We start from the raw sequence: 271,249 nt of genomic DNA on the forward strand, positions 1-271,249 counted from the left end.
TTTTCTCCATCAGGAAAACTGAAGAAACCAGCAATCGTCGTAAGCCATCCGAACCAGAAGAAAAGTTTATGGAGCCTCAAAGAACACGAGTATGCTTCAAAGAACCTGCAGATGATGGCAATGGTGGAGAGCAACTGTAAGTTTCTCTCATTATTTTTTTAGAAAAGTTTTTCTTTCTAGATAAACAAACCTGATTTTTCCGTTTTTCTATTGGTGCAGGCCAGGAAATAATCAAGGAGGCCGTGAAGGCACACCTTTGGATGACGATGGATTTGAGAGCTTGAATGGAAACGGATCCAGTGAAAATGGCGATGAAGCAGTTGATGATGAGATTGAATCACCCAACACACCTGATATTAGCAAACATTTGAACAAATATTCCGATGTCTGTTTGAAGTGCCCCGATAAGGGCACACTCAATACAGATAAAACACAAGATGAAAATATTATTGAGAATAATTTTAATAAATCGTGCTGTGAAATCATAATTAGTGATGAAAACGTACCTAATATTGACTTGTTAGAACCATTTAGTGACAAGCAATCTAACTTAAGATTAAATGATGTGAATAAAGAAGATAAGAGCTCAGAGAAGTCCTCGTGTAGTTCTGTAGACACAGGCAATAATGATGCTACAAGATCTAGTTTGGAATGGACAAAGGGCAATGTAGGTAAAGATTCTACAAGGGATGCGGATGGAAGGTGGTCCTCTGAAGAAGTTGACAATATTATGAACAGAACTCATGTGGTGCAGAGAAGGCAGTCTGCTCCACTTCCACGGACTTCTCATAGTAGTCATGATACTGATAGTGACGGCATTTCTGCAACAACCAAGGTAAAATATTTCTCCAAATTTTCTAAAGTTGATGTTTTTTTTGTTTTGTTCTGGTTTTTTTTTTTTTTTTTTTCAAGAAAAAAAAACTCATTCTTTTAGTGGCATGCTCATGTATGAAAAAACCGCTTTCTTTATTTGTAGAGTGCCACTCTTTTGAAGAGGAGACGTGGATCACAAAATTTGCTATTGAAGTGTCCTAAAGTCACAGCAGAAGAGAGCAGTTATAATAGTAGCTGTTGTGATGAAAGTGAGGACGGAGCTGATGAAAGATTGTCCTCACCTGGGACTGGTGGATCTGGTTGTGACAATCAGAATCTAACTGAGGGTGGCACTACTTCAGCTACTGACTACATGGGTGTGACCACAAACTCTGAAGAATGTAGCTACAGTTCTGATATGGATGAGTCGGACTCACATACTGCACCGATGGAATTGAATGACCACCCATTTGCATGGGAATTTGAGCAGGTAAGTTCAAGCAATTTTACTTTCAGGTCAGTTGATGTTTTTAATTCTTACTTTATATTATCACTCAAATTCTGTTTTTGTTTTTTTTGTTTTTTGTTTTTTTTTCAAATTATCACTACAGTCGCCAACTGTGATACTGAGTCCAAGCTGTGCTGCCTCAGACAAAGTAAGCTGCACAATGTGGGAAAGCAGGGATGTAAAGAAAGCGGATTTGTCAGTTCTCGACATCAGCTCTGCTATTATTGCTCGAGTTGAAGCGAAGCCAGAAAACATGGAGTACTTTTATTTGGGTGAGTCCTGGATTAAAATAAATTAAACTCTGATTTTTCTTTTACTTAACTAAATTTTCTAAATTTTTCTGGTGTTTAGGGATGGTGTTGGCACTATTCTTATCTCTAGTTCCTCCATTCTGTCGGCTTTTGATATCATCCGCAGTGGATGCATCAGTTCCCTCAGTACATACAGACATTAGCAATAGCTCTTTGCCTTTGTCATCCTGGAAGATGAGCAACATCTTGGAACACATATCAGAGTGGTCTGTAATTTTGATAAATGGTGCATTTGGAACCTCTGGGTGGTATGTAGCACCTCAGTATTTTCTTTGTATATCTTAGTCTTGTGAATTAGAAATGGTTTTGTGAAGCTTCAGATTTCTTTCTTTCAGTGAACGTACCATTATGATAATAGCTCTTTTAGAAAGATTTGCTATGGCGGAGCTATTCTTTTTTCTTTTAGCAGTTGCTGAAAGATCTTTCAAGCAACGCTTTTTATATGCCAAGTTATTTTCACATTTAACATCCTTTAGGCGTGCTCGTAAATCTGAGCTTCCTCATTTCCGCCTTAATAAAGTACGGAATATTAAAACTTGGCTCTCTGTTCGCTCATATCTCAGGGTAAAGTTGAAATCAATCAGAATACGAATATAATATTAAAAATACATTTATGTGTAAAAATTGTTTATTGTATCTTAATTTTGCAGAAACGTGGACCTCAGCGATCTGTTGATATGCTTGTGTCAGCAGCGTTCATAATTACATTACTTCTGCTTACCTTCCTCATTGTGGAGCTTCTTAAGGTCAGTTGGAGTGATCTAGGCAGTACAAGTGCACATTGTGATTCCCAGGCAGTCATGCAGTCTAATAATTCTTCATCGAAGCAATCAAGCTCTTGTAGAAAGCGCGCCCTCGTGAGTATGCAGCTCTAGTGTGCTGACTGCGCCTGCTGCCTGCTGACGGGTGATGTGTGTTCCCTTGCATTTATTTGTTAACTTCCCTCCCTTAAATAATGGTTTTAAAATCATTTCACAACTAGTCTTTATGTGTCTAACTTTAGAGAAGCAACAACCTAACATCAAAAAAAAGTTGTTCTAATTTCATGAATTTTTTTATGCAACATGTTCTTATCCTTTATCTTATGACTGCAAGGATTGCTTGTAAATAGTTAAGTTTGCAATTTAATGTGTTTTCACCATCTGAATCTTCTTGCAAGTTCACTCTCATTTCTCTTGCAGGATTCAGTGCGTCTCAATTCCCAATATAATATGGAAGCCCTATGTTGGTGCCTTGCACTTGGATTGTTCCTTTTACGGTTCATGACATTAGGAACAGATATAAACCGAAAATATTGCAATTTGTCTGTTCTTATCACTGAGCAGGTGTGTTGATTGCCATTCACATTTTACTATTATTTTATCATATTTGTTTGAATAGCTTAGACACTGTAAATATATTTTTAAACTTTCTGTTCTTTTTTTTTTTAGATTAATTTGTACCTTCAAATTGAGCAAAAGCCAAACAAAAAGGAGGAACTTATGGTTGCCAACAGTGTGCTTAAACTGGCTGCGGACCTCCTGAAGGTATCTCATTCTTACATTTCGTGAAATATTAAATCTAAACCGTTTCTAAATGGTTTATTTTTCATCCCTTTCTTTTGCAGGAGTTGGAGAGTCCATTCAAGATCTCAGGGTTGTCTGCCAATCCATATTTATACAACATCACCAATGTCGTCATACTATCGGCCCTGTCTGGGGTTCTCTCAGAAATATTGGGATTCAAGCTGAAGCTGCACAAAATCAAGATTAAGTGAAATATGAATGTGATGATATAGGAATGTTTTGATAAAGTGAGAGTTTTTTTTTTTCTTTTTTTCTAATTCTTTAATTTTTAATCAATAAATTGTATTTAATGTCTGATCTTCTGACTGTATGTTAAGTAGAAGTTGGTTGTGATTCTTGTTGATTGAGAGGTGGTGCAATAATTGCCTCCATAAAACCTTGGTGCTCGGTGGCTATGTGATTTAGATAGTGATTGTGGAGACTATTGTGAAGCTTCCTTAATCTTGACCCTTAATTAAGTGAACTACCTAATACAGTGAAAGAATTGGACGGTTTGGGACATTTTAAACTATTGTTTTCTATATTTTGACCGTTATTTTCAATGTTACTGTTTCCTCTCTGTTGAGTGGTTCTATAATGCTCTGTATGTAATTAAGTCCACAAAAACCATTTGAAGCTTTTCTTGCAGTTACTAGACTGTGGTATGTGTGTTTGTCTAAGGTACAAATTATGGAACAAGCAGATGTGCTGCAGCTCCCAGCACGCCAACTCCCTAAGGAGCTTCTTATCATGTTGGCGTTAGCACTCTAGAGAGTAACTTTCCAGGAGCTTTCTAGCACTGTAGAGCCTAAACTTGACTTTTATTGACTACTGTGTAGTTTGTGTTGTTAAAAAAGCAGTTTCTCTTTGTTTTCTTGTTTTCTTTTTTTAGAGTGATCATTTTTTAAGTTTGTTCATTGTGGAATATTGAAGATTGGTAAACCTAATTCTTGTAAAATATTGGTATTTTCTTTTCCAGCTTTAAATTCTAACATTGTTGTATAAATAGAAGATTTTCTTTTTGTTAATGTAGCATGTTTAAACATTTTATGTCATTATGTTTCTTAAATTTGATGTTAATCATTTTACATTATGCGCAGGACTGCTGTCTGATGTTGATGTATGTGAATGTTTGTAATTTATATGAAAGGATGATTATATTTTTTTTAATAGCATGAATGGTGAGTGACCTTAGATCATTACTGTTAGTGTTATTTAATCATACCCACAAATTCTGATGAAAAGTTTACCAGTTGCTCATTATCTAAAATATTAGTGCAGTTGCAATGGGAAATACTTACCATCGCACTTACACTAAAAATTCACTTAGATGTAATTTTGATGTAATTGTGACAATTTTCTCTTTTCAAAATGTCATTGGAAAAAATATTGCGACAACTCATGAGGGCTCATGGGTGCATAGTAAGCTCTATAGCCTCACTTACATAATTTGTGGGGTTTTGTATAGCAAGTACAAGTTGTCATGCCAACAAAGTTTAAGTAGATTGCACAACCCCTAATAGATTTGTATTTGTACTGGTTTAACAATAAAAAACGTAGGCTTAATAGTTTTTTCTTTCTAAATCTAATTGTGAATTTGGACAAAATAAATACTTTAGTTGGTGCAATACAATGTCTGCCTGTACAAGACGTGTATTTCTCATAAACTTTCCCTCTTTAATAAGTCATTGAACTACACATGAAAAATATTAAGATAATGCGCCACAACAGGCACCAAGTACTGTGTGGGCGTCTGCTGCACCACGTTGCCATGGCAACTAGTGCTGCCACCGCCATGGCAACGACGCCTGTACACAAGTCGCAGGACGCTCCAGTCGCACATACTGGACACCGGCGGGGATAATGTGCTCTGAACTCACCTACAACAGTGTGAGGATAGCTCACCAAGTGCGCGAACATGTAAGAAAGTTCTAAGCTGACAGGATGAAAATTTATTACCTCCAATTTATGTTTGTACATTTCTTCACATCCACAGGAGGAGAAAAAATCCAGCGAGAGAAAGAAGCACTTGTTGTGCATAGTGATGCAGTACCTCCGAGATGAAGGGTAGGATTCTTGAGTTCTTTGATTTGGTAGGGCATCTTCCCAACGACATTGTTGTGTAACAGCTGTGGGGTTGAAAAAAAAAAACAAAAAAAAAACGAAAGACCATCTGCGTTTTCTAAGAATTGTCATCAAATTTCGTTCGGCATTTCTTTGAAAAGGTGTCGCATCCCGCATGGTGGGAGGTATTTTTAAAAAGGGCGGAAGCAATTTTTACCACGATGAAACGAGAACTAGTATACAGTGCGCCCGCAGAGTCAAGTATAGGCAACCCGCTCGCCTGTTGCGATGCTGCGTGGTAGCTAGAGATCATGATCATGGCAGACTTGGTCGTAGACTTTGCATCCCCATCTGATAAAGCAAAGGCAACGACCACAGAGCAAGATGCCATTATGCTCCATGCTAACGGATAACATATGCACTGACAAAATGTTGTCCCCTAATTTGAATAGCCGAATAATGCTCAGGTACCTCGAATCAGCTCGTCTGACAGCCAAAGAGTCGGGCCTGGGGGATCAGTACGAAGTGTGTGACAACATTGACCTACCAACGATAGTCAAAGAGTTCGAAGATTACTACTACGTTCGCTTCCAGAAACACCCAAAGCTATGCAAGAAAAGCGAGAACCTTTCAGACGCAGCAAATGGACCGACTAGAGTCCAACCACGCAGGAAAGCAATCGTCAAGTAAGATTTCTAAAATAAATAAGTTGTTTCGAATTTCAGATCTTTCAAGGAGTGTGTGTGTGAGTGAGTGCTTTAATGCTTGGTCTCATTAGGAAAACGTCTTCGGATGCAGCCTCTTCACAGAGTGCCTCCAATGGCTGCCCAGGAGGAGGCCCCTCTCCGCCATTCGCGGAGCCCCTGGAACTGACCGTGGTTCCCTATCCCCAGGCCGGCCCAGCCGCGAGCAAGGCAGAGGGCGGCGACGACGCACAAGTGTCTTCTCCGGAGCGCCTTCTCAGGCCACTCGGCAGCTTGTCCAAAGACCCCGAGTGGAGGCAGTTCGCTGAAATTATATCAAAGGTAAAACTTGGTCGCGGTGTCGCAACGTGCCACGCTGCTGGAGCCGGACGGACTAACGACCACAGCTGTGCTTCAACCGCAGGACATTTTCATGCACAACCCCAACGTGAGGTGGACCGACATAAAGGGCTTGCAGGAGGCCAAGAGGCTTCTCAGGGAGGCCGTCGTCTACCCCACCAAGTACCCTGAGCTGTTCAGCGGCATCCTGGCGCCCTGGAAGGGCCTGCTGCTGTACGGGCCGTCCGGCACAGGTGAGTCGGGGAGCGGTGGCGGTCCGCGTGACGGCAGTGTGACGCGTCACGACCACGTCGGCCTCCTTTCGACAGGCGTCCCCTCGGCTCGGGCCTCGACCGCCTCGGTGACGCGGAGGGCCAGCCCGGCTGGCGGCGGAGGCGGCTACTTTAATTTACAGCCGCACAGAAGCAACAACTCGTGAATGCGGGAAAACAATAGGTCGCCGGCTGGCCATGTCGACAAGTCTGGTCCCGGCGGGGTCGTTTGTCTTCATGCAAGGTGACAATACGAAGACTCTCGGCTCCACTGGGGCGGCCTGGGCGGCCCGACCCCACCCCACCCCCGTCGGCTTAGGGGTTGGCCGTGGCGCGGCCGAGGCGGCGACGCACGATTCCGGCCGGCCTACGCGCGTAGCCCTCGGCGTAGCGATGGCGTAGCCAGTCCCAGCTCCTCCCCGCCGCTGCCGCGCGCCCACACGCAACGCACTCCAGGCCCTACTTGTTGCAGGCAAGACGCTGCTGGCCAAGGCGGTGGCCACGGAGTGCGGCACCACCTTCTTCAACGTGTCCGCCAGCACGCTCGTGTCCAAGTGGCGCGGCGACTCGGAGAAGCTGGTGCGCGTGCTGTTCGAGCTGGCCCGGCTGCACGCGCCCGCCACCGTCTTCCTGGACGAGGTGGACGCGCTGGCGTCGCGGCGCGGGCTGGCGGGCGAGCACGAGGCGTCGCGGCGCCTGCAGGCCGAGCTGCTGGTCCAGCTGGACGGCCTCAACGGCCACGCCGAGAACGTCTTCCTGCTCGTCACCTCCAACCTGCCCTGGTGCGTGTGAAAATAGTTTGAAGCTTTCAAACGGATGGCCCAAGGCGATCCCAAACCTCACTGTGGCGGTGTGACGTCGTACAGGGACCTCGACGAGGCGCTGCTGCGCCGCCTGGAGAAGAGGATCCTCGTGGACCTGCCGGACCAGGACGCTCGCGAGCAGATCCTGAGGCACTACCTGCCGCCGAGCCCCGCCCCCGCCCCGCGCCCACGCGGCCCGCCGCGGCCCGCCCTTGGCCCCGCAATGCACTGCCAGCTGGACTACGCTCAGCTCGCGCAGGTACGCAGACAGATTCGCCAACAGGTACCAGGGCTTCGAGAGCCAACAACTCATGCGCCATCTGACTGCAGGAAACAACCGCTTATTCTGGAGCCGACCTTCGCCTGGTCTGCAAGGAGGCCGCCATGCAAGCGGTGCGGAGCGTTTTCTCGCACCTGGAGTCAGGCCGCCCAGGTAACTTCTTCGTCGCCTTCAAAATTGCGCACCAATCGCGTCTCCGACTAGAGGAGACTGCGGCGTGTGCGTGCCACCCGGGACTGACGGGCCGTGCTTCGCGCGCTTTGTTTGCCACAGACTACTCCACCCTGCAGCTCGACGTGGTGACCACGGACTCGGTGCGCTCCGCCCTCGCCAAGACCAAACCCTGCGGCGCGCGCAACGCCGAGCGCTACCGGTCTTGGCAACAGCAGTTCGGCGCATCCTAGCGGCCGGGAAATCAGCAAACCAAAAATAGATTTATCTTTTTTACCATGAACACGCGCTTCTTTACCAAACCCACTTCGTACGATACGGTTTTGCCACCTATGCTAGCTGTTATAAATTTATAACTTTTTACAAAGGAAAAAAATTACAAAAAAAAAATCCACCACTTAAAAAAAAATAAAAAACATACTTTTGTATTTTTAAAAACACACACATGCAAATCAAATTGATCAGTCGTCATTGGCAGTCAAATTTCCGCGTCAATGGAAAAGGTTGACATGTTACAGGGAATTTTGTTTTAAAACAAATAAATAAGAAACTTAGTGACGACTGCAAATTACGTGTAGAGCGAGTCCACGAAGTCGGGAGCACCGGGACTACGGAGCACATTCAAAACCTCCAACAGCTGGTCCGCCACCGCCTGAGTATCCATACCCAGCAGCTCGTGGCCCTGGATCCAAAAGTTGCTCAGCTTGGAATGATAGAAAGCCTGATAGAGGAACTCCACGACCTTAAATAGACAAGCGGAATCGATCAGAACACACGACAACTCGAAGGCCGAAAAAGCAAAAGATGGAAACAGTACACACCTCCCGGACGATGTTGCCCAAGCCGGAGTCCCAAAAGGAGGGTCCTCGCTCCTCGTCCAGCCACAAGAGTGCCTGCAGCACGATGCGGCGCGGCAGGTCCAGCCCGGCGATGCCCTGCAAGGACCGACAGGGGTTCACTTAGAGCAACAAAGCGCGCCGGCGCTAGCTTAAGAGGCCAGAGCGCCTTGCGGGTAGGCAGCCCGGATGCAGCCCTGTCGGCGGGATGGTATCGCCACGGCTGAGGCCATTACCATTACCATTACGGGCCAGACCACACCCAGGTAGTGGCATCGGACGTACCTGAATTAATCTCATAGCGTCTTCAGCGCCCTTATTTTGTATGAACTCGTTCTCTAAGCCATGGAATTCTATGGCCCAAGTCATTTGGTTTCGGTCCTTTTGAGGAACCGCGGACCAATTACTTTCACCCGGAGGCACCTGCAACACGAGATTGGGAGTAAAAAATGATTTTTTACAAAAGAGAAGGAACATGGCATACATTCTGTGGAGGGTTTCACTTGCCTTCGCATGGTGGACCTTCAGATTATGGCTCTCTTCCTTGAGCTCTGTCGGCAGAAAGGCCCACGGGAATTGGAAAACGGGCACCAGCTCAACTCGCATGGGTTTGCCGTTGAAGTCAACAAACAGCGTCACTGTTGCATTCGACATCACCACACGCGGCACGCCCTGCTGGGGAAGCAAAGAAGAGGTAAGGTAGGGCTGAGGAAGGGTGAAAGGGGGGGGTGGGCCACTGTGGGCGTAATGCGTACCATCGCTGCGTGCGAGAAGTTCATCTTCGGCACGGCCGCGGAGACCGCAGCCGCGAACAGGACGATCACGTCCGACGGGCGAATGACCTCGAAGAGAGGGTGCTGCACCCTCGCTAGAACCCTACAAGAAAACACAGTGTGACAGTGTGCAGGATGACTACCGCCAGTGCTGCCGGCGGTGACGGAGTCCGGCGCCACTCCACGCCACAGAGACCATCAAACTCTCCCGCGCGCGGGGTAGCGACACGGACCCCATCCTCCTGCCGGTGGTGAGAACTTACTGACATTTTCGATTCGAGGTCCCTCGCCCTCCTAGGTTCAATGGCAACAGTGCCTTTTTCGGCTAGTCGGATCTGCGAATAAAACGACAACCAAATAGGAAAATAGAATAACGGGCATTCGATTGTGGCACGACGCGAACTCAGCTCACCACTAGGTGCAGTCCCACGAGGCGCCATAGATTCTTGAGAACAATTTTGACCTCGAACCGGTCGCTGCCCGTCTCTTGCAGTCTCGAGGGTTGGCTGCCGACGTTGAGCAGAGACCCAAAGTAAGAATCATTGCGAAGTAAGAATAGCAGTTTGGACAAGAACTGTAAAAACAAAATAAAAGTGATTAATTACGAGGGACACGAAGAAAGAAACGTGACGAAAGTTATCGTCTCTGAACCCGTACCGAGTGCATGACGCTCTTAAACTCATCCTGTGCCCTTTCTGCCGGATGGATTCGGCCCACCAGGACCCTGGCCAGGGCCTCGTCCAGCGACATGGATCACCAGTTGCGAAAATCAACGGTTTCAGCAATTGGGCTCCCTAACTCCGATCCCTGGAAATGAGATAAAAAAAGATGACAGCCCGTCGATACACCGCGCGCGAGAGACACTCAGCGCTAGCCTTACGGACACACTTCGCGCGCGGGGTAATGCCGAGACAGCGTCGTCTTGCTTATCCCACGCCGCATCCTGCATCACTATCATGTATTTGCGATTGCGAGAGCCCGACAACGAAAAGGAGACAGTCGGATGTCACGAGAACAAGAGAAAAGATCAACAACAATAAATTTCAAATTTTCTAAAAGCGCGATCCACCCTGAAAGCCCTCCATTACAAAGCCCAATCGACAGCACCAAGGAACATTCGAATGATCGGTTAAGCGACAGGGACGATTCTGTACTCGTGAATCCACACGGAGACAAAACAGACACTGCCACAGAACGCTAATGGACAAATCATACCAGGAGATATCTGTCAGAGAGGTTAGGGGGCGGTAGTCGCCCGGCCCCAGCGGCCGCAGGCGGCCGCAGGGGCTGTGAGAACTCACCACTCAACCCGGCACTCACAGCACGCTCGCTGTGCAGCCGCGTCCAGCAGAACTATTATCAACGAACAGTCGGTGACGCAGCTCTTTCTCCTACAGACAAAACAGCTCTCGGCTCGCCGGCTCACTCTGCCTTGTCGCGGGTAGGATGACGCCTTCGCGTGAGGCGTTTGGCGGCAAAGGGCCTTGTTGCCGGGGGCGTGGCGTGGCGTGGCGGCGGCAGCGGCCGGCCAAGCGGCCAAGCAGGCACGCCAGAGGGGTTGCCTACCCTCGAGGCGCGGCCCGGGTCGCATGTGGGCGTGAAGCGGAGCGGTGGTGCCGTGACTTCGCGAGGGGTGGTGCGGATTAAGGTCATATGGAAGATAGGTCTGCGCAACCGAGATGCATGCTGGGAGACCGGGCAAGCCGGCAGGCAGGCTGGCAGGCAGGTAGGCGGTCCTCCGCTGCGGCCGGCGACGGATTCGGGAGGGATTAGCTGCCCGGTCTCCCAGCATGCATCTCGGTTGCGCAGACCTATCTTCCATATGACCTTAGTGCGGATTATGAGAGCAGGGTGTGCTGGTGACCCTGAAACCAATCCACGAGCTCCATGGCCATGGAAAATTTCGTGAGATGGCTCTCGGCAGGTGGCGTGGCCGCGCGGGGGGCGTGTGGGGGCGTGCAGGGCAGGGGCGTGCGGGGGCGCGGCGTGCTCGGACTGCGCGCGGCGCGCGGCACGCTGCCGTGCGGCAGGGCGGCGGGCGTGACCTCAGGCCGGTCCGGGAGGCGCGCGAGGACCCGAAGAGGGGGAGGGGGAGAGGGTCTTGGTTGGTCTTGGTCTTCGTCCCCCGCCGGGTGATGAATCGCAGAGGGACACGCGGGATTGGCCCGAGAGACGGCTGCAATCCCCAGACCGCCCAGGCACCAGACCAGACTGGCCCTCGCAGCGACTCCCGGCGCCTCCGGCTTCGCTCGCATTCACACCTGCTTTCAATCAGCACCATACCGCTGTCGGGGAACGGCGTTGCAGTCATAGCAAATTCATCGAGTTCTCAATACCTCCTCCCGTAATCCGAACCAGTCGGTAAACACTCTCCACCCCTTAACAGCGGCTTTAAAGTATGCTGTAACGCATGACAGGTGATCGAGTTGCCTATCTCAGCTAGGCAGGCGGAGCGGTGCTAATGGCAGCGTGACTGCAACGTGGTCTAGACAGGCGGGGAGTACTGTTACTGTTCCGTTCTCCGCGGCGTGTGCTGCAGGCTCGCCGTGCACCGCGTGTTGCCTGTACTCCCCCCCGCGGCGGCTTCCGGCTCCAGCTGCATGTGCGTCCGGCGTCGGGTACCAGAAACCAGAGGAACGCGCGGACAGTGTTCGTGTTCGTGCAAGGCCACTGGCCCCGCGGCCCCGCCTCTGTTGTTTGATTGCCCAAGGATGAGTTTCGAGTTTGCTGTGATTCCCTGTGGACCCCTGTCCTGCCGCAAGGGTTATTGGTAGGGGCGTGGGGGCAAGCGCCACGGCGCGCCACGGCGACGCAGAGGGAGGGGGATGGCGGCCACCCCGCGCTGGTAGGGGCGGCAGAGGCGGCCGCGGCTCCGGTCCGGGGGCTTCCCGACGGCCCGACGGAACGCATAAAAGGGCCGCCGTCGCCTGAACGCCCCTCCAGTGTCTGCTTGCGAGCCGCCCTCCACGCCCGTCCACGCCTCCGCGGCACCATGGCGGCAACCTTAAGGAGCTGGAGCTGCCTCGCCTTCATCCTGACTGTCTTCACCGTCTGCCAGGGTAAGGTCCTGGGCCCCGTGCTCGTTGTGGCGACCGCGCATTCTCGGTGGCCAGTAATCGTCACCAACAGCTAACTGTCCCCGCGAGCGATAGAGACGAGGCTGAAATGTTTGCTGTACCGGCTGGTTCGCCGGGGGAGGAGCTGACGTATTTGGCGCGCTTGCAGGTTCACACGGGTCGCGGGGAAGGACCGCGGGCCCGGCAGGCCCGGCAGTGCTGCGGCCGGTCGTGCTGCTGGAGACGGAGCAGGGCCTCAGCCCGGTGGCGGGGCCGCCCGTGGTGGACGACGTGGCCCTCATGGAGCTGGACCAGCTGCTCAACCTCTTCCAGGGGAAGGGCAAGCGCAGCCAGGACCAGCCCGACAAGGTAGGCCTGCTGGGGATTGGGATTGGGCCGGAGTAGGCATCGACCTCTGGGCATCCCGGCGGGGGACTGTTGCCGCCAAGACGATCGGGGAGCTCCATCTTCATTCTCTGCGACTTGTGCTCAAAAGTTGGCCCCTTGAGAGAGACTCTTTTCCAACGCGCGCGATACTGAGTGACCGAGTAGCACGGGTCGAGTGTTGCATGACCTCCCAGAGTCCCCGTCGTGGCGTGGCGCTGCGTGGCGCTGCGTGGCGCTGCGTGGTGCTGTGACACTGCTACACACGGACTTCCCTGCCGTCCCGCCAGTCTCCTCACGTCGACCGTACGCCGTTAGTCTAAATCCCGTCGCTCCAAGGCAAGCTCCGCGCCCCGGCCCCTCCTTCCCGCCTAAATCAAACGCCGAGCCGCCCACGGCGCGCGCCAAGGGCCAAGGGGCCCCCCCAAGGGGCGTGCGGGACGAAGGGGTGTCTCGTCTCGCAAGGACGGCAGCGAGGGACTTTTAGTGCCGCCGCTGTGCTTACTCGAAGGGCGGATGGTCCATTACGCCACGCCGCGTTTGGGACCGCGGGACGCGCAGGACGCAGGCGAGCTGCTGGCCCGTGTTGGCCGCTCCCGTCGTACGGCGTGGCGTAGTGTCCTGGCTTTCGTGCGTCCTGAGACTCGGCATTCATCGGACCAAACTTTTCCCTCTGTGTCTCATTTCACCTGTGTCATTGAAAGCCACTTTAGCCCTACCGGGATCCAGGATCATATAGACTGGAAGGGATTAATAATCCCCCCTCCCCCTTCGTGACCACTTCCACGGACGAGTTGTTATTTAATTCAAGGAACCTTCCAATGCCAGGCAAATCCAATCATCTCATAATCCCAGCGGTTTGCATCCGTTCGCGTAATTGTCCCCCCCCCCCCTCTCTCTCTCTTTCTTTTTTTTTCTCTGGACGACTGATTGTTTGCGCGCCAGTGATCCCCATACGTGCTGATTGGCCTCAAAACGAATGTGTTTTCCCACCGGCACCCCGGAAGGGCAATGTCCTCGCAACTTCTCCAACAGTCTACAATATCCAAAGCCGCACACGCTTGGGCAACGGCACGTCCTGCTTTCGGCACGTTCCTGTGGTTTTACTCTCGCTGTCCTTGTTCTTGTTACCTTCCCCTTCTGTTCACGTTCATGTTCATGGCCACTCAGGAGGGGTGCGTGAGGGCGGACTGGCCCCGTGGTTCCCGACGGATGCTGTGACACTGTAAGGCGTCGCCCCCAGGGGCTGACGCGCGACTTGGTGACGCAGGTGCTGCAGCCCGGTGGGGCGGGCATGTGGTTCGGCCCGCGGCTGGGTCGCCGGCGGCGCTCCGCACCAGGCGCGCCCGCCACGGCGCACCGCCGGAAGCGGTCCCTCCAGGACGGCGACGTGGACAACGACATCCCCTGGAAGCTGGCCGAGCTCCTCAAGGAGCTGCAGGGGCCGAAGAGGTCCCCGTCGCCCTGTGACCAGACGGACATCAACTGCCTTCTGGCGAGCATCACCAGTAACTCGGCCGCTTTCGGTAAGTCCAGTCCGTCCAGTGCCTTGCCTATTCGCCTTCGCGCTTCGAGTGCGGCGCGGGTAAGTCTGTCCATCCCATCCTACCGCCCCCGTCTCGTGTCGACAGCGCCGGAGCAGCAGCAGCGCCCCCGCTCCGAAGGCAACCTGGTCAACTTCACGCCACGCCTGGGCCGAGGCAGCGGCGAGCAGGGCGACGACGGGGGCGCGGGCCTGTTTCGCCTGGACGCCGAGTCCGGGGACGCGTCCGGGGCGACGGCCCGCCAGCTGCGAACCGACACGGACCCTCTGTGGTGAGTGCAGTTTAGTGTGACCAAGGTCCTCGATGCTCTCATGAGCTTGTGGTGGTGTCCCAGGTTTTCTCCGCGCCTCGGCCGCCGACTTCTGCCTCTCGGAGCAATGGACGTCCACGCCCCCGCAGGTGTGCCCCCACCCCCGCAGCGGCAGCCCGCGCACCCCCAGTCTCGCGGGGTCCGCGCCGCGCGCTCCGCCGACGAGGCCGCCGAGTCGGTGGGCACCCAGGGCAAGCCGGACCAGCAGGACCAGGCGAGCCAAGAGCACGCGCAGGCCTAAACTGCTGTCGATGGTCGCTCCGAGCAGATTCGTCCCCCTGGCTCTCAGCTTCTTTTTACACGTGAAAAATGGAAAATTGTAATTTTTGCCTCATGTCAGAATTGAGCAGACCCGCGTAGGTACAAAACTGTCGCTTATTCTTTTCACCCTTAATGTTGGGTAGTATGAGTAGAGCACTTTCATGTGAGTCAAGTCACTGCATGGATGGATCTGACTTGACTTCATGAAAAATAGCACCATTCGATATTTTAGAACATGAGATGCTTTACATGTGTGATAATTAGTTCCATTACTAAATTCAATAATGTAGTTGTAATTGTAAGGTCCCTCAGAACGGATTTTGTGTCTCAAGTTTTTCTTTTGAAGGGGTAAGGAAATAAAAAAAGGTGTGCTTGGAACTTGCCCAGAATTGAGATTTTGTTACCAATGTATAAAGAAAATGTCATCAAAAGTTGATTCTGAAAAAATTTTGAGCTGCAAATTGGGTCCTCCGTTCTGGGGGCATTTTAGTTATCTTCTCTGATATTCACATTCTTACAGCAGTGGTTATTTAGTGGCTTATGATTACTTCTTCTGTGTTAAGAGTGAAGATAATTTTTGTACCATTAAATCATCATAGTGAGCAGCACTGAAAATATTTGAATGTAAAACTTCACTTCTTATTATAATACCATGCAAATTGTAGTCTAATTAGTGTGTCAAGGCAGGATACACGAGACGTCTCATCAATTGCGACAGAACTCTTTGTTTGATGACCCGCATAAATAACATCAAATCAAGTTTTAGGACTTCAGGTTTATTACCATAGAACAGAGTGCATCAGTTAACAAAGAAGTCAATAACACAGTACAGCTTTTAACCAGTGTTTCTAACTTCAGAACAGAAACCAGTAACACAAAACTTTTTAAAGGCAGCTCAAGTGGTCCAGCACTGGCTTCCTCAATCTTGCCAGCTTTTAAATTTTAAGAGGCTTCAGTAATAAGAAACATTTACACATTCATTGACCACAATCCACTATTACATTATCTATCACTCTATCAGGCAACGCACCTGTTTTTATGACATCCTAGCAACAACACCTCAACAATTACCTACAATAGCATAAAACGGAAGGTATTTTACATAAAATAAAACTGTACAGACACGTACAAAATAGTAACAAACTCTTTTAAAAAAAATATTCTGACTTGACATTAGGTAATATACAACTAATCAGAAGCTCTCTCATATGGCAAGAATATCGCAATTACAAATTTAATTTAAAACGATAAACAATGCTATAAGTAAAAATCCTTGCACTCCATACAATTGTACTTACAAGTTAAAAGACTCTAGGTTGCACATAATTCTCAAGCCCTCACCTCCTGAGGTGAGTAGTATCACGTTTAAGGAAGGTGTACTACTGAAGATGGCACTGCAGCATAATATCTAGCACAACAATGTTTATGCACTCAACAATGAGATTGATAACTTAAGAGAAGCATCACAGTGCAAGAGCAACTTAATATACACAATATGCAACAATTCTTTAACATTTGATTTGATTACAATTTACTTTACTTTCATGTTGAACATGAGGGCAATACATAAGGAGCACAATTTAAATTAAACAGAAAATGTAAAGACAAAATTTTAAGTTGTGAGTTTCTATTGGTTGTAGTTGTGCTATGGAATAGTACAACCAACACAATCTATGATATGAGCCAATTGTTGATCATGATCAAACCTTTGCAAAGAAGAACTACCAGTGTTTTCTTGCATAAAGAGCCCACAAATATTTTTTTTAGATGATGGTACATGACATATATTACAATGCATGGAGATGAGGCCAAGATCTCACTTTATTTTTAACACACACATAAGCTCAAGTCAAAACTGGGCTACCTACACATTTGACAAGAGTTATTTAAATAATAAAAAATATCAAATAGAATTCTACAACGGCATATTGATTAGGATCTCACAGACTAGATTAAGAAAAATTAAGTGGGTCTTTTGTTCCTATAAATCTTAATAATAAATTCATTGATAATCTGCTTCAGCCTTTCCAACAGCTAAAGGATTTTTGATGCAAAATCTCAAAGGATAACAAGAGGTGCCTGGAAAGCAAACTTTAAAATTTTCTCAACATTAAAAGACCGCACCAAAAAAGCACATGTATAACAAATAAAAATTATCGGGAAAAAAAAATTGCTGCACACAGACAATCTGATAATGGATACAAACATCACAACAACAATTTCAGGATCACAAACAGTACTAAACACATTCTGATAGAACTAACAATTATTAGAATTTGAAAAATGCCAGAAAGCAACAAAATCACTTCTCTCTCAAATTAATTTAAAAAAAAACAACAAAAAAAGAAAACTTACATGGCTGTATAAGTACCAAAGCAATTGGGCAAACATTCAGAAGCAAAAAAGGGATCTTTCTCAGGTCTCTTGTGGCAAATAAAAACCTTAAGGAATTTCAGAAGTAATGAATGCACTGCATGCCCGTACAAGTGAAAGGTCTTGTTCCAGGAGGAACAATAAAAATTGACATCATAGAAAAGCATCTGATGGAACTGTACTGCATGAAAGTTATAAACAAAATCTATTGCATTGGCAGTAACAAAGTATGGTGTGACATCAAGCCTAGCAGTACAAAATCAGTCATTCACAATTTGTTTATTACATTTAGTATTTTCAGCGATGAATTGATAGAATAAAATGCAAACACCTGCCACAATGAATTACAGAGACTGGTAAAAACACAATGAACACATACCAAACTACCTGCATTTCATGATTCTCCTCTTATTGTTGAAATCATAGATGCTACATTCCAGCAAGGGATCAAAAAATGCCACTGCTAAAATGCATCATATACCTGGAAAAAATATTTTAAATCATCAATAAAATTACTTAAGACATTGAATTTGTCGCTTGGAGAACATCTCCTTGCAATCTCTATTTGCATTACCTTTGATGTCATTCAAAATTCTGAATCCCAGCCAGAGATATCATCTGGGGGAGGTTGATCAGCATCTGCAGGGTACTCATCGAAATTACTGGTGTCTGTCACGCTGCGGACATTAGGTGTGATTGGAGGGCTCAGTGTATGGTTACGTAAGCCTTCCCAATTGAAGCCATCAAACCACCTGAAGAAAAATACTTTAGTCTCACAAGACAACTCAATGAACACTCACAGAAATATCATTCAAACAAAATGCTTACTTGTGTTTCTGGATTTCACTGATGCCACCTTTTTGATAGCCAAGACGTTCTGCAGGGTTGTCCCTGACAGAAAAAAGAAAAGAGCAACGTTTAATGTGACAGAACACATAATTAAGTTGATTGGTTAACTAGAAATTGGACGTACCTGCAAAGCTTCTTGATCAAAGCAGTGGCATTCCTGGTAATATTCCTTGGAAAATCAATAGCATCAATTCCTTTCAAAATTATGTTGTATGTCTTCATTGGATCAGCTCCCGTGAAAGGTGGTGTGCCTGACATAGGAAAGCGAGACAATGAAATTGAAGTACACAAAATTCTCCGCAACATTTGAAACTCAGGTCAACATACCAGTCAACAACTCAAACATAAGAACACCAAGGGACCAATAGTCAGCACTGATGTCATGACCACGATTCAGAATAACCTCAGGCGCAACATACTCAGGTGTGCCACAAAATGTCCATGTCTTGCGGCCATGCTGCAAAATTAAACATAAAAGACACTTAGAGATAGTTAGGAAAGAATTTACAATATCAAATTTGAATTTGAAGATTGCCTTACCTGAAGCCTCTTAGCAAATCCAAAGTCTACTAATTTGACATATCCTGTTTCATCGAGTAGAAGGTTTTCAGGCTTCAGATCTCTGTATATGATGTTTCTTGAGTGCAAATAATCAAATGCTTCCACAACACAAGCAGTGTAAAACCTGGTCGTAGAGTCATCAAAGTGGCCCTTGTCACGGAGAATGGTCCACAGTTCACCTCCCAAACAGGATTCCATCAGCATGTACAGGTATTTACGGTCCTTGAATGTCTTAAATAATTTGACTATGAATGGGCAGTCAGCTTCACCCATGATTTCTTTTTCTGACATGATGTGTTGTTGCTGCCTTGTTTCTACAATCTGTAACAGGAATTTTTTTTACAAATACAAGACAAATAATTCATGATCACAGCTTTTAAATTGAAATGTGAATCAAGGTCCATCTGGCTTTCTCTGTTTACCTGGCTTTTCTTCATTTGCTTGAGAGCAAAGGAACGATTAGCATCTCCTTGAATTTGAACAAGCTCAACACGTCCGAAACCTCCAACTCCAAGGGTAGCCAGCACTCGAAGATCGGTAAGGCGAACCACCTCAAACTCTTCATTTATTCTGGAATAGAAAATCATAAATTTAGATATCAAAAGAGGGAATAAATTTGCTTAGTCTCTTTCAAAACCCTGCTATAATCAAAGTGAAATTCTTGTAAGTCCAGCTACCACCCTTACCTTCAGATAATCCTTAGCAAGCAACAATAAAATAAGAAATTTATTTACCAACACCTTGTATTGTTTTGAACAAAAGCATTCTGTGCATTTATTCAGAATATTTTAGAGAAGCATTAATAATGCTTACCTTCTTCTCTCAACATTTTCATCCCTGTATCGAGTTCTTATTTCATCAAGGCTTGAGATGAGCTGGTTGAAAGTTTCACGGTCGATCACCAAACAACACACACCATCAGGATCATCAGCAATTATATTTGCTGTTCGAAGGTCATCCCTGAGAAATGGCAAAAACAACATTGTTTGTAAAATTTCGGTTCTACAATTTGCAAACACATTAAATGAACAAAAGAAATATGGTGAATAGAACACGTACCCTTGCAGAGCTTTCTCTCCAAAAAAGTCACCCTTTGAGAGAGAGCGAATATATTTATCATCTGTCCCTGTAGGCTGCTTGATGGTCACTTTCACCTATAGAGGAATTAAAATAATAATAATAATAATAAGGCACATCATTCAAAATTTTTCCAGAACTAAGAATTTGTTTTGTACTTACGCGGCCTTTGCTGATGATGAAAAATGTATCTCCACGGGCACCCTGACGAATGATGTAATCTCCAGCATTGTAGTAGGTCTGAAGACAAAGAATTGTAGTTAACTCTTTATTGGAACACACAGTAAAAACAGTGAGCCGAGCCGACCATTTCAACTCACCTCATCTAAAGAGTCTGAAATCTTGATAAGTGTCTCCTCTGGTAAATTCTTGAAGATAGGAACACTGAAACAAGATTCAATAATTTCTTTAAATCATCTGCCTCTGCCACCAAAAGTGTGTTTTCAAGCAGCAGTAAATATAAAGTTTTAGAAGTGGCCATTAAGGTACCTTTTGAGGAAGTCTATATACTCCGCCTGGCGGGTAAGACCAGTACGCATCATAATGGTCTGGAAACATTGTCGTTCAATGGCCCACAGCTTGCAGTCGTTTGCGGCTGAAAAAAAAAATTAGAAAATTTTCGTTATTTGCCTACATGCTACTTTTTTAGTAGGAGCTTCTCATTAGGAATCGTTGTCGCGCTTACCTTTGATGGTGGCCGTCCTCTTGCAGTTGTAAAGAATAGCCAGCTCGCCGAACAGCTTGCCCGGGGCCATCGTCGACAAGTACTTGCCATCGCGAGACACCTCCACGCGGCCCTCTGCAACAACAAGAAGCAAGTGTTCCGTGAGTAAGTTGCCATTAGCGTGAACTTGCATCATGCACTCATGAGTCGGGAGGACTAAAACGCCGCGTTCATGGAAGTGCGTGACCGGAAGTAGGGAGGGGGCTGGCAATGTCAGATGGTGCCGGGACAGTACCGAAAAGTGGCTGATTTGACTGCGATCATGGGCCGGCTAGCTGGCTAGCTGCACGCGGAGGGCAGGCCGGCCGGCCAGGCGGGCAGGGCGGGCGCAGCGGGCAGGGCGGATCAGGCGGACGGGATGGGATGGGACGGGTCCTTCGGCCGTCATCGGCACTCTGCCTTTCACTTTCGAGCCGCAAGGCCACGCGGATGGAAAGGGAAGACGAAGACGACGCCCAAATCACTCCCGGTCAGCGCACGCCGCACGCAGCCAGTGCCCGCGGCAAACGACCCCACGGCCCACGCCGCCGCCCGCACACGCCACGCCACGCAACGCCGCGGCGCAGCGCAGGGAAGTACCGCCGGCAATCTGCCCAGCGCCCAGCCAGCTCTCGCCTCGGCCGTGACCCCGGAGGTCCCGGAGGCTGCGCCGCGGGCGCAGGGCCCGGCAGGACCAGGCCAAGGCTAGGGCCAAGGGCCACGCGCCGGCCGAGGGGCCCCAATGGGAAAGCAACGCCGTGGAGAGCCACACGCGAGCGCACCACCGAGCGGCGACTGGACTCACGCACACGCGCGCAGGGCGGCCCTCGGCGGCCCTCGGCACTCGTGGACCGGCCGGCGTGGACCGAGGAGCACGCGCCACGCGCCGGCTCCTTCAGTGAGCCGGAGCCACGAGGCGGAGGCGATACAAGCAGCCGGACCATTGCTCTGCCCCGCCCCGCCCCGCCTCGCCCACGCGGCAAAGGGAGTGAATGATGCAGCAGCAGCGAGGCCGCCTTGAGCTGCCAGCCCCGCCAGCCCCGCCTGCCCGTCAGTCACGGACCTCACAAAGTGACGCAACATTCCAGCCCCAATGTCACAATTAAAATCACTTTTTGTTCCCCTGCCGCTGCGCGCTGCGCGAGATGCAGCGCGGCATGCGATGCCTTTGCCTCACTGCCTCGCCCTGCCTCGCCCTTCAGGATGCCATTGCCGCCCGCCGATCGCACCTCGGAAACGTGCTCCGCTCCGCTTCGGTTTCCCGTCCACTCGCAGCTCGCTCTCTTCATGAAGGGAAGAGCCCGTAATCCTGACGCCGAGCTTTCGCTTGACGCGGACGCCACGCCACGCCACGCCGCACGCCGCGTGTCCACGGACGCACCGAGGCAGGATTACTGTGCGTCCAGAAAGAAAATCCGCGCCAACCACTTTGTCGCCTCGCGTTCGCCCAGCCCGGCCGGGAGAACCGCTTCCCGGGGTTTCTCATGACGGGCGCGAAAAAAGAAGTTAATTCTGTCTTGAGCACGAAAAAAAATTTAGTAGTGCCACTTTGTGTTTACTACCTCAGATGTCGACACCGAGATGGTTCGAGTGCGTTTTCAACTTGACGGCCGCCTCGCTGAGTGCGGCTGGAGCCAGCACTGGCCCGGCACTGGCCGCAAATTACGCACGAGTTGGGCAACGCAGCGGGCGACGGGCAGCGCGGGCAGCGGGCCGAAGGAGTACAAGGCTGGTCACTACTTGGCCACCACCGGCAGCGCGCACCGCTCCGGATTATCGGGCCGCCAGACAGGGTGCCCGCCTGTGCCGCACTCGATGGCGATTGGCGTTGCAAGCCTTCGAGATAGCCTGGCAAATGCAGAGTCGCCCGTCGCGGAGCGAGGCCAGGTCACGGGGACAGCAGCCGCCATGCACCCTTATTCCAAAACCAGCGCCTCGTCGTCCCGTCTCTCTCGCACTCGAGGGAAGTCCCGTCGGGGTGCGAGAGAGACAGAGTGACGAAAGCACCGTTTCGGCATCAGCCTGCGGCGCGGCACAAATCATTAGCGACCGATGCTCCGGCGAAGTTTCTCCTCGCGACAGGTGGCGGCGTGACGACGCCGGCCGGCAGAGGACGAGGACGCCGCGGACGTGGACCGCGAGGGGGAGGGGGCGGGGGCGGGGACAACACAACAGGACGAACCGCGGCAGCGACGGCCGGATTTCTCACGGCAAAACGCGCCAAGACTGGCCATTGACGGGGCGGTACCGCGGCGGGCGGCGCTCGTGTTGGCGGTTGTTATCGCCATATCGCCAGGGCCGCGGGGCCGCGAGCAGAGGGACGCGAAACAAGCGGCCGAGCAAACAGCAGCAGCGCCATTGCCTGGCGAACCGCGCCGGGCTGCCCCGGCCCAAACAGCGACCGCAGGCAGCCCGACGCGGCGACGCGGCCCGATGTGCATCAGTTGGTCGGCGCGTGTCCCCCCTCTCCCCCCCCCCTCCCCCACCGCGGTCAGGCGGACGCGCTGGGCCCTGCCAGACAGACCAGACGGTCTTTAGCCCGTCAAGGCGTTGCAGTGCAGCGGGGCGGACAAGCAGCGCGTCGGCATGACGGGCAATCAAGTCGCCCCGCCGCCTCGCCGCCCCCGCAGAGAAAACGCGCAGCGCACATCGCGGGCCGCGTCGGTCGTCGCGGCGCCATTCACTGCCTCATTGGCCGGCATTCATCCGGCCGGGCAGTCAGTCATCTTGGCGAGCAGCGCGCCGTTTCGGCCACCGCGGCGCCGCCAGCCGCCACACCGGTAGCAGCAGCACGTGTGCTTGCACGTGTGCGTCCGGGCGGGGCACGGCGGGGCACGGCAGGGCAGCTAGGGCGCGGGGCGGCCGACCGGGGCCAGAAAGAAAGTGACGCCGTCTCTGCGTCCGCAAATGACGAGGGAGAAAAGGACGCGACGAAAGCAGGCAAGGACATCGCGAGAAGCCGATCGCGCGCGGCTCCTGGCCCAGTCCAGTCCCATTATCATAATGGCCGGGCGCGGGGCGGGGCGAGGGGCAGGGCGACGACCTGGACGACGACCTGGACGACGACCTGGACGACGACCTGGACGACGACCTGGACGACGACCAGGACGACGACCAGGACGACGACCAGGACCGAGACCTGGACGACGACCAGGACGACGACCAGGACGACGACCAGGACGACGACCAGGACGACGACCAGGACGACGACCAGGACGACGACCAGAACTCGGAGAAAAACGGCGCCCAGGAGGACGAGGGCGATGCCGGGCCAGGGTGCAAGGACCGGCAAGGAGCCGAGCCGGCGCGGCCAAGGGCAAGCAAGGCAAGCACTGTCATCCCAGACGGCCATTAGCAGTGCCGCAGCAGCGCGGCCCGGCGGGCCCGGCCCCCGGCCAGACCGGCAGGACGTTTGGAGCGAAGCGAAGCGAAGGTCGTTAACTTATTGGGCGCTAAAGCCCGACGAAAGCACGGCCAAAGCCCGCCGCCAAACCGCCCCGACCGGAAACAAAACAACAGGCCCGGTTTTCTTTCTGCCGCTGTAGAAAGGTGTGCAGCGCGCTGCCCTGCCGAGAATCCCAAGTCCGCGGTCCGCAGCCACCGCGTCCGAGACCGCGTCGCTCGAAGGGAGCGAGGCAGACCTTGAGGCGGACGGACCGACGGGCGGCGAAGGAGAAGCCAAGGATATGCAAAGACAGCCGACCGCGCTATCCGCGGCACTTAGCACCACGCCAGATGCATTCAATTAGATAGATGGACGGCTCCATTTCCATCATTTCCATGCGGAGTGAAAGCCGAGATGCATACTTGATGCGCGCCAACTCAAATAAGTAAGTATGGCGGTCCGCGGCGCGGCCGGGCCGGCAGCGCGGTGCAAAACGTGCCGACGGTGCCAGCGCGCCCAATTCCACTTAAAGTGCATGTCGCCAACGCACGCAGTTCTTTTGGGCGGGTACGTCGTGCGCGCGAGTGTGTGCAACGCCAACGCGGTGCGCGCAAGGAAAGCGAAAGAGCGCACCCCGCTGTTGTTTTTGTAAACGGCGCGCGGAACGCGTGGAACCAGTGCATGACTGGGGGCTCCGCGCAGCCTGCTAGCTTCGCCGCATCCTTTGCGTGACGTCCCTCCTCACTCCAAGACCCCCCCCCCTCTCCTCCACACTGAGAGACACACACGCACAGCCGCTTCCTCCATCAATTGCAATCACCAAGCGCAAGCAACCAATTGGGAGGGCGCGGTGCACACTGTGGACTGCATGCAGGGACACTAGAAAAGAACCAGTGCGTCAAGTCATGTGGCTGGGGAGACGTTGCCTCGTTTAGCCTCAACAATCACTGTCGCAGTGCTGGCCGTGTGGCAGCACTCATTTTTCTCCGGCGTTCAGGAACAAATGCCCCGAGCAAAAAGACTTCATTTTCGCCTTCCTCTGTGGAGTATGAGAGCCCACTGCCACAACAGTAGCCCCGCGTCGTGCCGACACAACGCCCTGTCGGTGACACTGTAAGAGAAACGCTAAGGAAACGGCCATCATGGCGGTCCTGCCGGGTACTGCCCCGTTCAGCGCGGGATAGGGTAAAAACCTAGAGCAGCGTCGCGGCACAGCACATTTGCTCACACAGCGCAGCCGGGCCGGGCCGAGCGGGGGCCAGCGTCCCATTGTCTCGGTGCGCGGCGGCACGGCACGGCGGGGCCCTGCCAGTTACGGTGAGTGGGTGCTGCACCGGCATTCGCCACACGACGCTCAAACGGCGACGTATTATGTGGCGGATTTCAATCCCCAACGACGGCGTCGTTAAAGGCACGCTGACGAGGCATCGCGTGGTCCGCCCGAACCTCGCCGCCACGGCGGCTGCAGCGGCCGGACTCCCACCTCGTCGACGGTGGCGTCGCACAGTGGGCCAGAAAACCGGTGGAGGCGGACAAAACTCTAGACGCGTTTTGAGATCCAGAGCTCCACCGGTCTTCTGGCCCACTGTGCGTCGCTAGCATGCAGCAGTGCAGCAGCGCGCCAGGTCTGCCTTGGAGTGACGGTCACGGCCCGGCAGGCAGCGACCAACGCCCCTCGCCGCTCGCCCAGCTCGCCCAGCCTGGCCGGCCAGCCTTCGCTCATAGCCATCCGACAAGTGCGCCGCCAGCCGCTCTCCTTCGCTGCGCGGAGAAAACGATAAGATGGAAAACAGAGGGTGAAAGAAACAGAAGCTATTTGCCAAGGCCGGCATTCTCGGGCAGCGCGCTGCAGCGGCGAGAGCAGCCAGCCAAGGGCCAGAGGGATGGCGGCCGAGCCCCGCCAACGTTTTCGGCAGGGTACGGCACGAAGCAGGCCAAGCAGGCCATGCAAGCCGTGCAGCCCGAGGGGGCATGGTGCCCGGAGCAGCGTTCCGGCCACTGGAGACCGTTCAGGGTCAACGAGACTCGTCTCCAAACGTCTCCGCTCTCGGCCGCCCCGCCCCGCCCCACCACTCGGCCGACAGCGCCTGTCAAGGTGAGGCATGCCAGCGCAGCAGGATAAGGCCGGCTCTTTGGGCAAACAGCGCTTCAGCGGCAGCGACGGCCACACAAAGCACACACGGAGGCGGATTCCAGACCGTCCAGCCTCTCGAGTTCAAGTTCAAGAACCCCTGCCGACGGCAGGGTAGGCACTCCCGCTCCGCTTTGGCGCCGTGGGGTTGCCTACCCGGTGTTCCGCAGGCGCCCTCAGGACACTAACGGCCTCCTGATAACCGTAAAAAGGGGTCGCTGCACCGCCACACTACACTGCACTGCATGCAGGCCGTCGCGGCGTCGCGGCCACTGCCGGCGCACGACCGCCGTCGCGCAGCGGCGACCAGCCGTCTGATTCCGAGCACTGCTTTCGTCGCTCTGTCTCTCTCGCACTCATGGGGCGGTCCGTAGGGGTGCGAGAGAGACAGAGCGACAAAGCAGTGTTCGGAATCAGACGGCAGCCGACCGGCACCCGAGAAACAGCGCGCGGCACGACGGCACGAGGCGAGGGGCAGCCCGAAAAGCACCGACCCACCGCCGGGGCGCGGACGTGTGGACTCGCACGGAAGCGATAGGGAAGGTGGAGGGCTCGGCCGGCCGATGCAAAACACGACGCCGCAGCAGGCGGTGGACAACCCGACCAGCACGGCGTCACTGCTCATCCTCGCCGCGAGGCAGGCTGAGGCTGGGCGTGGGGGCGAGCGGCGCGGCAGGTCTGCCTCGCCTGCACCAATCGGCCAGGCTCCACTTCCTGCTGCCTTGCAGTGCCTTGGGGCCGCGCCGCACCGCGCCGCGCCTCGGCCAAGGTGGACCGGCTCGCTCGCCACTTCCGACCCGACCCCTCTGCTGCTACAATCTTGATACCGTCGCTGTACGTTATTTTTTTAGGGTGTCGTTTCCTCGACCTTCTTTCTGCACTGCATCGCCTCGAGACGCGGCGATAAATAAGGCAGCGAAACGGCCGGCCAGCGCGCTGCAAGTCTGCAAGTCTGCGAAGCGCGCGAGGCGAGGCTTGCGAGCAGGACTGCAGCACAGACTGCGGGCCAGCCCGGCCGCGGACTGCGGACCGGGAAAACGGCGCGGCGTTTTTGCAACCAAAGCGACCGGCCAAGCGCCGCCAAGCGGCCAAGCGCCACCAAGCGCCCAGCGAGTCGGTGAAAGGGTGGCGCCCAGCGCATAGCGCCCAGTCCGGCCAATTTGATGAACAGAATAACCGAGCGGGCACCGCGCACCGCCGGACGCAACGAGAAAACCCGTCCCAGGCACTAAAACTCGCAGACTGCCTCAGACTGCGTGCAGCCGGCCGCCACTTTTACTTTCAGCGGCGGGGTCCAACGCACGACCCCAGTGCAGACAGACGGACGGACAGACAGACAGACGCACACACAGGGTCGCTGGCGTGCTTTGAAATGCGCGACAGGGGGCGAAAGCCGGAGCGCGGCGCTCGCATCACCAAAAGGTCTCAATCTCGGTGCCAAAGGTTAAGGCGCGGCGCTGCGGACCGCGCCTTGCCTCCGCGTCCAATCCCAGCAGAGCCGAGTCCTTCGGGGCCCTTCACTGCCTCCGCTGCCTTCACTCGATTCCATCATGACGCGCCCGCCAATCCGAACAGCGCTTTCGTCGCTCTGTCTCTCTCGCACTCACTGGGCGTCGCGCACGGTGCGGGCACGTGTACTGTTTCGATTCAAACTGCAGCACCAGCATCACAGATTGTCGGAGAACGCTCTTACAGGCACATGGTAACAACGGTCCCTGGTTTTCCCTGGAAGCCTATGGAAAGGACGTAGGCGATTTCCAGGGAGTTAGTGGGAAAACCAGGAACCGTTTTTACAGAGCAGGCGGCTCCGTAACGTTGCGACCGAACAAGGGAAAAGAATCACGGCATGACGCGACACATCGGACCGACTCTCGCCCGAGTCGCGAGAATCGAATCAGTAAAATAGATACGAGAAATGGCTGAGTCAGAGTGAACCGGGTCCGCCACGCAGACGTTTGGTGGGACAGCCCCGCCCGCGACAACCCACAGGGCCGCGTTACCGCCACCGCAGCGTGGCCGAGAAAGACGCGCCGCCCGCAGTCCTCGCGCGCGGCGCGCGCCAGTCGATTCCGGACGGATTTCCGTACTTTTCCGGCCGGCATCCGGCCGATGGCCTTGGCTCCGGGCATCCCGGAGGAGGCCCAGCGGCGGCGGCGGCAGCCTGGACCCAGGGCCCACAGAGGCAGAGACCGACTGCGGAGGGAGCAGCCGGCCGCGCTTCAAGGCTGCAAAGGACCCAGCCAAGGCAAACGCGTCTGGGGCGGAGGTCCGCGTGGCGGGGCGTGGTGTGGCGTGGCGGGGCGTGGCGGGGCGTGGCGGGGCGTGGCGTGGCGGGGCGTGGCGGCAGGTCTCTGCACCGGCAACGAGGCCAGTGGCGTGGGAACGGGCGACGCGGGGCGACGCACCACCCGGACGGGGGCATCGCGCATCGCACGCCTAGTGATTCCAATGCCGGAAAATTTCCCGGGAAAAATACGGAAAATTTCGGAAAATTTCCGTATTTTTCCCAAGCTCCCGGAAAAGTAGGGAAAAAATGAAAACTGCTTTTTATTACGTTCCAATGAAGTTCCCGAGTCATATCTTACGGTTTCCACTTTTTTGCATGCTCTTTACTCAAATCTCATTTAAAGTATGTCGGAACAGTGACTGTTTCTAGGGGTAGCCGATATTTGGGGTCTGGCCATGCAAGGAAGCAGTAAGAGGAACCGACTCAGAACGGGTCAGTTGACCTTACTTACAAAATGAGCTTTGGCATGACTATCACTCTTATTCTCGGACAGCGAGCTTTAGACCTTCTTTACTGGAGAGAGAACTGCCATTCCGAATGTCGTTGCCCTATCTTCAGCCACTTGTTTATTTTTAAATTCTTGGGTCCCGGTTTTGCACTTTGATGCAACATAATTTCGTCGCGATATTTATTTCACGAGACTCTAATATCTTCTTGTCCTCGATAATTCAAGAAAACTATCGGTATTGTTCTGATTTATCCATGATAAAGTTTAAACCCTCAAATGGTTGCAAAACGGCAAGCGAAGCTACCGCGAATACGAAAGTGGCTAGGTACAAGGAACCGCCATGGAGTAGAGACGTAGCGTTTGCCCATTTTAGGGGGTTCTTTAAATTCCGTGGGCGGCCAGAACTATGTGTCTGCATTACCTGGGTATGGCGTTAACTCTCGCTCTGTTCTGTAAGTATTAGTTCAACACCAGTCTTGAACCTTTCCTGCTGTTGTATAATGTGTTTGGTATGTTTTTCCCGATAAATCTCAATTTTTTTCAATTTTTCTTGAATTTTTCGTATTTTTCCTACTTTTCCGGAAATTTTCGGAAAAGATGAACTTTTCCGGAAAATTAGAAACACTACGCACGCCGCATCATAGCGCCACCGACAACACCGCCGCGGTTATCCACGTCGGCGCGTAATCGTCCGGCGTCGCATCTCAAAAGGACTCGCCGCGCTAATTGCTTTTATTTCGCCGCCGCAATTAAAACGAAGAAGAAAAACACTTTTGAATGTCTTTATGTATTTTTTTTGCTGTGGAGAGGCGACGCAACATTGCGCGCTGCGAGTGCTTTCCCCGCCTTCATTTACTATTCCACCCGAGCCGGGTGACGGTCTCGCGACATTCGCAAGCTTCGCGCAGCATTCTGAAGCGCATAAGCAACAACAAAAAAAAACTAGAGAAACTACATTATTGTTTTTAAATACCGGTGCGGCTTATCTCGGCGGCAAGCTCCGGGACGCGCTACCGTGCGCTGCGCTACGCGCCCACCGCGCCGAGTCGGCCGCCTCGCCAGCCAGCGCGGCGCGAGGGCGAGGCTGGCGTGCGATAACGTGATAACAGCACTGCACCCCATGCGCCGATGCGCCCCGCAGTCCGCGCTCTTCCGGGAGCACGCCGAGCAGGCCGAGCAGGCCGTGTAACGTCCGGCGAGGCGATGGCCGGCCGGCTCCAAGGCCCTGCGCGCCGTGCCACACCCACCGCGAGGCACCGCGAGGCACCGCGAGGTGCGCGAGTACTCCATCGTTTCCTCGTTCCCCACTCGGCCACCGCGAGCTGTACCGGACCGCGCCCGGCTGCGCGCCAGGCCGTGCCGCACCGTTACCCAGGGACACTTAATTAGACTGCAGCGCTTCGATTCGTGCAAATCGCATCGCGTAGCGTAGCCTTTAGTGTAGCGGGACTCGCCGCCCCGACAACCATTCCTAAAGCGGGGAGGGAAATCCCGGGGAATCGACGCGCCGCGACTCGTCGTGCTGCACGCGGTGGATGCTGCGTCCCGTTGGGCCCTGACCCGCCGCAACAAACCCCGGCCCCGCCACGGCCCGGCACGGCCCGGCACGGCCCGGCCGCGAGCGCAAGTCAATTTCTAGCGCCGCCACGACGGCACAGGCTCTGCGTCGCTCTGCGTTGCGCCCCAACGCGTCGCGTTGACGGCGAGGGCAAGGGCGACCGAGGCCCTGCAGCCCCGCCGCGCCACCGCACAGTGGGCCAGAAGACCGGTGGAGGCGGCCAGAACTCCAGACGCGTTTCGAGCTGCAGAGTCGCTAAAGAGGCCTCGAACCGAGCGTGTGACCCCACCAATGGATTCCTCGTTCGGAGGGCAAGCCATTGGTGGGGTCACACGTTCGGTTCGCGTCCCATTTAGCGACTCTGGAGCTCGAAACGCGTGTGGAGTTTCTGGCCGCCTCCACCGGTCTTCTGGCCCACTGTGCGCCGCGCCGCCGGCCTAACCGCAGTGGCCCTTTGCCTGCCTCGGCGGCCAAACGCGGCCGCTTTCGCGCGGTTTACGCCGCGCCGCGTTTCACACACCGCCGCGCCGCGCCGCGGTCTTCCGTCCCGGCGCGTCCGCCTGCGTCCGCACGTGCACCGGGCCCGCTGCACTGACACCTGCAGCCGTCCTCGCTCGGTTGCACCAATCAGTGGACCGGTAGGACACACGTCCTGCCTCGCCAGGAAGTACGTCTCTCACAATCACGGACCAGCGGCGCGACGCGGCGAGGCGACTCAAGTGACCGGTGTGACGTAAACGACCACTTGTGTTACGGACACACACACACACACACACAGCACACTCAGGCCGCGACGGCGCATTCGACCCGGACACCCCCGTCCGCGGACACACTTCCAAGTCCACACTTGGACCAACGCAGAGGTAGTCGTATCTTTTTCTCTCTCGCGTGGGCAAGCGCAGGTTTCAGTTTCAGCTTGGTTCGCGGTGGTGGAGGGAAGTGCAGTGTGGCTTGAAACGGAATTTGCTCATTTCAGCCGTTCGCAAGTCAGAAGCTTGACGCGGGCCGGGCCTATTTCCGCCCCACGCATCCGGGACTGCGGTTCCATTAGTCGCCGCTGCGCTCCCCTTCGACTCGGGTCCATCGGGACGGAGGCTGTCCGAATGCGGCCGCTGATAAGGCGCGAGAGGCCGGGCAAAACCGAGGGGAACGCAGCGCCTTCACCGCCAGCCAAGCAGGCTCAAACAGTGGTTTCGTCGCGGTCCCTCTCGCACTCGTAGGGCGTCCAGTGTGGGTGCGAGAGAGACAGCGCGGCGAAGCGGCGAAGGATGCCAAATCGCCCTGCGGGCACTGCGGGCGGGCCCCTGTGGTCGCCGGGGCACGCGCACGGGCCACGGCTAGAGGTTGCGAGCGAGGCGAGACACTTTCCTTTCAGAGTCCGTAGTTGTGGCGGCCGGCCGCAGGGTCAGTTTCCCGGGGCCCGTCGCAAGGCCGGGGCCGGGACCGCCACAGCGAGCAGCCTCTTCATCAAGCCAGCCGCGACCGCCAAGGCGAGACGTGTGCGACGCGAACAACGGCAAGCGGCGACCGCAGCGCGCCCCGCGCCGCTTTCTGCCGATGCTGCCCTGCCTGGCCCTGCCCGCACTGACCCGCCGAGTCCGTGACCCGCACCGCGGCGGCCGGCCAAGGACCCCAGGCCCGGCCCCGGCCCACCCGCCCCGACGACGCACGGCGGCACGGCGGCGACCTCAACGCCGGGGGCAGCGAGTGCCCAGCAGTCACCGCCACACCTGCGCATCTCGGCCGCCGCGGAGGCGGAGGTCTCCGTCGAGGTCATGGAGGGGCGCACGGCGCTTCCATTGGCCGGGCGAGCCGAAAACCGAACGGCGCCTCGCACAGTGGGCCAGAAGACGGGTGGAGGCGGCCAAAACTCTAGACGCGTTTTGAGCTCCAGAGTCGCTAAATGGGACCCGACCCGAACGTGTGACCCCATCAATGGATTGCTCTCCGAACTACGAGGAATCCATTGGTGGGGTCACACGTTCGGTTCGAGGCCCATTTAGCGACTCTGGAGCTCAAAACGCGTCTGGAGTTTTGGCCGCCTCCACCCGTCTTCTGGCCCACTGTGCCTCGCCTAGAAGTAATGGAACTATCGCAGAAGGATTCGGCATCAATATGCAAATGGGCGAACGTGCGGACCCACACGTGGGCGCCTTCCCGCCCGCCATCAAACAAAGGGACCGGTTTCGCGAATAACAGCCGACTAAAGTGAGGCGCTCTGCGGAGGGGAAAAAAGGCGGGAAAACGAGACTGACGCTGCGATGACGCCGGCGCAGCCTGGCAACAGGTTGCAAGGATATCAACTCGGACAGCCGAGTCGATCTCTGCGGCGGCAAATTAGTGGCGAGATGATCGCCGCCTCGCCTGCAGCGCAGCCGGCCCGGATATGTAACGACACTTGCATGCCGATTTCCTTTCCGAGCAGGTTGAGGATGACCTTGGCCCCGCCCCGCCACGCCACGCCATTCCAACTCCAGCGGTGGGGCGACAGCGTACTGTTCCGCCCAGCGTTGCGGGCGAGAGCCAAATCTACGCGGGACAACGCCCCCGCTTAACGCCCACTTTCGGACATTCTGTGACTTTTCCACCAACTTCGCGACGCTGCTGTTCTCAAAATATTTGTTGTTAAGGCGTTCCAGGGTTTGGGGTGTGCTAGGACGTTGAAAGACACCGTTAACTACAGCGAATTTCGACGCCATGGCCACCCAAAGTCAGCGAAATTAGCTACTCAGCCTGGGGCGAAGTGCAGGCGGGCCTGATGTCCAACCAGGCATGAATCGTGACTCAAATTTCAATGCAGGTTCACATTTTTGTCGAGTTCCCGTGTGGTTTTGGCGGCATGCTTGCTTGGATTATGACTTGTTTGCTCGTCACACGGACTCGGAGAGGTGCCCGCCCGCCCGCGCCGCCTTCCGTCCCGAGTGCCGAGGCCCACCCGCCGCACATGCAGGCACCGGCCGAGGCGGCGCGGCGCGGTGCGGCGAGGTACGTCGAGTCTAACGACTTTCCGGCGACCTTCGCGTTCTCGTTAAAAACGTCGACGCGCGCCACACCACGACCAAGGGAGCAAAGTCCTGCATCAGCCCGAATCGTGCGCCTTCGCCTTCGCGCTGGGCCGGCCCGGGCTGGGCCGGACGGACGCTACGATTCCCTCGGGCCCCGACTGCAACTTCACCGCGGGTGATCGCAACAGGTGTAAAGCCCCGCGCCAGGGCGCGCCAGGGCGTGGCGCGCCAAGGCCGCCGGGCCGGCCGAGTGAACGTAAGGGAGAGAGAGAGAGAGAGAGAGAGAGAGAGAGAGAGAGAGAGAGAGAGAGAGAGAGAGAGAGAGAGAGAGAGAGAGAGAGAGAGAGAGAGAGAGAGAGAGAGAGAGAGAGAGAGAGAGCACTGACGGCGAGGAATTCGGCGGCGAAAAGAGAGAGAGGAAGGAGGGAGTGACGGGCGTCGGCGCAACGGCCAGATGAAAAGCGAAAATGCGGCGGCGGTGCCGTCAGATCATCGAAAACGAGGCCATCTCCGACAACGATGACGACGACGCCGCGGGACACGCCGACTGGCCGTGCAGCAAGCACCCCGGCCATCCCGGCCCTCGCCGCCCGCGCCGCCCCCGCACAGGACAACGCGCGCACCGGCAGTTTGGAAATCATCGTCCGTTTTGCATCGCCCCGCCCCGCCCCGCCCGCGGCGTGCCCCTGTGACGCAACGGTCGTCACGCCTGGCGCCCAGCCCCGGCCCGGTGGTACGGCTGGCGGTGCGGCTGGCACGGCGGCGCCACAGCCCGCAGCTCCGCCACATTGTGCAGAGAGACGCTCCAAATGTCACACGCCAAATTAGCGAATACCGTGCGCCACGACCACGGCGACGGCGGCGCGCCTCCGGGAAACGCGCCGCAACGGCCGGGCCACACGCACGGGGAGAGTCCGATTCCGAACAGAGCTATCGTGGCTCTGTCTCTTTCGCACTCACGCTTACGTGCGTGTGCGAGAGAGAGAGACAGAGCGCACGGTTCGGAATCGCCCCTAGCCGAGAGTGCCACCGGACAGGGACCGGGCGCCTCGCAGTCCACTGCGGTGATGCTACCGCGGCGTGGGCGTGTCGAAAGCATCGGCCGGTGGTGCCGATGGTGCCCGTGACGTGACTGTCGGGCGGAAGCCGCCGCCTGGTCGGCTTGCCGGAGAAACGGTATGCGTACCTACTCATCGCCCACCCCCGCTACCCCCGCTCCGCCCCGCCACGCCGCCAGAGCGGCACAAATCGCTCGGTTGTAACCCTTGCCGGCCGGGCGAGACGGGAACACCACTTCCAGCCGCCACAAAGCTGGCTGCGAATTATTGCCAGCGCCGGCAGTCAGTGCAGCCAGCCAGGCAGGCAGGCAGTGGCAACAACGACGGTGTAAATAATGACGGTGCTGCGAATAGCGACTGGCAGCAGCGCCAAAGGGTTTCCCCGCCGCGTCGAGATCGAATCAAACGCAGCGCTGCCTGCACACTAAAGTCCTTACGGTTACGGGGCTTAGAAAACGCAAGGAACGTAGTTTGTCATAAGTTTTCAATTGACTCCAACCATTTCCCAATTCACACCGACCTAGTTTTCGTCGCGATTGACTTGACGACGACGACGAGAAGGTTAGAGGCATTGAGGGCGCCATGCCGCGCAGGCCGCGGACTCGCTTTAGAGCAGCCCGCCCCGCCGCGGCTTGTCCCTTGGCCGTGCATGCGGCCGCCGTGCCGCACCGCCGCAAAGCCAGCAATAACAGTAACGACACACGGCCCGGGCTCGAGGCTTGAGCCGGCCCCGCCGACAACAAAAACAACAGCAACAAGAAGCACGCCGGCACGACGGTGCGACAGCGCGACAACGCCGGCCGAGCCAGCCGTCGGAGTTTCGCGGTCCGCTGCAGGTGCGCTGCGCAGCCCTCGGCGAAGCCTCCAGCAGCCTGCAGCCGTCAACAGAGAAAACCGAGTGCGTTCCTTGTCGCTTCCAGGCCTTCCAGGTGCCGAGTTCCGCTCGTCTTCCCTCAGCTGGGATGCGGCGCATAAAAAGGGCGGCTGCTTCCAACTCACCTGCGTCCTCGGCCTCCATGCCCAGCAGCATGTTGCCCGTGCGCCGCTTCCTCACGCCGCACGTGTGCACCGAGGCCACGAGGCGCGGCCGCGGGATGGTGAAGTCCCCGCCGACGTCCCCGCCCGCGGGGGAGCGCGGCGGTGACCTGGGCGGCGACCGGGGCGGCAGGCTGGTGGCGGCGGGAGGGCCCGGCGGCTCGGGGGCGGGAATCCGCGGCGGGCTGGGCAGCCGCAGGGGCGCCACGGCCGCGCTGCGACCCCAGCCCTCCACCAGGCGGGCGTCTTCCGGGGACAGCTGGCGCTGCGGTCGGCCGGGGTAGTGCGGTGCAGGGCGGGGCGCCGGGCCGGTCCGGGAGCTGTCGCTCGAGGTCGCCGTCGACGCTGGGTACGAGTCGCACTGCAGGGGCTTGCGCCGCCGCTCCTGTCGGCTGGGCCGGTGCAGCGACGACGTCGAGGAGGACGACGAGTCTTCGCGCACGCCGTTGGCGGCGCCAGGGCGGTCCGGCAGGCGGGCGGGGAGCCGCGTGGACACGGGCATGCCGGTGAGGTAGCCCCTGGGCAGCGTGGCCGTGGGGTGCAGCGAGGCGGACGACGCGCTCTTGGTCACCTTCTTGCGGTCCACCGTCTTGAACCAGCTCTCCGGGAAGCCCATCGCCCTCTTGCCAGACTCGCCGCCCGACGAGGAGCCGGTCGAGGCGCGGCTGCGCAGCCACGTGCCGAAGTACGAGGCCTTGGAGTCCTTGCCGCGGAACCACGAGCCGGAGGACACGGACGAGCTGGAGCCAGAGCCCTGGGCGGAGCTGTGGCTGGAGCTGGAGCCGCTGGAGCCACTCGAGCCACTCGAGCCCTGGCTGGAGCGAGAGTTCCGCAGCGCCAGCGTCTTGAGGTCCCTGCTGCGCGACCACGTCCCAGTGGGGTAGGCCATGCGCCTGCCTTCCGCGGACGACGCCGACGACGTGGAGTCTCCGCGCGGCGAGGACGACCCAGAGGACGACGAGGAGGTGAAGGGCGGCGTGGGCGGCGACGCGGGCCGCTCCATCATCTGCCTGGGCCGAGGCCGCGGGTGGGGCCGTGGCGCGTCGACGCGCATCGAACTCAGGCACTCGTAGAGCTGGTGTCCGAGACCGTCCTCTTCGCCGACGTCGTCGGCCTGCTGCGCTGCGGCCGGTGTGCTTCCGGGTGACGGCGGCCGCTGCCGCTCTTCTGCTTTCCGCCTGGCGCCGTAGCGCGGCGCCGTCCGCGGCGCCGCCATGGGCTCGGGCAGCGGACGGCGCCGCGGTTCCGCGTGGTACGAGGACATCCGGCCCAGCGTGCCGGAGCCCAGCGTGGTGGCGCCCAGCGTGGTGGCGCCCAGCGCGCCGCCCGACAGCAGGGCGGGCACCAGCGGGCCGTCCGGGGGGTCCTCCAGCCACTCGCTGGCCGTCAGCATGCGGCCGCCGCCCCCGGGCGCCACGTCCCCCAGCGGCAGACTCTCCAGCATGTCGTCCGAAGCGGCTTGCAGTGGGGCGTCCAGGGACTCGTCCACGGACTTGTCCAGCACGGCGCGGCCCGGGTAGTGGCGGATCTTCATGCTAGCTGGCCTGGCAGGCGGTGCCGCGAGACGTGTGCTCCCCTACCCAGCCGCCGCGACATCTGCAAGACATCCGTGCTGATGGCCTCGCCTTGCATTGCCCTGCCTCGCCTTGCCTCGCCGGGGGCCGCGGTGTGGCGCCTAGCCGCAGTTTCGCCGGCCGGCCGCCTACACCGCAGCCTAATGCTAATACCCTCCCCCTTCCCCTCCCCCGCGCCTCCGCGGTCGGAATACCAAGTTACTTCATTCGATGGCTGGGGCCGGCACGATCCAACTCACTCACAACGCCCTGGGAAGACACACTCGGAAGGGGAGTCCACCGCGCATACAATCTGCATCGGGGAGCGAACGGCCGAGCCGGACAGCGACAGACGGATAGACGGACGGACAGACAGACAGACAGACAGACAGACAGACAGACAGACAGACAGACGACAGACAGACAGACGGGCAGCAGGAGCAGAGCAAGTAATATGGTCCCCGCGTCCTCGATTCCAGCCCCAGCCGCGGCAGCAGCACTTGCCGCCGCCTGCGCCGCGGACCGAGTCCGTTGGAAATAGCAGAGGAAAAGAGAATAGGCGGAGCAGGGAGCCCCGGCGCCCCGGCGGTGGTGCAAGAGAGGCTCGTATGGAGCATGGGTGGGTGTCACGCGAGCCTAGCCCCCCACCCCCACCCCAGCGGCGCAGCGGTGGCCGTGCACCCAACAAAAAGGACAAGACCGACAAGAACCCGAGCGCTAAATTCAACCGCGTTTGCTGAAGGTAGCCTACTTTACAACCGCGCGTCGTAAAAACGGATAGGCTTGGGGCTCTAGGAGACGAGAAAGGGGAGAAGAAGAGGGAGAAGAAGAGGGAGAAGAAGAGGGAGAAGAAGAGGGAGAAGAAGAAGGCGAATAAGTCGGAGCGAGCGATAGCCACATGGGGAGGAAGGCAAGTCCAGCAGTGCGCCCAATTAGCGAGTCACGACCCGGCATGGACCAGGCAGCACTAGAGCGGCGCCTCCACTACTCGCGGCGCAGCGCCCCGCAGGCCGCAGGCCACTGCAGCAGAGGGATCCCGCACAGTGTTGTGTCGCTCCGTCTCTCTCGCACCCCTGCGGGATGCCTGCTGAGCGCGAGAGAGACAGCAACCACCGTTCAGCATCAGTCTGCCGATCAGCGTGTATTTCACCAGCCGCGGGGGCGGGGCGCTGACGGCCTCCTCTTCCTGGCGATAAGAACGCCATTACAGCGGGGCCACGCGGGCCACGCGGGCCACGCCCTGCACGGAGGCGCCCAGCGCGGCCGCGGCGCCCCGACACGCCTCGCGGGGGTAACGTGTCGCGGGACTGGCGAGGCGCTCGCCGGCACCAACGCCATGCACGGCGCCATGCACGCGGTCCGAGAGAATCGCAGTGCATGAGTAACCAACTGGAGCAGAACCTCGCGCGGCGAGCGGAGAAAGAGAGATAAACAAGAAAAAAAACCCTGATGCAGCAGCTTCCACTGAAATGTTTGCTTTCTCGGCGCAAGATTCAATATCGCGCCGCTCTCCTACATGCCGGTCTAGTGCGCGTACAATGCATGGTGGGCCGCGAGACAATGGCACGCGTTGTGACAGCATTGAGTCACCGCCATCCTAGCGCCGTTTGTTGTAATGCACGGAAGTTGGGGGGAGGGGGGGGGGGGTTGTCGAACGCGCAGTGAGTGTGGCCAACCAGGGCGGCGCGACGCGGTGACAGTGACCGGCACAGCCATTATCGCGCAACAGTCTTTTCATGGCGGCGCCGCGCCGAATCTCGCGGCGCCATTGTCGACACCGACGGACCGACGGACGCGCCAAACTAAACAATAATAGGACCTGCAGCCCGACAAAAACAGTTCATTTGGCAGCCTTCTTTCTTTTTTCTGCCCTTTCGGCCGACCGCGCCGGCCTTATCGGCTATTTCTTGTTGCCGACGCAGCGCTAGACGCTTCACAGCGGCGCGACCCGGCCAGACCAACCGCAGCGCAGTCCGGCCGGCCGAACTTCCCCGGCGAGGCATCACACTTTTCGGTTCACTTTCGGCCATGCCGCCTCTATATTTGGCGCCCCGCCCCCCGTCTGAACAAACACTGGAGGGGGAGGGGGCGCCGCACTGCACACACACACAGACACGCACGGTATCACCACCTTCTTCATCGCCACGAGGGCGGGGCGGGCGTCCTCAACACACGCAGGCCACACGACACACGCACAGACACGGGGGTGGTCGCGCCTCGCGCCCCCGGACAGCGGCGCGGCCGGCGCGGGCCGGCAGTCGAGCGAACACGGCAGCGCGGCGGCAATGCTCTTTCTCGGGGCGACCGGCCGCCTCAGACGCGCGCTACAGACTGAGCCGAGCGGAGCGGCACCGCATCGCGCCTCGGAGCCCAGGGCCCCGCCGCGGAGGAGGGGGAGGGGAGGGGGAGGGGGAGGGGCAGTGAAAGTGGCGTGTGGTATGGACAAGCCGGCAAGCCACCGCGGCCCGACATTCGCTCGCTCACTCGCACCGCGACCCGCCGCCGTCGCTCTGTCTCCGTCTGACCCCTTCGGCGCAGAGAGATTCGACCACAATCATAAGTGCACCTCGGCGCGCAGCGCGCAGCCTCCACCGCCAGCGCGAGCGCGCCACGCGGCGACCCGCCAGCCCCGCGGGCGACAGACTGTCCGCGACACAACAGAACTTGCCATCGCGTTCTTCGCTTTGTTTTCCTGCTGTTCCTCGTTTTCCTTCATCGCCGAGCTAGGTCGTCAGCACGTCATCCCTGTTGGCGGCCACAACGGACCCTAAAATCGCGCTTGACAGGAACGAGGCATGGATGCAGTTGGGGAGACAGTTGCGGCCAGAAGCAGGGACGGCCGCCAGCCGTCTGATTCCGAGCACTGCTTTCGTCGCTCTGTCTCTCTCGCACTCATGGGGAGGTCCGTAGGGGTGCGAGAGAGACAGAGCGACGAAGCAGTGTTCGGAATCAGACGGCAGCAGGCGCAGGCCCAAGCCGTGGGGGTGGCCTAGCCGCGCGTGGCCGCGTGCCCGGGATGTCGCCCACCCCGCCCACGCACGGCCACGCGCACCGTGCCACCGCGGGGCGTCCGCGCAACGAGGAAGCACGCCAGAACGCCCGCCGCGCGCACGCACAGTCAGACGGCCGGGCAGACCGGCTGGCAGGCAGGCGGACGACCGGACGCATCTTCCACGCGGATCTCTACCGGTGTGTCGCTCAACGGTCACCGTGTGTCCCGTCCAGCCAGCCCAGCCAGTAACGCGGCGACAGGAAGGACGCAGAGGGGAAAAGAAAAAAAACAACTCAAAACGAAAGAAGTGTGTGAAAGTCGAAAGAGGGAAAAACACTCAGAGAAAGTAAAAGTGAACCTTTTAGAGCCAATACGGCCAATCACGCTGCGAGCACGCGGGCAAGCCGGACAAGCCGGGCGAGGAGGAAACGGAGGGCGTTCTTGGAGGCGTGGTCCACGCCACGCCACGGCCCGCGACCCCGACCGCCCGCGACACGGCGCCAGCCTGATCGGCACGCAACTGACCGTGGCGCACGGCACACGCGTGACGTCACCAACAATGCATGCACGTTCCACGTCCCACGCGTCCGGGACGCCACCACGCCACCGCCACGCGGGTCCGCGACCCTGCCGCGCCGCCCCCGCCGCGCTCATGACGGCCAGGCTGCGGTGATGCGGTGCCCGCTGCCAACGCCGAGCGGCCCGCGCACCGTGCACCACGACGACGAAGGGCCTTCCGCTCGGTCTCTCTCGCACCTCTCACTCCAGCCTCAGCGACAAAGCACCGCTCGGAATCAGCCCGCTGTCGTGAGGGGTGCGCGGCGGCCGGAGACGCGGCCTTCTTGCCCTCGGCCAGCGCAAGCACACTGACAGGCACGCACACGCACCGCGGTGTCGCCTTTCGCGGGCCGATGTGGCGATGGCCACCAGATAAGCGGCAAGGCTGCGGATCGCCGCGGAATCGCGCCCCGTTCCCGTGTTTGGTTTCTGCAACGCGGCGGCAAGGCGGCCGGAGAGCGAAATAGTTTGAACAACCGCCACCATCTCCGCCTCCGCGGAGCCGCCGACGATTCGGCAACAACAATAACGGCCAGCCGGAGGAAAATAAAAAATAAAACATGAAAATAATAAAAAGGTTTGCCGGCTGGAACAAAGAGCAATGAATGGGTGCGCTTCGGTGTTATGGTGCCGCGTTGCCACACTGCAGGCCACTGACGTCGGAGCACGGCCGTCGGTCCGGTCCGGCCGGCCGGCGGGGATGGCAGAAGCACACTCCACTTCCGCGCATCGGGGGTAAAGAGGCGACAATAATGACGAGAGAGAAAGAGAAAGAGAAAGAGAGAAAAGAAAGAGAAAGAGAAAGAGAGAGAGAGAGAGAGAGAGAGAGAGAGAGAGAGAGAGAGAGAGAGAGAGAGGCGAGAGAGAGAGAGAGAGAGAGAGCGAGAGAGAGAGAGAGAGAGAGAGAGCGAGAGAGGGAGAAAGAGGGAAAGAGTCAACGCGCGAGAATGAGACATGTTTTATCGCGGCGTGGCAGCAGGCTGCCGGGAGAGACGCGGAGAAAAGAAGATCAATCGAGGTTAACGGGCGCGACTTACTTCTCGCCCTTCTTCACCGAGCGACCTGACAGTCACACACACAACTCATGCATTCTTCAACACACTCACACACGCGCGCGGCGCGCGCTAGATACACCCGATGCACCCATGCGGGTGCCTCACGCAGTGCGGGTTAATGCACTCGTGGACGGACTTTGGACGGCCGCGACGCGACGTGTCGATCGGCGGCCATGCGAAGCGGCGAAGCGAGCGCATCTTTCTCACGACTCGCATTCGATATGGGCGGGGCGGGCCGCGAATGCCGACGGCCATGCCCGGCAAGCAGCAAGCCTTGGCGAACCTTGCCGGACAGTCCCGGACGCAGCCTTGCCTGGGGACCGCCTTGCACCGCCTTGCACCGCCTTGCACCGCCTTGCACCGCCTTGCACCGCCGCCTTGCACCGCCGCCTTGCACCGCCGCCTTGCACCGCCGCCTTGCACCGCCGCCTTGCACCGCCGCCTTGCACCGCCGCCTTGCACCGCCGCCTTGCACCGCCGCCTTGCACCGCCTTGCACCGCCTTGCACCGCCTTGCACCGCCTTGCACATAGGCCACAAGGTGCGAGGGCGGCCGTGGGTCGGCTGCACCGACGCCACCCCGCCCGCGAGGCGCGCGCGTCGGCGGCGTTGGGCGAAGCAGCTGATGGCGCACGGTGGCACCACGACAGTTTGACGGCCTCGTCTCGCTGCTGCAGGTCGAGAGCCGGCACTGGCGGCACTGCCAGCAGCCAGTGAAAGCCAACGGGAAGCTGTAAACCGGCTCGAGTGAATCGAGAGACGCTTCGGTTAATGAGATTGCCGCCCCTCGTGGCCTCCCCGACGGCCCCCGACGGCCCCCGACGGCCCCCGACGGCCCCCGACAGGGCCTCCGCTGCGCCACCACCGGCGAGACAATGCTGTCAACCGCAGCCGTACGCCGCGGCCGGCCAGCGCTCCGGGGGGAAACTCCACCCCGCCCCGCCACACATTTTCCTTTCTCGCCAGTTCATCTGTCCGTCCGTTCGTCCGTTCGTGCGTCCGTCCGTCCGACGGCGGAGGCGCAAACTAATACAGCCCCGTGCGACAGGCAGACAGCGCGGACAACACAATGAAGGTGCACGCACGCCTATAGAAACCCAACGCGACAAATGACCGTCGCGGTTTCATTGTGCGCGAACCAAAGGTCACAATCACATTTACATGTGTTGGCCGCGCGCCGCGCCGACAGTGTCGGAGTGCTCTGGAAGGTCGGGGTATCGCAACGCACTATCAAGAGTTATCGGATTCGGTTGTTCACCTCAGGGGTGTAGACGTCGTTTATTATCAGCTGACTTTACAGCAAACACTTGGACTTAGTGGCTGGAGCGAGTCTCTCGGCGTAACGCTGCTTGGGACAACGTCCAGTCGGTCAGCACCTGTTTTACGAGTGCATCAACACTCACACTCACACACCGACCCCGATTCCACACGGACGCGGCGTCTCGAATTGCAAGGCAGGCTCTGCGGCCACGGGCCGGAAGCGACCGGTGCGCCACCACTAATCCCTTGCATTTTTCGCTAACGGTGCCCCGCCATCCCGGCAGCGGCGAGGCGGCGACACTCCGGGCCGCGTGTGAGGCGTCGTCGCCGTCCTCGTCGCCGTCCTCGCCGTCCTCGTCGCCTTGAAACGGCGCGTCTCGCACGCGGCTCCGCATGCACCGAGGATCCTCTCGGGTCGCGGTGCCGGCGACGCCGGCCGCGCCATCGGGCAGAGCTTGTCGCGCTCCACTTCGTCACTTCGTGTGCGCCATCATCCCCGCCGCGCCGCTGCCTGCGCCACTTGCCATCATCCTCCGAGTCCCGATCGCACGGGGCTTCCAAAAGTTTCAACCCAGCGGCCAGCACAAATATTTTCAGACTGATGAGAATCGTTCTGGCCCCACAGTGTACGGACGATTTGCGAGCCACTGGTGCTTCCCCGGCGTACCTACCGGACTCCGCCGGGGCGCGGCAGGGCGCGGCGGAAGTAGGCTCTCCTCCTCCTCCTCCTCCTCGCCGGCGCGCCTCGGTGCTCCAATTAGTGGCGGCGTGGCCGCCGAAACAGGACCGTTCAAGTGCAGCGCGGCGCGGCGCCACACCACTGTGCGCCGGTCGGGTTGATACCGCCGGTTCCCGCACCGCGCCACGCCGCCACCGCGCCGCACACACGCGCTCCCAGGCGCTGACCTATTCCCACACCGGGGAACTCCCACAGTCCGCGGGCGGGGCTCGTTGGGGCGGGCGGGGCCAGCCGGGCCGGCCGGGCCCGACCGGCGCAACGCTTACCGACACCCACTTCATTACCACGGAAAAGAAGTGGACGCCACTTAGCCCGGCATCTTTCGTCAAAGCGCGCCGAGCAGAGCGCGGGTCCGCAAAATGATCCGAGCCGCGGTTCCCGGCCAGGCTCGGACTGGCCCCCAAAAGGCCCCGGCAGATAAGACGGCAAAAGGCCCCCGATCATAATAGTTTTTACCCTTCATGACCAACTTTGTGAGTCTACCGCTCCCACACAAGTTGCGGTCAATAGCCTAGGCAAAATCGTTGTGGTCAACGTCTTCCCGATACAGGGCATGAAAGAGTAGGGTCTTAAGAAAACTAGGACGTCGAGGGAGGCCTTTTACGGCTACTAGATTGGACACAGTGGCCCCCCAAAGTCAGCAAAATCGGCAAATTTTCGAGATTCGACCACTTTTTGACCAACTTTGGTCCCAAAATCGTTGCGGTCAAAGGCAAAATCGTTGTGGTCAACGTCTTCCCGATACAGGGCATGAAAGAGTAGGGTCTTAAGAATACTAGGGCGTCGAGGGAGGCCTTTTACGGCAACTAGATTGGACACAGTGGCCCCCCAAAGTCAGCAAAATCGGCAAATTTCCGAGATTCGACCACTTTTTGATCAACTTTGGTCCCAAAATCGTTGCGGTCAAAGGCAAAATCGTTGTGGTCAACGTCTTCCCGATACAGGGCATGAAAGAGTAGGGTCTTAAGAATACTAGGGCGTCGAGGGAGGCCTTTTACGGCAACTAGATTGGACACAGTGGCCCCCCAAAGTCAGCAAAATCAGCAAATTTCCGAGATTCGACCACTTTTTGACCAACTTTGGTCCCAAAATCGTTGCGGTCAAAGGCAAAATCGTTGTGGTCAACGTCTTCCCGATACAGGGCATGAAAGAGTAGGGTCTTAAGATCACTAGGACGTCGAGGGAGGCCTTTTACGGCTACTAGATTGGACACAGTGGCCCCCCAAAGTCAGCAAAATCAGCAAATTTCCGAGATTCGACCACTTTTTGACCAACTTTGGTCCCAAAATCGTTGCGGTCAAAGGCAAAATCGTTGTGGTCAACGTCTTCCCGATACAGGGCATGAAAGAGTAGGGTCTTAAGAATACTAGGACGTCGAGGGAGGCCTTTTACGGCTACTAGATTGGACACAGTGGCCCCCCAAAGTCAGCAAAATCAGCAAATTTCCGAGATTCGACCACTTTTTGACCAACTTTGGTCCCAAAATCGTTGCGGTCAAAGGCAAAATCGTTGTGGTCAACGTCTTCCCGATACAGGGCATGAAAGAGTAGGGTCTTAAGAATACTAGGACGTCGAGGGAGGCCGTTGGCTGCAACTAGATCGAAGCAGTGGCCGCTCAAATTCAGCGAAAACGGCCACTTTCGGAGATTCAATCACTTTTTGACCAACTTCGTGACGTTACTGGTCACAAATCCAAAGGCCCCGGCAGATTTTTCTGCCTGTCTGCCCTGGCCAGTCCGAGCCTGTTCCCGGCCTTGGGTGCGCCACGCGCCTGCGGCCGCTCCAGGCGCTCCAGGCCTCTTCTGGAACCGCCAGCAGGTTGCGGCTGCAGTGGCTAACCGGATTTAGCTGCAGCAGACTACGTAAACCAATAATTAATCGGGAGCTGACGATGTTTCGCAGCAACTGCAGCGCGATCCGTGTTCCTGATGGAAAAACCAATCAGAGTGCCAGGCCAGGACTGCCAGTGCGCCACATTCTCCCTCTCTCTCTCCTCCTAGATGCCCAGATAATTCACACTCGGCGTCCCTAACCGGTAATGACGGACCGTCGGCATGGCGGGGCGGGGCGGGGCAGGGCACTCGCTGAAGGCCGAAACGCAGGGAAAGTCATGGCACTAGGACGCTGCAAGCGCTGCAATCAGGAACGAGATAGACGAGGACGAGGGCAGAGGACGCAGGAATGAAAGGAAACGAGAAGAAAAACAACAAAATAATACTGTCCACTTGGGTCCTAATAACTGATTGTATAACATCCGCTCACGTTTCCCACCCAGGCTGGCCACAAACCAGCCCCCCGGCGGGGCGTGGCGGGGCGTGGCGGGGCGTGGTGGGGCGTGGCGGGGCGTGGCGGGGCGTGGCGGGGCCGTGGCAGACTGGACGTCAGCCCGACCGGCCCAACTAGACACCCTCAGCCGGAAAGGATATAACACTCACACGCACGCACGGTCGCACGCACACATGCGCGCGAGAGGGAAAGACGCGGCCCGGTCGTCGCGGGGCTTTTGTCTGCAGCAGGTGCGTGTCCTTGGCGTGGTCCGGCACGCCTGGTGGAAACGAAATCAAGTTCGGCCGGGCGGCGGCCAGCAAGGCGGCCGGCACTCCGAGTGAAGAAAGTGATTTACTGGCGGCGTTGATTGGCCCCACACGGCCGCCACCGCCTTGCTGGCTTGTTCGAGCCATCAGCACCCCAAAGCGCCTGCGAAGTCCGGGATAGGCAACGCCGCACAACTCCCGCGCGCGCTGGGCGCACACTGTAAAAAATATCTTTAAATTTATGTAGCCAATGGCTTCTTGAATTTTCTTAGCCAGACACGAAAGTGTGTTTAAAGCGCCACTGGCTATGGAAAGGTCACTTTCCAAACCGCGACAGTGAATTTGTAGAGCCAGTGGCACATGAAATTCCAAGTCGAAATGTGAAATTTACCGCTTGGCTAACAAAACGATGCTTCCCTCAGCCACGACTTTAAATTTGACAGCCCCTTGGCAAAGAAAAATCATAGGTGTGGCACTGAAAAGGCATCCTACCCAGACGACAGTTATGAAATTTCAAGTTGTGGCTAAGGGAAGCATGCTTTGCTTCGCCACACCTGGTGGTGGCCAGACTAGTCCTCGCGAGTCCATGATGAAGCTCCGTCGAGCGCTCTGCCAAGCAGTGGTGCGGTGGCCGAGGGGTCAGGGCACAAGACATCCAAGTTGAAGTTTCGGGTTCTATGCCGACCGCTCGTGCCGCTTTTTTCATCGGCCCGAGACGAATTCTCCTCGCCACAACTTGAAAGTTCACGATATTGGTTCCGAGCATCCTTTCCAGCGCCACGACTCAAAAATTGCCATTTGGCGTAGGAAAGAAGCCTTCTGATCGCCAGTGGCCATCAAAATTTCGTGTGCCATGGCGAACGAAATTTCATTGCCACTGGCACACAAAATTCATTAAGAGTATAACTAAGAAGGGGCGTTTCACTAGCCACAACACGAAATTTCGTGTCAAAATTTTTTACAGTGCACGCTTGCATACCTCGCAGGCGGCCCCTCGCAAGCGCCTGGGAAGTCCAGGGTAGGCAACGCCGCACAGCTCCCGTGCGCGCTAGGCTCACGCGTTGCCTACCTCGCAGGCGTTCTCCGCGTATCGGCGGTAGAAGTAAACATTGCAAAACGTGCGGCCAATAAAGCGACCGGGGTCTTATTGAGGCTGGGTGGCGCTGCGGCCCGGCCACCGAGCCTCGAGCGGGCCGGGCCGCAGGGGAATGGGAGCGGCACAGTGCCTCCACGCGCAATGACAGCTTTCTCGGAAGGGTCCAGACGACGAGCGCCTCGCCTCGCGGTCATGGCAACGAATCCATTTTATTTGCAGCGCCAGCGAGGCCGGCAATGCCGCAAAGTAGTTTCCCGCTTCGCCTCGCTTTGCCTTGGCGATGCTTGCCGATGCCGCTGGCCATGTCGGCGGAGGGGGTCCGCTGGGGTCCCGTCCGCCGCGCCCGTTCCGAGCTTCGCCGCACTGCCGCTCGAGGGCGCTGCGTCCCGCCAGCCCGCCCGGCCGCGCGCGGCAGCCCGACCGGCACGCGGCCACGATGGGCTGCCTGCCGCGAGGGGGCCAGGCCTCCCTCGCCGTCCTCGCCGGCTGGACTCGAAGCACTCACCTTCCATGACGTACACGATGGAGCCCACATCGCCCTCCTTGATGATGAGCGAGCCGGCCGAGTAGTCGACGGGGTACATGCAGTCCACGATCTCCCGGATCTGCGCCGCCTCCAGGTTCTTCATGAAGTCATTGTCCAGGATGGCCGCCTTGATGAGTTCCCGGGAGCTGGAAAAGCAAACACGGCCATGTCAGGGTCGCCTCGTCAGCGCGGCGGGTCGTCGGGTCGTCGGCGTGCAGCGCCACGGCAGCGCGCTTCGCCAACCCCAAGCCGCGCCGCGACCCGCGTCCACAGCCTCGCGGCCGCTCGCGGTGCAGCGCGAGGGAGGGAGGCGAGGGACGGGGCGTCGGCCGCGGCGCCGCGACGCCTGGGTCTCTGGAACGGCACTTGAGATGCGGATAGCATTTGGCCCGCGGCCAGCAACACGCAGTGAGTCATGACTGCACACACACGCGCGGAAGATAATATGATTGGAGGTGTGTGAGTGTGTTGGCGTGTGCATGTGTCTGCCCGTGTGTGTGTGTGTGTAGGTGCTATCGCCTGGAAGATAAATGCGCGACAAGCTGTCTGCAGTCACAGGCATCGAATCCGGAGCCGCGGCGGCTGGGCTGCTTGACGGACTCCTCGACGCGCGGCCGTCACCGCTAACCGGCCGCCCCGCCGCGTCCCCCGGCACCTCAACCTTCACGGCGTTCGTGGCGTTCGCGGCGCTGCAGGTGGGCGGGCGGTGCAGCGGCTGTCTGTAATGGGCAGTCCGTCTGCTCAGGCTCGGCCCGCCATGCCGGCCCTGCCCGCCATGCCAGCCATGCCAGCCATGCCTCCGTCACTCAGGCCGTCTCAACATTTTCGTTGGCAGAGCGGCGCGGAACAACACACGTCGCTCCGCGGCAACGGACGGTCCGGCCGGCACGGCGGACAGAGTGCAGGACCCCACTGCGCGCCTCGAGTTTGTTTGACAGGGCCTCCACGAGCGGCGCGATCGGCGGAGGGGAGGGGGGCTTTCTGGGGATGCGCGCGGCGCGGCGCGTCTCAACCGAAACTGCGAAATTTCTACGTGGTGCGCCGACAGATTCGAGTAAGAGCTCTGTCTCTCTTACTCATCCAGGTTTCGTAAACAGTTCGCCGAGCTCGTCGGATGGAGAAACAGTCTCAGCTTTCGATCCACGAATCGTTGAATGATCAACTCCATTGCTCCGATTCGCGGTCGACTGCACTTGAAGACCATGTCCAAGTAGGCTGCCCGCCCCGGGGATGGGGCGGCGCCGGCCGCGCGTAGTCCACTGCCAAGGACGGCGATGGCTGGCGGCCACCAGCGGCAGAGCAAGCCAGCCCCGCCGAATGGCCGAAAGCGTGTGTGAATGAAAACCGAAGGAAGGGAGCGGCGCTCGGCGGCGCAGCAGGCACACTGAGAAAAGGTGCAAGGCGGGGCGAGGCAAAGGTCAAACCAGTCATGGTTCGAGGAGAACACGACTTGAACGCAGAGTATGATAAAGTTCCGCGCAGTTTAGCGGAAAGTCATTCCAGATTAGGCGATAAACGGAGTTGTTTTCGTGGAGGGCGTCCTTCTGGGGTGGCCGCAGACTGAGCGACGCGAATGCCCGAGAAAGCCGAACAGGGGGAGAGGTGTGTTATTGAAAGGTTAGTCGAAAATCCATAACGTATGATTCATCCAAACCGTCTTACTTAGTTTGTTTTTCTGCAGTGAGGCAACCTTTGCCAGAAACATGTCTCAGGCTGAGACAATGAGAAGGGGAGGGGAAGGGGCGAGGAGCATCATTTGGAAATACTTTGGGCCGCACCCAGCCTAACGAACCAGAGCCGGCCGGGCCGCGAGGTCAGCTGCATTGCCGTGCATTACAGTGCATTGACATGCACACACACTCACACCCACCCGAGCGGCTCCACACGGACACACGGAGTCCTTTCCCGGCAACGCCACAGGACGGCGGATCAGCCGATGATGAACCTCATGCTGTCTCGGAGGGCAAAAAACGGTGTCGCTCTACTCCCCAGCGGACAGAGCGAAGTGTGTGCAGTCATGAGGCCCTCACACAGGCCAAACAAGGCTTTGGCTCAATAAAAAAATAAAAACCGATTTCGCCTTCTTTTTTACCGGCACCCGGTACCATTTCGCGCTCGCGCCAAACACTCCAGAAACACCCCCACCGCGCCGCGCCGCGCGGCAGTTAAATATCGAGGCTTTCTGCCTTTCGGACACTCGCCTCTCCGTCCACTCAATTACCCGCCTGACTTTTACGCATTCTTTTACGTCGCGCCGATCGGCGACAGTTTATTATACGCGTAAGGCGCCCGGTTACCGCAAGTCGACAAATAAAACAAAAACGAAAGGAAAACGCCTGTCACAGCAGAATCTTCCACAAAGAGGGTGCACGCAAGATTCGCGCAATACAGTATAGGATTTTCGTGCCGAGGCATTTTGTAGGCCACGCCTGCTAAACCTTCTCTGAACCTGCGGTGGCAGTCAGCGCGCTGCCAGGCCCCCCGTCGCTGTTTCATCTCGCATGCGACAGTTTCAGTCCCGGTGCACTTCGAGCAAATCACCACCAAGCTGTAAAAATTACCTCGAGTGATTTACCGTGGGCCCGCTGCCTTCAGCCCGCGCACCTCCATCGAGAGCGGTGCGGCTGCCCCGCCCCGCCCCGCCGACTAGTCGCATTAAACCTGATAAGCTCACCGAGAACTTGCACACTCGGGTTGCCGTATTACTCGGCCGCCTTAGAAAGTCGTCGTCGGTCTAATCCTCTCTACTAAATGCTAAATCACACAGACCGTCGAGCAAGGGTTGAGAAAAACATCAAAATGGGAAAAGTTGATCATCCACTGCACCTCCCCCCCTCTCAGAGTACATATTTGGTCTGAAAATAATTACTGCTCACACGCACTCTCCTCCACACATTCGTGGCAGCAACAAATTTGTGACGAATGTGCGGCGACCGTTACGAACCGGTCGCTATTTCGGGCAGTTCTTTACCGGCCAGCCAGTAAAATAGATGGAGCTCGGGCTCAGTTTTCCTAGAAGCCACCACTGTGAGGGCGGCATCCGTATTTTGGCGCGGCTGAGTTGCCTTTGGCAGGGCGGCGTGGCGCGGCGTGGCGCGGCCTGCCCGTGGCTCGGTGACGCACTCCGACGACGGCGACCCCGCGGGCCGCGGGACGGGAAGGCAGCGAGCTCGCCGACGACGGCACCGCGGCGGGGGCCTTATCTCAGTCCAGCGGGGGAAGCGGCCTAAAGTGCTCGTCTGTTTCCAGCGCGCGGCCGGCCGCGGCGGACTTGCCAGTTTTGACACGCCGCGGTGCGGAGCGGTGCGGAGCGGTGCGGAGCGCCTAGAGTCGCCCGGCCCGAGACATGCCTAGGGCCTAACGGAACGCCACTTTTCGACGCTCATTGCTATTCGCACGACGAACTCTGCGCCAACTTCCGGCAGCCGGGGCCGCGGCCCAGCCACGGCCCAGCCATGGCCCGGCCACTTAAAACCGAAGCGACGCTCGAAAAAGGCAACAAAATGTGGTCCGCGGGCAACAGCAACGCAGGCGAGAGGCCACTCTGTCCACAGTGTACTGTTTGTTTGCGCCGTTTAGGGACAAACCCGGAGTGCCTGCCACGCCCGCCGTGCGTGCCGTGCCTGGCGTGCTCTGGGTGCCCCCGGGACCGGTTCCGCGATCACACCGAATCATTGCAGGGAGGTTGTAAAAAGGAAGAAAAAGGCGCCGAAAAGAAAAGAGTAAAACTGTCGGGGGCCTCGGACGGTAGGCAAGCTCATTACAGTTTTGAACATTATTTGGCCGTTCCCGCTTGCAACACCGCAGAGGCAAGAGCAAAAGCTCGCGCCAACACAATGTGTGTGCCTCCTCATGCATAAATTCATGCGACAGAAAAAAAGGACAGCAAGTTTGAAAATAATGTCGCGAAGCCTTCAAGAAGTTCGCTTCCTCCAATTAGCGGAGGGCGGGTCGCGTGACGTCACCGGTCCTGCCGAGCCGACACGCGAGGGGCCTGGGCGGGCTTGGGCGGGCCTGGGCCTGGACGCGTGGCTTTTAATCTGGCAGGCGTCACGAAAAAGAGGACGCAAAACGCAGCCCTGTTAGCTTTGGCCGGGCCACTTGGCCGGGCCACCCTATCGCTCAAAGGCGCCGCCAGGCCGCAGGGACGGCCAACCTTGCGCAGCCCCACTGACCCGCTCTGCTCACCTGGCCAAGTACTTCCCGCCGAGTGCTATCGGCGAGGTGCGCGGCCGCCATGCAGGCCCTCAGGGCTGCGCGCTGCGCGGCGCCGAGCGACGTGTCTTTAAGTCTGAAAACCGGCCGCCAAACCTATCTCCGCGGCGGTGGGCGGCGCGGCTGGCGGCAAGGCACTTGTGTGCTGGCCTGGCGGCCTGGCCGGCCTAGGCCAGCCTGGCGGTTGACTTATACCGCGCCGTGTGGCCCAAGGCAAACCCATCTCACGGCCCAAGGATGAAAATAACAGCAAACTATAATTTATACCAGTCCCTTCCTCTGATGCAATGGTGCGGGCACTCACTAGTCGGGCTTGTCCACCTTCTCCACGGGGTGGTGGTCCCTGGAAGGCTCCGCCGAGATGGCCTGCCTCTTGGAGCGCAGCAGCGGGCTGAGGTGCACTTGCTGCAGCTGCACCGTCAGCTGGCCCTGCACCACGGTGCGCAGCTTGTCCAGCTCGTTGCGCAGCTCCCGGATGCGCGAGTCCTTGAGCTGCAGTTCGTCCTGCAGGAAGCGGATCACCTCGTTGCGGCGACGCAGGTCGGCCGTCCTGTCCAGCAGCAGGCGCTCCATGTCGGCCAGCGCCGTGGCCGAGGCCGCCGAGGCCGCCGACGGCGACCCGCCGCCGCCGGGGTTCGCGGCCGGCGCCTTGGCGGCCGCCGCCGTCGTCATGGTGGTCGCCATGGCAACGCGTCGATAGGGGCCGCCGAGGAAGTCGTCGATTAGCGGCTCTGTGGAAAGGGATTGGCTCAGCTCGGCGACGGACACCGACCAGCAGGGGCTCCGTGGCACTCCGTGGGTGCATCGGCCAAGCTGCACTCGCGACTCGCCTCACAATGGGGCATTCAGGCATCCCGGGGCCCAGCCGGCCCAGCCGGCCCAAAGCGTTAATCTTCCTCAAGGTGATCCACGGCATGCTCGCGGTTAGACTAGGCCGCCACGCCTTCATTGTTTAGAGACCGACTCCGCGTTCAAGCCAGTCGTGTAACCAGCAACCAACCGGTCCCCGATTCCTATCCGAAACACTTCCCTTGCGATTCTGTCCTTCTGAAACCTTTCAGGGGTTGCCGCCGTCGCCGCCGTCGCCGCCCAGCAGCTGACGAGACAGCAGCCCTGCCTACACAAAGCGGCCGGGGCCGCTCGGCCGCGCCTCGCAGCAACGAGAGCGTACATCATTTCGGGGCGGGGCAGGGCCCGGCGGCGCGCGGCCCGCATGATTGAAACCCCACACATTTTAGTAAACAGGTAATGAGCCGCGAGCCATTCTTTCTCAGAGGCTGCTGCAGGATTGCCTACCAGCGCCTGACGTCGGTAGGCAAACCTGCAGCACGGCGACCGCCGGCGGCGACGCGGCCGGCCGGCCGGCACATTTTCGGGCTGAGATAACTCTCGGGGCGGCGCAAGTTATGCGTAGCACGTGACTGGCCGGCCGTGTCCAAAAGGGCAGGCTGCGCAAGGCTTGCGCAACGACGGGCGGAGGAATCTGGCGGAACATATCGACATCGCCGTCCTTCCCCCGCGATCCTGGACTCCAGCGAGCTCAATTAGCCAAACGACTGGTTTCGTCGCCCCCCCCCCTTTTTGTTTTGGGCTAGATTGGCTGCGCCAATCGCGGTCAATCGGCTACGCCCGAATGCAGCCGGCCTTCCCTTCGGGTCCCCTTCGGGTCCCCTTCGGGTCCCCTTCGGGTCCCCTTTGGGCCTTCGGCTCGGCCGAAGTTGACCGCAAGGGATAAATCACAGCGAGCGCGGTCACCCCGGGTCACCCCGAGCACGCCAACGAGTGCAGCTTGGCCATAATGCAGTGGAGACGCGGAGAGGACGCCGAGACCTTCAAGGCGGAGTTGGCGACGCAGCTACGCAGTGACGCTGGCGAGAATGCCGCTGACCCAGCAATCACCCTCGGCCCGCTGGACACGCCGACACCGAGTTTGATGCTGTTTCCTGCCTCGATCGCTTTTCTTTATGCTTCTTCTCCTTCTTCTTCTTCGGCTCGTGTCCTCCTTATTTTGCTCTTGTGCTGTGAAACGAGGGTGATGCAGTTATCCGGACGTTCTGGAGCGGAGTATCCGAAATCTGAGCGCGGCGAGCGGCGCCGCGGTGGCGTCTTGGCTCCAAACGCGACAGCGTTCGCGCGGGAAGAGGAAACCCACCAAATGTACGTGCACAACACTACACTGACGAACACTACCGAACGCGGAAAGCACAAAACGGGCAGGTGACGCGGCGGACGCGGCGAAGGAACGGAACACGGCGACGGAACGGAACGCGACGCGCACGCCGAACACAACACGAGACTGCGGCGACGGCTGGCTCAGCACCCAGGCCGTGCCCAGGCCGCAGCCCAGCGCTGCCCCTGGCCGAGCGGGCCGCGGTGGAGGTGCGCTCTTTGGGGAGGGAACGGGGAGGGGGAGCGGGGGCAGCAGCGGGGGAGAGGAGGGGGAGGGCGCAGATAACCTGGACGGAGGGACATTTCGTTTAAGTTACCGCCACGGCCCGGCCCGCCCCGCCCGGAGACGGCCGCGGGCCCCGCCTGCACGGCCCGGCCAAGGCTTGCGGCTGTGGTGGCGGTGGGCCTCGACGACCAGCAGCAGCGGCGGCCGCAAGGACGTTGCCGGACTCGGCGCACGCGTCGGAGCACCACGATGACCCGCCGCCGGGCACCTAACGCCATTAAAAACGGCACACATTGTAAAAGCAACGATAAACCGCCGCGGCCAAACACGCCACTCCGGTGGACCGGCGGACACCTGCGGGGCGTGCGGGGCCAGACCGCAGGCCGCCAGCCGCCAGGCCCGATGACCCATATCGCGTCGCGGCGACATCGCCCCGTCGCGCGCCCGTCGCGCCGTCGCCACCAGCCAGACTCATCAGCGCGACAATCGGGGGCCACAATGGGGGAGCGACAAAGGGGCGGCGGGGCCCCCACGGGGGGCGCAACACGAGGGTGGCCGTGTCGCCACTGTAATTACCGCAACAATAAACCGACCTCGTTCCGCGCGGCCAGACGCGCCAAAACAATCATCCCCCGCCAAACGCGGCGGCCGGACCGACGGACAGTCAGAGTGTCACATGCGGGCGCCGCGCAGAGCAAATCCATTCCACGTCAGGCAAACGTTGATGAACGACGCCCGGCCCTGCCATGGCCCGGCCCCCTGCCACACGCACAGCATTGAAATGAGTTGTGCGAGTGATCCCTCGCTGATACGAGGCCCTCATTACAAGTCTCGATCAAACCGCGGCCAGGGGCCACGCTCCGGCGGGGCCACGCTCCGGCAGGGCCACGCTCCGGCAGGGCCACGCTCCGGCAGGGCCACGCTCCGGCAGGGCCACGCTCCGGCAGGGCCACGCTCCGGCAGGGCCACGCTCCGGCAGGGCCACGCTCCGGCAGGGCCACGCTCCGGCAGGGCCACGCTCCGGCAGGGCCACGCTCCGGCCGTCCTTTGACGAAAGCGTCCAACAGGTTGCGAGGACCGAGGCGAACATCCGCGCGGCCACCGGCTGGGCAATCACGGTGGACGTGCGTCGACGTGCGTGCCCGCTCGGCCCGCTGCGCCAACTTATTGCCCGTCTATAAGGCAGCACGCATAATCTACTTGTTGAACGCCGCAGGAAAGCAATTTCCCAGCAGCCTTGCAGTGTGTGGACCTGACCACCTTACCGGCCACGTTTTTCGAGGGGCTCCGCCACGCTCCACAACCGGAGCAGTGGGGCACCGACAATTGCCCCGAGACGAACGCCTACGCGACATTTTGGCAGCGCAAGACGAATATGGATCGCACGGAACATTGTCGTGTCCCCCCCCCCCCCCCCGCCCCCGGCTGACCGGTCAGGCCCCCATTTCTTCCCACTCCGCCAATCATCGTCGTGCAATACACGGTGCGTCGCCGAGCGGCACGTATAATTTCAAGGCGGGGACAAAATCATCAAACTCGGCCCATGCGAGGACGGCCGCGCGGAGAAAACGAACGTGGCGCGGGACGACATGGGTCCGTTGTGCGACTCCTCGTCCCTTGACGCGCCAAACTACTCGTTCGGAGAGCGAAAGGGACAAGGACTCGACGAGTCCCTTCCCCGCGACAGACAGGCCGTCTCCGCCGCGCCGCCGCTCCGGCCGGGGAGACGAGGCGATTCGGTGTTTTCATTCTTGTATAACCCGCAGAAGAGAGGCCTCGCCCGGCCTCGCCAGGCCTCGCCAGGCCTTGCCCCACATCCCGACCCGAACCACCGAGAAATTCGCTAATCGCTCCGGGCGCTTCGTTTATGGGTGCGTGAGCGAAACAGAGACAAACATGGGGGAGAGAGACGCGATAATTACGTGTGAGAATGAGCGAGGGTCGGGAGCCGGTTGCAGGGAGGTTGTCTAGATGTAGATAAATACGAGGCATGGGTGGGTGGGGAGGGCGCCGCGGATTAAACGGCGCACGCCGAAGGAAATTGGAGAAATAACGACCGGCGCGGCCGAACAGCGCCTCACCTGCATGGAGCACTCCGCCGAGCGGGCGAAACCACTACCCGCAGGAAGTGCGGCAATAGACATTACTGCTCCCAAAAGCAGGTTCTAGCGACCATGGATGGGGAGGCGACGCAGCGACGCCCAACGCTTCGGCAACCGCCAGCCGACCAGCGTGGCGCACAACGCACAGCACAGGCCCCCGGTCTCCACTCCAGCCAGACGCTGCCGCGCTGCCGCGGCGCCTTGCCCGATGGGAGGCCTACCTCGAGGCGCTCACCGCCTTTCAGAGCGCCCTCCGCCTGGCCGTGCCGACCCTGCCGGCCCTGCCCCCCGTCCAAGGCAAACAGACGCAGGCCGCGCAGGCCGCGCCCACGTCACGACCGGCGCGTCGCCGAGCCGCGCGCTGCGGACACTGCGGACGCGCTTCCCACACTGTTAGAAGGGGGTTCGATTTTCGAACCGTGGAAAGGCGGTCCCAATTCTCGCCCGGCTCGAAAATCGGGCTTAAGTAGAATCGAACCCACGTGGGTTCAATTTTCGGACGTGGGGTTCGATTTTCGACCGCTTCGCCGACTTTCGGCTCTGCGGGCTTTCGCAGGGCAGCGCCTGGAGTCAATTTGCAAACTTGACCGAACACACATCACCTTACAGATTTAGATTCGTCTCAAGTATTCAAACCAAAAATGTCAACACATATCATGGGTTAAAATGAAAAATGAAAGAGTTATTCAACTTCTAATGTCTTTTTTACCTTTTTTGCACTCTAAAAATCCAATAACTCTTCCAGTTTCTATTTTAAGCCATAACATGTCTTCACATATTTTGTTTGTATTCTCGAGACAAATCTAAATCTGTAAGCAAATGTCTATTTGGTGAAGTTTGATAATTCACTTGTCTCAGCGAAGCTCAATCCCTACAAAGCCGAAAATCGAACCCTACAAGAGACGAAAATCGAACCCTCATCTTGTCAAAATATCGAACCCTGGATGAATCGGCCACCCCGTCCGATTTTCGAACCGAGATGGGTTCGATCCTACTTAAGGCCGTATTTCGAGCCAAGGTGGGTTCGAAAGTCGAACCCTCTTCTAACAGTGCAGAAGCGCAGCGCCAAAACGGGGAGCTTCGCGAGCATCGCGACGCTGGACCACCTGCCGCCGCTCGGCTTGGAGTCCCTGGAGCACCTGCAGCAAGGTGCGGGCCTGCACTGCCAAGTGCTCGTTATCGCCTTCCATGTCCAGCGAGTCCAGCGAGGCAGGCCGACGGGGGGCCGAGGGCGGCCAGCCCGGCGCGCGTTGGGTTGCCTGCCGCCACGGCGAAGCCGCGGAGCGGCGAAACCACCGCGCCGCCGACCGGCCGGGCCACGCCTAAGTCAAAAGGCGAGCACTCCACAAATCGCACAAAGACAGGCGCGCGAAATAGCCAGCCTATTCAACACCTCGCTTTATTTTGAGGCCTTCCGACCGGGTGGCGTCTTCAACCTTCTGTGTGTGTGCAAATGCACTGCTAAACTGGTTCACCCGGTAGAAATGCGGCGAGAGGCGGGTCCTGTGTGTAGTGTAGCTGACGGTCAGGTCGCAGGAGGTAGACGCCACTGCTGACGCAGAGAGCAGGCCGGCGGGCCGGGGACTGCAAGCTCCGAATGCGTTCCAAAGCTCGCGGGCCACCTGGTGTGACGCAACAAGCCGCACGCGCTTCCGTCCAGTGTCGCGGCGCAACCGCCTCATGCTGCGCGTTGCTGCGCCGCCCGCTGCGTGCGGCGCGCGGTGCGTCGCGTCGCGGCGACTCCGCCTGACGGCGCATCCTAATGGTGCAGGTCCTTTGGCCCTTTCCCCAGCAGGACCATGCAGGCCGATGCAGGCGGGGAGCGACCGAGGCGGCCCGCACGTCACAATCGATGCGGGCCATGCAGGCCCACGTCGCCGTGAGGTCGCCGTGGCCGCAACCTGAGCCACGCCATCCGAGGTGCTATAGGTGCACGCGAGCCGAACCGACGCGTCAGCGAGGTGGACGGACGCGTGCCGCCCCACTGCCTTCCGGCACGCGTCGCGTCGCGACGCCACAGCGCCTCAGCGCGAGCCCTTCCCAAAACAAGACACGTTCCAACTCTCGGGCGCGGAAAAACAGTGAGCGCAGGTCGAGCCTAGCCCGGCCCAGCCTGGCGTGGCCTGGCCGCCGACCCCAAGGTCGCCAGGGCCGGGGCGCCGCGGTTCGGCCGCCGGACCGCGTCGACTTAGCGCAAGGAAATAGACCGGGCTGCGATGAAAAACGGGCCGGCCGTCGGACGTGGATTCGGCCAGCAATAGCACCAGGAATCATCGGAGAGGGGGGAATGCTTAGGCCGGCCAGCGACCCGGAACAAAGCGCCCGGCCGTGTGTTCCATCCACGCAGTGCCCTACAGTGCCGGTGCCGCCCGCGTGCCGCCTCTCCGTTGGGTCCACGAGCCAGTCCGCGAGCGCAAGAACGACCGAATATACACCTCGCATATTCTTGGAGGCGATAAGTGCCGCGCCGCCGCGCCGCACGGACAGGGACGTTGACAGACGACCGAACGGCGAGCGCGTCAATAGACTGGGCTGGGCCTCGCGGCCGCCATTCAGGGCGCCTCTTTTCAGCGACTCATGCGTGAAGCCGTGGCGCCGCGTGGAGCCCGCCAACCCGCCATGGCGTCACGGAGAGCCGGCGGCGCGCGGCACGCCCTAAACGCGTCACGACGCATCGCCAGGCCGGGGCGGGAGGCGCGCTGCAGGGTCACCGGGCTGCATTCCAACAAAAAGCGCACCAGCGCCGCGTCCTTCCGGCCCTCGAGGCGCCACGGCGCAGAGGCAAGAGGAAAGCCAGCCGCCAGACAGCCTCCACCCCGCTCGGCATGCACTACGACCGCCACGACCACGACGCGGCCTCCAAAACTAATTCGGCCCAAATGATCCGCGACCTCGCCCGCGACGTACCCGCCCAGCGAGCCCTGCTGGCCCTGCTGGCCCTGCTGGCGGGGCACGGGCACGCGTGGCACGCGTAGGCCGACGGACTGGCCGGGCAGCGAGAAGAGGGGCGTGAGCGCCACAAGGACGCCCCGGTCCGGTCCAGGGACCCGCGGGCGCGACGCGGGCGCCATCGGAAGCGCCCGGCCTGCGCCCGCCGCCCGCCCGGCCAGTTCAAGGTTCCGCGGAAACAGACCATGCGCCGTTTTTAGAAAGACCAGAAAAATTCCAAAAGTTTGAAACGATACTATAAGAACTGATGAAGCTTAAGGACAAAACAATTCCGGTTTCAAATCTTACTCCGGCTTCAGTCAGAGCAGCCAGCCCGCCTGCGAGGTAGGCCACCCGGCTGCAGCCGAGCGGCGCGGCTGCCTACCCCCGACTCTGCGGGCGCAAGGGCCGGGCCGGCGGCGTACCGCGCTCTGGCGGGGCTGGCGGGGCTGGCGGACAGCAAAGGGCGGCCATTGCGTCAGGGCCGTAAAGCGACACACTTATCCTACTAATGTGCCGCGAGTCGTAACAATACAGTGCGGTCTGGAGACGCCGCGTGCTCGCGCGCGTCCTTCCCGCCCCGCACGCCTTGCCGGCCCTGCACGCTGGGACTGCAGCAGCGCGGGCCGTGGGTCCACGCGGGTCCACGTGGCGCGCGGATGGCCCTGGCGGCCACACCTCCGCCGAGCGTAAACGAAACGAGGAAAGGCGATTCCCAAGGATTTTATAAATAGCACAGCCACACACAACAGGAACAAATTTCGGGGACAAAATTAGCCACGGTGTGGTGGGCGCGCGGACGGAGGTGGGGGCGGGGCGGGGCGGGGTGGGCAGGCCGCGGGGCGGGGTCAGCAACCCGGCCACTACGCGTCTTGACACTGGGACCACACAGTTGGGCTGCCCATAATGCCCGTGCGGTTACTTCCCGGCGCGCTCCACGGACCAATAAAAAAGCCTCTCGGCAAACCTCGGAAAACCAAGCCGAAACAGAAACGAGTGAGACCAAGGAAAGGTTCGACGCGGACCCGGTTTTTTTGATGCCGTTTCAAAGTGCTACTGCTCCCTCCTTCTCTTTCTCACTCTCTTCCTCCCTGCGCTGGCGCCAGGGAACACGTTTTAGAGGTACAAGGTGTGGAAGGGGCGTCGCACTGCAAGGACGAAAACAGGATGCAAAGCTTATTCTAGCCCTGGGCCGAGTCGAGCCGGGCCGCCAGGCCGAGCCGAGTAAAGGCATACAAAACGCAGCATTCACCGGGCCAGCCGGGGAGTCGAGCCGTGGGGACGGGACGGCATGGGACGGGATGCAGCGGATACAGCGTAATGTGGCAAGGCGTCGCTGGGCGTCGCTGGGCGTCGCACCCGAAGCCTCCTGGCGGTTCGAGAAGCCGCGCACCGGCCGTCCTTTACTGTCCTGCGTCTTGCACGGCGCGGCGGCGCGCGCGGGTGTGTCCGCGTCTATCGCGTTTCAGAGGATTGACTTTCGCACGGCAGTCCGAGGCGTGGGGCACGGCACGCCACGCCCCAGGACGCGTGTGTCAAGGCCGATCACGGGCAAGGCGTGGCACTCCACACACGGCCTGGACAGCGCGGCCCCTCGCGCCCCTGGACAGTGCGGCGGCGCCAGAAACGCAGTGCACCGATGTTTAGAGTAGATATCGCACCACGCCAGAGGGGGAAGGGGAAAAGAAGCCTCCAACGGGAAGGGGAGGGAGGGGTTGCAGATAAAGCCGTGAGACTACGCAAACGCGTCACCCATTGTTGTTGTTTTTCGTGAAAAATTCATCCGCAGCATCACCACACACACACACACACACACATGCGCAATCTTTGCTTGCCGGCGTCCGACCGCGGCACGTAACCCAGTGCCATCATCAGCGCCGCGCACCATAAAGCTTGCGCGCCGTTATCGCCACCACCACTAACCGCGCCACGCCGCCGCGCCGCCGCGTCCACGGCCCAAAGGGCTTCCAACGCGTCCGCCGCCACCCGCCTAGAAAAGGCCCCGTACGCCTTGCCCTTGGACGCGCCGCTGGCAGTGGCGTGGAGAGGAGAGAGGTCCGAGCGTTCAGGGAGATCGGGCACCTAGCAGACAGAAGGGGGAGGGGGAGGGCGTGGGTTGCGGGTGGCAGCGAGATGTCCAAGCGTTCACCCCTTGGCTTCCCTGTCCGCCCCACTCCTGCCCGCTGTGCCTGAGGCAGCCTGAGGCAGCCTGAGGCCTGGGGGGTCCGGCAACAAGTGGCCGGATTTCGAGTCCGTGTTTTGGGAGCGCTATTATTACCCCAGCCGGGCGGGGCGGCGGGGCGCGCCTCGTGATAACCAATCTAATCAATGAGAGGCTACTCGCCATCGGCACGGCGCGCCACGGCCGGCCTAAATGACTGATACCGAGCAAGACGGCAGAATATTCCTCACGGGCGGATGGCCGGGGCACGGCCAGCACGGCCGGCACGAGGAGTGTGGCCGAGCCGAGTGCACTTTGCGAGCAGGCCGCGCAAAGCGCAAAGCGACGCGCCAGAGTCGCCTGTGTGTCACTGGCGAGTGCGACAGAGCCAGAAGGGGGGGGGGGGGGGGGGCTGGCATCGCCGGCATCCACTGGTCGAATCATCTGTCAATGGGCGGGCGATAGAGCAAGTCACGCGGACTTGCGGACAACAGGGAGGTCTCTCAGAAATTGTCATTACTCAAATGGCCTCGGAAAAATAATGAATGAATGAAAGATGAATGAATGGGTGAATGAACGAGGGGAGGGGGGAGGGAACATGGATGAACACGATGAATATGGGGCAGCCAGTGAAAAGATTTCTTAGTGTGTTTCTTTGTGGCTGCAAGTGCGACTCAAGTTCCCCTTCCCTCCCTTTCCCCCATGGGGACACTTGGAAGAAAATGCGTCGGCATTTCGCTCTCATTTGCGAGTCTAACTGCGACTTGTACCTCCGCGTGACTCCGCGGCCCGCGGCGGCCCGCGGCGCCGATTCATTGCCCCCCCCCCTCTTCCCGTCTCATCTCTTCAAGCCTCATACTGGAAGTGGCAGTGGCGCACTCTTTGTGTACAGTACGTCAAGAATGAAAACAGTATGACGTGTTGCTTAGGAACAATGAGACCGATACGCACAGAGCTAAAGCCAATATTAGCAGCAGGGATGCTCTTTCGGTGAAAACGAAACTGTCGCACAGAGAGTGAACATGCTGCAATGAGTGCTCTAATACGAACCGTTGCATGCAGGAGAGTGGACTTTCACCGCGTGCTCTTCGGGCATTGTTTGTGGGCTAGTGGTCGAGTCCGCACCGAGGGGTGAATCACTCAGCGTTCTGGTGTACACATGAGTACGGGTGAGTACACCTTGCTTTACTCATAAATTTCACAATTTTAAACGTTGTGAGGCTTTATTTAGCGTTTTTAACGGCACTCAACGTTAAATCGGTCGAAAAACTAGTACATTTTGCCCTTCTTAAACTTGTGAGTACACTGAGTACGGGCAAATTTGTACACATGAGTACACTAGTGATTCACCCCTCGGTCCGCACTGGGTCGCGACAGCCTGACCGGCCGGACGCCGGACACGGTTTGCAGTCACTCTGGGCCCGGGCGATTCCCTCAGACAAAACTTGGACGCGCGTGTTTCAAACTGACAGCGAGGTGGCCACTTACCTGTCACTCTTGTCGACGGTGGGGAAGTCCTGCAGGTCCAGCTCGTCGCTCCAGGGCTCGGCGGAGATGCCCTGCGCGCGCTGCTTGCGCGGCCGCGGCCCGGTGGGGGTGGCGTGCGGCGAGGGGGGCCCGCTCGGCCCGCTGCCCCCGCCGCCCCCGCTGGGCGAGGACGGGGTGCTGAGGCTCAGGTTGTTGTTGAGCTGCGCGTACGAGTACGGGAACACGGACTGGAACTTGTCGAGGTGCGAGCGCAGCTGCACCATGTCCTCGTCGCGCTGCCGCAGCGCCGCCTCCAGCTCGCGGATGCGGCACTCCCTGTCGGCGAGCAGCGCCTGCAGCTCCTGCAGGGACGCCATGCTGTCCGAGACGACCGCCGTGGCCGTCGCCGTCCTGGGCTGCTGCGGCGACCGTCCCCCCTGTGGGGCCCGGGCCCGGCTCTGGGACTGCCCCGTCGTTGCTGGGTCGCCTCCCTCAGTGTCCGCTGCGTCGCCCCCGTCGACGACGTCCTCGACGTCCTCGTGCCGCTGCGACGCGAAGCACAGCGATTCCAAGCACACGCGCATAAGGGAGGACGCTCTGCGAGCCGAGCTCTCGCTTGGGGCTTTCGGGGCCTTCGGGGCTTTCGGGCCGCGTTCGGAAACGGCCGGCGTCTCAGTCGCCCCCATGCTGGGTCGGAAGGAGTCTCCGAACGCAGCCCTCGGGGCTGGGAAGGCTGGGATGGATCGACACAGCGGCCCGGCCACTTACGGACTCGTTTGGGAACTGCGCCGCCAGTACTTGACGAGACCAACTTCTCACAAAAGAGATAAATCAAAATGGAAAGATTAGGAAGTTATCTGGGGACCTCTCATGTCAGTATCATCTTCCCTCAGAATTAGACTAATTGAGTGAGACACCATTGGGACAACAAGTTTCCTTCGAGTTTGGCAGTCTCACGCGCCCCCATGCTTGCGGGAAACTCAAACAAATCGAGATTCGATTCCAGAAAGTTGCCGTGCCGCGTGTTTCCATTCCCCATTTCCGCTCCGTGCGAATGTCTTGCAGGTGGGCCGCAGCTGTCAGTGACCCCCAGGACCCCAGGGCCAGGGCCCAGGGCCCCGCCGGCCCGCCGGCATGGGGCGACCAGGGGGCGAGGGAGGGGCGGGGGCAGCGGGGGCGTGGCCGCAGAGAATGGGAGACACTCCGATAACCTCCACAAAAACAATGCTGCGAACTACTAGCCGGCTCGGCTTAGCTCTGCGTCATCCCGGTCCCGGCCCGCGGCGCAGCTCGCAGTCCATCCAGGACGGAGCCACAGCGACGCTACTCCAGTTCCAGATCGAGGCATCAGCACCCGTTCCAGATCACGCACGCACGCACGCACGCAGCGGCCGCGACGCGGGACGGGATAGGAAGACCCGGACCACTGAACGAGGAGAGGACGAGATTGCAGGTCGTCTCGTCTCGTCTGTTTCAGCTAGTGATGGCGAGCCGAGCCGAGCCGAGGAGCCGGCGAGCCCAGCCGCGCAGCGCCCTGCGCGCCGCCGCCCCGCGCCGCCCTCCGCAGCAGAAGGAATCCCGAACTTATTTACCAACACCACTGCCGCTTGCCGCAGCTCTCGCACACACACACACGCGCGCGCCCACTCCGACACACGCTGCCCCTCGCAGTTCCTTCAGCCTCGCACAACACACGGTCACGCACGAGCCGCGCACGCCCGGCCGTCGTCACGGCATTTCTGGAGCACGCTGTGGAACGCGGCGCGATTTTCCTTCACGAACGCAAACACGGCGCGGCTGGCATGGCGAGCCCAGCACTTGTTTAGCAGACAGGTCGTCTCGCCTGGTGCAGCGGAGAGGCCGGCTGAAGACTAGCGCTGGGACCGCGGCGGCGGCGGCAGGCCCGGCCCGGCACTCTGCTCGGCTCGGTGGTACAGCCCGTCCGCGCGTGGGGTGTCCGCCGCCAGCCGAGTCGGAGGCCCACGTTCGGACCACTTTTAGCGGCACTCGCGTCACGCTGCTCGGCTAGGCTGGCTCATTGAGCCTTCCCCTCGTCTGCTGTGGCGTTCTGAGCCTCAGCGAAACCACTGAGACCCCTGGCTACCGCTGGCCGCGGCTGCTGAGGCACATGTTGCGGCGAACGAGCTATAATGGCTGCCGCGTGCCGCGTGGCTGGCGGCTGACCGTGGCGCCATCTCGCGGCGAGCGGACCAACCTCGGTGCCGGCAACAAGCAGCACCCAATGACCTTGAAGGATGATGCACGTGTGGGATATAAATAAACTTTCCTTCAAATGCTGCCGAGTGTGTTAAGGGAGGACGGCAAGGGAGGGGGAGAAAGGGGCAAATTTGTGAATGAAGCTAATCAGGACACTTCGGGACCACACTGCTCGATGCAGGCCGTGCAGTGAGAGGCCCGGGCGCCCCCCGCTGTCTAAGGCGGGCGAGGGCGAATTTGGCAGTAATATGGCCCGGTCCAAGGTCCAGTTGGGCGGTACAGTCACCGAACAGAGATTCAGTTCAGCACCCACGACGAGGGGAGGACTTCCAGAGGCACTGGGCCTCCGTTGCACGCCGCCCTTGCTCTTCACATGGGTCCTTCCCTCCCCCCCTCGTCCCTTCCCCTGGCCCTTGGCCCTTCGGCAGCAGGAAAGGGCAGGCGCCCTTCTGCCCTTGACCCACTAGAGAGGGCTGTTGGCCGGGATCCGCTGGCTCGAACTCGAATTCGCGCAGTAGGGCGTTACCCCGTTTACCCCTGGGTCGAGTGGTCACATTAGTCGAGTCATTGTCCCTGCATCACTTACTCTGAGGTGCCCTCGGGGCGGGTAGCCCTGTGATGACTCTTAAATGTGAATCATCACATTTATAGAAAGGATAGAGTTGTTAAATAGAGCGGGTGAACACAGCACTGATTTGCTATGGTCAGCTGTTATTTGGAACAAACCTCAGAAAGATCCCCCTTTCCATAGTGGTATAATAGATTCACCAAAATTCATTATATTTAAGCTCATTGTCGTGTGAGTAGGAATGATCTTAACTTATAACACATTTGAGTTCCATTCCTGCAGTCAGTGGCTGGGACTAAGGTTTCCCAGAAAGTAAGACCAAATAAATTCTTTCTCTAACAGACTTTATAACATTTAATAAAATGGATCAACTTTCATATGGAGGTCTGAATGGAATTGAAAGCAGCAAGAGTGAAAGCAACAAACAAAAGGTAGTTCTGTAGCCATCCTAATCAAAAATATTAGTTAAAAGTGCACCTTGCAAACTTCACTAGATCACTTTCCTTATGACACGTTGTCACAGAATGTAAAGATAAACTTCTGGCCAGTGAAACCTTTCATGTCAAGAGTCTTTTTCAATGGTACTTCAAACTCTTTGAAAGGCAACAGTTTGTGAGCTGGTGCCTTCACAACCCCTTTCAGCATCAAGTCTACAATCTCTTGGAACATCTTCTGTCGTTCATCACTACTTGCATTTTCTTTTGACCAGCGTGACATCCAAAATCCTCTCAGTTGAGCATCTTTGAAGATAAGAGCGGAGGTAGGGGCTGTCACAGGTTGACGAGACATGCCACCATAAGTGACATGCACTCCTTTTGGCTGCAACTTCCTTAAAATTTCCATACCACTTTGACCCCCTACACAGTTAAGGGCTAGCTTTGGAGCTTTAACACCACCTGACTTGAATAGACTTGTGGACCTGTAAGAAATTTGATTCCATGAAAGCATCATGAACTTTTTAGCCTAAAGGCAGAAATTACCATAAAAAGTTACCTCAATTCCTCCTCGGTAAGAACATGAGAAGCTCCAAGTTTAGTCAAGGAGTCTTTGAGTTCAGCAATGTTGGGTCGGTCTCTCACAACATTGACTGAAATGAGGTTCCAGGCATTACAAAGCTGTATCACATACTGGCCACACGCACTATTGGCACCATTCTGAATAACAACATCGCCCGGCTTCAAAGATACAAAATCTTTCAGCATTCTATACGCAGTAGGAGGGTTTGTTAACAAGGTTGCAGCCTCTGCAATGCCCAGTTTGTTAGAAACCTGTAAAAGAACAAAAAAATATTAGGAAATATGTGAATACGAGCTAATAACAGTAAGGAAGTCACATTAAACAAAGAACATACTTTCATCCATTTACTGGCATCAAACGCTCCATGCGTTCTCCATGTTCCTAAGCCAACTTCCAGAGGCACAACAGTATCACCCGTTGATAGGTTCTTCACATCACTGCCCACAGACAATACCCGGCCCACTCCTTCGTTACCTGGGACAGATGGGAGAGGGGGCTTGATTGGATAAACTCCCTGGACGGTGTTGATGTCAGCAGGGTTGATGGGCGCTCCAAGCATCTCTACTATTATCTGAAAGCAGAAACAAATTTTGGTTAAATGAAAAAAGCTTACAAATTGTCATGCTAGACATAACCTCCGAGATAGATAAGAATGACAGCTTGACAGCATTCACCTCATTGTTTTGAGGAGGCGTAATCTTTTCTTCGACAAGCTTCACAACCTGCGAAGGTTCACCATAATCACAGTATAAAAGCTTCTTTGCATGAATCGTGTGGAGTCGGCGAACTGCTGACAGCGACCGGTGGCAATGCATTTTGAAGAACCAAGTTCAAAACGTCTTCCAAGGGGGAATAGAATCACAACAGGCGAATATTCAATGGCTGATTGCTTCAGCAATGGGCCGATCCGGCAAAGACCATGTAGACTTTGCTCCTTCGTTATTTCGACTTGGATGTGCTGTTCATCGCCAACGCCAACCTTTCACCGCCGTGACTGATAAAAGCTTTTCGGTTCGGGTTTTGTTTGGAGCACGCGCGCAAGCAGACGACAGCACCAATCGCTAGTCGTCATTCAATTGTTTTCATTTAGTGAGAGGGGAGGGGGAGAGGAGGAAGGGGGAGTCTGTCTGAGTCGTCTGAGTGTTGGAGAATGAACAAAAATCTAGGTAATTCTTGTTCATGGGGTTGCTATATCTTGGTAGCAAATCTTCCCAGGCATTCTCCATTGGGTGCAAGGTGTTTCCCTTTTTTGACGTAAAGCTATCACACTTGAAATACATTGCCGTTGTCTTACGACTACCACATTATATTTAGGTTATGTTATCCATCTTCGTAACATCAATTATAATTTGAAACTTAAATTAGTGTATGGCAGATTCTGAAATTAACATGATCATCCTTTTAGAACACGGCAGATGTTTAAATCAACATAATCATATTTTCTCTGAAATTTTAAAAATTACTTTTCCTTAATTACTCATGATTTTTATGTGCCTTTATGTGAATTATTGAGGTATTTCTCATCCTTTGCTAGTGTCACACCAAAATATGTTCAAATATTTATTTTTTATTTTTTCCAGCTTGGTTATTAGGCCGTGTGCCTGCATGTGTGAGCATCACCCCTCGTCCAGTCATCCAGCGAACCTCAACATTGCTATGGAGCCCTCCACCTGCTTTAATCCAGGGTGCCACCCGAAATTATGCCGCTCGCGCACACACACGAGCCAAAAAAGAAAAGCTAAAGCAGAAAAACAAGGCTGCTAAAAAAGAAAAGGAAGCCGTCTCTAAGGACTTTAAACAACAACTCTTGTAAGTTCTTTTGTTCCGTATGGTTTTGCTGTGTGTTATCTTTCTGTTGCATTAGACCTTTGGCCTGTAAAACAATGTTCATTTCCTTTTTTGTTTGTGACCTGTTTCAGGACCAGAATCCAGAAAGTTCAAGTTCAATCTCTGTTTCCAAAGAATGAGTCTGAAAAACCAGTTGCTGTAGATAATGTCTATTTCAGCAGTTCCTACAAATGGCCATGCATGGATGTACTCACAGCAATAAAAAACTTCAAAGAAGTTCATCATCCCACTATGTTTGACAATCCGAAGGCATTGGTCAAAGCCTATTTTGAACTGGACTTGAGCACAAAAAAGAAGGTTTTGCATTTCAATGTGGATTTGTGTATGTTGTAGAATTCTGCAGATTCACTTTACTTTGGATTATTTGTTTCAGACACAATTTATGGACAGATTTGCTGGTGTTGTCGAAGTACCACATGTGTTTGAAACAGGCAAGCCAATCCGAACCGTTTGTCTGTTTTGCAAAGATAAGAACCTCATTGAAGCAGCGTTGGCAGCTGGTGCTAATGCTGCAGTAGGACTGGAAGGCATCAAAATGTTTCAGGTAATGGTTTTGCCGAATAGCCTAATAGTATACTTGTTTGCAACACTCCTTGTACTCCAAGTGAATTTTACCTTGTTTTCAGGAGGGTGCACTAGACTTTGAAGATTATGACATTATTCTTGCACACCCTGACATACTCACAGAACTTGCACCAATTCGAGGCCTTATCATAAAAAAATTTCCCAACATTAAGAGAGGTTAGTCTGGTTAAACCTAAATTTTAAATTAACTTTCAATCATTCAAAGCACTTCTACAGTTTCATTATGTTATTTACAGGAACTGTGGGGTTTGATGTTGTGAGTCTTGTTAATAAGTTCAAAAGAGGTGTAGATTATGAAATGAACCCAAGTATCCTGAATCCAAGGCAGGGTTTAGTGCAGACTCCAATTGGCACGGTATGTTTCTAGACTCAAGTTTTATTTTTACAGACTTAATTTATTTCTTTTTATCTAATTGACTCTAAAAATGCATGCCCCATTTAATTTTTATCATTATTAAACTTTCAAGGTGGACATGCCTGCCTCTGAAATTGAAAAGAATTTTGTTGCTGTGCTGGATGCTGTTTCATCTCACAAACTAGCAAATATGTCAAATGCATTTTTCACAGGGTAAGAATAAAGTTTTAATTTTAAAATTTTGTGGAGTTTGTAAAAGTGTGTGCTTCTGTCTAACCTTATTTTTTCTGTCACAGAGGAGCCATCACAAGTGAATTTTCAAATGAAAGGTTCAAAGTGTCGCTTGATCCTTACCTAACAGACAGTGACGAAGATATTGAGAAAGAAGAACCAGCAAAAGGAGTCAAGACTGCCGCAGTGAATGCTTGAATGTGGTCATTCAAATTGACTTAGAAAAAGTTTCATCTTACCTCAGTTTCACTATGCTTTGTGCTGTAAAATAAAATTGTCTTTTATTTCCTAAAAAAATATGTGCACAGTTTTTACCTTACAAGTAATGCACAACCAAATTCATCAATAATAATTATATTATTATATTTACCTACCAATTTATTTATTTTTTAATATGTTGTATCATTTATTAACCTTTTCACATCCTTTTTACAGCAAACACCTTGCAGTGCACAGGTTGCCTCTCCTAATACAGCTTAGTGTGATGGCCTTGCATATCCCAACTGCAAGTAGGGCTTCTGCAGAAACTCGAGAAATCTTTCAGTCTCTCTACACATCAGGTAGAACCTCCTTTCCTTCAATTTATTGTGGCAGCTTGAGCCTGGCACAGGAGACCACCTGCAGTGCTCATAGTTTGCCCGACCTGGCTATTAGTTCACCTGCCCGTGATTCATCGCCCGAAATTTTTTCTCCCATCATGCTTTGTTTAACCTGTATTTTTTTTCTTTACGACTTCCGCTCTGTCCGATCCATTTACACCGCCCCAGGTTCAGGCTGCAGCTGGAGAGCGACTCGGCGGCGCTCCAGTGATCCAAACACCCGCGGCTTACTTTCTGTCAATCAAGACATGGCTGCAGGACAGTTTTCCCAAAACAAACTTCCTAAACCTTTTTTTTTGTTTTGATAATGTTTGTTCTTCTTGAAATAATTTCCAAACACACTTCAATGCAAAAATAGAGTACCAAAAATAAAATTAACAGCACAAAGAAAATTTCATCAAAAAAAGGGCTCTCCGGTGAACCTGTTGAACCAGCCTCTGCGCGAGTGGTGCTCAAAAAAAAATATTATACAAAATAAATTTTTATTTAAACCATAGATTTCAACAAAATTGGCAAAGGCATGGGTACTCTCATGAAATTTGCCACTGCTGCATTGTAGATTTGGGGGTTGTCACGCCGTCCGTCAGTCCAAGGCACTGTATGTGACGGTGCAGGCGCTGTTGGCGTTGTCGGCCGTGTCGCCGTCCTCCAGCAAGGCGGCCATGCTGACGGGGGCCTCGGCGTTCCTCCGGTCCATGTCCCTGCACCTCTCCCACCAGCGCGACGCCATGACCCACAGGTAGACGGCCAGCGCTGCAAAAGGAACGCGTCCAGGAACTGTCCATATTTCTGTTTCGGTATGCCGCAGCATGTTGGCGAATTTTGATGTATTGGCGTCAAAAGCTGGTGGTGGTGACCCACGAACCAGACCAAGCGTCTGATTCGTTGCCTATCGCCTAGGCGCGATGCCGGGCTGTCAGAGGCTGGAGCATCTCCAGGAATTCTCTCGACCGCGTTTCCCACCAGAATTATTTATCGATTTGCAAAGTGGAAGTCACTACACACTCACGCGTGTCCATGAGGGGCCACATGGCGTAGATCAGGTGTACGCCCAGACTCACGTACACCAGGAAGCTCAGGACGTCGCAGGCGATGACGGCGCCGCCAATGTAGAGCCATTGACGGATGCATCGAGTTTTGCTCTGCTCGACGAACACAAGAAGATAGTTTGCATCTTCGACCGAAAAATGTAAGTTGTACCTGCCTGCTCAAGGTTTAGCAAGACAATTGCTTGAGAACAAAAGATTAGTGAAATAGGTCACGAATCGATCATTGGCATAGCAGTTCTGCGCGCTTTCTCACCTTTGCAGCTCCGTAGATGAGAACCGAGAGGGAGATGATGTTCATAAACAGCAGGATGACGGATATGGAGGAAAATATGATGACCACGATTAAGATAAAGCGGAATTCGTCTGCAAAAAAACAAAACAAAGGGTGGTTTTTCGCAGTCTCTGCTCGAATCTTTCGTTCCACTAAACCTATTTTTTCGTTGGCAGGACAAAACTAATTTTGACCGGGCGAAAAGCGACTGATTATCTCTTTGTCGTGTGTCTGGAACGCCCGTCGTTTTAGTTTGGCGAGTACGTACCCATGCGTCGTACGTGCTCCTCCAGCTCTTCGACCTCGGGGTGGGCCGCGTCCGAGTAGTCCTCGCCCTCGCCGTACGCGCTGCGCCCGCTGCGCACGGACCGGTTGGAGTGGGAGTGGGCTTCGGTCGACAAGTCCAAGTAATCCTCGTCCCCGATGGCGTCGTGGGGGCGAGTCGTGTCCACGTACTCCAGCATCGCCGACACCGCGATCTCCGACAGTGTGTACAGCTGCGACCGTTGGCGTCAAAAGAAACAACAGAACATGACTCGAACAGCACCAAGCGAAAACCGCCATGCCAAGGGTGGGGCGGGGTGACTTCTCTTCTGCAACCAGAGCAACCCGGGAAATCCGTTCATTTCCGAGGACTTTCTTTGGCGCTGACGAAAAGTATCAGCGTGTTTCGTACGAACTGGACCACTATATTCCAACTCTGTGAGAAAATGTATAACACAACAACTGCAAACGTAACCGTAAGACGCAGGACCAGATTATGGCGTGGCAAAGAGTCGCCCTTGATAAAGGCCTGCTATCCCAGCCTACTGTCCTCCCTCCCCCTTCCTAATCGGGCTAAAAGCCCAGCGGGCAGGCAGTCGCGCGCCACGCGATAGGTGCGGGATGGCCGGGCTACATCGTGGTCTAGCCTCTCAAGTTCAAGTTCAAGGTGCTGCCCCGCCTAGTGCGCAGGCAATCTCGCGCCACGCGTGTGTTGCGGGATGGCCTACCCTGGCCTTGCAGGCGCTCGGACGCCTAGTGCGCAGGCAGCCACGCGGCACGCGTGTGTTGCGGGATGGCCTACCCTGGCCTTGCAGGCGCTCGGACGCCTAGAGCGCAGGCAGCACGCGCACGCGTGTGTGCGGGATGCCCTACCTGGCCTTGGCGTCGGACGCCTGGGCGCAGGCAGCCACGCGGCACGCGTGTGTTGCGGGATGGCCTACCCTGGCCTTGCAGGCGCTCGGACGCCTAGAGCGCAGGCAGCCACGCGGCACGCGTGTGTTGCGGGATGGCCTACCCTGGCCTTGCAGGCGCTCGGACGCCTAGAGCGCAGGCAGCCACGCGGCACGCGTGTGTTGCGGGATGGCCTACCCTGGCCTTGCAGGCGCTCGGACGCCTAGAGCGCAGGCAGCCACGCGGCACGCGTGTGTTGCGGGATGGCCTACCCTGGCCTTGCAGGCGCTCGGACGCCTGCAGTGCACGCATACACACAGTGTCCTGGAGGCGGTGCCTGTGCTGCGCTGATAAAAGACTTCGAACAAGTAATCGGGTCCCTCGAGGTCGGACGTGGGCCGTACACGGCAAAAGAAAGATACGTCGGCCGAGACGCATTGTTTGTTAGGTTTTAATCGGTTTCAATAAACATTGTGCGGACTTTTAAAAATTGGCTGCAGTGTGCTGCATCCCCATAAGTCCTCCCAATGACCTTTCCAAACCACAGCAATTTTTCAAATCAATTTAAAAATAAAAGACAGTCACTGTTGGATTTCGTTTCGCGCTGACTGAGTTTTCACATTTGAGGCAAAGCGAACGGGTGACTTTGCAAGTCGCTTAGCGAGCAGACGACACGTTCGCGGGCTTCGCGGGCTGAGGGTCTATTCTAGTCTCACCAAATTGAGCGACGCCAGCGTCACGGTGCAGGCCTTGAGTGACAGGCCGCAGCAACCCTCCGAGCGCGCCATGATTGGTCCTTCAGCCAAGGGCCTCGTTTGAGACGCGCCAATCAGCTGTAACAGGTGACGCCGAGACTGACAGGTGGCACAAGTGGATCAACAGAATCGTGTACCATTTCTATTGCTTTAACCTTTCAGGTACAGTATGAATATTATAAGAATGCATGCACACTCACACACCGGGCGCGGTTTGAGGGGGGGGGGTTGGGGTGGCGCAAAGGGGCGATCGCCCCCTGTGAGATTCCCTAAACGCCTTATAGAAGCAAACCCGCATCTGCAGGAAGGCAAAATATGCGCAATCCCACCCCCTGTCAGGGGCTCCTTAAACCGCGCCTGACACACACACACACTTGCACTCATGTATAATACTGAACTTGAACAAAGTTTTGCATTTTTTAAACTTCATAATCAGTCGGGTTAGCAACATACAGATACGACCCAAAGATAATCGATCGATTAAAACCGATATCCCAGCATTCACACTACCGTGTGGGTAGAAAGAAACAATATAAGGAATACAACAGCCATCAGTGTTGACAAAGTATGCCTCTGGCGTGCCATTGGGCGCTGCTGGGATGTACCTGTTCGGGCGCTGTGAATGGTGCTCCCTCCTTCCGGCTGGTGTGACTCCTCGCGGCGGTCCGCTCTGCTCGCCACCATGCACCCTCCGAGGAAGCCAGCAGTTGGAGGCGGCACGAGCAATGCAGCAGCCTCGACCGCCCAGCGTGGCCCAGTGTGCCGGCTGGACGGACAAGGTCAGGGTTCCTCCGTTGCTCGCTGGGCGCGCTGGGCGCGCTGGGCGCGCGAGTCTGTGACGGATGTTGAGTGCGTCTTTCAGAAGCCGCGAGGCGGAGGAAATGGGGGAGGGGAGGGAGGGGGAGACTGCTGCCATCGTGGAGCTGGGCTGGGCTCGCTGGCGAGCGCTGCCAAATCACAAATCTTGTTTTCTCGCTGGTGGGAGGACCAAAAAATACTTTCATGCATGTACCTTCCAGAAGGCTCATCGTAACAAAAATAAATTGATAAATCAATTTGTCTACTTCATGTCTTCAAAGTTTATGAGTGAACTTGGGCGACAGGCTCTGGAGGCAAGATGTACCGATGACATTGGGAGACCGCCACGACACCCACCAAGGTAACGTGCATTCATGCTTTTGACAATCCTCAAAACTATGCCATAAGGGATCAAACTGATGACATAATGGCAAACAGTCTCTTGACGCGAACGAGAGAAAAGGGCGTCCTCCTTTCGTGCTCTTTTTCTGTTACGCGGCGCCGGGCATGTCGGCGTCCAGTCAATCAGCCGGATTGCTCGTCAGCGAATTACTCTGAGGGGTCGATACCGATGCCCGTCTCGAACCCTTCCCGCCCGTCCCGTCCGCACGACTCGGCACGGCTCTACCCCTGTCCCGTCGGGACTGGGATCCCCGCATGCAGCAGTCTTGTTAAACGGCCTGGGTTCTCGCGGGTGGCGCGGCAGGGCATGCCCGCCCGTGTCCGTGCCCGTGCACGGTCGACCCACTCAATCAAAGTGTCCGCTGTCGCAAAGAAGGTGGCGTCGCGCGTCGCGCAGAACATTCAGGGAGGCAGCTGTCCCACCCCCCACCCCCTCGCCGTCGCGGCTTTGTCCAGCTGCTTCGGAGACATTGCGCGGCGCACGAGGCAGACCGCAGTGTGCAAGACTCCCGGGGAAGTCCAGCCGAGTCCAGCAGTGTGAGGCCCGCTTCACTCGGCTTCGCTCCCGAGTCTGGCTCATTCACAGTGTCTCGCCCTGGCTTCCAAGCTGGCTTCGCGGTGGCGTGGAGGGCCCGGCTAGCCCGTCTCGACTGCCTGAGCGGCTGCAGCGCCCTCCTGTCAACGTGGAGCCTGTCTACGTGAGGATGACTTCCTGTGGAGCCGCTGGACGAGGCTGTCCGCCGAGTGACGCTAGAGGGCGCAACATTTAGCGCGCGGGAGGAAGCGCGAATCGCTCTGAGGACGGAGGGTGCATCTCAAGGCCGTGGGGATCGAAGGGGGCGGCCACGGTGCACATCGTTTGTCCGACCTTTGTACGACCTGTCCAAATTTCACTTGTAAATCGGCTGAAAATTTTGTCCGACCTCCGTTTTGTCCGACCCACTTACACCGCCACGTGGTCAGGCTGCAGCTAGAGAGCAACTCGGCGGCGCTCAATTGATCTAAACACCCGCGGCTCACTCTCTATGTCAATCAAGACTGGATGCAGGACAATCCAAAGACATTTTAACACAAAATGTATTCAGAGTAACAGAAGTAAAATGAACACTATAAAGAAAATTTCAGCGAAAGAGGGCACCCCGGCGAACCGGCCCTCTTCCCCGCTGGCTTGGTGGACCAGTGGTTCCCCCATCTCATCACAGGAGCAACCTCAGAGTTAAACCGCAGTGGCCCCGTCATTGGTCACGTCATCTGTGATGTGGAGGAGTCCTCTCATAGTAGGCCAGGCTGCCACCTTTCGCAGTAGTCGGGTTTCGTTCCCGGCCCCCTTCCCACTCAGGGGCCATGCTACTGGTACTCAGGAGTCTGCGTCACCCTGCCCAGCAGCGGAACCACTGGGCTATGAGAGGCACACTGAACGCCACCCGATTTTGTATACTTGAGCCGCCCTCTTGCGATGCAAGCTTGGTCAAAATATTCTTTACGGTGCTGGGTATCGAACCCCGGACACTGCAGTCGGGACCCGACGCCTCTGCGCTCTCGGCCACCACGGCCCATGGATGACGGTGTGCGAAGCGGAGCATTTGAAGCCGCTGGTCCGAACCGTAAGTCAGACAAAAAGAGCGGGATGCTAGTATTCGATCGCTCGATCCGAGTATAGGAATCAGAGATCTCAACACCTTCGGCCACCTGGCTCGCCATGTAAGCCGAGTGGCGCAACTGGTCCAAACCGCACCGGGAAAGCCACTCCTAAAATGTAAAGATTTGCAGGGAGTCGAACCCCAGCCCCTAAAGCTGCGCGTCAACGCCTCTGCGCGCTCAGCCACCGCTGTTTCTATACAGCATGTCGTAAGTCCCACTACTGGCTTCACACTGTGGCATCCCGAGGAAATCATGATCACGCGCAGGGGTTGGGGTTCGACTCCCTCTGGGGGCTCCGCTCTGGTGGCCTCGAACCACCTCCCTTGGATAGCAAGTCGAAAAAAACTTTTGTGATGCTGGTATTCGAACGCCGGCCTGCGGTAACTCGGTCCCACGTCTCTAACCTCTCGGCTACACCGGTGATAGGAACCAATGTTCCATCGCGTTTCACAACTGCTGTGATAGTCGAGAGGTTAGAGACGTGGGACCGGCGAAAAGGGTATTGGCCGATCAAAAAAAAAACTGATACAGTGTGTTATTGAATGGCGAACGGGGCTCTGTTGTGGTTTCGTATGTTCGATCAGATGGATTGTTCACGAGCGAAGTAATGAGCAAGAGCATCTCTTCAAACTGGTCGATATCCGATCCTTCCGGTCAACACGGCTCGCAACAATAGCCGTCACGCACCGGCTTACGACGATGCGTCAACGCGGAGCGCGACGCGGAGGCATCGCAGTTCTGCGGCGAGACTCGAGGTGGGCGGCGCGCCCAACCATTCCACCAGCCTGGCCGGCATGGGGCTGCGGGCCTTGCTGAGGACGGCTGTCCTGGCGCAGCTCTGCGCCTACAGGGCGTGGGGCACCAAGGCGCATATCCTGCCGGCGGAGGCGAGGTACGGCAGCACGCAGCTCGCGGCGGCGATGAGACTCCATGCCCGGCGGCGCTTTTGATCGCTTGGCGCTTCGCGTTGCTTCGCGTTTGCAGGCCCTCCGACGCCCCGTTCGCCGAGCTGCTCGGCGTCCTGGCGACGCGCTACCTGTTCACGACGCCCCCGACGCCCCTCGTGCTGTGCCTCGACGCGGAGACGCCCCTGACGCGGAGGTACTTCCACTCCGCGCCGGTCATGTTCCTCTGCCCCGGCGCCCACGCCCGCATTCCCGCGGGCAGGATAGCGGGCGTCATCATCGTGGCGACGTCGCAGCGAGTGCTGCAGGTCATGTCGCGGCTGCAGCCCACGACCGTCACTTCGCACTGGTACACCAACGTGGTGATCATGGTCCGAGCGGACGAGGAAGGCGACAGTTCGTCCGTGGAGCCCCTGGAGCCCCTGGTGCGCGAGCTGATGGCGCTCACGTGGTCGCGGTCCTGGGCGCACACCTCGGTGGTGGTGGCGGGCCGCGCGACGGCCACCCTGTACGCGATGGCGCCCTTCGCCAACGCGTCGGGGGTGTGTGGCGCCCAGGCGCCCGCCGCCGTGCCCGTCGCCTCGGTGCGCCTGGGCGGCCTGGACGGCCTGAACTGGGCCTCGGTGGCCGCCATGCCGGCCAAGCTGTACGGCAAGCGCGGCGTCATCCCGAGAGACCTCGGCGGCTGCGTCTTGCGCGCCAGCATTCTCGTCAGCCGCGGGGGTCTGTGCGACACCTCCGACGGACTGACTATCGACTCCGAGATCGTCGAAGAAATCATCATGTCCGTGGCGCGGTACAGGAACGTCAAAGTGGAGAAGCGGTACTTCTGCAACCTCGGCACCTTGTACTTCGGCAACGGGTCGTTCGCCAAGCCACTGAGCTACCTTAGGCCCAACGTGACCGACGTCGTGCTAGGGGCCATGGTGGTCACCTCCGACAGGTTGAAGTACCTGAGGCCCACGGCGCCCTTCATGCAAACGCCCATCGTCGTCACGGCGCGGTGCTCCGACGTGAGCGGGGATGGCCCGCACGTGTGGAATGTAGTTCATCGAAACATGTGGTCGGGCGGCGTGGGGTCGCTAGCCGTCCGTGCGATGGTTGCCATCTGCGTGACGATAGCGCTTCGCGTGGCCATTGCGCGTGTGTCCGAGGCAGCGCGAGCAGCGCGGGCAGAGCAGCCGCAGCCGGCGCCCCTAGGGCCAGGGTGGTGGTTCGCCGCGGCCCAAGCGGCCGCACTGGATCATGTTGGTCGGGCATGCGAGGTAGCTATGACGGTGTCGCGGTACTGCCCAGACATCTTGTCCACGCGCTTCCTGGTCGGCGCTTGGATGATCTACTTCCTCAACGTCAACGTGGCCATCAAGAGCCTCCTCGTCACCGAGAGAGCAGTGGTCAGGTCGGCGCCGTTCCCGCAGAACGTCAGGGAACTGCTCAACACCGTGCCCAACTTCACCATCGCCGTCTCGGACGAGTACTTTCGTAGGATTGTGCACGAGGCTGGTGTGCCGTTGGAGCAGATCATAGTCTGTGAAGGCTGGAAGGGAATCACGCGGTGTGAGGATCGCTTCGCACTGCAGTCGAGCTTCGCGGTGGCGGTGCCCCGTCAACTCTCACGGTTTCGTTCCCTGCGCGGCTGCAGCTACGTGTTGCCGATACACCTGGTCCAGGCCAGCTTCGTCAGCTACATGAGGAAGAACGACATCCTGGTGGAGCTGCTGGACCAGGCCATCTTTCGGCTCAGCAACGGCGGTCTGATCGAGAGGCTGGTGCATTTGGACCAGGAGAAGAGACAGTACAGGGCCTCCAGGAACCGGATGAAGTATTTGAAGGCACAGGCCAGGGCACGCCCGTCAAGGGACTGGGCGGTGGCCATGGACAGCCTGTCCCTACTGTCGGCGGGATGGCTCCTAGCGACGCTGGTGTTCCTAGCTGAAAACGTGGCTCACAGATTTCATGGCGTGGGCGGCGGTGCTGCCTCAGAAGTGGACGAAAGTTCCCACAACATGCACCAGTGTCAAAAGGGTTGCCAACCTCAGTCTGCCAACTAGGCAATAATATCTGGGCTGTATTCTCGAGAATTAGTCTTGTGGTTAGGCTAGCAACGATTCTGTCGTTTCGCGGGAAGCTTTTAACATGTGGCGGCACTGGGCGTGTGCGGCCTCCTTGGCGCGCCTGCCAGCTAGGCAACTTAAACGTCCTGCCGAACTCCGGTGCCGAAAGAGTTGCCTACCTCGCCCCTTGACTGAGTGCGCGGCCGACGAAAGCAGTGACATGCAACACAAACAGTTGATTTTCACCCGCTTCTAAAGGTCCATTGGTTTAAAATTCTAATACCAAATCCTATAGTTTCAGTCAAACTGTCGGTGCGTAGGCCAACTCGTCTATGTACTTTACGCGGACTCTTCTCTTAAATTTGCCGCTCAGAGACTATCAGAGACCTGCAGTGGTTCCTGTTCTCACCGTAAGATGGCGGTCGTAAAAAAAATAATTCCGCACCCACGCTGTGCTGCGAACTACAAGGCACAGCCGGTCAAAGATTTTGTAGTTGACTATCTTTGTGTGGTTAATAAATCACCATTATCTATACCTAATGAAACCATTAAATACGTATTTGCATCGTTGAGGTGTACAGAGAAGGTAAATTTTCACTTATGTTCAACGGAAACAAATCTTTAAGATTTCAAGCCCGCAATAGCTTAACACTTCTGCGTCTTTCTAGGCTCTAGGCTAGCTTTGTTTGGGTAGAGCCTTAAAGGCGCCGGGATCTAGGTTATCGCGTTTTGATGATCTTTCCGGGGTTCTTTTTCCTTTTGTGCAAGTAACATTTATTTAGATGGTGATGATAGTGCATGAATTACTTAAAGGAACCAAGGGGCCGCCCGACTTTGTGAACGCCGTGCTCTAACCTGTACTCCTAGTTGGAGTTTAAGTCTGATTGATTAAAATTAACTTCTTAATACTGTTATGCAAATTAATGTTCCGTTTAGAAGCTCTAATAACATCATTAGTCCATTTCGCGGTCGTACTTTGACGTTCAAGCTGTGTTTCTAATCTTTTCATTTCTATTTTTAACATCAAACTTGTTGTTTGTTTGGTTTTGAAAAAAGTTATTTTGTTGTGTTTTAGGTGGGAGCTGTTTGAGCTCTCAATATCTTCAGCCCTGTTGCAGCTCACCATCTTGTGTCACAATGGATATTAAAGTTGAAACAGAGGCGTCTTTGAAGTCTGAATCAGGTGAAGATCCTCAAGATCAAGAAACTGCAGATGCACAAGAAGGTGAAAATATAAATTTAACCTTTAATGAAGAGATGCCAGAGGAAAAAACTGAAGAAATGCCTGAATATGATACTCGTAGTGAAGTGACTTCATCATCTTCTGATTCAGACTCAAGCCAACCAAGCATTAGCTCAGTAAGCACCAGCTCATCCAGTGGGCGCAAAGGCCGGGGCTCTCGGCACAAACACTCCTCTCGAGCATCCGAGAAGAAAAGCCCCACTCCAGAAAAGCGTCCTAAATCTAGAGAGAAGGGTAAATCTTATGATTATGCCACTAAACTTAATTATTTGTTTCGTGACGCTCGTTTCTTTGTGATTAAAAGTAATAATGCAGAAAATGTTACTCTTTCCAAAGCCAAAGGAGTATGGTCTACATTACCACAAAATGAAACTAAACTTAACCAAGCATTTAAGGAATCCAGAAATGTTTTACTTATCTTCTCTGTGAAAGAAAGTGGAAGATTTGCAGGATTTGCAAGGCTGAATGGTGAGTCCAGGCATGATGTCAACCCAATCTCATGGGTTCTACCCCCTGGCTTGTCAGCTAAAGCTTTGGGAGGTGTGTTTAAAGTGGATTGGGTTTGTCGGAAAGAACTTCCATTTAGTGCAACAATGCATCTTTATAACCCATGGAATGAAGGTAAACCTGTGAAAATTGGAAGAGATGGCCAAGAAATAGAACCAAGAGTTGCAGAAGAACTTTGTAGGCTTTTCCCGGAAGATGAGGGAATTGAAATGACTCCTATTCTACGTAAATCTAAGGAAGCAGCAAAACTTGTGCAACCAAGAAGTTCAAGCTATAGAAGAGAAGGTTATAACAGCAGCAGAAGTAATAGGTTCTCTTCATCCTCGCGGTCATCATCCTTCGGATTTCGTGGTCGTGGTCCTTCCTTTAATCGTGGCCGTAAAGTGTTCAGTGGAGCTCGTAGCCGACTTAGTCAGAGTGGAGGAGTTTATAAATTCTCTTCATCTCGTCATCGTGAGAGGCTTCCCCCAATGTGGTTTGGCTCAACACGGGACAACAGTCGGCCATTTGGGGCAGCAGCAGCTGCTGAGGCTTATGTTGCTGACTACATGCGCAGTCTGCAGCACCAGTTGCCACCCATGCCCTATGCTCCTCCTCCGGGTGTCTTTTCAGGATCACCAACTCCTTATGACTCTATTCCACCTCCACGATATTATGATGGCCTACCCCTTCCTCTTCCAGAGTATCCCCCATTACCACCAAGAAGTAATGGGTACTCAGACAAAAGGTCATATGATCGCTCAGTTGATGAATTCTTGTGGCGTACTCGTGAAAGAAGAGACCGAGATCGTGACAGGGATCATCATAGGTACAGGGAGAGGCGGTGAAGACAGTGACTTAATCTATTTACATTATATTCCACTTGTTAACTTGTCCAGTGCTGTGTAATATCACTACTGATAGACTTAAAAGACTCTGTGTTAGTTGTTTCTAAAAGATTTTTTTAACTGAATTACTCTGTATTTCAGTCATTGAGAGTTGTACATAAGATTGTGTGTAGAAAGTTTTTGTGTAAAGGTATATATGAAGTGAAATCAGGACTGTTTCCTTGTTGCCTAAAAAGAGGTTTAAAAAAAAAAAATGTTGGGAAACATATCTGTGTTTCACTACAAATAATGATAAATACTATCTTGTGGTGAAAATATGTGTACAGTGTTGGACTTCCTTAGTGAGTGGCACTTGCTACTAAGTCCACCTCAAGATTTTCGCTGTGATATGAGAGTAGTTTCCAAACCAGGTATCTTAAAGGACTGTGACAGTAGATGATGGCAATGAATCAGTCGTGGTCATGTCATAATGAATGTATTCTGGACAAGTGCTTCTCTCAGGCTGTGATAACTCTCTCAGTCTAAGTTTTACATATTGGAGATGCTTTTGGAGTTGGAGTCCTAAGGTAAATATGGCTAATTGTGTGAAGTGGTTAGATTTAACACCTTCTGACATTATGGCAGAAACACATTGGTGGTTGGTAATTGAACTGCTCAGTGTTGTTAATCATTTTATTTCAAAATCAGTTCACCAATTTTTATTTAAAAAAAAAAAAAAAAAAAAAAAAAAAATACCACTTTAAGGATTTGGTTCCTAAAGGCAACATTGGTTTTCCTATGAAGTGCCTATAGTTGTCAAAAGTTACAAATGAGTTTTGATTCTCTTACAAGATTGTCTGTTAGATTTACATGCGCTAATCCACTTATTTTTTCTTCATTATTGTTATTTTCTCATATTTTACAATATGTCTTACTGAGTTAGCCTTCATCAATTCTGATTTTGCCTAGTGGCATTTGTGTTCAAACATGATCTCAATCAAGAAATACTAGCTAACGCCATAATAGGCAATTTTGTTTAAAAATATTATTTCATTTTGTTGACGGGCTTACAAGACAATCCTTATTTTGTAGGACAAATTAGAGTCTTTCTATGAATATAAACCTGAGAGTTTATAAATTGTACTGCACATAGTGTTGATTGTAATGGTGTTCCTTTCTGTCTAAATTTTACTTCAATTGCTTAAGAGTACCTGTATCTCTGTATCTTGTACATTACTTTTATAATTGATCGAACTATAATTAAAGTGAAACCAAGATTACTTCTTTAAATTATTTGCTCATTTTCTCAGTACAGGTATTTTTTCCTGCAATAAGTGTGTTTAAGAACTCTCACTCTTAGAAGGGGCAGCGGCTGGGATGAATCAGATGACCTTCCTCTCAGTTGACTCCTATATTACTACCAGTATTCTAGAAATATTAAATTAATATTCTTGTGAAAAATCCATATTTTGTCTGTTTCAGACTACATATTGCAAGGTAAAATCGGTTCCTGGTTTACCCAGGAACTCCCTGGAATTCGACTATGCCTTTACCATGGACCTCCTGGCAAACCCAGATACCGTTTTCACCATGTGGCATACAGTCTATGGTCGAACTTTCAAACTGTGTTGTGACACCTCATAAAAACAAAATCATATTTTTAAAAGATTATTATTATAAGCATAAATATAAAATGAATAAAAGACAACAATTAAAAACAAATACTGAAAGATAAAACAGAGACATCATTTAGGCTAATTTAAATTTCTTTCCTCTTGCGCACCAAGTCTAGGTTAACTAAGTGTCGCATAGTGGGTCTTCCATGCGGACAGTTCTGAAACAACAGGAATCAATATAAATATCATGTTGGACACACACACACTTAGAGTAAACGTGCATAACTCAAAAAGGTCAATCTTACCCATGGTTGTTCTATTTCTCCCATGTGGTTCACAAGTTGACGCATAGTAGATTTGCTCAGAGCTGTTCCAATCATGACCGATTTACGACATGCACGAGAGGCAAACATAGCTCGCACACGAGAAGGTCGGCACATGGTATTTGGAGAATCCTAAACCAGATAGGTCATACATTTAAAGGTGATAGTTATACCAACTAAAGTAGCAAAATAAACATCTACAGTAAATTGTGTTACCTGCAGCATGAAGAGTAATTCATCAATGTCTTCTTTGCCAAACTCCCAATTGTGACTTATGGGTTTAGCTGCCAGGCGGACACGCTTTGTTGGTTCAGCTGTAGGAATAAGTTAACATAGAAAAAACAACAAGGTATAAAATAAAGTTGTTCACATTTTAAGATGCTCACCATTTTTGTCAATTACAAAGCTGAACCCATTTTTGAGAAAAATATCCATGTTGTCCATTAAAATGCATTCATTAACTGCTGTCAGATCTAGAGCCTGAGGACTAATTAAAATCAAAGTGAAAAAATGATTGAGATAAATTGTATAAAGACATGCACTGATTCAACACTTACATAACAAGTTTCTGATTCTTCAAGGTGGTTTGAGTCTGTAATGTTTCAAAATTGTATTTCTCATCGGTGGCATGTTGATCGATTATGAATAAGTCTTGGCCTAATTTAGTAACGATAAAGCCCAAGTTGAACTGCCCAACAATTTCCATCTAAGAGACATAAGACAATTTAACTTAAGATACCTGTTTCCTCCTTTTTTTGGCAAATGTATTGACAGTGTAAACTACAAACCTTTGAAAACATGTCTTTGGATATCTCCTTACTGAGCTCTTGCTCTGCATTTTTATTCTTGGATGGGTCAATTTCTGCATAAAATCTAACTCTAGGCTTTTTATCAAAAATGCAATCTTTTTCAATGATGGAGTCCGTCTTAGACTTGGACAGAAGTCGCTGCACCTTATCCATGCTAACATTGAAGGTAACAGATTTACGCTTGGCTTCTTTCTTGTCACTATCAAACAATATTGTGTTCTGTTCACATTTCTTTTCAAACGTTTGGTCTGGAACTGTTGTCTGTTCTGAGATATGTTCCAAACCAGATCTATCACATTCATCTCCCACAAAGCTAGAAGATTGTTCATGGACTGACTCTGTGGGTAACTTCTCTGGGTAGGCTCCCTCAATTTCAACATCGATGGGTTGGGTTTCTGTTCGACATGAAGAGCTCTCATTTGGTTTTTGCAGAATTGCCTTGGATGAGACATCTGACGTAACATGGGAGTGCAACTCTTCACAGTGAACTTCACTTTCTAGGGTTTCTTGAGTACAGTCATTCATGTCATGCGGTGAATCAGCTAATAAACCCGAATCACAGTCCATTGAAATAGAAACAGTTTCATGTTGTAAAGGCTCTGCATTGTCAGAGGAGTTGTTCTTTTGTGACACAAAATCACTGAGACACAGTTCTGAAATATTTCACAATTCAGTTAAGATAATAATACTGATGGCGAATTTATGACAAATCTTACTCACGCTTTTTTCCATCTCTATCATAATTTCCTGAGCTTAAGGTTCTCTTGACACCTCGCCCAGTTTTCAAGTTAGAATAGTCTTTTGATGTGAACTCTGGGGTTTGCTTATTTTTAGCTGTTGAATGACTAAAACTTTTTAATAAAGACGAAAAATTGCTAACTTTGTTTGAGCTTGTTGAGTTGGGTGATGAGTAGGACGACTCATTTGATACATTAGCAGATGGCAGACATATATCAGAAGAACTCTTGGTTGGACCAACAGCTACATTTTGAACTTTGTATGTGTGCGGAATCTTTTCATACAATTTCAAAAGAGATGCCTGAAGTAAAAATTACAACAAATTACAACAGCTTCATACCAAAAATGACTTCAGCAAAGAAGGATGGCCCCCATACCTTGACTGTTGCAACCAGCAGCTTTTCATTATCTAGAAATATCTGTCTTTTGTCTGGAGTCACATTGATGTCAACACTATCACGGGCTGTTTTTATATTTAGAAATATGAAAGGAAACTGATGAAGGTTGAATTGATGGTAGACCTCATTGACAACTTTGGCAACCTTACAAGAGAATCAGTTGACATATATATATAAATGCACACTACTTCGGATTACATGGGTACTATGGTTGCTATCCTTTTATCTTCTTTACCTTCACTGGGTCACAAGGTCGATTATTTATGAAGTAAAACTGACGGTCTGTTGAGCTGCGACCCTGTCCATGGCTGCAAGATGAAACGCAGCCTTCTAATTGGAACCCTCTAAAGTCATCAATGTTACCGGGAAGACCAATCTCTTCCAGGTGGCTTGCAGAAGGGGGCTCGAGCTCAATATCAAGAAGACTGCTGGCCTGACAAAATATGTTGAACAAGAATGATGTATGAATCAAAACTCCTTTTTGTTTCAGACATAATATTTCAGTTGGGGAGAATGCAAATCAACCTGTTTGGCTCCAAAGATGCACATAATGTTGCCTTTGAAAGAGGCACTTCCTTGAGTGGAGGCAATTATATTCTTTCCTCCCTTTTTTGTTTGATTTGAACACAAAATTCTGAAACAGACACAAAAATGTCAACTTTCTAGATGTTTAATAAAAAGAATGTCAACTACTTCTGGTAAGATTCTTACTTAACACCTGTAGAAATAAGGCAGTATGCATACAACAACTGAGTCATTTTGGCGAATTCTCTTTTCAGGTGGCGCAAGAATTCTTTTTGTCGTACTGGAAGAGGGCTAAATAAATTGGCGAGAGTGACAGTAGTCCCAATCTGTAACACATTAAGCCAACAATAGGAGTGGTTCAATGTGCAATGACATTAGTGACAAAGAAACAAACTTACCTGACGTGCACATGGTGTTCTGTTGATAATAGACCCACGAGAGTCATAAGTTAATCGTGTTCCCATTGTACTGGAAGTGTGTCGTGTTGTAACTGTCAGGTCACTAAGGGCGCAAAGGGAACTCAGAGCTTCACCTCTAAAGCCAAACGTTTCCACGCCCAGCAAATCAGAAAATTCTCTGATCTTTGAAGTATGATGTTTCAGTGCTACGGACCATGAATGTACTCAAGTTTCAAATACCCAAAAGCAGTTGGAGTTGAATTCAAGTGAAGCTACATGCATAAAGGGATACTTACTTAGACCTGGAAAATTGGCTTCTTCAACTCCACATCCATTGTCAATAACTTCAACCAATTCACTCCCATACTCTTTCAATCGGATTTCAACCGACGTAGCTCCGGCATCCAAACTGTTTTCAACGAGTTCTTTCATAGCAGTAGCCAAGTTAAGAACAACCTGGACCACAAAAAACAAAGTAGCAAAACAATTTCCAAGTAAATCTTAAGAATGAAAGAAACACACAATCAGAGGTTATACCTGGCCGGAACATATTCTGTGTACCGCCTCTTTATCAATGGCCTGTATGCTTTTGCTTTTCTCTTTAGTTGGGGATGGAACGGCAGTAGATCCCTCCTCCACAGACATGATGTCCTTGAGGGATTTCGGCGAAAAATTGACTCTCAAACAATGAAGTAAACGTAAACAGTCGTCTGCCCAGTCGTGAGACTGTCACGCTCGCGCTCTCTCGTTCGTTTATTATCAGCATTCATTTGTTTTGACACCTGTTGGGAGGCTAGTATCCGGTGTTAGTTGGGTTGCCTACTGGCAGGCGAACCACCACACCAACGTTCATTAAGGTGTTCTCTGTTATTAGGGCAATAGCTCCCATTCTCAGTTAATTTAAAACGGTTCGCTAATGAAACGTCTTCTCAACAAATGAAAAGGATTGCAAATGACCAACCAAGAGGGTAGGAAATGAACTGAAAATATTGAAATCAAATCATAAAACGCTGACTTTGAACAAATTTTTAAAATTATGAGCGTGGTCTTTTCGGTGTCGAAAGGCCCAATAAGTTTAATCAAATGAAGAGACTTGCAAAATGTAAGACATGGACCAAGGACGCAAGGTAAAGGGTAGGGCCGCTAAGGGCCGCGACTGGGCGTTGGAGGGGGAACAGCTGAGAGCGGGGTTGGAGCAGTCTACCCCCACCAACCGGACCCACCACCCCCGAACCCATTCCCGCGCCCGCCACCTCCGCGCCAGCCGCCAGCCCGCGCAACTTATCGATCTGAAGAGGGCAGGGGCGGGAGACGGTAGTGCCCTACGTGGTCAGGACGCCACCTCGCCGTCAGCAAGCAAGGCAGCAGGCAGCAGGCCTGGGGGTGTTGCTGCCAGTGGCTGCCAGGCCAGGCTCTGCTCGCTTTGGTCGCTCTGCCAGGCGCCCACCCTGACACCCACGCCGCTGCACGTCCGCGGCGAGGTTAGGGCGTCCTTGGAGCAGGGACTTCCTCCGGTCACCCGCCACCGCCACAGCTACGCCCGCTACACCCGCTACGCCCGCTCAGCCAGCTGATGACCACCCCGTCGTGGTGGCAGCCCTGCAGTCCTTCCCGGGCAGCGCCAGCAGCGCCGCCATCCACATGGAGGGTAGGTACCATCACCTTGTCCGCGTTGTCGGCCTCTCGTAGAATCGTCCCCGTGGTCCGCGTGGTCCCCGTGGCGGCCGCTGGCCAGCGCTCCTGGTGCCGTCGGGAAAGGCCTGGTGCAGTGTGAGTGGCGTAGCTGCGCCAATCCGAGCCACTAATGTCGTTCGCACCACCTTCGGTCCGCTGCGCGCTGGGCGCTGCGCCCGGTGGGACTCACCGACGGCACGCTGCCGACGACGATGTCCACGGTCTTGTGCGTGCCATGACCAGTCATGACGCAACAAGTCGAAGACCCGTGATCGCGACCGATAATGTCTCCGGGCGAGGGCCGAGCACCGAGGCCGCGGCCCCTGTGCGCCCTCCCGACGCCCTCCTCGCGGCCTCGGCCATGACGGCCATGACGGCCAGGCGCACACGGCCTTTCCCCGCCACTCTCCCACTCCTGCATGCGACTGCAGCTTGCATATCGGACGCGGGACGCGCGACGCGACGCGCCAACCGGATTTCCCTGGAGACTTTCCGGTTCGCACCGACGGCAGCCCTGTCCCGTCCCGCGCGGTCCCGCGCGGTCCCGCGCCCCGCCTTCTCATTTGTTTACTTGGCGTTGCCTGGGTAACCGCGACACCACCACCAGCAGCTCCGCAGCTCCCATCCCACCCCTCTCCCGAAACCGAATCAAGGCTTTCCGACTGCACCCGCCTCCCCCAGATTTCCCGCAAACTCCGTGTTTATCTTGCATCTTTCCACTCCGCCAAATCAGCGTAATTCAACTCCGCGGCGGGGCCTCATTGTCACTCGGAGGTATCAGGGCTTTTGTAGAGAGGCTGAGACGGGGTGCGACAGCGGGAACGGTGTCGAGCATGAACGATGTGGGGCAGGGCGGCACCATTTTGTGGGCTTCCCGCTCTGCCCTAACGATTTACACCTGTGAATTCTCCCTGAAGAGAACGCCTCCTGACTAGCCGTTTACGGGGAATATGCGGAGGCATCCTTCGAGTCCTACACCATCCACATTCATGGTCATGGTTATTCGTTTCGCTGATTTGTGTCACCTCGTCCTTGGGGCAGTTGAGGTGATTCGAGTCGCGGCTCTTTTGTGCGCCTCACCTCCCCAAGCTGGTGCTGGCAGTGGCTGGAGCCCTGGGCGGGTTCGCGACGTTCGCGATGTGAAGCCTGACCCAGCGACAGCGCTGCGTCCGCGACTCCAGGCAACCCGAGCAGCATTCCCCTGAGGCAGCCCTACAAGAAAAGAAAAGTTGATCACAGCTATCGGAATGGGCCTGTCGATGAAATCCTGATCGTGGTGGTAACCAACCATTCCAATCTTGGTGATTGCATCGGTGGTGGTGATCGAGGGTCGATTGTGACAACCTACATTTCGTCGTGGACACAAAGTTGAGTCATACGAAAGACCCACCCCATCGCCCGGACTTCTTTTTCCGTGCAGCCATGTGTGGCGGTCCTCACGGGCCACCCTTTGTCCGGTGCCGACAGCCGTGCGGCCCGTGCGTGCCGCGGCATGGCGTGCAACCCACGCCAATCTTCCCTGCACGTCCAAACTTCAAAGGCACCGCGCCCTAACAGCCGCATTGATTGTTGTTGTGCCCTTTCCGCAGGCCTGGCGGACGGCGACGCCGGTGGCGCCGCTGGCAGCGATGTGACGTCGGGGTAAGCTCAAACAGCATACACGAGGGACGGTCGGGGACGGTAATGGAACCCCAAACGGTTCCCTTTCGGTAGATGCACAACAAATGCAATGTTGCTCTTTTTCATGGTAGAAACACGCAAGTTAGCCCCCCCCCCTTTCCTCCTGGCACCACGCCGTATGGGGCCGTGCCGTTAGGAGAGCGGCGCCCGAAGCTCCGCCCGAGGCGCTGGCCAGGCCCAGTAGGTACTGTCACAGGCACGTGGTCCTGCCGGTCCTCCTCGGTGAGTGCTGCAATTGCTGCCTTGCTGACTCAGCAGCGAGATCAACACTGCTTGCGGTGGAAAGCCACCTGCCGTCGTCGTCGGGCTTCATCTTGTTTCAAGCTGCTTCAAGCTTGAGTGCGGTGGGTCCGGTGACAATGTGTTTGGCCAAGCTGCGATCCGTCTTGGGCCGTGCGATCGAGCGGATCGAGCGACGAGGGCCTTGGTGCCGCCACTCGGGCCTGGCACTTGGCGCTTTGGGCCGGCAGCACTCCGTGGAGTCGCGTCGTCGCCCTTTCTCTGTCGCACTCACGGGGGTGCGGGTGCAAGAGAGACAGTGCGACAAGACGGGTCTTTTCGGTCATTCCGCAGGGCGCAAGCCGCGCAAGCGGCCTTTCTTGGCGGGTCACTCGTGACTGACCCGCTCAAGCGGGGCACGCTGGCCAAGCCCAGCCCCCGTAGGCCGTAGGCCTTGCCGTAGGCCGTAGGGCTCAAGTGGAAGTTATGACACTCTCTCTTCGTGTCCACTGTCCCTCCGAAGCCCCCACCCCTTTCCATTGGCCTGCAAGTCTGCCCGCCCGTCCGTCCGGCTGGGCCAGGCCGTGGCCGCCGTGGCCGCCGTGGCCGCGTCACCGCTCCCAGAGCATGCAGCAGCGTAGCACGTTCGTCGGCCGGCCGGCCGGCTGGACGGGCGTCGGCCCAGCCGGGCAGCCAGGCAGTCGCTGAGAGTAAAGCTGGGCGAGCTGGGCGGGAAACGGCGTGCATTTCGTTTCAAGCTTGGGATGCTGAGTCTGGAGCTCGGTAAACGCTAGCCCCTCGAGCTGCTCTGAGCAGCCGCGGTGCCGGAGGAGAGGAGAGGCCCGAGACGAGAAGACGGGCGGTGCGACTCCTCGACCCGCGACATGGTGCCCGCTCCGCCCCACCGCGCCGCGCCGTGGCCTCTGGCTGGCCAGGCATGGCCTGTCTTAGCGCACTTTCCCGACGACTGATCGGCTCGGCTCGGCTCGGCTCGCTCGGCTCGGCTCGGCTGGACTCGCTGCTTCGCGCTACTCCGCGACGCGACGAGGCGCACGGTTCGGCTGGCGCGGCGCGGCGCGGCTGGCGGGGGGCGTAGCGCGGGGCGTTGCGAGGCGCGGCGCGGCGCGGCGGGGTGGGGTGGGGCTGTGTGCCGCTCCGCTGTGCCCGAGCCGTGCTGCGCCAGTACTCCGCGCCATCTCGGGCCGGCTCCACGTTCGCCACAGGGCCCCACGAAATCCGCGCACCGCCCCGCCACGCCGTGCTGTGCGTGCGCGTGCTGTGCGTGCCGTGCGTGCCCGTGCTCTTGTCGCGAGTGAGTGTCAAAGTGAGGTGACGCAGGCCCGGCCCGGCCCGGGTGGCCTAGGCTGGCCCCGAATGGCCCTGAACAACATGCCGCGGGCACGGCGTGCGCACGGGGCCGCGCAGTCGTAGCGTTTCTCCGCCCTTGGCTCAAGGGCCTCGCCGGGGGCCTCGCCGAGGGCTAGGGACACCGCCCTCCACCCTTTGGATTACACGCCCGCTCGTCCCTGTGTAAGTGCGAATGCTGCGGGACGGAGCAGGGAGTCTGGCCTCGCAGATCGAACGCTGGGGATGGGTGCGGCCCGCCGTGCCGCCGCGCCGCTGTGCGGTGCTGTGGGGCCCGGCCCGCGGCGGAGGCCTTGTGCCTTCCCATTGGCCCGTGGCCGCCGTGCTGGCCGCCGTGCTGGCCGCCGTGCTGGCCGCAGTGATGCTGTGCGTGCGGCTGGTCACCAGGGCGCCAGGCCTGCCAGGCCTGCCAGGCCGTGGACTCGGACACGGCGGACACGGCGGACACGTCCCACAGGCGTGCATTGGGGAATCGGGACGTCTAGTCCGTCCGCCAGTCCGCGGCCGTCCGCGGCCGTCCGCGACCCAGCGCGCCAGCTGCTCGCCTCGCCACCGGCTCGCCGGCTCGGCCTCTCCCCTCCCCTCCCCCTGTCATGTGTCGAAAGTCAGTCCCAGTCCGTCCCAGTCCGTCCGCCACCGAATTCCGCTCTGTCAAAGCAAAGAAACAAGCGTTGATTCCACCTGGGCGTTGACGCGCAGACGAGCCCCCGGTTGTGTAGGACGCACGCGCCAGAGGTTGCCTACCCTGCTGTGTTCTGCGGCGCCAGCGCGCGCCAGCGGCACTGCCCGTGATACCGGTGCAGTGATTTAGCCTGTTTGTCTCGGCGAGGGAGAGAGAAAGACGGAGAGAGAGTGCGGCTCTGTGTGGAATCAGTCCGCTGGGGCCGCACTTCCTTCCACTGTCATTGAACCACTTAAAGGCAGAGCCGGCGGCCCAGACACTTGCCGCGGCTGACATTCGCCATTCGCGCCGACACGCTCCTGACAAAGCGCTGACGAGGGCGCGGACGGGCCGCCGGTGGCTCGACATGCTCGACACACCGGGCGAAAATGGCAGCGAGCGGTAGCGCGAAGACAGGCAGCGGGCAGAAGCAGGCAGAAGCCGAAGCCGCGCTGGCTGGCTGGGCTGGCTGCCGGCTGGCCGGGTGGAACCAACGCCGCGGCTCGTATCACGGCGCGCTTGCCGGTTACGGCAGAGGGGGAGGGGGAAGGCGGGTCGCGCTCCGTCCATTGACCAGGGTAAGCCTCTGAACGCACTGAACGTCCGCTCTGAACCTAGAGGGTTCTAAACCGGCTGCCAGGACGCCCAGGGGCCGCATAGTCAGCTGATAACGTTTTGAATGCGCCTCTGTCGCACTCATGGAGCATCCCGCATGGGTGGGAGTGAGACAGGGCGACGAAGCACTGTTCGGAACGAGACTACAGTAGGGCGCGCGAGAGGGTCGCTGAAAACGCGCACCTCGGAGCGTTCGGCCTGCATCGCATCGGCGGCATCGGCACCGTCGGGCTGCCGCCACGCACCTCTGCCGAGCCCGCCGAACCGGTTCAAGACACTGTGGTGGCTCTTGATGGAGTGCGCGTGCTGCCGCGCTGCGGCGCTGCGGCGCTGTACAGCGGCGAGGCGGCCGGAGGCGGCGCGCGGCCTCGAATGCAATCAATGCTTTTCTTTTTGGGCTTTTCTAGACCACGCGCCCGACCGCGGCAAAAAGTGTTTGCACTCACTACCCGGCGGGCCGTGTCATGACTCACGGCGCCAGCAGCGCCAGCAGTCCGGCTACGCGGCTACGCAGACGGAAGCGCCGCCTGGCGGGGCGTTTGGCATTCACTTCCTGTACGAAGCGAAGCAGGGCGGGTGGAGCCTGGACTAGTCCAGACCGGTAAATGAGGCGCCTGGAGGGTAGGCAGCATGCACACGCCGCAGCGTGGCGGGCCTGCCTCTTAGCGGTCTAGCCTCTAATGGTAATGGTAATAGAGGGTAGGCAGCGTGCACACGCCGCAGCGTGGCGGGCTCTTACCGGTCTAGCCTCTAATGGTAATGGTAATAGAGGGTAGGCAGCGTGCACACTCCGCAGCGTGGCGGGCGTGTGGCGGTGCCCGGCGCGCTACCGTGCCTGTCGGCACCTGAACGTCCCAGTGAGTGGCTACCACTCGCCCCCCTCCCCCCAAAAAAAAGGAACTGCGCTTAGGAAGAACGACGTATGTGTAGAGTAATTGGATTAAGGACTCGGAAATGAGTGTCGCTACTGGTGGTTGCACTGGTGGTCCCTCCAGACTACCGCCTCAGTCCCCTGCCCCCTCACCCCTCGGCATAACAACAGTCCCAAACCGGGGTATCCTTGCGGATCATCGGGCTAGATTGCCACGTTTCCCAAGCAGTATAGACCCCTTTCCCACTCGGCGAGCCACTACTTGTTACAAGGGAGTCAAACGCCACCCGTCCCCAGTCAGACCTGGAGTCAGACAAAGGCTACAAATTGAAATGCCGCCCTGCCGAATTGAAGTTGGACCGCAGTGTACACGGGCTAGCGGTAGTTTTTGACACCTATTTCTATGTAACGTCTTACGATCTTTTACTTTGGTAGAGACGCGAAACTTACCTTTCTCTCTCAGTGTGCCCGCGAGCGACGTGCGTCTCAACAACAAAGTAAGCCTTGTATCATGCGCTTCCATCTCGTAAGTTTTTAGCCGGGCGCAATGTTGTTCTGTTTTCCGCGCGTGTGCTGCGTCACAGTGCGTGGCGCCTCTCTCCGCAAAATCCCCGGGGATTGAGAGCAGGGGGTGGGGGGATGAGCCAGGGCGGGGTCCTTCCCTGCCGCCCACCACTAGTGCACCTCGCCGTACAGCGCCGCGCCATGCAGCCTGCACCGTGGACGTCGTGGACGCGGACCTTCCGCTGGGCCGTACCGCTGCTTGAAATGTTCACCGAGAAAGTTGGCAACAACGTCTAGACGGTCGTGCGCCGTTCAGAGAGTGCTGCGCGGTGCTGCGTGTGCTCGCGGAGCGCGGAGGGGGAAAGGCTGCTCGCGCACCACCATCGCCGCGGTGGCGGTGGCATGGTGGTGGCACGACGGTGGCACGGCGTGGCATGGCGTGGCATGGCGGTGGCACGGCGTGGCATGGCGGTGGCACGGCGTGGCATGGCGGTGGCATGGCGGTGGCATGGCGGTGGCACGGCGTGGCATGGCGGTCGCACGGTGGTGGCACGGCGGTGGCATGGCGGTGGCATGGCGGTGGCATATGGCGGTGGCACGGCGTGGCATGGCGGTGGCACTGCGGTGCCGCGCCACCTGGCTGCCTCATCACACAGCGCGGCTGCGTGGCAGTGTTGTGCATTTTGCCGCCGCGGCAGCGCCGTGTGATGTCCTCGTGTTCTCTTTGTCGGCGTGGGCGTGCGTCTCGAGCCGCTTTGCCATTGACAGCCCCAGAAGGACCATTTGCTGTCATACTAATGGAGCGTCCCTTTATGGCGCAAGAGAGAGAGAGAGAGAGAGAGAGAGAGAGAGAGAGAGAGAGAGAGAGAGAGAGAGAGAGAGAGAGAGAGAGAGAATCTTTCGGAACCCCTCGTCACCTCTCGTCATTCCCACTCTGTTTGCACGTAGGGCGTTTCGGCGGCCAGCCCCTTGCTGGGTGGTGTCGCCCGGTTGTCTCGGACCAGGCACCGCCAGGCACGCCCAGACACTAGAGAGTGAGCCCAGAGGTGATTCGGTGCTTGCGCACGTCTCCGTGATCTCTCAGTCCGCGGTGCCGCCGAACGCCTCGCCCGCTGCCGGGGCATGCCGGGGCATGCCGGGGCCGCGGCACTGTTTGCTTGCGAAAACGCAATGCCTGGCTCAACAACTGAATCAGCCGGCGTCCGTCTCGCGGCTCCACTCCAGCCGTGGCAGCGGCAGCGCGTCGTGTCGTCAGCGGAGTCGCTCGTCACGCGGTGGCGTGCCTGCGCTCCGCGTGTACCGGGCGGCGGGGCGGGGCGGGGCGGGGCGGGGCGGGGTGGGGCGGGGGGGTCGGGGCGGGGCGGGGCGGGGCGGGGTGGGGCTGGGGCGGGGCGGGGGGTGGGCGGGGGGGGGGGGCGGCGGTCTCCGCGCGCGCATCGTATTGAGGCCTGCCTGGACCTTCAGGCTGATTCAGAGACGGAGTTTCCGTCTTTCTGTGCGCACCCACTCGGACCGCTTGGGACGCCCCGCGAGTGCCAGAAACCTTCCACTTTGGAATGAATATGGTGCCTTGCCCTGGCGACACACGTCGCTCTGGGCCCGACGTGGACTGATGATTGTCATGGGGAGTGTAGGGGCGGATTCGCTATCAGAAACAACTTCTTCCACAACCACAAAAAGCGGTTTCATTCTGGGAAGCAACCCAGTTTTTCGTGCCATGACTGCCGTCCCGGTCGGTCCCGGTCGGTTCCCCGTCGGTCCCCGTCGGTCCGTGGCGGTCCTCCTTGGTCCCCAACCCCTGGGAAGCTGCCTCGCTCGCGGGGCACTGCCGTCCGCAGCCCTGCCCCTCAAGCCCTGCCCGCCCTGCCCCTCGCCGAGCACCCGCGGGCGAGCACCTCGCCGAGAGCTGAAATCTGATTGGTCGCCGCTTCGGTCGTCGTTTTGGTCGTCGCTTCGGTCGTCGCTTCGGTCCCCGCTTCGGTCGCCTTTTTCGCCTTTTCGGTGGACGTGCCATTTGGGGTGGTTTTGGACATTTGGCCAACCCTTATGTAGGGGTTGCTGGAGAGTTTTTTTTCATTGAGGCATGCCGTTGCCTTTGGCGTGGCAGGCTGCTGGTGGACTGCTGACGGGCTGCTGGCGGGCTGCTGGCGGGCTGCTGGTGGGCTGTTGGCGGGCTGCTGACGGGCCGGACCCAGGCCGCTGCAGCCCGCCATCCCACGCCCTGCGGCCCGGGCTCGGCCCAGGCACGGCCCAGCGGCGCGGCGCCCCACCCAGCGAGAGGCCCGACCGGAGCAACGAACCCGCGCCCCGCCCCGCCGCGCCACGCCACGCCCCGACACAGACACCGCCGTCTCACAACATCGACAGACGGCTCCCTCTCAAATTTTCCGCAAAACAATGATACAAAAAAGAGACTGGCGGGGAGGCGGGGGGCGCTCGCATATTGGATGGTTTCCGCTTTTGTATTGACCGCACTCTCCTTTTTGTGCGGCTGTGACGTAAAGCCATCGAGGTCTTGGTGTAAGGAGATATTTTGTCTCTGTTTTGTGTTTTCCGTGGGGCGCGTCAGGGCTACAGTACAGGTCCAGTCGCAAACCAGTATTTGAGGAAGGTTTCCACCTTATTTTCAACCCTGTAGTGTCTGAGGTCTATAAAATTGCTCTAGACATCGCTCATGGAATACAGTGTCAATATAACGTTCCTAAAGTTTACACCGAAGTCGTATTGCCAATGATTTGATTTGTAGTGGCAGTGTTGTCAAATACCTGAAAATGGGCTTGAATACCGCCTAATTTACGGTTTTGCAACCAAACTGGCGCTCTTAAAAAGAGTCCTCCCCTTTCCCTTCTCTCCTCTTTCTCTCCGTGCGACTGTCAAAACCAATGGACGTCCAAAAGACTTCTCCGGTACAGACTGCGGCGTCCGGCGTGTCTCCAAAAGCAGCCTCTGGGAGTGACAATTCGATTAAAGTTGTCAGAGGAGGGGGGGGGCGTCCCCCCGGAAAGTCTGAGGGATCCGAACACGTGTCGGCGTTGCGCGCGCCCCGCCCGCTTGGATTGAAAGCAGATTGATTGGCAATTAATATCGCGCCATGCTGCGTTTGTCGCTTTTGCCGGTCGCGTGCCCCGCCGCGTGCCCTCTCGAGACGGGCGTCGCAAACTTCGGCGTCCCTCCCACCCTGCCGCCCTCTCAAAGCGAGCCTCAAGCAGCACTGACCCGCCTGCTCGTCCAGCCGGGGGCGGACTGGACGGACCCAACAGTTATCCCAGTTGGGCTTGCTCTAAAGTAAAGCCCAATTTACACAGAATGTCTTAGAGGATCTGTGAAACACGTGCCCTGCTCGCTTTACCAGCCCCCCCCCCCAAAAAAAAGTAAATAAGTAATCGGAATTAGTTTTAACGACGCTTCGTCGCTCTGGGAGTGGCGTTCTATTGGCCAAACGTGGTTGAAACGACGGCTTTAGATTTTTCCAGGTGACCCTCCTTTATTTTCTGCAGAGCGCTAAAAAGCAGAAAACCAAGGGAAAACAATAAAATAAATAAAACAACGGCTTCGCCTTTTTCCCATTTCACTGGCTTTCATGATGGCCGGAGGACACACAGGTCGCGTAAAAAGAAGCTCCCTTTGAGGGACGCTACGTTCGGCCACGGTCCAAGGCGCACTTTGAAGCAGGCGAAGAGCGCGTCGCCCGTTCGACAGTGAAAAGGTGCGTGGCACATGGTGTGCAGAAGGGCAGACAGACACAACGACAGGCGGACAGACCGGCGGTGTGATGCGTCCGTCCCACGGGTCGACGCGATTGGCTGTCATTACAGCAGTGCGGCGTGACACTGGCGATGGGAACCGTTCGGGACCCGACGGCTTTGTGACGTCATAGCATCGTTTCGTGTCACGCTCGTGACACATTTGTAGTACCACAAAGCAACGAAGAGCACCCAGCAGGCCGGCCGGCCGGGCCGGGCCACGGGGAGGCGACGCCATGTGCGTTTATCGCAAGCTCTTCGCCGCGGCGCCAATCCTGGGCGAACTGGCCGCGGCGCCGCAGCCACCGAGACGGAGCGTGGAGGTGAAAGTTTGCGGTCCTTCGAGGGGAATGGGAATGAGGTCCCTTCCACGCGCGCCGCCAGTCCGCGAGGGTGGAGCGTGGAGCGCCTGCAGGGCAGGCCGCTGGTCGGGCTGCCGCGCGCGGGGGCAGGGGGTTGCCTACCCTGCCCCCTGACCGCCTGGACAGCAGCGACAGCAGTGACAGCAGCGACAGCAGCGCACGGGGCGGACTCGACTCCATGCAGCTGCAGCCCTCAGTGATTGTCATTGTGAGGTCGAGGGGGGTGTTCGTTTCGATCGAGTGGCCTTTCGCCACTTCGCCGCCACCTGCACGGCACCGCGCTCGCCCGAGCCGCTCCGCGCTCCGCTCTGCGAGGGGCAGATGCTTATCTCAGTGCGTCGCGTCGCCACGCTCGTCGCCACGTCACCGAACCTTGCCGCACCCAGACTTCGCTCTCACAGTGAACTCTCTCCGATTCGGTGATTGGACCGGAAAGTTTTTGTGCGCGTTCGGGCACGGTCCCAAAATCGATTTTCAAAGATTGAGTCAGATTTAATGTTTTTAGCCGCCTGTTTGCGGAGTGCCACCGTGCAGTCGATCAGCAGCAGACCACCACGGCGTTCCAACTTCCTGTTGTCGTTTGGGGTAAACGGGATACTACTGAGGCTGCCTATTCTTGTGGCCTGGCCCCGACGGAGGGCTTCCCACACCCAGCTGGAAAGCCGTCCTTTAAGAGGAGGCTAAAGTGAGCCCCGCCGAGCGCGCTGGAAGGAGCGCGCCGCCTCGGGAGGCGATGTAGACCGAAACGTATATTTTGTTTTCTCGCAAACGCCTTGACCAAAAATTCTGAAACTTTGCACGAGCCTTCCTAAAGGGTCATCCTCGCCGCCGGTCAGGTCAGATTTTTTCCCAAAAATCCGATGCGTTAAATTTCTAGTTTTGAAATTTTGAATGAAGTTAAGCCACAGCCAGAGCGGCAATGCGCCAGGTATGCAAATTTGGCGACCGCCATCCTTTAGGCAATCTTGTTCTGTAACGCGTCTCCAATTTTCGCGTCGATGCCTGTAACGATGCGCCGTAATTTTACCAAACCGTGAACCTCTACATAGCGCCCTGAGGGCTCCCAGCCTGCGTCCGCGCGCGGGGCCTGGCCTGCCGGGGGGGAATAAGGGACCGGCCCCCCAGTGCCCCCGTCCCCCGCGCCCCTCCACCCACCGCGCTCCGCGCTGCCAGCCCGAGCCTTCGAAGAGGTTTCCCGCACAATGTCCCCAGTCGTTCTGGTGCGGGTTGCGTAGCGCCCGATGAGTTTCATCAGGCCGTGGCATACCACTGGAGACAGACGAACCTGCCTACACCGACGGGGTTACATTTGCATCGCCGATGGAACAAATGGCGGGGCGGGGCCTCATCAAATAAGTGGGAATTCTGTCCCGAACTCCAAACGACGGTCCCATATTATCTGAGGTATGCGCGCACATTGAGTGCGCCATTCTCTGAGGTAACAAAGTTTTGTTTTTCCCTTTTCCGCGGGACCTTTTAAATCCTTGGAAACGTTTGGTTTCTACTGTAAATCAACACTTTGAAATTGGAAAGCAGGCAGAAACACGTATCTCTTCCGCACGCGTTTTGATTTCCCGCTCTGATGAGCGAACTTGATGCAGCAACTCGACCCCCAGCCGCTAGGTGCATGCCTCGTTTCAGAAAGGCTACATGATGAGGAAATTGGGGAGGCACGCTGCTTCACAGCAGCTCTGCTCAAAGTTTCAGCGAACAAAGGCCGCTTTTCATGATCCCCGTTAATTGGAGCCACGAGGCGTCTGAAAAGGCTGAAAAGGGCTTCCCCTAGAGGAAGAGGGCCCTTTGAAGGTAGCTAACAAGCCGGGCAAACTGGGGCACACCGCAACTCCCCCGACACCACAGGCCAAACAACAACACAAAAAACGGAACCCTATAAAAGTTGCTGCTCGCCCGGCGCATTGGATGCCATGCGTGGTCCTCAAGGCAACGACTGGCGGGAAACGGTTTGCTTCGATTGTGCTTGTACTGGCGTCGGCCTTCGGAGGCCTTCGGAGTGGCTCTGCCATCGAGTCTAAAGGCACATGCAAAGTGACGCGCGCAGAGAGCAAAAACGAGAGGAAGCAAGTTTGCTCGAGTGGCAGCTATCTGAAATCACATTGCAAAGCAGGCGTCTCGCGACAAAATTTCGTCTCATTTGCCCCATCGTCAATTGAGTCACGAACTGGCCCAACACTTAAAGTGAGTTTCTTCAAAAGAGCACGGCTTCTTTTTCTTAGCAGTCACCTTGGACTCTCGATTTCTCTATGGTGTTAACGCTATGCTCAATTATGTGAGTTACCCAACTGTGCTAAATATCTTAGCGGTGATATCAATTTGTAGTAACCATCTCGGTTTTTTGCAAATCCAATCTTGATAACATTTGCTATCAAGATATTTTCTCCGCCTCGTATGGCGCTGGTCACCGAGGGGGCAAAAACTCGGGATTTTCGTGTACACATGATTCGGAAAACGCAATGATTGCGCATGGTTTTAATTGATTTCATGGCTGATTTTGCCTTATTTCGCGACGCACCAGGGTGATGTTGAGCGTGATTGCGTGTGATTGTGTTCGGAAAGAAATGATTTCGGACTGATTTGGCCTGGTTTCGTGTGATTCTGCCTAATTTCGGTCGATTTTCGTGATTTTGGCTGATTTCGGATTGCTTGATTTCGCGTGATTCTCAATGATTCGCGTGTGATTTCGGGGGCCGTGTACACATGATTGCGCGAGTTTTTGCCCCCTCGCTGGTCACACTAGTCTTTCAACAAGAATGAATCGAATTAATGAAACGCATTGCGTGACATGCAGAAAGCCTTCCACGACTTTGTCCGAGCCGACACTTGACGCACCGCGATAAGTCTGTTTGCTTCGCTGCACCACTGACCTAGTTGAGTTTTGACTCGTATTTGGTGACGGAGCAGGGCAGCAGGCCAGCCACGAAACTGCAGTGGCGCTTTTGTTGTTCTTGCTGAAATCGTAACTGATTGTAGTAGATCCGGCCGTCGCCTGATAACGCCTCGCGGCTGTGTGGTGGCGTGGAGTGGGCGGTGCTGTTATGTGGCTGTCTTGGTGCGGTGTGAGGATGTGAGCGGCCAGCGGGCGGGGAACGAAACCTTCGCTCGGCCTCAAACCTCAGACTCTGCAACACGAAGTACTGTTAAGGCCTTCCTGCTTGTATTGACTGAGCTGTGCTCTGGACAAGGCTGTGGACGTGACCAAGAGTGGGGTCCGAGGTGGCCCAAGGTGCCCCCAGGCCTATGGCTGCCCCTGACTTTGTGCTTCCAGGCTTTGTCGGCCCAGCGAGCTGCTGGACCTTATTGGTCTCGATTTTACCTTTCCATCCGCTTGGCCTCTCTTGCCGAGACTCTATTCCCAGAGCTTGGAGCCTTTGAGCGGTGCAATCCAATGCAATCTCATGCTGCCGTCAAAGCCTTGGAGTCGCTTGGACTGCAATGCCAAGGGCAGGAGAAGGATGCTTATCTCCTCCCAACTACACTTTCGTGCTTCCGGACACACTGCCTCAATTTACTGGACAAGCTCAGGATTTGGGAAAATAGTGAAGAGATCGACATTCGTAAATAAAACCTACGTTGACGCTTTGTCCTTGACACACTATTCCTTTTGTTGCAAAGCAATAAGAGGACTTGGCCCAGGCGAAACAAGAAGAAAGGAAGAAAAATATTCACGAACATGGACACCGTCAGCTGCAAGGACCAATCAGGGAACGGCCGCCATGTTATTGAAGTTTCTTCATCTTCCTTCTTGTTCCGCCTGGGCCAGGTCCTCTATATTCAAATTTACCCAGCCCCCGCGCACGTCACACTCCGATTGTCGCCGCGTTGACTTCCCTCCCTCGGCTGTAACAATACTTTGGCTCACTCCGGAGTCCAGGTCACTGGCTCCGCACCCCTCGAGGGGTGCTCCAGTTATCGTTTGTACACTTCTTTCATTAACCACTGGTAATCACGTGCCAACTTTGGATATTTTCGCTGTTTTTATCGGTGTTTGCGGTTTTTCTAATGCAAACAGACAAAAAATGCTCCCAGGTTGCCAAAATTTTGGAGTTTTTTTGAGAATATTTTTGGGTAATCACTGGCAATTATTGTCACTCCTGAGCTGAGTGGTTGACCCCTTCGCTCGGCAGTGATGTCTCGAAGTTAGTGCTGTTAGGAAGTTGGATGTAAAGGGAGAAGCCGTGACAAAGAACGTCTATACATGCTCCTTGTACAAAACGACGAACATTTGAGAAAACTAAGCTAGTCCCCATCATTGCATTTGGCTTCTGTGGGAGCCAGCGAGGAGCGAGGGCTCGCTCGCACCGTTTCCGGGTGCCTCAGTCCGGAATCGGTGCGGCTACAAGCTGGCAACCGCACGTTGAGACCGGCTATTGTAGTCTGAGGCGCCATCCCACGACTATCGCGGAATTCGTCAGGAGCCTTAATTAAAAAGGGGAGGCGGTAGCAGTTTGAAGGGTGACCAACCTTCGGAGCTCCTTCCCGGATCATCTCACGGGATTATCATGTCGTTGAAGTTTTTTCAAACCTACGTTGTGGCCTTACTGTATGATGTGAACGAAAAGACGCTGGAGGTTCGCACGTTACCACCTCTGCATAAAACTGTGCTTCACGTAACAATCCTTCCTCGTGACAAGGACAATGACGCCGATGAGGGCAGGGCGCTGCCGGTCCATTGCCTCGCATTCGGCTGGCTGGCTGCGCTGGCTGCGCTGGCTGCGCGAACATTCCGCCGTAGCAGAGTGGGCGTTGAAGCCGCCAAAGCGTCCGCGCGTCCGCCGGAGGTGAGAGGGATTCGGGGGAAGGGGAGCCGAACGGCCTTGCGGCGTTGCCAAGTTTGGAGGAGAGAAGGGAGGGGGGAGGAGGAGAGCGGGAGGAAGAGGGGGGCAGCAACGGGAAGAGAGCTTGACGCCAAGCGAAAGCATCTTGGCGACGCGGCAGCTAATTCGGTGCAACGGTACACAAAAGGGCAGGAGAACGGGGCGGCGTGAATAGTCAGTCACGCGTCAGTGATTCTTTACATCCTTTTCATCGTTTCCTCAATCGGCATGTCGCTTTCGCGCCCCCGTGATATCGCGCGCGATATGCTTGGAAAATAGTGTGAACATAGTAACTACTGGTCCACAGTGGACACGCTGCAAATGCCGCATAAGGCGTGTGATGCGTAATTGTATAGTTTGTCTAATCAGTCACAAAAGCAAGGAGATTGCACGTCGCGCGCGTCGCGTTTGACCAGTGGGAGTCTCTCACATATGGTGTAGCGGTGCGGACGCGGCGGGGCAAAACAGTCTTCTGTTTGAATGCCCGCTGATCGATGAAACACAATTTTTGTGTAACATGCATACTGTTAGGTTTCCGAGTTTATCGACTAGGAGTGGTTTACGGCGCGATCTTTACTCATGACGTCCCTATCTAAATGACTGAAACGTTATCTCTGTGGCTACCCACTTCTGCAAAGAAAGATATATAAAAACCACATTTTTCACTTTTCTCCTCCAAATTTGTCGAAAATACACTTTTAGTTAGTCAAGGGACGAAGCCTGACTAACCCAGAAAATAAACAATGTGAGTAAAACTGGTCAAAAGAATGCACAGCCAAACGAGCCACTGGCTGGTGTCAGCCAGAATCCAAACTAGCTCGTTTCCTCTCGTGGTGGCAATTAGGTTGAAGCTTGTCCATCCAATTATTGCTTTGTTCAGACGGTTTCCATTCCATCCTAGTGCGTCCGAGATTGCGTCCCTTCAGCGAACAACTCTGATGAAAATCACAGCCCACTGGCCAATTAGTGCCTTTTCTCATTCTCTCGTCCCGTTTGAGGGCTGGGGAGTCGATCCTGTTCTGTCCCCCTTTCCACGAACATGCGCGCATACGAAGTTTCAACGGAATTGTGAACTGCCAGCGTGGACCGAAGGAACGTTGCGGTGTTCATGGACCTGAAAGCGATTCTCTCTCAAAGCCCTCAAAGCGGTTGTCAGTTCAGTGCGCAGATTCCAATAAACCGATTCCCCGCAGCACACGCACGCAAAGCGGACGTCAATCGCAGGTGGCCACTGCTTTTCCGCCCTGTTCCTGGAACCTCAGATAGCCACCATCGTGTGCTGGCCATCGCTACCCTTCATGACTACGATCATGAAGAGTCGTCAAATCCACTCAGCCGCGAAATCGACTGCCCGTACTCTGAAGTTCTGGCCGCAAACTGGATTACACACTGTCCACAAAGGAACACCGTCACCTTTCATCCAAGGGTCGCGCCCAGGGTTGGTAACCAAGAACGAAATTAATTTTTACATTTTCTCAATTATTTTCGAAATGCACAGTCCAATCGGGGTCCCGTTTGCGGCTGCAGTTAAATAAAATTTTGCCCGACAATCAGTTGCCTGGCGAACTTTTTGAGCCCTTTCCATTTTTTCTCACAGTTTATCTACGAAATTATCAAATCTAAATTACGTTATTGCAATTGTGATAAAACGGTGAAAAGACGGTGAAGGAGACGACGTTCGCAATGTAGGCATCTGACATAAAATTTAAGAAAAATACTGTTCTTTATTGTGCCGGAAATGTGATCTCATCGGGCGACGCGTTCTGAAGATAATGTGCACATTTCAAAATTAATTTCGTTTATGGTTGCCAACCCTGGTCGTGCCGTATTTGCGTTTCAGTATGCTTTTTAGTTTTCGATTCTCGGTAGTGAAAATGAAAAATGAAAACTAGCCGAAATTAGCACGAGTAGAATGAGCGGCTTTGCTAACCAGCGCGCCGGCGGAAATAAATAAATTATTCCTTTGAGGTTGGTGCGTCAGAGTTAGTTGTGGCGCGCCGCGAATACATTAAATCATCCAATTAGTAGCTCATAACGATGCTCCGTTTAGGGCCGAGAGTTTTGCTGGCAGCTGGGCCCTTCCTATTTACTTTTGACGCGCCAGCATACTTTGCAGTTATTTGCCTGAAACTTGCAGAATCATGTAACACTTTTCTACTGGTCGGAGAGCAAGTGGTGACAAGCCCCTGATTTTGAATTCAGTTTCGAGGCTACATCGGCTCAGGCAATATCTAGTCCGAGCAGTGGTCTTGGTATGCAGTAACGAGAAGCGCGTCAAAAGTGTCCACCCTCGGATCAACATACGCGGTATCCAGCTGTGCACAGTAAATAGGTTGGCAGTATTTAATTGAAACCATCGGCACACTGTACACTTTCCGAGGCATGCGCACTGTCTCGCGTCCATACTGTACCCTCGCTGTGCTACGCGGCGCTACGCTGCACATCACACACCGTAGACAGGCACAATAGGGTTTTACGGAGTGACCGATGGCTGCCTTGGCTGCCGGTGCTCGCACGCCGTCTCGTCTCGTCGTCTCGTCACTGACCTATCGCTCCGAAAAGCAATACAGCCCGCAAGGTCGGTACCCCGGGGCGCTGACGTCACCCCGCGTCACGCCCTGCGTCACAAAGCTTGTCGCGCGGCCCCCGCGAGGGCCCGCGAGGGTGCCACCACACCGCCAAACTGGACGAAACCGCACGCCTTGTCAGCGCGCTTATCCGCGCATTTTCCGGAAACAACGGCCGGCCGCAGCTCCGTCATTTAGAATGTTGTTTCTCGACGGAATCTCGATTCCGCGCCAGAGATATTCGGTCGGACACCCCTCCCCCTTTCTCTCCGATTGCTCAGCGCGCCGTACTACCGCATTTTCCATTGCGACTTCCCTTTGAGGGCTGGTGAGCGGTTTTGTCACCTTTGGTCAGAAGTACGACCCTTTGTGGGCGATGTGGTTCCCAGGCAGCAAGCTGCTGCACTGCAAGCTGCGGCCGGCTGGCAGGCACGTGTCGCGCGAGTGTTTTGGGACAGAGCGAGACTTATCGCCAGCAGACTGCGGTGGCGTCTGTTGACCTCTTCCCAGCTATTACTCTGGACACGGCCCTGCCACCAGAGCACTGCGAAGCACTGCCGAGCACGCTGCGAATCACTGCCCAGCACACTGCGGAGCACTGCCGAGCACGCTGCGAATCACTGCCCAGCACACTGCGGAGCACTGCCGAGCACGCTGCGAATCACTGCCCAGCACACTGCGGAGCACTGCCGAGCACGCTGCGAATCACTGCCCAGCACACTGCGGAGCACTGCCGAGCACGCTGCGAATCACTGCCCAGCACACTGCGAAGCACTGCCGAGCACGCTGCGAATCACTGCCCAGCACACTGCGGAGCACTGCCGAGCACGCTGCGAATCACTGCCCAGCACACTGCGGAGCACTGCCGAGCACGCTGCGAATCACTGCCCAGCACACTGCGGAGCACTGCCGAGCACGCTGCGAATCACTGCCCAGCACACTGCGGAGCACTGCCGAGCACGCTGCGAATCACTGCCCAGCACACTGCGGAGCACTGCCGAGCACGCTGCGAATCACTGCCCAGCACACTGCGGAGCACTGCCGAGCACGCTGCGAAGCACGCTGCCGAGCTCGCCGAAGCACTGTAAAGCAAAGCCGCGCCAGCACTTGGCCGCGTCAATATCCACAGCCACCAGAGGGGCGGGTCGAGCGGGGCAAGGCCACCGGGGCTCGGGGGTGTGAGCCCCACTGTGAGGGAGACCAAAGATCCCTGGTCTGGGCGGGGCTGATCTTGGTCCAGGCTTTGTTGTCTTGATTTGGCAGCCCCCTTCTCGTCGCACCGCCCGGGTCGGGCCGGCGCACCCCCGCCTGCTACAGACGGAGAACTTTATCGACAGAGTCGGGCGCATTATGCTCCGTTCGTATCGCTGTGGCCCAGGCAGACCCTTGTGCCTGCGAGTCCCGACCCTGTCAATTTGCATCCTATGTATCATGATCGCGGGGAAAACAGAATGTTCAATGGATTTCGCAAGGACAGCCGGATCGACATGGTAAAACCACGAACTGGCTTTTAGCAAAAGGAACAAATAAAGACGACAATGATGGATCCCACGGTCATGGAACTACGTTTCATTATTTTCTATGGTACGGAAACACCGCCGTGCACACAATTTGAAAAAAATTAAAAACGTGCTGTTTGTTTTCCCGATGTTCCAAGCTTTCTTTGCGATCGAGAAAGTGCATGCGGTGCTTCTCACACTGGTGGCCCTTTGCGGGGCCGCAGACTCGTCGTCCGTGTGGGAGTCTCTCACGGACGTCACGGAGGACGTCACTGAGGGCGTCGCGGACACGCCGCGGACACGCCGCGGACACGCCGCGGACACGCCGCGGACACGCCGCGGACACGCCGCGGACACGCCGCGGACACGCCGCGGACACGCCGCGGACACGCCGCGGACACGCCGCGGACACGCCGCGGACACGTCGCGGACACGCCGCCCGTATGGCCGCGTCTGCCTGTGCGACTTATCGGCGGCCCCTGTGCCGTGCAGCACGGAATATTCCGCCTGGAGGACGGTTCAAAAGGAATTGATGTTTCGGCCGGCAGAGACCGAACCGGCACGCATATCGGACCTACGGGGACCGGGCATCACTCTTTAACGTGATTCCCACATAATTTATTATACATGAACCAAAAGATATATTTTCCACAAAGTTTTGGAAAATTACGACGTTGTTTCTGTAGAGAAACTCTAGAAAAAGTGTTTACTTGGAATCCCCACGGATAGAGCGTTACATGTTAGATTTCGCATTGTGTGCTTCTATCGCCGCGTGAGCCAAAAAGAGAAATGGCGGTCCCCACGGGTGGGCGGTTGGAATGAATGGTCCGAGTTTGGTGAGTAATTACGGTTTGTGACTGATGGAAAGGCAGAAGCGGTATTTAGATGAAGCTTATAAATCATGGATGTGCTTGAAATTTGAAACACTCCATGACAGAGTGTGCATACTAAACTCCCCCTCCCCCTCCCTTCTCCTCGCGTGATTGGAGGACACCGCGTTGGAAAGCACGGCGTGCGGCGCACTGCAGATCGAAGCAAGTAGACCTAAATCCGCCCTACCGATCAGTCGCTTCTTCAAAGCGCCGCCGCCGCGTGCCGCGTGCACGACCTGCCGTGTGCGACCTGTCGAGTCGAGCTTGGAGTAATACTGTTAGGGAGTCCTAACTAGAGCTGCACCTTTCTGTTTGCCAACGCCCTGAAGGCTTGATTTTCAACTTAGAGACTTTCCCAATAGCTCATCTTGTCACAAAAAGAGTGAGGATTTACGGGATGCAAACAGATTGGAGCTAACCCATACCGTTTCGGAGTTCAGGGCGTTTCTGTGCGTGGTACTAGGTGTCCGGCGAATCGTAGAGAGAGAAAGAGATAGTTTCTGAACTTTGCCACCATATAGCTCCTGACTGGGTCAACTTAGAAAGTTCTGGTTTTGAAAAATGGATTTAGAAGGCGAAGGAGATGGACGGGATGTAATCAGCATCGATGAATTCGGTCGGTTTCACGGAGTGCCTTTCCGGCCGAGTGGTTTTCTCTCTCTAGCATTCGTCAGGACAGCTCGGCCCACCGCCGCGCCAGTTAGGACTCCCCACAGTATTACTCCAAGAGTCGAGCCGGGCCGCGCGGCCGCGCAGCAAGCAGCGCTCGGTGCGGCACGGAGGCACGGCGGCGGCACGGCGGCGGCACGGCGCGGCCAGGGAGGTGACCTTGTGGGGGACAGCGGGGCGGGGCGGGGCGTGGACGTGTGCGCCAAACGGCTGGAAGTGGAGTCGGCAGTCGGTCCGGACGGACGGGACGGTGCGATGAATTAGACAGCGTTTTGCCTGGCGCTGGCTGGTGCTGGTTGGTGGTTGGCGGCGGCTCTGCGTGGCGCCGACTGTGCCGACCCGACGACCACAGCCAGGAAGCCGGGCCGCCGGGCCGAGCGCGGCGCAGCGCGGCGACGGCAGCGGTGGGGAATCAAAATGCCACCTCAAAATGGCCGGCAGCGAGAAGAGCAGGCGGCTGCGGCGGAGCGGAACGCAGTGGAACGCAGAGGAACGCAGAGGAACGCATGCAAGAAAGCCGCGTCCGAGTCCAGGCCGCTGCCTGGCCGCTGCCTGGTACGCCGCAGCCGGCCGCGGCACGCCGCTGGAGAACGCTGCCGCCATAGCGCACAGCGCACGGCGCCGCGGCAGCGCCGGCCGGCCGGCAACATCGCGCGCAAACATTCCCCGGCACAAGGAAAATAAACACTCGCCGTGCTGGAAAAATCTAACCGGCAGTCTCTCGCTCCCGGTCGGGTCTCTGTCCCCCTCGTCTGAAATATGCAACAGGGACGAGCGGCCGGCTGGATTTTTCCAACGCACCTTTAGGCTCGTTTTGATCAACCTGCCGCCTGTCTGTCTCGAGCATTCTTGGGACTTGGGGCGTTCTGGAAGGGTGCGAGAGAGACGCAGCTTTGTCCTTTCCGCAATCAGCCAGCTTCCAGTGATGGAGTCTCACCATCTGTGCCTGTTCCAGATGGCGCGCCCCCGCCCCGCCGGACGCCCCGCCCGCCCCGCCCGCCCCGCCCCCGCCGGCTGAGGAGCAAGAGGTGAGTGGTGAGGCACGTGCGACAGCCCCTTGCACGCAAAGAAATAAACTGAAACCCCCAACCAGGCCCAGGAAACTTCGTTTTTCAACAAGTTTGTACGGTCATTCAGCTGGGCTTACCAGGGGCAAGAACGTGGTTGGTACCGGGCTACAAATTAAGACCACTCGACCTAAAAAATTTAGTACAGGTACTGATATTTAGCACTGGAGCTTTGAAGTATGGCACAGAATCTCAAACAAGACACTATTCTAATCGTGGCTTAATCAAAAACAAGGAGAATAGAACGTCGCATTCCGATAGTTTTCATTTCCTGGTTTAATATAGTCGAATATAGTAAATAATAATTTCTCGCATAATATGGCATTTTTTCAAGCACAGTTATGCATCAGGTGCATTTACAGAAACTTTTGTTCTGCGGTCAGTGGCGACTAGGATGATGTTGGCTCGTTCGATGTGTCGGGCCGGAAACGGCATACGATCAATTGTGGTCTAGCCCGTAATGGTAATGGTAATGCCGGGTAGGCAGCCATACCCTTACAGCGCGCAGGTGCTGTGCGGGAGGCCTACCCTGGCCACAGCAGGCGCTAGTCTCGGTGCTCGGGTGGGTGGAGTGTGTTGTGGGAATTTTGGAATGCCCATTACTTTGCGTTTCATACCCTCTCTTTGTTCCCAATGCAAAAAAAAACGAGCTGTCTGAAAGTGATTCTCTAGCACGAGAAGAGACAGTTCTCCCCCAGAGACGATTTTGTACGACTTCTCTTGGTTCTTGTGAGATGTTGCATATAATCTTATGATAACCTTATCCGGCCGCAGTGCGTGATTTGTGCGTGGTTTGGGGTAGAGAGGCGCGCACAAGGCTCCCCCCCCCCCTGCTCGAGGCTGTTTGTCGCGGTGTGATGCCAGCATCGGTTTTAATTAGGAGCGCCCAGCCCCGGGGCATCCGGTTAGTTTGGCTAACTATGCACCGCCTGCCCCGGTGCCCAGGTCGGCCCGAATTCTACCCGAATTTCGCAGCCACTCCGCATCGCCAGAAGCTGCCACAGGTTGCTATGTGTGTCGCGGGCCATGGCGGAAAAGGGGGCGGGGGCTGGTTAGGTTTGGCACCTTCCTGCACCCTTCAACCAGAATTTAAAAGTAACTGAAATGTATCGAGGAGAATCCTGTGCAATGGGAAAGGCGGCAAGAAAAATGTTCCTCCCCTGTGGCATCGTTCGGAACCAAATTGGAGTCGGGGTGCTGGCAGAGAGGCTGCAGTGCTGCAAGGAGATGTCGTTCGGGTCGAGAGATCCAATCGTTGTGCGAACATGATCCGTGCGCTCGCCCGCTGTGAGCGGCTGTGAGTTTGCTCCAGTTTGCTCGCGATGCTCGCGTTGCCGCGGGTCTGCGCCTTCAGTAACAATGTCTCAGCTCGCTAGCTCACCTCCGTCTGAAGTCTGCAGGTCTGCAGGCAGTGGCAAGCAGCTGCTGCAGGCTGGAGGAGTCGAGGCTTGGTTAGTGGTGGTTAGTGGTCTCGGTGAAGTCTATGCCTGTGCAAATGCTAAGTGTGATTCTGGCAGACTGGACCTGGGCCACATAAAGCATCACTGACGGCCAATGAGAATGAAACGGACGAGACGCTGTTGCTGAGCGCCACGAAGTGAGACTCGGCGCCGCTCGCCCCGTCGGAGGAAGGGCCTCACGGTGCTCACGGTGCTCGCGACGCCCGGGAGTGCTGCTTGCTGCTTGGCGGCACCGCTCGCGGCCTTGCCGGCCTTGCCGGGCTTGCCCTTCACAGGCACGTATTTGGTGGATAGCAAAATGTCGCGTAACCCCAAGGATACTGCTTTAGACTTTCCTCGGCGGTGGTCTGCCTCCGCTCCACTGACCTTCAGCTAACCTTCACACCACTGCTAAGTGTTTTCGACGGATGCGTACACAATACGTTACGCGTTAGGACGTTCGAATATCTTTTGTTGGTTTTGGGGACGCTCTCAAAAGACGCAGAGAAAAGATTCGCTCTGCTGGTCGTCCATCTCGAGGACGCCACTAAGCTACTGGGATGGGTGCGGCAAGGCCAGGCAAGGCCAGGCAAGGCCATGCAAGGCCAGGCAAGGCCAGGCAAGGCCAGGCAAGGCCAGGCAAGGCCAGGCAAGGCCAGGCAAGGCCAGGCAAGGCCAGGCAAGGCCAGGCAAGGCCATCGCGCTCGCCGATAGCTATCTGAGCATCGCCCTGCATAGGTCTGTGATAACAACGCTGTCCTCTCTGTCTTGCAGGCGCTGCTGAGGGGTTGCCGCGCTGCTTCGCCGCATGCGGGCTACGGCGCGGTGCTCCGCCAGTGCGTGGACTGCGGTCTGCAGTCGTCCACCGGGCCAGCGCGGCCCCGTCCTCGGCCACGTCCGCGGCCCTGCTCGTGGTGCCCCGGCCTCACAGTGGGCCTCGTCCACCCTGAGGACCGCGAGTCTTTCCTGGGGCCCCTCGGCGGGGGCGCTGGGGGGCCGCGCGGGGGGCGGTGCCCCGAGACTGCCCCAGCCCCATGCCCCATGCCTGCGCTCCGCGCCCTGCTGAACCGGCGCAAAGGGACCATGTCCGCGTCGTCGCCGGCACCGCCGGCCCCCGGGGGCGTGGGTCCGCCTCCGGTCGGGGCACCGCCACCCGAGGCGACCTCGCCGCCAGCCACGCCGTCTCCGCGGACGGCAGCACAGCTGGCGCGGGCCGCCTTCTTCTCCACGCCGTCGGCGTCCCCGAAGCCCTCCCCGAAGCCCTCGCCGCCGGTGCTGACTCACCCCAGCGAGGAGGTGTCGCCGAACCCGCAGCACCCCCTGCGCCGCCAGCTGAGCGCCGCCAGCCTCGGCCTGGGCGGCCTCAGCCTGTCCAGGGTCAAGAGCGCCGACGGGCTGGCCGACGGCCTCGCCGACGTGGCCCCACTGCTCTCCCGGCAGCGGTCCTGCGACAGCGCGGTGGGCGGCAGCACGGGCAGGACGCCGATGGCGGGACGCGCCAGGGCCGTGTCCTGCTACAACGTGCTGCAGTTCCTCAAGGACCGCGCGCTGTCCCGGACGCCGCAGCCGATGCCGGGAATGGCGGGGATGGCGGGCCCGCCGCTGCGCAAGTGCCTCACCACGGGGCGGCTGCAGACGGAGCCCCTGCGCGCCGTCAACAGACTGAGACAGCCGTCGTCCGCCTCCAGGGTGTGCTCGCGCTGCTCCAGCATCCTGTCGCTGGCCTCCTCGTCGCGGTACTCGCTGCACGCCAGCGCCGCCTCCTTCACCCCTCTGTCAAGGACGTCAAGGACGTCCTCCCCCGAGGAGTACGTGCTGTGCAAGCTGTGCCTCATGGACGTGCCGGAGTCGCTCACCACCAAGCTGGCCTCCTGCCAGTGCAGATACTGTGTCGAGGTGAGTGTGGCATGGAGAGGCCGAGCCTGCGGCCGAGCCTGCAGCCGAGCCGAGGGAACGCTGGTGCGTCAGGGGCACGCTAGGGTGCAAAAGGGAAACATATTTTGTTACTTTGAATTGTACCTTTACCACCGGAATCAATCCATGCGGGCTGCCAGCGCGCCATGCTGCTGAATTGTCACAGACGTCCATCGCGGACTCAGCAGGAGGAAAGGGGAAAAGGGGAGGGGCTCTGTCGGCTCTGTTTTGCTGCCTCTCACAGCGAATGAGGAAAATTCAAAGTTTTGAGGCCGGAATGGATCTCAACGCAAAACAAATGCGGTATGCGGTATTGCTAACCGCGGGGGAATTGTGCATCAAATTGCCCGTTGCCTATAGTATTCACATGCTGCGGACAGTGCGCTGCATCGAGTTGCTTTTGTTGTATCTGTTCATTCCCACAACAAAGCAAACGAAGCCACATCGGGTGGATGAAAGATTCACTGTTCAGCTTAGACCGCATAGTCAGCCGCACTCAATGCCCATTTCTGTTGCAGTGCATGAAGTCGTACGTCATGTTCGAGATCCTGGAGGGCGCCTACGACATCTCCTGCCCGGACGCGCAGTGCGCGCTGCAGGGGGTCATCGCCTTGGCGGAGATCGAGACTCTGGTGGAGCAGCCTATGGTGGACAAGCACAAACGCTTCCGACTGAACCGAGGTTGGTTCAAACGGGACTCAAAGCAATTCTTTCGTACACAGTTCTTCCGGCTGTCAGTGGTGCATAGTGCCTACCCAGAGAAACTTGGTCTAACCGTGTCCCTGTTGCAGAGGTGGACCGCGACGCAACGCGCACCTGGTGCCCGCGGGCGGGCTGCGAGACGGTGTGCGTGCTGTGCTCCGGGGCCGTGCCGGGGCCGGGCGGGTCCGGGCCGGAGCGCTGCCAGCCGCAGCCGGTGCACTGCCCCTCCTGCGAGACGGACTTCTGCTCGGCGTGCCGCGCCGAGTGGCACCCGGACGCCACGTCCTGCGAGGAGAACCAGCGGCGGCTGGCGGCGCGAGGCCTGCTGCCAGACCCGCCGCTCCTCTTCGACTCGGACCTCATCAAGCTGTGCCCCATGTGCCAGGTGCCCATCGAGAAGGACGAGGGCTGCGCGCAGATGATGTGCAAGCGCTGCAAGCACGTCTTCTGCTGGTACTGCCTCGCCTCGCTGGACGTAAGTGCAAACAGTGCAATCGGCCAATCGGCGCAATCCTGGCGTGTAGGGTGTCGCGCGGGCCCGCTGGACACGGCTGTCTGGCGGGCCTGCCTACCCTGCAGATGGCAGGCGCTTGACACTGACCTCGCCTGCCTGATTGCAGGATGACTTCCTCCTCCGGCACTACGACAAGGGCCCGTGCAAGAACAAGCTGGGCCACAGCCGCGCCTCCGTCATCTGGCACCGGACGCAGGTGATCGGCATCTTCGCGGGCTTCGGCATCCTGCTGCTGGTGGCGTCGCCCCTGCTGTTGCTCGCCGCGCCCTGCATCGTGTGCTGCAAGTGCCGCGCGTGCGGGGGCGCAGGCAAGCTGGACGGCGAGGACGACATGCCGGGCGAGGAGTCGGCCAGCCACTCTGCGGGGCAGTCCTGAGGAAACCTTGGGCGTTTCCGCCCCCTCGGGGGCGAGGAACGCAGCTCTAGGCGCAGGGCCGCTGGAGGAGACGGCGCTACGGACGCCCTCAAGGCCGTGCACAAGTCCAGCAACAAGGCCAGCAACAAGGCCAGCAACAAGGCCAGCTTCACGGACGCGCCCTGGGTGGAGGGAAGCGTGGTGGACCACGTGATACGCAGCACCAGTCTGCCGAACACACGGCCCGGCGAACCGTGGCGGCACTCTGGCGAGGCTCATGGAGCTGGTGGCCCTGGCCCTGGCGACGCCGGGGCACTGGAAGCTGGCCTGGGCCAGGGGTGGACGTCGGCGGAAGGGGGCGGCCCTGGCTTGCTGGGTAACGAGGTTCCCGAGGGTGAGCCGCGGCGTCAGGCAGACCGCCATCCCCATGGCCAGCAAGGCGTCCTGGGCGAAGCCATGGGAGCTTGTAACTGGCGCCGGCCATCGGCTTGTCCCGAGCTAGAACGCCTTGCCTCGCTGCGCACTCAAGACACGCTGGTCGAGGAAGACGAGGCGCCAGACTGGCTGGAAACTCATCCTCACAGCGGTCGGACCAAAAGTGCCGTGAGGAAGGGGTCGCAACCACGCCAGCAGCAACCCACCTGTGGGCAGACCTCGGGCCAAGCCCAGGTCCCGAAAGAACCTTCGACGACGGTGACTGTGGAGGACCCTTTTGTGAAAGGATTGCTAACGACAAGGCTGTGAATAATTAACCCATAAACATGCTCACATGATGGCCCAAAACTGTAAATCAAATTAGTTTTGGCGAACGGGTTGGTGAATGCAAGGTTGAAATAAGATTTGATTGTACCTTTTTACACGCAAAGAAATGATGTGTAGTATGTTGTTATTAAAACCGAAAGATTTGTCTGATTATTTAGTACACACTTGCTGGGAGTTTGATTTGATTGTGTTTTTGATGTTATGTGGACTTGTACCATAGGCAGGATAACTTTTGATAATCGATAGTAACTTTATAATTGTTTGAGTTTTGCTGGTTTCTACCTTTTTATTGTTGTTTCCATGTACATTCCACTTTGCAATTCATCTTGAGATATACTATTGTAATTACAAATAAAATAATTGAAAAATGGATTAATCCTCTGGTGGTTGTTATTTCAAAAGGAAGGACCACACTGTGTATGTGTTCTGTCCAGTGATCTGTGTTTCTAAAATATTGTGGTAAGAAAAATATACCTGACAATATGAGAAGCTTTGTATTGTGAACATTCTTAATGGATGTAAATTTGCTTCTAAGCAAACATAGCAGGCATTTCGTTTTTTGCGTGGGCACTGATTTTACCATGACTGAAATTTCTTTTAAACAAGAAACTAGACGTGTGAGCTAGACGTTTAAGATGAATCATCCTTGCCACCAGCAGAGCCTCAATTTGTGTTTAAGTCAGGCTGCCCATTTCCATTGCAAGCTGTTTGGGTTGTTGATTTAAAAGAAATAATTACATCTGTTTATTGAAATATTTCTTGCTGTTATAAAATGATCTCTGTGTTAAACGTTTTGCCATGCTTCAGTGTGTGAATTCATCAGGAGACTCCAATCCAAAATGGTCTGTGATGTTGAAACACAAAATAATATGTATATCAAAATAATTAGGAAAATATTTTGATTTGACTTGTGATTTTTATGTCTGTAGTTCTTCAGGTGGCTTGTCTAGTCAATGCCTGATAAAAGACTTAAATTAAACAGAAAATGGAAGTTTATGGGACTTTGGTGGTGAATGAAAATTCATTCTGGTACAATGAGAACTAAACTTACACTCAGCTGGCTGTTATGTGAAACACTGACAGTTGTTCATATCTTGTTGTTGAGTTTTTCATTTTTAGATATGGCAGTATTATATTTTAACAGTACTGTTAATTAAACTTGCTAAAACCGTCACAATAGATGCCATTATTACAATACAGCATCCCCTCATACAGTAAAGCGAAACGTACTTCAATAGCTCGAGGATTTTCAGGGGCGTGTGTCACTATCTAGTCTCTTTCTCAATATATGAATTTACATCAATCGCCTGGGATCTTTTATCAGAGGTCCAGGTGGTCAAATATTAACTTGCTTTGTAAATGTTGGTTTTTAAAAGATTTTTTTTTTTTCATTGAAGATTCTGGATTTAATTAAGGGAGACTGATAGTGTGTCCATTATTGCTTTTGCAAATTGTAGACTACATATGGTGAAATGAGCTAGTGGTATGGCGTTCATACTTTCTTATTGTCAGTTACTGTGTACATATTGTATTTATTGTCAGAACAAAATCATAGAATCGTAATGAAAAAATTAAAAAAAAACAGCTATCTTTTATTGTCCTTCTGTTTTGACATGACATACCTCTCAACCAATTCCCTTGGTTTTTCCCCTGTGTTTGCTTTGGAATTTTGATGTATGATAAATCCAAAGACGCTCCCCAAAATATGGTGTGCTGGAATGGCTTTGAAGCAGTGTGTTATTTCCTCCTCAGCCCAAGATGAGTAATCGCATCTGATAACAGATAATCAGGCAGTGCCAAAATCCTTCCACAATTCCAACCAGCTTTAGGCTGCACATTAGATTCAAGCAAATATTGTGGGTCTCCATTTTACCAAGCATTTGAACTCTCACCAACATTTAAGAAACCTCTTCGGTTTAAAATCAAGAGATGTTCAAAGCTAATTTACTGTAAGAAATTTAACACAAGAAATACCTTTTGTTGGTTTTTATGTCCCTCTATTATAATTTTCAAATCTGCTAAAATGTCTGGTGTGTTTGTTATTTTGCAAACAGTTCCATTCTTTTGATGAGTTCCAGCGCAATGTTATTACTAAGGACATGTGATAATTAGTGAAACGTAAGGAGAAAGTATGATATTGCGCAAGAGGAATAGGTTTGCTGAATGCGCCAAATGAATCACATGCATAGGTTAAATTTTTACTTGTATGAATAAAATAATTGTTTCCCCCCAAAAATATATGTATGGAAAGAAACACAAGAAAGACTTATATGACACAAATTGACATTTTCCATTCTCTTTTATTCCATATTTTGACATGATGACAGTTCCTGCCACTTTTCATTGCTGCTATTTGCAGGAAGTCAGGATGGAAGAGAACATAAAACTACCATGAGGAGCTACCATAAGTTACACAGAATGATCTACAAACATTTAAAGCAACTAACATTAAAATGAACGCCTTAATCCTACTGTTTTATCAAATAATGGTGCATTATGGTAGGATCCTTCATTGGATACTAGGTAGTGCATCCATCTGTCTTTAATTTTAATAGGAACAACAGTGTTAGTTAACCTGTGTCCTTGGCAACTGACCTGTAAACATTGAAACCAAACATTTATGTCATATCAGGGTAAGTGGTGGACAGTGTTCTAGCTCTGACTTGGGTTTGTCTCTGTCTCATGAGGTTTGACTAATAAAACGCTCCCATCAGCTCCTGTTTCATGCAAGTGAGAAAAGATGCATTTACATTGCCTTCTACAGAATCCAAGTCATAATCAAAGCCAGAATGCTGACCACCACTTTGTGAACTAAGCAAAGCATTAAGGAAACTATACAAGATACTAAACATCCAGAAGAGTTATACTGTCTGATTACCTCAGGCAAATTTACTGTGATAGCTTTGTTCATGCTAAAAGTAAATGGATTATACGTGGTAAAAGTTACAGTTTTACCACCCCTTCCTAATACTATCTTGCCAACAGAACGTAGGGAATAGATCCAAGCACCACTTAGAACTGCACAACCTGGGAGTTTGAAATCATAACATCAGACATTAGAAAACGTTTTAAGACAAAAGAGTTTAGAAAGGAATTTTTAAATGTGGCCTACCAATTAAGGATGATAACAAAGCAGCAACTAATTTTGATGTTGTTGAACTCATCAAATCAAAGCGAGCAAACCATGGTAAATTAGAGGTTCTCTTTTCTGATTGAGGAATGATACGCATTGTAGAAAATTGGTAAGAGGTGAAAAGCCAAAACGCACCAAAAGAATATCCAAATATGTTGACCATTCGCAAGAACTTGGGATTGCTATAAGTGTACAAAACCACAGCTTCAGATAGGTTCCCTTTCGAGGATAAACTACGAATGGGAGAATTTCTCAATGTTCCCAATCTTGAACCATAGTGGCAGTGTCTTGGAGCCGGATTCGAACAAAATTGAAAATAACGCCGGCATGTCAGACGGGTTATGTTTTGAATACAAGGCCGACCAGCAGCATACTGAACAATCCTAAAGCTAGAACAATACAATGCAGCATTCATCATGAATATGAATCTAATATAACAACTAACATTCACTTATAATAAGAATAACCACATAGATTTGTAAAGAGGAAATAGCTATAAAGATAATGTATAAGCAAGACTTTCTTTCTGCTAGCGCCACCGCTGCCACTACCACCACCTCTACTACGGCGTAAAAATTTCTCATACTTATACTTTGCTTGTTGTCAACATCAACATGAGGCAAGAAGTGGCGGGAATTCTCAAATGTCATCAATTTAATATTTAATATACCTTCTAAAGAAAAGCTTGACTAGGGCCACAACTTCTAAAGCTGTCTCTTTCTATAATTTTTTTTAAGGTGTGATTTTTTTAAACGTTTTTTTAATGTTACTTCATTAATAACAAGAAGATAATTATTGTAGAATACTACTGTTTTAACGTTTGTAAATGTCACTTTATTTATAACAAGAAGTCAATCACTGTAGAACACTATTGATGATTACAGTGCCCTTGATCAGTCTGCTGTTGACAAAGTTCATAAGCACTTCCACATATCACCATCACATCATTAAACCTTCCATGACTAGCTGCGATGAAACGATGCAAAATCATATTTCAAACCACTGTCATACATCTCATTGAGTTATTTCTGGTGATTTAATGCCTATGAACACGGGGTTGGCTTGGCCTGGGGTTGGACGAATCACCCGGAAAAAGTCCTTGTGGCAGTGAGCACGACGGATCACCAACAAGCGTCGTATCAGTTTCATAGTTTCTACTATATCTACACATTCATTCTTCGAACAATCGTTTCTTTGAACGAAAACTCACTACAGTGCTTTGTGCGATATAACGGCAAGCGAACACATAGGTGGAGAGCGAGAGAGAGAGAGATCTAATCAACATCAAAGTATGAAGGCCTTAAATCTTTTAAAATTGGATGTAAAAACTGTAAGTGTCCTATTGTTGACCGACCGATATGCCGTTGGATTCCATATTTCTAGAGCATCCTCTTAAGCATATATATCTAATCAAAGCATGAAGGTCTCAAATCTTTTAAAAGCAACAATTTTAAAAACTGTAAGTGCTCTATTGTTGACCGATAGGCCGTTGGACTCCATGTTTCTGGAGTATCCTCTTAAGCATGTAACATGCTTCTTTCTCTGTTAGTCTTAGTCTATAGAAGTCAAACAGAGTCGAACAGAGTTAATTCAGAATATCAATCTCAGAACAAATATAATAACAATACTTTTTCATAATGCCATCAAACATACATCCATTTTGTTAATTTTTGATCTAATAAAGTAATACAGAAATCAAATCTGGTCAGAGCAATCTTAGGTTTAAAATTCTAACAACGAATAGTTTATTTTTAAATTATGCCACTTATTGGCTGCAAATATTTCACTCGCTACTGGATAAAGTATTGAATGTAAAATATGTGTGCAATCATTAACTTGATCAGTGAATATGTGTGCAATCATTAACTTGATCAGTGAATAACAAGATCAGTATTTTACACAAAATCAGGTAAATTAAGTCACAACTTAGTCCAGACTAATCTTCAGTTAAATAATATATTTAATTAAACAATATATTGGTCGTTTAAGAGTATGGACCATTGGGTTTTAAGGCAGGATTTGATAGGGCTTGGCAGTAGAACAATCCACTATGATACGACGGAAAAGAAATCACAGAATAAAGAATCAATACACACGTTGACTAAAAAAATTACAAACTCAGTTTAAAAAAAAAAGACAAGGCTTATTCTGAAGCCATCTTCTCTTGAAGACGTCCTATCCGTCTTGTCGTTGACCAAATAGTTCATTGTTGTTTTCAACGCCGTTTTGATCTTGTGCATAGGCATGGAACGAGTCTGCAGTTTTGGTTCTTGCGCCAGCCAACAATAACGACTCGATGCCTTGATCTTCGATGGCAGAGTATCCCGTCCTAGTTCCTCTTCTGGTTCTGGGCTCTACAGGAAGCAGCCGCGGCTGCGCGGGTGGTAGCCTGGCGGGCGCTGACTTCTCTCGCGCAAAACCTGCAATTCCTCCCTGAGACTCGGGCGCGGCTTTAGGTACTGGGCTGCGCACGGCTCGCTAATACGTTTCCTCCTCCCCATGGGGCCCGATGTATACTTCGTATGGACAGAGGACGAAATGGTCCCGTCGGTAGTGGGTGGGAGAACGTGATGGCGGCCGGGTGCCATCTCCTCGGGCAGCCCCGCCAGCCTCATCAGGGCGCTGAAGAGCTCGGTCAGACTGGCGTCGTTCGTAGCGACGACTTCCATGAAGTCGCACCATGGCCTGCTGAGCGCGAAAGCCCTCGCCTCGGCCGGATCCACCCTCCTGCAACACGAGGCGCCTAGTGAGTACTGAGTGTCCGCTGGCTGTCGCTGGCTGTATTCCAGCCATCTCCGCCCTCCGTCCTTACCGATGACGCAGGTCGGCTTTGTTGCCGGCGATCATGATGGGGACGCCTGGCAGGGGTGGCCGGAGGCGCGACGTACGATGCCCGCCGGAGGCGTACCACGCCCCTTCGTGCATCTCCACGATCCTCTCGCGGATGCTTTTCACCTCGTTGAAAGAGACTTCGCAGCCCATGGAGAATACGAGCAGGAAAATGTCACCTGGAAGGCAGACGTATCGAACAGCAAGCAAAGAATGATCTCAGGAACCTACTGCACACCTTCAGCACTTTCTAAAGTCTTGGTTAAGGTTATTGTAAAGTGAAAAAAGTGACTATTTGAAATTTTTTTAATACTGTTGTCAGATGTCTCCATTTATGGGTAAAATTTCCTTCCATTGCATAAACTCATACCCTTCTACTAGGGCCCCAAAATGTTGGGGCCCCCACAAATGTGTTCACATGTTTTGTGAATCTTATCGAGGCGAATCCATTCCTGTAAAGCAATGTCAACTTGGACAGTTTTAAAAATTCGCTCCATCCCCTTTGAAATATAAACAAGGTGTCCCCTTGGAACCCACTTTTTCCGTGCTCTAGGACGCCCATGGATGTGGTGGAGAATGAGCAACGAAAGCTCTGTTTGTTATCAACCAGCAGCGAGGCTCGGCGCAGCGCCACGACAAGAGGTTTGGTGTAAGCAATGCAAACCCATGGTACTCGTAAAAAATAAGAAAAAAACCAGGTCCTTGAAACGTTTCATGAAAGCCCCAGCTACTGTGCTATAACGTCAAGGTCACACGAGCACTTCACTGTAATAATGAATGTCAGGAATTGACAAAGGTACCTCTGGATAAAATGCCGCCGAAGGAACCGTTGAGATTTCTTGGTGCTTTGCGAAGATTCATCGTAAATCCACGACAAATCAACGTTAGCTCCCGCGAAGATTCTATGTGCAGTTACGAGAAGATTTTTCGTAATCTCAAAAAGAATCTGAACATTGTCAATACAGTAAATTTACACTGCACCAACAGTTTTTCTAGAGGTTTAGCTTTGCATGTTCCCAATTTATTTCTTACAGGGAATGCCAGTAGCAGGATGCAAGGGGCCGTTACGATCCGCCGTGACCTTACTGCATTGCGATAAACTTGGGGAGGGGAGAGAGGGTCCTAACAAACACTCAAGGTCACAAAATGTCAAGCACTCCGTGGCGTCGAAATAAGAGCTAAAATAAAGCTTTCTTTGCCGAAAATTGACATACAAATGACAACATTGTGAGGTTTTCGTGTTTGTTAGTCTTTTTCTCAGCCCAGCGGAAAAGTGAGGTAGGTCAAAATCCTAGTGGTGGCCGTGGCCGTGGTTGTGGTCTACGCCGAGTGCCTCACGCACCAGTGATGTTCGACAAGCGATGCGCCTCCGGGAAGGGGTTGTACCCGGACTTGTCCACTATGTCCAACTCGAACCTCTCCTTCTCGACTCGGAACACCATGGAGTAGTACTGCTCAATGGTGGGTGAGTAGAACATCGGCAAATCGTGGTTCAAGAACCTTGCAACAAGATTACAGACACCTCGGCACTCAAATTGTTTCAGAGTGAAATTCCCTGTGACGCACACCCATTTAAACACTTAGTAGTTGATCGTAGATCGTAGTTGGGAATCGCGGACAAACTTTTTTCAGACAGGAAACTGGAAGTTTCGTATGAGGACGGATAAATGCACCTATGCTTTTGGCATATGCGAAAGAATTCACTCTAAAACGAAAAATGGACAGTTGGGCGGTGGAGGAGAGCCACTCCAGGGACGATTCGGTAAGTCACCCTCACCTGCGCGCCATGGTTGACTTCCCAGTGCAGGGACTTCCCTGCAACAAGAGACGGAAGCAGTTCTTGGGTGGCGCGCGTTCACACACCGAGGATGAAGACGAGGATGAGCCTGCAGAGATGTTGGAGGCACCGGAGTTACCGGAGGCAGCAGACCCCAGTATCTCAGCACCAACAGGTGTGGGTGGCGTCCCTGCATTGGAGGTCGCCTCCCCGCGAGGCGCGCAGCAATTGAGCGCAGAGAGCAAGAGTCCGATCCGAGAGAACCAGCTGACGAAGCTGTTGCCAGAGGAAGGGGCTGGGGTTGGAGGACGGGGAGCCAAGAAGTCCTTCTGCAACACAAGACAAAGCTCTTGAAAAATTGAAAAAAAAATGACACTTATTTGACAGCATCAGATGGTGCGTAGTAGCCTCTGTTTGGTTTTGCAGTGCAGGCACGGCGGCCACCCGTTCACTGGGCAGGCCGCAGAGTTGCAAGTGGCAGGGCAGAGCGCGACCGCGACGGGGCAGAGCGTAGAGGGCTTGCATCAGGAAGGGGCTAGGGACGTGTACTCTGGACCCACTTCACCGTTCCTTACGTCCATACGTCCCTTTTCTTGCTCTCTATTTGGTTTCGTTTTTCTTCGAACGGCATGACCTGCTTTCCAGTGAGAAGAAGGAATCATGTCCACTCAGCTGCGTCCGCGTACCCTATTTCTGTCCACAGCTGCCCGTCATCCACCTGAACCTGCCAAAGAGGCGCTGTTATTCTTCCCTTGCCGCGCCGTCGCGCCGTAATGCCGTGCAAAGCGTAGCTAATTAGGAAGAGTTTTCTGCCGATCTCGGGCGATCCGGGTCCCCCTATTTTATTCTACGATACGCTGTGCAGTCTTGGGCGGCGCTGTGCTTTTGTTCGTATTCGGAATAGAAGCAGTAAGCAAATGAAGAGCGGACACCGATTTCTAGCAAGCCGGCTGGCTGTCTCACTGACTGACTGACTGACTGACTCACTCACTCACTCACTCACTCACTCACTCACTCACTCACTCACTCACTCACTCACTCACTCACTCACTCACTCACTCACTCACTCACTCACTCACTCACTCACTCACTCACTCCTCATTCACTCTCACTCCTCACTCACTCTCACTCCTCACTCACTGCTGCAATTTACCTGGTTCGTTGCAGCTGGGTCCAGGTCGATTGACTCCAAGTTGAAAGACAGAGTCCTCGCGGAGCGGCCCATCCGAGCGGCGTAGAGACGGCTTTTGCCAGCAGCGGAGTCCAGGCTGGCCAGGCGAGGAACAGCATCCGAGTCTTGGTCGCCCATCTTGCTGGGGCCTGCACCAGGGCCTTCGTCACCCATCATGCTAGGGCCAGCACCAGGAGCTTGCTCATCCACCTGGGTTGAGTCGGCACCAGAGTCTTGGTCACCCATCTTGCTAGATCCGGCAGCATGGTCTTGGCTGGACATCTTCCTAGGGCCAGCATCAGGGTCTTGGCTAGACATCTTCCTAGGGCCAGCATCAGGGTCTTGGTCGCCCATCTTGCTAGATCCGGCAGCATGGTCTTGGCTGGACATCTTCCTAGGGCCAGCATCAGGGTCTTGGCTAGACATCTTCCTAGGGCCAGCACCACGGTCTTGGTCGCCCATCTTGCTAGATCCGGCAGCAGGGTCTTCGCTGGCCATCTTGCTAGGGCCGGCAGCAGGGTCTTGGCTGGTCATCCTGCTAGTGCTGGCACCAGGGTTTGGCTTGGCCATGCGCCGAGCCACCCGGCGAGAGGAGCGAGTAGACTCCTTGACGGGCATCGCACCTTCTTCGCTGAACACCAAGGAACCTGGAAATCAAATCAAATTTCTTTAATGGCGAGAAATTGACTGGAATCCTGTGATCCAAGCATCCCCGTGTGAGAGCGGCTCACTTCATCTTTGATGGATGCACACTTAATGCATTTGTACATTTTTGTACGTGCTCTCACACATGTTTAAACCTGTGAACTATTTTGTACAAATTTGTCGGCGCCATAGCACAGATTCGTGCGAAATCGCTATAAATTTGTACGAAAGGCACGTTTGAGAAAAACCGTGCGTGACCTCGTACATAAATTGTACAAAGGAATTCCTTTATTGATTTAAATTAAACTACTTTATTGTGTAAGCACACTAATATGACATGGGACTTCGTGTCGGTGATACAGTTTCCCCCACTGTGTGTGTATGAGATAGAGAGAGAGAGAGAAAGAGAAAGATAGAGGGAGGGATAGAGCGGGGGAGTGTACACGCGCGCGCAGGCCTGGGCGCACTCTCTCTCTCCCTCTGTGTGTGTGTGTGTGTGTGAGAGAGAGAGAGAGAGAGAGAGAGAGAGAGAGAGAGAGAGAGAGAGTACGCGCGCGCAGGGGTGTGTGTGAGGGAGGGGGGAGCGTCGTGCGTGCTCGCGTGTTTGTGTGAGTGTGTTTTGTTTGTTTGTCTGTCTGTCTGGCCCGTCCACCAAAACAACCAACATCAAAACTTGTCGAAAGGTTTGGTGATAAGAAAATTTGGACTGGAGCCATTCAAAAAAATTCCTTCTTCCTTGAGGACAATAATATGGCCAGTCTAAAATAAATTCTGAAAAAATCCCGGGATAAGAGGAGAACTTTGTTGTTTAGGGGGCCCTCCGCGGACACTCCAGCAACACGCGGCAACACGCACTCAAGCTAGTGGCCAGCTCAGTTTTGGTGGCGCGCACTGCGCTCGCACTGCGCCCTCTATTGGCCCACTCACCTTCCGCACCAGGCCGCACCGACTCCCGGTTCCACTTTTAACTTTTTGTCTCTATGTCAACCCTCTTGGCCACCCTCCACCCCTCATCCGCCCCGGCGGAGATGGGGCTGGGGACTGGGTGAGTGGTCGGTTTGCCCTATCCGCCAAGCCGGTACACCGGCCATGGCAACGAAAGATGCATCGATTGGTCCAGAAGTTTCTTGAGCGAGACAAAGTGATTTTAGCGTCGCAGCGGGTCACCAGACAGTGCTAACTCGGTGAGCTAATGAGATTACTGACACGAAAATTTGATCATCAGCTTTAGCACGGGTCGCTTAACGCCAGTGAGCCCGGGTGGGCCGGGAGGGGCCGGGAGGGGCCGGGAGGGACCGGCCGGCGGCGTCGAGGTTGCCCCCACCAGGGCCACCAGGGCCAGCAGGGCCAGCCGGGCCAGCAGGGCCAGCACCAGGCGCTTGGCCGGCGCGACGTCTGCGGTGCCGTGCGGTGCACTCTGCGGTGCACTCCGCGGCGCGCGTTGCACTCACTCACTCCCCGGCTCGATACGGTGGCGAGGCGCTGTGTATTATTTGCTAGCGCCATCCCCGTCCCATGCTCTCCGACCCCACACACAGCCCGCATCCCAAGCAGATTATTGCAACGCACGAATCCGAGCTCCGAGCTGCGATAGCCCGGCGGACTCCCCCGGCCGAGCCCGGCGCGACGGATCAAGTGAGGATTCTCTGTCTTGTGGAGAGCCAAGCGGAGATCCGCGGCGGCGCTCGGCGGGGAAGGGTGGGGTTGAAGCGACGGCGGGGGCGGGGCGCGACGAGGGGCGCGACGAGGGGCGCGACGAGGGGCGCGAAGCGCGAAGCAACAGGATCGCGGCTCGGCATTGCTTCGCATTGCTTCGCATTGCTTTGCCCTGGGCTTCGCGCTTCGCCGCGCCGATCGCGTGCACGGGTATCCCGGCTGGTTCCCATCCCAAGACGCGCTGTGTGGACTGTGGACCGATGGGACATGGGACAAGCGTGTCACGTTCAAACGCACGGGACACGACAAGCCGCATTCTGGCGAGCATCACGTGTCAGTGCACATATCTCATTAGCGAATGTGGAAGACACGCGTTGAGGTGCTTTCTGGCCGACTGACCTGCGGACCCTGCGGCCCCGCCCAGCCAGACAATCATTCGATGCCTGAACGCACTGCTCGCTGACTCCTCCACTCATCGCTCGCGGGGCGACCCGGACCCTTGATGTGTGGGGTGAGGGGGATGAGGGGAAGGGGGGGGCACGATTACAGGACGAAGGGTGCCTACTCGCCCTTCCAGCTACTCTTGGTGCTCAGAGTCGATTAGCACGGCATTGCCCCTTGACGCCTACCCACCTGGACTCTATTAGGGTGGCGCAGCCCTTGGGCCGCCCTGGGCCGCCCTGGGCCCTTCGACTCTGCAGGCTGCTTTGGAGAAAGGGCGGGGCGAGGGGAGGAGGTGGCTCGTTCTCTCGCACGACCTATGTGGCACAGGCCCATAAGTGGGAGAGAGAGAGACAGAGACAGAAAGAGAATGAAGCATGAATGAAGCATGAATGAAGCATGAATGAAGCATGAATGAAGCATGAATGAAGCATGAATGAAGCATGAATGAAGCATGAATGAAGCATGAATGAAGCATGAATGAAGCATGAATGAAGCATGAATGAAGCATGAATGAAGCATGAATGAAGCATGAATGAGAGAGAGAGAGAGAGAGAGAGAGAGAGAGAGAGAGAGAGAGAGAGAGAGAGAGAGAGAGAGAGAGAGAGAGAGAGAGAGAGAGAGAGAGAGAGAGAGAGAGAGAGAGACCTACCCCTTGGATTCAGTCCACTGAACTAAGTCAATTGGCGACAGAAGTCTAAATTTCAGACTTTCCACCTAGAACTGAATGCACCTCCTGAGAGCTCTACCGCCTTCGTGCTACAAAGTGGGATCGTAATTGGCGGTAATTTTTTCGTGACGCCTTTTACATACGGTCTGATTGGTGCGCATTGGCGTTATGTTCTGTGCCACCTTTTAGCCTGAGGCGCGTGATTGACGCCTTGAGCACCATGTGTGCCACCAATGGATTTAGAGAGTGAGAAGAGGCATGCAAACAGACTCGGGGCGGCACGGGGCTCAGTCGAGAGCTTAGCGCGGCGAGAGGGCTCCCTGGGGACGGCTGCCTGGGGACGGCGCGGTGCGCGGCCGACAGTCGAGTTCATTCCGAGAAGTGGGTGTTCAGAAACTGTGCGCCTTTGTCGCCTGCCCCACGTTTACGAGCGCCGAAGGCGACATTATATCGTGCATGACACATTTCCTACTCTACTGGCTGGCCATAGGTTTTCCAGAATCTAGGTGCCTTGGTCAGCTAGAAACTAGGTCACCTACCTAAAAGTCTAGCCACTCGCCTGCATGCGGGAGGCAAAAACACCTTCCCTTTGAGGTTCCAGGTCACCTGGCGCATCGATTTTATATTGACCCAAAGCGTAATATTTACGTTGTCAATACTGGAGGATGGGCATATTGTCTGATACGCTGTGCGTTCTAAGCGCTCCGCACTCACGTGGCGAACATAGGTATTTCTCCATTCAGAGAAACGATTCGAATTCAAGAAAACAGTTTTCAGACCCTAGTGACTTCTCCTTTAAGCTACGTACTTGGGGTCACATGTAATAATATGAAATGTGGGACGGGCTGACCAATTTGTGTCGCTACACAAAAGAGTAGGGCTTCAACGACCTCCCGAGAGAAAGAACAGGACATAATCCAACCCTCTTCCTCAGCCACTCCGCACACGATTTTTCCGCAGTTTTCTTCATGACAAGAAAGAAACGGCGTTCTGCGATCACGTGATGTTATCGACTTCATACTAAATATCCAAGAACTTTTTTTTTGCCTCGCGAGCTATGCCAGTTTTGAGAACATCCGAGGGGGATGCAATTTTTTGTTTCCAGCCGGCGACGGCGACACACATTTTACGATTCCTATCAGACTTCAGCGCTGCGCTACGGACACTCAGCGGACAGACAAACGCGTGTGGAACGGCGGACGCGTCAAACAGCGTGCGAAGAGGTATGCCTGAGCCATGGCAGCCTCGGGGGCCACGGCGGCGGCCTCGGCAGCAACGGCGGGGGGCCTCGGCGGCGACGGCGGAGGCCTCGGGGGCCACGGCGGAGGCCTCGGCAGCAACGGCGGGGGCCTCGGCGGCGACGGCGGAGGCCTCGGCGGCGACGGCGGAGGCCTCGGGGGCCACGGCGGAGGCCTCGGCAGCAACGGCGGGGGCCTCGGCGCCCACGGCGGGGGTCTCGGCGGCCACGGCAGCCACTCAGCGGATAACGCAAACACACCCTGAGCGGACGGCGGACGAAAACGGCACTCAGCGCGGAAAGCCTGATTCCTATTGCACTTTTCACTTTGGCTGGGGAAATTTGTATCACTTCGCGGAAAAGTTCCATGACTTGGCGCACGAAACAACGCGATGGGCGTCGCAGGGTGCCCGCAGCAACAGGTCTCCCTTCCGCGCCCTTTCCTTGTCCTTCCCCGCCGCCCGCACCCTACCTGTTACGCAGCTGAAGAGGGCCCACGGAGGGATCGCCGCGGGGCTCGTGGAGCGAGTCGTGGAGCCTGTGGGGGTTGCGTCGGACGAGCTTCTCGGCTTCCTGCCTCACTTCTCGACGACTGCAGCACGACTGGAACGAGGCCGCAGCGTCCCTGGACCAGCAGCCCCACCACGGCCTCGAGCTGCGGCCCGAGCTCCGCCCCAACTCACCCCGCCTCGCCTCGCCCCGCCCCGTGTCCGAACAACCCCCTCCCTAACGCGCTCTGATAGAGGGGTGGGGAAGGGCTCGCGGCAGTGAGGGCGGGCAGTATGATGACCACAGTGACGGGATTAAAAATGCAACAGAATTCGTCTTAGACGTTTTACAAGGGATTTCGGGGGAATTTGGTGAATGGTGATACGGCTGAGTGGTCTAGTACTCTTACATTCTTGAAATTCGCTGTTTTGTATGTTTCACATACGGGTGTCTTTACCGGGTTCTTGACTGAATCAGTCATGCGATATTCGTCTCGTTTGATGGCGGGCTTGTGACTGACTCAGTGGTGGGGGCGGATGCGAGCGCGGTGCGATCAATCTCTTCTTCCCAGTTTATCTTCTCTCCCAATGTGTCCGCCTTAATTGGCGGCCAGTGACGGCCTGGGCGTCTTGAGCGGGTAGCGGTGTTCCGGGGCAATCCACTCGATCCAGCCCTCCATGCACCCAATAAGGGGCAGGGGGAGGCGGCCGCATCTCAACAGCCGACCCTTTACCGGCCCTACATGCCTGGCTGGGACGGAAGCCCTGCTGGCTGCTCTGGCTGCGCTGGCTGCGGGGAGAGGAAGACAGAGAGGAGCCCTAAGTGAGACTGACATTCCACGGAGTACCTCCATAGTGGAGCAGTAGGAATCGCTGGCCGGGAAAGAAACGGCGGGCAAGCATTGGCACTTCAGCCGCGGCTCGAGCTCTGCGGCCCGCTGCCCGACACGGCTGTCTGTTGGGTGGCCTACCGTCTCGGCGGCAGCACCGGGCCGGAGCGGGGCCTGGCGGGGCGTCGTGGGGCCTCGCGCGGCGGCCATGGATGTAACGCGGCCTGGTGGGGCCTGGTGGGGCCTTGTGCAGCCTCGCCGGGCTGTGTGGGCTGGCCCCTCCGGAGTCCCCTCCACCTCAGGACGGTTTTACCTTGCTAAGCCCTCCTCGCCCCTTACCTGAGTCCGTCGTGCCTTGGCCGTGCCTTGGCCGTGCTTGCCGCCGAGCCTGGACCGCGCCGTGCCCATGCACTGCCTTGGCGTGCCCTGGCGTGCCCCGGCGTGCCCGTGTTTGCGGCACAAGGCACAAGCCAGTACCGCGACGCCGTTCGCCGCGAGACGAGCGTACCTAGTCGCTTTGCTCGCGCTTTGTCGCGTGACAGTCTGTCAGTGGTGCTTTAGGCCTTTGTGCGCTCCTTTGGATACGCGTGGATACGACATGCAGTGACAACGCGAGGTGAGCACGTCCATTCGCCCCCACCTTGCGCCTGCTGCGGGCATTTCCATTTACCCGCTGCTTGAGTGCGCCAACAATAGATCCATAGGTCCAATTGATCCAGTAGAAACATTTATAAAGAGTTTAATTGTTAAAAAGTGTAAATATTATACCAATCGAAACGTTTATTCTTCTTCTATGGACTTAAGGTACTGACCGAGCACCGAGTTAGTTTGCTCTCCAAGGTTGAAAATGGCAAACTTCTATGGAGCTGATTACCCCCTTTTGGCATTTAATTCATTTTTTTCGTTTTTTGTTTATTGTGCTTCAATCCACCTTTTGTCTAACTGGATCTTTGCTAGTTCAGTGCGCGTTAAGTTCTACGCAAGGTAGAGTGGGGAAAGGAGGGCCGAGCCGTTGTCTACACTGCCGTCTATCCGTCCAGCATTGCACGCCCACCGCCATATTTAAGTGCAGACCACAACTTGGTCCTTGTTTCCTAGTGTTTCCTTCGAGTAACCTAGTCCGCACTTGGATTAGCAGTGAAGACTCAGTGGTCTTCGCGCAAACGCTCGCGAAAAGTTTCCGCGGTGGTCGTGGATCATTCATAACATTCGACCTCATGATCACGGCATTCACTGACAAAGTTCTTAGCTCGAGACTGAGATCAATTATTTTTATGTCGGTGATCGGAATCGGAATCGATCTGACTGACTGATGGTTAGGGTCTACCGACACCACCCATTTCGATTGGGCACCCTACCAGGCTGGCAGATTTGGGCAACAATGGGAAAATAGGCCAAAAGTGATGAGATCTCCTGACTCTGTCCCGAGTTGTTGCAAGGACTGCGGCGCTCAAGCCCGCCTTGAACGAAGCCGAGCGACGCCGAGCGAAGCGCACCTGGCTAAGAAGCGCAGCTGGCGCTCGCGGGCCGCACAGTGGGCCAGAAGACAGGTAGAGGCGGCCAAAACTCTAGACGCGTTTTGACCTCCAGAGTGGCTAAATGGGGCTCGAAATTAACGTGTGATCCCACCAATAGATTGCTCTCCGAACGAGGAATCCATTGGTGGGGTCACACGCTCGATTCGAGTCCTGTTTAGCGACTCTGGAGCTCAAAACGCGTCTAGAGTTTTGGCCGCCTCTACCGGTCTTCTGGCCCACTGTGCGCCGATCAGAACGGCTTGCTGGAGACGCTGCGCCGCTGGGGCCGCTCGGCCGACAGCCACGCACCTCGCCTCGTCTTTTGGCACCTACGGCTCCTGGGGCCGCGCGCCGCGCCGCCTGTCAGTCGCAGGGTGTTCGAAAGCCGCTTCCAGACGCGTTTCGGGGCGAGGGCGGCGCTCCGCATCTGCCTCTCGGCTAATCACGGCACTGCGTCCGGCTGCGTCCGACTGCGCCGCTGCCTCGGCGTGGCCGAGGGCGTTGCGTAGACCGCAGAGTGGACCGCAGCGTGGAGCGAGGGGACGACACGGAAATCCATGACTCGCAACGCGCCCAGCGGGAAAAGACGCGATGAGACTCCGTTTCCAGGTCGCACAAAAGAAATGAGATGGTCGCTGCGACAGAGACATGCCTGTCGACCGAGGTGGATTCGGAGAATTCAGTCACTGTGCAATCAGAATATCGCCAACTCCTCCGTGTCCATCTGCGGAGTGGTGGTCGAGGCCCGGCTCGGTCGCAGAGACCCTCCTTTTTCCTCTCTCGAGCGAAAAGTAATGGCAGAGAGAGCCTTCGTCTGTGGGAGAGCCAGGGGAGGGCACGCCGATGCAGCCACGCAGATGCAGCGAGGGCTTCGGCCCGGCAGTCCGGCCGCTGCGCTCCCCGGACTGTCCTCTAAAGAAACTCTTGGGTCAACGTCAACAAAACTTGCTTGCCGCCTGTTGCCACGGCACTTAGTGCACGCCAACGTGCGTCCTCGAGCGAGCAACGGCCTCATGGAGTCGGCAGCAAGGAAGTAGCCATTTTTGTTTCAATGTATCAATAAATATTTCGCCCGTTTCTCAAAAATATCCTACATTCAAGTCTCTCTCTCTCTTCCTCCCCACCCCTCCCCCCCTCTCTCTCTCCCCTCTAACGAGACACAGGGTGCGACGCACTGCTTTTAATGGGGCGCTGGCTGCACCGCGATGCGGCGCGATGCGGCCAACCATCATTTCGCGTTCGGTTCGACGCTCGGCGCTTAACGAGGCTGATGATGCAGACGGTGCCGGGCTTTTTCCTGTCACGGGGCGGGCGCGGGCAAGGGCGCGGGCAAGGGCGCGGGCAAGGGCGGGGCCATCCGTTCCGTCCGGCGCGGCATCTCTCTCGCACTCTATGGGGCGGTCGCAGGGACCGCGACGACAAGGATGGAGCGTTGAAGCGCTGTTTAGAATCAACCTGCAGCACGGCGGCAGTGAGCGCAAAAGCGTCAAGACCAGAGCCGATCGCTGCCGCCCCCGCCGCCCCCCTCGCCCCGCAACTCTGTTCGGCAGGCGGACGCGGCTATCATGTCACGTCACTCGCCGCTTCGCCGCTTCGCCGTGCCCGGCCATGTCCCGGCCGCGCCCTACTTTTGCCCGTTTTCGACAAAACAATCGTTATCGACATGGCGGGCCGCGAGCGCATTACACTCAGTACGAGGGATGGCTGGCACGGTGGCGTGGCTGGCACATTCGCATCGCCAAATGTCGCGGACGCGCCGCGCCGAGTTCCAGCGCCAATTCCAGCCACCCAATACGCGCGCTGCTGTCGCTGCTGTCGGCACTGCGGGGCGAGGCGTGATGCCCCTCCAGTCCCCGAACAATCGGAGCTTGTTTATAACGCCACTTTTATAATACCACCCGGCCCAGATTCGGTGTCCTTCCTATGAACGAGCCATGATGAGGTTGGCGTTTCCACAATTTTCACCGAATTGGTGCAAAATGTGTTGTGTTTACGCAGCGTGTCTATCATCATTCCGTAACCTGAAGTCGGCCGCTGAATGGTGCATCTGTCACCTACATACTAACGTTTGTCTTCATCGCCTCAGGTCATTTTCATTCTTTAGTTGTGGTTGCTCTGTCGTGGCACAAGCAGAAAACAGAACTTCGTGCCGAAAAGTAAATCAACCGTTTCAAAACACGTTAGATGACGGGGTCGGTACACTCCAATCCAGGTGTCTAGACGTTATTCTTACGCTTGCAGAGAAATGGAACTGCCTTAAGCCTTGATTCTACACGCCAAAGAGTATACCCCATTGAGCACTTTTGCAGGTAGAAGTAGCATGTGACCATTGTCGAAGAAAGGTGCGTGCATTGTACACACCCTGGACATAGGCACTGAGCTCACAGGACTCAAGGTGCGTAGAATGTAAACACCTTTAGGCCTCGGTAGGCCATGGCCTCGGCAGGGCGGTGTTTCATTCAACGCACCTAGATCCTGTTGAGCTCATGCCTATGATCCAGGGTGACATGCACGCACCTTCCTCGACAATGGTGCTACTGCTACTTCTACTGAACAAGGGATAGCTTTGGCGTTAGAATATAGGGCCTAAGGCAGTTCTTTTTGGCATACGCCTGCGTTGTTCTAACACCTGATTGCATGTATTTCAAGTCACGCGTGCAGCCGCTGTCGTCGGTCGTGGGACGGCTCGGACGGCCGACGGGCCGGCGGTGGATTCGGGGCGGAGGCGGGCCGGTGCCGTCAGCAGCGCTTATGGACAGCACGGCGGCTTCAGTCAAACCTGAAGTTCCTTCCACCCGGGCAATGTAAGAGCCATCAAAACCTGCCCATCACAAGTCAAAGACCGACATAAAATTTTGTATCTTGGTTATAAATTTTCAGAACCACACTAAATTTGTACTTTCACGTTTTGACTTTTCATCAAATCTCTTGACGTTTCATTGCAGAATTGATTTTTCAAGGAGATATTATAACGTTTCATGGAATGTGTTCTGACATTTCATTATATTTATGAAATTTTATGGCCGCTATGAAATTTAATGGCGTTCATGAATTTTCAATGCATATTTGTAATGAAAATTCATAACATTTTTAACAGTGCGTGCCCGGCCATGTCCCGGCCGCGCCCTACTTTTGCCCGTTTTCGACAAAACAATCGTTATCGACATGGCGGGCCGCGAGCGCATTACACTCAGGTACGAGGGATGGCTGGCACGGCTGGCGTGGCTGGCACATTCGCATCGCCAAAATGCCGCGGACGCGCCGCGCCGAGTTCCAGCGCCAATTCCAGCCACCCAATACGCGCGCTGCTGTCGTCTGCTGTCGGCACTGCGGGGGCGAGGCGTGAGCGCCCCTCCAGTCCCCAGAACAATCGGAGCTTGTTTATAACGCCACTTGTTTATAATACCACCCGGCCCCAGATTCGGTGTCCTTCCTATGAACGAGCCATGATGAGGTTGGCGTTTCCACAATTTTCACCGAATTGGTGCAAAATGTGTTGTGTTTACGCAGCGTGTCTATCATCATTCCGTAACCTGAAGTCGGCCGCTGAATGGTGCATCTGTCACCTACATACTAACGTTTGTCTTCATCGCCTCAGGTCATTTTCATTCTTTAGTTGTGGTTGCTCTGTCGTGGCAAAGCAGAAGCGAACTTCCGCCGAAAGAAATCGGAGCTGTTTAATAACACTTTTTTAAAATAACGCGGCCCCAATTCCGGTGTCCTCTAGAACGACCTATACGCTTGGCGTTTCCACAATCACCGAAATGGTGCCAAGTGTTGTTTACCCCAGCGTATCTCATCATCATTTTCGTAACCTGAAGTGGCCGGTGAATGGTGCATTGTCACCTACATACAACTTTGTTTTCATCGGACTAAAGGTCGAAATTCATTCTTTAGTTGGTGGATGCCTTTTCGGCCAAGCAGGAAACGCACTTAGTGCCGATAAGTCAATCCAACCGGGGTTTCAATGCACGTTAGATGACGAGGGTCGGATCCCTCTTCAACTGCACGCGGCAAGGGGTGTCGTGCTTGGCGTGTAGCGCGCCTCGGGGGCGGCCACGGGCATACGCCCTGGAGGCCGGGTGCCGTCAGCACCCTTTTTGCAGAGGCGGCCTTTGCGAGTGCGCGGGCCGGCGTGTCGTGCGGTGCGTGGGCGGCGGGCGGGCGGGCGGGCGCGCCCGGCGGGGGGCGGGGCGGGGCGGGGCGGGGCCGGTCAGCGCGATGGACAGCCGGCGGCGCGAGGCGGGGCGGGGGGGCGGGGCGGGGCGGGGCGGGGGGGCGGGGGGCGGCCGTGCGTTCGCGCCAAGGTCCCCACGCGGCGCGCCGGCCGGAATGGCGGAATCGACAATAAGTCAAGACCAACTCGCCGGACCCACTGCACCTCTCGGCCCGCGTCGCCCTGCACCAATGGCGAAGGCAAATTTGCTGCTAAAGGCCGATAAAATGGACAAAAAAAAAACCTCACGCATTTCCAGTTAACACCGATTATGCCGGGCGCTCGGCAACGCACCGATAAAACTTTTTTTTTCTCTCCGGCACTTGGTCGTTTTGTCGCCGGCCGAGTGGCGGGTGCAGCTCGCACATGCGGCCTATACCGAGTGAGCGGGACGGGGGTTCAATTCGGGCATTGTGGAAAGCAAAAGGGGCAATCGAGAATGAGATTTGGCGAGTTGGAGCGCCCTTCGTCCCTTCATGCGCTCGGCGACGGAAGGGTCCACTAGCGGCTGTCCTGCTCTGCCCCCTCCCCCTTGCCCACGCCGTTGCTGCTGCACTGTACGGCTCGTTTTTTCCCTCGTTCGTTACACTCTGTGATCATGCCCTGCCCTGCCCTCTGCCCCATGCACCGCGCCTCCCAGCGACAAGTCAGCTGCAAAAAGGACCGCCAATCGCTCTCTCGTTTTCGTTTGGCCCGGGCCCAATCGGCCCCCGGCCCTTCGGCCCCGGACGCGAAAATGAATGCAGAGCGGACAGCCTTGTCACCTGGCCTGCAATATTGAGAGAGAACCAAACTGGCCTGACTGCCACTCTCGTTCGATGCAGGCAGGCCGGCGCTGGTCGGGGCAGGCCGGGGCAGGGCCGGCTGGTGGACTCGACGGGAGGGCAGTGCCGGGCAGTGCGGTCTGTTGTGCCCTCTGACCAATGCTGTAACCGCTGTAGCCTCCCCCCCCCCCCCCCCCCCCCCCCCCGCCCCCCGGCTGACCAGAAACCGGAGAGGCCGTCCTTTGTCGCATCCCATCTAAATCGGGCGCTCAGTCCACGAGTAGGACTGTAAACACTCCTCGCAAAACGCAGCGCCGCCCCGAAGGCTGCGCCTCTCTCGCCGCGAGGAAGGCGAGGGAGTGCACTCCGCGTTCGAGGGGCGTGATCAGCCCCTGGCAACTCCCATGCCCGGGCTGTCCACACGCTCGCCGCGCTTTTCCGAGCGCCGGAGCGCTGGCGACGCCGTTCCGCAACATTATAAATTGCAGAAAATATTGAATTTCAACTATTAGAAACATATGATGACCTCTGGGCGATGTAAAATTTCATGCAGAATCGTTTTCTGTACTCGGTTTTCCAATATAATAAACGGATCCGGAAATAAATGCAAAATAAGATAACGCTACGACGCCTATTTTGCCCGCCGCATATTTGCCTTTTGTTAATGCAAAGAAACCAAGACATTTAGAGGCAAACGGGCACTTGCAATCGAAAGATCACACTTTTTTCCTTGGATTTTTCACTATGGAATGAATGCGGGTCCACTGAAACACTTACGTTGACTCGAAGAACGGGATTGATGAATTAGGGCAACATAACCTCTTCTTCCCAACGCGTCTTTGTTTCTCGATCTTTTTGATCGTCCCAGCGGACTCGCATTTATTCCATAGTGAAAAATCCAAGGAAAAAAGTGTGATCTTTCGATTGCAAGTGCCCGTTTGCCTCTAATTGTTATGGTTTCTTTGCATTAGCAAAAGGCAAATATGCGGCGGGCAAAATAGGCGTCGTAGCGTTATCTTATTTTGCATTTATTTCCGGATCCGTTCATTATATTGGAAAACCGAGTACAGAAAACGATTCTGCGTGAAATTTCACATCGCCTAGTGGTCATCATATGATTCTAATAGTTGATATTCAATATATTCTGGAACTTAAAATGTTGCGGAACGGCGTCGCCAGCGCTCCGGCGCTCGAAAAAGCGCGGCGAGCGTGTGGACAGCCCGGCCATAGGAGTTGCCAGGGGCTGGCGTGATTCACACGATAATTTTGTGTACAATGCACGAGGGAGGAATGTGCAAGATTTTCTGCTGAACTTAGCACACAGCTTGCCTACTTAGGCGTCTGATTCCGCGCACTGCCAGTCGCAAAAGAATACGACCCTTTCAGCTGGGGGTTTCGGGCACAGCGTGTAAAACCGTTTGTTAATTTAGAGGTGTGTAGTAAGCGAGTCGATTGTACAACCGACTAAATTGAACGCGGTTTAGATGCTGTAACTGAAAAAGCCCAACTGGAGGGGTTGGATTTTTTTTGGTGACAGGTAGGTTCTGGCTGGTCGGACGCTGCGGTTTGGCCGTAAAGTGAGCGCGAGCAAATCTATAGCTTCCCGCTGGGAAAATCACTTTGTCGAAGCTCGCTCTGTACATGCAACAGCAAATTGAAAACTCGACAAAAAAATACACTCTGTTCCTCTTCGTTTCTCCCCCCTCCAGCTTTCTCGACGCTTGTTGACATGAGGCACAACAAGTGCAGGTGGGCGTGCCCGTCCGGGACTCTGCCCCTTTCACGGGAAGCTCGGCCCGGCTCGGCCCGGCTGGTCCTGGCTCGGCCTGGCTGGTCCTGGCTCGGCCTGGCTCGACTGGCTCGACTGGCTCCGGCCTGCCTTTGGCACCCGCTTCCCGCGGCGCGAGGCGCGTGACACGCTTTGACAGCGGATGCATGCATGCGTGCAATGCACGCCGGCACCCTGGCGGGCTCGCTGATGAAAAGTTGGCGCGACTATATTTTTTATTTCTCTCGGCACAATGCCCCCCTCCCTCCTGCCTCTTTTCACACCGTTCCGGCGTCATCTTCTGGTGCCGCCTCGAAGCACGAGATTAATTTCGCGTTGGAGGCTGCAACTCGGGCTGCCAGCATTTCAAGTGGACTCGACTACTGCTCTGTGTTGCTTCAGCTCAGTGCGCTTTATCTGGCTGCATGGCGCTGCAATGCCGATGACCGTTACCCTTGGTTACCTTCCCCCCGCCTCCCCAGTGGTCCAATCGGTGCGAGGCTCAGCAGGGCGGGTGCTCTGCCGGCGTGCTGCGGGCGCGTCAGGGCACGGCATGGCACGGCACGGCACGGCGTCACGCCAGCAAGAGAGCCCCACCGTGCACCGAGCGGCACCGAGGCGCCCCGCACGGCGTCCAACCTTTGAAGGAAGCCTTCCCCACTTGTGTCTTGGTGGTTGTTGTCGTCGCACCAGCCGCACTCCGCCTCGGGCAATTATAAGCTTCGTTCCGGGACCTGCAGGGGAGGCGGGGGAGGGGCGCCCTGGGGGGACATCGTGGGCCCCGGAGGCACTGTAACGGGTTCAGGGGCAAACGGTGCGCTCCAGCGCTCCAGCGGGCGGAAGGAGGACCTGGGGAAGCTTGCAGCGTGGCGTGGCTTGGCGGCGGGCGGCGTGGCGGTGGCGGCGGCGTGGCGGCGTGGGGCGGCGTGGCGTGGCGGCGTGGCGTGGCGGCGTGGCGTGGCGGCGTGGCGTGGCGGCGTGGCGTGGCGGCGTGGCGTGGCGGCGTGGCGTGGCGGCGTGGCGTGGCGGCGTGGCGTGGCGGCGTGGCGTGGCGGCGTGGCGTGGCGGCGTGGCGTGGCGGCGTGGCGTGGCGGCGTGCACTCGCCGTTCACTCTGAGGGGATGCTGCCCGGGGCGCTTATTGGGGCCGAAGCACTTGTTGCGAAAGGACGGCGGTCTTTGTTCGCGAGTCCGTCCGACCGTCCGACCACCCAGCCGCCCGCCCGTCCACCGCTGTCTGTGGCGGTGGCACGCGGTATGTAAACAAACCTCTTGATTCCACAACAGCTTGCCCCTTAAACCGGGCAAGTGGCGCTCTCTCTACAACGGGAGAGGGAGAGAGATGCGCTACTCAAAATTTTGGTTGACTCGATTTCTGTGGCGCGGTGAAACCGAGAATCTCGTTAGCCAACCGTGTGCACAGCTGGCCCGCGCCTCACGGAAAGAAACCTCGCGTCCGTGCTCTCTCTCTCTCGTCTTGTCTCTCTTATTTTGTTCGGAATATTAATTCGCCGTATTGCCGCGCTGCCTGGCATTCCCGGACCCACTCCGCCCACTCCACCCACTCCGCCACCCTGGTTCTGGGCACGAATCACAAATCCCGTGCTCCAGCGAACGCAATGACGCTGGTTGCTGGCGAGCGCGGCACGGCGTGGCACGGCGCGGCAGGGCGCGGCAGGGCGGCGCAGCACGAGCGCCTTGTGCCGTGGCCAGGCGCAAATATGAAAAGTTGCGGTTGCGGAGAAGAAAATTAGCGGGCGCTTCGTTTGGCACCGCGGTGCTCGGCGGTGCTGCTGCTCCTTGGCTGCTGCTCCTTGGCTGCGCGCCTTGGCTGCGGCGCCGCCACTGCTGTGGCATGACGCAATGCATTTCGACGTGCGGCCGCGGGGCCGCGGCGAAACCAAGCGGGGCATCTTCTTGGCCAGCGCCGTCGCCGTCCTGGCCGACTAGTCTGATTCCGAACAGGTGTGCTTCATCGCGCCGTCCCTCTCACACCCCTACGCTGTGTCCGTGGGTGCGAGAGAGGCAGCGCGACGAAAGCACCGCTCGGAATGAAGACCGGGCGGGGCGGGCACGCCTTGCGCCGAGTCTTGCTGCCATTCATTGTGAGCCGTGACGAGGCTTCCTGCCGCCGAACAGCGGCTCGACGCGACGCCCTGTCTCTCTCGCATCCCACTCCTCCATGCGTGCGACAGACGCGTAATCAGTCGGTAAATCAAACGGTGGCCTCCGTGGAAGGGTGACGTGCGCCGAGCGGTGAGTGCGCCAAGGAGGCCCCGGCCCCGGCCCCGGCTTGGGACATGGCAGAGCGGGTGGCTCCAAAGTTGGGCCGCAACAAGCGCAGAGCGCAGCAGCGGGGTGGCAGCGGGGTGGCCAACGCAAACTCGAAGTAAGCGTCTTGCAGGTCGGGCGGGGACGTTTTAATTGAATGAGTTCTTGGGACTCGTGACTCGTGTAAATGTTCTTTAATGAGCATCCAAACTAAGTGAGTAGACGCGTCGTTTCACCGGGGGCCCGGACCCACTGGTTGCTCTTTCCATTGACCATTCCAGCCGTGGCTAATGGAAGAGCGAAGGCCAAATTAATTGACGCTCTATCGGTTGCACTTCTTTCAAAATTTAGTTTGGTGTTGTTCTTCTGGCTCTTCGTTCACATAACATGCTTACAGCTCCCAGCGACGACTAGAATGGTCAAAACATTAGGTTTCGCAATTTTCAATCAGTGGCTGTTGACTGCGACTTGTCAGCCTGAGTTTCCATTAAGGCCAGACGAGACGCTCGCCGGCAAAACTGCTGCCACCACCGCCATCCACTCTTCCCTGTTGCCATGGCAACCTGGCCCGACTCGGGACGCTCGGGCGCGGCGGGCGGCGGGGGCGGCCGGGTGCGGCGGGGTGCGGCGGGCGGGGCGGGCGGGGCGCGGCAGACAGGAGTGCGCCGAAGTGCGCCTCGATCGAGAGGGGTGGCACCGAGGCACCGTCGACTGGCGGGCCTGCCGGGTCCGTGAGAGGGGAAGGGAATCTGCTCTCATATTGAGACAAACAATAAGAATGTTCCGATTTCTTCAGAGCCGATCAGAACGCAAAACGTAATAAAGTCTCTCCGTGGGGCCGGGATTCCGCAAAACCCTCCTCTCATTCTTCAGTTGGATCGGACGTGTGTTTGTGTGTGTCTGTGTGTGCGTGTCTGTGTGTGTGTGTGTGTGTGTGTTGGTGTGTGTGTGTGTGTGTGGTGAAAGTGGCTCACACCCCAGTACTAATTGAGTCCGGCATCGCCATGCCTCTTAAAAGGCGTTGTGCGCCGCGGTCCGTGGCGCATTCATTACATGTCTCGTTCGGCCCGTGCCTCACGGGGCGGGGCGGGGCGAGGCGAGGCGCCACCGGAAGGAGATTTTGAAAGGGATGGTTCTTTTGTGGCGGATGTGGGCCACTCGCACGGTCCGCTACCCAGACTGGGAGATGCGTGCGATACAGCAACTGTTCTGAACATACTCTCACCACATTGATTTCGGAGGAACCATTCCGGGCGAGATACCTGCTTCGTTGCTCGAGGAGAAACAGAACTACTCTCTCAGCCTCCTGCTCGAAAATTATCCGACGGTTGAGGTGAAACTTGAATGGTTGAAAGGGGGTGTCGTCCTGCAGTTTCGGACGTAGCGGGCGTTTCGAACCTTCCGCGCGGCCTCCGCCAGGCATTGTGCGGCCGGCCCGGACCGCCTATCAGGAGCGGCAATGTGCAATATGGGCGACGGACGACCCGACTCGGGGAAGGCCGGGTTAAACGGGCTGGGCGGACTCGGCCCGCGCCGCACACCGCACAGCGCACTGCGCCGCAGCGCCGCACTGCGCCGCCTGACAGCGACGGAGGCCGGACTACACTAGCGGGCGGCCGCCGGCCGCGGAACGGCACAATGGTACGGGCCTCGAGCGGACTGCGCACTGCGCGCCGCGTCGTCGGACGAGCTAAGCGGGCCTTCGGGGCGCAGCGTGGCGCAGCGTGGCGCAGCCGCCGTGCCTCGATAGAACATTGGAAACTCCCCCTCAGTGGACGGCGCTGGGCTAGCGGGTTGGCGGGCTGGCGGGCTGGCGGGCTGGCGGGCTGGCGGGCTGGCGGGCTGGCGGGTTGGGGGTTGTGCCTGACCCAGTTCAATTCAGGGCAGGCAGGGCAGGCAGGGCGACGGGGGCGCCACTTTCAAAAGTCATTTGTCTCGGGCCCGAAAAAGTCAAGTTTTAGCCAAAATAATCATCAAAAGTCAAAAAGTCACTCCACTCAAAAAGTCAAAAAGAGTAATTTCTTCTCATTGTTGGGGACATATGGCCTAAATTCAAGGGGTTAACGCCACGAAACGCCTTGAGAATAATCGATAAAGCCACCAAAAAGTCTATTAAGTCCGTAGAAAAGTCAAAAAGTCTATAAATTCCGTAGAAAAGTCAAAAAGTCAGAGACAAGTCAAAAAGTCGGGGACAAGTCTTTTCGACTTTCACCATTGAAATTAGGAACAGTCAGCCAATCTAGTCTCAAGTCATTGTCCACCTTCCCATCGAGTGGCGCCCCCTCAAGGCGGGGCAGGCGGGGCTGGCGGGGCTGGCAGTCCACCGAGCCGCGCGTAACAGCCGTCATTAGGACCGGCGCAATGCTGCAGGTGCTTCTTCCGACTCAGTTCTGAGTATGGGTCAAGATGCCATCGCCATCATATTGTCTCGAAAGTTGAAATCTTTTATTCATGATCCAGCCCCACCACGCCCCCCACTTCAGAAATAACGATGTCACCCGATGTCACCTCATCAATGAAATCACGAAATCTGCGTTTTCTTTGTCGCCCGTGCCGGACGTCCGCTGCGCCGCGCCGTCGCACACAGAGACGCATGTGAAACCTGACGCCGGGTCAAGTTCGGAACAGGAGCACCATGCTTTGCATTTGTTGCGGGCAAGTTCCAGACCCCTGGCCGCGCGGTGCCGTGGCGTGTTGCCGCACAAGACCCGTGCCCTTGGAGGCGTGCTACGCGGGGCTGCAGGGGCTGCGCGGGGCTGCGCGGAGCTGCGCGGGGCTACGTCACCACGCGACGCGTCACGCCCGCGCGCCCCACGCACGCCTCCGATCGCGCGCCGTGAACACCGCGAGGATACGTCGAGGCACCGTCAGGTGCAATGAGGTGGCGGGGCGGGGGTCCTCCCACCCGAATGGCACGGGGCCCTCGCCGTTCCGCGCTTCGTCGCTCTCGGGCTGCTTCTCAGAATGCTCCGGCAGCCCACTAGGCTTTTCAAACGGCCACCTCGGCCCCCGGCTACTTCCTCGGCTCACCTTACTCTACTCGGCTACTCCGGCTATCTCGCGCGGCACGCCTTTAATTCGATGTTGACCTAACAATTCTTTGACCGGAAACTGCATGACGCGAGGCAGTGGCGAGGCGGAGCCCCGAGCTCCAGACACCAAGCTCGCAGCTCCAAGCCGCAAACCCCCCGGCCTCAAGCCGCAAGCCCCAATCCCAAGGCGCGGCGCGTTGCGTGCGACGGTCGAGAGGATCGTCCAGCAAGTTCACTTTGCCGGGGGCGCCAATGATCGCATGCAGCTGGCAGGCCTTCGTTGGGCACCCCCCCCCCCTCCTCTTCTTTCCTCTCCCCAGATCTCTCCTCTCCCCTGGACCCCTCTGCTCAAACCCAGGTCAATCAAAGGCACGAGGCGTCCCTGGCAACATCACAAAATGAAATTACTTCGGTCTGGATGCCGTGTCGAGTTATTCGATCATAAGGAGGGGCGGACTGCGGCCCTCACCCCCACATTCCCCGCCTTGGCGCTCCACCGCCATTCGTTGGCCCGAGCAGCACGGTGTGTTTGGTTTATTGGAAATGCGACTCGTTAGAGCTGTTCGTTTTCCCGTCGTGTTTAGTGAGCTGGGTTGCTTTTTGGCAGACGATATTCTACATAAACCAAACAAGACAGAGCAGGGTATAATGTGTCAGCATGCTAGTTCTCTCAGGATGTGAGGCGCCTAGCAGTGAGTCAGAAAGAATATGTATATAAGGGGGCGCGATTCCACTGCGCGCCCTGTCCACGCACTACGCCCCCCCCCCCACCTCCCCTCCAGCCTGTCTGCCAGCTTGCCGCCTGCCTGGGCCGGGCTCCTCACCCTCCCCTCCCACCCCGCTGCGCCCGATCTGCGCTCGTACCCCCTTCCCCACCCCGCCACTCCACGCCGCAAGCAAGCCGCGTCGGCCACCTCGGCCCCAAAACATGAGAAATCCACTCGCGGAGGGAACATCTTCCCCTAAATGTCGATGCACTGACGCTTCCGAAGCCGAGACGAAGGAATCAGCTGAATGTTGCCCGAGGAAACGCGAGAGCCCGGACCAGCTTCTGATTGGCCTCCTCCATTACCTCAGCCCCATCTTGGAAAATTATTTAAACGCAAATTGAACTTGTTGTGGCCTTCACAGAAATGGAGCTGCACGTGTATGAAAATGAAAGGTTTGATCGCTTCAAAATGATCTGGGAGCGCACGGTATGAATTGGAAGCGTATCTTCGAATAAGGATGTCAATGTCGTCAATGTCGATCAACATTCGAACGAACGTGACATGTCTACAAACGTGACACAAGTCACATTCCAATTAACGTGACGTGACAGACGTTGAAGGCCAGTATCATGGAGAAGCGCTGCACGGCGTGGCGGAGGATGGGGGACGGGGCTGGTGGAGGACGAGGCTGGACGCGGCTGGACGAGGCTATTTCGAGGCAGCGCATGGCAGCGACGGCAGAACAGCGCGTCATTCAAAAACCATTCCTGGCCGTCCGCTGCCGTGACCAGCCCTCGGTGCACGCTTTTAACTGGCGGCCGAAGCGGGCTGCACGGGGGGAGGGGGGCCGCGAGGCCGTGCCCTGATTTATTCGTACTTGGATTTCCTGTAAGTGCAGTCGAGGGATCTGCCAAAAGAAGGGCTTCTTCCTTCTTTCTCCACTCGGTGGTTCCGCCTTGATTGAGGCGGCTCTCTGCTTGCCCGGATGCCCTGCCCGGCCCTGCCCGGCCTCACCCGGCCCTGCCCGGCCTCACCCGGCCCTGCCCGGCCTCACCCGGCCCTGCCCGGCCTCACCCGGCCCTGCCCGGCCGCACACTGGCATTCCCTTAATGGGACGTCGCGTTGTTTGCTTTGTTTCAACGTCAATCGAGTTCCGTTCGTTTGAGTCACACTCGGCTCAACGTGGTTTGGCTACGCTCGGTCCTGAACAAGAATTCATTCACGTTACAACGAACGCGATAAAGGACTGATATCTAATTGAATTGGCATCTAAACGAACGTGACGTTACATGGCGGGATTCCCAGTGGCAGAACTCGGTGGGATTTCTAAATGCGAGGACACGGCTCCTTAAAAGCACTCGTCTTTTATTTGAGCTGCCGGAGCGCCTCCGCCGAACGGGGCCGCCGCGGCCGCGACCCGAATCGGTGACATCGCGAGGCACGAAGGAAGGCGGGGCCGGAGGGGCCTCAGTGCGGCGGCGCGGCCCGGGGTGGGGCAGCGCGGGGCGGCGCGGGGGTAATTCTTTCCCAAGTCACCCGAGGTCCCGAAATCGATGTCTCCGATTTCGACGAAACTTTGTGGGTGTGTTCCCTATGTTGCAAAGAGCTCCAGAAAAAATTTTCAACTTTTTTGGTCGGCCCAAAAAATTTTAATCACGTATTTTGTAAAAAACACTGAAACCTGCACTAAAAATTTGTTTGTTGCCTGAGGGCGACCTGCCCGGTGGATTTTTTTTCTTTTCATGGTACTGAAAAAAAAAGTCCCCGAGAGCCACTTTAAAAGTCACTTGTTCCAGGAGATATGGACCAAAAAATTCGTTTTTCGCGAATACCCAAAAAATGCATCCGAATTTTTTGATGATAATTTTTTTTTAGGAAGGTCCTGTGGTGGTCTATCACCCTTATTGGTTTTGGGTTTGGCCAATGGAAAACCGAATAAAAATTGCGTTTTTTTCGTTTTTTTCGCAGTTTTTGGCCCATAGTATCGCCATTTTAAGTCTGACTTAATGAGCGCCATTAGACTTTTTTTTCGCCTTTTCAAGACGAATCGATTGATATAAGTTGAAGTCAAATCGGAGTATTTTGAAAAATCGCCTTTTTTACGCATCTAGATTAGTTGGATCCCGATCGTAAAAAAGGCGATTTTTCAAAATACTCCGATTTGACTTCAACTTATATCAATCGATTCGTCTTGAAAAGGCGAAAAAAAAGTCTAATGGCGCTCATTAAGTCAGACTTAAAATGGCGATACTATGGGCCAAAAACTGCGAAAAAAACGGAAAAAACGCAATTTTTATTCGGTTTTCCATTGGCCAAACCCAAAACCAATAAGGGTGATAGACCACCACAGGACCTTCCTAAAAAAAAAATATCATCAAAAAATTCGAGGTGATGTCAGCAGGTATACAGTCCCACCAGGTATAATCCCACCAGGTATAATTCCCAACAGATATACACTATTTTATTTTATTGGCTGAGCGATAGCGAAGCCCATGCCGTGTTAGGGCGCACCAAAAACCGACTGGTCGTGAGTCTGTCTGTCCGTCTGTATGTAATCACTCACGTTTCTCAGCAACTACTGAATGAATAGTATCCAAATTTCACACCTGATGTCTCCTAAACATCCTACAGGGGGAGTTTATCTCAGATTAACGATTATCATCGTTTGAAATATTCAAAACATCGTTTTGAACTCGGTAATTAGCGTGGTTAGGTTGGTAGCATCGTGCGGCTGACGAATTTCTCATACCGGCTGCCGCGCTTGCAAGCCGTCTGCAAGACGGGACGGCACTTATGCAAATAAACAAACTAAAGAGCAAAGGGGTTCTCAAATAGGTACTGAGATAGTTTTTTAACATTCGAGAATGAATGAAACCCTTCCGGAGTGTCAACAGAGGCAAATACGAAAACTGAATGTGAGAATGGTTTGCGTGTTTCGTTCCCCTCTCCCCCCTCCCCCGTCACAGGGGAATCATCCTTCAGGTCAGTGCACTGTGAGTGTAGGTGTGGATTGTAAATAGAATGTTTTCTTTGCCTTTGTGTGCATCTGCTGATTTTATTCTCTCTGGTACTATCCTTATTTTTAAATTTGATAGTAAATCAAATCAGGTAAATGCATGAATAACTTCTGTTGAAATTTGAAGACTAGTTAATTGTCTTGGTTTGTCTCGGGAAATGACATTCTATTGCAATGCTGCAAGCTAACATAAATATTTTAGTACCAACATCTATTGATTAAAAGAATCCATAAATAGATGTAATTGGTGCAATAAATAATCCATATATTTTGTGCTAACAGATTTTGAACTGATATTGGGTTCAATGAGACGATTCAGGTTTTGAGCGGTGGGTGACTTTGTAATTGCATTTAATGAGACGATTCTTTTCTCTTCACCAAAGCTTCTGTCCGACAACTGGAACTAAGTATTGGTAATGGTTTTAAAGCTGGCTCTCTGAATACAAGCACTGTATTCTTTTACTCTAGAGACAAAATATCACGAGGCATGAATAAGGTAAATTATGTTGGCGTATTGAGCAACAAGTGGCCTCTGCACTTGACTTCATGAGACGATTCACTGAATTTGACAAAATTTGTTCTCCGTCGAATGCTTCAGATCAGCCTGCCCTAAACTGAGTCACTTAATATAAACTATGATTACATATTCCAGTCTATGTTGTTTAATTCACTGGTTTAAAATAAAATAATGACAAAAGGCTTCTCAAATATAACTAATAAATTTGTGAATTCATGAGTTGGAAGAAAAACATACATCTAATAGTGACTCAAGCAGACGAGTAGCCAATTAAGCGATTCTATGCTGGCAATGGAATGTTACTCGACTGAAAAAATCGCATTGGTGTGGCATCAGGGTATTGGTGACGACAAAGGGTGATCCATGAAGACCAACCCAGACCCATTCTTTACCAATTATTGATCAATTTGATATCAATATTTTTCAATCAAGTCTCATATTGATTCTTGGAGTTTTTGGAGTGCTGATTATGAAAACCACTTCCATTTCTACTCCAGACTTATATTTTCATCTTAAATTAGGTCATTTTGGACCAAAATTTTCAGGTCGAGTTTTATATTGTTTCCTACAGTGTTTGATGAGCTGAACTCAAAAATAAGTTCCAAATTTTTCCCAGACTCACGCTTTAGCAAATTTTGACCAAATTTGGACCAAAATTTTTGTATTGAGTTTGATGTTGATCCTAACAGATTTTTGTGTGCTGATAACGAAAATCACCTCCATTTCGACTCCAGACTTATATTTTCATCTCAAATTAGGTAATTTTTGACCAAAATTTTCAAATCGAGTTTTATATTGTTTCCTGCAGTTTTTGGTGTGCTGAACTCAAAAATGACTTCCAAATTTTTCCCAGACTCACGCATTACCGAATTTTGACCAATTTTGGACCAAAATTTTAAAATCGAGTTTGACGTTGATCCCAACAGTTTTGTGTGTGCTGTTAACGAAAATCACTTCCATTTATACCCCAGACCTTCGTATCGCTCAGCCACACTACGCGCCCACACTAAACGGCGCGTACCCCTAGTTTATCTATACGCGGATTCCCAGCAAGTATAAATCCCACCAGATATACACGTATTAATATTAGATTTTTTTGTGTCTCAGCAAGTACAATTCCCACCAGGTATACATCCCAATAGGTATAATTCTCACCAGGAATACATTAGAAGAAAAACAACCAAATGAATGATTACAAAGGGGCATGATGACAGCTTCGACTCGAGCGCATTCCCTGCAGGAATTGCACTCCCAATGAAACTGCCTTCGCTAGCGGGTGGGTGATTCCGTGCGTAGGGGCCGTTTTAGCCACCTTAGAAAGTCACATAATCAATCTTGCTTTTTCGGCCGGTTACGCAACTCGCGTTTCAATCGTTATTCAAGTTGCGCTACTGTATACAGGGGCAGGAGCAACACTAGGTTCGTCCAATGTTTGTCTGTTTGCAGACGTCTTCTAAAGGAAAACGAATAAAGGTCCAACAGACGTTGCAAATTCGGCCATTAGATGAGAAGAAAATCTACCTGGGGCTTCGCGACTTTAGAAACAGAGAGGCGCTGTTCAACTAGCGTGCCGTGCAAATTAATTCCAAAGAAGGTAAATAAAATGGGTGTATATCTGCTGGGATTTATACTTGTTGGGAATCCGTGTAAATAACATTAAAATTAAATAGTGTATATCTGGTGGGAATTATACCTGTTGGGAATTATACCTGTTGGGATTATACCTGTTGGGATTATACCGGGTGGGACTGTATACCTGCTGGGGTAACCCCAAAAATTCGGATGCATTTTTTGGGTATTCGCGAAAAACGAATTTTTTTGTCCATATCTCCTGGAACAAGTGACTTTTAAAGTGGCTCTCGGGGACATTTTTTCTCAGTACCATGAAAAGAGAAAAAATCCACCGGGCAGGTCGCCCTCAGGCAACAAACAAATTTTTAGTGCAGGTTTCAGTGCTTTTTACAAAATACGTGATTAAAATTTTTTGGGCCGACCAAAAAAGTTGAAAATTTTTTCTGGAGCTCTTTGCAACATAGGGAACACACCCACAAAGTTTCGTCGAAATCGGAGACATCGATTTCGGGACCTCGGGTGACTTGGGAAAGAATTACCCGCGGGGCGGCGCGGGGCGGGCCGGGGCAGCGCGGGGCGGCGCGGGGCGGCGCGGGGCGGCGCGGGGCGGCGCGGGGCGGGGCAGCGCGGGGCGGCGCGGGGCCGGGCGGGGCGGCGCGGGGCGGGCCGGGGCAGCGCGGGGCGGCGCGGGGCCGGGCGGGACGGCACGGGGCGGCGCGGGTCGGGCCGGGGCAGCGCGGGGCGAGGCGGGACGTCGTGGGGCAAAACGGGGCGGCGCGGGGCGGCCCGAGCAAGGTGGCAGGATGGGGCGGGGGAAACGGTCGCGGCGCTAAGGATGTCGAAAGTGGTCGGAAGAGGTGTCAAACGGGCGACGCGGCCAATCGCTCAAGCTTCCGATCTCTGATTCGAACTCGCTCTCTGTCGCACTCCAAGCGACGACCCCGGCCGGATGAAGGGCCAGCGTCGGCCGGCGTGCCCGCGGGCAACGGCCTGATTCCAAAAGTCAGTCGTTTACTCTGTTTCTTTCGCTCAAAGGCGTCCTCTGTAGGGGCGAGAGAGAGCGACGAGTAAGACCCTCGGGATGAGCCTCAGCCTGCCGGCGGGCCGGCGGAGCTCGCAGGTGGCGCCGGTCTGGCCGATGCGGAAGTCGGCGGCTGCTCCTCACCGCTCTCCGCCGGGCTGGCCGCCGGGCTGCCTGGCCGGCCTGGCCGCCGCTCGGCGCGCCTTACCCAACGCGGCCTGCTTGGCCTGCTTGGCCTGTGGAGCCGCAGAGGCACGGCGCCGGAACGCCGCCCATGTGGTGCGCCGCACCGCGCGCCGAGAGCTTTCACTCAAAACGGTTTTGCGAAGGGTCGGGCTGCTGCATCGCCGCAGCCGCGCCACACAACAGGCAAACAGGCCCCAAGGGCCTGCGTTCGGTCCGACGCCGAGACAACACAGCTGAGATTGCGTTTCAAATACAATGTGTGCACGGCTCTGGAAGGGGCGCATGGCCCGCCTTTTCTCACGGGCTTTGCAGGTTCACGATTCGAGTACCCACCTCGGCGACGAATCCGAAACCGGCGCTCTCCTTCCCCCGATCGGAACATTGCTTTTCCAGCCCCGCCTCGGACGTTTGTGGACCCCCCGCCCCCCACTCCCCTCGGCTCCTCGCATCTCACCCAAGACCTAGACGATCTGTCACGTTGGTGTGTCACCGCCGTGGCCAGCCGGGCCTGCAAGGCATACGATCGTTTGTGGACCAGCCATCAACAGCGATGGCAATAAGCCGTGAGAGCGCCTGCGAGGTAGGCAAGCGGGCTGGCTCAGGACATGCGTGTGCGCGGCGTGCCTACCCTCCAGGCGCTCTTAACGAATCGACCACAACTGATCGTCCGTCTTTCAGGCCCGACCCGCCAGAAACTAGCAGCCGCCAGCCGCCTCTGCCTAGGGGTAAAAAACTCGAAATTTTCATGTACCCTGTTTACTGAATTATTTAAATTATAGAGAATATATAGATAACGTGTGATTACTTTTCATTATTATGGATATCACTGATTAGGGGGCATTATAATTGATTATCTTGATTATTGAAGACTACTAGCGATAACTTGAGTGCCGGCCTCACAAAGCTGTCAAAATGTCGAAAAATTGAATATTGCTGACTTTGTCCGGCCACGGCGCGCCACGGCGTCCATTCTAGCTGTGTTCAAAAGCCTCCCTCAACGTCCTAGTACTCTTCGGACCCTTCTTCTCCATGCCCCGCCTCGGGAATGTGCCGGGGCGAGTCGGTTACTTGATACCCCTTCACCTCTGCACGGTAGTTCCTGGTATTTCCGGGAATGTAGGTCAATTCCCTGGAGATGGTGTGTGTGTGTGTGTTTGTGTGTGTGTGTGTGTGTGTGACGTGTGGTTGCGAGGCTCAGGTAGAGCTCATTGGTCTGGCCTCGACGTCGCCGCCGAATTGTTGTCTCGTGTTTGGACAGGGAGGGGGGGGGGGGGATTGGTCTTCGTGGAAACGGGGAGCGCACAATGATTAGCAAGCACCGCACCAGGCGGGCAATGCCACACTGCCCACATCGCACCTTACGTGCGATGCGTCCTGAAACAACCTCTGGAAAGCCATTTCCAACTTAACTTGCGATGCAAAAGCATTGCACTGAAAATTGTTGAGATCGATAAACGGATTTGAACGCATTGCACTTGCAGACGGCAAAAACGATTCCTGGTTTTCAGCCTGCAGAAAAGACGCAGGCGATTGTCGACGAGTCCCTGGGCGAACCGGGAGCCGCTTTTACCGCGCCCCCTATTGACGCTCGCAGAGTTTGGATTCTCAATGGTTGTTCCTGGAAGCGACCCGGGAATGCAGTGGGGTGCTGTCCGGGGAGTCTGGGACGCGGATCAATCATGCGTGCGGACTTTTGCCCCTTCGTTTTGTGTTCACAGCGCACACGGCACACGGCGCCCCTTTCAGGCGCACACGTCAACGCGGGGACAGACAGGCGGTGGAACTGCGGACCTCACCGGCAAAATCATTTACTGATTCCAAACGCTCTAAACTATCTTCACGGACTTCAAGCGTACACTCTACGGACAGTTTTGCGCAAGCGTAATTACGGATGGATCGAGCTTGTAACACAGATAATTTTATCCGAATTTCGAAGGCTTTCGTCATCGTAACGTGCGTACAAATAAACTTGTCCGTTGTGCGGGTACGTGAAGAAGTTGTGAAAAGCAGTGTCTTCGACCTGTCTCTCTCGCCCCTTCGGAGTGAGAGAGAGGCAGAGGCGGAGGGACGGAAGCTCGGAATCAGCGCGCCGAGCATCTTGGAGTGGGTTGCGGAATGACACGCGACCAGGGTTGCGGTCCCGGCCTCGGCGTGTCACGTGCGCCAGCCGATGGACAAGGGCGGGCCGGGGGAGGGGGGGGTATCGGCTTGGCTTTCGGCTTGCCCCCGCGGCGGCATGTCCAATAACGCTGTCGGGGCGGTGATGACGCCGTCATGACGCCGTCGCGCAAATAGCATAACCCTTGTCGTTTCACCCCATGCAGCCCGCCCCGCGTGCAGCCCGCCCGTGCAGCCCGCCCGTGCAGCCCGCCCCGTGCAGCCCGCCCGTGCAGCCCGCCCCGTGCAGCCCGCCCCGTGCAGCCCGCCCCGTGCAGCCCGCCCCGCGTGCAGCCCGCCCGTGCAGCCCGCCCCGTGCAGCCCGCCCCGTGCAGCCCGCCCGTGCAGCCCGCCCGTGCAGCCCGCCCCGTGCAGCCCGCCCCGTGCAGCCCGCCCCGCGTGCAGCCCGCCCGTGCAGCCCGCCCCGTGCAGCCCGCCCCGTGCAGCCCGCCCGTGCAGCCCGCCCGTGCAGCCCGCCCCCGGCAGCCCGCCCCCGGCAGCGCGGGACCAGAGACCTCAGTCGGGCTCACTGCTCCAGCGAAAAGCAGCCCGACGCCACGGAGTGACCAGCCCGAGCCCGGCCCGGCCCGAGAGGACCAGCCCGACCCGGCCCGGCCCGAGCTCGGTGCCCAGAGCCCGACGCAGCCCGGAGCAGCCCGCTCGGGCTGCTCAGCCCGACGCGCCTAGGAGGCCGGTTCGCTGTTCGATTCCAGCCAGAGGCATTCGTTTTTCACGGCCTAGGAAACGTTTTTTTGGTTGTTACTTTCGCAAATCTGCATATTTAGTATCTGATCTTATTCATTGCGATGACAAAAAACGGAAATGACCAACTTTAACCGACGCTCTCGGGCCCTAAGTGGCATCGAACCGGCGACCTAGCGCTGCCGGTCAGCCGACGCTCGCTCCCGGCGCCAGCTCGGCCTGCGCGGCAGCGCCTGTCTGCCAGCTCGGCCTGTGCACCTTCCGGACCAGCCCGAAGCAGTGAGCCCGAAGGCATACAGGACATGAGCCCCGTCCCGTTTGAGCCCCGATGGTCTGAGCCCCGACCTGAGCCCCAACTTGAGCCCCATTTGAGCCCCGACTTGAGCCCCGACCAAAGCCCCAATATCCAGAGCCCGGATTGAGCCCCGACCTGAGCCCCGTTTGAGCCCCATTTGAGCCCCATTTGAGCCCCGTGGCAAAAAATCATGCAAAAAGTCTTCACAAATAGTTATTTTCGGCCTCGGGGCTCTAACGGGGCTCAAACCGGGCTCAAATGGGGCTCAAACGGGGCTCAGGTCGGGGCTCAATCCGGGCTCTGGATATTGGGGCTTGGGTCGGGGCTCAAGTTGGGGCTCAACCCGGGCTCAGGCTGGGGCTCAAGCCCGGGCTCAGAACAACGGGGCTCAAACGGGACGGGGCTCATGTCCTGTATGCCAGCCCGAATGAGGTCTCTGCGCGGGACGCACAGTCTCGCCATGTGATTTGCTGGTCGCACCGCTTCAAGCGATTCGGCCCACTTCCGGCCCGCCAGATTGAAATTGGCTCGATGTCTGCGCTATGACTGCGCCATGGCTACGCCATGACTGCGCGGCGGGGCGGGGGTGGCGGGCCGGGCGTGCCGCGACCGTCGTCGTCGGCCTCACGGCGCCCTGGGAGGAAGCGTCACAATGAGACGAAAAGAAAGCCGGGAAGCGGGGCCGGGGCCGCGGCCGGTGGGGCTGAGCCGAGGCGACTTCGGCTTGCTGCGCTCGCCGCCAACGCCGTTATTCCCGCCAAAGTAGTGCCGCCGCGAGTCTCTCTCGCCGCGCCAAAGGCCCCAAAGGCCCCAAAGGCCCAAAAGGTGAACAAATGCCGCGCGCCTTCAAAGTCGCGGCGGCAAAGAGACAGTGTAGCGCCGCCTCGCCGCCTTGTCTCCAGTGCTGCAAAGGTGGGCGCGAGCTGCCCTTCCAGTGCCTGCCCTTCCCGCGCATACCCGCCCCGCCTCTGCCTCATTTGCATGTGGCGTTGGATTGCGCAACGGCAGATGCGCGGAGCGAGGTGTGGCGTGGTGTGGTGAGGTGTGGCGCGGTGTGGCCGAGACGGACTCGCGGTGCGGTGGCGGCGGTGAGCCTTCGCCTCGCTGCGCCGCGCCGCGCCGCGCCGCGCCCCGCCGCGCCCCGCCCCGCCCCGCCCCGCCCCGCCCCGCCCCGCCCCGCCCCGGTTGGAGTGGGCGCCCCGCGGTGGTGGTGCAGCGCCAGAGCGCCCTCGCCTTGGTCGGTCTCTCGGTGACACAGGCCAAATGGAAATGCTGACGAAATAAAAACATAGCTTGAACGATACGATGAAACTGGGAATCGGTAAATCGCATGGTTGTGAATCAATCTTATTGACTTCTGGTGCCATACTTGTTTGAACCGAAGAAAGAGTTTCTGCGTGCGAAGAAGTTCAAAGTGATGTTGTTCATAGGTTTTGAACGGTTCCAAACAGGAATTTTGTTCGGAGCCATTCGCGTTTTCATCTCCGATCGGGGTCTGGCCACGCCGTGAGCGAACCCGAGGCCAGGCGAGATGAAACCCGGTCAGCCTGTCTGTCGGCCTGTCTGTCTCTCTGCCTGTATGTATTGCCGTTTCCTACTTTGTGGAGCAAGGATGCAGAAAATTCTGGTCATTCACTGGAATGACTGATCAATTGCAGGAAAAGTTGAATCAGTCAGCGGGTGAGCTCGCACACGCGCGTCTAACAGACGAGTCGCGCAGCCCGGCAGGCCCACGCACGGCGACGGGGCGACGGGGCGACGGGGCGACGGGGCGACGGGGCGACGCGGCGACGCGGCGAGGACGCGGTGCGCAGCCATGTGGACAAGACAGCGGCGAGCGTCACGGCGGCAAGGCGCGCGGCCACGTCGCGGGTGTCAAGATTTTCAGCAGTGTGGCCTGGAGCGGTCCACTGCCGATTCCAAGCCGTGGGGCGAGCGCGCTGCTTTTTGGTTTCTTGGAACGGCAACGCATTCATACTGCACTGGGTTTCTGCTTAGTTGATTCAAACGGACCTTTCGAATGCTAAAAGCGGAGGTGGCACGGTGCGGCGGGGCAGAGAGTGGCGTGGCCTTGTACTTACGACCTGACGTGACCTGACCGGCCCGGCTGCTGCAGTCCCCGCTCCGTCCCGCCCCGCCCCGCCCCGCCCCGCCACGCCCCACTCCACGCCGCCCCGCCCCGCCCCGCCGCTCCACCGGCCGCGACGAGCCAAGGCGCGGAGCGCGGAGCCGAGGATGCTGCAGAGAATAATAGACTGCGAGGGGGCGTCCGTAACACAGCACAGCGCACCTGTGTGTGGGGAGAGGGGGGCCTTCCCGTTAACACTGTGTGACACTGAGGGCTGGCTCGTGGGACAGTGCTCAGTGCTGGTCACCGCCAAAACACTTAGTGTTCCATTGTTGTTCCGCTGTTTTTGCCGTTGCCTGTAGCGCGCCTTTCTTTGTGCAGGATGGCGCGCAAGGTGGCGCCCAGTCACTACATGGCGGCGCCGCCGTCGGAGCGCGCTGGCGTGCTGCAGGGCTACTCCACGGACGGCGAGGAGAGCCGGGCGCCGTCGGACCGCACCCTGTCCGAGTACATGGTGGCCAACGAGCGTGCCGCCGTGCTGCCGCGCCACTCCAGGTAAGGCGCGGGCCGCGCTGCCTTGGCGCTGCCTTGGCGCTGCCCGCCTACAGTCCACTACAGTCCCACACGGCGCGGCCGAGGCCGAGGCCGCGGCACAGTGGGCCAGAAGACCGGTGGGAGGCGGCCAAAATTCTGGACGCGTTTTAAGCTCCAGAGTCCCTGAATGGGACTCGAACCGAACGTGTGACGTGACCCCACCAAAGGATTGCTCCCCGAACGAGGAATCCCATACCGGAGTCCTGCTAGCGACTATCCGGAACTCAAAACGCGTCTAGAATTTTGACCGCCTCCACCGGTCTTCTCGCCCACTGTGCGAGGTCGCTCTAACCCGGCTTGGCCTCTTGCAGGGACAGGGAGTGGGCGCACGTGCACCAGACCCATGGCGCACGCAGCCCCTCCCGGGGCCCGCCGAGGGCGCCGTCGAGGAACTCGCGGTCCTCGCGGCACCAGGGCGCCAACCACCTCGACGACGACTCGAGCGACATCTACGTGACGAGCGCCGTGTACCGGGCGCCGTCGGAGTTCAGGTAAGTCGGATTTCTGGATGCACCGTTCCTTTTGGCAGAGGCTTTGCGACGCCCGTGCTGAGTGCGCCTTTGATGTCCCCCAGCCGCGGCTCACGGGGGCCTCCGCCCGGCCCGCCCAGCCACTACTCGTACCGCTCCAGGCCGCCGTCCGAGGTGTCCACGGTGCGCACCATCACCAAGACGGGTCGCAAGGCGGGCGTGGTGGTGGAGACCATGTCGGCGCCCAACCCCTTCTGCCCCAACACCAAGGGCGTGTGCTGCCTGCTGCTGCTGCTCAACCTGGGCCTCATCCTCGTCACGCTGGGCTTCGTCATCGTCATCCAGTTTTTCGAACCCTTTTTCGTGTGGTGAGTACCCTTCGCTTTTATCCCTCACTTTCCGAACCGCCTCTAGCTGACGCTGAGCCTTTCCCCCCCGCAGGATCCTGGGCATCGTGTTCCTGGTGTTCGGCTTCCTCACGCTCATCGGCAGCCTGGTGTACTGCGTGTACGTGTGCCGGGACGCCAAGAGCCCTCGCGAGGTGGCCGCCGAGCCGCACTACTGGACGCACCACTGGCAGAAGAACTTCAGCACGCCCGAGATCCGCTACAAGTCGGAGGAGAAGTACCCCGACGACCGATTCAGCGACCGCTACTCGGTCGGCAAGTACTCCGAGAAGTACTCGGACCGAGGCGGAATGCCGCACCGCGACCGCTACTGAGCATGCTGTGCACAAAGACCACCCAGCACGGCGATACCCCCCGCCGCGGCGTGGGCTCGGCTGCAGTGCAGAGTATTGGCGGCTAGGGCTGCAGTGCGGAGTATCGGCGGCGAGGCCTGCAGCGCGAGTTGCAGCGGCCTTACCCCACGCGTCAGGGTGCCTTGCCCAGCCGACCGCGGGAGTACTTGCACGCTCGGGTCCCCTCTCGCTTGGCTCGCCCAGCCGCCAATGCAAGTTGTAAATCTTTCAAAGGTTTTCGTCGGAAGCAAAAGTGTTTGCTTTAAAAAGAAATGGAGTCGGAGCATGACCTGAATTCAGGGTTACCGTACAGAACCGCGGTTACTAGTACTACTAACTGCAAGGCGTGGGTGACGTCTACGAGGGTGGCGCCGTGGTGCGAGGTACCAGCAGTGTCCTTAGTGTCAACAATTCACCAGTTAAATTTCTGCCGTCTAAACGGCAAATGCTTAATGTCTGGGGCTATGACGTTACGAAGCTTCAAGCAACATTTCGAACGTTGATTTTGGAGCTGGGAAATGATAGTAAGAGCCCAGAGACGTACGCCGAAATATGTGAACAGAGAATTGCTTAGTGAATGGCAAATTAAGAACAACACTAGGTGCCGCACAAACTAAACTTATTGAGACTGCCTAACTAGTTACCAATTGGAACGACTCTCCGGCACATTGCGTGCCTTGATATGAAATGCGGGTGTAAAAGGGCGCTAAGAAGAATAATAGGCCGCTGTATTTTAAAAACAGATAGCCCCAAACCTGCTGTGTTAGAAAAATGCGTAGGTGGGGGTGGGTTCCTGCCAATCCCCGTTTGTGGTGCTATAAGTGAGACTGACTGCTTGGAAGTAGTCTGGTGCTTAGTTAAAGCCGGAAATTGGTGTGCAGCGTTGTGAGCTATTTTACAATTATTAATCACGATCTTCCATTCTACGTTTCGAACACGGTGTCTGTACTTCATTGCGCGCTGCCATTGTTTACAGTTCCCCCTGTTAGTCTTGATCGGAGCTTGAAGGGTTTTTCGACTAACAAACTAAACGGTTGATGGGTACTTTTTTCAAAGCACCGGTTGAAACAAACAGGATTAGTAAGCGGGTGCTAGGCAAACAACGCTGCGTGTTTTTGTAATTATATTCAATTGTCAGTACATTCGTGTAAAACAAAGATATTAATATTTATTTAATGAATGTACATATTTAAGATAATCATAAGTGTCACTTCAGTATGATGTAACAAAGTTTATTACCTGTGATGCATTCAGTTTCAGTGCAATAAAAATTACATATTTGAATCAACTTAATTGTTCTTTTCCTATTACAATCCACCCCTACCTCCCCTCCCCCTCCCGTAAAAAATTAATAAATTAATTAGGGAACATAATACTTTTAGCTTACTGTTGCCTGGTTTGTTTACAAGTTCTTGGTGTTTCCGTGGTATGTGTGTGAGGGTTGTGGGGGGGGGGGGAAATCAAAAGGTCTGGGCATTTCTTTACATCATATTTAATAAATTACGAAAATTAACTAATTGTTATTGAGACAATGTGTAAAAGTGTACAGTTTGCGACGACTAACTAGCGAGCTGCAAATATTTACAATGTGGTACTACCAAGGATCACAGGCGAGGGATTGCGAAGACGATCATCTTAGAACCTAGAAAAAAGATAGACGGTGTGAGTGCAAGTAGCAGTGCGAGGAAGTAAAGAATCTCTTTAAACTCTCCAATACTTACTGAACACCACCAGGCTGGCCATACTCCGCGGCAGGAGTGTACACGGGAGCGGGGTAGGGCTTGGGGTCTTCTACGGCGGGTGCATACAGCACTTTCGGGGCCTCTGGCAGGGGGAGGGGAGCAGGGGCTGGTGGAGGGGGAGGGGGAGGGGCGTACTCGGCTTTCGGGGGACCGTACTCGGGGGCAGGGGCGGCGTACACGGGTGCAGGCACTGGAGCCGGCGGAGGTGCGGGGGCAGCGTACACTGGGGCAGGGGCGGGGGCAGCGTACACGGGTTCTGGGACGGGGGCCGGAGGAGGAGCGGGGGCGGCGTACACTGGGGCAGGGGCAGGGGCGGCGTACACGGGCTCAGCGACTGGAGGAGCGTACGGCTTGGGGTCTGCCACAGCGGGGGCATACAGAACCTTGGGGGCTTCAGGTAGGGGGAGGGGAGCAGGGGCTGGGGGTGGGGGAGGAGGAGGGGCGTACTCTTCCTTGGGAGGGCCGTACTCGGGGACCGGAGCGGCGTAGACGGGCTCTGGGGCAGGGGCGGCGTACACGGGTGCAGGTACTGGAGCTGGCGGAGGTGCGGGGGCAGCGTACACAGGGGCGGGGGCTGGTGGAGCGTACACGGGCGCTGGGACGGGGGCCGGAGGAGGAGCGGGGGCAGCGTACACTGGGGCAGGGGCAGGGGCGGCGTACACGGGCTCAGCGACTGGAGGAGCGTACGGCTTGGGGTCCTCTACGGCAGGGGCGTACAGCACCTTGGGAGCTTCCGGCAGGGGAAGGGGTGCGGGTGCTGGGGGTGGGGGCGGAGGAGGGGCGTACTCCTCCTTAGGAGGCCCATACACTGGCTCTGGGATCGCAGCAGGGGGTCCGTACACGGGCTCCGGTGCGGGCGCAGGGGCGGGTGCTGCGTACACGGGCGCAGGGGCGGGTGCGGGAGGGGCGTAGACTGGCGCCGGGGCTGCGGCGGGGACGGGGGCGGCGTAGACGGGGTCGGGAGTCGCCAGTGGTGCTGGTGGCGGCGGAGGTGGCGGCGGGGCGTACTCGGACTTGGGGGTGCCGTAGTTGTTGCTGACCGCGTCGTTCTGGAGCTGCTGAGAGAAGCCCTGCTGGAAGGTCTGCTGGAAGTCGTTCTGGAGTCCGCGCTCGCCCTGGGTCGGCACGGTGAAGTCACTGGGCGGCGCCACTGCGAAAACAGGTGACTCCTCGCTGGCCTGCGCCACGAAGCCGGTCTGGGCCGTGGGGGTGCGGATCTGGAAAGAACAAGAGCCGTGCGGTCAGAGCAAGAAGGCGCCGAGTGGCTCGCGACACGCGGTTCGCCGTTACTCGCCGACCGCACGAGCAACCGCACCAGCGAGCCCCGAGGCGACGGGCAGCCGGACGTGTTTTTCCGTGTTTTGGTGCGTGCGGCGCCAGGGGGCGCCACCGGGAGGGGCGGCACCGGCCGCCAGCGCGGGGACATCGCCGCAGCCGGTGCAGCTGTCACCAACACCAAGATCCGTGACCGCACACCCGACCGCACGGTCTCGGTCAGACCAGATTAGGCGGCGGGACTCTGGAGGACGTGCCGACTGGACGCCAGACCAACCCCACTGCAGCAAACCCGAATAGCGCCAGCACTTCTTGGCGTGGACGCCGGTTAGCGCGTTAGCGCGCACGGCAAGGTGGTTGCTCGGGGAACCGACAAAGGCGCCGGCAAGGTGGCGCTTAACTCACCGCGGTGAAGGTGTTGCCAGTGGAGGGGTTGAAGCGGATCGAGCCAGGCTGCTGCTGCTGCTGGAACCTCACTGAGGGCGGGATGGTGTCGAACTTGTTGGGGTGGCCGAACCTGAAGGCGCTCGGCGGCGGGGGCGGCACGGGCTGGGGGTTGGGCCTCTGGGCCGTCTTGGTGGCGGTCGCCACCGCGACAAGGGCGAGGGCAACGATCAGTCTCTGGAACAGGCAACGCAAGGTTCAGAAAGCCCACGTTTGAATAAAAATAAATTGCCTTGTTCGCATTTGGGCACACAGCTTTCGGACATATCTTCATCTTCCGCTGACACGGAGCTGCAGACTTGCCGGACAATGGGCCAAGTTCGGTGCCGTAGCCAAGTCGAACACTCAAAGAGAAGCAAGGTCGGGGCGAAAGCTTTGGCTGGAGAGGGAGAGACTCACCATGTTGGTCGTGCGTGGGGCGACTGGGTGCTACTGGCTGCACTGGGAGGGCTGTCAATTTATACCTCTCTCCCACCACCCGCGAGCTGCCCTCCGCTGCCATTGGCCAAGCGGCGCCCCGGGGCAGGAAAGAGAGGCCGTGCGACCAGCTCTGTTATTTTACCATAGAAAACTGAAAAGTATCCTAAAATATTACCGTAATTCCAACCTGCGGCGACAATTGGAAAAATTTTGGGGCTTTTTGAGGCTTGTGCGGACTGATTTCGACGGGTCCATATACATGCAAACTGATTGAAAGTTGCCTGCCCTCAAGCTGGAATGCTGGAGAAGACGGGGTGGAATCAAAACAATATCTTCTTGGATGGGAGCTTTTGGGAGGAGAGATTTCTTTAAGTTCTTTGCTCACAAACCACATATTATCTCACACAGGAACTTCTTTTAAGGGAATGTACCCAACTGTTTTCTTTGGCTGCGGTGCTACTCGTGTTGCTGTGGTGATTCACATGTTTTATACATTTTTTATAAAAAGTAGCAACTTGCTTTCAATTTAATAAGCTGGATTATGCGACCCTCATTTGTTTTACGGGTGGACATGGTTGGGGTTTGCGTTAATATTTTTTGTGTGATTGGCAAACCCTCCACTCCAAGTTTATTGTCCTCAAGGACCAAGAAGCGACCGCCAACACCGCCAGGCATGTGGCGGGGGCTTATGTAAGGTATGTCGATTGCCTTTCCACAAATCAGACTGATGGAATTCGCCGCACGTGAGAGAACTCGTCCATGACAAACTCTGGCAAGTGCGCGACCTCGCCCACAGCGACCTCGCCCACAGCGGCGCTTGTCCCCGGCAGGCCGGCAGCTTGCCGAGGGCCTGGGGCTGCCTGGGGCTGCCTGGGGCACGGTCCGGAGAGATGCGAAGAAATGGCCCTGGCTACCCTAATGACCCGGAAGCAGCAAGCAGCTACCAGCACGTCACGTGGGGGCCGGCCGAAACCTCGCCTGCTGTTCAGGTTGAGCTTGCAGAAATGAGTTGTCTGCGCACTGAAAGTTGAAGCGTGTACTCTGTTGTACATACACATAAATTTAAGTGTGTGTGGGGGGGGGGATAGGGGGGTGGAATCGAGGGTGAATTCAGAAGTAACAACCTGATTCATGTGTCTCAGAACAGTTTTCGGCGCTAATGCTCCAAAACGAGGGTTGTCAATTTGTTGTCAATCGCATACCTGGCACAGAGCATGAGAGTGAAGGGCTAGTTGGGCGCTTGTGCTATCGGCAACAAGCGTTTGGACATTCTCTCATTTTCCTTTTTGTGATTCATGTGTCCGCCACGTGCGCCAGAACAGTGTACCGGTACGGTACCTCGTTTCCGTTCCATCGGCACAATCTCCCTCTCGGAGTAGTCACCCGAATTCGCAGAAAAAATGACTCTGCTTGTGTTTCCGCTTGGTCGCGTCTGCCTGGGTCTGCCTCGCCCCCACCCCCGTAGGGCCATGCAGTCGCGCAGACGGCTTTCGATTGTGATCTGCAATCCCTATCTGCGACTGGAAGGCGGCGCCCTCGGCATCGTGGACCGCGCAGCGCGGCAAGTCAAGACCCGGCGACTCCGCGCGCCGCCCGTGGGGTAGGCAACACTTCGCTCTCACAAGGCCACTCAACAACAGCTGCGCGCTGCGCGTCGTCGGCTGGGACGTCACTACGTCACCGGCTGGAGTCTCGAGGCGCCGTGGGTGTGGATGCAGCGGGCACCTGCCGTCCCCGTCCCCGGCCCCACACCGCACGCCCGCACGCCCCCGACGGACGGCCCGACGGCCCCCAACCTCCTCGCACTGTTGCGTGTCCGCCGCACCGCATTGAAGCACTTGTCGGGCGGGAGCGGGACCGTCACCGCGGTGCCCTGGGCCGCTTGGGCCGCTTGGGCCCTGCACGCCGCTCCGCCGCTCCGCCCGGCCGGCCGCCCGTCCCCGCGCGTCTTCCTGCCCCGTTCCCGCCTCTCTCCCCCTCCCGCTGTGATCACCAGGATAACGCGCCGCGCCGCCACGGCTCCGCGCTCCGCCGCCGGCGGGCCGGGCCGGCCGTCGGTCGTGCTCGCGGTGCTCGCGTCGCTCCGTAACCGTCAGTGTTTCTGTGCGGCGCGGCGCCAGTTCACCAGTACCCGGCCCGGCGACGCCCGCGAATCCAGGCGACCCTAACCTCAAAGGCCCGCTGTCGGTCCCGACTCGAAGGTAAGCGTCGTCAGCTCACGGCGGGAACGCGCAGCATTGGCTGTCCGGCATGGCATGTGACCACAGGTGACCCTCACTACTCGGTGCGAATGACATCGGCGAGCCACTTAACCGTGACTGAAAAACAAAATCACTACAGAAGAAAACTACGAGACAGCGGCGGGCTTGTGTTAAGTGATTGAGTTTTGTTGGGTGTGGCAAATCTTGCGCACCGTCGGGACCCCGGATATACTCCATGTCCCGGGCGAGAGGGGGGGGTACTTTTATATTAATTGGGTGGGGCTAATGGGATGGGAGCTGAGAGGCAGTGCATTTATGAGAACATTAGCGCATTTTGGTTCAAATGTCTACATGGTACACAAATTTGCGACGCCCAATCGGGTGAAAGCTCCGGGGGGGAGGGGCGTTTGTCCCCCTGCACCCCACTTTCGTGGTCCAAACATCTTCGAACCCACGCTCGCAGCGTACGAGCACGTAGGGAGTAGCGATACCGTTGGCACACTAGTGGCGGATCCAGTGGCGGCCTTTCTTGGGGGGGGAGCGCGTCGAAGTTGCATTTTTTGCCTACTTACAGGGGCAAAGTATGGCCCTTTGCCAACCCTTTGCAGTGCCATGTAAAGGGGGGGGGGCTGTATCAGCACCCGTCGTCCACTGGATTGACCTGATTGAGCATCGTTTTTTTTTCTTTTTCGATTCTTCTGTCCAGCCATATCAAATACCTGCAACATGGCCTCCGCGATTCCCCCTCTGGTCGAAACCCTCTGACAGACTCAACAAATAAGCCATCGGCAGACCAGGAATGCCACTGCTCTAAGCACAGAGTCAGCCACATTTTTGTAAACATGGAAGGATTCATCGAACCAAGACGTGGATTGTTTTTTTTGTGGGTTATTTTGGATGTCGTTCAATGCCAGGATTAGATTTGGCAACACCGTATTCCCGGGATGACAATAGTTGACAGAGAACACACAGCCGGAACTGATACGGTTTACCTGGCGCATTTCCACGGCGCGAGGGCACGAGACCATACTGTTTGTGTTGGCAGCGGCTGTGGATACTCCCTGCGCCAGCGCACGGCGGCGGGATGGCGGCGTCGCTACTCCAGCTGCTTCAAGTGCGAGTTGACTGTGTGGCCGAGGAAAAAATGGCCTTGAAAGCTGGCCGACGTTTCAGTGCCGATTAGGCAGGCGCATTGCTTTCTTAGTCTCTTCCCCGGAGCACCCAGAAAAACAAGAGCGCCTGCCACGCATATTTTTCCTTGCCACCACAAGTGGGTACTTTTGAGTTGTTCAGCCGTGTCACTCACAAAAATACCCATTTTTCTGGGCGTAGTGGCGAGAAGAATCCCGATTGCCAGCATTGTTTGTGTCGCCCGGTCGGCTGCCTTGTGGTTGGCTGGGGGGTTGGCTGCTCGTCTCGACGGCAAAGAGCATTGTTTTGGAATTCACCCCCCCCCTTTTCCGAAGAAAGCCAAAGCAATACTTAGCCCCTCCATCAGAACGACCGATTCCGGATCCGCCTTTGATGATAAAACACTGATTGCTGTTAGACACGATATGGCGTGTGCTGCAACCTGTTGGCACAGCAATTGACCCATTTCAAATGTTGATGCTAATGGCTGCAGCGTTTCAGTGCACGCGCCTCCAGTGGTGGGGCGCCGCGCAGAGCGCAGCCTGCGGATGCAGAGGGGCCAGGACCGCCAGGACCAACCGCGGCCTTCCCGTCGTGTCCAATCAACCACCGCACGCTTCGCTACCGCCTTAAAATGTGGGGACGGCTGAAAAATTAATGGATCCGCCATTTTGATTCTCCGGTTGACAATGAAAGCTGGCATCCACAAGCTCCCATCTCGTCAGCAGTTTGATCGGCTACGCTAGGCTGGTTACTTTATGCAAACTAGAACGGCACTCTTCTTCGCAATGCTGGGAATTTCTGTGGATGTTCGTTTCGAGCCGACCAAGTTTGGTGGTCACCTTCACGTATCTCTCAACTGGTTCCTCGCGATAGCAGCACCCACTGTATGGGTGATATTACGGCGCTCGCGTAGCACCCGCCGAACTGGCCCACATCATCCATCAATGGCCATGCCGGGCCATGCCATGGTCCGGTTCGCAGCCCTAACCTTGCCCGGCAGCTGTTGTCCCTGGACTTGCACAGACCTTCAAGGTCAGCCGGTCGAGCATTGCCCACGCCGCGCCACTGCATGGCTGCGAGCGCCATCTCGCGGCACTCGTACAGACCTCTGCGGCTCTTTCATCCGGCGACCCCCTTCTTGCCCCTCTTTCCCGCCCACGCAGGTTGAGTGCCTGTTAGGACGCATGACTCACGAACAGGAACATGACACGGATTCTAGAAGATGCATGATAGGCTCCACTGTCAGAATCGATCGAAACCAAGGCCTTCTGAGTTGCTGAAGTCCAGAAAAGTATGTGACCTTTGCGCGTATCGGGTCAGCATGTTGGCACGGCAGAGCATTTGGGCGATTTGGGCAATCGTTCAAATCGCGCTGTACGCCCATGAGATGGCTGGGTCGGCGGTCGAGAAACTAAAATGATCTTTCCTGTGTAGATGCAGTTGGTGGAGGTGCAAGTGAAGCAGGGCCTGCTCCGAGGGCAGCGGCTCTCCCCGCCCACCAAGAACCTCCCCGCGTTCGACGCCTTCCTGGGCGTCCCCTACGCCAAGCCGCCCGTCAAGGAGCTGCGCTTTCAGGTACGCAAAGCGCGCCGGCGACTGTGAACGGCCGATACGCTAGTGATGCACGGACACGGACCAACTTGGTGGTGCAGGCTCCCCAGCCGCCAGAGCCATGGGAAGGCGCGCGGCCCGCCCTGGACCACGGCGCCGACTCCCTGCAGAACGACTTCATGCTGCGCAAGCAGGCCGGCAGCGAGGACTGCCTCTACCTCAACGTGTACTCCCCCCAGGTGAGTGCCACAGCCTTCAAACACGCCGCGCCGTGCTGCCCTTCGTCATGGCCTTGTCGTTGTTTCCTTGTCACAGGTGCCGTCCTCGGTGCGCACCCCCGTGGAGGGCGCGCCCTGGCCCGTCATGGTGTGGTTCTACCCGGGCGGCTTCACCAACGGCACGTCGCACATGAGGCAGTACGCCCCGGAGTGGCTGGTGGCCAAGGGCGTGGTGCTGGTCACCGTCACCTACCGCCTCGGCGCGCTCGGTCAGTGCACCCACACTACGAACCTACGCCATGGATCCCGACGGTGTTCGAGGTATGGACTGGGATCCATGGCAAGGTTTCTTTTCAGATAATGAACAAAACAAAATATCCCGTATGATCCTTTTGCCTTGTGTAACCGCAGGCTTCCTGTCGCTGCGCTCCTCTAAGTGCCCCGGCAACGCCGGCCTCAAGGACGCGGTGGCGTCCCTGCAGTGGGTCCGCGACAACATCGGCGTGTTCGGCGGCGACCCTAACCGCGTGACGGTGTTCGGCTGCTCCGCGGGCGGCGCCGTCACCGAGCTCCTGCAGCTGGCGCCCGCCGCCAAGGGCCTGTTCCAGCGCGCCATCATGCAGAGCGCGTCCTCGCTCAACCAGTGGTGCCTCCTGGAGGCGGCCGAGGCGCGGCGCCGGGCCTTCCGCCTGGGCGAGGCGCTGGGCTGCAGCACGCAGGACGAGGACGAGCTGCTGGCCTTCCTGCAGAAAGCGCCCGCCGTCGACATCCTGGCCAAGTCCGACTCGGTCATCGACATTGAAAAGGTGGGCGGAAAATTGGACTGTTTCGGAACTGGCCCGAAACTTTAGCACTGTAACTTTGATGACTTTGTCGATGTGTCGTCCAGGACGGGTCCAGGGGGCTCATGTTCCCCTTCCTCCCCGTGTCCGAGGCCGGCTTGGACGTCGCCGACGCCTTCCTGGTGGACAAGCCCAGGACGCTGCTCAACGAGCGGCGGTACTTCCCGGTGCCCTCCATTGTCGGCCTCGCGGACATGGAAGGCATCCTCACGCTGGATGACTCCTTCGCCGGGTGATCTAGATTTATTTCATCGTTTAAAATGTTATTTATTTTAATGATGGAACGAAAGTGTTCCCATATGCTTTTACAAGCCAACACTAACCCAAATTTGTTGATGTAACCCTGATGCGACCACGTTCGGTCTGCAGCAAAGCCATAGCCAGCACCACCTCGCTGGAGGTGGCGGACGCGGACCTGGAGCGTGTCATCCCCGCCGAGCTGGGCCTGGAGAAGGGCTCCCCGGAGAGCGTGGCGCTGGCCGACGGCATCCGCCAGCTGTACTTCGACGGCGGCAAAGTCACGCGCAACGGCTACTGGAACGTATGTATTTTGTATTGCATTCGGACGACAACACAGGCACGGTTTCCAAATTCAGTTAATTTTGCAGAGTACTTTCACACGCCGTTCCCTATTGAACCCTCCAATTATCGTATTGTTTCATAATCCCAGTCACTTTAAGGCTACTTCATGGATGTTTACACTATGCAAAGTGAAGCACCTCCTTAACGCCGTGGTGCCGCATGTGCTTCCAGCTGTACTCCGACTTGCTCTTCGCCACCGGCGTCGTGCAGGCCGCTCGCATCCACGCCACCCAGGTGCCCGTCTACTTCTACCTGTTCTGCGTCATGGGCAGGAACAACGTGCTCTCCACCTTCCTGAAGGCCGAGAACCCCACAGGTACGTTCGGCACGGTGCTCCGCGGGGAGTCCTCCTCGAGGGTCCGGCCTATTTCAGTCATTTTGAAAGCGTGGGTTTTGCAGGGGCGTGCCACGGCGACGAACTCGGCTACCTGTTCGGACGACGGCCACCCTTCCCCCCGGAGCCCGAGTGGGAGCCGCACAGCCTGGAGCTCGCCACCAAGACGAGGCTCACCACCCTGTGGGCCAACTTCGCGCGGACTGGGTGAGCAGCGGACGCTTTTTGAAGATTAAGTTTTTGCTGTTTGTTTGCCGTTTGCGAAGCGATGGCCGTTCCCCTCGCCCGTGCTATACTCCCGCTAAAGTCCCCGCGATGCCCCCCAGGGTGCCGACGCCGGCCGCGGACCCCGACGTGGACAACGTGGAGTGGAAGCCGCTGGCCGGCAACCCGGACACGACGGCGCCCCTGGCGCCCTACCTGGACATCGGGGCCACGCTGTCGGTGCCACGCGCGCCCCTCTGGGAGGAGAGGGTCGCCTTCTGGGACCGGGTGTACGCCAAGCACGGCCCGAAGTAGGCGCTTCGGGCAGCACGGGGGGGTATGCACTCGCGTAGTACCTTGTACACACACGCCCCGCATTACGTCGTGAACGAATTGTAGCACCTATACACCGTAATACACGCGTGATACCACCGCAACTGAGCGTCCGATCCCTAAGTGTGTGCCCCCTCGGAGCAGCAGCCGAGGTTGCGAGTGCGGTCGTGGCCGGGAAGCAACGTTCACTACTGCCAAAGAGGGATAACTCCCGTCGGTGCTATGTCAAGATTTATTGTTGTTATACTTTTATACTTGTTGGCAATTTTGTGTTAGGAAAAGTAACGATTGTATAATATAATTTTAATCACAAAACGGTGGTGTATTAATTCTTTTACGTCAGACCTTCCACCCGATCGGAGTCATAGTGATGCTGCGTGACGGATAAGTCGCCTAAGCAGCAGGCGCCGACTAGCCAGACCAGCCGCTCCGGGGGAGTAGGCCACCCATCCGACAGCGCGTCGGCCATTACAATTACCATTACGGGCTGGACCGCAACTGATCGTATGCCATTTCGGTCGGCGGCCCTCGCCTTGGCCAGGCACTGTTCGCGGTGGCGACGGCGCGCCGCCTGGCCGGACAAAGACTGCATTAATTAACTGACGCTCTTGGTGCAACCACACGCTAATAGACCGTTAATAAACTGGACCGTGCATCGCTGGCCTCGACCTCAAACGACACGGATCACGCCAGAGGAAAATAATGACACAAAGATTCGAAAAAAATCAAGACTAGTGTTTGACGACTTTCCAGAATCACTAGTTCAGCGAAATTCGCTTCTAGTCCATCATGAGAAAAGAGTGGGTAAACCAAAATCACCATATTTTCCAGAGAATGTCTTGCCTTCGTGCTATCAGGGAACAAGAACAAAGTTGCTAGTGTTTTGTTCTTTTTATTTTTGCGTCATTTCAATAAATTAGTGGTAGTAGGCGGGGGCAGCGGCGTAGGCGGGGGCAGCAGCGTAGGCCAGAGGGGAGGCGGCGTAGGCGGGGGCGGCGGCGTAGGCCACGGGGGCGGCCTTGACGATGGGGGCGGGGGCGGCGTACGCCAGAGGAGCGTGGGCCACGGGGGCGGCGGCGTAGGCCACGGGGGCGACGGCCACGGCGGAGCGGGAGATCTTGTAGGTGTTCTGGTAGGAGGTGGCGGCGGGCACCACGGTCTTGACGATGGGGGCGGGGGCGGCGTACGCCACGGGGGCGGCAGCGTAGGCCAGGGGCGCGTGGGCCACGGGGGCGGCGGCGTAGGCCACGGGGGCGGCCACGGGGGCGCCGATGAAGCCAGCCGAGGCGGCGGCGATGCAGAGGGCGAGGACGGCCTGCAAAACACAACCACAGTCAGCACGGCGGCAAGGCGGACAAGCGCAAGGGAAGCAGCAGTCAGACACTCACGAGCTTGAACATGGTGATGCTGGTGTACTTGCTGGAGGCAGAGTGCCTTCCCGGTGGGCTGCTCCGCGTTATATAGGCCCCCTGCCATCCCTGCCCCCGCCAGGACGGCCGCCAGGACGGCCAGCCCCTCCACGACGTGGCCCAGACCGCCGTTCGCAGCTCCGGGCAGCCCCACCTCCGGCGAAGGCCTTCGGCTGCCTTTTCGGCGATTCGCTCAGGAAATGTGCAGCTTTGCAAAGTGAATAAACCGATCCATCGGATAAGTGGATAACTTACTAGTCACGCCTAGGCGATTGAGAGATTGTTCACAATTTCGAAGTTTAGTTCTATTAGTGCAGTCCGAGCAGCGCACCTCATTCGAGCTCATTATTCTCAATCCATAAAAAGGTTTGGATACGTCGATGTTTTGTAATCAGTCGAACAAGTGGTGCTTCGATTTTTGCACCAGGAACGCCTGACGATGCTGGGGTAGGCCAGCCCGCAGAGCACCCCTGCATGCATACGTTGATGTTGCCTACCCAACAGGCGCTAGGAGCTCCGATCCCTATTTTAGACTCGTTCACGTTCTCAGTAACACTTATTCCAACTAGAGGGTGTTGCGTGCGCCACTCCGTTCGCCTCACTTCCCACATCGGGCGCAACACTAATACTGTGAAACACCCTGCGACTGCTGGTTGAGACCGAGAAGAGTCTCCTTCCCTGCGTCAAAAATCCTTCCCTCGGTCCAAAATCCATGTTCTATGCACAGGACGATTGTACGACGAACATCCCGTCTTGAGAGTGTAAATCACTGCTTCGGACAGAGACAGGACTGTAGCTAAGCCTTACGTTATTGCCATGCGATTATCCTTGTGGTAATCCCAAAATCGATTAAAACTTATCTGCCGCTTGCAACTTGTGTGCGTTGGAGGCCTGCAGGCTCATGACCATCGAGTACAGGTTTGTGTCGGAGAAAGAGCGGCCTCGAGGCGAGCGGAAGAGGGCCGGGGCACGCCGGGGCACGCCGGGGCACGCCCAAAAACAAGGCGGATCGGAGGCGGCGTCTGGCAAGGTTTTATTCCGCGAATCTTCGCGGCCAATCATTGGACTGACTTGGCGGTCTGGTCCGTTGTTCAACTTCCGGCACTGCAGGTTGGCGCCCGGCGTCGTGAGGTTCAGCGGCTGCACTGGTAAAACTAAAGCGTAACTCTTTGCTTCAGTCAAGCATAAAGGTACGCTTGAAGACGTTACACTTGAAATGAAGCATACTCTGGAAATTCCCCCATGCATTTAGATAGGGGGGAATCTTGGCGGATGAGACTGTTACGCTTGATTTCAAGCGTAACCTGATTACGCTTGAAAACAGAGGGTAATACTACGCTTTAGTTTTACCAGTGTGGTCGCGGCCTGAGGACCCGGCCTAACGGCTGAAAGGCACTGAGCTCTCCCTCCAGCTCGGCTAAAACAAAACGTTAGGTTTTCTACAGAAAATGGAGAAATTACCGGATAAGAGGGAAATCATTGTGAACTGCAAGGAATTAATAAGTGCAGCCGTTTTCAAAATAAAAATTACGTTTAACTACAATGTAAGTGTGATTTTACGATGTTTCTACGGAGCCTAGTTGAGAAGCAAATTATTTTCATTTCAAATTGTTCTTGCGTGCTGGAGACGAGACATCTTGGAACAGATGGACAGGTGTGAGTGTAGCGCGCGCGCGTTCAAAACCAAAAAGAAAAATTTCACATGCCATTGCGATTGTGTTGAGTACAGAGTCACCACGGGCCTGACTTCTTTTGCCAAATTTAGTTTGTGTTGTGTTCACCCTGGAAAGCAATGTCTTAAAAAAAAGAAAAACTCTCTTGGAATAAAGTAGAGTTACTTGTGACAAGATAATGCCAATGTTTTCTTGTTCCAGGACAATTAATTTTCTTATTTCAAAAGTCTATTTTTTCTTGGTGAACCTTCTTAAATCATCAGACCCGTGAAACTGCCACTTCGATATACAACTTTTTACGATGGCGAGACAGTAGGCAGACAATCTTCTAACCAATGTCTCGAAACCAATGCGGCATTTTGAATAGGAAGGGTACAGAACACAAAAACAATAGTGATAAGTGTTTTGTTCTTTTTATTTTTGCGTCATTTCAATAAATTAGTGGTAGTAGGCGGGGGCAGCGGCGTAGGCGGGGGCAGCAGCGTAGGCCAGAGGGGAGGCGGCGTAGGCGGGGGCGGCGGCGTAGGCCACGGGGGCGGCCTTGACGATGGGGGCGGGGGCGGCGTACGCCAGAGGAGCGTGGGCCACGGGGGCGGCGGCGTAGGCCACGGGGGCGACGGCCACGGCGGAGCGGGAGATCTTGTAGGTGTTCTGGTAGGAGGTGGCGGCGGGCACCACGGTCTTGACGATGGGGGCGGGGGCGGCGTACGCCACGGGGGCGGCAGCGTAGGCCAGGGGCGCGTGGGCCACGGGGGCGGCGGCGTAGGCCACGGGGGCGGCCACGGGGGCGCCGATGAAGCCAGCCGAGGCGGCGGCGATGCAGAGGGCGAGGACGGCCTGCAAAACACAACCACAGTCAGCACGGCGGCAAGGCGGACAAGCGCAAGGGAAGCAGCAGTCAGACACTCACGAGCTTGAACATGGTGATGCTGGTGTACTTGCTGGAGGCAGAGTGCCCTCCCGGTGGGCTGCTCCGCGTTATATACTCCTGAGGCTCCTGCCCGCCCCGCCATGCCCCGCCCCGCCCCGCCCCACCACGCCTCTCTCCCGCCACGCCGAGCCACGCCCCTCGGAGAAGACCTTCGCCAGGCTTTGGGTGTTCCTCTCGCACCCGACAAAGTTGCGAGCCGAACCCGGAACGGAAACAATGCTCGTCTTTTTTCATCGATAAATAATAGCGCGGATGCTGTCCCAACTGCGTCGCTGGACTACTAATCCCGCCTCGGTGGCACCTCTTCCTGTCCTCGTAGTGTATGATGGCCTTTATTTCGCATTAACCGTTCACGTTAATTTTTCATCCGTGCTCCCGTGCGCTTGATAGCAGATTTTGTTGTTGCTGACATGAATGTCATGCCAAACTGCAACTAAACACATAAATTTGTGTGTACATGATCGCACGTTCAAGGGTCTCACTTAAACGCATGAGTAAACAAGACTGTGACGTCCTCGTGCTTTTCACGTAGGATATATGATTCTTTGACCTTATGACACTTTGCAACTCGTCCAAAAAATTAAATTTGACGCGAAGATGCGAGCCCCCAATGCTCGCACGGTCAGTGCCCCGTTCTGTCGAACAAGGTGAACAATAGCGCTGCACACTGTGCCTCAGGATGAAGGCCACGCACTCCGTCGGGGTGATCGTCCGCTGGAGCGAGGCGGCGCGGCGGCGCGGCCTTGGCGGTGGCCTTGGCCTTCTCCCCCACGCCGTTCTGAAGGACTGCCGCGGGCGCCTTGACGGGCGAGACCTTGGAGGCTCGGTGCAGCTCGGCGGCGTGGAGGCCGGCGCGGCGGCGCCTTCTCGAAGCTGGCCGGGCCGGCGGTGCAGCGTGCGCGGTGCGCGGCGTGCCGCGAGGCCGCTGATCCCTGCCTGATCGGCTGCGCCTAGGCTGCGCCCGCACTTGCACTGTCAGCACCGTCATACAGTGACAAAAGGAGTCCGTTTCGAAAGCGGGGCGTGCGCGTTCTGGACATGCTCTTGATTGCAGCACTGCACGTACACAAAAAAAAAAAATTCATTGCTGGCGGTGAAATTTTGGTTCAAATCTTGTCCTGGAAAGTTTTGAAGATGCGGCCGGGGGACTGGCTTCCAGCCGCCTTCAGCGGACTTTGACAGCACCCACATTATCAGTATTTCGGATGAGTTTGGCAGCTCGAATTATGAATGAGTCAAAACAATCTGAGTCCTCGCTCAATCTCCACAGTGTAATTCGGAATCCAGAAAATCACTCGGGAAAGAACGGCAACGGCGTCGGAGACGTTCCGCGCGCGACAGACTGAGGCTTGTATCGTGAAGCTGTTACCTTCTGGCAACTCCTGTAGCTCCTTCAGGTTCAGTGTACTCCAGCAAATGAAGGAATAGTTAAGATAGGTGCAGGTGTTTAAACACAAATCTCAATTTTGTTCTTTTTATTTTTGCGTCATTTCAATAAATTAGTGGTAGTAGGCGGGGGCAGCGGCGTAGGCGGGGGCAGCGGCGTAGGCCAGAGGGGAGGCGGCGTAGGCGGGGGCGGCGGCGTAGGCCACGGGGGCGGCCTTGACGATGGGGGCGGGGGCGGCGTACGCCAGAGGAGCGTGGGCCACGGGGGCGGCGGCGTAGGCCACGGGGGCGACGGCCACGGCGGAGCGGGAGATCTTGTAGGTGTTCTGGTAGGAGGTGGCGGCGGGCACCACGGTCTTGACGATGGGGGCGGGGGCGGCGTACGCCACGGGGGCGGCAGCGTAGGCCAGGGGCGCGTGGGCCACGGGGGCGGCGGCGTAGGCCACGGGGGCGGCCACGGGGGCGCCGATGAAGCCAGCCGAGGCGGCGGCGATGCAGAGGGCGAGGACGGCCTGCAAAACACAACCACAGTCAGCACGGCGGCAAGGCGGACAAGCGCAAGGGAAGCCGCGCTGCAGTCAAGGCGGGGCCCGCGTCCAAGCCTCATCGCTAGCCAGGCGAGGCGCCGAGGACTTACAAGCTTGAACATGGTGGCTGTTGGGGTTATTCTCGCTGGATGCAGAATGTTCGCCCTCCCGAACGAGTCGCGTTTTATACCGCTCCAGGACCTACCACGCCTCGCACCACGCCCATCCCATCCCCGCCCCGCCCCGCGCCGCGCCGCCGGACAGACAAAGGTGGGTGGGGGTGGGGATGGCCAGGGCATCGGCCGTGGACACTTCCCAGCCTTCTTGACTCGATCGAGGGTCGGCGCGCCGATCCATCCGGCACGAGGCCACGGCAATACGCCGCGCTGCGCCGCGCTGCGGGGCCCACTCCCTCCAGTGTAGCGCGCAATGCACGCCGCCACGCCGTTGGACTGGACCGGAGTTCCGCGTGAGAACTGGCGGGCGGGTCGCCCTCGCCGATTTAACTAGTCAACTCGCGGTTTGCGGTCCCAGCGCGCCCAGCACCGAGACCGAGGGAAGGTGTCGCGATCGGCGAGCGTGCCCCCCTTCGTAAATAGAGATTCGCTTGCGTATGTACACAGGCCTGTGTACACGAAGGGGCCGCTCCCTTTGCGGCGGCGCCGGAATCAATGTGTGTTGGGTCAACCGCGACTCGTGTTGTGGGTGGTCGCGGCCGCGCCGCCCCGGCCCGCTGTGGGTGGAGGCTCCGATCGGGGCGAGGAGGACAAGCAACGACAAGCAACGCCACCCCCAACAGAGATCGGGCGCCACCACAAACAACGAAACGCGAAATGGCCGTCGCCGCGAGGCTTTGAAATGCAGCTGCGTGTGTACAGTCCTTTTCGGCTGTGGCCCTCCCACGCAACGTTTGCCCCTGTGCGGGTGTGTGCGTGTGTGCGTGTCCGTATGTTGGTAGGGAAAACAAGCCGTGCCCCTTTGCTCACGGGCGTGCTGATCACGCGCGGATCAAACAGCTGTGCGAACGGTGGGGGACGGCCTCAGTGCCAAAGACGCAACGCAACGCCAGGAGGGCCGGGGGAAGGGGGAGGGGGATCACGACGCTGCCGAAACAGAGGCCCCGCGGAAGAGCACGCGCGCGCGCGCCACACACACACACACACACACACACACACACACACACACACACACGTGCGCGCGGTGGGGGGCGTGGTGCGCCGCCTCTCCACGATTAAGAAGCAGTGACCTCCGCCGTGCCAACGAGCCCGCGGACGATCTAACTAATCTGGATGGATCTGAACACGAAGCACTGCGGGGACGCTCTGTCTGTCTGTCTGTCTGTCTGTCTGTCTGTCTGTCTGTCTGTCTGTCTGTCTGTCTGTCTGCCTGTCTGCCTGTCTGCCTGTCTGTCTGTCCGGTCTGTCTGTCTGTCCGGTCTGTCTGTCTGTCTGTCTGTCTGTCTGTCTGTCTGTCTGTCTGTCTGTCTGTCTGTCTGTCTGTCTGTCTGTCTGTCTGTCTGTCTGTCTGTCTGTGCGCGGGCCCTCCGCACAACAACAACAGCGCGGCCGGCACGTCGCTCGGCGCGTCCTTCCACGCCGCCCGTTCTCGTTCCGAGTGGTCCGAGAAGCGCCCTAATAATGCAAGGCGCAGCGCGCAGCCTGCGAGACAGCCTGCGGCGTCTGGCCGGACGGGCAGCACCGGGCAGCACCGGGCAGCACCGGGCAGCACCGGGCAGCACCGGGCAGCACCGGGCAGCACCGGGCAGCTGCAGCGGCGGACCGGAGAGCCTTCAGGCCTTCAGGCTTGCCTTCAGTCGCGTCGAGGCGAGGCCCAGCATGGCCCAGCGACCCAGCGGCCCAGCGGCCCAGCGGCCCAGCGGCCCAGCGGTCGAGCAAGTCATTTGCGTGAGGCTTTTAAGGGGCATCGTCTCGCCTTTTAATGCTCGAAGGACGTGTGCGCTCAACTTTCATAACACAAATGGAACACACAGTAGCGGAAACAGTGATTGTGTGACTGAAAAGATCAAGGAGGATGCTATTTTATCGAGACTGGCTGCTTCTACCGGTGGTGTTGTGCGGGAATTGCGTGCATATCTTTCTCTTGTTGAGGTAAATGTAATCTCCTCCCAGATGGAGTGGAGTGCGTTTGCTTTGCCCGTGGGTAAGTTGTGCGAAAACGGATTGTGTCGGGGGAATGTCTGCGCGGTCCAGACGGCGCGCAGACGCGGCGCGGCGAGGCGGCGGCGAGGCGGCGGGGCCAAGCCAAGGCTGCGTCCAAAGGAGAGGCGCTGCCCAGCGAGGCCCAGCGAGGCCCAGCGCCGCCCGGCTTGCTTGGCCTGCTCGGCTGGAGGGCGCCGCCGTTTCCCGGAAACCGGAACGGCCACAGGGAACACACACACTTGAGTGCGCAGACGTACGAAAAATCAGGTACATTTATTCAGTATCAGTAGGGTCTCTGTTGCCATAACAAGCAGTACAGGTCACCACTCCAGCGTCTCTCGCTGGGCCGTGTAGCGGGGGCTGTTCTCCGAGTAGTACTGCGAGTACCAGCGCCGGAAGCGCGCGATGTAGCGGTCCTCCTTGATGAGGATCGGCTTGTCCAGGTACTGCTTGTGGTTCCACACGCAGATGTCTCTCTCGAACTGGTGACAGCAAGCCCTCGGTTAATGGGAAAAAATACCTACACTCATTGGGCCCAGAACTGGCGCCGTGGCCCCATGGGGGGCTCTCGCCCATTTTTGGGGCCTTGGCCCCCTGGGGGATAAATCGTACAGCGGGCCCTCTCCTGGGGGATGCCCGCCCGCAGAGGGCCCGATTCGGGGAGCACCTAGTCCCGCCGAGACGATGGGGCCCAGGCCGTTTCCCGAATGTAGTCCACCCCAGGGCCGGCCCGATCTGTGCGCACGGGGTTAGGTAAAGTAGGTGGGAAAGGGCCCAGTTGGGGGTTAGGTTAAGGTTGGTGTTAGGTGGGGGGGGTTAAAGGTTAGGGGGTTAAAGGGGGTAGGGTTGAAGTTAGGTTGGGTTAGGATGGGTTGGGTTGGGTTAGGTTAGGTTAGGTTAGGTTCGGTTTGGTTCGGTTCGGTTAGGTTAAGCTGGGTTGGTCCAGCTTCAGTCACGTTATCAGACGCCACACTGTGACCATTATTGCAAACGGCAGCGCACCTGGTGGGCGCGGACCTCCATGTGCAGCACGTTGAACTTGTTGAAGAGGGCCAGCTTGTGGTTGAGCCGCATGCGCGCGACGTGGCGCTGCTCCGGGTCGGCCTGCCACTCGACGTCCCAGACGTGGTGCGAGAGCCAGGACAGCACCAGCCCGGGGCGTGGATGGCGGCCAGGTGGGGCGGGTCGGCCGCATTCTCCGGGATGTCCTGCATCGGGCAAAAGGCTCGGGCTTAGCAGTTGAACTTGAACTTGGGGGGCTCAGGGGTGGACAATGAAAGCCGCGTAGCTCGGCGCGCGTGCGACGCACCGCCGCACCTGGATGTGGCTGACGATGTTGAACTCGTTGCGGCCCACGTACGTCCACGACCCGTCCACCACGACGCTGATCGGCTGCGGCCACCAGCTGGGCGGCTCGCCCTCGGCGTGGTGCCAGATGAACACGGACGCGTTGGTCTCCACGCACTGCCAGCTCCGCACCCGCGCGAAGTCCGGCACTTTGTCGGCGTAGGCGATGCTGGTGCACTGGCCGTCCTGGCCGTCGAAGCGCCACTCGTGGAAGGGGCACTCCAAGCAGTCGCCCAGCACGCGGCCGCCGACGGCCATGTTGGCGCCGTTGTGCGGGCAGTAGGCGTCCAGGACGTGCGCCTCGCCGGACTGGCCGCGGAACACGGCCAGGTTCTGCCCCAGCGCGTTCACCAGCTTCACCTGCACAAGACGGCCGGCAGGGTGTCAGCGGATGCTGGGGTCAGGCAGGCTGCAGCCGCTCGATCCAAGTGGTCCAAGGAGATAGCCTCACCTCCCCGCGCTTCAGGCGGCACGACTCGATGACGGCGAACCAGCCGTTGGGGAACACGGGCAGCAGGTTGCCCAGCTTGCGCCGCTGTTGCGCGGTCCGCACCACCGCGGCGCGCGTCCGCCCGTCCAGGTTGGCGAAGCCGAAGCCCACGCCGGCGATGTCCTGCACAGCAACGTGTACACCACCGAGGACAAGAACAAGAGACTCCCGTAGGAGACGCGCTTACCCGAGTCCAGTCCATGGGCAGGACGAGGTAGTAGTAGACGAGGCCGAGCAGCACGGCGACGGCGGCGGTGGCGGCCCAGCAGGACGCGGGCAGCGCCACGGCCACGCCCACCAAGCCGAGGGCCTCCATGGCGTCGAGTTCAGGGTCGAGCTGCGCAGGGGCGTCCAGGGCAGGGCATGACCTCGGCGGATCCTCTTTCGGGGTGTAGGGCCAACCCGTCTAGGACAGACTGAGACGGTCTGGCCCGGACTAGTCCGGCTGGCTGCGGCGGGCTGGTGGGTGTCCTGCACGCAGCGCTCTCGAGAGGGCCGACAGTGTCTGTCACTCACGGGCCGCCTCCACTCAATATGTACACCAGCGCACGCCGCGCAATCGCCCATTGGAAACAAGCAGCCGAAAGTTGGACAGGCCCACTTCAGTTGCGCCCCACGACTGCACCGACTGCACCAGACAGTGCTGTTCCGGCCCTAATACTACCATCAAATGTAATTTGCAAAATAGTATACAGTACTCTACTCGTACATATCGCTATTCAGCTTTATTTCCAGTCGTCATTTCCAGCACACTAACGACTGTCAAAATTTAGTCCTATTTGCACGTCGACTGTTTTCTTTCCTCGCCGGAATAAACAATTGTTGGCCTTCCCCGAAGTGTGGTGGTGAGACGGGGCAGGCAGGAGCGAAGTCTGCAGACTGGGGTCTCGCCACCCCTATCTCCGCGGCGGGGACTCTCCGCACACCTGAGCTTCCGAGACGCGTGACTGGCACAGGTGCGCGCTTATCGCGGAGACGGGAAATTACCTGGGGAAGTCAAGTGGCTAGATGTCCGCGGTCTGGCTAGGCCGCCGGGGAATGGAAACTGGGTGTCGATGTGCAGCTCTAAGGCTCTGAACTATTTGGCCTATAATATAAAATTCAAATCTGGACACATTTTTAGATTGGACCTGAACAAAGCACTCTTTTCAACACGACACAAACTGGCAAGCACTTTTCTCAATATCCCTCGCTTGATTAAATGAACCCTGCCTCTAAATCGCGATTTTCTACGAAAGTTTCTTAATTATTTCAACAACACCTCAGCGTGGAACAAATCTTGCAGGTTGCGTGGCGTGAGGCCAAGGACCCACGAAGGACCTGGCGGGCCAGCCCATCAACGACCCAAGGGCTCGCCCGACACGCAAAACACCTTGCACCACCACGCGGTTGCCTTAGTAGACTTTGTCGATTCGACTGGCTGGACTGCGCAGTGTCGTGCTCTGTGGTTGTGCTCAGACAACTTTAAGGATAAATAACATATCCAAAACGTAGAGCACACTTTATTTTATTTTCAGAAAACTTTCGCAGTTTCAGGTCTTATAAACAGAAAAAGAAAATCGACGTTACAACGAAAAATGAAAGAATAAATTATGTAATAAATAAATAAATATAGTATTTTACACATGACCCTAAATCTACATCGTCCTTCTTCTTACAATACTTTGTACAATAACATATCTTTTACGGTTGCTAACATGATAGGCTACACATGGCCTCATGCCGATCCAGGCCCGTTAATAGTTACCGAATTCATGAGCGGAATGTCGGGGAGTGGATGGAAAAGAATCCGACAACTTTTATAGGCAACCGTCGACGCGTGGCGTGGGTAACAACTTCGTTAATTTGCTTTCGGCCGATACGGAGAATGCGATATCAAGTAAGAGCTTGTCCAGGTCGATTTCAATATCGGATTATCGTATCAGCCTCTGCCGTAACGACACCACTTGCGGCCGGACAAAACTTAGAGAGACAGACGCCGATTTGACTTTGGTATCAGAAAGTGAGTGGTGTCAACCATGACTCACGATGTTTCACTCGCACCGAGTCGTTCTTCTTGGTTATCTGCAGGTGCGAGAAGGCGGGGCGGGGCGCCTCTTGAGTCCAAAACGTGACGACGGTGGGTCCCGTTGGGCGCGGGGTGTCAACGAACAGCCGACCGGACGCACGGACGCCGGCCTGCAGAACAATAAATCAGCCCCGCTGGGGGTCGAAGCCGATGACGTCAGTGCACCGTGGAGCGGCCCGTGTAGCCGCTCGCCTCGGAGCCGGAGGTCGACGCCGAGCTGTGGTGGTGGTGGTGGAAGCGCCGGCTGTGCTCCCGGACCAGGACGTCGAGGGACTTGGCGTGCAGCTGGGTGCCGAGCGCGGCGTGCAGGCGGGCGGCCAGGTAGCACATGAGGCAGGCGGCGCACAGCAGCAGACAGCCCAGCACGGCCGCCACCAGGAGGAACGTGCCGCACGAGGACTCCAGCACCGCGCTGGCACCGCGCCCGTACATCTCTGCGGACAAGCGCCCAAAACCGTCAACAAAAGACGAACCGAAATTTCGTGATCACGGTGATCCATAAGAGCGGTTTCTATTCGGGACAGATTGTAAAAAGCGACTGATTCTCCGAAAGTAGGAACTTTTGCTGACTTTGGGCGGCCACTGCGTCCAATAAAGCTGTGTCAGATGACTCCCGCGACGTCTTTGTACTTCAGACCCTAATCTTTCATTCCCCACTCTGGGAACGCTTGGGCCACTGCAAGTTTGTTGGCATTAGGCACTCAAAGTTGGTCAAAAAGTCCCTTGTTTCCAACTTCCCAATCGTTTTTGCACATCTCCTTTAAGGGGGCAGTAGCGTCTTTTGCACGTGTTTTGACGATTTTCGAACCTCCTGTTTAGACGTTAATATAAAGATAAGTATGAATGCCAGAGGCAAACGGCAGGCACCATTTGAAAGATAAAAGTTTTTACAACATTTTCAAAAAAAAATATTTTGTTTTGGCATCGAATGAGGATGTTTTGTGTTCTATGCAAAAATGGTCTGCAAAATTACATGGTGTCACTGCGCGCACGATTGCAGCCAAAGTTTTTAACTTTTTACCAATCGGTAAAATGCATCTGAAAAAGCATGAAATTGCCCATAAAATGACCCTTGGGTTTTAATATTGGGCCAGAAAAAATGTGGTTCGTTTCCATCTTAAGTTGAAGATGAGCGTTTCAATAGTTTTTCTTGCCCAATATTGAAACCCAAGGGTCATTTTATGGGCAATTTCATGCTTTTTCAGATGCATTTTACCGATTGGTAAAAAGTTAAAAACTTTGGCTGCAATCGTGCGCGTAGTGACACCATGTAATTTTGCAGACCATTTTTGCATAGAACACAAAACATCCTCATTCGATGCCAAAACAAAATATTTTTTTTTGAAAATGTTGTAAAAACTTTTATCTTTCAAATGGTGCCTGCCGTTTGTCTCTGGCATTCATACTTATCTTTATATTAACGTCTAAACAGGAGGTTCGAAAATCGTCAAAACACGTGCAAATGACGCTACTGCCCCCTTAACTCCCCACATCCGCCCCCCACTGCGGACGGCGTTGCGACCGCCGTTTCGGCACATCGGTGCAACGCTTTTGGCGCGCTGCTCCGCGGCGCCTCCACGGTGGCTCGCTGCCACAAGCCCACCCGGCCGAGCCCCCCGGGCCAGGCTGCCAGGCATTGCAATGCGTCTCGGGCGTCACCTACCTCCGGGCATCAGCACACTGTACTCGATGTTCTCGTCGAACTTGGCGAACTGCTGCAGCACACTGTTGGGCCCGGTGCCGTTGTGGTGGAACCGCTGCGTGAGGGGCTGCGCCTGGGGCGGCGGGGGCGTGGCGGTCATGTCGGCGGCCACCCCCACGCCCCGCCCCCGCGCTTGCCGGTACGTGCCCGGAGGGGCTGCGGCTGACGGGGGTCCGAGGCGGCCGCCGCGGTGGCCCAGCATCACGGTGGAGCCGTTGAGCGCGTTGAAGCCCACGTCGTCCACCTGCCGCCGCCGCCGCCCGTGTCCCGCCGGCTCGAACAGGTCCAGGCAGTAGTCCTGTGGGGCAGAGACAGACGGCGGCCGTCAGCGACGAGAACCGGCGTGCCAGCCAGCGCCGGCCGCGTAGGCCACCCAACTGGCGGCCGCGCGCTGCGAGAGTGGGGCGCCGGGCGGCCCTGGCCGAGCCGCACCACTGCGCACCACGCACACGCAGACCACGTACCGGTTGGCAGTCGGCCGCGTCCATGCACGCCTTGATCTGCGAGTGGATCCACAGCGTGCTGCGCTCCCGCATGGTGCTCAGGAGGAAGGCCTCGAAGTCCAGGAAGACCTCGTTGTGCCGGTCGCGGTACCGCGCCGGCTGGTGGGGAATGATGGACGCGAAGTCCCGGTTGCGGCACCTGCAACGAGCAACGTCCACGCTGCTGTGACAACTCTAGGCTCATTTCGAAGAGCGTTCCGTCGCTCTGTCTCCGTCGCACACCTCCGGGACGCCCCGTGCGTGCGAGAGAGAGCGAGCGACGAAGCCACTTTGAGGAATCGGCCCGGAGGACAAAGCACCATTGGCCCATCGGGCGTGCCTACCCGTCCGTGACCAGGGCCACGCTGCCCAGCATGTGCGCGTCGTCCGGGTCGGGGGACACCGTCACCTCCATGAGCTTGAGGAACTTCCAGGCTGCAACACGAACCATTGCACATTCAGCGTCACCGACATTGGGGGCAGGGGCTCCAGCCCGCTGCACTGCAAACTGCGCCAGCTTACCCGAGTCGGGGTTGATGCGCGCGCGGAGCTGCAGCTTGGTGCCGATGGGCACGGCCTGGTCCACCGGCAGCTCGCCGGGCAGAGCCAGCTGCCCCTGCGCGCCAACCCTGGTGGGGGCCTCCTTGTACAGCGCCACCTCGTACTCCAGGCGGCCCGGCGTCTCCTCCACCACGCCGGACACGCGCGCGCCGTGCGGGCTGCAACGGAAACACGGCCATCATCGAGGCATTCATCAATGGGGCTGAGTCGCCTCCTGAACCTCTGCAAGAAATACCTCAAATCCGAGAAGCCGAGAATGTAACTCGTCAAAACAACCACCTGGTACAAACAACGGAGTCATATACGCCACTCTCTTTTAAATTTTGTTTAAAATAAAACAAAATAATTGAACCCTACGACCCTCTCCCCCCCGCAATGGGGGTTCGAGCCGCCTGCTTAACTTCGGTGTTCGGATGGGAACCGGTGTGTCCAGGCTTTAAACTGCTACCGCATAGTTCAGCTTCTGTCGGACCGCTATTGCCTTCTTACACATGAAGGACCGCCTTATGAGGGCAGCCGGCGATCGTAGGGTGACAGAGATAGAGAGACAGAGAGAGATAGACTCAGAGGAGAGGTTTGGTGGGGGCTTCTTGTTTTCGTAGGGTTGGTTGTGTACCCCATGGTACCCCCACTGTCCGGCGCTCCCGTACCGAACATACAGCGTTTTAGGCCAGCTTCAAAGGACTTATCATCGCCTCCCCGACGAATCAAGGAGGCACCACCCGCAACCACACACCGGATGGTCTGGATTGGTGGATCAAATACTCCATCGCTCCAGTGCCGAGGCCAACCCGCCGAAGCGGATTGCTTTTTAGACACCCACAGCGGAGTGGCCAGGTGAATGTGACTCTGACCACTACGCTATCACGCTGTACGTCTGGCCGAGTGTTGGACGAAGGGTTTGAGTTGCGGTGGGAGGAAGGCAGTCGTAAAATTTAATGAAATGATGGGATTCGATCCCCGGACCCCGCCATCGGGACCACACGACTTTACGCTCTCGGCCACCACGGCCCGTGCTGAGGGGATCGGCGTGAGGTGGGTTCTTGAAGCAACAGGACTCACTGTTAAAAAAAATATGAAAATTCAGACTGATTTCGTCTTACTTGGTGGTCTGAATCGTAAATTCATAAAATGGTACGAATATTAAGACCAACTGTCTGAAAAGTTTGACATGTTGTCTGAAATTTGAATTTAGACTAGCAAGTCTGAATATTTAGAGCGATGGCTATCAAGTTTTGTACATTGTCGTCCGAAAACTAAATTCATACTTGTGAAATCGGAAAACGAGCGAAAAAAACCCGTCCCCTTTGTACATTTTTCGATTTTCTCAGAACTTTTATCAATACTACTGTTGTATTTCAAATAATATTTACGTTTAGTGTCGTAAAAGCATAGAGAATGTTTCAGAGCTCCGAAATGGACACTTATTGCTCTATCCGCTAGGTGGCGCTAGTGTCGCATGAATGATCTTTTGGAGCTAAAATTGCCACTTGAAGGCGAAATTGCGAATATTTTGTTACAAACTTATTCCAAGTGATTGTCTGGAAGGGCATGAGCGCACCAAAGCAAGATTCAGGTTAATAAGTGCAGTATAAGCTAAATAACAAAGAATACAATTTCACTCTCGCGCATGGCCACGGGTCGGCGCGTGGTTGGGCTAAGGCCGGTCTCCCTCCCAATTCAGCAGTCACCTCTAGCCTCTTCGCTACCTTTGCAAGTAGGAGTCTACTGCCTTGTACCTAATTTTTGAGCCGAGAACGATCCGCTGAGCGTCTACGATAAACCTATGCCAAAAGTTCGCCGATTTGAGTTCTACTCTACAGAGTGGCATTTTTTAGTGCGACTGTTCAATGTTTTCGTACAACTTAGTCTGATAAAATAGACCGACTGGTATCATTTTTCATACAACATGTTGATCTGAAAATTCAGACTAACGTCGTCTGAAACTTTCAGACCGCGAAGTATGAAAGTTTTGGTATGAAAATTCAGACTGAATGTAAGTAAATCGACTTCTTACAAAAAATTATGAATTTTCAGTAAATTTTTTTAACAGTGCTTGACCGACCCGGTCAAAATTTCGCAAGAAGTTGGGGGAGTCGAACCGCCGACCCTAGCAGTGGGAACCGATGCCTCTACTCCCTGGACCACCTCGTCCCACGCTCGGTGTGGGCTCTCGTTCACGGGTTTGAACCGCACTGGGTGAGGCAGTAAAATTAAATGGAAATATTTGTTAGGAGTCGAACCTCCGGCATGTGGGCCTGCTGAATACGGCTCCGCTCTGATGGCCTCGAACCACCACCCTTACAACGGAGCCATACGCCACCCTTCCCGTCGGACGATGGTCGACTGCCGAGAGGTTGTATTTATACCTCACGGAGTGAAGGGAGTCATCACCTTGAGGGAAGCACCCGTCGACGCAAAATGCAAAGTTGGAAAGTGGTCCGAAAATTGTAGACCCAGCGGGCATCGATCCCCGGTCCACCGTATTCGAAGACCAACGCCCCTACACTCTCAGCCATCGCGGCTCATGGTGAGCATTCGGTAAGGCGGTGTCTATGAAGCCAGGCTTCATTCGCTCCGCACTGTTAGCCTTCAGAAAAGAGCAAAGAAATGGTGCGACACGAACCACCAACCTCGTTGTGTTAGCGTGTCAACGCCTCTACGCTCTCGCCTGCCATCAAGCGGGATCTACAGGTGGTCAAGCAGGGTACTTGTTGACAGTTGTTCCGAATCCCAGAGGGTACGTCGTCTGGCACCCGACGTTTTTGTTGCGGTACATTCTCGCCTTCTCAGATTTAAAGGTGTTTCTTGTGAAATGGCAGGGTTGTCGTGGTCATTGAGGAAGAAAGATAAAACCAACTCACAAGCTACCCGCGAACCCCGCCGCCTTGTTCTCGATGATGGTGGGCTCCGGCGGCTTGCACATGATGATGAGCTCCTGGTCGGACATCATGACCACGCCGGGGAACTGGGGGAACCACACGCGTACGTGCACGAAGCCCTGGAAAGAGGGAGAGAGAGAGAGATCGCTCGTCGTGTCTCTTGCGGAACGGTGACAAATCAATGCTTGATCTGGCGGCCACTCAAGAGCGAAAGAGTCGCCAGGGAAAATCCCACAGTGCACTCACGTTCCTCTTGAGGACGCCGCACCGCGAGAAGTCCGTCACCAGCAGGGTGTACATGAGCTTGGCGGCGTCCCCGGGGTCAGGCTTGATCTGGCACTCCTTGTCGCTGACGGGGTCCACGGCGCGGTCGTCGGCGAACAGCGGCGACCCCTTGAAGCCGTCCGGCTTGCGCAGCTTGGCGGAGATGGAGTCGCGCGACCCGGCCGACGTCGCGAACGTGCACCGGATGTCCGAGACTGCGGACAGGAAGGACATGAGCCCCTTTCTGCCCAGCGGCGGCACACTGTATCGGCGTTACCCTTGCACTCACCATCGTAGTCCTGCGCGGCAACAATGGCATTCTGAAACAACGACACACACAGTTAGAGCTCTGCTCCTCGACAAATATCAACTGGGGGATTGAACTGTGTAGATGTTTGTGCCCCCCTCTCCCTCCCAGAAATCAAAAGCCTGAGGCTCCGTGGCAAATTGATTGGAGGCGATGGTCAGCCTGTTGCGCCCTTGGCTGCGCGGCGGCGCCGCCCTGACAGCCTCCGCCTCGCCTCCGCCTCGCCGCAGACTGGGCGCAGCCATGGCGCAGCCTGCAGACCGCACCGAGTCAAGTGCACTGATCCTGATTTCATTCTGACGATCAAACAAGACGTCCGCGGCTCCGCGGCTCCACGGCGACCGCAGCCCGGACCGCAGCGCTGTTGGCACCGCGTCGACGCCGTCACGGCGGCCAGCCGCGGCCCCGCGACGGCCGAGGCGGGCTGCGTCCCATTCAGGCGTCGCTCACAGACCACGTGGCAGTCCGAGGACTCGGCGCACCACAGGCCAGTGTAATGAAATGTACAAGAGAGCGAAGAAAGCACTGAGGCTCAGCGAAGGAGTGAGCCTGCAGCTCAGCGCGCCAATAATTCCCCTTTCCCGGATTCGCCACACAGGCACCGGGGCCGTGCGGACCCCGTTAGCGTCGTGGGCAGCGGGCTGGCAGCGGGCTGGCAGCGGGCTGGCAGCGGGCTGCAGAGACGTGGCCGAGCCGGAGCAAATGGCGTTGAAGCCTGCCGCCAATTCTTCTAACCCCGACTGCGGCAGTCTCTGCACCAGGTGGACCAGAAGGACCAAAATCGACCAAAATCAGCGACTGTTGGCAGTCACGCCGGGCACGCCCGCACCCTCCAGCGCGCCAGCGAAGCAGGTGGAATTTTGAACTTGAGTGTAGGCCCACCTTCCGAGAGCCGCCGAGGCGCGGCACCGCGGCGCGCCGCGTGGCCATGACAGCGACAGCTGAGTTGGGTTCCCGGTTCCCCCATCATGGTTTTCTTTGAGCGCACGCCCGCACCCGGGGCGGCGGGGCGGCTTTCTAGAGTGGCGGTGACGGTTCAAACTTGCGTGTGCGCGGCGGCAGTGGGGCAAACAGGTCACAGCGGAGCGATGCGTTCCGTCCGGCTTCCGACGGGGCGGGGCGGGGCGGGGCGGGGCGGGGCGGGGCGGGGCGGGGCGGGGCGGGGCGGGGCGGGCGGGGCGGGGCGAGGCGGGGCGGGGCGAGGCGGGGCGGGGCGAGGCGGGGCGGGGCGGGGCGGGGCGCGGCGGGGCGCGGCGGGGAAGTGACTTATTAGCGCGTTACTGGGGCGGCACGGATGCCGCGCCGCTGCACGCCACCGCGACGCCTGTCTTCGGTTCGCCGCGGAGCCTGCCGCTCGGATGTGCCGTCGCTTTCATGACCCCACTGCTTTCTATTTAAACTACAGGCAAACTGCGAACGGAGAGGCGGCAGCAACCCACAGTGGCTCGACGCCCGACGGCAACACATGCTGGCCGTCATAACCCACACGCCAGGCTTGACCCCTCCGGGTGGTTCTCCGCCACCGGCAGGGCTGCAGGTCGCCGACGCCCCGGCAGGCGATCGAGGGCGCCGGTGTCGTGGCGGCCGACCGGCCGATATACGTGCCGAGGCGCCGGCCGCGTTATGGCGATCGCATCGCGGTCGGAAGTGGTCGGAAGGGATCCGAAATGGATCTGTCTGGGGATCAGCCCCGCGCCGCCCCGCCTGCCCCCTCACCACCCGCCGCCGCGGCCACGCCCCGCCACGCCCCGCCACGCCCCGCCACGCCTCGCCTCGTGAGGCCAGATCTGGAGCAGGCGATGCGGTCGAGGTGATTTTGAATAAAGCGCGGCGCCATCGGACATTGCAACGGTTTAACGTTTAATTTTTCTCCACCTTCTCGCAGACGGTGGAACATTGTTGCACGAACAATATTCGGTAATGGATCGCTATACCAGCAGGGAGATGCCGAGTCGGCCCATCTCGGACGAAGGACTTCTAGGTTTATGAACCCCACGCTCTTTTACCCGTCCTCAGTCCTTCCGTCGAGCCCGTCGGGCATTGTTGGGGCCTCAGCCTGGATACGGCACTCCACTGACCCGGTCCTGACCTGCACATCCCTTTACGCTCCGCCGCGGCCCCGCATTCATTCCACACGCACGCACACACACACGTGTGTATTCAGAGAGCAGCTTCCGTCCCGAAAGAGTCACGTCACAGTCAGTCCTGGTGACAATCTGGCGGCCGCGACCGCGCCAAGCCAAGGGCCTGCGCACACACACACACACACACACACCCACACAGTCACACACGCCACAGTCGGTGCATTCCGTACCTGCATGTGCGCGTGCGCACTGCATCCCCGCGGAACGCTACAATCATGACCGGGAGATGGATGATACAGGAAAGCGAGTTTTTAGTACTTCCCGGCCATCTCAATCTCCACCCACACCGCGGCGGCGCAGGCGGGCCGCACGACGCCCGGTGCCGTTGTGACCTAGAGCGGCTGATTATTACTTACTTCCCCGGCTGTTTCGCACTGAAAAGGAGTCCGCGGTAATCGGAGTAACGAACCCTGGAGCAACCTCTCCTTCCACGCGAGGCGACGCGTGGTCCTTACGATCAGCCGCTAGCGGTAACCAAGGATTCATTCAAACGGTCTCCGCGGACGCGGCGCACTATTTCGTCGCGACGACAACCCCCGTGTGAGTTCATTGGGCATTGTGCCTGCAGGGGAATGAGGCGGCCTGAGGTGGCCGAGAGCTCTCCGCTAGCCTTCCGCGCGGCCTGAGCGCTGGGCGGCCTTAGCGGGGCATTTGGACCATGACGGCCAGCGCGCCGGCAAGGCGGCTAGCGCACCGCCAGAGATCACCCGGCCGCTCTGCACGACACTTCGATACATCGAGGAAAGGCGGGAACCTGGCGTCATGGCGGTCGACGTCCCGTACTTCGGCATTGTCAACATCCCGCGGATCGATGGCCCGCCTGGCCCGCGCGGTGGCGGTGGTGAGGCCTGTGGCGAGGCCTGTGGACTATGGAGAGCCTAGGCGGGCCTAGGGAGGCCTATGGCGAGGCTTCCAGCGAAGCCCTACCGCGGCCGTCCGGCGCGCCCTCTGATTGGCGCGACATTTCATACCCGGCCAATTAGAGCGGTGCTCTAAAGTCATCACTCTCGAGTTTCACGAGGAGGGCGTCGTGGAGCCAAGTGGTCTCTCTCCCACTTAGGTGTACTCCCGTCTTGCGGTGTGAGAGAGAGACGGAGGAACGAGGCACTGCAGAATCCGCCTGCTGCGCCGCGTGGTTTGTGTTACCATAGCCAACGAAGGCGGCGGCGGCGACCCCGCGCTGCCCCAGTTCCGACGCCGCCGCCCATGTGTGTGGCTGTTGAACGCGAACCCATAAAAACAGCCCCCTTATTACCGGTGGCCCACTTGCAGGGCTCGCGGGGCACAGATCACGGCGTACTGGACGGCGTCCTGGACGGCGTCCTGGAGGGCGTCCTGGAGGGTGCGCGCGTAAAGCGAGACGGCCGTCTTGTTGGGGCGAACGGTATCGCTTGCTTCGCTTGCCGGCAGGGCGCCATGCAGGGCGCGTGGGCGGCCGGCGCGTCGGCGCGTCGCGCATAAAATCTAGGCCAAGGTTTTGAATCGCCGGAACGCCGCCGCCGCGCGCCCCGCCGCCAAACTTCCGCCGCCGCCCCCCGCCAGGGCGCTGCGGCGATGAGAAGACCTGTTACCGCACTTAACGAACTGTGAGATGCGAGACAATGGTGGCCCGGGCCATGCCGGCCGAAATGCCGTTCCAGTGAGAAGAGAGCCCTTCCGCACACATTGATCCCGGATGAGCCGAACGCGGCCGTGACTCCAGGCTCGGCTCGGCACGGCGTGGCTCGGCTTAGCATTCCTCCGCGAATCCGATATTGCGACAACTGGCGCGCTGGGCTGGCCTGTGTGTGGTGCGGCACACTGCGGCACACTGGGGCGCAAAGCGCGCCGGCTAGCGGTCCCTTCACGCTGCGCGCCCCAGGCCGAGGAGCACGCCGTCGGCGCCGTCGGCCCTCCCGGGGCCCTACCGGCGCCGGGCCTAGACTCCAGAAGCCCCCTCGTCCCGAACGACTGGCACCCGAGGGGTGCGAACAAACGCACCGCCGTAGTGGCGGCAGTCGCGGCAGGCGCAGCGGGGCATCCCAGGCCGCGGCACTCGGGGACGCCGATGAAGACGGCCAATCAGGCGGCGGCGATGAGAAGCCGTCGCCTAAGCACCGCGGTAACGGGCGCCGGAGAGGGACGGATAGACGAGCGGCGCCAAAGACAACAACAGGCTCTCCAGGCGCCCCGAACCCACACTCTCTTTGCCGCGCAACAATCGTAATTGGCGAGGGAACGACCAGCATTAGCCGTGCCGCGGGCCGCGGCCCGCACCGCGGGTCGCACTGCCGGACAGCAACGCGCCGCGAAAAAAAGGCGGTCGGCAAAACACGGGGTCGAAGCAGGAGCAAAACGGAGCGTTTCTTTGGGTACGGCGGCGCCGCGCGGCGCAAGGCACGGCTAGTTTGGTCCAAATCGGGCGGCACCGGTCGCTCGGCGAAGAAGGGACAAACGGTGCCACCGAGCTGATAGATAATACGGCTTCCGGTCGGCGAAGGCGAAGGCCGTGCGGGAGGCGGGGGCGAGCCCTCCGCCGCGCCGGGAGGAGGGGGGCAGCATGGGCCATGGCCACGCTGGGTGAACTTGCGGTGGTTCCGCGCTCTGAATTTTGCCGGCATGCCGACGCGATGCTACGCCGAGCCGGGCAGGGGGGATCCCCTTTCCCCTCCGGCACACACGCTGGTGTGTGTGTGTGTGCAGGAGCCACATACATGTCTATTTTTTTAGTTTTGGTCCAGGCGCAGTTAGTTTGTGACGGCTGCCCGCGTCGGCCTGGCACTGCCACGTCACTCGTGCATAGGACGACGGCAACAACAACAACAACAACAACAACAACAACATGACCGTTAAACGCACGCATCCACTCGGGAACTCGGCCATTATTCGCAGTCCCTGTGCCTCCCCGGACTCCAGGCACCGCCGGCACCGCCTGGCTATTAGCAGCCGATGACCATCGGCCGGCCGCTGGCTCCATTGGTCCGGCACCGCCGCCTGGGCGCGCCGCGGCCGTTCCATTTCTCGCACTAATCAGCAAGGCGGAGGCAGTGCAGGCAGTGCAGGCACTGCAAGTCAGAGCCCTGCCGCCAGCCGCACCGGGCCGCAGCGACAAGCGTGCATGCAGAGTCCGCGGCAAAGATCGTCAACGGGTGGATCGCGTTGGATCGTGCTCGCCAACGTCGGCCCGGGTCGGTCCCGACCCAAGCCCTGGCGGGCGTGGGCCCGGCCGGCGACTGGCCCAGCTTCGAGTCCCGGCAGAAGCCTGCATTTTTGTCGGTCTCTGGTACCCTTCAGGTTCTTGAAAAGGAATCTCCACGGTATTTATGTGTGCCGTGAAATGTTAGTTGCGGTTGCAGCTCTGAAATCGCGAAAAAAAATTATAGCGCCGCCGGGACTCGAAGCTGGTCAACGGTTTGGGCCAAAACCGGCGCTTCGGTTTGGTTCGGAACCGACCCGAACCGACATTCGGGAGCACGATCCATCGCGATCCACCCGTTGACGATCTTTGGTCCGCGGCGACGCGACGTGACGGCGAAGCGCAGGCAAGCCGAGGCGAGCCCATGTAACCCGAGTAATACACGCGGATACACGCGCGTTGCGCGATTATAACCCGTTCCCTGACAACACGGAGGAAGGACGAGCTCGCCACCAGCCCTGCCACCAGCCCAACGTGGAACTACCAGTACAGAGGGCTGGCCGCGCAGGGCATCACGATCCCCGTGTACAGACTTGAGTCGCACAGCCGATGCTCACAGTTTGTCCGACGTCGTGAATCAGCCGAAACTTTTGTCCAACCTTTCGCCCGAGCTGCCTTTTTTGTGCGACCTCCGCTTCGCCCGTCCATTTACACCGCCACAGGGCCAGGCTGCAGCCGAAGGGCGACTAGGCGCTCCATTGATCCAAACACCCGCGGCTCACTCTCTCTGTCAATCAAGACGTGGCTGCAGGACAGTTTTCCCAAATCAAACTTCGTAAACCTGTTAATCTGTTTTGGTATTTGTTTTCCATTGAATAATTTTTAAACACATTTCAACGCAAATTAGTGTACCAGAAATAAAATCAACACGACAAAGAAAATTTCTGCGAAAGAGGGCACCCCGGCGAACCGGCCCTCTTCCCCGCTGGCTTGGTGAGCCAGTGGTTCCCCCATCTCATCACAGGAGCAACCTCAGAGTTAAACCGCAGTGGCCCCGTCATTGGTCACGTCATCTGTGATGTGGAGGAGTCCTCTCATAGTAGGCCAGGCTGCCACCTTTCCCAGTAGTCGGGTTTCGTTCCCGGCCCCCTTCCCACTCAGGGGCCATGCTACTGGTACTCAGGAGTCTGCGTCACCCTGCCCAGCAGCGGAACCACTGGGCTATGAGAGGCACACTGGACGCCGGCCGATTTTGTATACTTGAACCGCCTTCTTGCGATGCAAGCTTGGTCAAAATATTCGGTATCGTACCAGGTATCGAACCCCGGACCCCGCAGTTCGGAACCGACGCCTCTGCGCTCTCGGCCACCAAGGCCCATGTGTGCCGCTCTGAGAAGGGGAGCCTTTGAAGCCGCTGGTCCGAACCGTATAGTCAGACAAAAAGAGCGGGACGCGGGTATTCGATCGCCCGATCCGCGTGTAGGATTGAAACATCTCTACACGTTCGGCCACCGCGGCTCACCGGGGGAGCGTAGTGGCGCAACGGGTCCAAACCGCATCGGAAAAGCCACTCCTATAATGTAAAGAATTGCTGGGAGTCGAACCCTAGCCCCTACGCGTGATCATGATTCGTGCGATGCCAGCTTGGTAAAAACATTCCGGATCGGACGGGTTTCGAACCCCGAACTTCGATGTCCGGACCCGACGCCTCTCTGCTCTCGGCCACCACGGCATATGACATGGACGTTGTGAAACGAGGTGCAAGCCGTGGGCTCGAACCGAGAGCCAGTAAAAGTGTGTGAGTGCTGGGATTCGATCGCCCGATCGTGGCACGCTGATCGCCGGCCGATTTTGTGCGAAGCCAGCTTGGCAAAAACATTCGAGACCGGACGGGTTTCGAACCCCGAACTGTAATGTCGAGACCCGACGCCTCTCTGCTCTCGGCCACCACTGATCGAAGGAACCGAAGTCCTTGAAGCCATGGGGTGGAACCGCAATGTTAGAGCCGCAGTAAAAATATGCACGTGTCGGGGATCGATCGCCCGATCCACGCCCCGCATACCGACGCATTTGCATACTCGGCCACCGTGGCCTGGTGGAAGCGGGTTGAATCTGCAGTGGAATAGTCCGCTGAAAAACGGGAAACATATTTTTTTCCTGTGTTCAACCGGTGTTGCTCTTCCTTTTTCAATTCCGCAGACCCTCTCAGTAATGGCAGCTTCAGACAAACGTCAACTCGAAACGGATTTGGACGCCCTGATGGAAGGGCACCGCGTTGCGCCGCGTCCGCCGCGTCTCGCCAACGGGAGGGCCGCGGACGTTGGTTGGGCCGGCAGTGCTGAGAAAATGGCCATTTTTCGAAGGCCGAATGAAGCGTGACATCGTAAAATGTTCTCGGATCGCGTCCGAGCAGCCAGGCCAGACCAGGCCAGGCCAAGCCGTGCTGGCCCCACGGCGTCGACGCGGCCCCTCAGATTTACGGTATCCACCCGCCTTGCGCCGCGCCTCGCGCCTCGCCGCCTAAACGCCGCGGCAAATTTTCAATGCAGGCTACTTGATCGCCACGCCGATTTAATGACGAAGCGGAGAGGAAGTGCGAAAAGGGAGCGGGCGCGTCGCATCGCATCGCGCCTGTGGCCGGAAAATCGGCCTCCGCGGTCCCACTTTCTCAGCAGCTTAGAGCTCCTTTTTGTTGGCGCCTCTTTTTGTGGAAAGCGCTGGGCGGACGAGGCCGACGAGGCCGGCCGGCCGGCGGAAGCGAGAACCAATCTCTGCGCATCGAGCAGGTCAACAAGTGCGGCGCGACCCGCCGACCCGCCCGCTTCATGGCCGTTTCATTTTTTCGGGGGGCTAGTCGGCGGTGGGGCCGGCGGGGCAGATACGCGGCGTCCCTGTTTTATGCCAATCGTCGTTTGGCCAAATCTACGAACGGCACGGTATTCTGCTCGGCATCGTGCATCCCAGAGCAACCTAACCTAACCTAACCCTAACCTAACCTAACCTAACCTAACCGCTGGCTCGTCCTCCGCGTTCGCCGAGCCGCGCTAAACCCACACCACACGGCGGGTGATGCGCTGCAGTCACGCTGGGCGGCGCTTGAGGCTGCTGCCCTGTCGGCCTAGCATCCGGCAATTCCTGCCGTCGGTAAGGTGCACCGAGTCCCGGTGGCGGGAGCAACACTGCTGCAGCAGTCGACCGGAGCCCGGAAGAGCCTGAGACTCGCGGCCACCGCGCACCCAGGCCAGCGAGGTCCAGAGGGTTGGCGAAAGGTGGAATGAAGCGCGTAGTTCAATGCTTTTCACTCCTAGCCCACCTCACAGGGGCTAGGACAAGACTTCGTCAAAACGGAATTTGCAAGGAATTCTAAATAGAAAATGAAAAGCATGTGCAGTTTCCAAAAAAAGGGGGGGGTGAAAAAATCTGAGACGCACAACGCATACTCAGATAACACAATAAGACAAAAGAAAGGAAGATGGCATTACAACGCGTTTCTTCAAAGCAGCCCAACTCTTGTTTTCGCACCGAGAAACGAACAATTCAAACAGTTATTGGTACACAACTGTGCCAAACTCGTCAAAATTCGTGAACATTAAGTTTTTCTTTTTAATTTCGGGCAGTGATGAAACTTTAGCCAAAGTCGGAAAAGGGGACGTTCATTCATACAGTACTCCTGAAATTACGTAGTAAAGAATGCTGCGGTGCGCGGCGTCACACTGGAAGTCGCCCCGCACCGAGGCTTCGTGCGTAGGACTGAAGGGCGCAGCGGTGGGTCACCTCGCGGTTGAGTGTTTGGCCGGGTGGCCGGGGGACGCTGGACAAGCTCGTCATGCTCACCGAGGTCGCGAAGCACACCACGAACAGCAGCGCCGCGGCCAGCTCCTTCACCCGGAGCGGCACCGTCCGGGCGGGCCGCACCGGCCTGACGGGGACCATGGCCTCGGCCAGGGCCATCCACACCCCGCACCCCACACACACGCTCGCGAAAACACACACACACAAACACTCCGCCGCCAACGACAGCAGGCGTGACTCGAACGCGGCTGGACTCGGCGCGGATCGTCGAGGAGGCCCTGTTGGCCGTGTGGAGGTCGAGGACGGACTGAGTGGCATCCAGGCACCCGGCGACGACGCTCCCCCTCTCGAGCTGTGCTTTCCGTGATCCTGCGCGCGTTCACGGCTCGCCGCCCCTCCAGCCCGAGGTTCGCGATGCCCCCCTCCCCTTTCCCCAGAGCAACTAACATCCGTCTCGGCCCCGTGCGCCCCCCTCCCCCTCCTTCCTGCAAGCTTCCCTTAAGCCCCACTAGACGACACGTCATGGCTCCAGGCATGGCTTCTGGAGATGCCTCACTCTGTGCGCATTTTGTCTTTTGGGTGGACTGGGATCATTCCTGACTGCAACGTCTTCAGAGTCGCTCAGCAGCCTCCACAATAGTGGTAGGAAAGTGCGCTGTCTTCTCTGGCGATTTTGTTCAAGTTGGAGCCTCAGCCTGCCCATTGCGCCTGGAGCATGCCTGGAGACTGCAACGCGCGACCCACCAAGAGCCCACCGCGCCCACCGCGCCACCATGCGACGCCCCTTGTCTCTCTCGCGTCCGCACTCGGCGTTCAGCAGGGCAGTGGTCTCCAGTGACTCCAGTGGTCCAGTTCCGGCGACGGAGCCAGTCTGCCTGAGGCCCGAGTCATGCTCCAGTGCGACTGCTGGACTGCTAAATAAACATGACCGGGGTATCGCCGTCGCGTCGGACCGTCGGGGCGCAATGGGGCCGCCGGCACAGCAAGATGGTGATTCCGAACAACAGTTCTCGCGTCGCTCCGTCTCTCTCGCACTCCTGTGGCGGCCCGCAGGGGTGCGAGGGAGACAGAGCGATGGATCTCGGCCAGAATAAGCCAGTGGATGCAGTCCGCGAGCCGCCATGATTGAGCCGCGTCCCTGCCGGCCCCGCCGGCTTCGCCGGGCCGCGCGGTGACGGTTATCATTGTAATTGCCCCGCCTCACTCTCCGCCTGGCACCGCCGTCACAGCTCCGTTGCCGGGGTAACGCCCTGCTGGCCCTGCCGGCCCTGCCGGCCCGATCGGCGAGCCTTACTTCGCCCAGGGGTGCGGGACACGTCAGCGTCCTGGGTGCGCGGTCCGGGGTGCGGAGCGTCCGGCGACAAGGAGGATGGCGCGCATCATCCGCCACGCTGCTTAGCGGCTAAACGCCGCGACGCTCCAGTTGACTCGCCGATGACGTGGCCCATGAAGACGAGAAAAAAAACGAGGAGTCCCGCCGCGAACAAACGCCGCTTTTAATCCTCTGCCAGGCAAACTAATACCGCTCCACCACTGCAAGTTGGCGGTGAGCAGGATGATTGTTGTACTGAAAGCTTGACCACCCTGGAAGGCGTTTGGCGCATAGTCGTCTGAAATGCCCCTTTGACCTCTGCCCAAGTCTCGGCCCGGCCTCGGCCCCCGGGACAAGCTCGAGGCCCCGCTCACCGCCTCTGCCTTTCGGGCCATCTTCATATCTGGAGCGTGTCCGCGCGCTGGCTGGCGCTGGCTGGCGCTGGCGGCGCGGCGTGGCGCGGGGATCCGAAGTGTACGGTACGGCGGCGGGCCTCGGCCACGGCGGCCACGGCGGCACGGCCTGCTCGGCGTGGCGCTGTCAGTCGAGGCCAGGGCGCGGCGAGGCGGTCTGTCTCTGTCATCTGTTTGCGTTGGACCGCCTCGCCGCCGCCGTCCCGCACGCCGTGATTTGCAGGGGATCTTGTACAGAGGAATGTGCAACTTTCGGGAAACCGAAAATGTGGCGCTCTGGCCAGCAGAGCTCCGCCGAATGTCGGTGGAGGCCCGCGTGCTCTTCTGTGCGTGCATGAGAGAGAGAGAGAGAGAGGAGGGAGAGAGTAAAACGGTAAGGAATCCCTCGAACTCTCGGTGCGTCGGCCCGTCCTCCACGCTCCAGCTGCGCCCGCTCGCGGCATCCACTTTGTCAAGGACATGGCGCTAAACGGCGTCCACGGCGCGCACGGAGCGGCACTGTAACGGCTCGATCGACACTCATCCCCCAGACGCGGCAGGCATCGCCGGCACCTCCTTGCCCCGCCCCGCCTCGCCGCGGCGCCACGCCAAGAGATGCCGCGCCGTTTTTCGTGTTTTGAGAGTCGGAATGCGTGACCGATGGCCGGAGACTCCGCTGCGCACTCGCCGCGACAGTCCGAGCTGTATGCACCATTCCGCGGGGAGGGAGGAGATGCACCGGAAAAAAGAAGACAAGAAAAGTGGATGGCCCGACGCCTGCGGAGCGACAGGTAGGCCAGCCCGCCAGTGCACGGCGGACGGGCGGGTTGCCTATCGCCGGTCTGCAGGCGCTCGCTGGCTCCACGGGCCCTTCTTTGAAAACGTGCGCGCTGCAGCGGGGCCGGCCCGTACGCTCTAGTAAATTGAAAACCTCCGTTTTAACGGTGTGTGATCCAGGAATGCGTTTGGCGGCGGCTCGGCTAATGATGCTCGCCGCGGCATCGCGATGACTTCATCCGTGTGCTTCATCAGGGCGATCGCAGGACGCGGCGTGGACCTCCAGGACCGCCTGGACCTCCTGGGCCTCGTGGCTCTCATGCCAGCTAGCCTTTCCGTTCATTTCCAAGGCCAAAGGCACAGTTCTGTATTGAGCCGATTTACTGAAATTCAGGAAACGTTGCTGCTGATCGAAAGATTTGGTGTATTGCGTGCCCCCCCCCCCACCCCACTATTTCCTCTCCTCTTGAGAAGCACAAGTGCATTAACGAGGAACAGAGATCGGATCTCCACTGTGCATATCGCTGCACGCCAGCGAAAAAAAAGGGCCCATCATCCAGAAATGCAAACCGCTTCATGGCTCTTACCGTGACCATCAAGCATTCTGGGGCCTTTCTGTTTTGAACTGATTGCCCGGCGGGGGAACGCCAAAATTGTCACGTGCTGAAAGTCATTTTGCTTACGACTGAGTTTTCACTACAGTGAAAAATTCCCGCCACATTGTCGTGTGTATCTCCAGAGACGTTTATATTTTTTTTTTCAAATCACGCTGTGCCAATACTCTGTTTTTATGTGGCTTTCTTGGACAGTGGTGGTGTGAATAACGATTTCTTCAGGGAGCTAGCGAGGCGTGGAGTGCACTTGTGTCCGGTTAGCAAGGCGGGAATGACCACCGTTGTGCCGGTACACATGCCTAACGGCCGGCTCACATGTTCGCATTCATATTCATGTTCTCTCGGGCGCCAAGGAAGCACCCCTTCGTTCGCTCGACTTAATCTCGTCCTTGATTTAAGGGGATCCGACGAAGAAGGACCTGCCGTTCATTGCGGCAGGAGCGAAACCAACAAGAAGTTAACTTCAAACAAGAGCGAAACCTTCGACAGCGTCAAAAACGCAACACGAGCAGTTGGCTATGTTATGCTGTGCTCTCGTCTGCTCCGCACGCCGTCGTCGTGGACGCTTGGATGTTCGCGCTTTGGTTGGCGCGGCGCGGCGCTCGCTGGGGGCCTGTCCACTGCATAGTAGGTCACCACCGTCATGGTCAGGAGGATTTATAACGCGGTATGCTTTGTGCGCGAGGCGTGGCGGAGCGCGGCGCGGCGGAGATACTGGACTAGTAAACGGAGTGGCGGCACTGACGTATTCTCTGGGGGGAAGAGGGGGGGGGGTCAAAGGAAAAATTTAGATCTAACGCGCGACTAAGGTCAACCTGATAAGTAATCTGCTGGACGAACCCCAAACTGTCGTCAGGTGCCCCACTTGACAACCTAAAACAAAAATACTGCTGCTGAGAGTCACTGCTCTGACTCCAAACAACAAAAACCGGCGTTCGAGTTCCACTTCCTTTTTCGTTGCTGCACGCCAACAGCACACCGCTTCACCAGCCAGCCTTAGCGCAGTTACAAGAGGAACAGTGAATTCGGAATGAAGCAATGCTAGTAGACAATACTCTCACAAAGGTATTTATTTATTTAAAAAACGACGTAAGAGAATAATAAACTGTGTTGAATGCTTCACGACGAATGCTCGCTCCTTTTAAAGTGGATTTCACAGACAGTCATACAGGAGACAAAATTAATCTGCTATTGTGCCGCCCTGCAAGAGCCCACCCACGCCCCTACCTCATTATCTCATCAAGGAACAGTTTCTGACTGGACTGCCCCACACCATAGTTTGGTGGAAACGTGATGTTTCTTACATAAGTTTCATATTTAAATTTCTAAAATTTTGACTGGCAGTGCTTTACCCCGCCCTGCGTGGAAGACGATTCGTGTGGCAGCACAACTAGTTGAGCAACTATCAGGGTGTTTCCTCGCTTAATTAAAAGTAAAAACTTAAATCGCTATTGGAACAACGCTCCGTTCCTTCTATAAGAGGCTGTGGGGACCGTCCATCAAGCTCGCAAGGACGTTGCAAGCAGGACTTAACCACCCTCTTCTTATTTTTCTTCCTCGCTTGAACCTTAATTGAAAATCAGTTACACACTAAAGATTCTCCTAGCACCTTGAATCATTATCGATAAAGGACGGTCCCTGCTGGTCGAGACCCTGCTCGATCTTTGGCTCGTTAAGTGTAACTTCGAAGATGCAGCTGGCAGGGTGATATCACGAACTAAGCCTGCAACTGCGATGCTCTTCCTAATTTTACAGTAAAACTAAGATACAAAAGAAACATACACACGGCTAAACTCTAAACATTTTCCGCGTATCTAATAGGGGTTTCTGCCCGGACTCGATTCGTCAAATTTGTTATGATTAGCGTTTGCAAAGCTTCCTCGTGAAGCAAACGCTCGGATCTTAATACTAACCTAAATACATTATCACAATGAGAGTACTAACTAAACATACAAATCCAACTAAAACCTACTCCAGATCATTTCCAGTCATAGTTTCATCCATTCTGGGAAATAAACAGAAATCCGTCAACACAACCAACGGTCTAAGTACAAATTTGGCAAGAATGCAACGGGACGAGTTGATCAAAGCGTGGCGCCGCCTGAAAATTCAAGCCTTTTTGATCCGCAAGCCCCGTGGGGCACACCGGAACGCAGTGCACAGGTCCAGGTGACAGGACTGTCCACTGGTCAGGTTCGTGAGCACCAAGACCAAGGTCCACCCCATGGTCCACTGCGGCCACTCGTTTGGCGGCAGTTTCTTCAATTTCCTTTCTCTTTCCCGCACACGCGTCAGGTTGACGCCCTCCAGCGCAAGCCGCACCAGAAGGTGAGGCGGTAGAAGGCGGCCAGGATGACCAGGTTGACGATCTCGCTCCACGCGCTCTGCCCCTCCACGTCGAGGAAGCGCAGCACCTTCTTGGGGTTCTGGAAGTGGCAGTAGTACTCGTTGCAGTCGAGCATCTGGCGGTCGAAGCCGAACATGGTGAGCACGAAGGCGGCCACGCCGCTGCGCAGGAAGGACGTCTTCATGAGGGCCGTGATGTACCAGGGGATCTGCTGCGCGAAGTCGAAGCCGTACACCGCCAGCCCCATGAACGGCGCGATCAGCATGGGCCCCACGGCGGACCCGTTCTGCAACAAGAGCCTGAGTAGGTAGGCAGCCCAACCGACGCGCCGGCCGGAAGGGGGGCCGCCCTGGCTAGCGCCTCGGGGGCAGACCGTGGAGCGCTGCACGTACCGTGACGCTGAACACGGCCCCGATGGAGTGGCCGAAGCCCTCGGCCACCAGCGAGATGAGGATGCCCGTCAGCACCATGATGAGGAACCTGTCCAGCTCCATGGGCAGCCCCGACGAGTAGTAGATGATGGCCAGGAAGTAGCTGGACAGCACGAACTGCACAAAGGAGCAAGCGTGACACACTGCGCGCTCAATGGGAGACGGCGGAGGGGTCCGCGGTCCGCGTTTTACCTGGAGGGGCATCTTGGCGACGCTGAGGGCCACGTAGTACGCGTTGAGGCCGTACCATCTGTTGAAGTGCTCCTTTTTGAACAGCTTGACATCATACGGATCTGCAAGAGAAATGCACGAGGGCTTCAGCATTGCTTTGCACATCACGCGCGGTGGCGTAAACAGGAAAGAGGGGGGGGGGCACCGCTCCTTCACTTTGAGCCGGATGGGCTGCCTACCCTTACGGCGCGGCCAAGCATGCCGGCGGTACTCACAGACGAGGACGGGCACCATGACGTGGGTGTACGTGTAGAAGAGCACCAGGCCGATGGAGAACTTCATGTGCGTGAAGAACTGCGAGCCGTCGCGCGCCACGTTGAAGTAGAGCACGGCCACCATGAAGGCGCACATGGAGTGGTGCATGAACTGGATCTGCAGCGCCACCTGCCCGAACAAACATTCCTTAATCACTCGTCGAGACAACAGTGGCAACTGCATTTTCGACACACGTCCACACCAAACGCCTCTAAACCACTCGTAATGTGCCGATGCGATTCTACTGCTAATTAGTGAGGACAATTCTTTGTCAACTACGGCTTGGTTTGGAGACCACTGCCGGCGTGGTGTGGCGGTTAGTTCGCAAAATGCAGTGGTGCAGTAGAGCTGGCCTTGCCGACGTACAAGGCGTTGGAGCACAGGGCCAGGGCCGGCCAGGGCCGCCGGCGACTGCGAGCTCACTCAGCGCGGCGGAGAGTTCCCCGCGAAAGACAATTTTATTTGCACGGCGTGGCGCGTCGAGTGACACCGCGCCGGTGCGGCTGACGCCGCGGAGGTCATTCGCACCTTGTTCCTGCAGATCTGCAGCAGCATTCGGCGCAGCAGCACGGCGAACTGCAGCCAGCACGACGTGGGGAACTGCATGTCGTCCTGGCTGCTGCCGTGGCGGCGGCCCGGCGTGGCGTGCAGGGGCGCCTCCGGCTCCGCGTCGACCGCCTCGCCCTGGCTGGAGCCGCTGCACTCGCTCAGGCACTCCCCTGGCGGGCCAAACAGTCACTCTCGTGGCGCTGGTTGGTTAAGATTCGGAAAGGCCACCCTGCCCGACATTACCTTTGTCCACCTCCAGCATGCTGCCCTGGGGCGTCCTCGTCAGCTTGCCGTTGTCCACCGACTCGGAGAGGATCTGCACGAACTCGGCGTCCGAGTCCGTCAGCTCCATCACTGCAACAAAGCGTCGAACCAAACTTTTTGTGATTTTTGGCGCAGTTTTAGGCGACCAGTCCCGCGGCCTGTCCGTGGCCTGTCCTGCAGTTCCGCTCTCCTTCGCATCCGTTTCCCCGGCCAAGCAGACGGCGCGCTTACGTCACTCGTCTGCCGACCACGCGGCCGACGCGACATCGCAGCGCCGCCCTCCGAAAGCGGTCAGGGCCCCGGCAGCGACAGCCGCGACAGCCGCGACAGCCCCATCGGCCGACCGGGACAATGCGTAACGAGGCGCGCGTGTGAGTGCGTGCGTGAGTGTCAGTGTGAAGGTGTGTGCGTGCGCGCCTGTTTGTGCGCGCATTCACTCATGTTTGTGTTGAGGGGGACAGCGCAGCCGCCACCACGTAACGCGGACAATGTCAAGGCCCAAACGGCCATCGCCAAAGGGCCATCGCCAAAGGGCCATCGCCAAAGGGCCATCGCCAAAGGGCCATCGCCAAAGGGCCATCGCCAAAGGGCCATCGCCAAAGGGCCATCGCCAAAGGGCCATCGCCAAAGGGCACTAACGCGCAAATCGCAAACCCATTCGAAACGGTAGTGCGTTGGCAGTGGCGAAGGCCATGCTGCCTTAGTGCCTCTCATCGAGGAGCGAATGAGCGGTAGCCCTTGCCCACTCGCACCGTGCAGCGAACACTCTGTGTCCCCTTAAGAGATTGCCCTGGCCCTGCAGCCCTGCAGCCGCGATTCGGGAGGCGACTGGATCGATGCGGCCGGGCCATCGGCCGGCCCGGTTCAAAGGCTTGCATTATTCGGCTTTCACTTCTCCCCTGCCCCACCCCCGCCCCCTCGGCCCTCGGCCCGCCGGGGGCTTTGCGCGGGGTTTCGCACAGGGCTGTGGCGGCACGGCACGCCACGGCACGCCACGGCACGCCACGGCGCGGATCCACGCGAGCTCTCGCCGACCTGAATCGCATTTGCAAAACTCGGGGCGCCGTCGAAGCGCAGCACAGAGATGGCTGCGCAAGGCCGCCCACTGCTGCAGCAGCAGAGCAAGCCTGTCTAGCCGACTGTCTAGTTTCGCTGCTTCCGCGAGCAGCATTTTTCTATTAGCAGATCACTCGAGTGATCAGAAAGCCATGGTTTGAGCGACGTTTTCCGCGATGAGGCGTGGCCGCGTGGTGCCAAACGACCGAGTTCCTCGTGCAGGTCATACCACCGCAGCTTGGTGCTTCGCGTTTTGGGGTGCTGTTTTTGCGAGTACTTACGAAAGTCGGCGGGGTTGTAGTGGCGCGGGCATGCGATGTGCGACCGCGCCAGGAAGGGCACGAGCTGGCCGGGCGGTCCCTGGAACACGCAGCGGCCTCTGGCCAGCACGTACACGTGGTCGAACAGCTCGAAGAGGCTGGCGGACGGCTGGTGGATGGTGAGCACGAAGGTGCGGGGGCCCTCGTGCGCCAGGCGGCGCAGCAGGCGCAGGCACTGCCCCGTCGACACGTTGTCCAGGCCGCTGCGGCAGAAAGGCACAGTCAAGGCGCAGTCAAGGCACAGTCAAGGCGCAGTCAAGGCACAGTCAAGGCGCAGTCAAGGCACAGTCAAGGCGCAGTCAAGGCACAGTCAAGGCGCAGTCAAGGCACAGTCAAGGCACAGTCAAGGCGCAGTCAAGGCGCAGTCAAGGCACAGTCAAGGCGCAGTCAAGGCACAGTCAAGGCGCAGTCATTCGAGTCCTTAGGGCGCCAGCCACACCATCCGTGTCACAGGGCCTGGACGTGGTACCCAATCACACGGTGCGTTAAAGGGCTAGGCGCGCAGATTTTGACCGCCAAAGTTCGGCGTTGTGAAAAGATGGCGCCGCGCGCGAGGTGGGTGGGCGTCGCTGGCACTGCCAATGCTCGGCGCCGCGTTCCGGTTTGCATTCACGGTATTCCCTGGCCCACTCGTGCGCAGCGCCGTGCCGAAATTTAAAGCGCATCATCTCCGCGCCTTGCGCCTTAACGTAGAGTGCGATGCAAGCGAACGAGTGCCGCAACGCCGGGGCAGAGCGGGGCAGGGCAGGAGCATGCGCAAACAGTGGCGGTGCCTTCCCAAGGGCGATGCGCTCGGGAGCACCGCCGCCGTGCAGGCCGTGCAGGCACACCGCAACCACCTACGCGACCGCAAGCGCGCAAGCAGCCGAGCGATTCCCAGCCATGCCGAACGCTCGCTTCGTCCACTGTCTCCCTTGGTCTCCATCTCATCCATGGGTGTCCCGTGGGTGCGAGAAAGACAGAGCGACGCTGCGATCCTTCGCATAGCCGCTCGGTTGGCCGACCGCGGCGTGGTTCTGCTGCACCGGCGGCAGACATTGGGCATGGCCTGACCCAACCTCACCTGGTGGGCTCGTCGAGGAAGAAGACGGGCGGGTTGTTGACCAGCTCCAGCGCGATGGACAGGCGCTTCTTCTCGCCGCCCGAGAGCCTCTCCGTCCTGGTGGCCGCGGCGTGCAGCAGGCCCAGCTTGTCCAGCACGTCGCTAACCTGCGCAGAGAGGGACATCAGTCGCCGTTTATGTTTTGGACTGACTTTCAGCGGCCACGGCGAGTGGCCCACGCCGGCAAATCGGACTCCCTCGACGAGGCTGTATCTTCGAAGCTTTCTTTGGCGTGCCTTTGCCAGAATTCTTAGGAAACACCAAGAATACTTGAGAATACGAGTATGAAAAACCCAGCGAGTTTCGAGAAAACCCGGACGGAATGACCCCTATGCGCAGACAGGGGCCGAAGCTTGCATTCCGATTGCCTTCCGCTGAGGCGGCGCCCCTCCCCCCGCCCTTTTTTTGGTCCTGCCCCACCTCGCCGTAGTATTCCGTTGTTGGCTTGACAAATTTCCGCCGCGACGCCGCTCACAGCGACCCGCGGAAACCGCTACGGCACGCACACACCGCGAGACGGACCACGCCCGCCGCCCGCCGCCACGCCGCCCCACTGCAGCGGGGCCGGCGCGGCCTGCAGCCCTGCAGTGTGCTCGAGGTGCAGTCATTATTGGCGTCTCGTGCGGGACGCATGCATGACTAAACGCGTGGCCAGTCCGGGCCAGTCCGGGCCAGTCCGGACCAACCAGGGCCAAACCGCCGAGGACAATGCGATAACGTTCCCTGGTCCGTTTTCAATGAGCCCTTACAGAATGTATAAACGCAACTGACTTATTCCGAAGGTGCCCGCTATGAAAGGCGTGGGGGAAAAGACTGAAAATAAGAACGGGGATCACAGAAAAGGAGTCGCAGCAGGCGGACTCGGAGACAGCAAGCCAAAACGCTTCTCCAGCAATTCCTTGATTGTGAGTATGAAAGGAAAATGCCTGGCGCGCTTTATCATTCTGCCTGAGCTCGTGCGGTAAGTGTCGGTAAGTGTTCACATGCAAAGAGGCCTTCGCCTCGCAAATGCATTGCGGCGGCTAGACCAAACGGACATTGATTTTTAAAATATTTTTAAGTGCACTCAAAAGAAATGGAATGAATCAGAAATTTGTCTGATAACGTGATGACATCCAGCCCAGCCCTTGTGCACGTGACTGCTAAAAGCTGGCTCGCTCCTCAGTGACCCCACCGTAATTACAATCTTCGTGATTATGAAAACGCGCTTCTCCGTCCAAGCAGGAGCAACCTCTCTGTCACTCTCACACGCACACACGCGCACAGGCTCTGCACTTACACACACACACACACACACGTCTACGCGCGCTCGGTTGCGCTTATACCGGTAATCTCAAGGGCGTCCGACCCGTCTTATTGATGCTCGCTCTGCAACGCGGAACCGGCAGGCAGGCCGGGCTAGCTAGGCAAGCCAGCGCCGGCGCCACGCCTCGCGCCTCCTCGCGCCTCCCAGGGTCCTGGCCAACGTCTCTTGGCAGAGCGCACTTTCCTTACGGGACAGTCAGAGCCAAAATGCCCTTTGGAGCGCACCAGCCTCCGGTCCTACTCGCTCGGACCCGAAGCCTTTGACGGGACTTCCCCCGCCGTGCTGCGGCGCGGTCAAGCGTACTCACCACCCGGATCCGCTCCTGGTGACTCGTGTTGGAGGGCAGCTTGAGGCTGGCCGACACCATCATGAGCTCGTGCACGGTGAGCAGCGGCTGCAGCAGGTCCTCCTGCGTGATGTAGCGCGAGCACTTGTTGAAGGTGCGGGGGTTCCTCTGGCGGCCGTTCACCGTGAGGGAGCCCTCCACGCCGCGCGTCCTGGAGGAAGCACACAGCACAATGAGTTCGACGTTGCATCGATACCGGTCGGTGCATTGATCGGGCATAACGCGTTGCCTCAGCGCCCTCAGCGTTGGGCAAGCCACGGCCCAGCCACGGCCAAGCCACGGCCAAGCCCTAATGATGCAGTGGCGCCGGCCTCTGCCTACAATTTGCTGCCGGCAAAGGCAAAGGCAGCGGCACGAAACGAAACGGGCCTCGCGCGTACGCCGCCCCGCCGCCCGCTGCCGACCTGACGCACTGACGCAACCCCCGTCCGATGCCCCCCCCCCTCCGGGCCCTCTTCCCAGAAACTCGAGGTAATTAGTCGGTTTCTAACGCGGCGCGCTTAAATTCGTTTCAAGTGTTCGTCACCAGGTGGCGCTAAATTACTCCAGCGCCGCGTAACGACGGTCGCTCCAGCTCCAGCTGATAATGACTTCCGTGAAAAATATCGCCATTGGCTAGGGGAGAGGGGAGGGGGGGAAGTAGGCGTTCTCTCAGGGAATGTTTAACCAGAGAAAAATTGAGGTACGTGTGAACCGGCCTCCACTTAGCTGACGCGGCGATGACAGGGAAGGGGGGAGAGGGGCACAGAACACTTTCTCCGGAAGGTCCCTTTTCCAGGCAGTGTATTGCAGAGGCCCGTATGGCAGGACTGGAATCGGCACGCCGCGCCGGGTCGAAGGACGGTCGGACGCAGGGACGCCGGGCGGACGGACTTGGACGGTCGGCCGGAGTGGAGTATGACGTTCGGGCGGCGGGGGGAGGCTGTGTACTGCAGGAGCACCGCGGCATGCATGAATGGGCGTAGCACCTTTCACTTTTATCGAACTCTGCAGTCGTGAGACATGCGATTCGGTTCGCTGTCTTCGCGGGAAAAAACGACTCCTTTCGGGTCACTTTTAGACCGCTATTTCTGCAACGCTGCGATCGCGGTGCGGCGCACGGGGTCATGACAGGCGAGAGGCGGAAGCCTCTCAGTGTACGTGCGGCGTGCGGCCTGCGGGCTGCAGCCTTTCCCTGCCACAATCAAGAATTCAAATCGGCCGAGGTGGCCCCAACATGATTGGGCCGACGGCGCGCCGTGGCGGGGCGTGGCGGGGCGTGGCGGGGCGTGGCGGGGCGTGGCGGGGCGTGGCGGGGCGTGGCGGCGTGGCGGGGCGTGGCGGGGCGTGGCGGGGCGTGGCGGGGCGGGGCGTGGCGGGGCGTGGCGGGGCGTGGCGGGGCGTGGCGGGGCGTGGCGGGGCGGGGCGTGGCGGGGCGTGGCGGGGCGTGGCGGGGCGTGCCAGCAGGGTGGCAAGGCCGAGGCGGGGGCGTCCCGAACGACACGCATGCTGGCACCTGCCGCGGACCACTATTGCAGTTGCACTCCGGCATGTTGTGTCATATTTTGCACTCGTCCAGCGCGTGGTGTGGTGTGTGTGAGAGAGAGGGATAGCGATACTGTGTCTGTCTGCGAGTGTGTGATCTACGCTGATCCGCCAAGTATGCCAAGTATAAGCCTCCTCGGCCGAGTCCAGAGCGTCATTATAATTTCGCGGTAAACTTGACATTTCGAAAGTAAGGCGAGCTAACGCCAACTCCACGGCATAGACACATTTGGACTGGATGCGAACGCCGCGACGAATAGGCGCTCTGCTTTCGAACCCTTTTCCATCGCCAAGTGGAGCGATGCTGCCATAGGTCACGCTCAGGTCACATTCAGGCCGCGGAGGGCACGTGCGGTGTCACGCAGCGCACCTTATGGCTGTGGCTTTGCATTGTATTCCACGGAAAGTTTCGGGGAAACTAATTATTATTCCAAAGCAAAGAAGGCGGGCTGAGGGCAGGGCTCCTGGTGGGGCGCGGCCCGCTTTGGTGTCACTCGGTGCGATCTGATGCCAAGAACGAGTCACCGTGGGCCATGCGAGTTCAGCGACCGCACCGCGCAATGGCACACGGACCGCGCACCGCACCGCTCCGCGCACTGACCACGGCCACGGCGTTTGGTTGGCAGCGCGCGCCACGGCGCCACAGCCCGGTGAGGCAACCCGCGGCTGTCGGGATCGTCCTGCAGGGGCAGCACGGGGGGGCTGCCGAACAGAGGCTGGAAACACTGCCATCCTTGGCTCCCATTCGAAACGCCCCATTGTGAGCTGCCCAGGCCCAGGCCCAGGCGGTGCGTGTTCGCGGTTGTTGCGGGGGAAATTAGTGCCCGCAGTCCGCGCGGTCCGCAGTCAGGGGCGTGGGAACATTTTTTCGTGGGTTCAAGGCGCCGTCGGAGTGGCAATCAGAGTGCGGGCGGTTGCACAGAGCGGTGTCGCCGTGGTGCGCCGTGGCCGTTGTCAAGGGACTGTCTCCGGTCGCCCCAGGTCGGCCCGGCCGGTCCGCTGCGGGCAAGCTAACCGCTCTGCATCGCCCTACTCGTCCTGGGCTCGGTCATAAGCCTCCTAGCCGACCACGCCGCACTGACCCCTCTCTCCTCTCCCAGGACTCCCCCGCGACTGCAGTCACCGATCGAAGCCGCCAAAGGTATGCGCTCCCACGAGCCTGACAGCCCACCACGATGATAGTTGGTAACTTACAACTCGTTGTTTTTGTTCTTTCAACACTTACGTGAGTCCGGACAGCGCGTTGAGCAGGGTGCTCTTCCCCGCCCCCGACGGCCCCAGGATGGCGGACAGCTCGCCGCTCTTGAAGCGCCCCGACACATCCTTCAGGATGACGGGCTTGTCGCCTGTGGACAGAAAGAAGGTCTTCCTCAGTCGGGGTGGGTCAGAGAGGCGTGGATGGCAAGGGATTCAGTCCTCCGGTGCCTGGCCCGCTCAGCCGGAAAGCGGGTTGTCTCTCTTTGCAGCATTTGCTTTGAGTGACGGTGCGTGCCGCGGTCGCCGCAGTCGCACGCTTTTCCTTTCGTCGTCCAGGGTTGTTAACGTTAAATTAACGGTTAACGGCGTTACGACGTTAACGTTAAAGTTAATTTAACGTTAACGGTAACTCGTTAAACATTCGGATAGTCCGTAACGTTAACGCGTAAACGTTACGCGACCCCTGTAACTTTTAACGACGTTAAAGTTAAATTACGGCACTAATTATGCAAAATATTCGGTCTAAAAATGACTTGGAAGAGATTTTGACATGCATTTGGGTCAACTAAACCTCCTTATTTCCGTATTTTAACAGTCAAAAATTAACATGACTCATTTCTTAAATCGTCCCACAGAGGCATTTTTGGTAGATTTAGTAAACAAACAGAATTTTTCATCGTTTAAGTAGAAGCAGGGTTAACTTTAACGGGCGTTAAACGTTACGCGTAACGTTAACGCGTTAAACTTTTGCTGATACCCGTAACTTTAACGCGGTAACGTTACGGGTCTCTTGGTTAACGTGTAACTTAACGCGTTACGTTTTAGATTTAACGTTAACAACCCTGGTGGTGTCGTTTCCGACGCGTTGCACTTCCTGCCACTTGCATCACCAAAGTTCACAGGGTGACGGTGAGACGTCCAACCAAAATGCACGCATGCACAAAACATATCACCTAAATTAGTCTTACAACAAAAATGTATGGACTAGAAGGGTGATACTCCAATGAATGGCCGAAAAAAGCAGACATCAATGAGACTTGTTTTCCATTTTGAATTTATCAGCCTTCATCGATGACCCAATAAAGTATCACCCTTTTTCGGTCTTACAATTTAACGGGTCTTTTTGTTGCGCCAACAGATTGTTAGTTTTACCAACAAAATTTTCGTTACTGGTACACATTTTTTCGGTTATCACGGAAATAAAGTGGGTGAACTATAATTCCTTTTTTCCGTGTTCAACTCGCGGCCTCGGAGTCGCACGGTGAAAACGGAACCTGGTTTTCCCAGGAAGCCAATGGTGAAGGTATAGGCGATTTCCAGGAAGTTCCTGGGAAAACCAGGAACCGGTTTTACCGTGCGTAGACGAAAATTGGCCCTTTTTTTTCATTGGCCGGCCTGTCGAAAATGTCATGAAGCCACCGATGGGGAGTGAGATTAGCGCAGAGAGGTGTTGCGCGCCGTGTTGCGTGCGTCAGAATGTCGTTCCCATGGCTGACTGCAGCTGCCATGGCCAATGGCCCGCGGCCCAGGGCCCACCGTTGGCCCTGGCTGAGCCTCCAAATTAATGCAGCAATAATTTACAGCTCCACCAAGTGCAGTCCGAACGGGTCTCCTATGCGGCCCGCAACGCCCCGCTCCGAACGGCTCCGAACGGCCAAACCGTTTCGACACGCGTCCAGCCGAGTCCAGCCTCACCGCCCGGGGCGCTGCATCGCGACACGGCTGCCATTGGCAACAAAGTAGTAACGCACGAAGAGTAATGCCGCTTTGAGCGGTGTCGGCGTGTGCGTGCTAGCGCGCAGCTGGACGTGGGAAAAATGGCCGCTGATGTGTCCGTTTGTCTTGGTCCGATGATTTTGCGACGACAGTAAGGGTACAATTTTGATCATGAGAAGGCAAAGCAAAGTCGTTAGTGGCGCCGCCGCGGGACGGACGGACGGACGGACGGACAGGCGGACGGGTCGTCGGCAGCCCGTGAAGGCGGCAAAGGCGGGAACAGCGTTAAACTGTCCGGCCAACGCTGTTTCCCTGTGCGTGTGTCGCGTCCAAGTAGAGCTGCCCGCTGCCCCGTGCTGCGCGGCGCTACGCGGCGCTAGGTGTCGCAACGAGTGAAATTCACACGAAGGGGCCGAAGGGGGACGGGGACAGCGAAATGAGTGTCTCCGCGTAACCATCTTCCCAGCGGACCGCGTCCCGGCCCCGGCCCGGCCCCGGCTAGGGCGTCCCTGCCGTCCGAGCTGCCGTGCCGTCCCAGGGAAGAAGGGGTCCGTGGAACGCGAGCGCGGCCGCGCGCCGGCAGTTCAACTCCCCGTCGCCGGGCACCTTGGTCACCCTGCGTGTGGCACACGCCGTGTGCCCATGGGCCAGTGGCCCCACCCACACGCCCTAAATACGTAAAGACTAATAATCGAACAAAAGTCTTGACGTCTTCACTTTGGTTCTCTATGCACACAATTTATTACAAAAGTTACACCTGTATGTAGATGACAATACTTGAGTACAATAAATAGAGGGAAATTTGCATTTTGTGAGCATCTAAGTTGTTCCAACGTGCCCAAGGCCAAGCATGGCCTGAACTGTGCTTTACAAAGCTTGACATACACAAACGCACAGCATCGGTCGAGGCGTGGCCAAGCTCTCTTCTCGATTGTGTACACTTAATTATTGAAGACTGCAGTCGATTCTGCAAATAAAAATCCCTATTTTGCGGAGTGGCTGATCAAGAGGCGGCCCTATGAGGGGGAGAGGGGCAAAGTGGCGCTGTTTGCATACTTACAGCGCCAGTTATGGATATTTCCTACTTTTTAAGTGGTTATAAGAATGCCCCCCCCCCTTTTCTGTATCCACTCATGATGTTGGGTGTTGAGGCTGGGATGCCGGGCTGATTGCACTTGATTACAGCCAGCCCTTCTACACACGATTGCGCGAGTGGCCGCGCAGGAGGCAGGAGGTAGCCCCTCGGCATCGGTCCGCCTCGGTCCGAGCGTCTGGCTTTTTGGTCCTGCGGGAGGCCCGAGGGTACTAATCTCTAAGTCCACAAGACTTTGTCGGAAGCAGGCTTTGGCTGAGTGACTGAACAGAACCGGGGCCACTGAACGGACACAAGAATATACCAAAACCGCAGCGGTGTGGCCGGATATGGCTTTTTAGTCCGCATAGTGTCACCTCCCAGTCATATCGGTAGCAAGGCCGCGTTATCGGAATCCGTTATAGCCACGATTCCACCCCAAACTACTTCGAAAACATGTGTACAACAAAATTCAAATGCGGAAAAAAAATTTATTAAAATTTTTAAAAAATCAACAAATGGCACAAAATTAGAACAATTATATAACAGAATACTGACGCCTTGCTTCTGTTTCTAAGTTCCAGGAGCCCCGTCCGTTGCTCTTGCCCGATGTTTCGATGAAAAGACAGACGCAAGTTCGTCCTTCAGCGGCAAAGTCAAGAGGGAGGCCAGGGCCTTAGACCAGGGAGGCACGGAGACGCGCTGATCACCCCAATTACTCCAACCCTAATCCCGTCGAGGCGCAAGCGCATTTTGGCGTCCGGGTCCCCATCTCCGGGCGGCGGGCGGCCCGGGTCCAGCGAGGTAATATTAGGCGCGACCGCAACGCCGTGCAACGCCGCGCAACGCCGCGCAACGCCGCGCAACGCACTCCGGGCCCCAAGGCCCCACTGGCCCGGCCCCGCCCCTCAGGGCGATGACCGGAGGCGCATCATTTTGCCAACTGAATTGTAAATTTAAGTACGCCTTCTTCAACCGGTGCATCCGGACCATCTTGACGAGTGAACTTTTTACGATCCTACCCAGCAGGTTGATAGCCTCGTTGATAGCACAACTGCTGTCGCGAAAAAAGCACAGTAAATGTTAAAGTAAAGTAACGCTCCTCGTTTGACCGAACGTTCACTCCATTTTCCTGAGGTACGCCTGCGTTAATTTGTGAGAAATTCCTTTTACAGTGCAGCGAGGGGGCGTCGCCCAATAAAAGCCTCAGGCGTTGGACCACGTGCCGCGCGTTGCGTGCCCTGGGCGTTGGGTGCGGTGCGGGGCCGCGGGGCGTTGCGCTGGGCATGGCCAGGCATGGCGCCCCCGACACGCATCCTAGTGCGATGAGTAATATCGGCGGCCCGGATGACGGTGGGCTGGCCCTGTCGCGTCCTTGCAGGTCGGCATTCAAGGTGAGGAGTGAACCACCAGTGTACTCATGTGTACCAATTCACCCGTACTCAGACTACTCAAAAGTTTAAAAAGGGCGAAATTCTTTAGTTTTTCGCCTAATTTGGTGTTGAATGCCGTTTATAACGCCAAATAAAGCCTTTAAACGTTTACAAAAGTGAAATTTATGAGTAAGGTGTACTCACCCGTACTCATGTACTAATATAGAGGTAATATAGAGGCAAAATTGTGGTATTACACAAGTAATATACGGTAATATATAGGAAATATACAAGTAACATAGCCACCGCGTACGAGGTAATAAATGTGTTGTCGACCCCTCGCATGTACTCATGTGTACACCAGAACGAGGAGTGATTCACCCCTCGCTTCAAGGTCGGCCCTCAAGGTCGAGCCTGGCGGCTAATCACGCTGTGTGTTTCCGACCTGCCTTCGACGTTTTCGGGCGACCAAAAAATTGCCCCGTCGAGCGCCTCGGGTGGCCCAGGCCGACATTCTAATCAAATTGGGTCAGTCAGACTCGTTGCGCTCCATGATAAATGCGACATAATGTACCCAGCAAGAAAGTCACGGCGGCCAAAGAACCGCGAAGCAATGTCAAACCGCCGTCCTGGTGACCGGGTCGTTGTCCAGCGGGGTCAGCTTTGTACAGCAACCACATCGGAAACCAAACACTGCTCCTGCTCCCAGTCCTTCGTTTGCGTGCACTTGTCTTTCACAAATTTTATTTCCGAAATATCGCTGATTTTCAGCGGATACTTAAAACAGGAAAGAATACAAAAAATACTGATATTAAGTAATTGTACTTCAGCCGAGGAGGGAACACACGGTCACGAGTAGGAAAAATACGTGGCCGAGGGCAAACATCGTAGAAATCGCGTACATTCCAGCACACTCTCACAAGTATTGTACACAAAATGGTACAGTGGGTGACAATGGGTCGGTCACCCTCCCAGTGAGCAGGTTGGCGCCGCGACATTGGCGCTCCAGGTCTTGGCACGTCTTTGTTTGCCTGTTTGTGGTCACAACGTAGTGGCCACGCAGAAGTCGTGTGAATTTCCTGTCATTCCGGTTTTTTGCACGACTTTTCTTACAAAACTCATTGTACGCGCCAATCCACAGTACATTCACGCCAGATAAAGGCGTGACGCACACGTCATGTCGATTTACGGCGCGAATTTCCTGTCACGCCAACTTTAGGCGTGACTTTTTGTCGCGCCATAATTTGGCCATGTGTCCGACTATTCAATTTTCAGTGTAGTGGCCTCCGACGCTTGTAACGCCTAGGAGGTAGGCCACCGGCCGTTACGCTAAACACAGGTGTGGAGATGGTGGCCTACCTCGCCCCTGCCTTCTTAAGGGGCAAGGTAGACCACCATCCGCGTTGCATGACAGACCGGTGGCCTACCCCAACATTACCATTACCATTAAGGGCTAGACCACACATAATCGTAGGCGATATGCACAGGCGGGCGGCCGGGCGGCCGCTAAACCATCATGGGAAAATCGAAGTTATTGACAGCTCTAATCGTCCCAACCTACCCGTTGTCGAGATCACTCTTAAAAGACAAAGTTGCAGGGCGGCCATGAAAATATATGGCCGAAATAAATCCCCATGTTGAGAGCCGTCAAACTGGCGCTACCAGTCGCTTTTGCAGCCTTCTCTTGTACGCACTTAAACGACGGATGCGATGGGATGCCGGGAGATTTCGACTTGCAAGACTTAGTCCACGCTGTCTAGGGATGTGCGAATAGTTCGTTATCGAATCGAATCAGCCCTGATTCGGGGGACATACCGATGAAAAAGGACTTTACATAATTTTGCAGTCTCCATTTTTGACAGCACCCCGAAAAGAAAGAGCCCTTTGGGCCGTTTCATCCTTGCCGCTCAAGGGATGCAAGTGGAACCTCTGTGGAGTTGCGACAACGGGTCCTTCCTCCCTCGTGTGCCAGGCCAGGCCAGGCCATGCAGGGCGTCCTTACCGCGCAGCTTCCAGGACTGCGGCGTGTACGACAGGTTGTGGAAACCGACGTCCATGGTGGCGGTGGGGCGCGGCGCTGCACTTGAGTCACTCACACACGCATCCCGTCGCGGTGGTCGCGGCACAAGGCGGGCACAAGGCGGCACGTCGCCCTGGTCAGGGGCCAGGCATCGGGGCGTCACCGGCGGCGCACGCGGCGCGGTCGGAGGGCAGCGGCGGCAGGCGTCGCCGGTCACAACCCGTCACAACACGGCGCGGCGAGGGCGGTCCACGACTGGCGGCGGCGGCGGGGCGGCGTGGCTGACTGGCACGGCCAACGGCACGACGGACGGAACACCCCCCCCCCCTCCCCGCCAGACGGCGCTGGGCACGCTGGGGGAGCGGACGCCGGGCGGCCTGGCTGGGGCCTCTAGGGTGGCGGGGCGGTGGGGGCGGTGGGAGGAGAAAGGGTGCCCCCTCGCCCCCTCCGTCCCCGCGCAGGTACGCCGTTTCCATGACAACACGGCGGCTGGATGAACCGAGGATGAACCACAGGACAGGGCGAAAGCAATATTCTGAGTGAGCCCCCCCCTCAAAAAACACTCCGCCTCAACCGCCTCAGGCACACAGCATTGCGGTCGCCTGGGCTGACCAGGCTGGACGCAACCATTACGAGCAGTGCTGCTCAATTAGATGCCGTTCCGAAATTCGCTCAGTATAAGTACAAGTACTGTGAGAACACTCGAAGACACCGACAACGGACACGTGCTGTCGCGTGGCCGGTCTGTAGGGGCGAAGAAGACGATGGACAGAGACAGAGCGTCGAAACGACACTCCGGTATCGGTCCCGATCGGTCCGCAGCGAGTTTCAAAGGCGTCTCGTGCCTCGGCCGGAAAAATCATTGTCTATTTTCGTGATCGAGCGAACAGGGAAACGCGATTTACATGCGACTGACTCAACCAGAGCGCGTCCAGCGCGAGACTCGGGTCTCGTGGCTCCCAGGCCTGTCGGCTGGACTTCCTGGAGCTCCTGGAGTGAAGAGACTCTACGCACGGATTCAAGGTCACCCGGCATTTGGAATAGCAAGCTGCCTTCGTTTTCTCTACCACCTCTTTGGTGCCGAGAATGGACCCACGAACTCGCAAAGCGTTCACTATTTGCGTCCACGCGGTAGAACTAAACTAAGGGAATCAAATTCTCTAGAGGACGGTTAGCTTGCACTCACACAGCACATAGTCAGTACAGTTCTCCGGGTCATTGAGACGAGTCTGCAAAATTGTCCAAAGTTGTTTGGGTCCTTGACAGGTCAGAAACACTGGCTGAACCATGTGTGTAGCTGGTGTGTACTACTTGCACTGTCGACGAGTGTCGGTGTGTGCCGCCGCTCCGTTCCACACGCATCCGCTGGACGTGGACTGCATGGAGCAGCCAGGTGCGATACAAGCGTTTCGCCAGCAGCACGCGCATCCAGGCCGCACCAGCCACACCGTGCCACGCCCCGCTGCAGTTAATAAGCAGGCTGTCCTTTTCTCTCTCTCTCTCTCTCCTTCCTCGGTGGCGGCATGTTCGGCAACAGCTGAGCGAAAGGCCCCCGCCCTCTTCAGGCAAGGCATCGCATTACGTCCCACAGGAGCCACCTCTCCTCCACGCTGTGGCGCGCGCTGTGCCAGGCTGCAGATAACTGCGGATACGCGGGGCCACGGTCCTGGCTAGGGAGCCACGTCCGCGAACACCCCTCTTCGGCTTGGACTAGGGTAGGTTAGGCGCCCAGGGTGGCAATATGTGCCAGAGTTTCAGCCTGCAAAGCAAAAAATATTGCGACTCGGTCCTTCCCTAGCTCTCCACTGGGTCCACACCTGTCTCTGCATATGGTTCTCGTAGTGGGTGAAAATATTGTTTGCCATAGGCGGACCCAGCGCCGGCCCTTGGAGGGGCCTTAGCGCGGAGGGGCTCCACGTATTGCCTACTCACAGGGACAAAGCGTGGACTTCTGCCTCCTGGGAAGGGGAAATTATCCCCCCCCCCGGCAGCTACTTGACTAGGCCTCTTAGCTGATAAACTACCTTAAAATCCATTAGAATCAGCCTCTGTGGTGGGAAAGGGATATTTGGTGAATCGAATTTACTAATCCGAATCGTCAGTTCTACTCGTAGTTTCATTAGAACGACAGCAACAAGCACCGCAAGCGGCACAAACCATTGGCCTCTGCCCTGCCCCCACCCCCCGGCCTCGGCAGGTGCGTTGCGGATTCGGAGACTGCTCATGCGATCGGAAACGGATATGAGGCGTCTGAAGGCAGTGTGGATTGCCATCGCTGCAATGTCCGCCCTATACTGCAACGCACGGACATGGTCTGAGCGCGAGGAGCAGACTGTCGTTTAAGGTCAGTGTCGGCTGGTGTCCACTCGCACGCGCGCAGAATGAGAAGAGATCTAGAATCGACCAGGGACGAAATCAGCTGTTTGGCCATTCTTTCTGGGGTACTATTTGTGACATAAAGTGTGCAGACCCCCCCCCCCCAAAAAAAAAAAAAAAAATGCTTTAGTGGTGTAAATTTTATAGTTTGAGAATTGGAAATCAGTGTTTGGACAAGAAGACTTCACAAAGCAGAGCAAAAGTGTTTCTCTGTGTGCATAATGTGTGCTGTATTGGCAACTTTCAGCAATTATTGTAAGGAATTTTGTGAGAATTACTAAAATTATTTCAAACCCATTACCATATTTATTTTCTAACAACAAGAAGGTCTCAACGCTTTGAGATATTTTTCAATGTATACTCTTTCTCTGAAATTTTTTGCATTAAGTCTTGATACTCTGCTAAAATTTTATCAAAGTGAGTGCCCTGCAACTTCTCATAATCATCATTCTTCTTCTGCAGAGCGGATAACTCTGATTTTGCCTCTGTTACTAACATATCCACATTCTTCCTCAGCTCAGTGAAGGCATCAACAAGATGCCCATCTTCAAGATAGATTCCATTGACAATTTGGTCGTTCAAAGACCTGAAACAAATGTGAATCAGTTAAAATAGAAACAGCTTAGATGAATAATTCAGTAGCTAAATATAAAAGCATACCGTATATGTGTTTTTAAAATTTCACATCTTCTTTGGAATGCATCCACTCTGTTTGAATTAATGCGTTTAAAGCTATCAATCTTTACTTTTAAAAGATTACTTGAAACATTGTCTAACTCTTCCAAATAAGTCCCATTGACACAAATTTCTCGGTCAAGTTCCTGACGAAGTGACAGCAGTTCATGAGTATTCTTCTGTTCGGCACTGTTACTTGTATTGCAAGCAACTGGCCCGGAAACTTTTGACATAATATCTGAAAAGTTATAGACACAAAATTAAGAAAACTATAAAAAATGAAATAAATATACTGCGCAGATAGAAATATAAATACCTGAATATCTTTTATTTGCTGACAACAGTCTCTGGTGATCAAGACATATTTCTTCCTCTACAGCTTCTCGCAAATGTTGAATGTCAAGAGCTGTCAGGTCAATTGGTATCAATTCTTCCAAATGTTTTTCTGATATACCAAACACACCATCACAAGAATTCACTTCATTTGGAACAACATAATCTAATAAACCAATATGATCTAGAGCAGCATTAACTTTTTGGGCAGTCTGTGTTGGTAACCTATTTGGCTTTTTGGCAACAGTCACAACAGCATCCCATATAGTTTTTAGTCTTATGTACTTTTGCTGAGAAGCTCGCATTTTCTCCATAGCAAAAGATAGTTGCTCCAACTTTTCATGGGACACGCCTGAAATGAGAGAGAGGAGATTTAATCTGAGATTCTTACCACAAGTTATGCTATCACAAAAAATTATTGATTGAATTGATGAAAACAAATTAGGCTCTAACCAGACAAGCCAAGCTGCGAAGCAACACTAGCAATCATTTCTTCTTCCTCCGAAGATGACGATATAGGGGTAGAACTCAGTCCCACAGTGACGTCACCGACAGCATGAGGAACAAGGGTGTCTGAAGACTGGTTAACAGCAGCAGTAATGGAAGAATCTGCTTCTTCAATATCAGAGCCATAAGAAACCAGTGAAAGTGAGAGCCGCCCAGTGCCCTCTTCAGGTTCAGAGAGAGAGCTGTCCATGATGACACGAGGAGCAGAGCAGGCTTCAATCTGCAGAAAAGATGACGGTACAAGAGTGTGACTGAATCCACTTCAACCATGCTTCAACACTTATGGATTATTATTACTAGGGTAAATAGTAATGTGATTAGAGTACTATTACACTACAGTAAAACAATCATGAAACCAAACTTACTTCGAAACGACACCTCCTTTTCTTTCAAAACATTTCAAAACAAACGCTGCTGCCAACCATTCCTTGAACTTTGCCAAAACTTACCTAGTATGTAAATTCAAAAACTTTCCCACTTGGTAAAATTTCTTGAATAATAAGCAACATGCTGCAGGTTTGAAATTCCCCAATCCAAAACAGGCAAAGACTTTTTATCTGTCAAACGTGTGGATTCGTGAACATGTTGGTTATAGTTCGAAAAAGATGGCGCCACTAGAAGCGGTAGCGCTGAAATCCGAAATCTCGGATGTTTGTGATTGTGTGCTTCTATTCTAGTATCTGTTGCTGCTTATTTCGAGCTTTGAAATTCACGAACAACTATCAACATTTCTGCGTCTTTGTCTTGGCCATATTTTCATCATTTTCTGAAGACATTCATTTGTTTTTACGCTTATTCTACTCTCCTAAAAATATCGGCCCAAATCGTGTAGTAATGGAGGATGAAAGGTTGAGGTAGCTCGATGGTGGTGGTAAACAAACTAGAATTACTGAGCGTTTCACTTCATTATCTATTTCACTCTGCTAGGGTTTGCTGACCTAGGTAAGAATGCCTAGGCCAGACTCTTCAAGGCATCAAAAGGCACTCTACAGAGTGCCCGTGCGTTGCGTAGAGGTGATAGTATGCTAGTGCCTACCGGTGTCTGAGGCGTCAGTTTTGCCGATGGCAATGCATCTCTATATCTTTACCGTGTACTCATTTTACGTTTATAATTTGCAAAATTAATCTTCCTTTTATTTTTGCATGGATGGTCTTTTGAAATTGACCCTCCTTGCCCATGTTGTGTTTTCAAATACTGGCATTTGGGGTTATGGTCTTCATTATATATGAGATTATGTCATTTAAATTTCAACTCGATTTTCCTCTATGTTAAATCTATAACACTAAATTTCCTTTTCAGATTGCCAGTAGTTCATTGCCAAAATGAGCGGTTTTAATAGTGATTCCACCTTTCAAGAGAGGCTCAGCATGAAAGATCCGGCCACAGCCAGTGCAAGAATATTTGTTGGGAGTATCCCCCATGACAACGTCTCCCGTCAAGATATAGAAGACCTGTTTGCTCAGTTTGGGAAGGTTACTGGTGTGTTAAATGGAACTTGTTCGGAAATTTGGGTAACTAATATGTAGGTTTTGTTTACATTTATCGTTTGAAATATTACAGGAGTTCTGTTGAACCGTGGATTTGGCTTTGTCCAGTTTGAAAATGAACGAGGAGCTTTGGATGCTATAAAAGAACCTGATATAATATTTAGAGGGAGAAGGCTTGGTAATATTTTTGTTTAGTCTTCTACTCCAGTATTTTTTTTTAAACTTGATGTAGCCAAATCATTTACATTCATAAGTGTGCTTCTTTTTATCTTTTTTCTTTAGATGTCAAACAAGCAAGAGTATTCAATAAGCCAGGGCAGAACTTTCGTGATGACAGGGACCGGGACAGGGACAGAGAACCATATTGGGATGAAGGAGACAGAGACAGAGAGAGAGGAAGAGTAGGTGACAGAGAGAGAGATCGTGATCGCGACCGTGACCGTGATCGCGACTTCAGAGATGACAGAGAAAGGGAGCCCTTCCGAGATAGGTCTCCTCTTGATGATCGCTCGAGGGAAAGGCGAGACGATAGAGATTGGAGACCAAGAGAAAGAGACCGGTAAAAGTTAAACTTTATGCCAATTTTTCTTTTATGGTAAGCTTTAAAGTTTATCTTATTAACAGTTTCCTTTTTTCACATTTTTTAGTTTCGATAACTTCCCAAAAGCTTCAGCCGATAGAGATCGCTTCTATGATACCACATCAAGAGACTCCAGTAGATATCGTGAAATGGATTTTCGAGATGCTAGACCTGCTGAGAGATTTAGGTAAAGTGGCATACTTATCTGGCCTATTACGATATGTGGTTTGTGCTCATACAAAGTCACTGTCATCCTTGTTACCTCTCAATAATTTTCTCCAATGTTTCAATGTTACAGTGCTCCTGTGCTTAGGGCAGAAATCATTGATTCCCGCAGCCTTCCCATCCAAACCCCGGGTATTGACAGAATAAATGATTGTGAAATCATTGTTATTAATAAGAAACAAACGTGAGTATTAACATGCTTCTGCAACAATAGTTGCTGGCTTTAGGGCATCTGGATTAACATTTCCCTATATTTATCTTATCTAGGCGTTATGCTGAAACTGTTGAAGAGAGATTGAAAATGCTTGGGTTGACTGTTGATATTTTGTATCCCAATGGGGATGTGCAAATGTCCCGTCTTCTGGGAAATATAAGTAGCCGTGGAACACTGTATGCCATTATTATAGAACCAATCAATGAAGAACATGATTCACTCACGGTCAACATCCTCCATGGAACTCCTGAGGGTAAGACTCTGTTTTAGAAATCGGTATTTAATGCTGGCCTCTTATATCCTATTCCTATTGTAAATTTGAGTAAATATCTATACAGCTCATCGAAACATGCCATTGAAGGATGCAATAACCCTCATAAGTCGTAATTTTGAAGACTACAAATTATCGCAGCCTGGCAGAAATGAAAAGACAGCTGTACTTCCTGCTCCAGTTGTAACCATACCAGTGGTGGGTGCTGCTGCCCTTGTGCAAGAGAAACATCCAGATGCAATCCAGGTATGCAACACTTGCTCTCTTTTCTATGGGTCTCTTGAGATGACTTGAGTTGTCGGCTGGAATGGCGCCCACGGGGCTCGGCTTAAAGAGACTCGGCATCCGCTGCCTTTGTTAGAACTCTAATGGCTGCCACCTGTTTGCCCATCAATCGCGATCACTACTCTGTTCAGCAGGGTTTGCTGACATGCAATTAATTATAAATAGTTCTTGGTTCTGGGTGCCCTCTCTCACCCTTTTTAACTATCAAAAAGAATATTTTTTCAATGTTTTTTGAAATTTTTAACCTTATGTAACATATATCTTTTCTTTTTTACAGACTCTTCTGAATTTACTATCAGAAAATTGCCCACTCACTGTTTTACAGTATGACAAAGTGATAGCCTATCTCACAAGTAAACGAGAGCTTCAGGTTCGAATAGAACTTGGTGAAAGTGACACCAGTGCTGCTCCTCCCATTGTCACTCGAGGTTTGTGATGACCCGACTCATCTATGGCTTGATTTCTTTTTGCTTTAATAAAATCTGTGTTCATATTTGTTCTCTCACAGAGTCTCCAACTGTAGATAAACAGGCAGAACTTCAAAATCGAATTCTGAGCATATTGAGTGCAAAGGCAACCCCTGTGGTAGCCTCAGCTCCATCTGTACCCGTTGCAGCTGCAGCTCCAGTTGCAGCTCCACCAGTACCCATCCTAACTCCAGCAGCCACCACAGTCATGTCGTCAGCTGCATCAATGTCCTCAATTTCTGTTTCGGCTAATTTAACACAAGCAACACCTTCATCTGTGCCAACTGGTGCATGGAATCCATCGAAACCATCAGACTCAGCAACGCCCATTTTAAGTGATCCAAATGTTCAAAAAGCTTTGGACAGCCTCATGCAAGGTAATTTGTTACAGAGGCTTGTTGGATCAAGTGCCAATTCACCTTCAGTTTCACCAACAACCACAACCATGTCCTCTAGCCTTCCATCTGGGCCATTATTTAATAACTTTGGTAATGCAAACTCTAATTCAAACCATGTAGGTGGGCGTAGATTTTAAATTGATTATTAAAAAAGTAAGTCACATATGAAAGCTTATGATGCTGCACTCAAATTTCAACCCTAGTTCCTGTATTGTATTTGACAAAACTTTCAATCACTGAATTCAAGTTGTATATGGGGTTTTGTTAGCTTTTTTCTTCTAATCAAGAGTTTAAATTTGAGTTTTACTCAAAGACAGCATCTGTAGTTCGGGGACAGAATCAGTGCAACTTTAATGTGTGCACCTAATCAGGCATCACATTTTTGAGGGTTTGATCATAGACAACCAACTATTGGTTGGTTGTCTATAGTTTGATTGATTAAAGAGTCCACTACTTCATTTTTAAATTATTTTTCAAAAAAATGAGAAAAGAAAGGTTGCATTAGATTTGATTGTTTAACGGCTTTCTGTACCACAAATTTAATTTTTATAGTTGCTATGACATTGCTCCTCTTATAATGTTTCCCTCAGCTGTGTGTGGTGTTTGTTCATATTTGGTTCTCCTTCAGTTAGAATTTTAATGTCTTCAAAATAATGAAATACTACTTTGTTCTTGAAACACTGAAGAAAGAGAGAACAGCTTTTCCAAATTGAAGGATAGATTGTGTTGTGCACTGTTGTGATGCATATTGAGTTCTAACAGAACTTCATACATTAAGTATTGATTTTTATGTATGCCTGACTTGTTTCAATCGACATTTATTAATCACCTAATTACACAACACACAACTACAAATTTCTTTTGTTTCTTTGTACGTTTGACAATGGGTGCCCATTACAATGTCTAGACTTCCCTAGGTTTTGTCCCTTGGTTGCCTATTATGAATAAATACTGAATGCTTTGTGTTTGTGAGACTGCCTTGATCTTGATGAGCGGACAGAATTAGCACTGATTAAAATTTTATGACATGGTGGGGAATTTTGATTCATGGTTCTTACCTATCCTTCCTGAAACAGTTGAAATTGAACAAATGAGCTAAAGATCAAGAGCAACAAGGCCAAATAAAACAGAATTTATTTACAAAATCAGCAGTCTACAAATTGAACAGCTCAAAACTCCAGCATATGAATCAGACTGGTCTAACAGAACATCAGAATTTGCTACAACTCTTCAGCCTTCTTGGCTGCCCTTTTAGCTTCCTCTTCTAACAATTTTTTCTTTTGATACTCAAATTTAGCAGCCTTTTCCTCAGCTAGTTTCTCTTTCTTGGAGGTTTTCTTAGACAGTTTCTCTTTTTCCTTCAGCTGCCTTGCTCTTTCCTTCAGCTCTAATCTAAACTTCTCGTCTCGCTCATTCACAGTATAATTGAAATGAAGTCGAACTTCTTCGATCAAGCGAGTCTTGAATGCCTGCAAACCAATCATCCAAGAAAGTTAGAAAACTTCAAAAAAGGAATGTAATGCAACTTTGCAAATTAAAATTTTACCTTGGCAGCTTCGGTATCTGCTCTGTGTTTTTCTTGTCTCTGTATGAACTCCTCTTTCAATTTCAACATCTTTTTGACATTTTCAGTTATTTGTTTATCTCTGAAAAGTAATAGAAATTGTGTTTGTTTGACATTGCATGACAAATTAGAAGCAAAACATTTGTAGATAGTATGTCTTACCTCTCCATCCTTTCCTCCTCTAATTGCTTCTTTTTAGCTCTTTCACGCTCAGCAACTTCAGCGATAGTGTAGGGGTAGGCAACCGATTCATATTCTTTCTTGTCCTCCAATTCATATTTAGAAGGCCAGCATATAGAGGGGTTTACTCCAGACTCGTAGCCATACCGACCAAACATCTTCTTATTGTATCGCACAGTGAACTCATGGGGAAGAGTTTTTTCTTCCGATGGTAGCACGCGGTTGGCAATGTTTCTGTGAGACGGTCGCAGCCCAGATATATCTCTTATTTTCTGTATCCTTTCATCCTCTGCAGATGGATCATCCTCTTCTCCAAGCAAAATGGAATCTTGAATTGGTGCATCTGTCTTAGCCCCTCGAGTCTGCTGCTTTTGAGTGCACGGGAAATCAATAAATCCTCTGTTTCCCAGGAAAAAAATTCGACCACTTTCTTGGGATAGTGATGGAATCCAAGACACGAGGCATCTAAAGGACGGCATTGTAAACCAAAACTAACGAATTCGGACAGATGAAGCGCCGCATAACCTCCACGAGAACTGCTTCTGCTTCTTCTGCTTAGCCCTACTACCTATTTCTCATACAGACGAAGGAGAAAATTCTCATACCACTATTTGCAGGATTCGGGCTCTTGTTGTGTCTTGTCTGCTAGGTTATCCTCCCTTTCAACTTTTAATTTCTTCTCCAATTCAAATCGTCACATGGTTTCCTCTTCACGATAAGATCAATTAATGCTTCCTTGTCTCAATTTTAATTCAAGTTATGGCAGTTCCGATGTCAAAGCAAGTCTGCAGTGTACTTTGTAAGGCGGTACTTAGGAAAGAGGTTCCCCTAAGGTTAGGTCCTCTCAGTAATTTTTTCCCCAGTCAAGTTAGAAAGTCCAGTTCCTACAGAGCAGCTGTTCTGAAAGAATTAAAGAAACCTTTAGTAATAGAAACTGTAAATGCTCCAAAAAAGATAAAAAAAGATGAAGTAAGTTGCTTTGTAAATGTCTTTTGCTTTGCAGTGATACATCTCTTAACTGGTTGTCTCGTTTCAGATAAGGGTGAAGGTGGTGAACTGTGCAGTCAATGCTAGCGATATTATGATATGCGATGGAGAAAATGAGTCTCAACTTAAGCTTCCATTCACCCCTGGATTTGAGATAGCTGGTGAAATATTGGAAGCTGGTAGTGAGGCTGCTGCAGAGGGCTTCAATGTTGGTGATCGTATTGTCGGTTTAAACAAGGATAATCATGGAGGTTTTGCAGAGCAGTGTGTCATATCTATGAAAGTGAGTATGTTTGTGACGATTTGCAATTCTGTATTAATATGACGAAGCTATTAATCTAGTCTTCTTCAATAACTCTTTTAATTTTCAATTTATAGGATGCTTGGCAAGCACCTTCATCTGTTAGCTTCAAAAAATGTGTCTCTCTGCCAGACAGCTATGCAACAGCCTTGATTGGTCTTGCAAGAAGAGCGCACTTAAAGGAAGGAGACTCTGTACTAATTACTGCTGCTGCTGGAGGTTTGGGGCTTGCGGCAGTTGACATAGCTTCTCATGTTTATCGTGCTAAGGTATACTATAATGTTGATGTTGGCTAAGTCTCCCATCTTTAAAGAGAAATTTTAATGAATTATAATATACTGTTTCATCACAGCACTGATATTCAAATGTACTATTTCTGCTGAAGGTTGTTGGTGTGTGCAGTACATCTGATAAGTCGTCACTAGTTAGAGAGAAAGGCGCCTGGTCAGCTTTAGTGTTCAACCCACATGATTTAGAGGTTACTGTCAAGGATGTCAGCAAGGGGAAGGGAATGAAAGTAGTATTTGATGCTGTGGGTGGAGATGTCTTCACTGCTGCCCTTAAAACGTGAGCAACCGTCATCATACTATATATTTGTTATGGTTGAAGTTTCTTCCTAATTTACCAAGTTTCTTCTTCAGTGAGGTGGTTGTTTTTGGTCCTTTTAAATGCTTTGTCTTTTCATTCAGTGTTGCCCATGAAGGGACTGTGATAGTGGCAGGATTTGCCTCTCGGCAGGTGCCTCAGCTTCAGCTCAGTGAGCTCCTGCAAGGATCCTACAGCATCTTGGGTGTATCTCTATCGTACTACAGGACTAAGGACCCTGAAGTCTACAGGTATGTCTCCCACATTTTTTACGGCAAAGTTGGAAACAAGTGACAGTATAATCTTACATGTTTTGTGTAACTTCTAGGGATACCGTTCAGGATGTTCTCGACATGTGTGAACAAGGATTGATTAGCCCGCACATCTCTGAAGACTTTGACCTTGAAAAAGTTAATGAGGCCATGGAATACATGAGAGCTAGAAAGTCATCTGGGAAAGTTGTCATTAACATCTGTGATTCTTAAACTATTATCTGTAAAAATTAAATTATTATTCTAGAAATAGTGAACATCTGAAGTTATAGATTTTTAGCTAGCTTTCTGAGATTTATTTCCTGTTCATTACTAACTTATTCCATTATCATTTTACTTATTACTTATTTACACCATTATATGATGATGAGGCTATGCATCAGTGTGAAAGCCGTGTTCCAGCATTGATGGATGGTAAATGTCTAGTTGCATTTTATTCCTGGGGCACTTTCAGTCTTTCTTTTACTGCAAATACTGTATCTGAGAATGTCTTTCGTGTTTTGCTCTTTTGTGCACTGTATCTGGAGGGCTTGTGATCCTGTCTTTGCTAATAAACTAACAATTGAAAGAAATTGTGGTCTAATCGTCTCCACTTCCCTGAATCCAACTGGTCCCATCAGGGGCGACGGGGCGTGACGAAGGGGGTGGCGAAGGGAAGGCCCACCTGCTTCAGTTATTCTGTTACCGGTGACGCCATCTCTCGGCGGCGAAACGAGGCTCAGGACATCCACCTATACTCTCCTTGACTTTCCGGAACCATGCCTGCAAAAATATAGGACGGAAAAAACCCACAGACGGTCCGGGCAATGATTGATCAGACTCATTCCGTACCTTTCTGTGTTCGAGCGGGAAGGAGAAAATCATAAACTTGGTGCTCACGATGGAGGCCGTGGTCTAGTTTGGCTGGTTTGGCACGCCACATCCGTTGGGTGTCGCCTGCCAGCAGAAGTGACAGATGCTGACTACAGCCTAAATCTTCAATGGCGACTAGAGCGCTACATCAATGTAGGGCTTTCTGGCGACGGCGACAGGTGCGCTTAGGCAGCCGTCTTTCTGCGGTGCCGTCCGGGATGCCTATCCTCGCATTGCAAGGCGCTCGGCGCTCTCGCCAGCGCGGCTTGCGCGGCCGCACCACCATCGCCGCGTGCGAAAGAGAGAGGGAGGGGAGAGCGGCGTGGCCGCGGTGCCTCGCGTGTGGCCTATCCTCGAATTCGCGGGCGCTCCTCCGCGCCTTTCACCTTTCACGACACAAGCGAAGGCTGCGAAGGCGAACGGGCGCGCGGCACCACGTGGCCCCGCACGCTGGCGGCTTTTGTGCACGCGCGTTTTCTGGTCTTGCCGCGGAGTGTACCCAGTGCATCCAACCTGCGCCTCGTTCAAAGATGCGCGGTCACCTCGGCCCCCACCAAACAGCAAACCGCGAGAAAGACGATTCCTTTGCGAAGCGCGCCAAATCCAACATAAAGAGTTCATTCCTTTCAACCTGGAGGCAGAAAAATTAGGGTCATAGGAGGACTAGGATCGCACTGAGTTTTAGTTTTACACACGGTAATTCATCCCGAAAAGTGGCCAAATCACTCTTTGTGCCCTAGAACAATTTTCGTCGACGACGAAAGGACGTTGCGGTGATTCGAAAAGCGAGCCTTGCCACCCCAGACGGCGGGAAGCGGAGTCTAGCGGAGTCGAGTGATCTCATCCTAGTTCCGGCGACTGCCGCCAGAGCACGCCACTGTAGCCAACCCCATCACGCGGCATCACGCGCCTAGGCTGCCTAGTTCCCGCCGTGACGCACAGATAGCGCCAGGGACCCTTGGTCTTCCAGCTGTCACCTTCCCCGTTTGGTTACCAAAGCACTCACAGAAATTCGTAAATTTTTCTGCTCGACCTGCACGGGGTTGGTGGTACGAGCAGTCAGTCGCGACTACACCGCAGAGTGACCGCGCCGAGTACGCACCTCTAGGAGACATATAAAAATGCATCCTCAATTTTAACGCTGGGGATTTTCTAATTTTGTAGAAGAAAATGTCCCCTCCCCCTTTTCCCACTTCTTGAAAAAATTGCCATGCATGCAGCGACGACGTGTGTAATTTACAGAAGGCCCCCTAGTCGGTGTGCGGGTGGTGATAATTGCAGTGAGGGCTCGCTGCATGCGGGTGACGCAGGAAGTTTGTGTGTGTGTGTGTGCTTGCGTGCATGCGTGTGCGTGCCGTCGTGTAAATGGGAAAGGAATCGGAGGGGAAGGAGGGGAAGGACAAAATTCGTACGTAAAAGCGTTCCTCAAGATGCGACCGTACTGTCCATCGTCCGGTTAGGTGAGGTCAACTTCGTCACTCAGCGATTGCAGAGCACGCGATTTTGGGCGCAATATTGTAGCGCCGGTAAGCGAGGAGGCCCCGGCGGCGGTGCGCCCTGCCTGCCCTGCCTGGTGGGCGTCCGCCCATGCCGCCCTGCGCCCTGGCATCGCAAGCGACGCAAGTGCAGCGAGGACGGCTGGAACATTCTGAGGCCTGCACGATGCACGCGAGCCGCCCCAGCCGGTCCCCCCGACGCCAACGACGTCCTCAAGTCCGGCTGCACGGCGCTGCACGGCGCTGCAGCGCATGCATGCGGGCTGGCGCAGGCTGGCGACTGCTGCCGTGCAACGCGAGCTGCACACGCTGCTAGCGCTGCATGCGTCAAGATCCTCGGTTGCTCTGTCTCACTCTTTCTCTGTCGCACTCGGGCCACAGACGCGTCCCAAAGGCCCGTCCCGGCGCGCCTTGAGTTTTCACGTGACCGCGCGTTGACGCTTTCACTGTGGGCGTTGCTGGTTGCGTTTCACCTCGGCGGCAGCGCGGCAGCAGCCTCGGCTTAGCTTGCCATCGCATCGGGGCGCAGTTACAGTGATGGGCCAATTCCTCCCCATTAACCGCACCGAGGGTGGGGGACTGCTTCCAGTCCGCGTCGATCGCGTCGACGGAGGGAGCGAATCTCTCCGTGACAGTCCGTGACGCTCCCAGTGACATTTCCACTCCGTGACTCGTGTGCCACGCAAGTGCGTCAAGCAAGGTCAAGCGAGTGCTGAGAGAGAGAGAGAGAGAGAGAGAGAGAGAGAGAGAGAGAGAGAGAGAGAGAGAGAGAGAGAGAGAGAGAGAGAGAGAGTATCCTGGCTGGTCTGGCTGGTCTGGCCGCCACCACGACAGCCTCCATGGCCGCACGGAGCGCACGGTGCTCTGCCTGACCTCGGTCCACGCCAAGGCATAGCCAAGGACAGACGGACGGACGGACCAAGGAGGCAGCGCGCAGCAGCGCGGTCCTCTCGCCTCTCCTTCCCCTTCCTGCTCGCGCTGCAGCACGCTAAGCACGCTCTCCTCCACCTTCCCTAATCCGCCTCGCGCTGCCTCGCGCCCCCCGTCCGCGGGGCCGCTGCATCGCCGCCGCATCGCCGCCGCGCTCAGAGCGCTTCCCCCTTCCCCTCCCCTCCCCCGGCCGGCTTGCCCTTGACAAGGTGCATTCCAGCCGCCTGGCCCCCGCGCCCCCGCAGCCCCCGCGCCCCGCGTTGCGGCGTTGAGCTATCGGTTCAGAGTCAGTTCAAAATGTTCCGGGTTGCTGAAAATACTTGGGACGTTTCCGCGGTCCTGCTTGTCCGAGGCAGTCCGAGGCACCGAAGCCTGCGCCCGGGCTGTGTGCTGCGCGCGGCGAGGGGCGCGGCGGCCGGGGCGGCGCAGGATGCATGCATCCCATCAACGCGCTGTTTATTGTCCGAGGCCTGCCAGGCTGGCGTAGCCTGGCGTGGTGGGGCACAGCCATGGCACAGCCATAGCACAGCCATGGCACAGCGCTGCAGCGCTGCCAGCGAGGCCGAGTGGAGGCCCTGTCCATGGCGTGACGTGGCGGGGCGCGGCGCGGCGGGGCGGGGCAGCCCGAGGGGGAAGACCTCTCTGGCGGACGGGCGTTGCTCGCTAGCTGCGCGATGTTGCAGCGTTGCGGCGATGCAGGGCCCGACGCGCCGCCGTTGTTATTGTTCCTTCTCGTTTATTTTTGTCTATGTCTCAGGCGTTTTCGGCCGCCACGCAGGTTTTTATTTTTCGGCCCGCCCCGCTACATTCACGAAAGGAAACAACACCAAGACGACGACAACAACAATCGCGCGCGCGCGCGGGATTTAGAAAAGCGTGTTCATCGGAAACGGACTTATATTGCATTTCCGGCGTCTGTTATCGCGGCGCCTGGTTGTCAATCAAAACGGGGAGGAAGGGGGAGGGGAGGTGCCGCCGAAATCACACTGCCTGGTGTGTATGGCGTGCCTGGCGGTGCAAGGAGCAGCAATGACATCTGCCTTTATGCACGCACTCGATGGACGCACCGACATCGACCTGCTGCGCACACTGGCGCACCAAGTCACAGACACGCACGCACGCCCACGCGCACACACACACACACACACTACATACATACACACACACACACACATACATACATACATACATACATACATACATACATACATACATACATACATACATACATACATACATACATACCATACACACACACACACACACACACAAACACAACACACACTCACACGCATCGCTCGTATCGCTCGATAATTGTCACAAGATGGAGGGAATCGTTTAATTTTCGTTGGACCTCGTTCTTGTTCTCTTTTCCCCCAGCCGCGTCCAGCCGCGCGCAGTGTTTTATGGTCACTGTCGTCTAATGGAGAGAGATGGCTTCCCTTGCTGTGGCCGGCTTGGTGGCCGGCTTGGTGGGCACCGCACTGCGTCGCACTGCGAGGTCCTGGAAGAAGACCCTGCTGCGTGGCGCCGTGGGGCCGTCGCGTCGTGGAGAGGGCCTCGTCCGCCATTCCACGTCGGACTGCCCAAGGCTTGGCCCAAGGCTTGGCCAAAGGAGGGGAACGATTCGTTGCCTTGGAGCGTCTTCTGCAGGCAGTCCTGTAAGGTTGTCTTTGCGCGTAGCGAGGCAAGCGAGGCAAGCGAGGCGACGTGGTCGTCTGCTGGGGGCGCGCCGCCGGGCGCCACGCGGTCGCCGTGGCAACGCGCGTGAGGCGTCGCGACGCCGGGCGGCCCGGGCCCGGCCCTGCCCGGACGTCGCCGAGACGCGGCATGGCGGCACCCCGCGGAGGGGACGCCCAGGGGAAGCCCAGCGAAGCGCCACGCCCAGCGAAGCGCCGCCGCCCCAGCGAAGCGCCACCGCCCCAGCGAAGCGCTGGGCAGGCCGAACCAAGCGCCCTTCCCGCAACTCGCTTGGAGTTTGTGGCAAGCACAGCGTGCGCCGTTCCGGTGGCTTTCTTTCCGCAAACACGGCGAGTGCTGACTCACTTTGTCGATACAGTTGAATCAGCGCCCGCTGTGCGTGCAGTGCGTGGACAGTGGACCGGCACGGTGGCGGCGGGTCGTGCGAATCTCTGTTGCATCGCCGCGCCGCCCCCCGCCGCGCTGCAACAACCGGCTCGCCAACGTGCAACAGGCTGCCAGGCCGGAGGGCGCCGGATTTGGCACGAAGGGAGGAGGAAGCAGCCGCACGCGGCCGCAGGGAGGGGGGGGAGGCTCGATACTGTTTTGTGTGGAGGGATTTGCAAACACAAAGAGGAGGGCGGGGCGCGCGGCGGGCACGTGGCCTCGGCAAAATCAATTGGTTTTCGCATCGCCGACAACACAAAATGCCGGAGGGGATTTCCGCATTGCCCCGGGCTGCAGGTAGACGGCACCACTACACCGCAAGTCGGTCGGTCTCGCCCGAGAGCCCCGAGGGCACCATGGCGCACCGTGCTGGAGGGGCCGGCCCGCGGGACTGGCGCTGACCAATGGGCAGCCCTGGGCAGCCCTGGGCAGCCACTGCGCGCCCATTCGGTCCAATTGGCGACCAGAGACCATGAACTGGCCGCCGCCGCGGTCTTCATCGCCCTCTGGAGTGCAGCCGCTGGACATCTGTTTCCACAACTCGCAGGATATCTGCGGGGCACGTGGCCTTCGCGGGTGTTCCAGCGAAGGCAGGACGGCAGGCGGCGCAGGCCTCGCAGAAGGTGCGAATCTCTGGCCCTCCGCGAGTGCATCTGGCCGCCCCTGGCCAAAGGGTGCCAACGGGCCAAAGCAAAGAGCCCGGGCTCTCGGAGGCTGGAGGGAGGGAAGCTGCAATTCGGCATCTGGGCTTCGCATGCGCACGGACGGCGACCGTTTGCTCTGGTGCGAAGCTTCGCTAGCGACTCGACGGCGGAAATAAATGTTTCGTCAGTCGGCGAGGAGCTAGCGCGGGCAGTGCAAGGCCAGTGCAAGGCGGCGGTGCACTGCAAGGCTGCGCTGCGCAACAGGTTGAGGAATGCGAGTTTACGAGCCTCGAGCACTCTCTACTCGCCGTTTCCCCCGGCGAGGCCTGCGAGGCGAGGGTCATTGCCGAGCAACCCTTTCTCTCTCCTTTGGCGAGCAGCGCAAGCAGCGCGCTGCACGCCAACCCGCGCCCGGCGAGCCTGGCGGCCTGTTGCCCTGCAGTGGCCTGCACAGCGAAATAGTGCGTCGAGGACAATGCCGCGTGCGGCGCGGCAGCAACCCTTTTTGCGGCCCGGACCGTCCCGGGTCTGGTCCCGGGTCCGGTCCCGGCAGCGCAATTCTCAAGGTCCTTTTTGTATCGATTGCACCCCCGCAATGCTGCGTTCGCTCTGCGAGTCCCTGCGAGTCCCTGCAGTGTCCCTGCAACGCCACGCCGCCGTTTATTGCGGATCAGAGAGTCCTGCCGGGGTGACTGCCCTGACGGGCAAAAAAAGTGGGGATTCTCCTTTATGCGTTTTGCTCTTTTCTTCGCATTAAAAAATACAAAATAAATTGGAGTGATCACAACGCACGCCGACTTGGCGCACAAACAATACATATTTCAAGAAACTGTTTCTGGGTGAAGACATTTCTGCGCGTGGAGCCTACGACCTGTCCATAAATTAACAAGCAAATAACAACACGCACGGGTTTCCACCCACATCCTCATGAAACTGGTGCAGTTCTCGGCAAACAGGGTTGCCGTTCATATAATCCTTTTCGCAAGCCGCTGCCTTTCGGGAGCTCGGCTGTAAAGTCCCACTGTAGGGAGTGATACCTGGAGCGACCTGCACAGGTAACCCGTTCCCTACACGTAGATACAGCTCACTTCGCCGAAAAGTAGTTTTTCTTTTGTTGTGTTTTTGGTTCAATTGCAGGAGGGGCGATAGCCAACCGCGGGGCCACGAAGGGAACGTTTCCCGATGGCAAGCAAAAGGGTTGGGGCGGCGTGCCGACTAGGGTGCCCAGCGCGCCCAGCGCCCCCAGCGGCGTGGCGCCCCGGTCAGCTTGCGGGTTCGATGCGCCCCGCAACGCCACGCCGCGCTGCTCGGCACGCAATTGGTCACTTTTGCCGTGATTGGCGTGGCGCGGCGCCAACACGCATTGGCAAAGGCCGGATGGCCAAAGGCTGATGGCCAAAGGCTGCGCCGAAGGAGGGAGCACCAGAGAGACTTCGTTCAGCCAGGGGCTCGAAGCAATCACTTGACGCCACCAATGGGGTTCGCCGTTCGAAATATAGATCCTGGCAGTGGAGTGCGCAGAAATTTAGAAAGGGGGGGTCAGGCCACGCTTTTTGCCTACTTACAGGGGGAAAGTGACGCAATTTGCCTACCTTCCAGGCGGCTGTCTAGTGGCAAAAGGGGAGGGGTCATGCCCCCCCCCCCCCCCCCCGCACGCCACTGGATCCTGGATGGTGTCTTTTGAATCAGCCTCATCACGGGCTCGAAACTATGTCCGGCTGGTTCCTCACGTCTGCGTGCAGTTTCGTTTCTGGCTCGAACAGCAGAGGCCTTTGACCCAGCCAACTGTCAAAACAGGCCCGGTCGCGGAAAAGGGGGGAAGGGTTGACGGCCCGCCTTCGCCACGCCTTTTTGTTTCGCAACAAACACCGCCAGTCCGTCCGCCCCGTCGCCGCTAAGCAGAACGGCAGAACAAGAACAGCGAGCCGAAAGAAAGGCCGGACAAAGGGCCGCCTCATTCGCCATGGCCCAATTCCTTCACGGGGTTCTCGAAAAAGGGTCGCCGAAAATGGTCCAGTCCACGCGGACGGACGGACGGACGGCCCCGCCGGTCAATGGTTGGCGAATATGCGTGCGCAGTGCATGCGCGCTCGCCCTGGCTCGCCTTTGTGCGCTCTGATGACTTCCGGCGAAGTAAAGGGGATGGTTAGCACATGCAGCCCGGCCGAGCCCCGCCAGTGTGGTGGATGTTGCAGCCTGCCGGCCCGCAGGCCTGCCGCTTGCAGACGTAAATACGAGTTATATGGCACTGCCTGGCTGCCGGATGGCTGCGAAAACCGATAGGAAACCGAGGCGCTGTGCAGGTCTGTGTGTGCCGTCCGGTGCCGTCCCAAACAAGGGGTTCGCTTTTATGGCACAGCCAGCTTGATGCAATGTCCGTCCGACACGTCTGGCCGACAGGCGGGAAGGCACACTGCAAAGCACAAACCAGGGCACCCGAAGGGCACCGGGGGCGCAGAAACCATGTGCCGCGCCGCGCCCTTGTTTGGTTTGTTGTATTTTCGACGATTCTCTGCCTGTGCTGTTCCCAGTGATTGCCTCGCATTCCCGCATTCGCTGGAAACGGCGACTGTTTGTTCGAGCCGCGATGGGCCTGGGTGGGACGGCCGCCTCTTTCCGAACTTTTCCCGTGTCCACGACGTCGAGAAGCAGAAGCACCTCGGCGATTTTGAACCGATCTCATTGCGAAGGGCCGGCGGTGGCGGCCGGTGGCACGCCAGAAGGGTTGGCCGGTCCCTTCATAAAGCGTACGCCGCCAAACGGGGCCGCTTGGCGGGGCCGCGTGGGGCCGCGTGGGGCCGGCCTGCAGTGCAGCAGTTAGCAGTGCGGCAACCTGCCGCCCCACTGACTGACAGCACCCCAATAAATGCAGCTCTGCAACGCCATGCAAAATGCACTCGCGGCACATCAAAGGCTTGCCGTGAGCGTGCGTGTGTGTGAGTGAGTGTGTGTGTGTGTGTGTCTGTGTGTGTGTGTGTGTGTGTGTGTGTGTCAGTCCGTGTGAGAGGGGGGGGGGAGAGGCGCCGTTCTGATTCAACTATTCGATTGTGGGTTTTTTCGTGGCTTGGACTGATTCGGCGTGTTTTTCGAAACTCCTTTTGCCCCGCATGCGAGACCTGGTCTGTGTTCAAACATGCTGAGTTCTAACTGTTCCAAAGAAGCATTTTACGGCCAAGCGTTGTAAAACCGTAAGAAAGGCCCAAAAGCATGCGGGGTGCCTGAAGGACACACCCACTTGGATAAAGAATCGCATTGATTCACGTCGCTGCGCAGTGTGGTGGCGACCTGCGTGAATTTGGCTGCCAAAAGGCTTTCCGTGTCCAGCCCCCCCCCCCCCCCCCCCGGTTTCCTTAGAATGCAGGGCAGAGGGGCGCAAAAGGGCGCACAAGGACAAACACCGGGAAACACAGCACTACTAAGAACTGCAAAGGGCTAAACAAATTATAATTAATTTGTTTTATACTTTATAATTATAATTAATTTGTTTTGTTATTTATTTTTTTATTTTTTTTGCTATTGAAGGGAAGGGCAATGCGGCTAATACGGCCCTGTGGCCCAGCAAGCCACGCCTGTCCGCTGTTCGCCACGCGTGCACCCCGTGGCCACGTGGCCACGCGGCCCTCATGGCGCCGCGCCGCGCCGCGCCGCCCCGCCCCGCGCCGCCCCGCCCCCGCCCGCCCTGCCCTGCCCTGCCCTGCTCGGCTCGCCACAGCGCGGCGCGGGGGAAATTTTTGGTAGCGATAAACAGAGGGAGTGAAGGGTGGGGTAGCCTGGCTGGGCCTGGCTGGGCCAGGGGGTTGCAGAAGCCCTCGCCAAACGAACGGCAACCGGAAGCCAAGGGCCGGCGAGGGTGGGGGTGCCTGCGTTAGGGGCGGCCTCGGTGGGGGAAATCACCTGGGGACGAACTGGCCCGTGCTAATGCCGCCTGCACGCGCGACGCACGCCCGAAAACGAACACAAAACACGCGCCCCGAAAAAAACGACCAAAACGGGCGATTCGAAGTGAAGTATACCCCTCACTCGGGGCGGCGAATGGCGACGCCGCGAGTCTCAGTGATTCGGCAAGGCGAGCCACGTGGCCCAGTGTGGTGGGCACATCGTTCGGCGTCGGCTCGATGGCCGTTTGCACGTGTCGGGCCGTCAGGACACCGTCAGGACCTGTGACAGGACCCGCCACAGCGAAAACGTCGCGGAAACAATTTGCTGGGTGCAATGTGTACACCTAGGCGGTGTCGGCGGTGCGGCAGCGGCCAGGACTTAATGGCTAAAACATCTGTCCGCGAAGACCCGCGGCCTGTCTGTCTACCTGTCTGTCTGACCGTCTACCCCGTTTGTCTGTCTGTCCGTCTGTCCGTCCTGTTAATCCGCCCAAACGCAGTCTACAACGAGTCGTGGCCGCCGGCCGCCACCCCGGGGGTGGGTGCCCATAATGTACTACTGTACTTTTCGGTCACGGTTTCGACGGCAGGCACCGCCTCCCCCTCGTCGCAAAATATGCCCCTGTCGTCACGGCCCGGTGGCGGCAGTGTGGCGGCAGTGTGGCGGCAGTGTGGCAGCACGGCGGCCGCTACGGCGCCAACCGACTCGTCGATAACTTGGAAAGGTGTCAAAAAGGTTCGGTGTCGTGGCGCGCTGGACGCTGCCTCGAATGTGACTGGAAGCGAGATGATTCGACACGTACAGCGTCAACTCGCTCATTGACAGCCGGGCACATACACTGCCGAATGTGCGGAAGCAGCCCCTTCCGCAGCGCCGCGCCCCACCTATCGAGAGCCTCCACAGTGCCTCCGCCTCCACTCTCCCATTAATTAACTTTCTGTTTCCTCCGCATTTTCCCTTCTTCTTTTAGTCTCTCTCCCCCTTTTTGATTGTTTCGGCGCGGCCGGCCGGCGGAGACGGTGGGGGAGAGAGACGGCGGGGGAGGACGCGGAGGGGGCGAGACGCGCAATGGCCATTCCCACGCCTCAATGAAGTGCACCAGGAAGGGCCAGGAAGGTGTCGGTCCTTCCGGGCCGCGGATAATCCGGCGGGAAGGACAAGAAAAGGCGCGCACTTCATGGCGGCGGAGAAGAACTCGAAGAGCTGCACCCACCCCCATTATTTTACTAAATTAGTGCTCTCGCATTCAGCCCGGCGGGCTCAAGGTCGTCAAGGTGCTCGTCAAACACGACGCCTTCATCAAGCCACACACTAAATTACTATGTAGGTTTTTCTGCGCGCTAATGCACGAAATTGTACATGCACTTCGTAACGCACGAATTTGTGCGCGATAATGCACGATTTCGTGCGCAAGTATGCAGGAAATCGTGCATTGTCGCGCACAAATTCGTGCGTTAGGAAGTGCATGTACAATTTCGTGCATTAGCACGCAGAAAAACCTACATAGTAATTTAGTGTGCAGTCCTCGGCACGGCGATTTACGGACGGCCCCCGCCACCCTCGCCCGCAGACCGAGGCCCCCGAGGGGCCGAGGGCAGTCTGGCCTAATCTTGCCTCATTTTTTTGTGCGGGGATGGAAATACAAGCTAACAAGTACTACCCGCACTACTCGTCTCCCCTTCTCAATCCTTTTTTTATTCTTTTCGCCGGCGCGCTTCGTTTTTGTTGTGGCTTCGTCCTTTTTGTTTCTCGGCGTGATTATGACGGCGGGGAAGAAAGGGTTGATTGTTGTCCCGCCCCCTCCCCCCCCCTCCCCGCCCGGACGGCGTGGTCTAGTCCTCGCCGAGTGCGAGCAGTGCGAGGCAGTGCGACGCACATTCTGCCGCAGCATGCACAATGAGGCCGGCGTAGGCTGAGCCGCTGAGCCACTCTCCCACAGTCCGCACGGCACAACGCGGGGCAGGCTGGGCTGGGCAGGCTAGAGAACTCGAAACGAAATTCCCCACGTGATGACACCAAATGGACCGCCCTTCGAACGGCACTGTTCCGTCAGGTGAGTTTTCGAGCGCGACGCTGTGGCGGCTCAAAACGTGCCCAGCCTACAGCGCTGCAGACGCACGGTGCACACGACGCTCCGAAGATGGTGCGATAATCCGGGTGAACCGGCGCACCGTGGGACTGCAGACTGCAGCGGCACACTGCACTGATAACGCAGTGCCTCGCACCTGTCCGGAGGCCTTGTCCGCCCGGCGAGAGGGGCTTTCCGTCTAGGGGAGCCCCCAGTGCAGCCCTTTGCGCCCTTCACGGGGCCGCAGCAGCCATGCCTGACACCGTCTCAAGGCCACCGGCTTCTTTATGTAACACGATCAAAAACTTCACTCCACGACGAATCACCGGCTAGGCAAGGCGGGCTGGGCGAGGGGCCGCCGCTCCGCCAACCCTTTCCTGAATGCAGGTGCATAATGCCGCGGTACGCCGGTGCATGATTGATGGGGGCCTGCATGGCCTGCATCGCCTGCACCGCCTCGGGGAGGGAAGGCGTCTGCGGCCCTGCGGCCGTGATTCGGGCCGAGACAACCAGGACCAGGGGGACCTCGGGGCGGAGCGGGAGGATGTGGCGACGCGGAATAGGACACGGCGTTTGACTTGCAGTGGGGCGGATGGCCGCGGAGCAGCGCGCTCGGCGTGGGGCACTGCGAGGCCGTGGGCCGCCGGCGGCGCAGCATCAAAAGGGACCGCCGCGCTGCCCCCCCCCCCCAATTGGGGCTCACAGGGCAACCCTGTAGGCGGGCCTCCAATCAGAAAAGGGTAGTACTTGGCGCAGGGCTTTCCGCCCGCTTCGTGTTCGCCGCGACGCGATGCGAGGCGCGAGGCGTGCCTCCACCTCTGTGATTTCGGTTTCCATGGCGACTCTACGCGCTCGCGGGGCGGCGCCGCTGGCGCGGGGGGCAACTTGTCTACACAGCTATTTTGGAATGCTTCGCGCCGCGCCGCACCGACTGCTTCGCTTCGCCATACGCACCGCGAGAGGGAAACTATAAAAAGAAAAAGACGCCAAGGGCCCCAGGGCCAAGGGCGGTTGTGCAGCGAGGCAGCGGAGGAGTGCGCCTCTCGACAGAGGGTGGCGTCGAGTGAATCTGGTCCTCTTGGTGAGATCCGTGCGCCCGACGGCCAAGTTTTGCCCGTGGCTGCAACTGAAACCTACACAGGTCGTGAAAAAATGTTCTCGAGTTGCAGCTCGGGACACGGGCCGACGACGCAGCGAGTCCGCGCTAGGACGCCGCGCTAGGACGCCGCGCTAGGCCGGCCGAGCTGGCAACGTGGGCACGGAGTGCCTCCCCTGCCGCCTCGCCTAGCCGCGCCTAGCCGCGCCTAGTCGCGGGCTGCACATGCACTTCCACACGCAGGGCGCACCGCGCACCGCGACCCACGCACCGCCCGGGCCGCGGCAGGGCCGGCAGGGCCGGGCAGGGCACGCCAGGGCGCGCCCGCCTGCCGCCTGCTCACCGACCGTGACGCTGCACATGAATCTTGTGTATTCGCCATGCAGCCATGCAGGAGGGAAGACTGCCGGGCCGGACCGGGCACGTGACGTTGCATGCATGGAGGGCATCATAACGCGTGCGTCCACCGCGGCATTACGAACAACACTGGAAAAAGAGGGGCGGTTCGAGTTGGGCCCTGCGCCCTGCGGGCCAGCAGCCATTCCTGGGCGGCTCCATGCCCATGGCGGCGGCGCGGTGGCTCGGTCCCGGTGGTTGTTTTTATTTTGGGCCGGCTGGATGGTGCGGCTTGTGGCTGCTGCCTTGGTGCTGGCGGTGGGGCCGCGTTCTGCTCCGCGGCCGCGAGGCGCGGGGCTGCCAGGGCTGCCAGGGCTGCGGGGTGTGGCCGAACACGGCGGGCCTCATCATGCGCATCTTGGCCACCTTCCCCTAGTCCGGCCCTGCCTGGTGGAGCATGGAGGACATCAGCAAGGCTGTGACGGCGCTGCGCTGCGCTGCACTGCGAGGCGGGGCCTGGAGTGCGGCCAGCGAGGCGTGTCTGTCGCCAACCGCGCCGCCCACGCCGCCCAGCAGACTGAATCCGAAAATCGTTTTCGTCGCTCTGTCTCTCTCACACTCATGCAGCGTCGTGTGCAGGTGCGAGGGAGACGACTCTCGGAATCAGGCCTCAGGCCGCCGCGCGCACCGTCCGCATCCACTGCTGCGCCGGGGGACGGCGGGGGCGGGACGGTGTGCATGGCGGGGACCGGCGGCAAGGGCGTGGCGCGCCGCGGCGCCGCGATGCGCAGGGCACTGGGGGAGCATGTACGCACCTCGCTTTCATTTTGGTCGAAAAGTTCGGCTGCGGCAGCGTGGTCACTTCCGCGGTGCCGCCCCGCCCCGCCCCGCCCCGCCCCGCCCCGCCCCGCCCCGCCCCGCCCCGCCCCGCCCCGCCCCGCGCCCCTCCTCGTTGAATTCATTCCGTTTCCACGAGGCGGATAAGCCCAGCATTTCAGGAACCCCCATTCCAGGCCTGTTTGGGGACGACCCTGCATCTCCTAGCTCCGGGTTTAGTGTTACTACTGCGAGATTTTTATTTATCCGGGATACTTTTTTTGCGCGGGAAAAAAGGCGATAAAACGCGTTTGGATAAAAACTCATGTTCTAAAGGCAGTCGCATCTCTCTCACGCACACTCACTCACTCTCTCACTCTCGCGCGGCGACCACGATTTGCTTTTTTAACGCCTTGGCGGTGCCTGGCTGGCCGTGCCTGGCTGGCGGTGCCTGGCGGGCCGTGCCCTGCCCGGCGGTATCCGAAACCCCTTTGGGCGATAAGGACGATAACGCGGCGATACGGCGCGGCTATAAAAATCCCCTCAGCCTATTTCGTCTTTTTTTACAGCCGCCGGCGTGGGGCTCGCTGGCTCGCTGCGCCAATGAAGCCCGGTCCTAGTTTTACGCCAGTTTCTTGCAACATTAGGCCTGTATGCAAATACCCCTCCTGGAGGACTTTTTACAGCGGGCCGCCCCGCCCTTGGCCCCGCCGGTGGGATTTGAGGACCGCTGTAAGTCCTTTGTGCGCGCGGCCCTGGCCTCCTGGAGTCCTGGAGCTTGTCCTGGAGGCGCTGCGCGGGCCAGCCTTTGTGTGCGAGCCGTCCTGGAGTCCTGCAGCAAAGCCCCTCCACTCGTAAAGGTTAGGTCGGGACGGCCGCTTGGCCCCGCATGCAGGGAGTGAGATGTAGTTAAAACTCCCCCGCGTGGTCGCGCGGCCGCCATAGGGGCGGCGGGGTGGCCAAGCGCATAATTTTTCGGGGAAAGCTCGTCATTATGGTGGAAAGGCAGGTGGGTTTCGACGGCCGTGACGGCGTGGTCCAGGGCCCGCCAGGACCCGACCGGGGCACCTCGTGGTGACGTGGTGCGACGTGGAGGGCGCGGCGATGGAGCGATGACCCTCAGACAGCAACATGGAGGGGTACTTCCTGACCCTGACAGGGCTCGGCGGCGTGGCTTGGCGGGGGCGTGGAGGTGCGGGGGCCGTGGGGGCGCGGGGGCCTTGGGGGCGAGGCGCGGGGAGGGGGCCTCGCGGGCGGACCTGCCGCATCCATCTACGTGCACGGACCGCCCTCGGGGTGCGTCCCGCAACCATGTCACCAAAGTTCAACTTTTGGCTGTATTCAGAAAAGTGCATTGAAGTTAAAATTGTGATGTGCAGAAGCGACTTGACGGAAATGCACTCTTTTCCATCTTGCACCGTATACCGCCGCCCCCTCCCTCTTTTCACAACGGATACGAATGTTTCGTAGTCTTACGCTTGTTCTGAAACCAACACTTGCTCTGCTGCTGTCACACAATTTGTTTATTTGGAACATCGTCCCTCTTCCTGCTGCCTCCAGTCAGCGCAATGACAGGGCTGACTTGCCCGCCAGCCTGGAAAGGCAATCTCTGCCGTGCACCTCATTTACCGGTCGGCCCTGGCTGCCCCTTGCCCCTCTCCCCCTTCCCCTCCTGTCTAGCCTGCGGGATTCGACAATCTCGCCCACACGGCTAAACCCTTTTTCCAGAGGGGCACAAAGAGGGGGGGGGGGACGCCTCCGCGCTGGGCCGCCATGCTGCCAAGGTGCGCCACCACCATCACTGCATTTTTTTACTCTTTTCATCTATCTCATTCCATTCTACTACATCCTCCCCGTCTCTATCTCCCCCGCTTGGCAGGAGGATGTTTTACTTGCATAAATAAAGCGCTTGTACGCCCCCCCTCCTTTTCTCTGTCTCTCTCACACACACACAGACGCACACGGGCGCGCGGGTGCATACACACGCATGCACGCCTTATTGCTAGATAAAATATGAAAACACGACGGCCCGGCCAGGCTAGGCCAGGCTGCCTCCCGCTGATCCTTCCCCGTGACGCCCCCGTGGCCCCCGTGGCCCCCGTGGCCCCCGTGGCCCCCGTGGCCTGTGGAATGCAGCACGGCCGGCCCGCCGACGCACCTCCTGCACACGTCTCGATGTATTCAGGAGAGAAATTCAGAAATTCACAGCAGCGCGTGACAAAGGTTTGATTTTTTCCCCCGTTTTGTTTTTCCACTCTCCCCGGCGAACGCGGCAGCGCGATGCGCCGTGGGCTAGTCCCTCGTCTAGTGTCTAGTGCTGGCCTAGGCGTGTGCGTGGCTGCAGGGCTGCGCGCGTGGGCCTAGCGCTGCAGTTGGCGGCGCGGCCGCCGGATGGCGCTGGCGTGGCGGATGCAAGGCTAGGCGCAGGGCTTTGCTCGGCGGCGCGACGGCCAAGGCCCCATGGCCGACCCATGGCCCAGGGCCGGCCAGTCAAGGGCGCAAGAAGGGCACGAAGCGCGTCTTGAAGGTGAAGCCGCGTCGCTCCGTGCTGCTCCCTCCCAACGCGGAGCACTGCGTGCGGAGCACCGGCACTGGCACCATGCTGGCACTCAAGTGCTAAGTGAGCCAGCCCTTGGTTTTTCTAATTTTGGCTCCGAACAGTCTCCGCGCTGCGCGGCGCTGGATTTCGGATTTTCAGCGCGTGGGGCCGCCGGGCCGTCTCCGCGACTCGGCGCGGGGCTGGATGGGGTTCGCTATCAGGCGGCTTAAAAATAACCCTCGCAGCCATAGGGACTGGGGCTGGGGGTGGCGCTCCATGTCAGCGTCGAGAGGCACCACGCCCGCCGCGCCCGCCGCGCCCCGCCACGCCCCGACATCGCAAACGCAGCGCCGCCCTGCCACGCGGTGCACGCAGTGCACGCACTGGGGGGCCGTCCCGGAGCAGCGACCCGCCCGCACTCGCATTATGTGGCGTTCCGAAATTAGCCTGATGCACGCGCAGCACGGAAGAAAACGAAAACAAGAGGTCCGCCGTCATGCAAAAGAAGAGCCTCCACGAGCCGAGCGCAGGGTATCGTCTCAAATTGCAGCTTTTAAGACAGACAGCCCGCAGACGGCCCGTAGCACAAGGCTGATGGGGGAAGCTGCGAATCGTGGCGGCGCGGTCACGTGTCGTCCATGTGGCATGCGGGTACTACCACACACGCTCTCGCTCTGTCACACTCTCACACACTCACTCAAACACACAGACGCTCTCTCACTCACTCACAACACACGCGCGCGCGCGCGCGCGGAAGTGTCTCCTCTGCCAAGAAAACAGAAGGACCAGCCAAGTTGATGACGCCCCTGCAGGGTAGGCCGCCCGGCGCGCGGCTGCGCGGTGCAAGCCAGGGCCAGAGCCAGCACAGCAGGGCCAGGGCCAGGGCCAACGCTATCCCCCTTCCCTTGTGCACGCCGCTCGGCCGCTTCACGAGCTGCACGCAGGCCGGGCGGGCCGGCCGGCACGGGGAAACGCTTCGGCTAGGGTCTGGCTCAGGGCCCAAACTCTCCTCTCTCCTGCCCCTCTCCGCCCGCCCCGCCTCCCCCGCGACGCCGAAACTCCGCGACGCCACGGCCCGGCGGCCCGGCGGCCTGCAGGCCCCCGTACCGGCAACGCAGCCAGCGCAGCGCGACTAGGCGCGTCGCGTTGCCCCTCCTTTCCCCTCCTAGAGTGCGTCTAGTCGACTGCAGCGCTGCAACGCGGCTGGCGCGCTCTGGCGGCGGCGGCAGAAAGCTGCTCCAAGGACGGGTAGTCGGCGTGTCAATAACCCCTATCCTAGACCCTAGCCCATCCCCGCCCATCCCCGCCCAGCCCAGGGCTCTGGCCCTATCCAGCCAAGGACAGGCTACGCAACGAATATAAACAGGCTGGCGAAGCGACGCTAGGCCCCTTTACTTCTCTGTCTCTCTATCCCTTCTCCGTCCTTTCCCTCTCCCTTCTCTCTTCCTTCTCTCTTCCTTCTCCCCCTTTCTCGTCCTGCTGCAGCTCCTCCACACAACTGCATTCGGGTTGTCGGCGAAGAAGCACTGCAGCGGGGAGGGGGTCCCGGTGCCTTTCCACGACGCGGCATGGCGTGGCATGGCGTGGCGTGGCATGGCGTGGCGTGGCGCAGCATGGCGGAGGTACCCCGGGCGGGGCGCGGGGCCGGCTCGCTGGGTACCTTTGTGGAATGAAAGGGTTGCCAGACTTGCCAGACGGGCTTCCTGGCCGTTCCTGGCCCACTGCGCGTCGTTAGGCCGCAGTGCCATGTACCGGGCCTCGGCCTGCCTCGGCCTGCCTTGACATGGGCCAACAGGTTGGTACTTTAACGACGCGTCTTCGAGGTGGTCTGCGCCCGCACTGCCGCCTCAGCCGCACTCCTCTACCTGCATGACAGCGTCTCCAAGGTGTCGCCCTCCAGGGCGGTGACGGGGAGGGAGGGGCGGACGGCTTCGCCAGTGGGCAGCCCTCGGCCGGCAGCCGGCTGGACTTGACTGCTTGCCTTTCAGCCGGAAATGACTCAGAGTGGCCGGGGCTTGGCGGTGAAGAAGCTGGCGCATACAGCCTGGCGGATAGGCAGTCGTGATGCTGCAGTGCGTTCAGCTCACCGGTTGCCTACCCTGCTTGCCGCAGTCCGGCCGCCGCGGTCCTCGCCTTGACCTCTCTCTCTCTCTCTCTCTCTCTCTCTCTCTCTCTCTCTCCTCTCTCTCTCTCTCTCTCTCTCTCTCTCTCTCTCTCTCTCTCTCTCTCTCTCTCTCTCTCTCTCTCTCTCTCTCTCTCTGCTCGATGCTATCTCACATCCGCAGCCCGCTTAGGCCTCGGCCTCGTCGACGCCTGGCCGCGGCCGGCCGGTTAATTAGGAAATCGCTGCTGGCCATGTAAATGAGGCCAGGATCCCTCTCTATCTCTAGCCGCGCTGTCCGGCCATCTGGACCAGCCCAGCCACAGTCGCTCCGACCCAGGCTGAGCTTCGGCGTGGCGGCGCGCGGCGGCGCACACAGGGCACTACACTGGGCGTGGCTGGCGACGCCCTGCGTCCGCCGCCCTGTCGTACAAGTGTACCGACGCGGGCCCACGGCTCCACGACACCACTGCCGGTGGAGGCCGCAGCCGCGGGACGGCGCAACCCCCGCCAGGTTCAGCCAATCGCGGCGGCCCGGCGGCCTCGGAGGAGTGATGGTCCACTTCCGGCTCCGGCCGCGACGCGAGCGTCGACGCGCTGCAGCGGCATGCCGGGGAAGGCGTGAGGCGGACGCGCACTATTTTAGACAGCGGATTTATGAATTCCGCTATTGTCGCCGCTCACCGGCAGGGCGGCAGCGCGGCGGCGCGGCGGGCCCAGACATTCCTCGGCCGATTGGCCCGGGCGGGGCGTGAGTGGCGGCTTCCGCGTGCTCGGCGTGCATCGCGCTCGCACGCCTCCTCGCGCGCCGCGATCGCGCGCGTATTTTTGGGCGCCGCGGCACGGCCGTGACGCAGTGCACGCCGTGCCGCGACACGCGCACCGCTCTCGCCTAGCAGCAGCAGCACGCGCTTCTCCGGAGTGGAGCTTTCTTCCCGTCGCCGTCCCGTTGCGGCCCGGACGCTGGGCCCAGCTAGGCCACGCTGGCCCACGCTAGGCCAGGACGGCCGGCAGGACGGGGACTGGTTTGGCTCGGACCAGGGGCACTTCCCCCCGCGTTGGCCCGCGCTGCGCAGCGCTGCGCGGCCAGGGCGATTACGAACAGTGCTCTCGACGATGCTCTGTCCCGCTCGGACTCGTGGACCGTCGGGTGAGAGCGAGCGAGACAGGGCGACACGGCCTTGTTCAGAACCGGCCGGCTGCTGGCCAGCGTGCCAGCCTCATTACCAGGGCCGGAGTGCCGGGGCCTCGGCCGGGGCCGGGGACGACAGCAGCGGCGATGCCAGCGTCAACGAACTGCCTCGGTTTAGCCGGCGTGCTGGCGGGGATAGGAGGCAGGGGGTGAATCCGAATCCGCAGCCTGAAACTCTGTGAAACGCCTGCAGATAGGCAACACGAGCGGCCAAACCTCCCCAAGGTGCGGGACAGCTGCCTTGCCGCACGCCTGGGCCGCTGGCCTCGAGGCTGGCCTGCAGGGCGGGGATGCGGTGCCACCTGGCCAGCGCGGCCAGCGCGTTGTTGACCGAGCTGCGGCTCCTCCGGGCCGCCCTGGCCGGATGACAGCGCGATATGCCGGAAATCACACTCCGGGCCCCGGAGGCGGCGAGGGACGACGGGGACATGCGTGTCCCCCTTTTACCACCACCACCACCACCGCCATCACCAATGCCGCGCCCTGCCATGCCGCGCCGCGGCGTCAGCTCTGCGGAAGTGAGCGGGGGCTTCGACATGTTCAGCTCGGGGCGGCGGTTGGGCCCCCTCCGTGTCTCCTGCGTGTCCCCGCCAAAGGTACACCCCGCCCCGCCCCGCCCCGCCCCGCCCCGCCCCGCCCCGCCCGCCCCGCTCGGCCAGTCGCGTCTAGGCCTTATCACTGGTATGTCAACAGGACCGGCCCCAGCGCACTCTAGTGCAACGCCGTTGTGCTCCGAGAACGACACACGAAAACACCTGCACGTCCTACTCGCCAACGGAATAATCGACTGAAATGAAATCTTTCTTCAGTATTTTGAAAGTATACATGCAGAAACGGGAGCCCCTCGAACGGCTCTCTTGCCCGGCCGGCCCCTCGCACCAAGCCCGGCATTTTCCAGCCGGACTGGACCGGGCCAACTCGCATCCTCCCAGCCTGCAGCGCCGCAGCGTGATAGTGACAATAATTACTGGCAGAAAAAATGAGGCGGCCAATTGAAAACGCACTCGGTGTTTTTTCCTCGCCGGTGATGGACAGATGTTAGACGGGCCGGCCCTGCTATACGCCAAGTGATAGTGCAGAGGGGCCTATCTTAATGTGAGCCCCCACCCTTCCCCTATCCTAACTCACACACGCGGACGCACAGACACACAGACATACAGACACACAGAAAGCACACACACACACACACACACACACACACTGTTTTACATTACACAACAAGTACTACTTGCGTTTCTCAGTAGAGCCGACGGCTGCAAGGGAGAAGTAAAACAGTCCGGAATGCACCCTGCTTTCTTTTATTCATATCGGAGCGCGACTCTCGAGCTGAAAAAGGGAAAAAAGGGGGGCCGACATGTGTTATTTAGCTTCGCCGGTCGTCCGGAAAACTCATTTTCACAGATGACAAATTTCTCATCTTTGTGCGCGCGGCGGGGTCGCATCGATATACTGTTCCGCAGGTTGAAAAGCGGCCGCCCCTGCGGTATACGACACTCTCCAAGTGTGAGTGAGAGAGAGAGAAAGGCACTAAAAATTTGAGGCGCGTCGTAAAACACCAAAAAGGCCGAGAGCGCGAAGCTCCGGCTGAGGGGTGCGCGTTGGCGGGGCGCGGTGGCGGGGCAAGGAGGTGGGGCGTAGTGGCGAGGCGTATAGTGGTGGCGGGGCGTAGTTGGCGTCGGGGGCCAAATAATAATAAAAGACCAACAATCGTAGTGCAGCCCTGCCAGCAGGTGCCTGCGTCCCCGTCTCCCCGCCCCGCCGCCCCGCCGCCCCCGCTTGCATACGCCGTTCCCACAGACCCTCAACCCTTTCTATGCATCTGGCGGCTCCCCGCCTCGAATCGGGCTAGGATTACGACGCTCTGCACGCAGACGGCCGGTGGGGCGTAGGGGGAGGGGAGGGGGAGGGGGGGGGGGGGGGGCGAGGCGAGGATAAGCCGGCGCGGCTCACACAAATCCCGGATCGCATTGGCGACAGGTAGTATCGCCAGCGAAACAACGTCGGCGGCGCGTCAAACGGGTCGAAGCAGTGCCTTGCAGTGCCGGGCCGTGGGACTCGAATTGAACACATGAAGGTGGCAACAGTATGATTCGTCACCAATCGAAGGGCGAGCCGCAGGCCGCGCATGCAAAACGAGACGAGAGCACGCCGAATGTCTTCGTCAGGCCACCGCAGCGGCCCCGGCCCTGCGGACGCCCGACGCCCGGTGCAGCCCGCGCCCCATCCCCCCGGGCCAGAGCCTCAGCCAGCCAGCCAGCCAGCCAGCCTGCGTGCAATCGCCCTCATCAAATCATTTCTTGTGCATCCCTGCCGTGAGAACGCAACGCACGGCTCGAGAGGGGGCGCAGGGAGGCGGCTGGGCTGCGGGGCTGCGGGGCGTTGACCAAGCATCTTCCGCACCAGGAAGTGGCTGGGGCGACTTGTTTGACTCACCCTTTCTCTCATTACATTCACCCTCACGGCTCACCGAGGGCAGCAGCCCGGCCTGGCGAGGCCCTGCGGCCCTGCGGCCCGTGGTGCTGGCGCGCTGGCGCCCCCACGGCATACATTAGGGTGGGCAGGACGTTTCCTGGTTTCTTGCGTAGGTGTGTGTGATGCAGGCCTTGCCGGCAAGGTGCGGCAGTGTCGAAGGCACACGGAAATGCGGCCTCACTTTCATTTTTTACCTCATCTACATACTCGATTCTTTTTCTATCGTTTGATTGGGCGACCCTTATTAACTTCCGCGATGAATGGGAAGGACAAAGGGTTCCGGGGCCGTGTGGCGGGGATGACAATGGCAGCGACATCGCAACGCAGCCTGGCTGCCTTGGCCTTGGCGTGGGTGGCGCACCAGGGGCGCAGCCGCAGCCAACACCGGACGTTACAGTCGGCTGGAAGGTGGGATCGACGACTGTTCAAATGGAACTCCAATCAAATTCGTGACAAGTACAAGCATGCTTTTTCGAAACGTTTCATTAAGGAAACATTACGTTGTGTCTTGTTGACCAACGAAACGTCTTTCTGAGTCAGTAGTTTGACTGTGCTGCGGGGCTGCACACTTAATTTTTCAGTGCAGGCAGCGTTGGACGCGGTCCGGGACACGATGCTCTAAAGGCAGATCGAGGTGGCTGTGCTGCGCCGCTGCGCCTATCCTGGCTCAAGCCCAGCATAGGTAGGTCCTTCTAGGCCCTAGGCCCCTCCACGCCGACGAGCTGGCGTGTTCGCCTACTTTTTATTCTTTCTGCGTGACAGAGGCGGTGGTGGGGCAGGGGGTGAGGCGGGGCGAGGCGGGGTGGGCGGGCGAGGCGGGGCGAGGCGGGCGAGGCGGGGCGAGGCGGGGCGAGGCGGGGCGAGGCGGGCGAGGCGGGGCGAGGCGGGGCGAGGCGGGGCGAGGCGGGGCGAGGCAGGGTGGCTGCAGCCAGCAGCGTGTCTTTTTTCTCCCTCTTCGTTTCACTCCCCCTCCTTTCCCTATAGCCGAATCCGGGGATCACTGAACTCTGGTTTAAGCCCTCCACAGCGACTGCCCGCCCCCCTCTCCTGGCCCTACCCCGCAGCTTCAAGCTGCCGCCGCCTAGAGCGCGCCCCGCGCAACCCTCTGAAGACAACGCCTCTCGCCGCCGGCCCCGTCGCCCCGTCGCCCCGTCGCCCCGTCGCCCCGCCGCCCCCTTCCCTCGCGGTCCTGCACAACAGCGCCGGGTGTACGTCCAACAGGTCTAATGGACCCGACGGGCCGAGGCGGGCCGAGGGAAGGGCGGCAAGAACAGGCCCTGCGGGTCCTCCTCCAGCCAGGAGCAGGCGGCCGGGCGCGGCCCTGGAGCCCTTCAAGGGCCCGCGCCGGACGAAAATTCGACTTCACGGATGGGAGAGAAACGAACTGGGAGACAAGAAGCAGCGAGGCGCGACTGCGTTGCAGCCGTTGCAGCGCTGTTCGCGTGATGGTGCGGGGTGCTCGCGTCCAAGATGTCCCCCATCATGGCCGCGCGGCGCCTCCAAGGCGGGGCGCCGTCTGTGCCGCCGGCCTGGCGCGTGAGGCGTGGCCGCGGCCGAAGTCCACGCGCTATCAGTCAGTGCCAGGGCCTCGCCCCCGCGAAGCAAGCGAAGCCAGCGAAGCCAGCGAAGCCAGCGAAGCGCCGCGGGTCCGGCACTGACTTGACAGTCACCCTGTAGAGCGCCCGAATATAATCGCACTCACAAAACAGAAAACAGTTCCCTTTCTCATGCCACGCAGCAGCGGCCTTGTTTTCTGCCGCATCCACAAACAAAACTCGAAACCAGCTCATGATGGAACCTTCGGAAAGCGCTTCGAGCCCTGTGAAGCTCGAAGAGTGCGCCTCCGGCGAGCTTCCCCAAGCAGCCCGACTGTGAGCCGCGCCGCCCCGCGACGTCGACGCCAGCGTCTGCTGCTTCACGTTTCAAGCGTTTTGAAGCCGCGTCTGCCCGCTGCTCCAGCGATTCAGCAGCAGGGCCGCCAGATGTGCGAAGGGCGCTGAGTCGGCCGAAAGGGTTGACCCAGTTCGACAGTCGGACTGTCATTCCGGCAGCAACTCGATCCACGGAAGTTGGCATGGCGGCGGTGGCGGCGCGAGGGCGCCATCTGGCTGCCGGGGAGCAACGGAACAACGGGGCGACGGCCTTCTGGCCCTCGGGCCTGCTGGCGCGCGCCGCGCAATCACACATCACTGTAGCGACCTACATTTTGAAAGGAAGGGGCCGAAAGCGCTCCGAAAACTATAGACAATAATTTCCGCCATGGCTGCTCTGCTACCTGTGGCCGCCTCCCCCAGTGCCCCAGTAACCGACAACCGCCACTCCTACCCTCGCTTGCAGCCGCTCGCAGCCTTGCGGCAGGTTGCACCTTGCGCTTCGGCCGGACTGCGGACTGCGGGGGGGGGGGGGGGGGGGGCAGACAGTCTCGCCCCGCCGGACCCGTCGAGGGGGCCGAAAGGGTTGCGAAGAGGAGCGTCGTGCTGCGTCAGGTGGAAACCCCCCCCCCCCCCCCCCCCCCGTAGACCGTCTTCTACTCCCCTCTTCACGGCATACAAATCCCGCCAAGCACATCGGCGACCGGAGCCGCCCGGAGCCCCTTCGCCGCCAGGGTGGTCCCTCCGCGCCCGGCCGCCTAGCAAGGGCCAACCCAACCCAACCTAACCTAACCTATCCTTACTCGAACTTACCTAACCTAACCCAACCACCCCTACTATGTCTATGGAGCCGACCAACCGACTACGGCTCGGTGACCGCCACGGCGGTGCCAGGGCCTCGCCTGCGCTGGGTTCCAGAGCGTTAGTCGGCCCCCTTCCCTATTCCCGCCGCGACTCCGGCGACTCCGGCGACTCCGGCTGGCCCGGGAATGAATGCAACGCGACTCTCGTAACTGCCGCGGCGCTGCTGGCGCTGCGCCGCCGCCCTACTTCCGGTCCGAATGGAAACATATTTTCTGCCGCTCCGCCAGTGTCCCCCACCGGGCCCAGTGGCCGGGCCTGCAGCCAGGCTGAACACACAACGAACTGCAGACTGCAGACCCCGGCGCGGCAGTGCAGCGGGCAGGGCACGGCAGGCCGGCCGGCGATGCGGTAATCTATTCCCTATTATCATACCCCGACGAAAATCATCCTCTCCCCGGCCGGCCTGGCCGCCAGGCCGCCAGCAAACACATGTCCCTCTCCCCCATTCCGCTTGCAGGGAAAGCAGAAGGGAAAAATGGAACGGGGAGAAACAACAAGAGACAGAACCCGTACCTTTTTTGTCCTGGGCCAAAATCTAGACCATCGCTGGCGGGCTGGCGGGGCGTCCGACATGTGCGATGCGAAGGGCGACGGGGGCAAAGGGTTGCCATGTTGTGCCAGGCAAATGGGGCGTGAAGCCAGGAGGACTCCGCGCGCGGCCTCCATGGAGGCCTCCAGGTGTATGCCGCGCACTGCGAGCACGGCGTGGGTGCGAGCGGGCCGCCCGCGTGTATTAGTGATGGCCCAGCAGTTTTTATTTCGAAAAATGCGCACTACTACACCGCAAGGAGTATTTATTTATTGACAACAACCCGGAGGCGTTTTCGGACGATCAGATTTGTGTGAACGTTTTTACTAATTGCTCCGACACTGTGGTGGGCGGATCAAGAGGAGGGATGGGGGGCGGGGGAGGGTCGGTCCACATCCACACGCAGAGAAGCTCAGCCGCACACACACACACACACACACACAATCTCACTGTGTACCGCCCTTTCCTCCCCCCGATCTCTTATCATAAGTAGCCATTAGTGCGTGGGCGGTCCACCGGTCAAGTCATATCGGTTGCGCTCGGCCGCCCGATCAAAATATGTTGCGGATGAAACACAATTTGTACCCGGGCACAACTTCTTGTAGGCGGGGCGGGCGGGAGCTGCGGTTTTCGACGGACCTGGCGGCGGGGAAAGATTTGGACTCCAAGCGGGGTAATGAAATTCGTGCACTGTTCCCCTAGACATAGAAATTCCTTCCCTAAGGCTGTTTCAGACACCTGTGACGACCGGGCAGGGTTCCGAACAGGTTTATTGCGAGGGCCCTGCAGCTATAAAACGGCTCTAAAGCAGGACCTCGCTCTGCACCGCAGCAAGCGAATCAGCGAATCTCGCGATACCTGCCTGGGCCTCTGCTAAAGCGCTGGTTATTCGAATGGTAGAAATGTGCGGGCAGAAACGATGCACGATGCATCGGAAACGAAAAGGCGTCTTTATGCGATGTGGGCGAAACTTTTCGGCGGCTGGGGCTGGATAACCTCTACCTCTATCGCCCGTAGATCCCCGTCGCCACCGCCGCAAGTGTCACGGCCCCCTTGCCTCGCGTTTTTACGACGCCAGGCACCCGAATCTGAATCCCACACTCTCCAGCGCACCTGCAGGGGCCTGCCGGGCCTGCCGGGGCCTGGGGGACATCTCGGCCCGAATCACATCACCGCGTTGATGGCGGGGACGGCGGTGGGAATGGGTGGCGGGGCACTGACCTCGCCAGGGCGGCGGCGACGGGCGGCGAGCTCCCCACGGTGTGAGAATGGACCGAGACGGGTGTCCGCGAGGGTGCCCGCCGCGGCCGCGGTCGTCAGACAACGTCTAGGTTCTGAACAAATGGTAGCGGTTTTCTCTTTATTTGCCTGATTTCACTATATTTGTCAAAGGTCAAATCTGTACAAAAAATCACGCAAAACAAACAGGTCTACCACTTCAACTCGCAGTCGAGGGCAGAGAGGGGTTCCTCGACGAAACTGGACTCCAGCGCAAGCTGAGACCGTGTTTTGTGGTCGCAGACAATGCAGCCGAACTTGAGGCAAACTTGTCGCCCCGCGGGATGAGTGTGGTGCCACCTTTTAATTGCAGCACGAGGGAGGCCCCGCGGCACGCAACGTAAATGAGTGATGAGGCCTCGTCTGGCGGCGCCGCCAGCGGGTTCATTTCGACGCTCCGTCTCTCTCGCACCCGGACGGGACACCCCATGAGCGCGAGAGAGACAGGGCGACTGTTCGGAACGGCGGGCGCCGCGGTGCCAGGCCCACCACAACACGGCGGCAATTCCGCCCCTTTCCGAGAACGGGGCGCCGAGCGCGGCGAGCTGGACAAGCTGGCCGACGCGGTCAACCCCCGCCTTGTCGTGCCGATCACTTTTCACCGCCTTTTACGTGGAACCAGAGGGTCTCGCGGCCGAGCGATTGCGTCAGCATGATGGATCGCGAGGGCTGCGCGGCGCCGGGGACCGGAATCCAGTTCCGGTTTCCTGTTTTCTCCGGCAGAGCTTTGAATGGATGCGCCATTTCCAGGCAGCGGCCTGCAGTTCCGCGAACGCGGTGGAGGGGAGGCGGAAATTGGCCGAAAGTGATGGTTTGTTTTTAATGCGGGCGCAACAACGCCCAGTGTGGGCGTGCAGCGCGCGTCTCGGTGTGCCTGGTGCTCGTCCCGGCTCGCGTCCCGGTGTGCAGGCCGACGTGACGGCGTCGAGAGGGCAAACACGGGGGGCCGCTCCACGCACCAGGAATTTCACACTCCAGCTAGCCAGTCCTCAGCTGGCCATGGCCCTGGAGCCCTCGAAGGCCGGCCGGCAGAGCAAGCAAGAGGATGTTGACGGCGACGGAATTCCAGGATGACGAGGAAGAGAGTCTGTCGACACAGCGTGGGGACATTGTCAGTGCCAAAAACAATAATGATGAAAATGTTGTCTGAGTACGAGTGTCTATAATCACCATCTTCCGTTTCATCTTCTGAAGGAATCCTAATCCTCCCTGACGTCCCTACCAATTGCATTCTGTACTAGGTCGTACTACATTGCAGGAACAGCGCTTTCGCTCCCTCGAAGCGCGCTCGGCTGCATTTGAGGCACTTCGGCGCTGTTCGAGGAGAAGGGCAACAAGGGCCGCATCGATTTCGGATTGTCCGACGGGAAGCTCGTCGTTGCCGTGTCCGGCGGGGCTGGGCGGGGCTTGGCGGGGCCCCGGGTCTGGCGGCGGTGCTGGCTGCCCTGCCTGCCCGGCTGGGGTGTCTCCGTGTGCACAGGCAGGGCAGGCAGGACCTGCACAGGCATGCGGGGATCAAACCAGACGGGGAAAAATGCACTCAGATAAGGCTGGCCAGACAGGGTCTAGACGTGCGGCCAGACGGACTGCAACAGGTCCGGGCGGGGCCCTCAGCCCTCCAGGGGCTGGCTGGCTGGCTGGCTGGCTGGGGCGGGACCCCTGGGGAGGAGATTCACTTGTTGCGTTCGGATGCTGCACGACGCTGCGCTGGTCTAGGAGAGACAGGGTCCGCCTGGATCATAAATCAAAACACACTTGAGCGGACAGTTTGCAAACGAAAAGCGAAAGTGACTTTCCTCTTCTACAGGTTCCCGTTGTGCGAAAAAAGGTTCTCCCCCACCCCTCCCCCTCGGCTTGGGTCGGTCGTGCCTTACAAAAGCAGGTACGGCGTGTGTGGGGGCGTGTGTGTGCTCGTGTGTGTGCGTGTCTGCGTAGAAGGGTGGGGCCGTCGGGAATGTTGTCAGTAATTATTTTTCCCGAGGCAGAAGATCGCCCTCTGTTTCGGACGGCGAATAATTAATGAGTAATGTTTTCGAATGCGCTGGTAGATTGGCCATGACAGCGAGTCGTCTTCTTATTTTTGGTGGACCCCTGACCGCTCAGGGGCACACACTCACGCCGCGGGGGTGGAGCGGTCTCAACGTGATTTTATCAATTAGAATGACTTGGATTAATGCGGTACGCGCTCGGGTACGCGAGCCAGCCGGTAGGGTTAGGGATATTGGGGGAGGTGGTTTGCATTGATTCTGTCCTTTCTTTCAATGCCAGTGTACCCGAGTGTAGCAGCTCTAGAGCTGGAGAACACCGCCTATGAGCATCATCCTGTCGACGAAAAGTTTTATCGCTGAAGCCCTTGAACGGCTGACTTCGGAAATAATCACACGATGATCGGAAGTATGATGTGGCTGTCCGCGGATAAAATGGCGGTTGGCGACACTGAGGCCCCGAGGCGGTCCGGGCCGGAAGTGGGAGCGAGGACGGAGAGGGTGGGAAGGGTCCCACTCACCAGCAGCCAAATCAGTTATCGGGGGCCATCTGAGGACGGCCCTGACGGCGTCCGAAGGGTCCGAGGCCCTCAGCCAGCCCTGCATGCTGCCCTGGCTGCCCTATGACACGCCGGGCCGATTCGTCGCCACGTCGTTAAATCCTTTGGCGATACGCCAGCGCGATAGGCGGCCCAGCGCCCTTTGTGTGTTGCCAGCCCTTCGCAGCCCTACAGAGCAGCCCTTCGCAGCCCTTCGCAGCAGCGCCGCGTGAGAACGCAGCGCCGCGCTGCGCCGGGGAGGGCCATCTGCCGACGGCAAAACAACGCCTTGATAACAGAGTCGACTGTCTTAAGTCGCTGTTTGCAGCTGCGCCCCCGAAGAAAAAACGGAAAATTGGTCCCGCATGGAGGTGGGGTGTATGGTAAACTTGCCGTTTCGATGTGCTTTGTCGCTCTGCGTCCACGTGGTTTCTGCGGTTACGCCTGTTCCCGCCGAATGACACCACGGAGGAGGGGCTTGGTTTGAGTGCTGAACATACCATTGGCATCACTTCACAGGTTTTGTCCGTCTGAAACAGCGGATTGACGTTGTTCGGCAACACTTCGTGAATCATCCAAACAAGCGGTTCAACGTAAAATAAACAGAATGTTCGCTTATTTCTCAGCCAAGAGGGGCGCTTCGGCCGAACAATCGTGACCTTGGTGGAAGACGAGGCTCGAGGGCCACGCAGCAAGCATGCAGCAAGGGCCACGCCGAGGGCATGGCCAGGCCCGGGGAGGGGGGAGGGAAGGGGTTGCACCGCCGTCTGCGCGGTGGCGGAGCGTAGCGGCAGACGGCCGAGGCGTGGCGAGGCGTGGCGAGGCGTGGCGAGGCGTGCCAGTGGTGGGGGTACCTGGAGTACCCCGCCTAGACGCAGCAGGTAGCGCAGGAAGAGGTACTCGCCTCGCAAGGTTTCGGGTAGGCGGAGGGGAGTGCAGCCCACTGGTAAGTCGGGACGAAGCTTTGAGTCACAGCAGGCGAGTATACTATATTTCCATTTCGAAACTTTTTGCTGTTTTTAGTTGTTTTATCTTTTTCCCTTTTCCTGCGCCAACTGCACCAGCGAGGCGCTCGTCACAATTGGCTACCGACTTGATTGTTTGACGGGTTGGCGAACTGTCGTTTCCCACACTTTGGCGCGCTGCGAAATGACAGCAATTCCGGCCGGGGGTGGATAAGTACGCACGCTCATCACTTCGGGCCGACGGCCGGGGCGGCCGGGCCAAAACGGCGGCCGAGGGACGCGAGGGTTCGGGGATAATCAAGGAAGGAACGGAGTGAGTGAGAGGGGAGGAGGGGGGGGGAGGGGAGGGGGAAACGCCGCCAGTTTCCGTTCGTTTGCACTAATAACTAGCAGCGACCGGAGGCACGCCCAGTTTTATTTTTCCCCCTGAAAGGACACAATAAAATAACATGAAATGGCAGTGCCGATAGCGTGGGATGCGGGCGGGGTGGCGGAGGGGACCGAGAGGGGGCCGTCCCGCAGCGACGTGCTGCCCCGCGCCCCGCGCCCCACTGTTTCAAAGGTGGTCCGAGACGAAGAACGTGGACTCGGGAGCCCGAAAATGGCACATTTGATGGAGGTCACCCACAGCCGCCCACAGCACTCATTTCTCTCAAACTGCACTGAGAATGAAAGAGTCATGATCATGACTAAAATTTTGGGTGAGGAATTCTTTATTACCCAAATTTGGGTGAGGAAAATTTTCTCGCCCAAATTTGGGTGAGGAAAGTTTCCTCACCCAAATTTGGGTCATAATACAATGGAGCTATATAGGGAGCTGATACACCCTTCCTCACCCAAATTTGGGCGAGGATGCTTTCCTCGCCCAAATTGGGTGAGGAAACTTTCCTCGCCCAAATTTGGGTGAGAAAGTAAACCTCGCCCAAAATTGGGTATTGATCATGACTTTTTTATTCTCAGTGTGGAACTGGATGCACTTTGTGTGGTGCTTGCCGCGTGAAAGCGTTCGCTTTTGGCGATTCGCTGCCAGTGACATAATGACACGTGCTGCGTTTAGTGATCGTCATTGATAGAGGAGGCCGTGCAAAGGGCCTAAGTACAGGTCGCAGCGGTGATCGCGTGATTACCCCCCCCCCCCTTTCCCCCACACACAGAGGTGATGGATTGATGGCTTACACGACGACTACTGGGCTACTATGGCAAAACGCGCGCGCGGAATGGACATGCGGTGTAGCTTCGCATGCACGCGAGGGCACTACACTTCCTTCGATCAGTTACGCCGTCACGCCGACGGACGGAAGAGAATGAACAAGAAATGTTCGGAATGGAAACTGCGCGCCTTTGTTTTAATTTGCTTCCGAACTCATACGCAGTTTTGGTCACACTTTTTGCGATCGATTACACTTGATCGGCCGGCGCTTCAGGGCGTAAACCGCAACCTTCCCTGGAAATTTATTTTGAAATCCACGTGGAGTGGCGGGGAGTTGTTTTGCAGGACAGCATTGGAGTCTCCCCGCAGCAGGGCCTCCGCCCTCCCCGCCCGCTGTCAATAAAACACAATTACGAACTGATCATCGGGCCTTGCTCGTCTCACACAGACACACCCACGCTCACCCACCCCCATGCGCTGCACGTGTGTGTGTGCGTGCGTGTGCGTGTGTGCGAGTGAGTGGGTTCGTGCTCGTACGATTATTGCTTCAGTCTTGTAGTTGTCTATCCACAGGACATCGCACACGACAAGCCATCGTGACTTTCTTAATTCATCAAAACCGCAGCAAAAAATAGAACACCCATCAAACGAGAAAAAACAGAAAACGATTCTTGGCATTGTTATTCTATCGTCGCGGCGAAATTTGCATATACGGTGTTTGTGAGTCAGCCGCTTCCTGCGTCATCGGAAGCGACACAGAGTCCCCCTTCTCCCGATAGGGCCCCAAGTTCGCAACGGGACTCCGGCCAGGCCCTTTCAGAGTGGCTTTGGGCCGCGCGTCGCTGCGTTCCAGGCTGTTCCAGGCGGGGTGGACCAGTCTGGCCTTTTTGTCGGGCTGACGCTGACTTGCACCCTTTCGGGAGATTCCCAGACTGCACCGCCCGAGCCGCGGCCCGCCACGGCCCGCCACGGCCCGACGGCCCGGGGGTCGCAGGACAGGTATGGATGATTAATGTTTTCACGCAACCGTCTGCCCCATTGTGCACTCCATCAACCACGCATGCAGTCTTTGCATACGCCCCCCGCCCGCCCCGCCCCAGATAAAGGGACCGTCTATGCGGAGCCACCTGCACTGCACCGCACTGCGCTCGAGTGCAGGCCCAGGCGGCCCAGGCGGCCCAGGCGGCCGAACCGGAGCAATCAGAGATACCCCATCGCACAATGCGCGGCGCACTTGCGGGGACCGGCGGCGGGAACGGTGTCTCCCACAGGGAAATTTCCCAGGTTTGGTTGATTCGGCCATGTTTGTAGGCCAATCTGCACAACTACGTGGACATAGCAGTAGTGCAGATTGGACTGCAAATATGGTCGAATCGGCCGAACAGACGAAATCGCCCTGTCAACATGGCGGAGAGTTGTCCAGCGGCCTTGAAACTCGGAACGCGCCCCGGATTTGCCCCGGATTTGCCCCGTTCCAGTGGGCCAGCACGGCCTGCCGGGCCGGCGGCAGTGAGCGGCAAAAGTGCAAACAAGTGTCGAGCGGCCCGGCTTATCGATATTCGCTTCCGCCCGCGCCGCTTGCCGCCGCTTGCCGCTTCCGGTCGCGTGCAGTGTCGCCACACTGCGAAAGGAAGGGCACTGCAAAGGACTGCTGCAGCACTGCAGCACTGCGGAGTGGCGGATTTTTTTATCTCTCCCTCTTCTCGCCGAAAGGGAAAGTATCCTCCTCCCACGAAGAATGGCACACACACACACACACACACACACACACACACACACACACACGCACACACACACACACACACACACACACACACACACACACACACACACACACGCAGACACACGCGCGAGTAGGGAGGTAAGGTGTGGCGGCGATGAAAAAACAGGATTCGCTTTCCTAGGGACTTCGTGCGAAAGGCGAATCGGTCGGCCGCCAGTGACGTCATTTTGCTGTGGGGGATGAGCAGGACAGGCTCTGTTGTTTTACCGAGCTGTGGGATTTTGAACGGCGGCCCCGCGTTCAAATCTCTGCCAAAGTGCGGTCATCATGCTCTCTCTCTCTCTCTCTCTCTCTCTCTCTCTCTCTCTCTCTCTCTCTCTCTCTCTCTCTCTCTCTCTCTCTCTCTCTCTCTCACAACACACACACACACACACACACACACACACACACACAAACACCCACGCAAACCTTCATCACAGACTTTGCTGAGTCACCAACAAAACACACCAATTATGGCGAAAGGTCGATACTAATCTTATCGAGGAAGCGGGCGAGCATTCTCTGCCGTGATTAACAAGGACACTTCCACGATCAGCACCGAGAAGAAAGTCACGCGAAAGACGCTCCTTCTCTTTCCTTTTTCATTGGCACACACACACGCGCGCACACACACGAGAGGACAGAAAAAAGGGCGATACAAAGGGTTGCGGGGAACCTGTGCAGGTAACGGGACCTAATCGTCGCCAAGTCGGGCGGCCAGACGTGCCAACCCTTATCACAGCCCGGCGAGGCCCGGCGAGACGAAGGGCGAAAAAAGGGAGAAAAAAAGGGAGGAAAGGTAAACGGCAAATATTTAGAGTCATTAATTCTGGCGGCCTTCGGGGCGGGACACGCCACTATCCGCGCAATCTTTGTCTTCGCGCAGCCACTTTCTTTCGATTCACTTTTATTCTTTAGTCTTTCCCCTTGCGTGGATTTGCAGTGGGGAAGCCGGACTTGTAAGTGCTTGGTGTGCATCCTGGCTACCACACTCGGCTGCCGCTGGCTACCGGTTGGTTGGTACACCTGCAGCGGGGGAAGCGCGCTGCGGCGGCACCTTCAAAGGCGCGGCGGTGCCGGCTCCCCTGTGAATCGTTTACGTGATGGCAAGATAACTACATCAAATCACCCCGAGGGGCCCAAAGTGCGAGGCGTGGCCGTGGCGCGGCCACGCCGCGTGCGACTTCCTCTCAGTGTCTTGGCCGCTCTTCTGGCAACCCTTTAGGCCCGTCTGGGTTTGGGGACTTTGGGACCCCGTCCGGGCCGGGGACCCCGTCTGGAGACCTTGAATGGAATCGCTACTCACGCCGCTTCACCGCGCCGCTGGCCAGACAGACGCACAGATAGCGTCCCAAGCCGAGGGACACAATGGCAGACACCCCGTCAGGCCGCCGGGCCGCCCCCGAGCCGCCGGGCGTCAGGGATTACGGAGAGCAGGGAGAGCCGAGAGAGTCGCGCACCTGTTCGCGCGGAGAGACGGGCTCGGACGGGCCGTACGGGCCTTCCTGCACGCCGCTGCACGCCCACTCGCTCCGAACAGCGCTCTGCGTCGCGCTGCCTCTCTCGCACCCGCTCGGGGCGCCCGTGAGAGCGAGAGAGTCGGTTCGGAATCACTCTACGTCGGTTAGGACCATGAAAATTGTCAATTTGGACGGCGGGACGACGTCTCTGCAGGGACTCTATCTGCAGGCGGATATGCCCGGCGGCACCGAGCGCCATTTCCCTTGCATTCGTTCCGTTTCTGGATTCGGGCTGCAGCACACCATCCCATTCCGTTTCGACATGTGCGCGGCGCGCATGGGCTTTCCGGAACACCTCGAAGTGCAACGCCGTTGCAGTCAGCCAGAGTCATGAATGCTGCAAACACAGCCGGAAAATAAAGCAGCAGGGCCCCGAAATTCCAGCCAGTCGTCGCTGGGGATGAGATAGCGGTTTGTGCGGGGAAAAAAGGGTTTCGTTCGGACGAGCCGGGCCAAATCTGTGAAATCTGTGCAAGGGCAGGTAGGGCCGGGCAGACAGGAGGCACTACCCACCCACACAACGGGGGGAAATAAAAAATAGCGTGTCACAAGGCAAAAGGTGGAAAAGGGTTCCCGCCAGCCATTTACGAATAACGGCGAAGAGGGACCTGGACCGCGATGTAGGTCAGGGAACAGCAAAGGGTTGAGTGGCTCCAGCCAAGTGACTCCGGGCGGACCAGCCCCGACTCGCCAGGTGGGAGGCCCCTCATCACGAGCCTAGGGCAGACTCGAAATTGCGAACCGAACCAGTAAAGAGAGCCCCGGACCCTGTCGAGGAAATTGGGCTTCATAGCTCCAGGGGAAGAGCGAATAAACTCTGACGATATAATCGTGAGTCCAATTTAACTTAAAACAAAAGAGAACTTCGTGCAATGATTTTTCTTCTCAGCACGGAGGGGAGGGATATAAAACGAATATTATTGTTATTGGCACCAAAGACAGATCATATTGAGGAGTTTTGGTCAAAAGCCCAAAGCTTCTGCAGCAGCACACAAATTTCGAACACCAATTTTTTTCCCCTCGACCAAAACGCAATTGTGCGCAATTGTGCTCTCGATGAGGCTCATAAGGTGGTCAGTCACTCGTAATGCGACGGCTATTTCGTCCGTAAAGTGGTGAAGTGGTTGACGAAATGGGGCATGCCCATTTCCTGCTTTTACATCATTCATCCCATCGCGGTGGCATGAGTCGATCAGGGAAAATCGAGACGCCCGCACTTGCGGCCCTAGTTTCGTTGGAAATGATCGAAAATGTCGCATTGAGGGCGACAAAAGTGCATAGTACCTCGTTTCCAAAACTCGCTCCGGACGGTTCATGAAGGCAATCCCTACGGAACCCCAATCGGAGCCGAATATCCGGCGTCGGACCGTTGCGCGGGGACCCGTCACCCGCAAAACTGATGGCCACAAATTAGACCTTGGGGCTGGCAGCGCACATGGCAGCGCATGAGGCGAATAGAGACAGAAAGAGAGTGCCGGGAAAAATAATGCGGAAAAGGGCGCGCGCAGAGTCGTGTGCAGAATCGTGCAAGGGCACTGCAAGGGCCGGCCGAAAGGGTCCGAGGGTACGCGGCCCGAAAGGCCGAGGGGACAGGTAGGCCAGGCCAGGCCGCCCCACCGTCCGGGCGGCCCGGCCCTCGCAAATGCCAAGTCAAGGATATGTGGAGATAAAGTCTGTATCAAGAGGCTGCCGGGGGCGGGGGGCAAGGGGGAGTGTGAGGAGGGAGGGGGACGGGGAGGGGAAGATGCCGTTAGGTCATCACTACCGCAAGGCCGCAAGGGTTGCGAACCGCACGACGCCCCCCCCCCCTCCCCCCTCCCCCACTCAAGCCACCTGCTTCACCTCTGCGAAGTCGGAGTCGTGGGAAACCAGGAAGACTTTTCGACGCGGCGGGATGAGTCCGCCGGGACGGGGGCGGGGTGGGGCGCGGCGGGGTGAGGCGGGTCGGGCGGGGTGAGGCGGGGGGGGGTGAGGCGGGGTGGGCCCGCAGCGCCTCCTGATTGATGAAAGGGGTGGGGGCGCGAAAAACTGCGGCGAGGTCGTTGGCGTGGTGGTCCGTGGAGGATGGGGGCGGGCGGGGCGGGCTGCGTGGGGCGGCACCGTTCGCCGCAACGGTTCATCCGCCGCCCTGGCTGCCGCCGCTGCCGCCGCTGCCACTGCGCATCGCAAGGGGAGAGCAACTCATATCCTGGCGGGATGCGGAAGTGGCCATCAGGCCGTCTCGCTCGCACCGCCGTGGCGGCGTGGCGGCGGCGAGCGGTGTGCGCCCGCAGGGGAGGCGGCCCCGGACACCGTTCGCGACGACACCCCTCGCCGCGTTTCCGGCCTGACCCATCACTCGCAGTGGGCTAGTGGATCAGTCGAGGCGGACCATGACCACATTTCGAGCTTCACATTCAGATGGGGCGCGAATCAAACTCATGATGGCCTCCACGAACTGCTCTTTGAACGAGGAATCTACTGGGTATGGCCTTGATTCTCGAAGAAGGAAGTTCTCAGTGCGTCCACACTCGCACTGGCCTCTCGCGGGTCCCAAGTCCGGCCGTTCCTCAGCGCGCCTGGCCACGCCCGCCGCCGTCCTCGAGGCCACGGTATCGAACGCCTCGAAGGCCTCGGCGCCTTCAATCCAGCCGGAGAGATTCCCGCCGACGAGCCGATGGCGCTCCAATTATTCAGGCTGGCTCAAGAAGTTGGGCATCGCGGCCGTCGCGGCCATCGCCGCATCGCGGCGGACACCAAACTGGCAATTAATGCATGACGGCCGGACACGCGGCCCGCCGGCCCGGCGCACTATGGACACGAAATTGAAGCGGAAAATTCCGAGAGGCGGAGGGGACGGGGGGATGATTGGACTCCGTCGCGTCGTTCGGCTTCTAATTGTCGCCTCGGTGACACGTGGGGGGAGGGGCACCACGCGAATGCGACGTGGCGCCCGGAACAACAACAACAACAAACAGGGCGGTGACGGCGTCGCGTCGGAGCCGTGGGCTGAGCCGGGCCCATAAAAGTAGGGCAGAAAGAGGAACAAGAACACGTTGCAGTGGGTACCGCTAGCCGCGGCCGGCCGGGACGGGTACGACGGGTACCCTGCGTGCAAGCCGAGGCCAAGCCGAGGCCAAGCCGGCACGCTCTTGCCGGGGCTGCCGGCTGCTGGTGGGACCTTGATGCTGTAGCCATGCAGCCGAGCCACGCGCGCAGCGGGCTGGCCACCCCTCAAATTTGAACGAACTTCGCAGCCCCGACGCGGTGTTCAGTGAGACTCGACTGCACTCCGAGGTGCAGGGCATTTCCCCATTTTGACTTCGTTCTTGTCTCGGCTGAGGGTACATGGTAGCTTGAAAAGTGGGAGAGCGCCACAGGCACAAGGGTGGCTTGGTTCGGATAGGCGCAAGAGCGCGCTAGAGTGAACCACGGCTAGGGCTGCGACCAGGGCTGCGTCCAGGGCCTGCTCCCGGCTGCATTCTACCGGTGCGCGGCGCAGGTGAGGTCAGGGAGGCCGAGCCAGGGCCCGGCGTGGTGGGGATGCGGCCACGTCGACACGGCCATGGCGTGCCATGGAGGGCCTGGCCATGGGCCGCTCGGCCGGCTAGGGCACTCTGTCCTAGGCTGCCCTAACGCCGATGCGCCTGGCCTTGACACCGAAGGGCCAGCCCAGCGAGCGCAGCGCAGCCATCCGGCTTTGCCGCAGTCCCAAAATGTACCGAAAAAGTAACGATCGTGCGACAACGCTGGACAACGCTCATTGGATGGCTTCGCTGTTGCTTGAGCTTGTGCTCGAAGTGGTGCCTGCAGATGCAGGCAGGCGCAGGGCCGCGGCACTGCATCGGGGGCTCTCCTTTGGTCCAGTCCTCAACAGACACAGCAACATGTTGCATGCATGCATGCTAACCCCTAGCTTGAAACTTGAAGCTTCAAGCCGACCCGCGCAGAAGAAGTCTTGCTGGACAGAAGGTGCTGCAAGGGCTCCCCCGAAGGGCTGTAGCTACGCCACTGAGCCGAAAACACGCAGCAGCCGGGGCCAGAATGGCTGTACGTACAAACATGAGGCGCGTCGCGAAGAAGCACACGAGGAAAGCGAAGGAGAGGAGGAGCACTGGAAGAGGAATCAAGGACAGCGGGAGAGAGAGAGAGAGAGAGAGAGAGAGAGAGAGAGAGAGAGAGAGAGAGAGAGAGAGAGAGAGAGAGAAGGGAGGAGGGCTCATGACACCGGCAACATCGCAAGCCAAAGGGCCCGCCGGCCCTACGATACAAAAAAGAAAGAGACGGCCATGATAAGCCAGAAGAGAAAAATCGTGTGGGGGGGCCAAATAGAAAAGTATCGGACCTTGAACCGGGCCGAGGGAAAGGGGAGGAGGGAAGGGGAAGGGAGGGGGAGATACACGGACCTCGATGCGCGCACCAATTTTTCGTGTGTCTGCTTCCCCCTTGGCCGCTGCCTCTTGGAGATTTTCTAGGCCCCTCTCAGCGTTCTCCATTCCACTCCATCCTCCCGTCGGCCGGGCGGGGCTGCGGGGCGGGGCGAGGCGAGGCATTGTCGTGAGATCGTCAGTGCGCATGTGGACGGCCAGGCGATGTCGTTCAGCTCAAGTTCAAGGCGCGCGAATATTGTGAGATTAACACTTATTGTGTTGGAGTGGAAACATCGTCCCGTCCAGTTGCATACAGTGCACTAGCCATCTTGCGACATGAGCGGGACGATCAGAGCGGCGACTGCCAAAAAGCGGAGGTTTTCTTCGGACCACGGCACGGACGACCCTAGACTGCGGCATGGTCCTGCAGTTCTGCTGGCGATCCGGCGATACGAGCGCGCTGCCCGCTTCGCTGTGCTTCGCTGTGCTTCGCTCTGCCAGCGTGCGGCGCGCCGTGTGGGCAGGCCACCCGTCGGGCCTGGGTGCCCGGCGGGCCGCGCGCGCGGGCGGAGCACAGCGAAGCTGGCAGCGCGGGGCGGGGCTGAGCGGAGACTTTAACGCACGCACTGGGCGAACCGCGGCATGCCCTCTGGCCACCTCTGACCGCCTCTGTTCGGAGCAACTCGGGGCACTTTCGCAACTCTGAGGCCCGCTCGTAGGACTCGAATCAAACACACGACATGAACATGAAAGGCCTTGGATTGCGGGTTCGAAGGGCAATCGATTGGCTGCCACCTACCATGTGATGGATCCGACTCTAGTTGTCGGATCGCCGTGCCATTGTCGTGCAGGGCGGCCGTCGCGCGTCGCGCCGTGTCGGCGAGAGCGCAAAGTGCGCGGGGCCTGCCGCGCCGCCACTGGAAAACGACAAGTCGTGGCTGTTTTTGGAAAATGACGCGATGACGCGATAGGTGCACGCATTGCGTCGCATTGCCAGCCATTTGCAGCCAGGAGATAAGGGCCTGCCAATACATACGGCGGCGGCGGGCGTCCAGGGCGGCGGAAACAGCCGACGCGACGCAAGTGCCGCGATAATTGGAAAACAAACACCGCACGAAAAAAGCGGCGATTCGGCAAAAGCGGGCGTTGTCGTCCCGTCCGGTCGGATGGAGACAGTGTCCCTTGCCAGTGCCAGGGGGATTTTCCGCTAGAGAAGTGGGCAGCTTATGCAAATGGCGCCTGGTGCAGCAGGGCCGAGCAGGGCCGGGCCGCGCCGCGCCGTGAGCCTCGCTGCCTACGCGGCTACGCGGGCCACGCGGCCCTTCCCTGGGCCCTGGGCTGACAGCCGCGAATAGTTTCGGAACTGGTTTTCGCTTCGCCACGCACGAGAAGGGCTTGGCCGCCTCCGGGCCGCGGCCCCGGCCGCGCGCTGCTTCCGAACAGCGCTTTCGCCGCCCCCGTCTCTCTCTCACTCACGGGGCGTACCGTAGAGGGCGAGAGAGGGACGGACACTGTTCAAAGGCAGTCTGAGGCAGTCTGGGCGGCGCAGCGCGCGGCGCGGCGAATAACCCGGGGCCCGTAGAGGGGCCCGCTGCACGCGGCGTAGCACTGCGGGGCACGCCTTGCCGAAATGAACCGGGTTCAACAGCCTCGCGCGTCCCACGTACCGCCTGCCTGCCTGCCCGCCTGCCTGGCGTGCACGGGGATCTAGTTCGCCAGACCCGGCCAGGCCAGGCTGCACGCGCACGTGGCGGCACCACGCGGCACCGGTGCAGCGGCCCAGCCCAGCCTTCGCCCAGCGACCCGCTCGGCGGCATAGAAACTGCACGTGCGAGTTTTTGGCTGCCGTGACGGGGCCGCGGGGTGGGGCGGAGTGGGGCGGAGTGGGGTCAGTCACACGTCAGCCAGGCCCATGTGGGTCACCACCGTCACTGGCGCCCCGCCCCGCCCCTGGCTACGCCCCTGGAAGGGCCTCTCGCAACACCGGCAGGCGCACGCCAAAAGAAATCGACACATTTGCCGCGGAGGAAAGCAAAGCTGTCGATGCGTTTCACATCCCTGGATCTGCATACAGTGCAGCTGCCGTGCAAATCAGGTTCCGCATCGACCGTGTCGGCCCTGTTCAAACCGCAACTGCAGTCGATTGACATTTCTTTAAAGACAGTCTGGCTTTTCTTTTCTGTTTTTGGCCACTTTGTGGGCCTGGGCCGGGGCGGGCCGGAGCTGGGCGCGGCGGGGGCTGGGTGCGCCAATCTGGCCATTCCACCCCACACCGGCCCGCCGTCCGCTCGGGGCGTCTCGGGGCCGCATGCGTGCACGCCAAGCATTCGCACGGTGAAAGCAACGGGGCTGCCCGAGAGAGCGGCGCGGCGCGGCGTGGCGCGGCTGGCCAAAATATCGCCAGGGCAGGCCAGGCAGGGCAGAACCAGGTTGGCCTGCTGGCCAAGCCCTGGCCCTCTGGCCACGCCGGCCAAGCGGCCCTTGCCGCCTCGCAGCCAGGTGCCACGCACCTTCCGGCACCTTCGCCGGGCCGATCGGCCTGCAGCTGGCGCTGCCCGCCCAGCGATGCCAAAGAATCGTTCCTCTCTCTCGCTCCCAAACGGGTCGGCCCGTGAGTGCGACAGAGACAGCCTGCTGCCTCGTCTAGTGCAGTGGGCCCGCCTCGCCTTTTAGGGCCGCGGCACCGCGGGGCCGGCCGATCTGCGCATGCGCGCGCGGACCGGAGCGAAAATGAGACAACGGGGCTTTCGACTTGGGCCTGATCGAAAATTCCGCCTCGCCGCGCCACGCAGCGCCACGCAGCCCAGCGCCGGGCCATGCGCGGCCCGCCTGCTTTCTCGCGGGGCGTCTAGGCCGGCTAGGCCCGTTGCACAACGAAAATGGCGTGAGCCGACTGGTGTGACGGGAACGGCAGAGGTAAATAAGATACGCGGCAAAGGCAAAAGGCAACAGGGAAACGCATTTCCCGTTCACACGCTCGCTCGTCCACTCGTCCTGCGCGTTCACCGTTTTCCCCCGATTGGCGGAGTACAGTCCAGTATCTCCACTCTAGTGTGCAGCGTGGTTGAGCAGTTTGCCACCAAAGGAGTCGAATCAGAGAAGAATTTGTACGCGTGCAGTTCGTAGGAGTGAGTTGCGGCGTCGCCTCGCGGACGGTGCCCGCCGTCGTGTGCGTCGCCACCGCGTCGCCGCCGCGTCGCCAATGCCCCCGAGCCAACGCGATTATTTGTGTTTCCGCTTGGGCCCCTCGGAAGGGGCGTAGAAGG

At 56.8% G+C, this 271,249-nt stretch overlaps 23 protein-coding genes and 1 pseudogene across 42 annotated transcripts in view; 10 read left to right on the forward strand and 14 right to left on the reverse strand.

Moving 5' to 3' along the window:
• LOC117651333 (putative homeodomain transcription factor) overlaps positions 1-4,809 on the forward strand; it is a 12,144-nt gene extending 7,335 nt beyond the window's left edge. For 3 of the 4 annotated variants that reach the window (XM_034395254.1, XM_034395256.1, XM_034395257.1), the window contains exons 6-15: positions 14-136; positions 220-835; positions 977-1,303; positions 1,425-1,593; positions 1,673-1,880; positions 1,968-2,196; positions 2,283-2,489; positions 2,814-2,957; positions 3,063-3,158; positions 3,239-4,809. In XM_034395254.1, coding sequence (XP_034251145.1) covers positions 14-136; positions 220-835; positions 977-1,303; positions 1,425-1,593; positions 1,673-1,880; positions 1,968-2,196; positions 2,283-2,489; positions 2,814-2,957; positions 3,063-3,158; positions 3,239-3,388 — 2,269 coding nt within the window. In that variant the 3' untranslated portion in view covers positions 3,389-4,809. The remainder of the gene's footprint in view (positions 1-13; positions 137-219; positions 836-976; positions 1,304-1,424; positions 1,594-1,672; positions 1,881-1,967; positions 2,197-2,282; positions 2,490-2,813; positions 2,958-3,062; positions 3,159-3,238) is intronic. The other variant, XM_034395258.1, reaches the window with a different exon arrangement.
• A 157-nt stretch (positions 4,810-4,966) lies between these two features.
• On the forward strand, positions 4,967-8,160 carry LOC117651335 (katanin p60 ATPase-containing subunit A-like 2). Its single transcript, XM_034395260.1, has 9 exons — positions 4,967-5,096; positions 5,173-5,243; positions 5,708-5,926; positions 6,019-6,265; positions 6,348-6,516; positions 7,007-7,316; positions 7,401-7,596; positions 7,668-7,770; positions 7,891-8,160. The coding sequence occupies exons 1-9, from the start codon at positions 5,040-5,042 to the stop codon at positions 8,019-8,021; spliced, it is 1,503 nt and encodes a 500-aa protein (XP_034251151.1). The 5' UTR covers positions 4,967-5,039; the 3' UTR covers positions 8,022-8,160.
• A 47-nt stretch (positions 8,161-8,207) lies between these two features.
• LOC117651336 lies at positions 8,208-10,884 on the reverse strand. Of its 5 annotated transcripts, none has more exons than XM_034395266.1 (9): positions 10,699-10,884; positions 10,055-10,204; positions 9,810-9,971; positions 9,665-9,732; positions 9,380-9,500; positions 9,132-9,296; positions 8,910-9,047; positions 8,610-8,723; positions 8,208-8,530 (listed from the first exon to the last, which is right to left on the reverse strand). In XM_034395266.1, exons 2-9 carry the CDS (start codon positions 10,145-10,147, stop codon positions 8,357-8,359), a joined length of 1,035 nt encoding a protein of 344 aa, XP_034251157.1. In that variant the 5' UTR covers positions 10,148-10,204; positions 10,699-10,884; the 3' UTR covers positions 8,208-8,356. The 5 variants fall into 5 exon arrangements, with proteins under 5 accessions (XP_034251157.1, XP_034251152.1, XP_034251153.1 ...); XM_034395261.1 differs by having other exon boundaries at positions 9,132-9,299; XM_034395262.1 differs by lacking the exon at positions 10,699-10,884 and adding an exon at positions 10,613-10,698 and having other exon boundaries at positions 9,132-9,299.
• A 1,465-nt stretch (positions 10,885-12,349) lies between these two features.
• LOC117650291 lies at positions 12,350-15,569 on the forward strand. The gene is made up of 5 exons (XM_034393600.1): positions 12,350-12,456; positions 12,623-12,822; positions 14,081-14,363; positions 14,469-14,652; positions 14,716-15,569. Exons 1-5 carry the CDS (start codon positions 12,390-12,392, stop codon positions 14,930-14,932), a joined length of 951 nt encoding a protein of 316 aa, XP_034249491.1. The 5' UTR covers positions 12,350-12,389; the 3' UTR covers positions 14,933-15,569.
• A 138-nt stretch (positions 15,570-15,707) lies between these two features.
• Positions 15,708-63,173, reverse strand: LOC117650290 (cGMP-dependent protein kinase, isozyme 2 forms cD4/T1/T3A/T3B). 2 transcript variants are annotated; one of them, XM_034393598.1, is made up of 15 exons: positions 63,024-63,173; positions 47,714-47,880; positions 20,498-20,611; positions 20,302-20,407; positions 20,133-20,196; positions 19,975-20,052; positions 19,795-19,889; positions 19,549-19,695; positions 19,158-19,305; positions 18,715-19,056; positions 18,502-18,631; positions 18,299-18,425; positions 18,154-18,216; positions 17,900-18,077; positions 15,708-17,806 (listed from the first exon to the last, which is right to left on the reverse strand). In XM_034393598.1, exons 2-14 carry the CDS (start codon positions 47,835-47,837, stop codon positions 17,912-17,914), a joined length of 1,704 nt encoding a protein of 567 aa, XP_034249489.1. In that variant the 5' UTR covers positions 47,838-47,880; positions 63,024-63,173; the 3' UTR covers positions 15,708-17,806; positions 17,900-17,911. The 2 variants fall into 2 exon arrangements, with proteins under 2 accessions (XP_034249489.1, XP_034249490.1); XM_034393599.1 differs by lacking the exon at positions 63,024-63,173 and adding an exon at positions 52,254-52,479.
• A 2,941-nt stretch (positions 63,174-66,114) lies between these two features.
• On the reverse strand, positions 66,115-67,813 carry LOC117650655 (enoyl-[acyl-carrier-protein] reductase, mitochondrial). The gene is made up of 4 exons (XM_034394215.1): positions 67,479-67,813; positions 67,139-67,375; positions 66,781-67,055; positions 66,115-66,706 (listed from the first exon to the last, which is right to left on the reverse strand). The coding sequence occupies exons 1-4, from the start codon at positions 67,617-67,619 to the stop codon at positions 66,292-66,294; spliced, it is 1,068 nt and encodes a 355-aa protein (XP_034250106.1). The 5' UTR covers positions 67,620-67,813; the 3' UTR covers positions 66,115-66,291.
• A 20-nt stretch (positions 67,814-67,833) lies between these two features.
• Positions 67,834-70,200, forward strand: LOC117650654 (50S ribosomal protein L1). Its single transcript, XM_034394214.1, has 8 exons — positions 67,834-67,970; positions 68,385-68,613; positions 68,724-68,949; positions 69,026-69,196; positions 69,279-69,393; positions 69,474-69,592; positions 69,705-69,805; positions 69,889-70,200. The coding sequence occupies exons 1-8, from the start codon at positions 67,955-67,957 to the stop codon at positions 70,019-70,021; spliced, it is 1,110 nt and encodes a 369-aa protein (XP_034250105.1). The 5' UTR covers positions 67,834-67,954; the 3' UTR covers positions 70,022-70,200.
• Positions 70,201-70,885: 685 nt separating this feature from the next.
• LOC117650656 lies at positions 70,886-74,503 on the reverse strand. The gene is made up of 6 exons (XM_034394217.1): positions 74,258-74,503; positions 73,614-73,730; positions 72,011-72,239; positions 71,725-71,834; positions 71,432-71,564; positions 70,886-71,175 (listed from the first exon to the last, which is right to left on the reverse strand). The coding sequence occupies exons 2-6, from the start codon at positions 73,683-73,685 to the stop codon at positions 71,006-71,008; spliced, it is 714 nt and encodes a 237-aa protein (XP_034250108.1). The 5' UTR covers positions 73,686-73,730; positions 74,258-74,503; the 3' UTR covers positions 70,886-71,005.
• Positions 74,504-79,883: 5,380 nt separating this feature from the next.
• Positions 79,884-83,288, forward strand: LOC117650566 (YTH domain-containing protein 1). Its single transcript, XM_034394083.1, has 2 exons — positions 79,884-80,038; positions 80,528-83,288. Exon 2 carries the CDS (start codon positions 80,590-80,592, stop codon positions 82,027-82,029), a length of 1,440 nt encoding a protein of 479 aa, XP_034249974.1. The 5' UTR covers positions 79,884-80,038; positions 80,528-80,589; the 3' UTR covers positions 82,030-83,288.
• On the reverse strand, positions 82,738-87,953 carry LOC117650565 (mismatch repair endonuclease PMS2). The gene is made up of 14 exons (XM_034394082.1): positions 87,353-87,953; positions 87,112-87,271; positions 86,816-87,021; positions 86,604-86,743; positions 86,418-86,526; positions 86,128-86,325; positions 85,872-86,036; positions 85,477-85,795; positions 84,736-85,409; positions 84,505-84,653; positions 84,334-84,434; positions 84,164-84,261; positions 83,930-84,079; positions 82,738-83,842 (listed from the first exon to the last, which is right to left on the reverse strand). The coding sequence occupies exons 1-14, from the start codon at positions 87,458-87,460 to the stop codon at positions 83,768-83,770; spliced, it is 2,652 nt and encodes an 883-aa protein (XP_034249973.1). The 5' UTR covers positions 87,461-87,953; the 3' UTR covers positions 82,738-83,767.
• Positions 87,954-91,588: 3,635 nt separating this feature from the next.
• On the forward strand, positions 91,589-117,430 carry LOC117650430 (E3 ubiquitin-protein ligase RNF19B). Of its 2 annotated transcripts, XM_034393856.1 has the most exons (5): positions 91,589-91,918; positions 112,229-113,350; positions 113,887-114,049; positions 114,160-114,545; positions 114,691-114,960. In XM_034393856.1, the coding sequence occupies exons 2-5, from the start codon at positions 112,496-112,498 to the stop codon at positions 114,958-114,960; spliced, it is 1,674 nt and encodes a 557-aa protein (XP_034249747.1). In that variant the 5' UTR covers positions 91,589-91,918; positions 112,229-112,495. The 2 variants fall into 2 exon arrangements, with proteins under 2 accessions (XP_034249747.1, XP_034249748.1); XM_034393857.1 differs by lacking the exon at positions 91,589-91,918 and having other exon boundaries at positions 112,496-113,350; positions 114,691-117,430.
• Positions 117,431-117,981: 551 nt separating this feature from the next.
• Positions 117,982-119,406, reverse strand: LOC117650431 (transmembrane protein 223). The gene is made up of 3 exons (XM_034393858.1): positions 118,814-119,406; positions 118,580-118,728; positions 117,982-118,296 (listed from the first exon to the last, which is right to left on the reverse strand). The coding sequence occupies exons 1-3, from the start codon at positions 119,250-119,252 to the stop codon at positions 118,150-118,152; spliced, it is 735 nt and encodes a 244-aa protein (XP_034249749.1). The 5' UTR covers positions 119,253-119,406; the 3' UTR covers positions 117,982-118,149.
• A 3,591-nt stretch (positions 119,407-122,997) lies between these two features.
• LOC117650819 lies at positions 122,998-129,855 on the reverse strand. Its single transcript, XM_034394423.1, has 4 exons — positions 129,733-129,855; positions 124,594-125,258; positions 123,441-123,769; positions 122,998-123,163 (listed from the first exon to the last, which is right to left on the reverse strand). Exons 2-4 carry the CDS (start codon positions 125,227-125,229, stop codon positions 122,998-123,000), a joined length of 1,131 nt encoding a protein of 376 aa, XP_034250314.1. The 5' UTR covers positions 125,230-125,258; positions 129,733-129,855.
• A 1,189-nt stretch (positions 129,856-131,044) lies between these two features.
• LOC117650836 lies at positions 131,045-159,485 on the forward strand. Its single transcript, XM_034394440.1, has 5 exons — positions 131,045-131,194; positions 156,771-156,944; positions 157,295-157,474; positions 157,558-157,821; positions 157,895-159,485. The coding sequence occupies exons 2-5, from the start codon at positions 156,772-156,774 to the stop codon at positions 158,172-158,174; spliced, it is 897 nt and encodes a 298-aa protein (XP_034250331.1). The 5' UTR covers positions 131,045-131,194; position 156,771; the 3' UTR covers positions 158,175-159,485.
• A 1,241-nt stretch (positions 159,486-160,726) lies between these two features.
• On the reverse strand, positions 160,727-162,467 carry LOC117650821. Its single transcript, XM_034394425.1, has 4 exons — positions 162,249-162,467; positions 161,615-161,830; positions 160,943-161,151; positions 160,727-160,748 (listed from the first exon to the last, which is right to left on the reverse strand). Exons 1-4 carry the CDS (start codon positions 162,465-162,467, stop codon positions 160,727-160,729), a joined length of 666 nt encoding a protein of 221 aa, XP_034250316.1.
• A 1,649-nt stretch (positions 162,468-164,116) lies between these two features.
• On the forward strand, positions 164,117-169,787 carry LOC117650837 (cholinesterase 2-like). Of its 3 annotated transcripts, none has more exons than XM_034394445.1 (10): positions 164,117-164,274; positions 166,843-166,983; positions 167,061-167,198; positions 167,275-167,446; positions 167,589-167,983; positions 168,067-168,176; positions 168,389-168,560; positions 168,773-168,917; positions 169,001-169,142; positions 169,262-169,787. In XM_034394445.1, exons 2-10 carry the CDS (start codon positions 166,843-166,845, stop codon positions 169,452-169,454), a joined length of 1,608 nt encoding a protein of 535 aa, XP_034250336.1. In that variant the 5' UTR covers positions 164,117-164,274; the 3' UTR covers positions 169,455-169,787. The 3 variants fall into 3 exon arrangements, with proteins under 3 accessions (XP_034250336.1, XP_034250332.1, XP_034250333.1); XM_034394441.1 differs by having other exon boundaries at positions 168,067-168,251; positions 169,262-169,576; XM_034394442.1 differs by lacking the exon at positions 164,117-164,274 and adding an exon at positions 164,857-165,544 and having other exon boundaries at positions 168,067-168,251.
• A 472-nt stretch (positions 169,788-170,259) lies between these two features.
• LOC117650823 (cuticle protein 38-like) lies at positions 170,260-175,520 on the reverse strand. The gene is made up of 5 exons (XM_034394426.1): positions 175,509-175,520; positions 175,156-175,383; positions 173,164-173,391; positions 170,560-170,787; positions 170,260-170,322 (listed from the first exon to the last, which is right to left on the reverse strand). Exons 1-5 carry the CDS (start codon positions 175,518-175,520, stop codon positions 170,260-170,262), a joined length of 759 nt encoding a protein of 252 aa, XP_034250317.1.
• A 2,276-nt stretch (positions 175,521-177,796) lies between these two features.
• On the reverse strand, positions 177,797-180,253 carry LOC117650824 (annotated as a pseudogene).
• A 1,332-nt stretch (positions 180,254-181,585) lies between these two features.
• Positions 181,586-196,884, reverse strand: LOC117650935. The gene is made up of 9 exons (XM_034394586.1): positions 196,754-196,884; positions 187,643-187,673; positions 187,336-187,568; positions 187,072-187,208; positions 184,169-184,365; positions 183,991-184,081; positions 183,629-183,806; positions 183,126-183,462; positions 181,586-181,896 (listed from the first exon to the last, which is right to left on the reverse strand). The coding sequence occupies exons 1-9, from the start codon at positions 196,868-196,870 to the stop codon at positions 181,619-181,621; spliced, it is 1,599 nt and encodes a 532-aa protein (XP_034250477.1). The 5' UTR covers positions 196,871-196,884; the 3' UTR covers positions 181,586-181,618.
• A 3,967-nt stretch (positions 196,885-200,851) lies between these two features.
• On the reverse strand, positions 200,852-217,073 carry LOC117650926 (ATP-binding cassette sub-family G member 4). Its single transcript, XM_034394574.1, has 11 exons — positions 216,898-217,073; positions 210,763-210,883; positions 207,975-208,164; positions 206,323-206,468; positions 205,221-205,462; positions 203,863-203,973; positions 203,599-203,789; positions 203,031-203,199; positions 202,777-202,877; positions 202,546-202,701; positions 200,852-202,439 (listed from the first exon to the last, which is right to left on the reverse strand). Exons 1-11 carry the CDS (start codon positions 216,950-216,952, stop codon positions 202,098-202,100), a joined length of 1,824 nt encoding a protein of 607 aa, XP_034250465.1. The 5' UTR covers positions 216,953-217,073; the 3' UTR covers positions 200,852-202,097.
• A 2,501-nt stretch (positions 217,074-219,574) lies between these two features.
• LOC117650449 lies at positions 219,575-221,436 on the reverse strand. 2 transcript variants are annotated; one of them, XM_034393897.1, is made up of 5 exons: positions 221,256-221,436; positions 220,753-221,026; positions 220,283-220,651; positions 219,952-220,204; positions 219,575-219,877 (listed from the first exon to the last, which is right to left on the reverse strand). In XM_034393897.1, exons 2-5 carry the CDS (start codon positions 220,994-220,996, stop codon positions 219,622-219,624), a joined length of 1,122 nt encoding a protein of 373 aa, XP_034249788.1. In that variant the 5' UTR covers positions 220,997-221,026; positions 221,256-221,436; the 3' UTR covers positions 219,575-219,621. The 2 variants fall into 2 exon arrangements, with proteins under 2 accessions (XP_034249788.1, XP_034249787.1); XM_034393896.1 differs by having other exon boundaries at positions 221,172-221,436.
• On the forward strand, positions 221,084-225,772 carry LOC117650446 (nuclear receptor coactivator 5). 8 transcript variants are annotated; one of them, XM_034393893.1, is made up of 10 exons: positions 221,084-221,107; positions 222,107-222,286; positions 222,368-222,472; positions 222,577-222,853; positions 222,942-223,061; positions 223,173-223,283; positions 223,367-223,566; positions 223,652-223,830; positions 224,147-224,297; positions 224,378-225,772. In XM_034393893.1, exons 2-10 carry the CDS (start codon positions 222,130-222,132, stop codon positions 224,869-224,871), a joined length of 1,794 nt encoding a protein of 597 aa, XP_034249784.1. In that variant the 5' UTR covers positions 221,084-221,107; positions 222,107-222,129; the 3' UTR covers positions 224,872-225,772. The 8 variants fall into 8 exon arrangements, with proteins under 8 accessions (XP_034249784.1, XP_034249783.1, XP_034249780.1 ...); XM_034393892.1 differs by lacking the exon at positions 221,084-221,107 and adding an exon at positions 221,433-221,456; XM_034393889.1 differs by lacking the exon at positions 221,084-221,107 and adding an exon at positions 221,466-221,677.
• A 72-nt stretch (positions 225,773-225,844) lies between these two features.
• On the reverse strand, positions 225,845-227,061 carry LOC117650450 (growth arrest and DNA damage-inducible proteins-interacting protein 1). Its single transcript, XM_034393898.1, has 3 exons — positions 226,461-227,061; positions 226,281-226,380; positions 225,845-226,203 (listed from the first exon to the last, which is right to left on the reverse strand). Exons 1-3 carry the CDS (start codon positions 226,955-226,957, stop codon positions 225,955-225,957), a joined length of 846 nt encoding a protein of 281 aa, XP_034249789.1. The 5' UTR covers positions 226,958-227,061; the 3' UTR covers positions 225,845-225,954.
• On the forward strand, positions 226,960-229,195 carry LOC117650448 (quinone oxidoreductase-like protein 2). Its single transcript, XM_034393894.1, has 6 exons — positions 226,960-227,447; positions 227,515-227,748; positions 227,844-228,035; positions 228,152-228,333; positions 228,456-228,602; positions 228,680-229,195. The coding sequence occupies exons 1-6, from the start codon at positions 227,238-227,240 to the stop codon at positions 228,834-228,836; spliced, it is 1,122 nt and encodes a 373-aa protein (XP_034249785.1). The 5' UTR covers positions 226,960-227,237; the 3' UTR covers positions 228,837-229,195.
• Positions 229,196-271,249: the final 42,054 nt, after the last annotated feature.

This window comes from Thrips palmi, unplaced genomic scaffold (assembly GCF_012932325.1).
Source record: "Thrips palmi isolate BJ-2018 unplaced genomic scaffold, TpBJ-2018v1 HiC_scaffold_5, whole genome shotgun sequence".
In the NCBI taxonomy this organism is placed as follows: Eukaryota; Metazoa; Arthropoda; class Insecta; order Thysanoptera; family Thripidae; genus Thrips; species Thrips palmi.

Coding starts and splice junctions, on each gene's coding strand:
- LOC117650449 (XM_034393897.1), bottom strand. CDS start 220,996: ATGGACAGCTCTCTCTCTGAACCTGAAGAGGGCACTGGGCGGCTCTCA. Junction 220,652..220,752: donor TTCGCAGCTTGGCTTGTCTG/GTTAGAGCCTAA, acceptor CTCTCATTTCAG/GCGTGTCCCATGAAAAGTTG. Junction 220,205..220,282: donor AGCAAATAAAAGATATTCAG/GTATTTATATTT, acceptor ATAACTTTTCAG/ATATTATGTCAAAAGTTTCC.
- LOC117650566 (XM_034394083.1), top strand. CDS start 80,590: ATGGATATTAAAGTTGAAACAGAGGCGTCTTTGAAGTCTGAATCAGGT.
- LOC117650836 (XM_034394440.1), top strand. CDS start 156,772: ATGGCGCGCAAGGTGGCGCCCAGTCACTACATGGCGGCGCCGCCGTCG. Junction 156,945..157,294: donor GTGCTGCCGCGCCACTCCAG/GTAAGGCGCGGG, acceptor GGCCTCTTGCAG/GGACAGGGAGTGGGCGCACG. Junction 157,822..157,894: donor TTCGAACCCTTTTTCGTGTG/GTGAGTACCCTT, acceptor TCCCCCCCGCAG/GATCCTGGGCATCGTGTTCC.
- LOC117650431 (XM_034393858.1), bottom strand. CDS start 119,252: ATGATGAATGCTGCATTGTATTGTTCTAGCTTTAGGATTGTTCAGTAT. Junction 118,729..118,813: donor TTTGTTATCATCCTTAATTG/GTAGGCCACATT, acceptor TCAAACTCCCAG/GTTGTGCAGTTCTAAGTGGT. Junction 118,297..118,579: donor TCACAGTAAATTTGCCTGAG/GTAATCAGACAG, acceptor CAATGTTTACAG/GTCAGTTGCCAAGGACACAG.
- LOC117650565 (XM_034394082.1), bottom strand. CDS start 87,460: ATGTCTGTGGAGGAGGGATCTACTGCCGTTCCATCCCCAACTAAAGAG. Junction 85,796..85,871: donor TGCTGGTTGCAACAGTCAAG/GTATGGGGGCCA, acceptor TTTTTACTTCAG/GCATCTCTTTTGAAATTGTA. Junction 84,262..84,333: donor CTTTGTAATTGACAAAAATG/GTGAGCATCTTA, acceptor TTATTCCTACAG/CTGAACCAACAAAGCGTGTC.
- LOC117650291 (XM_034393600.1), top strand. CDS start 12,390: ATGGCGGCAACCTTAAGGAGCTGGAGCTGCCTCGCCTTCATCCTGACT. Junction 12,457..12,622: donor TGTCTTCACCGTCTGCCAGG/GTAAGGTCCTGG, acceptor GCGCGCTTGCAG/GTTCACACGGGTCGCGGGGA. Junction 12,823..14,080: donor GCCAGGACCAGCCCGACAAG/GTAGGCCTGCTG, acceptor CGTCGCCCCCAG/GGGCTGACGCGCGACTTGGT.
- LOC117650935 (XM_034394586.1), bottom strand. CDS start 196,870: ATGGCCCTGGCCGAGGCCATGGTCCCCGTCAGGCCGGTGCGGCCCGCC. Junction 187,209..187,335: donor GCGGCGTCCTCAAGAGGAAC/GTGAGTGCACTG, acceptor CCCTCTTTCCAG/GGCTTCGTGCACGTACGCGT. Junction 184,082..184,168: donor GCGCATCAACCCCGACTCGG/GTAAGCTGGCGC, acceptor TTCGTGTTGCAG/CCTGGAAGTTCCTCAAGCTC.
- LOC117650450 (XM_034393898.1), bottom strand. CDS start 226,957: ATGCCGTCCTTTAGATGCCTCGTGTCTTGGATTCCATCACTATCCCAA. Junction 226,381..226,460: donor GAGGAGGAAAGGATGGAGAG/GTAAGACATACT, acceptor ATTACTTTTCAG/AGATAAACAAATAACTGAAA. Junction 226,204..226,280: donor CAGATACCGAAGCTGCCAAG/GTAAAATTTTAA, acceptor ATTGGTTTGCAG/GCATTCAAGACTCGCTTGAT.
- LOC117650290 (XM_034393598.1), bottom strand. CDS start 47,837: ATGAAGAACCTGGAGGCGGCGCAGATCCGGGAGATCGTGGACTGCATG. Junction 20,197..20,301: donor TATATAGACTTCCTCAAAAG/GTACCTTAATGG, acceptor ATCTTGTTTCAG/TGTTCCTATCTTCAAGAATT. Junction 18,078..18,153: donor AGTGAAATCCAGAAACACAA/GTAAGCATTTTG, acceptor ATTTTTCTTCAG/GTGGTTTGATGGCTTCAATT.
- LOC117650430 (XM_034393856.1), top strand. CDS start 112,496: ATGCCTGCGCTCCGCGCCCTGCTGAACCGGCGCAAAGGGACCATGTCC. Junction 113,351..113,886: donor AGTGCAGATACTGTGTCGAG/GTGAGTGTGGCA, acceptor TTTCTGTTGCAG/TGCATGAAGTCGTACGTCAT. Junction 114,546..114,690: donor ACTGCCTCGCCTCGCTGGAC/GTAAGTGCAAAC, acceptor GCCTGATTGCAG/GATGACTTCCTCCTCCGGCA.
- LOC117650926 (XM_034394574.1), bottom strand. CDS start 216,952: ATGGACGTCGGTTTCCACAACCTGTCGTACACGCCGCAGTCCTGGAAG. Junction 210,884..216,897: donor GCAGTCCTGGAAGCTGCGCG/GTAAGGACGCCC, acceptor TTCTGTCCACAG/GCGACAAGCCCGTCATCCTG. Junction 205,463..206,322: donor TTCCTCGACGAGCCCACCAG/GTGAGGTTGGGT, acceptor TTTCTGCCGCAG/CGGCCTGGACAACGTGTCGA.
- LOC117651336 (XM_034395261.1), bottom strand. CDS start 10,147: ATGTCGCTGGACGAGGCCCTGGCCAGGGTCCTGGTGGGCCGAATCCAT. Junction 9,972..10,054: donor TTAAGAGCGTCATGCACTCG/GTACGGGTTCAG, acceptor TTGTTTTTACAG/TTCTTGTCCAAACTGCTATT. Junction 9,300..9,379: donor ACTTCTCGCACGCAGCGATG/GTACGCATTACG, acceptor TTGCTTCCCCAG/CAGGGCGTGCCGCGTGTGGT.
- LOC117651335 (XM_034395260.1), top strand. CDS start 5,040: ATGTGCTCTGAACTCACCTACAACAGTGTGAGGATAGCTCACCAAGTG. Junction 5,097..5,172: donor CTCACCAAGTGCGCGAACAT/GTAAGAAAGTTC, acceptor TCACATCCACAG/GAGGAGAAAAAATCCAGCGA. Junction 7,317..7,400: donor GTCACCTCCAACCTGCCCTG/GTGCGTGTGAAA, acceptor GACGTCGTACAG/GGACCTCGACGAGGCGCTGC.
- LOC117650821 (XM_034394425.1), bottom strand. CDS start 162,467: ATGTGGTTTGTGAGCAAAGAACTTAAAGAAATCTCTCCTCCCAAAAGC. Junction 161,152..161,614: donor CTGGCAACACCTTCACCGCG/GTGAGTTAAGCG, acceptor TGTTCTTTCCAG/ATCCGCACCCCCACGGCCCA. Junction 160,749..160,942: donor TACGGCACCCCCAAGTCCGA/GTACGCCCCGCC, acceptor CTGCGATCCCAG/AGCCAGTGTATGGGCCTCCT.
- LOC117650819 (XM_034394423.1), bottom strand. CDS start 125,229: ATGCCCGTCAAGGAGTCTACTCGCTCCTCTCGCCGGGTGGCTCGGCGC. Junction 123,770..124,593: donor ACCCAGCTGCAACGAACCAG/GTAAATTGCAGC, acceptor CTTGTGTTGCAG/AAGGACTTCTTGGCTCCCCG. Junction 123,164..123,440: donor AAGTCAACCATGGCGCGCAG/GTGAGGGTGACT, acceptor TCTTGTTGCAAG/GTTCTTGAACCACGATTTGC.
- LOC117650655 (XM_034394215.1), bottom strand. CDS start 67,619: ATGCATTGCCACCGGTCGCTGTCAGCAGTTCGCCGACTCCACACGATT. Junction 67,376..67,478: donor CGCCTCCTCAAAACAATGAG/GTGAATGCTGTC, acceptor TTCTGCTTTCAG/ATAATAGTAGAGATGCTTGG. Junction 67,056..67,138: donor ATGCCAGTAAATGGATGAAA/GTATGTTCTTTG, acceptor GTTCTTTTACAG/GTTTCTAACAAACTGGGCAT.
- LOC117650654 (XM_034394214.1), top strand. Junction 68,614..68,723: donor GACTTTAAACAACAACTCTT/GTAAGTTCTTTT, acceptor GACCTGTTTCAG/GACCAGAATCCAGAAAGTTC. Junction 69,806..69,888: donor TCAAATGCATTTTTCACAGG/GTAAGAATAAAG, acceptor TTTCTGTCACAG/AGGAGCCATCACAAGTGAAT.
- LOC117650823 (XM_034394426.1), bottom strand. Junction 173,392..175,155: donor CCGCCGTGGCCGTCGCCCCC/GTGGCCTACGCC, acceptor TGTGTTTTGCAG/GCCGTCCTCGCCCTCTGCAT. Junction 170,788..173,163: donor CCGCCGTGGCCGTCGCCCCC/GTGGCCTACGCC, acceptor TGTGTTTTGCAG/GCCGTCCTCGCCCTCTGCAT.
- LOC117650656 (XM_034394217.1), bottom strand. CDS start 73,685: ATGGCGCGCTCGGAGGGTTGCTGCGGCCTGTCACTCAAGGCCTGCACC. Junction 72,240..73,613: donor CGCTGGCGTCGCTCAATTTG/GTGAGACTAGAA, acceptor CAACGGTCGCAG/CTGTACACACTGTCGGAGAT. Junction 71,835..72,010: donor GGAGCACGTACGACGCATGG/GTACGTACTCGC, acceptor GTTTTTTTGCAG/ACGAATTCCGCTTTATCTTA.
- LOC117650837 (XM_034394441.1), top strand. CDS start 166,843: ATGCAGTTGGTGGAGGTGCAAGTGAAGCAGGGCCTGCTCCGAGGGCAG. Junction 166,984..167,060: donor TCAAGGAGCTGCGCTTTCAG/GTACGCAAAGCG, acceptor TTGGTGGTGCAG/GCTCCCCAGCCGCCAGAGCC. Junction 167,199..167,274: donor TCAACGTGTACTCCCCCCAG/GTGAGTGCCACA, acceptor TCCTTGTCACAG/GTGCCGTCCTCGGTGCGCAC.
- LOC117650446 (XM_034393893.1), top strand. CDS start 222,130: ATGAGCGGTTTTAATAGTGATTCCACCTTTCAAGAGAGGCTCAGCATG. Junction 222,473..222,576: donor ATTTAGAGGGAGAAGGCTTG/GTAATATTTTTG, acceptor TTTTTTCTTTAG/ATGTCAAACAAGCAAGAGTA. Junction 223,567..223,651: donor CCTCCATGGAACTCCTGAGG/GTAAGACTCTGT, acceptor ATATCTATACAG/CTCATCGAAACATGCCATTG.
- LOC117650448 (XM_034393894.1), top strand. CDS start 227,238: ATGGCAGTTCCGATGTCAAAGCAAGTCTGCAGTGTACTTTGTAAGGCG. Junction 227,448..227,514: donor AAAAGATAAAAAAAGATGAA/GTAAGTTGCTTT, acceptor GTCTCGTTTCAG/ATAAGGGTGAAGGTGGTGAA. Junction 227,749..227,843: donor AGTGTGTCATATCTATGAAA/GTGAGTATGTTT, acceptor TTCAATTTATAG/GATGCTTGGCAAGCACCTTC.